Source organism: Lichenostomus cassidix, chromosome 6 (assembly GCF_008360975.1).
Source record: "Lichenostomus cassidix isolate B80296 chromosome 6, HeHo_3.0, whole genome shotgun sequence".
NCBI lineage: Eukaryota > Metazoa > Chordata > Aves > Passeriformes > Meliphagidae > Lichenostomus > Lichenostomus cassidix.
In genome coordinates this window covers 12,633,730-12,907,897 of record NC_139487.1, presented here as the reverse complement: position 1 = coordinate 12,907,897, position 274,168 = coordinate 12,633,730, and the positions used below count along the sequence as shown (strand labels likewise).

The window sequence follows — 274,168 nt, the reverse complement described above, 5'->3', positions numbered from 1 at the left end:
CTGTTTCGTCTGTGCAAGGGGGTCAGGAATGGAGTGGAGCTGCCCAAATGTCATGAGCACACTCATCCTCATCCATATGTCTGTGTGTGTCACCCCTTCCTCACACATGTGCATCATGGCCATTTCTGGTCAGGCTGCTTGGTTGCTGATCCCTGTTCGATGCAGAGAAGAATTGCACAAAAATACTTAGTCTTGGTTTTAAATCATGCAGGGCTGGAGATGCCACCTTCTCCCTGAGCTGATCCCACTGGGAGCTGCTCTCACTGGGGCCTTTGGTCTTTGTTTCTGGCTTGCCTATCTTAAGCCTAGCTGTGGGACTCTGTGTGAACCCCTTCCTGAGCTGGGTAGCTGCAGAGTCATCTCAGGTCTCTTTCCTTGCAGATGGATGGGGCCTGAGCATGTGTCTTCCTTTCAGTGCCTTCCACAAGGCTCTTGGCCATGCTCAGCTCTGCCAGACCATTACCTGTGTGTTTGGCTCACCCCATGTGCTGGGTGGGGATGTCAGAGATGAGAATAGCACTGTCCTCAACAGAGCCAAATGCAGGGGATCCTTAACACCACTGGAAAATCCATGTGTGCATCCATGGACTGTCCTGGATAAGTTTCTGCTCTTCCTGGGGACAAGGAGTGAACCTGCCACATGCTGAGCCACCCAGGCTGCCCCTGCCATGCTGGCAGCCCTGCTGTTGTGAGTGGTGAGCTCTCCTCCATGTAGCCCAGCCTGGATGGAAAGCAGAGCCCAGCTTTGCCTCCTCTGATCTGCCAGACCGTGGCTGCCTGGGAGCTGTGCATGGCCACTGGAGGATGGTGAGGTCAATATTGACACCTGCACTTCCAGGAGCACAGACTGAAGTTATGGAAGCAAAGCTGCGTTCCTAGAAAGCTGCTTGGCAGAAGGGACAGGAGGTAGTGAAGGGCAGAGGAATCAGCCCAATTCCCTGGAGCAAAGCTGTGAGAGCAGGCTGCTGAATAGTGACCAGACAGGGCCACATCACCCACTTTGGTCCTGCACAGGGGTCGGCACAGCCCCAAGGGGCTGTGACCAGAACACAAGGGCAGTCTCCTGGCCTGCTGTACCCACTGCCCACAAAACATGCCTCGGTCTTGCTGCTAGTAATTGAATAGAGAGAAGAATTAATTGTGAGTGGGCTGTGTCTCCCCTCCCCGCTCCTCGTTTGCCCTGGGGCTGCCTTGGTGCTGTGGGTAGTGAAGACAAGGTCATTCCCATGTAACACATCCCAATGGGGTTTTGCCAAGTTCCTTCCCTTTGGTGGGTGGGGGCAGGTTAATGGTGAGCAGTGGGATCGCCCCAGGCTGCTCTGTGCTGCTCAGCCATGGAGGAGCTGCTGTTGCCTCTGAAACGCCCCATTAAAGCTGCAGTGAAGGATCAGCAGGCAGGGCTGGGGGCACTGGACCGCAGGGCTGGGAAGGGTGAGGGTGGAGTGGGCTAGTATCCCTCTGGTTTTGTTAGGAAGCCTCCATGTCTTTATTTTGGGGTGGAAAAAGCTGGTTTACTCCCAAGCACCTTCCAGACATGGCTGCAAAGCATTACAGGATCCTGGGATTTGTGCATTTTGGCTCTCTTCATATGGTGCTGGAGCAGAGAGAGATGCTTGGGTATTGGGCAGTGCTTCCTGCACTTCAGTGTCCTCACCTTTGTGTTCCCCAGCCTTTGGCAAAGCCTCAGCCCCACTGCCCATGCTGTCTGTCCCCTTTCACACTCCCCAGGCAACCACTCTGCAGACAGACTGAGCCCTCTGCACCTGCAGAGAGGAGCTCTCCTCGCCCTCTGGCCAGCTCAGTGTTGCCATGTGCTGCTGCAGGTACTGCACTCCTCCATCAGCTGGGATTAGCGCTGTGGTCCTGTCTTTGTCCCTGGCCTGGCAGGAGCAGGGAGCTGTGCCTATTGGCCTCTCTGTGAGCAACAGTGATGTCTCAGTTGCTCCTCCACCTGATAGTTTCCCCTGAAACTATCCTCTAATAGTTCCACCTGAAAGAGGTATTCAAGGCAAAACTCCTGTGGGTGTTTTGCTGGCTTCCCTTCACCCCAAATTCTCCTAGACTCCTCTTATGATATGAACTCCCAGTTTGCTAGGAGCCCTTGTCTCCACTCAGGCCAGTTTGGACTGCTTGCCCTTAAAGCTGTGGTTGGTGCTGTTTTTCTTGTCTGTCTTTCTGAAATAAGGGATGCTAGTGGAGAGATTTCAGGCTGATGTTCCTTGCTGGCTTTGGTCTCCTGTGAGGAGCAGGAGCTGGCACTGCTGTTCCTCATCCTGCACAAGGAAAGGGGTGTATGTGGGCCATTTCTGACCTGGACTGGGCCAGATGGGGATGATGAAGAAGCAGGCAGAAATCTGGATCTGGAACCTGTGTCCTACAGATGTGCTAAGAGTGAAGAGTGAAAGGAGAGAGAAGGGATGGTGCTGGGGTGGCTCTGGATGGGGGTGTGGTGCTGAACATCACAAGAGGAGCTGGAAGAGCTTTCCTCAGCACCTGCTGCTCTTTCTCCAGTCTGATGTACAGTGGCACAGACCTCTCCCAGAGTCTCACACTCCCTCACCTGCTGTCCCTTCCTTCTCAAATCCTCTCCTGGTCTGCTTCCTGTCTTACTACAGTCTAGGCTGCTCCAGGAGCTGCCTCCATACTTCCCAGCTTCCAGGAGGTTCTGTATGGAGTGAGGGAGGTGGGGAAAGTGTGAGAGCTAGCCTGGACCCCAGCCAGGCTGGGACAGACATCTCCGTGTCCTGATTATTTTCTCAGCTCCTGCTCCTTGGTGTTGTCGCCCAATGGCTGCACCTTGGTACCCTCAGCTTTGTGGGAAAGGGGATGGGAGGGTTGCACCTCACATCTCTGCTGTTACTGCTTCATCTGCAGCATTTAACATCCCTGACAAACATAAAACACATGAGCTCTTCTGTGAAGAAAATCACTTCTGTACCTGACCAGTTCAAGCACGGTCTCAGTTGTGCAGACCAGGCCAATGAAGCACTGGGGCAGCAGGACAAGATCTGATGGGACCACACTGGTAGCCTGCTCCAGGAATCACAGCCCAATGGCTTCCTGGAGCTCTGGGGCACAGCAGGTCCCCAAGTCTTTCTGCTACAAGAGGCTTTCTTCCACCACCTCCATAGCAGTTTGACCTGAGGCCCAGCTGGTCTCAGAGCACAGGGCTGGAGTTTCTCTTCTCCCCAGGAGATCCAGACAAGCCATTTAGCCTCAGTGCCTGGCGACGGAGGGGACCCTCAACCCGTGGACCAGGGGGCTTATCTCAGATGGCCTGTGAAGGAGATGACAAGCAGGCAGATTTCCCTTGTGCTGCCTGGCACAGGAGAGAGCCTATCCAAAAAGATTTTTTTACTTAAAAACAAAAGGGGGTGGAGGTGTCACTCTTGATGCAAACACAGGTGGGCTGGGAAGCACCAAGGGAAGAAGGCAAATTCCTCTGTGCAGGCACCTGACTTCCCTGCAAGGAGCAGAATGTGGCCGTGATCAAAGGCAGCAGCAGCAGAGGTGGGATGAGCCCAGCAGCCAAGATGCTGCCTGTCCCTGGCTGCTGTCACCAACCTGCTTGTGTCTCTTCCCTCCCCAAAGGTGGGGTAGGATGGCCTGTGAGGCTTTGGCTGTAGGCCTGAGCATGGCTGACAGGAGAGTCGTCTGTCATCCGCTGTCAGGCGAAGTGTGGCCACCCCTGGGTGATCCCACACCGGCTGGATTTTACAGCCATGACTGGCACTTGAGCCTGTTTGCTGAGGGCAGGGGGCACACGGGACTGCCAGCTCGTGGCTGTCTCTGACCCTGTGCAGGACACCATAAATCTCCCAGTTTAAGGCAGCCTGGACTGTTCTGGACACGGTGCTTTTGAGTAGACTGTGGTGTGCAGGATAGCTTGTGGCCTGATCCTGTACCCACTAGGGGTAAAGTGTAGCTGGCCATTGGCGAAGGAGAGCAGCATCTGGAAAATAGACAGTGCCTAAATTTCCTTGAATTTTTTTGTATATGAAACGTGAGGATCATTTGAATTTAGAGCATCAGGAGTGTTTTGTGCTTCCTGCTCTGGTTTTTCTTGGCAGTGAAGAGATGTGGATATGAGGAACTGCCTCACCTGTGCTGTGGTACATCAGCTGTTCACACAGCTCAGCCTGGAGGGCTCTTCTCCTTACCATGCACTGTACTTATGAGCTGAGTGTGTGAATGTGTCCTGTCCTCCCAGCTCCTGCTTCTGCTGAGCACTTTTCAGTGCCTGTCCTGCCTGTTCCTGTGGTGCTTCTAAATGTTTCCACTTAAATGCAGGAAACCCCCTCAGAAACATCATTAAAACCTTTTGCACAAAAAAAAAAAAAAAAAAAAAAAAAAGGCTATGAAATGAACAAGGGGCTGATTTTTGGGGTAATTTTGACCAGCACATGGCAGTTGTTCATGCTGTACTGTACTGGGTCTGTTAATACTGATGCAGGGGCTGTTTTCTCCTTCAGCCCTGTGGGGTCATCCCAGTGATGAAGCAGTGCCCAGACTCCCCTGCCTGCCTGCAGCACCACTCAGCAGTGAGGATGCTGGGAAAGATCAGGTGAGAACCCTTGGAGGTCCATCCCTAAAGGTGACAGTAGGCAGAGTTTTGGGGTGACATCGTGAGTGTGTGGTGGGGAGAGGTGTTGGTGCACTTGTGTCTAGGGTTGCTGGGTGCCTGAGCAAGGGGGAAGCGCACAAGTTGGGTGTCAGTGTGCACATGAGAGAGAGAACTGTCCCGTGGCTGCAGCTGGCAGTGTCTGTGTGTGAGGCAGAGGGGTGTATTTTGCGGGTAGGGGTAAGCAAAGCAGAGCATGAGTAGCTGTGCTGGCGGTTGCACAGAGTGTGAGGGGTGCAAGTGAGAAAGAGGGGACCTCATGGGAAAGGCTGCACACATGTGCCGGCTGCGTGTGCGTGAAAGGGACTGTGCGGAGTCTGTGCGTGTGTGTGAGGGTTGCGTGCATGTGTGTGCATGCAGGAAGGCTGCACAGGGTGTGCGGGACCGTGTGTGTGTGCGGGAGGGCCATGCACGCGTGTGTGTGAGTGTGTGTGTGTGCTGCGCGGAGGGGCAGCCGCCGCGCTGTCACTCAGGGGCGGCTGACAGGAGCTGCCTCTCCAGCGGCGGCAGATAGCGCTGATTGCTGATTCGAGGAAGCAAAATAGCAATTGTAATTATGGGCTCTGATAAGATAAAGGAGGGCGCGGGGAGCGCGGGGACCGGCAGCGGGGCACGGCCGGCAAATTAGCAGCTGTCACTCAGCGCAGAGCAGGCGGCGCCGGCCCCGGCCCCGGCCAGGTACCGGCCCCGGGGGCCGCCCGCCGCAGCCCCGCCGCAGCCCCCGCCCCGGTGCGCAACAGGTGGCGGGGCCGGGAGGGCCGGGGCTCGCCGGAACAATGCAGCCCTCGGCGGCCCTGCCCGGGCTGTGGGGCTGAGCCCCGTCCCGCCGCCGCCGCCCGGCCCCATGGCCCCGCACCGCCGGCCCTGAGGGCTCCAGCCCGCCCCGCAAGGTAAGCGCCCGGCAGGGATGCTCGCGAAGAAAGCGGGGGTGTCCCGCTCCCCACCCCGGCTGCGGTATTTGCTCAGTCCTCACTCCTTCTCGAAACTCCGGCCCCCTCCATCCCCCTCCTCCGGTAATCCTTTTAATGTCTGGCACGTCCCGGGAGGGCTCGCCCGCCCGCTCCCAATCCACAACGCGCCCGTGGAGCGGCGAGCCCCCAGCGGGGGGAACCGCGTCCTCGACCCACCCTCCGAGCCCTTAAACCCCGTTTTACGGATGGGGAAACTGAGGCACGGGGTGGGGAGGGAGTCCCGCCGGCGACTGGCCGCGGAGCCCGGCCCTTAGCGGCAGCCCCGAGCCCCGGCGACACCTGGCCCGCCGGTCGCTCCGCTTCGGCAGGTACCGCCGGGGCTGGGAGGGGAGCGGGGGTCCGGCTGGGCTTCCCCCGCGGCGGCTGCCGCCCCCCGGCAGCGCCCGCCCCCGCCGTCGGGGCTGCGGGTCGGCTTCGCCTCCCGGGGTGGCAGCGGGGCCGCGGAGCGGGGCGGGGGGCTCCCCGCGGCAGGGGCCGCCGGCCGAGCACCCCGGGGTTGGGCGGGCGGTCGGGCCGCCGGGGCCTTTCCCCTCTATAGCCGCTTGTGCCCTCCTTTCTTTGGGGCGAGGACGTGCCGGCAGGGCGAGAGGAACCGAGGAGCTGAGGCAGCGCCGCGCCCCCCGGGCGCTCTCCGCCGCCGCCGGGCCCCGGGCCCCCGGCCCCGCGTCTGCGCCGCGATGGACCCCTGCTCTTCGCTCTTCAGCTACGTGTGAGTACCGGCAGCCCCAGCCCTCCCGCCCCGCTCCCGCAGCCCCCCCGGCTCACACCTCTCTCCCGCTTTCCCCCCTCCCAGGTTAATGCACTTGTTCGTCCTCTGCCTGCAAGCCCAGGTAAGTGCCCGCTGGGCTGCCCGGCTTTGTTCGCCCCGCGGGGATGGGGGGTGCCCCGCCGCCGCCGAGCGGCTCGGCAGGGACGGAGACAGGGAAGATGGGCAGCTTAAAACCCAGGAGACAAAAGTTGCCTCGTTGTAAAAAGCCGGAGCCGAGGGGGAGCCCACCTTTCCCGGGACGCAAAATAAGGTGCGGGGAACTCGGGCTGAGAGGCAGGGAGTACCGGGATTTCAAGGAAATGCGCAGGGTTATCTTTAAGCAGCTTTAATTCCCGTTCCCCCGACCTCTAAATACACTGTGGATACCCCCATTCCTCTCCTCCGTTTTTTTTCCTTCCTATGTTGCTTCCTCCAAAAAAGTAAAGCAGAATTAAAAGGAGGAAAAGGAACCTACGAAAGCCTTAGCAAAAAGCGCAAGTTTTGATTCAGCTTAAAAGCGTCAGACTTTAGCATCGCTGGTTTGTATCGGCAGAGACAGAAGTGACAAGAATAGATTAAACATCCCGGGCAGAGCTTGTGCAACACCCGCATACCAGCAGGCACGCGTCGCTGGGAGCGGTGCGCCTCCAAACCGGGGTGAAGCCTCCCCCTTCCCCCTGAGATCACAGGTGCAGAAGCTTTGTTTAAAATGCCCTTTAAGCTACTTTTTTATTATTATTATTTTCCTGGAAGCTTGGGGGGAAAAAATGGAGTTTCCAGCTGAAAAGTGAAGGGAATGGAGCACTGGGAGTGTGCAGTTGTATAAAAACATAGCTGTAATATTTTGGAGTATGAGATGGAGACCAAATAGCAGCATGGCTAATGACCTCTCCTCCACATGGTACCCTCATCAGAGCTGGGGAGAGAATCCTGCTGCATTATCCAAAACCCATCTATAGGAAACACACATGCACAGGCAGAAGCAGAGGGAGAGAGATGACATTGTCAAGGGGAGATATCTCTATAAAGCTGGCTTTGGGAGAGCAGCGGCTTTTGCTTTTATTGTGGTTTTCTGTTGTTGTTTAAGACAGGAGGAAATCTTCCCATTTGACGTGGGGGTGGTGGGGGGTAGTCCCAGCCTTCTGATGTTGAAAGGAGTGATCTCCTAACATTTGCTCAGAATACATCTTTATAAATGTCAGGGAGCAGCGAAACTTTCCAGACTTAAAAGAGGGATTTGAGACAAGGGGGGAAAAAGACTTCTGTGCCAGCTCGCAAGCCGGGGCTGAGGGGGGGAGCAGGTTTGGCCGCTCATGAAAATCATTTAAAGCCCAGGAGCAGCGGTGTCGGGTTTGGAGAGGATGGGCTCAGCTGCGGCTCTGGGGCTGACGGGTTTGGTGCGCCGGGGCTGACCCTGTGCCGGCACCGAACAGCTGACTGGGGATGAGGGCTGCGTTTGCATGGGTAGCATGTTGGTAGCCTTGGGTTATTATACCACTAAATACCTGGGCTGGGGTATGGTTTTCTTGTAATTCTTATACCCCATTGCTCTACCGTCTCTGTGGACTTTGTGCTTGAAGAGCTTAATAACTGGGGTGTTTGGGAGCAAATAAAGAACCTGAGACCCAGAAGAAAGACAGCTGCCGAAACTGAGGGGGTATGTGCCCGGGGCAGCTGGAGCAGCAGTATGCTCCTGCAGAGGTGAGAGAGGTGTGGGACGAAAGCATCAGCCCCTTGAGATGGCAACTTAGTGCCATCCCACATGTCCCACCTCGATCCCCTCCAGCTCCCAGCCTTGATGCCCATCTCAAGGTACACCAGTGCCAGTCAGGACCCACTGAGTCCTGGAGGGGCCTCTGGGGTCACCAAGCCCTGTACTCCTGAGCCACCTGCACCTCTGCTTAGAGAGTGTCTGGAGTGGACACAGCTCTGTACAGGGCTCTGGTCACTGTGTCCTGGAGCTTAATGCTCCTTCTCTGGGAGAGATTTTGATGGCACAGGAGGCACTGCCGCGGTCCTGGCTCCTGCCTCCCTGTAAAGCCCAGCTGGAGGCTGGCAATCTCGGCTCAGCCCATTTGCCCCGCTGAGGAGTAGAGATTATAATGGTGTGTTGTATATTTTTTAATTTCCTAAAGGTAACTGTTCAGTCCCCACCTAATTTTACACAGCATGTGAGGGAGCAGAGCCTGGTGACAGATCAGCTCAGCCGGCGGCTTGTCCGTACCTACCAGCTGTACAGCCGGACCAGCGGGAAACATGTGCAGATCTTGGACAACAAGAAAATCAATGCGATGGCAGAGGATGGGGATGTGCACGGTAAGGACACACGATGTGGGCAGGCGAGGGGGGAGCTGGGGAGGTGTTCGCAGCCCAGCGCGGCGATTGATGATTTCCGTCCTGTTTGTTAGCCAGAAATCGTTAAAATCGTTCGGCTTGTGGGGGCTTGTAAAAGGAGAACATAAGGGTCAGTAATCAGCAGCTGTGTGATTCAAGGTGAGGGCAGGTTCCCTGTGCCAAGGGAGGGGACCAGTTCTTGAAGGATAGGCTATGCTTCTTTCCTTTTAATTCTTGGTTTGCACCTGACTCAGAGGGCTCTGGGCTGTGGCATCCTGAGCGTCATCAGTCATTTCACCCCTGCTTTTTGTAGGGATGGGAATCCCTGAGACTTTCTTTTGAAACAGAAATGGAAAGTAAATTTGAAATAGAAGAGGCAGGGAGGAGAAAGGGGGAATGGCTGCTCTGGAAGCCTTCCTTGAACTAGGACTGTCTAAAGTGGCATTTTCCTGATATAGTCCCATCCCTTCCTTCTCAAAACAAATCCTGAGCAGGGCATCAGCGAGGCAGTCAGCCGCAGGCGAAGATGCTGCAGCGTCTCCAGAGACAAAGCAGGGACTCTGCAAGCATGAGAGGCTGTGCTCTGCCACAGCCCCTCTGCATCGCCCCGGCACCCCCTCCCCAAAACCTCCACCCTCTCCAGGGCAGGGGGACCGGTCCCTCTGCTGGGGATTCTCCAAGCCCAGATACTTTGGTGGTGTGAGCTACTGACACTTTGGGACGGTCAAATGCGGCGCAGGGGTCAGTGGGGCCAGCGAGCCCCGGCACGGCCGCAGGAGTGGCTGTGGGAGGCCTGATCCTGCGCCCAGGGCAGGGAAGTGCCTGTGCTCCTTCTGTTGTATGTAGGGATCACAACTGTTTTTGTTTGGTATTAGCTGCAATTTCCCTTTCTTGCTCGGGTAGATTAGTAGAAACAATTTTTTTCCTTTACCTTTCTGGTTTTTGAGGGCTTTTTCTTCATTTTGATTTGGCTGAAAATTTCACGCTGGACATTATCAGTGCAAGCAGAGTGCAGGTTCCATGTGATATTCCATACATCCAGATTTAATGTTGTAAATGAATTATTCCCATCCCGAAGCAGTTCTAGCTTGAAAGGGCAGTAGCTAATTTCCCAAGCAAAAAAAAATTATCCCATCTTGTTTTAGACCTCTAACGCCTGGATTTTGAAAAAACAGTTAGTGCATATTTAAATAACAACCAGGTTTAAATAAGGCCAGAAGGAGGGGACTGGTGGTGGCTTGAAAAACTCTATTAAAATGTAATAAAAAAAGGTTAAGCATTTGAAGAGCTAAGGAGGAAAATGAAGACTGATCTAAACCAGAAAGAGAACAAGCAGTTTTTCAGATGTAAAGTTTTAAAAGAGTTGCAAGTCTGTAAATGTTAAAATAGAGGTTCAGGATTGTTCTGTATGAATCTCTAGGGAGGCCCCCATGTCTGGAAGAACTATTAAAACGCTTCTTACTTTCACCTTTTTTAACATTTCCTGAATACTTTCTCCTCTTCGCAGTCCAGTTGGGGGATCAAGTGTGTCTCGCTGCATTTTTTCAGCATTTACGTAGCCACTTTCCCTTCAAAGTTTGAGCATGAAACATAATTTTACTGGGATAAATCTGTCACTTAAATGAAAGAATAGAGTTGAAAACGTTAAGCCTCCCCCCACTCCCCAAAAGATGGAGCACAAAAAAAACCTCCCCCCAAATGTTATTTAGAAATCCACTTTTGCAGCAGAGATCTCCCTCCCCAAGCCCTTCCTTCTGCTTTTTTTTTTTTTTTTTGGTCTCATTTTTGGGGGTGGGCGTGTAAACGGGGTTGATTTATTTTTGCAGATGACTCTTTTCCCCACGCTGACATTTTTACAGCCGACTTAACATCGAGTCCGGCGTTTTCAGTTATTTGTCTTAATTGTCAATATTTGATTGACTTTTTTTAATTCTAAGGGAAGGCGGGTGGCCGGTGCAGCCCAGCTTGTCCCTCCCAGGCCGTGTCTGCCACCAAGAAACTACTGCCAGCTGCAGCCTGGACTCGACCCCATGAGCGGCTGGGGACACCAGCACAGCTCTCTGCCCATTTGCTGGTTTTTGTCTGTGCCCAGGGTTTTGTGTTGGTTGGGGCTGGAGTTTGCAGGGTTCACGAGTTGCCTGCAAGAGTCTAGGGGTGCAAATCCCTGGGGCCAGGTTGTCTTCATCCTCTGTGGATGAGGGGGCTGGAGTGACACACGGGCTGGGCTCGTGCAGGGCAGCAAACCCGTCTGGTGGCTGTAAATCACAACTGCCCTTTGGGGAAAAAGAAAAAAGGGTCCAAAAGAGAAGCAATGTGCATCTTTAAAGAAGGGTTTTGTGCTTGCTGGGGCCAAGGCCTCCCTGCTCCCTCCCTCTCTCCCTCTTCATCCCTCCCTCCCTCCCAGCTCTTTCTATCTCTCAGAGAGAAAAATCAATTCTCCTCAAACCTTTTACTGCCTCCAAGATCAATTCCCCCCCTTTCCCCAATATAGATAAATAGGGGGTCACTGTCTCAGTGCTTTGTTTGCAGAGTGCCATTGCTCCCATGGGTGGTTTTGGGGATGCTAGGTGCTTGTCAAGCTCTGAGCATTGGTGTCAGCACACCCTGGAGTTGGCTCTTTCCAAAATTCTTGTCTCCGAGTTCAACCTGTGCCGGAGTAGGGGGATGTGAGTGCACAGTAGCTTGGGGATGAGAGATGCTGCAGGGTGGTGTTGACAGGAGGGGGTGCAGGGAGGGGGTGCCTGCATGCACATCAAACTTGGCTGGCCTGACAGCACCAAATCAGCCAGCCCCAGCAAATCTGGGGACAATCTTTCCATTAGTCAGTTCAGTTGCTGCCAGCACTGCCTGCTTGCCATCCCCACCCTTGGTGCCATTGACCTCAGCAGCATCCATCATGAGACGGATGCAGGATCATTGCAGAGATAGGGACGCTATCTGCACCTAGCCCAGAGTGTGATTTAGGCTCACTTTATCTTGTGTGTGTACTCACAGCTTCCTTCTGCCATTCAAAGCATCCTCCTGCATAGCCTCCCACTCCAGAGCCACATTGCTGCCCTCACTGGGGCTTGCTGGAGGCTGAGCATCCTGGGGTAGAGATGTGCAAGCTGCAGTGAACCACAGTCCTGAGGAACTGAGCAGCCCTTTTACAGAGATCAGAGAGGATAAATAAGGCACCAAGGGACTTAAACCCATCATAAGGGTGTAGGCTTGGAATATTTTTGACCTGTACTCTGATTGCCTTGTTGGATAGCACTTATGGTACTATAGGCTGATGCTGGGCAAGAGATGATGGGACAGTCACAGCTAGTTTTTCAGTGCCGTGGGGAATTCTTTGAGGCTTGGCATAGCACAGACCTTTAGAGGTGTGAACAGGTAGTCACCATCCCCATCGAGGCCTGCCCTGGGGACAGCAGGTGCAGGACTGGGAAGAAGGATGTCCTGTCCCCATCCTCCCCCTTCCCTGGGGACGGATGGGCTTTGGGGCTTGGGTTCCCAGGGTGAAGGCAGGGAGGGAAGGTGACAGGTCTATTTATAGGCGGCCCATCGACCCGGCGATTTGCATAGCTCCTTCGGAAGTCGATCGATGCCTCCATTAAAAAACTGAGACCAAATCAATACGCCCTCTCGACTCGTGCAAAGGTGAAAGGCATTAAAAGGGTGGCTGTACCCTTCACGCCTCCCCTGCCAGCTGCAAAGTCACTGCTCCTCCTGCAGCCCTGGCCTGGCAGAGGGATGTGGAGTGGTGTCCCCTGGGCTGGGGACAGCTGGCAGCACTCTGTGCTCTTCCAGAAGGTGCCTGCCTGTTTCTTGCCCACAGGCACACCCAGACCTGCCTCGGTTTGCAGGGCAGCTGCCTTGTTCCCTGCCAACCAGCGTGTGCCCTGCTTGCTGCCCTGCCTCCATCTGGGACACCTCTGTGGCACCTGAACCACTGAGCCCCGTGGAGCTGGGTAAAGCAGAGCTGCTCCCCACCCAGCAGAGCTCAAGGTGGCAAAAGGACATGTCCGAGGTCATGCAGGGACATAGGGGCAAGTTAAGGTGGGGGACAAGGCTGTGTCTTGCTGGGTGCATTGCTGGGATCTCCATACCTGTGCCAGCCCTATCCTGCAGCCCCTCTGACATCCCTCCCTCTCTCCTCCCTGCTTCTCTCCCCAGCCAAGCTCATCGTGGAGACAGACACCTTTGGGAGCCGCGTGCGTATCAAGGGGGCAGCCACAGGTTTCTACATCTGCATGAACAAGAAGGGGAAGCTGATTGGCAAGGTAGGGTGCAAGGACTTGGGCAAGGCAGGGAACTGCTGGGGACGTGGAGCAGGGACTGCCAGGAGAGGAGCTCTGACCTGATACAGAGCTACCTGTGTGGTGGGGAGGCGACATGGGGGCTCAGCCAGCACTGCCTTTTGGGGGCAGGGGGACAAGCCATCCTGCAGCCTGAGGGGGAGCAAGGGAGGTGGGCGGGTGCCCTGTGGGGCACATTCCTTCTATCTCTCCGAACAAATAGGCGGATTGCTGCTCTATTCTCCACGATTACATGGTACAAGTGCCAGGAATGTTAAGATGCTCCATGGGGCTGGCCCCAAGGCCAGACCCCACCACCCGCTGGTTTGTCATGCTGCTTCTGTGCCTTGATGCCCCTTCCCGGGATGGGGGGGGCTGGATGTGCAAAATCTCTCCAGAACAGTGATTATCTGCAAGGATTTTCCGTGGCAGCTGCTTTCTGGGGGCTGCCTGATGTGGGTCCCTCCCTAGTCCTGCTACAGCCCATAATGGGGGGAGCTCAGTGGACACTGTCACCACTGACTTCATGTCTCTTCTGCTGCTCAATGCTCCTTGATGCCCCTCCTATATTAAAGACCCCAGTGGGACAAGATGGTTGGGTGAATTGAGATGGAGAGTTTGCTTTTAGTTATGTCCAGGCACAGATGGAGGCAAAAGTTCCCTGATGGGTGTGGTGGAAGTGAAGGCTGGGACCAGCTGCACTGGTGCAGAAGCTGCAATGAGCAGTGTTTGTGCCACAAGGCCTGCTCCCTGCAGCTTATTAAGGAAAAGCAGATTTTTGGGCAATTCAGACCTGTGGGAGAAGCGAGCCTTTGGCTGCCCACAAGCACTACAACCCTGCCGCCACATCAGTCAGTCCCATGCAGGGCAGTGAGAAGCAGCCCTCTGAGCAAGTGCCTGTAGCTTAACTCTCTGCTTCTGTCCCCTTCTCAGAGCAACGGCAAAGGCAAGGACTGCGTGTTCACGGAGATCGTGCTGGAGAACAACTACACGGCGCTGCAGAACGCCAAGTACGAGGGCTGGTACATGGCCTTCACCCGCAAGGGCCGCCCGCGCAAGGGCTCCAAGACCCGGCAGCACCAGCGCGAGGTGCACTTCATGAAGAGGCTCCCCAAGGGCCACCAGACCACCGAGCCCCACAGACGCTTTGAGTTCCTCAACTACCCCTTCAACCGGAGAAGTAAAAGGACTAGAAACTCCAGCTCCAGAGCGGGACCTTGATGTGCCTGCTCCTGCCCCCTCTGCCTGCATCTCTCCTGGAGGATGCTCCTCTGAGCTTGGTTGGACTATATGTAGAGACTTTCCCATATGGGTATTAAAACAGAAAAAAAAGGGAGGGGGGGAGGATAAAAAAAAATACCTGCTTTAGTTGTTGATACTTTTGGGGGGTAGTTTGGTTTTTACAAAAAAGAAAAAAAGTGAAAAAAAAGAGAGAGGCTCTATTTTTGTACTCCAGCTTTAAAAATAATGAAACATTCAAAGACTGGTGAAGGGAGAAGAGCTCTTCACTTAGAAATGTTCTAGTCTGTTTGGGGTTGCGCTTTATTTTGTAATTTTTTTTTGTAGCTCTAGGGGGAAAGGAGTTAAAAAATCATGTTTAAAACAAACAAGCAAAAAACCATGGAAATACAAATCTGGAAGCAATGTGCTACTTAAATGAACTGAGCTAATGCTATGCTTGCCGGAGAAGATGGAGAGGCTGGAAAACAGCTAAGGGGAGGGGCTTTATTTTAGAGGTGGTTGGAGGTCTCCTGGGTGGTTTCTGCAGCCTGGGTGATTGTGGGGGCACTGCCTGTGGGGGCTGACTGTGACACCCGGGGTGAGGACCCCTGGATGCTTTCTTTCCTTGGATGTGCCTACTTCTTTGGCTGAGCAAGGGTTGCTGGAAGTCACTTGCATCCTTCTGAGAACGCTGCTGGCTTCACAACTCTCAACTTACTTTTTTTCTCAGGAGGGGACAGGGGTGATGGATTCCCCAGAGAAAGTCCTGAACTGACTTGGTACCTCTTACCCATGGTAGCATCTTTGGCATTTGGTTTGTTTTAAAGTACTAAGGTACAGCTGCCATGGGGCAGGCTGGTAAAACTGGTATTATTTTTTTCCCCATGTGGAAAATGTGAACTTCTCGGCAAAAATGGATATTTTTTTTTCTGTCTATATTTTTTTATCAGGTGCAAGTTTTCATCCATGAAATTAAACAAAGTTTACAAATTATTGTGGAGCCACTTCAGGCTGTTTTGTCGTAATATTCAGTATCTTGTCTAATAGTTGGTGCTTCTGTTGTCAACCATCTCTTCCAGGTTTCCTCTTTGATAAGAAATACTGCCGTCCTTGTCCCCCTAGGAAAGGAGGGGGTTTCTTTCAAAATTTCTGTGTTGACAGAAGCCAAATTTTCTATTTAGAAAAAAAAAAAAAAAAACCAACCCCAAAGGAAACATTAAATCTCTTGAGTGAACATCCTCAGCCAGCCCTGTTCTGCACATGCTGCCCTGGGACTGTGACTATCTCCAAAGGGTTAAACCAATTATTCTTCAGGGGGAGGGCAAACAAAGACACTGGATAGCAGCCAGAACCAGGGGTGATTTTCATCCAATCTTTTTTGATTGTTTGGGTTTTTTTCCTGTTTCCTTGAGGATTTTTGTTTTGTTTTGGTTGTGTACAAATTGAATATGAAATGACTGAAATATTTATTTAATATGTGCATTAAAAGTTTGTATTAGTCTAACTGAGCCTGATGCTTTCCAGGGAGGGGTTGGGGCTGGAGAGACATGGTGGAGAGGGGTGAAAGAGGATGGCAGTGAGGTGCAGGATAGGGCTGAGGCAGCTGGTTGGTGCAATTTCCTTCCCAAGGGAGAAGCTGGGGAAAGTGGGAGACTTGGACCCACATGAGTCTCATGGAAATCATGGTTTTCCTTGCAGCAAATTCCAGGTTTAATGTGCAGATGCCACCTCCTTGACATGTGGGAGCAAGGCCCACTGCAGGCTGAAAGGGGACATAGTGCAGTGGAGCCTTGAACCCTGCTCTCAAGCACGGGATGAACCTTTCCCAGAGAAAGCTGGTGTTTGCTCCTCTCTTACCTGGAAGAGCTTGGTGTCTGTGCAAAATGGGCTGTTGGGTCCCCTCCTTCAGAGAATACTCAACCCTGCTGCAGTAGTGGGTCTGGCTTACAGAAGCTGATCAGAGATTCTGATATGGAGTGGTCTAAGGTACGGAAGCATGCCAGAATAAAACCGTGAAATACGTTAAACTGCATAAATGTAGCAGTCTTGCAAGGTGAGTCTCACCGTCACTGGTGCCAGCCCTAATGGTGTTGCCATGCTCATGAGGTGTCTGTGGCATCACTTAGTGCTCAGGCTGAGCTCCTCTGTGGGTGTGAGGATGAGCCTTCCCCTGGCTGACACAGCAGCCTGGGCTGAGCTGCTGGTATTTGTCACTAATTTCAAGGAAGGAAACCAAGGGGCTGAGCAGTTGGCCATGCTCTGCACCTGAGCATCCCTGCTGCATCAGGGAGATCAGGGATGTTGCTTGAGCCCAGGACAGCATGGATGGCTTTTGTCTGACTGTCCCAGGAGGGACCCAAGGACTGCAGAAGCCTGAAGATGACTGCTGAGGCGAGACTTTGTTGTGGTTTGCAGACTACAGGATTAAAAGTGAATTGCTCCTGGCCTTTTCCCAGGCAGAGATGGTGTTTGATAGTCCTTAATGGGTGCTTTTCTTCCTTTAATTTGTTTAAATGCTTTTCCTAATGGCTTTGTGAACATGAGTGAATTGGTGCCAGGTGCCTGCTCGGGTAAGGGTAACAGAGGGGCAGGACTGATTCCATGTCTCCTGTTTTGTTAGAGGTGCCCCAGCGATGGCTGGGAAGGGCATGGTGTGGGTGCTCAACCTCCAGTAAGGCTGTTCCCCCATCCCTGCTATCCTGGGACGCAGCGCACAGCCAGCACCCAGGGGGTTGAGGTGGGTATGGACACCCCTTTGTCCCTGCACAGCTCTGTGCCACACTATCCCCCAAATCCTGCTGTCTGCTCTGCCACAGTGAAAGGCTCCTGGGAAGGGATTCCCAGCTCATTTGGTCCATGGTTAGTCAGTCACTTTTCATTAAGGGGCTGTTGGGTGGCCATGCTGCCTTGGAGTACTACAGCTTGAGACTTTGTTTATTGCTTGAATTTGTCCAACTTCAGCTTCCAGCCAGCAAAGGCTGTTTCACCATTGCTTGGAAGATTAAAGAGCCCACTTCTAGTTAGTTAATAAGTAAGTGGATTAATTAATGGTTCCTCATACCCTGTCTCTGCACGGATACCACTTAGTTCTCAGTCAGACTGGAGGAGCTCATGCTTTTCCTGGGGCCTGCAGGGTCCTGAGCATGTGGTCTCCAGGACTGGTGGCTCCCACCACCATGCAGAGAGATGGGGACAGTCCCTGGTGCTACCTGCTGTTCCTCCACAGCTACAGAAATCCTGGCTGCTAGTTGAATGCATAGGGTCAATCATCAACTCACAATCTGGGACCTTCCCTTTCTCCTTCATCAGCAATTGTGTGGACCAAGCTTGGGAATAAGCCATCCAAAGGCCCTGGGGACTGCGGGATGCTGAGATGGGGCTGGATGCAGGAGAGTGCTGGGGATGGGAAGCTTTGGTGATGGATGTTTGCTTCTGTTGACTGATGCTGTTACCGTGGGTACTTTGAGCTAGCAAAGCCTTTGTGGTGGGCATGTGCCTGTTCCTAATGCCGCCATTCCTAGTGTCACCCTGCAGCCCCCTCATGGCTACCAGCTGGCTGGAGGGAGGTGGCAGATGAAGCAGGAGAGGAGCCTTGCTGCTCTGGCTGTCAGTGCAGGGATGACTGCTCCATCCCAAGCTCCAAGCAGTGGTGTGTGCATGTCCCTGCCTGGACAGGGCTTCCCCATGCGGTGCCATCCAGACACAGTGAAAAGGCTGGAGCTCAGCAATGTTTGGGAGAGCTGTCTTGCCAGATCATGGGGAAGCCCATCTGATCCAGTCAGCCAACACAGGGTTAGAAGTAAATGTGAAGTGAACACATCAGGACAACATCAGGTAAGAAAAAGAGTTGTTTTCAGATTAAATGCTGCTGTGGTTGCCCAGAGAAGTTATGGATGCCCCATCCCTGGAAGTGTTCAGGGCCAGGTTGGATCAGGCTTTGAGTAAGGAAGGGGTCCCTGCCCATGGTAGGGGGCTTGGAATTACATGGCCTTTAAAGTCCCTTCCAACCCAAACCATTCTGTGATTCTGTGGCAGAGGAACAGAGAAGACAGGCAACAATAAATTCAAGTGGCAAGAAAAGGGGCATGTGCTGTCTGAGCAGGGGCTGCACCAGGGCTTGATCCACCAAACCCCAAACCTTTTGGCACATGCTGCCTCTGCTCCCACCCCTTCTCTCAGTTCCCAACTTTTCCACGAGGTCTGCTTGGATATGGGTGCCCACTGAGCTGGGTGGGCTGTGGGATGCTGTGGCATGGCTGGGGCTTGGGCCAGCTCTAGCTTGGGAAGGACGACTGGGCTGTTTGTTTATTGCATCAGGCTCAGCTTTCAAACATTTCCCTGCCATCCCCCTCCCCCTCCTTTAATTAATTCTGGGTAAGAAGTTCTGGCTTTATTGTGCCACCGAACTGAGGGCTCCCTGTGGGAAAAGTCACACCTTCTGAACAGCTTCTGATACCATGCAAATGAAGGACAAGTCCAGGAAACGCTTTCATCTCGAACCTGTCCAGCCCCCTGCCCATTAATTACACACATTTCATTTGTGTGAGAGCAATTCCTCTCGGGGAGGGGGCGGGGGGTGGCTGCAGCTTGTGGATCATCTCAGCCCCCCTCTCTAAACACTCCTCCTTGGAAGAGTTTTATAGCCAGAAACGGGGATGCTCAGGGGCTCAGTGGGGAATCTCATATTTTGGCCACTCCAAACCAAAGTGGTTTGTTGGTGGGCTGCATCCTGCCAGCAGGGAGGGCTCAGCACTGTCCCATGCCCTGCTCCATACCAGCAAGCCCTGGTTGTGGAACTGAGTGCCACGGGAGCAGCCTAGAGGGAAACACAAGGTGGAGCAGAAATTATCTCAGTGCTGTCCCAGGGGAATGGCCCTCCAGGGCCAGGAACTCATGAGATGGATTACTTTGGGTAGGGTGGCCTCAAAATGAGTCTCATGTAGGGAAACATCCTTCTGTGCTGCAATAGAATTGCATGTGTTGAGGGAGAGCCTCACATTGTGACAGGGCACAAAATCTTCTTGGCCACAGGTGGACCAGACGCAATGCTCCTGTTGAGCCTTGGTCCCTCTCTGCTCCTCTCCTCTCCTTTCCACACAGGTCCTCTGACCACAGGCTGCAGCCAAAGGCACCTCCAGGCTGCTTCCTGTTTTCCTGAGTCTGATAGGGAGTCTCTGGTCTAGACCCTGGAGAAGGCGCAGAGAGAGGGAATGTGGAGTCCAGTTGGCTTTCACAGTCAGTTTCCTGGCCATGGTAATAACACTTAGCAGTTCTGTCACACCTGGGATGCTCCAAGCTCCTACACATATGCTCCTCATTACCACTCTGCTTCCCATTTGCAGCATTGCTGCCCCCTCCCCAAGCATGCCTGCAGCACTGCCAGTTTTCCCTTAGAAATGGGGCTGCCCTCCAACTGCTGTGGCTTTGCTGCTGAAGAACTTTGATGGCCACATTTGCTGTTTGCCTTCCTTCTGGATGAGGATGTGCTGTGACCTCTGGTGTCAACAAGCCATGGGCCTGGGGAAACACAGCCCCTGTGGCTTGGTGCACCAGAGGAGCTCTTGGGAGATGTTGGAAGGGTATTTGTAACTTGGTTAATGGGAATCTGCAGCCTTTCTGGGTCAAAGTTAGCACGAAATTGGTGCCAGGCTCCAGCAAAGCTGTCTGTCCACCCACTTTCCCTGTGCCACCTGAGCTGCAGGATGACAGAGGGCTCTTGTGTGGATCAGTTGAAGGTTACTCCAGCTTGCCTGACTAATGACCCAGGTACTGTGCAATGAAGTGCACTTCAGATTTGCTGTTCTGGGAGCAGATGAGATGTTCTTGGCCTTCATGTGACTTACAGCATTTCTCCTACGTTCAGAGTAGCTATAACACCCAAATGTCCTGCCAGGCTGTGTGGTGTCCAAGGTAAAATCTGTGGCTACAGAGTCCTAGATCAGAGGCTGGGGGAGGCTTGGCTGTGTCGGGAAGAACCATTCCAGCCATGTCCAGGTGTATTACCACTTGGCTAAGCTTGTGCTGTTGATTTTTGTGGACTGGAAATGGGATGATAAAAGGATGTCAGAGCCTCCCCAGTTTGGTGACTGCCTGATCTGTGCCTCTGCTCCCATCCAAGCCCTCTGTTCAGCCATGGAGTAACCTCTTTTGACTATGACCATGGCACTGTGAAGGATCCTTGCTTCCTGGGCTGGCTTCTCCTGCCAATATGGCCAATAGTGTTTTCTCATTTTTTCCCCTTGAAGATTTATAGCAGGAGGAAAAGCAAAAATCTCAGGTTTGCTTTTGCGGTGATTATTTTGCAAACTCTTTCTGCTCTCTCTCACCTTGGTGGCTGAACCTCCTCTTTTATGAGCTGTTCTCAGGATAAGCAGCAGCCCTTGTCCCAAAGACATGATGTTGCCTATGGTCAACAGTAGCAGGTGCCATAACCTGGCAAGACAAACCTAAGCACAGGTCTAATTGCTACCACAGCAAGAGGGAGTCCTGGGAAGGGATTTGAAGGAGAGCTGGAAGGTGTCCCTGTGGAAGTTCATAGCAAATATTAGGAAAACTCCAATAACAACATTTTAAAAAGCCCTGAAAAGAGGCTGCTGAAGCAGCTGAAGTGCAGGATGAGACCCAAGCTGTACATCGATGGGAGAATTTTGATTGTGAAAATGTGAAATGGGACCTCGAGTCCTTGCTGTGCCTGCTCAGACCCTGGGCTGTGCTCCCTATCAGCCCGTGAGAAGCAGTAGCCCAGCTGGGAGCCAGCCCTTTGGTAATGGCCTGCGAATTTCCCTGGACTCTGTTAATTGCTGCCTGGCTGCTAGTTACAACTCCGAGTCAATTGCTGGGAGTGTTGGGCCCTGCAAAACAACCCCTTGAAATCAGTTGTTAGCCCAATTAACAACCAGTTTGGCTTCAGTTCAGGCTGTTAACCATCAAACAGCTAACTGCTGGTAATGATTGATTTCTCAGCAGTTGGGGCTGCAGTTGAGGAGCCAACCTGTGTCACAAAACACCATTAAAACCAAGATTTTGTGAACACATCTGGCTCAGGCAAACATTTGAATTGTTCCACAGCAGTAGAACAGGCAAGGATTTGACCAACATTTCTATCCATTTTGATTAAAGTGGGGGTCTTTGGGGTGTGTTAGGATGAACTGGCAGCCAGCAGAACAGTGCTGCCACCACACCATTTTCCAGGGAGGCAGCCACCACTGTTTGTAGGGCAACCACTGATACTTGCAGCGTTCAGGGACCCCATGGATGGGAACTGCCCATTGTCCAGCTCTCTTCCACAGTTACTGTTCCAGCCAGCAAACCTACATAGATTAATTTGTCTAGTTTGGATATTCAGATGTTTCCACAAATTCCCATTTCTATTTGCACCACCAGCTGGCAGCTTGTACAGGAGCAGCAGCTCTTATCAGCATGTGCAAGCCTGGGATGTCTCCATAGCAGCCTGGGACACTGTGCTTGCTGGAAGGCCATGTGGACTCCTCTGCAAGTGTGAGTATCTCTTTGAAAACTTTAAATTCCCTTTGGGTCCCAGGGTTCAGGCAGGGTTTGTTTAAGACTGCTGGTCAGCTCTTCATCTGTTTCCCTCCACTGTTTCAGGCCCTGGTTCTCCACTGTGCCCTGACAGGCTGGCTCGAACACACTGCTGGTGTGACATCAAGAGCTTTTTCCCCCAGGGATGTTTTCCCCTGATCAAAGTGTCTGATTCAAGCTGTAGCATGTTTGGGGAGGAGGAAGACAGCCACCTGTTAAGGAAAGACTTTGAAAATGCAGAGGAGGTGCTGCAGAGGTTGACCTTGTGAAATGTAAACTCCAGTGGTGCCGGGTGAGGAGTGAGCACCTTGATGAACAACATGACGGTGGCTCTGCTTTTGAGGGTACTCAGGGACCAGTGGTCCTGCCAGGACCTCAGTGCTGAAGCCTGAGCTCAGTTTCTGAATCTGGGACTTGGTGCCTTTCAGCAGGATGTGTGCTCCTGAGACCCATGTAGATGTTTCAAAGATCTCCCTGCAGGGTTACTCTAAGTGCAGATCTGGTTCTCCATGGTGCCATGCTTTTCCTGTTCTTTCACAGCAAGCATGGTCATCCCAGATTCCCACCAGTACATACCCCAGCATGGTGCATGTTTTCTGTAATCAGCTGTATTAGATCCTTGGGCAAACAGGACAAAATTGCTTATATCACCAAATACCTACTCAAAGAAGCTGTGTTCTCTCCCACACTGGATTACCTTGCCACCCATATTGGGGAGGCTGGGTGGCTGGGTTGCAGCTGGGACTCACCCCATGCCAGGCAGTACATGTGCAGTGAGCCTCTGCATCCCAGGAATCAGCCAAGGTTTCTTCTCCAGTCTGTACAAGAAGAAAGTGGTTCTTACAAAAGTAAAAATGAGGAGTTTGGGGTAAGCAGACAACCCAATTTTCTCACTCATTGGGTCTGTGAGCAAATGTTTTACTTGCAGCTTATGCATTTAACTGGGCTGAATTACAGCAGTCCCAGTCTCCATGCATCTTCTGGGTGTCCCTTTCCCCCTGAGCTGTTGCTGAACACATCCTTCCAGGCAGTGCTGATGGGTGCCTCCTGCCTGCTGGAGCTGGGTGAGCTCTGCCTGCTCAGACTTTTTGTAATACAGAGAAGGTCAGCTATAAATAGAAATGATTGGTTTTGTTGGGGGCTCTTTTTAGACATCAAAAATGCTCCATCATCACCAGGCTGGCTTAGCTTTCAGCAGCCAACGCAAACAGAGCCAAACCCTCAGCAGAGAATTTAGCAAGAGAGGTGGCACAGACTTTCCAAAGCTATTTTGCCAAAGTATCACATCCTCATTCCTCATTACACTTTGTGCCACGGCAGTTGATGCTGTTCTGGTCTCTGCATGGACACAGGGTGAACACAGAGGAGCTCCCAGCCAGAGCTGAAACAAGTGGCATAGCCCCACTTTAGAGAAGGTGTGGGGGAAATTAGTACACAGAAAGATTAAGATCTGAAAGAAATTCTGGCAGAGCAGCAAATCAGCTGAATCAATCTGTAAGAGGCCAAGAAAAGGTATGGCAGTGGTCCAGTGGGAGAAGCAATGCATATATGCAATAATCTGAGCTATAAATGAGGTACAAAACCACAAAACTGACTTTTTTCTAAACCTCATGTCCGATTCCCCAGCTTTGACTGAAGATTGGACTTGATCCTGAATGCTGACTGGATCTGTACATCAGCAGATTTCAAGGTCGTGGGGAGTATTCTGATTGTTTCTCCCAGTTTTCTGCCATACTTGGATGAGAGAATCCTGCTCAGTGCCTTCTGAGTGAAAGTCATAGCTCTTACTTAAGGAACAGGAAGAAAGGATATCCTGCAGAGACCACATATTTCAATATTCTTTGGCTTTTTTGGCCTAAAATTCCTAACTTCAACTCACAGCACTTGATCTTGCACTCTTCCAGCTGACAGTGTCATCCCACCTGACCAAGCTTCTGCAGGCAGAGCAAGCAGGTTTTCCAGGTCTCTCCTAGCTCTTGTAGGGATTTTTTAAGCTGATTCCCATCTGTCAACATCTCTTGTGAAGTGCAGCCAAATGTCTTGGCCTCAGCATCTGGCAATACAGTCTGGTGTTGGCTTGCTTGTGTCCAGGACCTTGCGGGGAGAAAAGATGCAGCGACCACCCACGGGGGTGATGTCTCTCTGCTTAGAGCCGGTCTTTTCCAAGAGGTTCTTGCAGAGTCTTGCAGAGCAATTGAAATCGTCCATGGAGCTGTAACCTTCATTTGGATGGGATCACTATAACTCCAGACTGTTTTGAAGAAGAGAGATGTGGATGGTCCTCACAGGAGCTGCAGGTAAGGCAGTTACAGTCTCTTGACACTTATTTCCAGCTGCAACAGCCACAGCACATCTTGGAGGCAAAGGTAGCATTTATTTTATAATGAAATCTGAAATGCCAGATCTTGTGCTTTCCCAGGAGGACTCCATCTCCTGTCATCTAAGTATTGACGTCTGATCTATTTTTGCTCTCAGCTGTGATGGGTAAAGCCACAATCTTTCCTCCAATTTCACTAGAACCACTGTGGATAAGTTCACATGTGAGCAGAAGGTGGTTTGACCTAATTATCCTCCATGCCCATGTCTGCAATTCTTCTACACTAAGCCAGCACAATGACAAGCAGTGAATGCACAAGTTTTCATATACCCAAAGGCTTTGCAGAATCTGTGTTTCGGGAGCTGGTAACCGACCCCAGATGCTGTCCCATGGCACTTTCAAGGAGTGACCGAGATGTAGAGGGGCACAATAGGGCAGGAAGTGCTGTGGAAACTGCAAATTCCCAAGGCTGTGGCTTGTGGCTTGTGGCAGTATGTGCAGCACCTGCTGCTCTGACCCAAATCCCACCACTATCACAAGCTGGTTAATTATAAGAAAAGCTGTTTCTTCCTAATTGCTGCTGGCTGGTAAAGGGGCATCCCCAGCCCCTGAAGGACTGTGAACAAGAGTGGAGAGCGATGGTTGCTGACATGTACTGAGCCCTTGCAGCCTCCATTGTGGAGCCTGAAGAAGTGTCTGCACTTCACTCCCTCTCAGAGCGATCATTGCAAGGAGCTGAGAGTTTCACCACCTCCCCCTGCAGAGCCATGGGTTTGCTGTGCACTTGACACTGGTGCAGGGGGATGACTTGCTCTTGATGAGTGTCCCCACCACAGCAGCTGCCTGTCCCTCACCGATGCTCCCCTCCAAACTCCTTGTAAGAGTTGTGGCATTCCCAGAATGAGGCTGAGCTCCAGGGCGGTGTGATGTGGAGGTGGCAACCCTAGGGGCCATGCTGCCAGCTGGTGAATGTGACAGCCTCCAGGTCACTATGGTCCCAGACACTCCAGTCACCAGCTAGGGCTTCCCAAATCAAATCTGGGGCTCTCTGGGGGAGCCAGTTTGCCTTCAGCATCAGTAAGGATGAGAAGCTTCCCCACAGCCACAATTATTGTCCTGATGGCAATGCTCTGTGAGCTGGGATTTCAGACAAACCCTCACTGCTGTGACATGGGATCACATTACTTGTGTTGAAGATGGGGCATTTGTTTTGTGTATTTGCTGCCTCTAGTGTGGAAAGCTGTACTGCTGATGTGAGCAATGGGATGAACAGCAAAGTGGACAAAGCAGGCAAGAGTGTGCACAAATCCTACATGGAAAAGCAGAAGCAGACAGAGGACACTCTCTGCCAGACTGACCAGTGGAAAGGGGAGGAGGAGCTGTGGGTCCCATTCTATGCTCCCTAAAGTACATTTCCTGGGAATGAATATCTGTTGGAAGGAGAGGGAAGCTGGAGCCAGCTAATGAAGCACATAGGCTTTTAGTCCTCCTGTCACTCAAAGGCATGCAGAGATGACAAATGTGGAGCCTCTGCTATTGAGAGCAAGTGAACCCCTAATGGGCTGCTTCAGGGGACCATCACTTAGAGAAATGGCAGTGTGACACCGACAGCTATTTCATGGCTACTTTACTAGGCAGCACCCACTGCTTACTGTTCCACTGCTGCCTGCTCCACCCCAGAGCCAGGTTCACCCCGTGGCGTGGCAAGCTGGGATGACCTGGCCATACCCTGTCCTGATGAGTGATCCAGAGGAGTTGCACTGACTTTCCAGGAGAGATGGACACTGAGATCAGACTCTGCTCCATGTCTGGGCAACATCACAGGTACTGTGAACTTATGGGTACTTATAGGTCTGGCCTTCCCTGTTGGTGTCAGTACAGAAAAGCTCTGAGTGTGCCAGCTTGCAGGATTTTATGCACGGGATGGATATGCGCTGCCACTGCTGTTGTCTGGAGCAGATTTGGAGCTGTTACTTGAAGCTGGACATGTGGTAAGCAGTCATGATACAAAAGGCCATGAGGCAAAAGGTAGGGTGGATGCCAATGAGGCATGAAGAGCTCAGGATGGGGAAGAGAAGAGTTGTCAACATGGTACAGAATGCTCATCCCCAGAAAACTTCCTGTGTTGCTGCTTGCTCTGATTTAAACCTATAGAGTCCCTATGGAGGTAGGAACTCTGAAGATGTTTGTATATTATTTCATACCTTGTGGGGAAGCAAATCTTTCCCTGCCAAAGCAGTGAATTCATACCTCTGCCAACAGCCTACAGAGAGAAGGCTCAGCCCTAGATAAAACCCGAGGCGGTGGGTGAACATCAGGATGCTGCAGGACTCTAATGTGGACTTAGCTGCAAGCTGGGCACACCATTTACTGGTGGGAGCTGTCATGGAAGGCAACAGGTCTCTGCAGTTATTGGCCTGTATTGAGTTGCTAGGAAATGTCTGACCTTCCTTGAAACTAGAGTATGCAGAGCAGCCTGCTTACCCTCAGCAGTGATCTCTGGGCAGGAAGCTCAGACGTGAGCGATGAAGGCAGCAGCTTTGCTGAGGAAATGCATTTAATTTGATCTACTCTGCAGTTTTTGTTGGAAAAAATGTTGATGCAGTAACATTCTGCACAGTAACTAGGGGTGGATTAAAGGTCATAGAGATAATGTAGCATGCTGAATTCACAGGTGGCAGATGGGAAGAGTCCAAGTCGCACTGGGAAAGTCTCCCTGAAGTGTCTTCTCTGCAGCTTTGTCTGTTCTACTCAAAAACTGGGTCTGCTTCTCCTTCCTAGCAGGTTTCACTCTTGCCTGGACACTTCTGCACACTGGGAATATTTTGGCTAGCAGGGCTGTGCCTGAATCTTTCCCCCACGCTTTAAATCATGGGTTGATCACTTAGCATGGTGCAGGTGGAGCAGGGAAGTGTCTTCTGCTTGGGATGCAGAGATGGCTGGGCAAACACAGCTCCCAAGGAGCAGTTTCCAGTGCACACAGACAGGTCTTGCTGCAGAACACACTCTTGGGAGAGGGCAGGAGTAGGTTTCCCCAGTCTGCTGCAACTTTTGCAGTTATCTGAGGTGGATGCAAACTCTCCTGTGGCAGACAGCATGTCTGTGACAGAAGCATTTTAAAAGACTTTTCCCAGATGGGTAAAATTCAGCACTGGGAGTATGTGTTTCTCAATGGACAGTGGAGAGCCTCACACATTTCAGCTCACGACATGGAACAACTGGCCAAGCACCTGAGCTTCTCCTGTCCCCTGTGTAAAACAGAGCTGGGATCAAATCACTCCACAGGTCACTGGAAGTTTAATGCAAGTTTCCCAGAGGTTTTGGAGCATGAAGTGAAGGATTTTGCAGTGCAAAGTGTTGCTGTTTATTCCACTGTTATCACTCAGTGGAGAAAAATGCAGAGTTTATTGTGACATCTAATGAAATGTCATGGGGAAAAAAAAAGGCCAATTGGCCAGCAATGGAATCACCCTGTCCTGCAGACAGACAGACAGAGAAACAGACCCCCCCCGTATTTTGTTCTCTGTCCCAGCAGAGGGAGCCCGAGTTTATTAACAAATCCCGATCCCAGCGATAGCCGCTATCAAGGTGGTACCAAACCCCGGGCAGGATGCTGGCTGCTGGAAGAAGGCAGCAGAAGGAGTAGGGGTGTAGCAGTGATGTTGAAAGCAGGGCTGTGTTTCCAACCAGGGAAGCAAGCGAATGGTTAGCCGAGAGACCCTGCAAGGAGCTCTGCTCCTGGGACATTGCAACCATGTCAAGAGATGGATGGCCTGCAACAGCCAGCAGACATGCTCATTGCATGGGGAAAACATTTTGCATCAACAGATGCAGCAGATCCATGCTATGATGGATGAACTGAGTTTAATTTACTTCAGAGACTACTTCAAGGCAGTCAGTACCCTGTGTACCTGCACTTGTACTGGGCTGGCTAGTTTTAATCCTGTCATCTGGACAGTTCTCCCAACAGTGTTCAAAGCCATCAGTCACTGTGCTGCCAAATTCACAGCTCTCCGGCACCTTGTGCCTGAGTCTGATCCCATTCAGACTGCATGGCAATGCTCTATAATCCTGCAAGCACAGGACAGTGGCCCTGAGCCACCTAACGTGAGCTTTTGAGTACTGGTGTCCCTTGGTTTTGGAGGCTCAATGTTAGTGAGCAGAGAGTTTAGTTGAAGGAAGCAGGAACAGTTTTAGTGAAGGGCCTTCTCAGAGCTCATGAGGATGCCCTAAATTTTCTCTGCTGTTAATGTGAGATGAAATGGTTCCTAGGGAGACGGATGATTCCTGGCTGCATGTTCTTTTTTACAGCCAGTAGTTGCACTAATGCCATGGATGCACACATGGGTTCAAAATTATCTGGGAGAAGGAAGGTTGTGTGATTGGGGTCCAAAAGGGTCACAGATAATTTTAGGCTAAATCCAAAACCCATTAATATAAATGCAAAGCCCCTCATTAGCCTGAGCAAGCACAGAGATTCTTGTTTTAGAAGCTGAGTAACAAACGATGACATTTTAGGATGCAGGGATGGGAAGGAAAATGACTCGGGCTGCACTTTGTAGAAAGCACCAGGCAGATATTTTCCGAGACAACTTTTGAAAGGAAGGTTAAATTTCTCCATGATAAGGAGAGCTCCAGCTCACTGGAATGCATCGCGACCCCCCCTCCCCAGCTCATCCTATGATAACAGCTGTTGTGTTGGAAACCTAATGCTGATGAAAGAGTTAAAGGCTGGTTGATGGGCAATATCGGTGACACACCTCTGAATTGAGCATACTCCTGGAGTGAGACTGCGGACTGGTGTTACTCAATGAATAGAGGCCACTCCAAGGGAGTTTTTCCTTGAATAGAATGGGGTCAGGGAGCCGCTTTGGGGAACAATGGTTGCCACCGGCTAGCTGAATTTCTTACAATCACACACCATACCCCCTGATCAAATAGCTCCTTTGTCAGTCTGATATAAAAACATGTCATACAATGATGATCTGGAAGAATGACAAGAGCTGGCCTTTCAAAGAGATCAGAAGGGCTTGTTTTGCACAAAAAGAGCCCCCATCAGAGTCAAGACAGAAAAAAATGGAGAATAAAAGGGGGTGAATGGAAACAAACAGCAATAACAACAACAACAGAAAAGAGGGCAAGTTGGAAACTTAGGTCTGGCTTGTTTCACAGCATCCCATGGCTGCAGCAGTGCAGCACGGTCGAGTTGAATCTCTTTCAGTATGGATGTGGATGTCAGATTGCGCTGCCATTGGGCTCCCATTGTCATTCTGCACTGGGACAGAAGAAATTGCTGGATGGGAAAAGGTCACTTGGCCCAACGAATCATCTCCCTGCCCCCCCGAAAATGTCTCAACACCATCTCTCTCCATTCTCACTGTAGTTCACTCCTCTGCCTTTTTAATACAATGTTCATCTGCTGTCTTTATGCTCCTGTACAAAGTTCAGATTTCTCAGAAAGCTATTCTTGTCCATCTGTTCGTATGAGCTGGAAAATGTCTTAATTCTCCCCTATTACCTTCCTAACTTTAATATTTTTTGTTCTTGATGTGTACCCTGTTTTCAATCCTCTTGCCAGGATTTTCATGGATGCAATTGAGATTCTGGATGGAGAGAAAGAGTTTTTCCCCAAAGAATGTTTTAAGATGTGCAGGGAAGTGGATCCCTCTCTGCTACTTGCAGGGCAGCTGCATTCCTACAGTATCTGTCACAGGAGTCCCAAGAGATGGTATTTACACACAATCATTACAATTATTTGCATGCCAGAAAAGATCAGCAGACCTGGAAGTGGGCAACTTAAGCTGCCAGGCAATTCCAGCACCTAAAAGTGTTTGAAAAAGTTTATATTCAGATATTAATCTTGTATTTTATAAAATTAGAAGTCAGAACAGTCAGAAGAAATCAGAGCATGTAGAAGACTGAACTCCTGGGGAAACTGCTCCTGAAATTACACTCACAATAACAACACACCAAAGCTTTGCCTGATGTTTAAGTTCTCTTTATTTTATTTTTTTTTTAACTACAGAATTTTCTCTGAAGTACAACAAAACCCAAAAAACATTGCTAAAGCTTCCAGGAGACCATCGTGTTTGTATGATTAAGCACACTAAGCAGGACGTACCTTGCAGAAAGGATAACTTTACACACCCTTTTTTCTGCTTCAAGACAAATATCTGTTATCTTGTAGGATTTCCTCATTGTACACAATGTTACTTGCCCCTTTCTGCACTTTTGAACAGAATCTGTTATATTCATATGCAGGCTACTCGGCACATGTTCATTTTTAAGAAAAATACTAGCTATATTGTATTTACACAATACACTGTTTATTAAATATAGAGAATGTTTATATACACACAACACTGACATATGTAAACCAAGTAGAATCGATGCTGACCTGAATGGCTGAGCTTTTAAATTCTGTTACCTACAAGTATGTATAGCATAAAATTAGGGTCATAATTAATCACCTATTTTCCTGAAATATAGGTCTGAAAAGCTGCACAGCTGGCTGAAAATAATCAGGCCACATTCTGGGTGCAGGCAAAACTAGGATGGTTAGAGGACATACTGGTTACAAATCTTGGGTAGGTTAAGTTTCAAGACTGTTACTACTAATGTATTTGAGGTGGTAGAGGAAATGCAGGGCATGCTGTGTCGTGCTGTTTGGGAAGTTATTTGGAATTGTAGTATTAAAATTTGTACCACAGCAAAAGAGTGCAGAAGGTAGGTGAGACACAGCACATATAGTGTTAGGAGTCAGAAACTAGACACTGAAAAAGTATTTAGGTACCTAAATAAAATGTTTTCAGTGGTGTTAAGCACCCAACAGTTCTGCTTGATTTTCAGAGGCAGTGACAGACAAACAACTTTGAATTTGTCAGTCTGGAAAGCAGGTTTTAAATACAGTGCCTGTATTTATGGTTGCTCCAGCTGAAAACCACAGGTAGCAGAAAAGCTGACAATTCAGTTGTCAAATGTTCAGTACCTGCCCTAGGACCAGCTGTTGACCTGAACTGAACAAAACACCTGGGAAGTGGTGAGTGGATTTCTGCAGTTCTGGTTTTGATCTAGCTGCCATTAAAGCATACCAAGACCTCATGATTTTGTGGTCAAGTGGGGCTACATGAGAAGAAGCCCTTGGCATGCCATTATCTGCTGGCTGGACTTTGCAAGTCCAGTTTGGCTGGAAGAGTGTTATGCATGTCCTAAAGGACTGGGGCCCTGGTCCACTGGGTGTTGGTGATAACCTGCAACTTTACAGCACCTTTGTATTTCTTACCTAAACTGTTGTTTGGCTTTCACTGGGCATTTTGGTTTTGTGGTTAGTCTTGGTTGCTGGGTTTTCTTTACTTTGGAAGTTCTGGACAGGTGGATAATTTTTGTGTTTTCTTTAGGTGACACCCTGTTTCAATATAAAGCAGCATAATTCTGTTAAACATAGTGAAAACTGTTGTTTACAGCACCCTCACATCTGGCCCTGAAACCCTGGACAACTCTGGGAAAGGAAAAAATACGCTAAGGAACACTCACAGTGGAATTAACTGCTCCAAAGATTGGAAGACATAAGAGTTTGCACACACATCTTAATTTTGTCCCTTTGTCAACAGGTTGTACAATCAAAATTTAAGTGACACTTCTGCGTTCTTTGGGCTGCTGGCTCTGCTGTGCTGAATCTCACCTGTTCAAGTTTCCAATGAACCTTCTTGCATTCTCCTCTGGTTCTTACCCTGCAGTTATAACCTCAGTATTGGGAGCAAGCCTGGAAAATTTCAGAATGAAAACTGAAACCTTCCAAAAGGTAGGAGCAAATAAAAAACAGAGGATATTAATATAGCAACAGCTGGACTTCAGCTTTAATAATGTATATTTTTTTAGAGCACGTAGCAATTCAGATCAGACAGAGGTACTTCTGTGTGCTCCTGTTAAATCAGGCCTCTTGCCAATAACACAATGAGAGGCTGGTACACTCTATTAAAATATTAATTACCAAGCCCCTTTCTTTTGATGGGTCTACTAAAGATACTTCAAATGGATATGTGAGAATTGATCAAAGATTCTGCAGGTTGTTGCCACTGCTCACTGGGCATTTCAAACCAAAGGAGAACCTGACTCCCATGAAAAAGATACTGTGTTTTTACAAGCAATAAAAAAACACTGGTCACTTGATTGCTATGGGGATGGATATAACTAAACCCGGCTTTCTTAAGGCAGAGAGCACGATCTAAGAGAAACAAAAAAAGACATGAGAGAGGGAGGGAAAGAGCGAGCAAGAGAGAGCTGAATTGATTTCAGTCTGTTCAGGTCTAGCTGGAAAACACAATGCAGTGAAACGGTCCCTTAGTCGGCAAGCTTCTTTTCCTAGGTTTTTCCCATGGTTTGAAGTGGAGAGGGAGGGATGGTATTAGAAAAAGTGTGTGTGTGAGGGAGAGAAAGAAGGCTGTAGGAAAGACAGAGAGATGAGAGACATCGTTTGGAAGGGTGTAAAATAGTCCTTTCCTTCTGGGGAGTGGAAAACTTTGATGTCCACATCTCTGGTTTTAAAGTGGCAGTGTCAGGTTCAGGCTGAAAGGTCCTGGTATTTGAATCTTTGTGCTTGTGCTCGGGACTTTGCCTGTGCACACACCTGCACATCCAAACACCTGCCAGGGCATCCACACAGCAAAAGGGCCTTACACTTCACAGGGGCAACAGAAAATAAGCAAGGAGATGGCTTCACCGGTTCCTTGTACAGAGATTCATGCTGGAAAAAAAAAAGTACATTTGTATGCGTGTGCATGGAAAAAGACATAACCAAAAGGGAAAAAGTGCTGTGGGTTTTGCCTGCTTTAGAAAGCTGTTTTCTTCCTGGCATTACCAATGCAATTAGGCTCAGAGTGTGCTAAAAGACTCACAATGGCTAAACAGATGAAGAAGCACAGTTACAGGTGAGGAGAATAATGTGTGAGAAGCATTGTGATTTGTCAGGCTTTGCCACAGTAGTAAATTCAGTTCCAAGAGTCACAACCCATGTCTGTTAATCAGAAGCCTTTTCTCCTCTGCAGGGTCATGGGCATCTTGCCCAGCCTGGATGTTTTGTCCCTGAAATGAATTTCAATATATTGCTACTAATAATTCAGACATACTAATGGTGATAAGTCCACTGCAAGGTGGTGGAAAAGAGAATGGATAGGACAAAATCTAGCACTTGTGGCAGTTAAATCAATCCTGATAAGAGCTGATCCAGTGTGCAAGTGTCTCTTTCTCCTTTTCTCCATTCCAAGAGCAGGAAGGTTTGTGCTCATGGTGGAGCTGAGAGCTCATGCTCTGCTGGGTAGCAAGCTAATCTCACCAGAATCTGCACTCAAAAACTGCGCCATGTGCTAACAGGCTGCAAAACCAGAAAGGTATTTGAGAATTATGCGGTTTCAGATCAAGTCAATGACAGACCTAAATGTTACTGTGATGGCCTGGGACTGTGAGGTCTCTGTTTCAAGTCAGAATAGAAGCATATGTGCATGGGGTGGCTTGTCGGTCCTGATGGGAGACAGACAATGGATCAATCTATGTTCAATTGACAGACCTCCTTTACTGGAGGGGGAGATTTTGACTTGAATCCCTGGAATGTTGGCATTTTTCTTCCGAATACTCAATTTTCATTTTAAATAGATAGAGTGAAAAGCCTACTTTCATGGCAGGTGGGCTAGAGAAGGGAGGTTTTAATGACTCTTTATTCTTGGATTTATAATCTGACACGCTGTACGCACATGTGTTTGTCACAGAACTGTGTGAGGTGCCCACCACCCAACCACGCATTGTCCAACAGATGTTAAAGTCATCAAGTCTGTTTGCTTCCAGTTCCAAAGGAAAACATTCTCTATTTTGGGACCTGGGATTTTTTTTTTAAACTGATCTAAACAAACAAATAAAAATAGTCTTGGACAGTGGGGGCTTACATGATCATAAGAAACTGTGTAAATGAGGATCTAAGGCCTGTTCCCTGACCCATAAACTGGGTTAGTAATCAGTTGTTCCTGCAGTTTGTTATTGTCGTCACAAAACCTGAGCTTAGGCTGAGGACTATTTAAAAATCACGTACACTACCAACACGGGGTATCTGAACGTACACTTACTGCAGTGACAAAACATTAATTGCTCCTTTTAACAATACCTGAGAGGCTCAGTCACAGCAGAGGTCATGTCATGTGAGGTACTGTAGGAGCACAGAAAGGACAGTGCTTTCCCCAAGGTGTGGACAGACCCCAAATCTATGATGAATCTGTGAGGTGAGACCATGCACAAGTGTGGTGCTTTGCTGCAGGAGTAGGACCTACTGTGTGTGGACAGTGGGGCACTTTCCTTGATTTTTTTACATATATGTGTGCTTCATTTGTGAGAGAGAGCAAAACCTGCATTATGAATTGGCATAAGCTGAACTGAATAGAAAGAAAGGCTGTTTCTAGCACCAGAGAGATTCCTGTTGCTGCACTGTGAGTCTCTTAACTTCAAATTAATGAATTCCGTGTTTCAGTAATGGAAAACAGAATTAACTAGCAAGAAATAAAAAAATGTTAGCTTCCTGGTTGAGAAATCCTACTGTGCAAGAAAGGACTAATAGTGAAATGTTTCCTCTGCAGAAAAAGAGAGAAGTAAGCCTAGCACAGTAATAATTTTGCACATTTGTAGTTGTTGAATTTAATTATCCTCTGTCTTGGTTTCCTGGTCAAGGCAGACCCAAAACTACTCATAGGATTAGGTTTGCTCACTTTTCTTAAACAAATTATTACTTTGTAAGTGCTATGACAGCAGTGAATCCTCCAAGAGCAGTGAAACCCTCTGTACCTATGGGCACAGGATAAGTCAGGGCACTGTGAGACTTGTTCATGGCAGGTGAGGAATTGCATGAAATAGCCATGTAGGTGGAAGGAAAATTCAGGATAAAACAGTATCACAGTCACTGCTACACCAAAGATATTTATACTGCTTTATAAACACTCCAAAAAGTTTTGGAACTACCTGTGGAATTAATGAAAACTGAGCTGAGAATCCCTAGAAACAACTTTGTGTGTCTTGATCTCACTCCCTTTAAAAAAGCCAGTGGGTATTTGAATGTTTAGTTCCTCAGGTTTTAAGTATGAAAGGAAAAAGCCCCTAAAATATCTTCATAGGTAGCCCCTATAAAAGAACAAGATTCAAAAGCATTCCTTCAGGAGATCAAGGACGGTCCAGCCTTTGAAGCCTGGAGGATTGGGAAATTTAAAGATCTTTGTGGCAATCATATTGTGCCATTAGAAATCTACCATTTGGAATTGTAAAGCGTTTAAAAGGAATGATTCCAAATTCCACAGCTGTCTGGTGAGTGACAACTTGATGTGGCCTGGGGGGGAGGAAGAAGGTCATTGTTGGGAAAACAGTTAAAATGAACATTTTCTGAACAGATGCTTTAGATAATACTTTGATAAATGAGGTCTAAAACAAATAAAATATTCCGGGTGACTTCCCGGGAAGAACAGATTAGTAAAACAAACAAACAAAACTCAAAATACAAAGACAAGAAATAGGTATATGGCTTGTACTTAGCAAATAATAGAGGATTGTTCAAATTAAAAGCACAATAAACAGAATCTAAACCAGCAAGATGAGACAATTCTGCTGGCTGTGGGAGGTGATACTTCTTTTTTTATTGCACTGCAGTTTTGCCAAGCAAGAAAGATTCTGGAAGGTTCTGTTCATTTTGATACACTGAAATATTTGAGAATCCCTTTTTATTGCCTTTTCCCCCAAACCATTCAAGCAGCTCAGCTGCTGATCAAAATACAAAAGCATTGCATGTGCCTAGCAAGTGCATAATGAAAGCGATCCCCTCAGTTTAGTATCTTTGTCAGCAGAGTGTAGTGAGAAAAGTAAACAAACAGCATCACTGATGACAAACTGATTTATGGAAACGTTATCGTGATTTTCAGATAATCATGATTAAAGGTCCCAACCCTGTGGCTGCTGAGAACCTTGTAGGGACGGCTGCTAGCTGTGTGCCCTCAGTACTCATTAAAAGCTCTTGTGGATGTGGTTTGGAGTAGGGTCTGTTGACAATATTTTTAACAGAACCCATATGAAACAGCTTGTAATCCTGGTTTCTTCTGGCAAATATTTTATAGGTAAAGCCAAATCAATATGTGTAATTTGGGAAAAAATTTAAAAGCAGAAAATTTGCCCCCAAATTTAGCGTAACCTTTTAATTTTATCCTCTTTAATCCTTTGATAATTTTTGTGCTTCTCCTACAGAAAAGCAATTTTGCTAATCACCTTTGTGCCAATTCCTGCATTCCTGACAATAGCGTGAACAGCTTCCATCAAAGTCTTTGATGTGGGAAAGACACACACACACATATAATCTGAAAACAATTCAGCTCCTTGGTTCTCAATGGTGAGCACTCTGCTTTAATAGAGTGCAAGTTCTGTGGAGGTTTCTAATCCTTTCTGCCAAACAGAAGAGACACAGTCAGGTAGCACACCTTATTCAGAAGTTAAAATAACATGTTACTTGCTCTCAGAGAAAATCAAAACAACTCAAGATCAAAAACAGATTCCGCCAACCCTAACAGGATAGACTTTCTACTCAGATAACTCTTGATCTAAGTGTGTAACAAGTAACCTGCTTTAATCCCTCAAAGCGATGGTGTTACAGATAAGTACTGTAGTAGCAGAGGAGGTGTCTTAAGTTTCAGAAATACACAAAAGCATTGGTTGGAAGGAAAAACAAAACAAAGAGCTGTCCACATGAATGTGTCTTTAGCTGGAAAGGTGTATTTGAGGGCACTGCAAATAATAAAACCCCTTGAAGACAGAAAAAAAATGACAGGCAGGTATTCAAATAGTGTTTCTACCAAGCTGGATTTCATTGACTTATGCTGTTAAGGCTTTACAGATATAAGCCCCCTGACTTTTAGTTTACAGACCCTGTAAGCCATGATGTTAGAATGGTCTACTTCAGCACACAACCCTATCCCCTTTTCTAGAGGTTCAGAGTGGGCATGAGCCATGAAAAAGATTGGGATCTTTGACTGTAAGATTTGGGAAAGATACATTATTATGATTACACTGCACTGAGCACCTACTCAAAGTCCTTCATTAGTGTGTGAACAATGCAATGGAAATTCTCAGGCTACACATGCAGTTTTAGTAATGGTTCAGAACCTTCCTTGGTTCTTGCTCCTACAGACATCTACATAAGTACTTACTTTGCCATTGTTGGGAAGCCTAAGGCCAAGGAGTTCTTAGTCTGCAATGCACAGCTTTGACAGCTCTGCAACAGGCAGTGGCTGAAACCATATCTGAGAACAAGTGTATCCAGCTGCAGGGACATTTCTCTTTTAAAAAACCCATAGAAAGTAATGGATGACATCTACATTTTGGGCAAAGAATAACTATTGTTACTACGTGGTAAGACAATTTACCCAAACTTGAAAACAATGGCACATTTAAGAGCATGGTATCATAATTTTTTTCTTCATGCTGCTCTGTGTCCCCTGCTTGGAACACAGTTGACATTCACCAAGATTACTGGGCGCAAACACATTTCGTCTTAGCCAAATATTTCACAGTTATTTACACCTTGGGTCAAAACTGGAGGGCACTAAGGCCTCCCTTCTTCAGATGCATTTGTCCATACCTTAGACCTGGTATCCCAGAGGGAGAGTCATACTACATGTGTTATTTTGCACCCCGGCTCCTTCTGGTCTGCACCAAGTAGTTTTCCTTGGTAAGACAGCACAGCCACAGGCTGGAGACCGTCCTTTGGAATTTGGGTGCTACACGGAGCAGGGAGACAAGCAATGTGCAAGTGCTGCCTCTGTAGAGTAAGCAAGCCTAAGACTAGAAGACACCCCCTTGGCCTGTCTCGGTCTGATGTCCTGAGTAACGACTCTCCAGGTCAATTCCTGGTTAAGTTTTAGCAGTTGTGGTCTAGCCAGTTTCTCTCTCTCTCTCTAAGAAAAAAAAAAACCAAACCAAACTCAACTGGTACTGTTTTTTAAAAATCCAGTAATGGTGAATCCACCATAAATCTTGCTAAGCTGTTTCAACAGCTAATTTTATTCACTACAAAAGCACACTTTATTTATGAATTTGTTTCCCATCACCTTCTGTCAAGAGATCTTATCTCTTTTTCTGTTAAACAGAAGATCCTTATATTACCAGATTTTTCTTAATGTTTCAGTGCTCATAAGGTATGATCACCTCACACCTTAACCTTCTCTTTAGAAAGCTAAATAGACTGAGCTCTTTGGGTCTTACTACAAAACATGTTTGACAGTCCTGTAATCATTCTTTACTACTTTTCTTTGAAACCCCTCTAGTTTTTAAACATCCTTCTTGAAATGTTGTCTGGACAAATTATTTCCAAGGCAGTCACAACAGAATCAAAACCAGAGGTAAAAGAACTCCCAGCTCTTGTTTTTTTCCCAGGACAGCACTAGCCCTTTGGTCACAGCACTGCAGAAGGAGCTCACGTTCAGCTGATTATTCATCTTAATGAAGTCTTTACGGAATTGCAGCTTTGCAGGATAGAGTTACATCCTTTCAGTGTGACCTACATTCTTTGTTCCTAGATGTGAGACTTTACATTTGGCTTGATTGAAATACATATGATGTGATTATGCCTAAACTTAACTTAGGGCTATGCAGCCATAAGCATCCTTCCCCTCTTGCCCCATGCTTTGTGCCTCCTACAAAGCTTTGCTAAGAAGGATTTCAGATGTTTTTCAGATTGTTAGTAAAAATATGAAATAGTGTAGGGTGCATAAGCTTTCTCTCTCTGTGGGAACCTACTAAATACCAACTTGATAATAAGTATGTCTTTACAATAACAATTTAAGACAGAGAAGTCACTCAGCTTTTAATAATTTTAATGTTTCAGACATTGCTGTAGTCTGTTACAAAAAGTACTAAGTTTCGTATCATCAGGAAGATATGCAATTGATATAAAACTGCATTTACACTAAGTTTCCATAATCTTAAGCAAAATTTGTGGTATTTACCTCCCTTTTAGTTGGCTACTCAAGTCCTATACCAGATGTGTTGTTTCACCTGAGCTCAAATTCAGGTTGAGAGATTTTTAATTACTTCGGACATCACTCCTTAAAAATGCTGATAAAATATCTGCTGCCTTTTGAAACTTCCCTGACTTGCAGAGTATATTAAAACTCAGTGTAAATGGACCAGACAGCTCCTTATCCAGCAGTTTTGAACCTCCAAAACACGAGGCTTCCAGAGTTGGTGATTCATTCATACAAGCATTTGGGAGCTTGAGATTAGACAGACAAGATGACCTTCTGGAACAAAATGCAAGGAAAGGCCTCTATACTATGGAAACCTCATCAGATGCTGAAATTTATTGTCCTACTCCACCCTGCAAAAGGACATGTAGATTGTGGTGGCTCAGTGATACCTGGTCAAAGCATTCTAGGCAGATGATGAACTTCTTATAATTTATCTATTTTTCTAATTTTGAGGGAGAAACTTCCCCAGCATTTCAGGCTTCTGTAGAATGGAAAGTATTATAAGAGAGAGTTACACAACACCAGGCTCATATTTTCCTTCTCCACTGTCTGTGGAGAGCTACTTTGCCATTTTGGACCAGAATCCTTCTGCGCTGTCAGTACTCCAGGCTCCTGTGGATGGCAACAATGACTCAGTTATTATGAACTGTTCTTTGGAGGTGGTGTGCTTGTGTATGTGTACACACACGTGTGAACTGTGAGCACTTTCCAGCCCCCACTCTGTGGAGCTCTGGAGGGGGCAAGGGACTGCACAGAAGGGTGCTGGTGAAAAGCCAGCCCTAAATCCACTGTAGCAGGGCCTGCTCTCATGTGAGGAAGACCCTTTATTTTATGTGTTCCAGGAATCTGGGAGTGTTGAAAACTGCTGTGCACCACCAGATGACCCCTGCCGTCGATTCGTGGGTGACAGGTGCTCCTGACCCTGGTCAAGGATAATTAATGAGCATTAATCACCTTGCTGTTCACCTTCCTTTGCAGGAGTGCAGTGCCTGGCTGGGGTTGCTCCAGGTGCTGAAGCAGGTGTTCTGGTTACCTGGGATCACCATCCCCACCATTAGGTGCTCACGTTATTAATGAATACTCGGATCGGGTGACGTTGCTAATCCCAGATCGGAAGATACAGACCGTGAGCCGGTCGTGGCGTGGTGTGCCGTGGCGAGGGGGGGTGGGGGAGGGCAAGTGGCACAGGGGGAGTCCCAGCGGCTCCCGTTAATGAATTAATCCACTAACGAGGTGGGCTCGCCGGCCCGTGCCCCCTCCGGTCCCGGCAGCCGCCTCCTCCCCCGGAGGGGGCAGTGACAGGCAGCGGCTCCTGCCCCATGTGACTGGGGAGCGGCTGCCCCGTCCATGGCTTGGCCTCCCCCGGGCAGCAGCAGCTCCGGCTCCCGGGGAGGAGGGGCGGGAGCTGCTGCTCCATGGGGAGGAAGGGCAGCCCCCGATCCCCCCAGGCGGAGGGGGGATCCCGGGCCGCCTCCCCCACCTCCCCGCTCTGGGCCTTACCCGAGGAGCTGCTGCTCCTCATCTGCTCCTACCTGGACGCGCAGGCCTTGGGCCGCCTGGCCCAGGTCTGCCGCCGCCTGCGCTTCCTCAGCAGCCGCGATCTCCTCTGGAGGCGCATAGCCCGCGGCTGCCTCAACTCCGGCTTCACCCAGCTCGGCACCGACCTGTAAGCGCGGCCTTCCCGGCGGAAGGGCGGGGGGCGGCGGCCGGGAAAGGCCGGGGATGCCGCGGCCCAGCCGGTTGCCAGGGCCGCGCTGCGCTCCTGGCGTGGCCGCCGCTGGGCCGCGAGGGGCGGGAGACGCGGGGCCATTCCCGAAGCGCGGCTGCGCCGCCCTTTCCCTGCGCCAGGAGGGGCGGCGAGGGCACAGGAAGGGCCTCCCTGCGAGGGAGCGGCCGATGGGACACCCCAGGGTGGCGGGGCCGGGCCCCAGCGCTGCCCAGAGGGCTTGGGGGAGGCGCTTCTTGTCGTCGCCGGGGAGCGGGCATAGATGGTGGGGGTTTCCCGGGATGTCTCATTGCCAGGCCCTCTCCACAGCTGGAGAACTGTGTCCAGTTCTGGTCTCCTCAACACAAGAAAGACAAGGAGCTACAGGAAAGGGTTCAGCGTAGGTCACGAAGAATGATGAGGGGTCTGGAGCATCTTCCCCATGGGGAGAGACTGCGAGCCGGGCCTGTTCAGTCTAGAGATGACTGACAGGGATCTCATCAACGCATATAAGTATCTCAAAGGCAGGTACCAGCGACAGGATGAGGAACAATGGCCATGAACTAAAACAAATGAAGTTTCAGCTCATCATGAGGAAGAACTTGATGCTGAGGGTGGCAGAGTGCTGGAATGGGCTGCCCAGGGAGGGTGTGGAGTATCCCTCTGGAGGCATTCACAACCCACCTGGACACATTCCTGTGTAACCTGCTCTAGGTCACCCTGCCTTGGCAGGGAAGTTGGACTAAATGATATGCAGAGGTCTTTTTGAACCCTAATAATTATGTGATTTTGTGATTTTCTCGGTCCCCAGACCCCTCCTAATAAAACACTGAGGCCTGGGGGCTTCAGGCTAGCGAGGTTGGAGCACAAGGAGATGGACAGATCCGCTGTGTGCAGCTGGAGTGGCTGCTGTATGCCCACACGGCCTCCCCTCTTCTGAGCAGTGATCTCTGCCATGGTCCTGAAAACACCTCAGAGAAGAAGCTGCAAGGAAGCAAGGCCTGGGATGGCATCCTGGGAAAAAGCCGGAGAGTGGGCTTAGTGCATTCTTAGGTGCAAGATCTTTCATGGACCCCCAGGAAGACACTTGTCTTTGGTTCTCACAGAGCAGCTTGCTGGTATAAATGGTGACAGCTGGCACAGAGAAAGTGATTAATGGACTTTTCATGGCTTCTGGGTTTTAAAGTTTTGTGAGTAGGAATTGTTTTGTTTTTTTTCCCTGGGATCTTTATTTTTTCCCCAGTTCACATACACAGGATAGGTTAGGAATAGGGTCAAGCCCTCTAGGCTTTGCAGTGTGTGGGATACCAACGTCTGTCTAGATGAAGTGCCTTTGGGGTTTGGCCTTGGCAGTGGTTGGTAAGGGTCCAGAGTTTGCTTTTCCTCTCTCAGGTTTGCCTGAGTACCAAATGCAACTTAGAGGCAACCACACAAAGTGGGCTTTCCTTCCTCCTTTAAGGATCCCAAGAGGAATTTTGTGTTGTTACGATCTGTGAATCCCTTCCTATGGCTTCTCTTTAGCTGCCAGCATGTCATTCAATGACTCAGTATTGTTTCCATAAACACTGTGGTGACATGACTCAAGGGATGGCAGGTTTTGACCCCTATTTTGCTGTCTGATGTTCCTGTCTCATCAATACATAGACTTTGGAGAAACAACTATGGCTGCTGCTTTCAGGAGCAGAAGTTTGGTGGTGCTGAAAATCCTCGTGTTGGGTTTTCAGGCTAGCACTTCAGCTCACTTGGTGTTCCCAGGCTGGAAGTTAAGCCCAATTCCCTTGGAAGTCAGCAGGAGTAAGCACTGCAGAATGGCTGTGCGTTGGACTCTTGTCTGCTGTGATATATGATTTTGTCCCCTAAGGAAATGAAGTTCTGTATTTTTCATTAAGATTAAGGTGATACTCTGCTCCTTCAGTTGCAGGAGGGATCAGGTGTACGGCAGAGCAGGTGCAGTGTGTGTAAGGACCACCACTTCCCCCTGTGGAGGAATGCTGGTCTATAAACAGCTACAGAAGAGATTTGCTAGGTCAGAGGGTTTCAGGGAAGGGAAGGCTGCTTGAGTATCATAAACTCCCAGGGATTTCAATGCTGTTAGATTTTGTATGAACAGGGTTTTTTTTTTTTTAGTAATTCTAGGATGTACTTTTGTGCTGTGTCCTATTTTCAAGTTTCACTTAAACAACTCCAGCACTGAGAGCTGCTTTTAGCACTGGTCAGCACTGCCCTGGCCCTGGGGAGTTCAGTCACGGGTAACACATCAAATTATTACAAGTGGTTATGAAGAAACCTTGAGATACATCTGGAGGATGATTCCTTTAATTACATTTAACTCCATAGAAGGCTCAGGCAGTCTCCAGTTCCTTGAAATAGCATACCAAATCCTATGGAGAATACCTGGAAAGCAAACACTTGTTTTCCCTGTGTAGAGATCCAGCATCTGGGGGCAGTTGCAGGAGTTTTACTGCAGTATGATGGACAACTCTGGCAACAGATAAAAGGCAAAGGCATATTGCAGTACTGGGAGGTCTGTATATGTGAACATCTCCAGAAGAACCAGTATAGCTGCATGTGTTGAGTTGTACAGCTGTCAAATTTGTACTTAGCTGAAGAAGAGTTTAATCCTCTCTGTGGCAGCTGGAGGGTTTTAACTAGCCATGTCTCTTCTGTAGCACTTCCTCCTCATGCGCGTCTCCAAGATCAGGAGCAATCTCCAAGATTACTGCTCTTGCAATTGAGGGAGTAAGATTTGGAGAGAGATACTGAATTTTATTTGACTAATCAGTACGAACTGGGGAGGGAGTTGAGGCAAGCTTCTGGGCACACCATCCTTCCTGATAGCAGTTCTAAGTAGGAACCTGGTAGATTGCTTATTGAAGGTTAAACTTGAGTTGAGTAGGTGAGTAGGTTATTTAAGCTAAAAATGTCACTGTGTAAATAGAATGGTGATGAAGATGATGGATAGCTGGACCTTCTTGATAACTGTGCTTTCTTAGTGATTAGGAATAACTCTTGAGTTTGTCAAGCTTGGCTTTGACTCACTCAGGAGCTGAAGCTTCTATTGCACGTTCTGGCTAATGTTGCATGAGGTGAACACTGGTTTTTGCTTTTGAGAGGTTTTTGTGCAATGCTGTGTGCAATTGAGAAAGCAAAGGCTGGAACCGTTTATGGTTAATGTACTTAATGAAATAACATGCATGGTTCTAACATTAGATCTTAAACTGATGGTCCCTGGGAGGCTGGCATAAGTTAAAAACCAGTCTAGGGAGTATTTACAGTTTAAAACAAAAATCCGTCTCAGAACAGTTTGATCGTTTCTGCTGTTAAGTGGCTTTTGATAAGCCATCTGTTAATGCTTTGTAAATAGCAATAAGTTTGAGCCTAGAGGAGATAGCTGTGAAACTTAACCCCCGCCCCCACTTCCCCATTTTTAAAAAGGTGATTAACTTGAAAATGACACTATTTCTTTAAAATGTTGTTTCTGTTGGGTATATCTTCAGATAATTGTAACAATAAGGATAAGAAGGAAGAAGCTTTATCTTGTATGTGAAAAAACTGTTTACACAGTTCCATAACAGAAGTTATAAAAATTCTTTATGCCAAAATAGGGAAGAGAGAAGACTGATAAAAAACTCGTTGCAAACCCCTAGCTGTTAGCAGAATGGAGAAGAAAAATAGTAGTATATGTGAAAAAAAAAATATTTTATTTAATTTTTAAAATTGTCATCCTGGCTACATACCTTTAAAAATTGCCAGCTGTGGTTATCTCTGGACACATGCTTGGGCTTAAATGATGTTAAATTGAGTTGTTAATGATGTCAAAGGAAGATGTGGCCTTAAGCCTAGACACTAGCTTTTATGCTGGAAGGCATATTCACAACATTGACAATCTCTCATATTTGCCGTTTCTGGTAGATTCAGCTAATTAGGAGGCACAGATGTAAGCCAAGTTAAGTATCTAAGGTGTTGATTCAATCGTGCACTTGCAGGAGAAGAAAGAATTGTGCTTTGAGGGATGTATCTGTACACTTCATTCCTTCAGCAGGGGGGAATCACTAGGTAGGTTCACATCAGCCTGTGTCACTCTCTGTATGTTAGGGATGGCAGGGTCTGACTTGGAAGAGTTCTTAAAGCATTCTCAGTGTTAAAAATGTACTGTTTCTTCATTGAATGAGCAGTAACTAAATGTTCAATAGAATATTGTGTCACTATTATATAAGTACAGAGTGGTTTTAGATGGACATACTTCGTGGCATCTGAACTGGGAGTCTCCAAATCAGGTTGGAACTTTTTCTGTATAGACATGTTGATTTTACATAGACCTGTCCTGGTACAAAACTTTGGCATGAGGATGGTAAAAAGAGAGTCCCTATGCTGAAGATTTTTGCTTCATTCAGTCATAGGAGCAGCTGAAATAAAAGTTGAGCCACGTCTTCACAATGTAAGGTGAAAGGAGAGTTTTTTGTTTCAAAAATGCGTGGCAGCGTATCACAGAAAAGGCTTAACAACACTTTCTGCAGCTAAACTGTAGCTGAGTAGTTACACAAAGCCTTTGGGGGTTTTGGTGATATAGTGATATTACAGTTGTGTCTGATAGTGTGTGTCTGTTTTGCCAGCTGTTGTACAGACCCAGCAAGAGCAGTCTCTGCCCTGATGACCATGCTGCCTAAATAGTCAGAGTAAACAAGGGCTGTGAGGGGAAGGAGAAGCAGGAGATGTCAACCAAGCTGCCCTTTGTGCAGCAGGTCAGTGTCAGAGCCAGGAATAGCAGAGGATCTTTAAGCCTTTATCCAGGGCCTGCTTGCTGGACCACCTTGGACTGGAGAAATCGGAGAGGCAACAAGCTCATTGCGAGGTGGTTCTTTATTTAAAGCATGGAAGAAAGGAATAAAGTTGCAGCTGGGCTAAACTTATTTCATCTTTGTTACAAAGGAATTTTGGAGGGCAGGTTAAAAGTTGGAAACTAAATAGCTTGACAATTTGCTCTTTGTAATGTATTAATAGATGTCAAAATATAGGAATGTTCCACTGCATGTTTTCTCTTTCCCCGTCTCCTGTTCTGCTTTGCCCCCTAGGATCATGGTATATTCTCCAGTTCAGAGAAAGAGAGTCATTAATGGATGAATTTATCATCTATGAGTATTTAAGACCTTGTGTAAGCATTTCGGTGAGTTAATAAAAGCTGTGTTTTCTCCAGATCTTGGAAAAATGTGTACACCTACAGGAGCAGGAAATGGCCAATCTCTGCAAGTCAAATCCAAATGCAAACTGCAGCAATCATAGGAGACCTCAGCCTTCACCACTGGAGGGGGAGGGAGTGTGAATGCTTATAAATCTGCTTCAGTTTCCTTCATCTTTTAAAACTTGTTTTAAAAATAAAGTTTCATTCCTTTAAGAGAGAAATTAAGTAGGCAGTGAACTGGTGCAGATGATGCAGAGGGGAATACTCTGGGGAGGATATTGCACTAACAGAAAAAGCTTGGAAGAGGGAATGCAGCCCTTGCTTTGTGCTGGAAAAGTCAGTGGTTTTTATAAACTGCTGTTACATTTATTCTTACTGTGTCTTAAACTCTTAGTGCTGGGCAGGACACATCTGCTGGGAGAACTCCACAACATTGAAACTGCCGCTTCTTCTGGGAAGGTGAAGTTGTTTGTAAGAGTCCTTTGAGGCCTGCCTAGCCTTCCCTTAAGATCTTCATAAGTTCAAAGAGGAAGAAGAATTTTATGTAGTTCAGGGTTTAAAATATATGTGCTTTGCTTGTTGCTGTTACCCCTGGTGGACTTGCTATGGGTTATTTCATTCTGTCCAAATACTACCCTGACAATTTACTTTCAAATCAGAATACACGACACCTTTCCAGCAGCATCATGTTTTCTCATGATCTTTCCAGGGCAGTGCGTTTTTTGAAGAAACCCAAATTTCATCTCCAAAAAGCCTACACAAATCCCTGAGAGAGTCCAAACCCTGCCTGGAGTTTCCAGCCAAGATCCCATTGCAGTCACTTGTAAGGAAGATGGCATTCAATGGCAGAGTGGCCTGGCTCAGTCTTGGTGGTGGTGGTGGTTTTTGGGAAGCCTTTGTGAAAGTGCGTGTCCTTGCTGTGTGTGCAGAAATTTGGGTATTATAAATTTGCACCTTTGGGTATTATGACAGCCTCTGCCTTCTTCATGAGGTGACTTGTTCTCAAGGGCTGTTTGGTGGAGCAGTTGACAGCCTGGTAATATCTGAGATGGCATGGACACAGCAGAGGAAGCAAAGAATGGTAAGAGAACAGTTGGCAGAGCTCTCTTCCATCTCAGAATTATTTGAACCTGCGTCCTGTAGGGAGGGGAGAGCACAGAAGACAGGCTGAACGTGGCAGTAAGCTAAATAAGGGTCATGTGCTAGAGGAATTCAGTTGGAATTTTTTGTCCTGGAAGAGACATTTTGAAAGCTAGCCTACTTATTGAGGACAGCAACAGGAGCTCCTGACATAAATAGCTTTTCCCTCTCGGCTGTCTGTTGGTGGCCCATGACTTGTAGCTGCACTGAGACCCTGTCACTCAACAGGTGTGTCCCGATTACACAAATAAGCGCAGTTGGTCCTCGTGTTAGCCAGCCTTGCCACAGGGCCAAGGTTGAGAGTGGGGCTTAGCCACTGTGACCTGTTCTCTGTATGACCCTTCCAGTCAGGCCTCAGGCAGGCTGGTGACAGCTTTTATGCAGACAGCAGATTTTGTCCACAGAAGAAATTCAGTCTCAGCAGGTCTCTGCAGACTTGCATTTCCAGATGAGCTCTTCAGTACTTAAAATGTAGCAAAACATGAAGGGCTTTGGTGGGTTAGGATGCCCCATGCAGCTGGGAAAATACACAGTATGACATGTTGGTGTTATCTTCTGTAACACAGTCTATGTTGTTGCAGGCACCACTGTTTTGGCACATGCTGAAATTGTAGACAGCCAGCAGAAGTCTCCCTGGGATGCAGTACAGCACAGAAGCTCTTGCTGTTGTAGAAATACCACTTCTGGTGGCAAAGGACTTTGGCAGAGGAGGGGATTGTTGAAGGTGGTGCATTAGGAGGTGATATGCCCTGGCTGAGTGATTCTTTCACTGCTTTCTTTTGGGACCCAGGCCAGCAACTGCCTTGGTAGCTGAGGTCATCTGGGTCAGTGGTGCTGTGTGGGGACAGTTCCAGTCTCTTACTTCAGCAGCTGGGAAGTGGGCTCCAGAAGGAATATTACATTTCTTTTGGTAACTCTGCCAAGAAAGAGAGGAAATTCATAATTTGAGCAAAATACTTTTAGCTTTTTTTGTAGGGTGGGGTGGGGTGAGGTAGGAAGGGGGAAATGAAAAATCCTTTATAATGGGTTGCTTGGGATGACTTTTCTCAGGCTGTAAGAAATGTTCAGCTTCTCTTTCTTCGTGTAACAAAGTCTTTGTAAAGGGAACTTCCATTAGGAGTGCATGCAGTTGGAAACATGCATTGGCTCAGATTATGTGTTGCACTGTATGATTTGGGATCCTGATAGAGTGCTTTTTGGTGGTAATTAGATAATAACAAAGGCAGCCTTGCATGTCCTGAGTAATGTAACTTTATCAGATATTGATAATTGTGATGCCCTAGCAGAGGTATAAGATCCTGCATTCTAATGGGCTTTAAGAACATTTTGCTTGAATTTCATTGAGTTTTCATAATCTGTGTTCACTGTTTCCTTCATCCTGTATTCCTGTCATCCTTCTAGGATGTTGGACTGTACCTCAGTTGCTTTCTGATGCAGGCCTGTGTAGGTCCTGCTAAAAATAGCAGTCCTTCCCCAGTGAGTCAGCCTTCAGCAGTCTTGAAGTTCACTGTTGGGTGGCCTCTCTGGGAACGTGAATGCCAAGATCTTGATTTCAGAAAGTACTTAAGCATGTGCTGAATTTTAAGCATGTGTCTTAGTATTTTGCTGGATTGCATACTAAGAAAGAGCAAGGCATTCACTGGCCATTGTTCCCTCCATTGCATTTTATATAGCATTTAGCTTCATAAGGTGGTTTAGTCTCCTGAATCTTTGGATGTTCAACTCAGTTGCTGAAGTGAGAGGTACCTAGTTAAGTCAACCACTCAGTGCAGATGTGTGGTGTGTGTTGATTGCCTCAGGTAATTGTGGAAAAATTTTTAAAAGTTTGCATGTGTAGAAAGTGTGTTGATCATGACTGAAACAAAATAGGCTCTTGTAGGGGAGAAAAGGAATTTTTCCTCAAATTGTTACGTTTGTATGGTGATGCCCTTTTTAACTTTCTAAGACTTGAGAATTGTTCTCCTGCACTACAGTGATACTCACCACATTTTTTGATTTATTCTGGGAATTGCTCTGAGGGGTGCTGTTGAGGAAGCAAATCAAATTATCAAATTATATCTTAGCACTTGATTCCATAACTGGGGTTGATTTAACTTCTGGTATAAGGGATCAAATGTCTCTGACCAACGCGGCACTTCAGTCTTTGATGTCCCATAATTGGGAAAGGGGAGGGATGTATCAGTCCAATTTCTACATAATGTTTCTCCATATATTCTGTCCCCTTTCTTACCTCCATTTGGAATAAATAAAATGTGTGGAAAAAAAAATAAGGATACTTTTACGACATATTTCAATTAGCTGGGTCCAGAGTTGCTATATGGAGGAGGAAGACTGAATGAATAATATATCTATTAAGAGTAAAACAAACAAAAAGACAAAACAACCCCTCACAAAATCCCACCAGACCTCCCCCCTATAGTCCTCCCCACCCAGCCATTGTTCCTTCCAGACAGAACTGTTCATATGTGGAAAAGGACAAGGTGTCTGTTACAGGAGTAACTGCAAATGTGAACTGGTATTCTGGGCCAAGCCAATGTGTGAGTCTTCTGAACTTCCATTTTCAGCAGCAGGAGGGTCAAGGCCTGCCCCTCAACTAGGAAAGGGACCAGCAGGGTAAGATGGAGGCTGCTTTTTCGACCTTGGAGTCACCTTTTTCCAGAGCCTTGGAAATTACATCTAGTTTTAGTAGGATTTATGCATTGAGCTCAGAATGTCTGGTTAGGCCAGCATGTGTTGGGAGGGGGTTGTGGCATGAGTGTGTTTTCCATCACTGTGCAAGATGGTGACTTAAAATCTGCATGTGGGGAGAACTTAACTGAGGGTTGAGTGTAGGGAGAAGTGTTTTGGAGTAATGAATGGAATTGGATGTAGGCGGAGAGCCTGAACTCTGTCTGGGAGAGTAATAAGCAATGATGAGAGTGGACCTGACCTGACTTTTCAGTACTGTGCATTCTTCATCCCAGACACTATCTGGCCTCATGAGCTCTTGCAAGTGCTCCCTTTAAAAAAGGGAATTCATCTTCTTGCAGCCTAGTGTTGGTTTTGTTTGTTTATTTGTTTGTTTTTAAATGGCTATGAAAAATAAAGAGCCTGTAGCTTTCTAAATTCAGTTTTAATTGGTGTGGCTCTACTGATCATAAACATAAAGTTGCAAAGCTTTCTAGAGGATGAAAAGCTTTTCTGTGTGTGGTTTCTGTTTTTGTTTAAAATGGGTCACATGCCCAGGAATGCAGTCAAATTATAATGGTGACTAAGTGCCGGAAAGCATAGAAAAGAGGAGGGAAGGGTGAGCAGAAAAAAAGAGCCTGAGGCTATGGAAGGAAGGCTGGGAAAATAAGAATCTGGCCAGACCCCAGGGCCAGGTTAGAGATTCCTACACCCATTAACAACCATAGGAGATGTTTATTTACAGGGAGCTAATCTCTGCTTCAAAAATGACAGAGTACCCAAAAATGCTACTTTTGGGAAGTGCATTGCAGGGCTATAGGGATGGGAGGAGGGAACTGGTTCTCATGAGGCACCAGTTCCCATCTCTCAAGGATCTTCCCTTCATCCTATGCATCTGGGTATACTGGCTGTTGAGAAATGCATGAAAGTGGGATAAGCTCTTGTAGTCTAGTAAGCGGTTCACAACCCCTGGTTACAAAGGACAACTTCTAGATTTTCTTCTTGTTTTTAGCTTTCTGATCTTTTCTACTTAAGCAGCTCCAGCAAGGATATTGAATAATTAAATTTATGATATAAGAAAGATGGGAGCTAAAGCTGCTTTCCCCCCCGTCTTTAATCAACCCTGGATCATGAAAGCAAAACAGATGTTGAACAGCTGCTTGAACTGGGTATACTCTTGCAGACTCTCAAGAGACCTTCGTCCCAGGTCTTGGTGGTACCTACTTTTTGTCACATCTTCAAGAGTGTTGGTCTTGCTTTGTCTCAGCTCATCCCAATAACTTTGATTTGTAACCCAGCAACAGCTTATGAGCTATAATCTCTCTTTTAGTAAATTTGTTTTACTGTAAATAGAGAATTTTCCAGCAATATGCTGGAATTCTCTATCCTTTGGTGAGCTGCTTCAAAAGACAGTTTGTCTTAGGGTGTGTGTGCATTGAGTGGTTTATACAGATGAATGTATTTTATCTTTAATTTAAACACATCTTGATTTCAGACAGGTGAGACTCTGGAGTAGTTTCTGTGCTAGTCCTTTTGGATAGACACACTCTGGCTTCTTGTGTCATGTTCTCTTAACTAGTGTTTCCTCCATCTGTTCTTGTGTGGTGGTGTCCTTGTCTTAAATGGGTCTTTTTAGTCTCTGTTAAAAGGTTGGCGTCCTATATCTTTGGTTCTTCTGGTGGTTTCTTTCTGTGTCATCTTCTTTGGATTACATTTTGTCTAAACCTATGCTGCATTCAGTACGTTTGATCAAGTCTTGATCATATTTAAGGTTTGTGACCATCAGAAGTGGCTTTCTTTGTTGATAATCCCCCATCTTCTCAGTGTTCTTTTCTTGTCAGCTCTCATCAATGTGCTCACTGTAGTGTGGCTCTGACCCCATCAGTGTGTGCCAGTTCATCATTGTGGAACCAGGGTGAGAGCTTACCTGTGGACATCTTGAGTGCATTTGTTGTCCAGAAAGCATCAGTTGCTAATCTCATCTCTCCTCCTCTGTCTGCAGAGCTCCTGGCATTCCAGTGAAGGAGAGGGTGAAGGTATCTCAGAACTGGAGGCATGGACGCTGCCGGAGGGAGATGGTCCTGAAATGGAAACGCAAGCAAGTAGTTTCTTTCTCCTTTGTTATGTGACAACTGCTGTGGGGCCTTGGGATTATGCCTGTGCCCTGAAATGAGATGTTTCCTGCTCCTTGTGATCCATGGGGTCTTACAAGTGACTGTTGCTGGCTAGCTAGGTGAGGGCTAACTGGAGTTGCTGCCTTGCCCTAGAGATTGGTGCTGAGTGTCAGGAGTTTCTTTCTTAGTAATTTGAATTTGTCTTTGTTCTGATCTGTACAGTTCTAGTTGCATTTAGCAATCTTTACTAAGATTTCAATCTCTTCCATTCATGTCTACTGCTGTATACCATGAGCAATCTTCAGTCCTGCTCTCACAATGAGCGCAGCTTGATCCCAGATGTGGACTTAGGCATCCCCTCAAAATGCTTAATTTGTCTCCCATGGTTTATCCTGGCCCCTGATTTGAATGTACAAATCTAAAATGCTAATTGCCATTCTTCTGCCTTTTACTTCTTCATTCTCATATGTTACGCTTCACTCCTTCACTTAAAAAAATGTGTATTTGACTTTAATGAGAGGAGCTTGTTGTTAAATTCTTGTTTGCAAAGGTGTACTCAGCTTTCAAAGCAAAGCATAAGATAGGTCTCTTTTCTGAGCAGCACATCTAAATGTTCAGCCTTCACGTCATCAGACTGAAGGAAAAATGAGAAAGTCTGTGGTTTGTTATCTGCTGAAGAACAGGGACCTTCTACTGAGCTTTCATGCCTTTTTGTGCTGTGTAGATTGAAGTGGTGGATAATATGCCACTTCTGGTCTAAAGTCCTGGGAACAGCTGTAATGAGCAGAATGGGTTTTGGTGCAGGTTGTATACCTGCCTTTGAAGTGCTTGCAACCATCTGTGAAGACAGGCTTTGTGGATATTAGAGATCATTACTAAACCAGCTTCCCAAGTGAAAAGGCAAGGACTGATTTAATGAAGCCACCATCCAAATGGCATCCCCTAATTTTCATTTATCCTGCTTCAGATTTGTTACTTCTCCTTATGAAAAAGCCATAGAAAAAGGTAAAAAGCTAAACTTCTGCAAAAGGAGAGCCACAGAAACTGGCTGTAGTCTAGGTAAGCTGGATATTCACTTGATTTTAGAGGACTGTGTAGGAGTGGAGGAAGGAAGGGGAAATCAAAGCCTGCCTAAATCCAAAGCTCCTGCTCTAAAGATGCCTCTTACTTTTTCCATGTATATGATCAAGTCCCAGATGAACATTATAAACTCAACTGCTTTGTCCATGTGGTTAAAAGCCTGTTACTGGAGATGAATACAGGCAAGCAGGAACCTTTTGTCTAATGAGCAATCTTGTCCTCTTGCTTGTTTCTAGTTGTTAATAGTGATGTTACGAGGTATGGCTGTGTGTAATGACTCTGATGACACAGAAAATCATGACCTCTGAGGATAAATGATCTGAAAAAAGGAGGGAGACAGGTTTTTATGAGCAGCCCCCCTGCTTTCAAAGCCGTTTGTTCCTGAATAGTTTGAAAACTGAAAGGCTGCTCTATAGAAAAGCTCTGGATTTGCTTGGTGTTTTCATGGGCACTGGTGCACTTGGCAATGACTGCAGAGAAGAGACAATTTCCCACATCCATGCCCCATAGGACATGAGCCCCATGTGTCTTTGTACCTGGCCTTACTATATCCAGAAATCTTATTTGCTGATTCTCTGGTGGCTACACAAAAGCAAAATCCTGAACAAAATCTCACTGCTTAAGTGTGTATTGTAGCCTATTTTCTTCTGTGTTTTGGTTTTATTTCAAAAATAAATAAACTTCTTGAGATCATAGACTCAATTCAGACATTTAGACATTATCCTCTTCTTGGTCTCCCAGAAAGTAAAGCATATTTTCCATTTGTAACATCAATCTTCAAAATACTTTGGAATGGTTTTTTTGGCTCCACTGCTCTTGGCCTGGAGCCAGTCCATAGGAACCTGCCTCTGTCCCACATATAGCAGGGGACAGAAAGGGTGTATGGGCTTTTTTAAAAGATGGGCAAGAGAAGTCAAGAGCTTGCTCTACAGCTTTTGGGTCCACAGTAGAAGAGGTGTGAATGTAGAAAAGTACCTCCTCTACATGATGCGCATCAAGTTCCTAGGTAACCTCAGAGTGCAGGAGGTGGGTGACTTTCTGTCTGTAGGAAGATCTGTGGTATTTTGGTGACATGCTCCCCTGCTCAGAGGTGTGTAGAACAGTGACAGCTTTGTGATCTCTGCTGGGCACCAGCAAATAATGTTCAGGATCAAGACCAACTGTACCAACAGCCTCTCATTGAATGCTCTCTTAGAAATTCTTGGCATAGCTCACCAACACCAGAGTCTCGTTTCTTAAAACGTACAGAGCTCATGTGCAGGTTCAGAGGCCCTTAAGTATTTCCTATCTATGCTTTTGGCCATCTTCTCTTTCAGAGATACCATGCTTCCTTTTCCTCAGCTCTTCATTAGAAAAATGCTAGCAATGTAATCTGCTTTCTATGTTGCTGGAGAAGCTTCACTTGTAGCTGTGCTGCTATATTAAGCCCCGCTTTTGCATGTGACCTGCAGCTCCAACTTCACTTTTCTTGAGTAGGCATTTGTTTTGTTGATATGTTTATTTTTTTCCTTTTTGTGTGTGAGGTTGTTTTGTTTTGTTTTCCCCACTCCTGCACACCCCCAACCTGCCGTCTGTTTGCAGTTTGATGCCCTGGATGGAGCTGGATGGCGAGTATCTCTACCTGTCTCAAGCGGAGAACATCCAGGCCTACCACCTCTGTGCAGAGGGGACAGGTTTGCAGCATCACCCTCAAGCCATCTTCTCAGGCCACCAGGAGGATGTGTGTCGCTTTGCTCTTGTCAACTCCCACATCGTCAGTGGAGGGGGGTAAGTTGGGTGAATGAAGGAGCCCAAAGGTTTTGTCACGGAAGTTGAAAAGATTCTGTGTAACTCCAGCCCAGAGCAGAGGGGCCAGTCTTGCTACACAGTGTCCTCTTGCTTGGCTGTGGTCAGCTGCTGCTGCTTCCCCTCTTATAATTTTGGTTCTGGCCTGAAAAAGCTTCTATGGCGGCCATGAAGGAGCTGAGACTCATGCTGTTGAGCTTAAAAAGCATCTTTTGCTCTTGTAAACTTGTTTTGATGTCCACAGGGTTGTTGAATTGGGATTGACTGATCAAGAAAACCTGACTGCTGTGCAAGTTTCATTTCTTTCCATGTTAGAGCCAGCGTAGCTAGACTGTTCTAATAATCAGTACTGCTGGTTAGCTGGGACTGCAATGGTGCAGAAAGTTTTCTAGAGACAAGTCTGTGTTTATTAGACCCACTGATATGATTGTGGAGAGGGGGAAAACTGCCAAGCATTCCAGCACATACACACTTCTCCAATTAATTTTGCATTTGACTGGCCTTTTTCAGTTACAGCAAATGACAGGACTTTTATTAGCTAAAACTTTATAAATATACACAGCAGTTAAGTGCAGAATTGAGAGAGACAAGCGTGGCTGTCTGCCCTGGGTATCATGAGACTTTCCCTTGTGAACCCAAAATTCAGGTGAAAATGAAAGCTTTCATTTAAAATTCCAGTAACTGTGTTGATTGAAAAAGGTCTAAATGTCTGTGTAGTTAATTCAAAGTACAGAACCTTGCACTGCTGCTCTGAAATGAATGAAAAGCTGAGGCTTGGACTTGGGTGAGAATGTCCTCTCACTTGTTCCCTTACTCCAGCCATTCAGCATACAGACAGGATTCTGGCAAGCTCAAAGCAGTAGGAGGAGGAATGGCTGCTTTGCTATAGTTTCTGCAGCTTAACACAAAGTGAAGGGTGGAAAGACAGCCAGGAAAATTTTCATGTGCATCAGGTTAGGCTTTGACTGGCCAGATGTGGAATTGCAAGAGAACAGGTGATGTGTGAAGAGTGGAGGGTTAACAATGCTGCATGAATTTCAACCCATCAGAGACCAGTCCTGGTCTTTCTGTAGCACTCCCAAGCATTAATAGAAGGTCCATGTCCAAGGGAGATGCAGCTGATACAGATTCCCTGCCTGTGGATTTGTTTTTCAGAGATGGAAGTATTGTCCTTCACAAGATCCATGGCTCCTACAGCGTCAAGTTCTCTGCACATGAGCAGGAGGTGAACTGTGTGGACTTCCAAGGTGGCCTCATTGTCAGTGGCTCCCGAGACCGAACAGCAAAGGTGAGCAGGGAATGTTTCAGCAGCTGCAGGTGCTGCTGTTGAGGTGACTTCAGAGGTCTTGTACCATGAATATTTAAGTGTCAGCAGAGCTGTTGTGAGCTGTGTACTCCTTACAGGAGTGCTGACTGTCTTGGCATAGGCTCATGTCTCCGAAAAGATGCTTGCTCTGCCAGGCTTGTTAGAAAGAGATTTGGCAGTAATTTACAGCATCAGCTGCTGGCTTAAACTTAAAAGTGCAGAAGGCAACAGCTGATATTTTGCTTCTTTCCCTGTACATCTGTCTACACTGTAGTGGAGATGCATGCCAGTTAGTGTGAAATTCACTGTATGGATCTCAAACCCATCCTTATTTTGTGATTTAACATTGCAATGTGGTTTAACATGCTCTCTGTTACATATTCAATCTCTGTAAAAGATAGTATGATGTCTCTTCCAAATCTATGGTTATTTACTTATTTTGTGGTTTATTAATTTGTGTGGGTTTTTTTTTAATGGTTCTTGGTTTGCCAACCAGGAATGAAGTTAGACTAGTAATATTGCTAGCTCCCATTTTTCACTTCTAGCTGGCATCACTGGGTCCTGTCACATAATTTTTGACTACTTCTTTTGGGACAGGACCTTGTTGATTTTTGTCCTTCTGGATCTGGCTGGCAATGCTGTTGTTGTTCCTGTGTGGACCTGGGGAGTTGTTCTTCTGAGCTGTAACCAGCTCTGTTTTATCAGTTTAGGAAACTCTACACAAATGTTTCACCCTTGTCCTACTAGCATGATGCAGTACCTGTAGCATCTTCACAACTACTTGTTTCATTGTTGGAAGTGGTTGCTGTATGTTGAATGTTGTATGTTGGCTTTTGCTCTGGATAGGCAGATCAATACTCTTGGTCCATGGTTTATATCAAAGACCATTGATGGAGGTAAGAGGAAAACCATCTAAATCCTGTTTTTCAAGAGGGGAAGTTGAAGCAAGGACAGACTTAAATGTCTCTTTCAAGGTTTTAGAGGAAGTGTGTGGAGCAGCATGACATGATGTATTTTTGTTAGTCCCTCTGTACAGATGTACTCCTGGGTAAAATCACTTCCAAGTAAAGCAATGTTCAGAAGTGAAAGGCAGTTCTGGGGTTGCTGTTTGCCTCCTGGGAGCAAGGCCTTGATGCTGTTTTGTCTCACACTTTAGCGGTGCTACTCCTCTCTGGTCTGTGGATCCTCTTTTCTGGGAGAGTGCTTTCTTGCTACTTCTCTGACAGCTGGAGGACAGACATCCCCGACCTTGAGAACAAATTCCTGAAGGCCAGAGAGGAATTTTGATCTGTTTTTCTTAGAGCTAGTGTGAGATCTTGCCCACCCAGTGCTCCCCACAGCATATACTCTGGGGATGTTCACCTCTTATTTTTTATCATCTCTTTTGTAGGCTGTCTTGTTTGCGTGAATGAGACTCTTGGAGGGTGGAAGGGAATCCCTACCAACCTTTTAAAGGGGCTCTAAGTGTCTAAGCTATTGAGGGCTCTGCTGAGTGTTGATTAGGACTAAGCCCTGAAGAGCTGCTAATGTACATTCCTGTGTGATAGGCAGCAGATAGTGTGCTCTGAGCAATATTTTTAACCTGTAGGAGATAGGGATGCCTTAAAGGAGTTAAGCTTTTCTGCTGCTTTTGCTGACACTAGGTGCTAAATTCCCCGCTGACAAGAATAGCCTGCAATCCTGGGCATTATCAACAAACAAACAAATAGGGCACTCCCTGCTTTGAAGTCCTGATGTGAAACATTGGGGGTTGGTTACAGACTGCTGGGGGGCTTGAGTCCTATGGGCCAAGAGCGATGGTAAGGTGGAGAAAATGAGGGCCACAAGCAGAGGCCTCAGCAAGAGTTTTGGGGCCTTTCTTAGGGCCCTGAAACAAAGGGGTGAACTGGTGGAAGGGGATGTGCATGTTTGTACTGTTGGAGGAGGGAAGGAATTCTCTCACATTGTCAGTGAGCAAGGGGGGCCTATTTGAAAACAGCCTGGGGTACACTCAAGAAACTTGGTCTCAAGGAGGGGGGACTTATAAAAGAAGATTATTTTACAGGCTGGTGAATGATTAACTTTATAGTTAATATTAATGGAAATTTTTCAGGGATGCTACAAAGTCTTCCCACACTGCTCAAGAGAACAGATTTGAACAAATCCTACTTCTCTTTTATTTAACTACAGAAGATGAGGAATCTGTGTTGAGTGCTGCCCTAGAGAGCAAGTGGTGAGGGGGGTGCTCCCTCTGTTACCAGTGAGGTGGAAGGTCATACTTATAAGCTGAATCTTTGTGTGACTTCAAGTGCTTGTTTCTGCCAGCAGTTGAAAGCTCTGCTCCCCAGAAATAAGTAATTGGAATTCAGGGAGAGGGTCTCAGAGAAGGTAAGCATGGCAGTTTGGGCAGCTCTTCCAGCACAACTTTAGGCGTGTGCATCCTACTTTGTGCAATTTTGGATGATGTGGCATAACATGCATCTCTCTCTTTAGGTTTGGTCCCTGTCCGCAGGCAGAGTTGGTCAGTGCCTACATACAGTGCAGACAGAGGATCGAGTGTGGTCCATTGCTATCAGCCCATTATTAAGGTAACAGATCTCTTTATTCCCAATTTCTAGCAGAGAGAAGTAAAGGAGTCGGATAGGCTGTGTGTCCACAAATCTTTCTAGGCACCAATGTGGCAGTTCAGGGACTTGATTTGTGTGGAGGCTGATCAGGTGCTTGTGCCTGCAGCAGGAGCTGCAGGGAAGATTATGTGGTCTTTATTTCCTATACCAGCAGAGTGATCTGCTCATAAAGAGACCGTGAAGGTGGCTCATAGTTCCTTTTAGTGCCTCAGGTGGAACGTATTCATTCTTTCTTGCTGAAGGAACGCTGACTTGCTAATTAGAAACAGTGAGCTGGATCCTCTTGAGATTTTCTGTGGTGAAAAGATGCCAACTTGTATTCTCATTCTCTGGCAGAAGAGATGCTGAGCAAAAAGGTCGCTGCTTGAGAGCTGAATGCAGTGGTTAGAACTCAGTTTTTTTTGAACATGATGAACTGACAAAGATGAAGTGGAGTTCAGGGATGTGGTTTTCCAGCCTCTACTGCCTGTAGCTCTGTGCTTTTAGTGTAGCATGATGCTACAAGTACAGCTTCAGCATGGAAGGCAAGAGCAATACATACACCACTGTCTTCCAGGGTGCTTTTTAAAGCACTCCTGTTCTTGAGGAAGTGAAAATTTGAGAAACTCTCACTGTTAAAATTTTACACCAACCAGCAATGATCTATCACTTTGATTGCCTGTTAATCTGGGAATCCCATGTCTTCTGCATGCAAGAGAGGTTCTTCCTTAGCATACCTCAAGGAAGAGGGGAGGAAGAGCTGCTGTTGCTGCTCACGGGATGTCTGCAACTTCTGAATTTTAGGCTTGTGCAAAACCAAAATACTATCCAGAGCTTCTGTTGTTAGATTTCCAAGCTTGTTTTGCAGGCAGCAGAAACTTAGTGGTGCAGAGCTAATGGCTTTATCAGGGAAATGACACTCTAGGCTTGCTATGATTTTGCTATTCCCTTGTCCCTTTGCTCCAAGTGTTTGAGACAGATAGTGTTTTTGAAGAAGTGCCATGTGCGTTAGTGCTGCTGCAAGATGTGAGATAGAAGCCCTTTGCTCTCTTCTGTGCTGCAAGGGCCCCTTTTCTGGCAGACAGGCTCTGGCTCAGGCACCGTGGCTGGTTAGAGCCCAGTGGCATGCTGCTTCCTACTCCTAAGTGATGACCTACTGCCGTGGCCTCTTGTCAGGACAGTGTACCTCTCCCTGGTGTGTATGCTTGTGCACACTCTCTGTCACAATATTTACCCTCAGTCTCCCCACCCCCCCTTTCCTCCCTGCAGAGTGATAAATTGGAGGTGGTGGAACAGCTACCCCTGAACAAGTGGGCTTAAATTGTGCACTCTCATTTTTTTATGAGACTGTGGACTGTATCAGCCTCTCCCACTAGCCCACCCTACTGAACTCCCCCCCTTACCCCTCCATATTTTAGGGAGGGGGGTGTGGAGAATTAGAGCCAATTAGCCACGTCATTAATTCTTCAATTTGACGGCTGATATAGCAGGGCCTGAAACACGCTGCTGACCTCGTATAATGGGAACCCTGCTCCTTAACATATTGACGATGGGAGAAGTTAATTAAAATTCCACAGAGAGAAGGTGTCAGCTAACCTATAAACCTGTCGCTTCTCAGAACAAATCGCAGCCATCCTAGTAGAGAGAGAGGATCAGAGCAGGAGGGCATGTGGTGGGGGTGGGCCAGGGCAAGGGGCAGGGGAGATGAATTTTTCACTAATAGGTTTTATTACTTGCTGTCTAATGAGGGCGAGTATCAAAAAGATAATATCTGGTTTCTAGGAAGGTTTGCTTTGGGGAGCTCTGTGGTTTCTGTTTTATTTGCAAGAGTCCATATTTCACCCGTATGCATTTCTTATGCACTTGTGTCTAAAACTTTTCCTCCCTTGCAGTCCCCCATCCTTCTAGCCAGAGCTTGGATGCATTTGTTCCTCAGTGAGGCTGAGCATGGCCTTTAACCTCTACTTCCTCCTAAACGTTTAATGTGCCCTTCTGATTCTACCTTCTCAGTTGTGCTGGTGTAAACTGAGATCTCCTCCATAAGGACAGGTAGTTCTACTGGTGTAGAATTGCTCAAGAATCAGGCTCCAACCACCTAAGTATTTTGGCCCATTGCTGCTGAGAGCCCACCAGCTGTCTCTGTGGCGGACACATAGAGATCAGAAACAGCTCAAAGCAGTTGTGTGCAGTGGGGGAGCAGGGAAGGCTCCTCCAACTCTAGCCATTCAGAATTGCTTTGGAAAGGCTGTAGTTTCCTGACCTGGAAGTTTGCCAGGACTAAGGCTCTCTAGAGTAGTCAAGGTTGTATTCTTACTGAACTTCAGCTGTTAATGGGCTGAAACTTTTCGTCTTTTCAGTGATATCTTCCTCCGTGTGAAACTTCCTTCCGAAGTATCCCATACGCTTCTGACGCACAGCTGGGTGTTCTGCTGTGCCTGCTGTAGTCCTGCACTGCTGGACTGCTGCTCTAGAGGACAGTGCCTGTACACCCAAGCATTAGAGACCTGTGCTCTTACAGCACAACTCCTCTGGCCTCAGGCATTTTTTCTTAGGTATTCTGCTTTGATTTGTCCACAGTTTCCTTCTGTCGCTACAGAGATCATCCTGTAGCTGTGCGGAGCTGGGGGAGGAGGCTTCCTTGTTCTTTGTGTAGTGGCGCTATTTTGGATGTTTTTAGGGTCTTCAAACAGAATGGTTCTTGCAAGGGAGATTAAGTAGAGGAAAAGGTAGAAAAAGGGTACCAAGAGTGTTAGATTTTCACTTCATACTGTGCAGAGGAAAACTGTGCTTAGTCCTTTGTGTAACTTTTTTAGCCATGGAAGTGTCTTGACATCCGTGTGTGTTATTGGAGCTTCACTGCTTTGGGGATCCCTAATAGTGCCCTGCAGGGTAGTGGGGATGTGAGGGTGTTGTGTTCATTCTGAGTTTTCAGCAAGTCTTCTGCAAAGTTGTGCTGGTTGGTGTACTTTGGATAACAGGTCACTCATTGCTTGTCACGTAAGTGACTAGGGAAGAGTCTGAGAGTGTCCTTAAAGTAGGATACATAAAATAAGGGCTCCTCCTCCTTCAGCAACTGGTTTAATTGATCTCCAAAGCTGTCCTTCTCCATGGATTAGTAAAATGCTGTACTTACTCTGCTGCATAGATGAAACTACATTTTTTAGCTCCTTGTAATCCTCTTCCCCCTGTGTTCATTTGCCTTTTGAACTCTGCATCATGCAGATGTTAAACTTCCATTTACTGGTGCTTACTACAGTGACTTATGTGTGCTCAGGGACCAGGGCAAGCCTAAGTGCAGTGGACCAATTCAAATGTGCAAAGTGAGGCAAACTCAGGAGTTTCTGGTAGAGCAGTGGCACCTTCATGCTTTGTGGTTCCCTGAGGTGGCAGTAGCCAGGGAAGAGAGGGGAGCAGTGTACACTGTCAACGGGAGGGGAAAGAAGAAAGTGGACCTTCATGTTAAGTTCATTATTAATCTTGGATCCAGATTTTTTTTTTTTGTATTGTGTTAAAAAAAGTACTCACATCTAAGCTGGCTTCTCCTGCCAGGTCTGGCCACTGGCATTTGCTATTTTCATTTTAAAATATTTAATTATTTGTCATGACATGCTGCACTCTAAGTGTGTCGGATTTTAAAGGAGGAAAAGAGAAGATGGAGGCACAAAAATGGTTTCCAATGTACAACTTGAGACAGACAGCCAGGAAACACTTCATACATTTTGGGGCAACATCAGGAAATCATAAAGTGCCCTATTATGGCAGAGACATGCTTTGGGTGTGTAAGCCTGAGAGACAGTCTCTCCTTTTCTGACTGTCATCAGTCTGCTGCAGTTGATGACCTCTCCTTGTGGATGTTGCCTTGGTGAAGTGCAGGTTAACTCCAGAGAGGAGGAAGAAAGTTTGTACTGAAGACTAGCTATCTGCATTGGATGCTTAATTTAAAGGAAAATAAGTACTTATGTGAGCAGCTAAATTAAAAAAGCCAGGCTGGCTCTCCTGTTTGTGCAGTGTTGTAGTTGAGACCCGACTCTTGTATTTGAACATGCTGGTTTTAACCTAATTGCCTCTCCCATGGATTATTATGAGGAAGTAATATCTGAGGAGATCTCTGCTCCTGTGGACAACCTCAGGCAAATTGTAGAACACACCCCAGACTCGTTTGGGACAGGAAGGAAGAGAGGTTATTGACAGGCAACTTAACGGAATGGGCCTCTCTTCCACGGGGAACAATCAAAATGATTAATTTCGAGGGCTTCTTTTTAATGGTTATCTAGAAACTTTTTGTGAAAGTGTAACAGTCTGATCTTGCAGAGTGCCTTAGAGCAAAAAACCCGCTTGAATCAGAGCAACTTTGCAGTGTTTTTAACTGTACAATTGAAGTCCTATTGTGTAGCAGTTAAAATGTTGGATAATGCTCTCCCCATCCTCATTTCTTGCTCCGATTTTATCATCAGATTTCCCCTACTACATATCGAGATGAGCTGTTGGCCATAGTGGTGCTCTGCTTTCACCTAGCTTTGTGCAGTTAACCTCTCTGAGTCTGCTAGGACTTGGGAAAAGTAACTGGGTTTTGTTCGGGTTTGTGCATTGCCAGCAAAACAGCCAGCAGCAATAGGTCTGCTGTCCTTAGGGATCTTCACAGAGCCTGGTCGGTTTGAATAATTGAGAGGGGACCCTGACCTGCAGCTGTTTCTTAAGTGGGGCAGGAAGAACTTGCTCAACTGTGAGATCCCAGAGTGGACGTGCAGAGTTAGTGGTGGCATTAACTGCCGTTTTTTACTGACCTTGGAGGGTGATCTGGATGTGGGTTTCTAGATATATGCAATAGTCATAACTGACTTGGTGCTCTTTCACCCTAAAGCTGAAGAGCAGGAAATGAGTATCAGGTTCTCCCCTCTGGAGCTAAAATGACACCTGTGTCTTATCCATTTGCCCTGACTGTTCCCTTGATGTTGGGAGGAAGAAGACTTTTGGTTTACCTTCTTTAGTTGTGTGATAATGACTCTGTTTGGTCTTCTTCACATAGGTGAACACATGAACATGCGTGTCCCTTTTCCCTCTCCTCTAGAAACAAACACAAATGCAAACACTTCAATAGGTTGAGAAACTGCAGCTTACCTTTCTTCACTTCAGTTTCTTTCTTTTGCCCTCTAAAGCTCATGTGATTGATGACTTCCTCTCTTTTTGTCACTTTTGGCCAATACTCTAATAGATATATTTTCTGTGACTGTGTGAATTGACTCACTAGTGGTTTTGGGCAGGTGAGCAGGTTTTGAGAGGCAGTAGCTGACTGAGTTAGAACCCAGACATCTGTTTCTAATCGTGTTGAGCTGTGTTGCGTATTGAATTTTTTTTTTCCTGCCCCTGCAGTTTATTATCATCTTTCCCCTTGCTTGAGGGGAAAGTCTGTCTCAGAAAGCTTGGAGGAAGCATCTTTCTTGTGCTGCCTGGTTTGCACAGGAGAATCCATGTCTGTTTAATCGATGTGACAGAAGAAACTTCGTTGAGGGGGCTGGCAACCTTATGGTTTGAGGTTTCCATTTCCAGTTTGTGATTGTTTTTTCTTTGCTTTTTAAATTCGCAGGGGGAGAAGGTAACTTCACCAGACCTTGGCTGCTGTTTACCTTTGCTCAGTTGTGCAGTGTGCCTTTGTTTTTCCACCTTTGATCAGTGTCCTGCCAACAGATAATTTAGCAATTGCATCCTAGGGTGGAAGTGTGGAGTTAATGTTAAAATTAGGGTTTTTTTCCTTTCCTTACTTCTGTGGCTGATGGAGCAGAGAAGAGGAGAGGGGAGGTGAAGGGGGCCATAAATTCTAGACCTGGTGATTCTGTTCCTTGTAGAGAAATGAAAGCCTCTGATGTCTCTTCAGCACTTTCATTAACATTTAAATTAAGGGTTTGTTTTTCAGGCAGCTTCAGTCGCAGCCCTTTCATAGTCTGACACATGGAGGCTGTTCTCTCTCTCTTTTTCTCTCTCTCTTTTTCCAGCTTGCATATCAGTGTACAATAGTAATCACTGCTGTATTTTTTTTTCTGATCTCTCAGGAGGGCAGCGACCTGACAAGCTGTACCAGAGGTTCAAAGAGAAACAGAAACGGAGTGCAAAGGTAGATGAGCAGGAGGATGCCAGGTTTCACTCCTACAATTAGAGTGGTGTCTGTTCCCTCCCCGCCTTTCAAATGACTGTTTTTGGGGGTGGGAAGGGACACAGAGGGATGGATCTTTCTTGCACGGTGAGAGCCCCAGGTGCAGATGCCTCTAACCAGGCTCAACTTCCACTATTACTCCTCCCCGATGAGGCCGTATGTGTCGCTCAGAGGATGCAAGCTCATGCCCTGAGGTGGGAAGTGAAGCTGTAGTGTCCTAAGATAGCAGCCTGGCCCTTCTAAAGGAGTGTTGATTCATTCCGAGGACAGCAGGAGACTGGTCCTCAGCTTGCCATTGGCATTTGAAAGGAGGGTGATAGTGGAGGATATTGCCCTGAAGTAAAGGCAATATCTGTCTTTTGTGCTGCAGGGCTTAAGTAATGTCTGCTCTGAGCACTGCAGCTTACAGTGTCTGAACTGTCAGTTTGAGTCTTGGCTTACAACAACCTAAACCAGACCATGCCTTGCCATAGCTAAGCAGTTTTCAGTGTAAGAACAGTTGGTTCAACATCAAGAAAAAGTTGTTTTCCACCTGCTTCAACAGTTGTGTAAGAGCCAAGGAACAAAGGGACAGTCTAAGGAATGTCAGTGACTTGCAGTGGAGAAGCAATGTAGTAGGATTTGTGTAAAGACATGAGTCTTTGTCCCAGAGCTCTTTTGGAATCTTCCACTTCTCATCTCTTACCCAGCTGGTCACCACTGGTGGGCTGTTACCTTCTGCAGGCTCTCTGACAGGAATTGGGGGGTTCCAATAGCACTGCACTGGTATCTTTAAGCTAAAAGACAGAGGAAAATGAGCCAACACATGAAGAATGTTTAGGGTAAAGAAACTTGCAGCTTGGTTGCTGTGACTGTTACACATTTCATGACTTCGCTCTACTACCACCCCAAGTTTGTTTTCCTTTCACTGAGACCTTCCTCCAAGTGGGCTTTGAAGGATGCCAACAGGATGAGAGCAGCAAGCTGGCATGGGATCAGGAAGGGTATTCCCTGAATGACTGGAGATATGGTGCCTAAAGAGGGGTGCCAAAAATTTCTGTTTCTTCAAGACTGATCATAAGTGTACCAGTGGTGAGTCACCATGTGACTCTTCTGGAGGACTTAATTCAAAGACATGCGCTTGCAGAAGGATCGTATATAAGCTGAAAAATGTTCCTGTTATGGAGTTTGGATTTTTTCTTTCCTTTTTGTGTGAACTATCACTGACTGTAGTCTGTCATTTCTTGTGTCACTTGTCAGGTTGAAGTATTGTGTCTAACTGTTTTGAGTGTAGGGTGATGACTCAGACAGTGAGTGATGCAGAAGAACATTTCAGAGGCAGTTGATCTTGTCCATATTCCAAGGGCTCTGGGGCTGTCTGATGGGATGTGCTTCTCTGATCCCATCTGATCTATGCTCTAATAGTTTTGTGCCCATCTCGTTGTTCTGTCAGTGCACATGGCTCATACTCCTTCTCCATGAGATATTTCTGTGTAGTCCTAAAAACTAACACCATCAGTATCATCTTGGTATCTTCATCCTGTATCGTGCACGGGGGAGTCAGAATACCTGCTGTGCACTACTGGCATCTATCCACTCTTCCAAGTGCTTCAGCTTTTGGGGACTTAGAGATTCACATCCACTGAGTTTTTCTTCTTCAGAACTCACTGTTGGGTGGTGCCGACCATGTTTAGCGCAACCCTCAGCCTGTGCAAACCAAAGATCTCAGGAACAGGAAGGAGGATGATGCTTCATATTTGTCACAGTGTACTCGATCATGGCTTCTGAGCCACCTCTGGTGTTGCTCAGTCTGTAACTTTTCAGTGAGAAATGCTTTTAATTTAAGCTCTCCTGAGGCTGGATGCCAGCACGGAGCTCTGCTTGGCTGCCCTAGTGGTACCTGGGGCAAGTGTGCTGCAGCACTAGCTGGGGTAACTCCTACTAATTCTCTGTGGAAGCTTCACTGTATTTATGGATGGAGAGGGCAGGGAGATGTTTGCTCTCCCACCTTCCCCCATGTTGTCTCAAAAGTCCTTGGTGCATCTTTGATTAGGTGTAGGTCAAAAGAATTTCCACATCGTGACCTTAATAACTGGGGTTGATTGGCAGGCAGTCTGCAGAGAGGGAGCAGCCTGTCCCTTTCATCTCCCTTGGTGCCGTGCTGGGACAATGGGCCAGCATATTTTCCTTGTTGTTCCTCATTTGAAAAGGGTCTGGTATCTCTACTAGGTACCTGTGACATGGGGGTCTTGATTGGGGTCTCATAAAGGGCCCTGTCACTGTGTCCAAAGGCCAGGAATACAAAGGCGGTCAGTGGGTGGGGGTCTCAGCTGACCACTGAAGAAGGGAGGGGAGGGTCCTGGAAGCAGTGGAGGGAGAAGCAACCCCTGATGGGAGACCTTAAAGGGGGGAGGGGGGGAGGAGGCGGCCCATTTTTGTCCCGAACTCATCAAGCACATCTGCAGAATTGTCCCAGCCGCTGCCTCCCAGTTTCAAAAGAAAATGATCGTTTGATAAACCGTCCTGATTCACCACTTTCTCACAAGGGAGGGAGACCCACCTTTGACCTCTATGATTTCACATTGGGCCCTGCTCCCCCCCATCCAGTTGCTGGAGAAACTTTGAAATGCATCCCTTGTGCTCCCTTTCCTTCTCCCTCTTTCCCTTCACTCTCTCTTCCCCCCGCTTTTTTTTTTTAGTCCCCCTCCTCCTCTTCCCACCACCCCCACCTTCTCTGCTCTCCCGCTTTGTAAAAGAGCAGGCGTACTGCTTTGGAGTTTAGGCAAGTAATTAGTAAAATCTTTTCTGCAGCACAATAAAACCACAGCCTTTGGCCTGCATATTCCCACAATTTACATACTCGCGGGCATTTGAGAAAACAAGTGGTATTCCCAGTGCATCGTTGCCTATGAAAATCATTTGGAAGGCAGGGAGGGGAGGGTGCTGAGACCCACTCGCTCCTGCGAGCTATAGGAATGTGCATGAATATATTAAAATGTTTTCACACAATGCTGGTATTTTCCAAGGGGAAGAGGCATCTTCTGGATGAAAGGCGGCTGGCCCAGACACAGGCCTCTTCCAAACGCTCTTTCCCACTCAGAGTTTGTTTGCATGGACCAGATAGAGAGGGGGCCTGGAGGGGGAGGAAGGGGCAAGGCTGCTATCTATGAAGAGTAAATCTTTGTGTGCCTCCTGCCCGCTCCCCATTTGTGGTCCCAGAAAGTCAAATTATGAGGGAATTGTGTCTGCGGAGGGGGCAGGAAGGGAGATCATCAGGACTTTCTGCAAAAGCTTTTGGAGGCATTGCAAACGTAGAGAGGAAATAGCTTGTAATGGAGCATATAGTGCTGCGACCAATGGGATTCAGTGGCTGTAGCAGGAAATGACTGAGAGGGAGCTGACTATCTTGAGCAGTATTAGCAAAGTGCCTATTAATAACAGAAAACACTCTTGCAGCACTTTTTTCCAGCTTCATCTTGCTGTCAAGACAGGCTACTCAATGCTCAGTCTGGGCAGGGTATCCAGCTGTTCTCATTTTTCCGAGAGGGTAGTTGTTCCAGGCTGTGCCACAGGTGGAATCCAGCAGTTTCCACTCCTTTTCAATCAGGGCCCACGTAGCTTTCCTCCAAAGAGGTTCTTTGGGCACTTTCAACTTACAGGATGTTGACAACAGGTGTGTGGTGAAACTTGTGTGTAGAGACTGTAGATCAGTGATTTCATTTCTAACAGAAAAGAACTGAAGGAGAAAATTGAAGCAAAGGAGGGAGAGGCTGAACACAAGTAATGAATGGCTTGGCTTAGGAGCAGGGTTTGTATGTAGGGAAGACCATGGGTTCAGCTCCAGGGATACTGTTTTATTGGAGAATAGTGGGGCAGACTGGAAAGAGGCTTTGCTTGGAGGTAGGATGGTGGCTGCTCTTTTTTTTGTTTTTTTTTTTTTTGTAAATAATAGTCTTTTGGTAAAAAAAGCCTTTTGAAATTTCTGTGGCAAGTGATGTGGCACCAGCGAGGTCATCTGGATGGCTTTTCCCTATGTGGTGTGTACCCAGCTCTTCTGGGTGGATAACCTGTCCAGATGGGTTCTGCCTTGAAGATTTACACATCTGCCCACCCACAACCATGGCAGCATAAATTTATGGATGCCATGAAGAGCTATCTATTCCAAGGCCCACACTGTCTATCTGAAGTCTCTGCTCTCCTGAAGGAATTTGCAGAACATAGGCTCCCAGAACGCGGCATAAGCCATTTAGAGAGAAGTGGGAAAGCTTTATTGAGACTTTCTCCTCAGCTGAGCCAATTCATGTCCATTCTGATCAGACTCTCCCTTGAGGGACGAGAGAAAAAGTATTCTCCAGACCTATGAGGATCTCAACAATTTAGCATTTCAAAACCTTTTGCGAAAGAGTAATCTTGCATGGCATCTGTTCCCAAAATGGATCTGCAGAAGTAGCAAAACTCTATAATGCTGTTGCTTCTGACTGGCCTGCACTGGTCATACTGGTGTTGGTTATGGTGCAAAGGTCTCTAACCTTCTGTTGGAAACAGCCAACATCCCAACTTGCAAGAGGGCTTACCTCTTATTTTTAATTATTGTCTTCCCAATTCCCTGCTCCTCCCCTTCATCTTTCTGCATTTCTTAAAGAGGCAGTGGAGGGAAAAAAGCTTTGGTTTTTGTTTGGGAAGGGGGTTAGGAAGGGCGACATGGCCCCTGCAACCTCTCATAGGGGTGTCTTGTCAGGGCGCGGCATGGAGGGCACAAACAGATCATAACCTTTAAATGAAAATGTGATGGAGGGGAGAGATGAAAGCAGTGAAACAAATTAGATACATCTAGAGGGGGTGCTCAACTGGAGAAAATTAGCATTTCTTCCTAATTGGAGTGCAGGGCATTCCATTACAAGGTTTCATTACAAGGAGGGAAGCACTGGGCCTCTTTGGGGGGATTCCCCCCACCCTCAGTTTTTCTAGAAGCAAAAAATATGTTTGGGGGAGAACTGCAAAAGTACTGAATTTATCAGAGTGAATGTTTCAGACCGCTGCAGGGGGAAGAATTATAGTAAAGAACCAGTGCTTTATTTATTAAGACAAGAAAGTGATGATTGTGTACACGTGAAGGCAATTGCTAGTCCTAGTTTTCCTGAAGGAAACAAAAAAGTGTACAGGAGGCTGCAGGTGATGGTAACTTTCTGATTTAAGTACTTGCTGAATCAAATTTCTAGGCTATCCAAAATGTACTAATTTGTTTGTTAAATGTCTATGGAGAAATGATATGTTTTTGATTAGGGCCAATGAAATCAATGCATGCCTGTTTTATACTGTGTGTTGAGTCCATGCTGTGCAAAACACTTGTTTAATGTGTGTTTGCCTGATTCTACCTCTCACTAGAGCTGTTGTATGCAGCAGAAATTTGCATCTATCCCTGGGAAGACAGTGGCCAACTTCCAGCACAGGACGTCTGGTGGCTGCACTGGGGCTTGTGCACAGCTTTGTGGTCCAAATAGCTTATGCCAACTTGAAGAGCAGATGGACATGGATGTGCTTTATATGTGCATCTGTATGTATGAATGGGTGCGAGGAATAGCTTAGAGGGAATTCAAGGGACAAGGTTTTGCATTGCATTTCCTAGTTAGACATAGAGTGGGACAGTTTCTTTTTTCCAAGCATGGATTGGATTATTTATCAGTCAGTGCTCTCAGGAAAGGCTGGAAGGAAGAGGAGAAGGGGGAAGAAGAAGACAAAAGCAAACTTTCTTCAGGTGTGTGGTATGCAATGTATGTTGCTCTGCCAATCTACAGTTACAAACTTTTCTGTGCCAGCTCTGGAGACGGAATATATGAGCATATCAATATGGATTGTAGGAAGCTGCTGAAGGAAGGGTTCTGTCTGCAGAGAAAGTGGTTCCTGGCAGAATTGGAGGATGTTTACAGCAGTACTGCCTTCATCCTGGGCAGGCTCTGTTGTACATGTGCTTGGGATGAGGTTGCAGAATGTATGTTTTTTCAGAAGTCATAAATGTAAATCTCTGACTTAACACTTGCTGATGAATTTTGGCATTTTGACACAGAACATAGCATTGTCCACAGGAATATCTTCAGGCCTAGAGAAAATACTGTTAAAAATGAAAGCATAGCTCAGAAATGGGCTTCTCCCATATTAAGTCTGGCATACATCAGGATGATGATGATGTCTCCCGTCCCAACATTCTCCTGTCACTTCTGTTCTCGCAAAATATACTTGGCAGACTGTTTAAAATAAGGGAAGAGGGGAACAGGACCAGAGATGCTGGAGTTTGGAGAAGAGCAAATGAGTATGAGAATATAGTCATCCTTGAAGGGAAACCAGTTCCTCTGAAGAATGGGAATTTCTCCACAACGTGTGCAGTTATGCACCTGGCTTGAGTGCTAATACACTTTAAAATGGAGCGTGCCAGAGTGTCTCGTGCCTGTGGCTAAGCTTCAGTTTCCTTGGGTTGCTGGCATCCTGAATCTCTGTTATGTGTTGAATCGGACACTGGAAACGTGGGCAGAATTGTGTGGCTTTGAGTCTCCTTGGCTCCATTGCCTTTGGTTTCTTTTCAGAGCAGTGTGAGACTGTTCCAGATCAGAAAGCAGAGTCTGTTCTTTCCGTGCAATGTTGCCTGTATTGTATTTTGTGGTTCATTATCTGGGATTTGTCAGGTCTTCTCTGCCTTCCCTCCCAGCTGCATGAAACGCAACTGCTGCAATGACTTTCTTGCTCTAAAGAGGTGTTGTGGGTTCATCATCCCACATTCCTACATGTGCGATGTACTCTTACTGCTTTGTAGGCATCCTAACACTTAGCAGGTGCAGGGCTAATTTGGGACCAGGTATTAAAGCCAGCTTTTAATGTACATTTCCCTGTCTAATTAGTAAATTCTTGTGTTCTCTCCTCTGAGATTGAGGCACATATTCCTTTAAGTCTAACCGTCCATTAAAGAGAACTTGAATGAGGCTCTGCTATGGTTGGTAGACACAGGCAGCTAATGACAAGAGAGAGCCCATTTCCTTTGAGAAGAGTGACCTGTATCAAGGTGATTTATAGTCCCAGAGATTTATTAGTGTGGGGGCTGAAGAGAGGCTTGCAAGCTGGAACCCAACAGCTTGGGTTTTTTCAGGGGGAAAAGAAATCTGTGAGCCTCTTCCCCACTCTTAAAGAAATGAGTTGCAATTGCAGACTAGGCTGGGCCAAGCAGCAACTGCTACTAATGCTGTGCTTGGTCTCTTCCTCCTGGTGCAGCTGTCTTGAACTTTGCACCTGTGCTTTGTTCAATGACCTGCTTCAGCTGTTCAGGCTGATTTAATGAGGGATGGAGATGGAGCAGGACTGTCTGATGGAAGAGTTTCTCTCTTTCATCTGATTTTCTGTTTTGGCCTAGAACATGCTTTTGTTTTCCCTGGATTTTCTCCTCTTTAACAGTGGAGTAGCAAAGGAGCCTGATCCAGATATTAGAAAAGCAAGAATGTTTCTCTAAGATCTGGCTTCTGATGGTCTCAGAGCTCTCTGGGAACGTGGGTGGTGTGCAGACCATTTCAGATAAGTGTGGAGCCTAGCAAAGCAAGGACTTTATGCTGCTGGTACATGGTAGAAAATAAGAGGTACTTTAGTAGTACTGAGTGCAGGTGCGCAGTGCTGTTGGCACTGTGCAATGTCTGAGTCCTCTGCTTCTCAAACTGGTTTGTGAGACACTCACAGTCCTGAGACCTGTGCTGGCTCTTCAGCTCTTGCAGTAGAGCCAGTGATATTGTTCCCTGCTATTTTTAGGAACGACCGAGGCTGGTTGAAGTCTCAAAACATGGAGCAATTAACCTGCCTCAGAAGAGGCAATAAACCAATAGGTTTTGAAGAGAAGATACAGCAGAGGAGCACTCCCCTGTGCCAAAGAAATGACTGCATTACTCATTTGTATCATGTTTTTGTGGTCTTTCCCCATACTTTGTCCCAAGTAAAACACTTGGGACAGAAGCAGAAGTTAATGATTTGCTGATATTTGGTTGCCTCCATTAGTCCTGGTAAAACCAGCCTGAAAAAAATATAGAGAGTTAAGATGATGGTAGGTAAGCTTGAATGTGGAACTGTTATTCACCAAATCCTAAAATAGTTGTATTAAAGACATTTGAAATTACTAGGAGATTGATTTAAAATGAATAAAAGATAGTATTCCTTCACACAGTGTGTACTGCTTCAGAAGGTTGTGGAGAAGGATTATGCCAGCAGTTTTGAAACTGATTTTGTAAATTCATGGGTAGCAGGTTCATAATGGGGGACTAGGTGGGATTATACTCTTTAAAATCCCTAATATAGCAATTGTGGATGCAAAGCGAGTGCCCACAAAGGTTGCCAAGCTTACGTGTTCTTCCTGAACAGCATCTGCCAGTACCACTGGAGGTAAAATGGTGAGCTGGATGGGCCATGACAAAAGTGGGCATTTCTCTTCATGTTCTAGCCATGGTGGGTCAGTTCTACTGTAGCCTTTGGTGTTCAGCAGTAGTCAGTAGTAAATGTCTATGGAGAAGGTAAGAAACAAGAGCAAAAAGACCCTTTCCTGCCTATTCCTTCCCAGCTTCCAGTGAGGAGAGATTAGGGTTTCCCTGGCTAGAGTTTGCATCTGGACCAGTGTTTCTTTCATGTTTGCAGAGGATAGCTCTGTGAACAGCTTATCTCTTCTTTCTGAATGTCTTAATGGTCTGGGCTTCATAGGCTCCTTTTCAATTCAGTGTTGTGTCCTGAGGAAGAAACACTTTGTTCCATTTTTAAACCTTTACTGATTGTCTTATGGGGTTATAGAGTGAATAATTTCTCTCTCTGGATACTTTCCACTCTGTTTAAAGTTTTATTATTTTTCCCAAGCCAAGCCAACTCCAGTATTGATGGCCTTGTGTGAAGCTGTAGCAAGCCATGACTTGCAGGTACTTGCTGGCCAGTTGGTATTCGGTGTGGAGTTCATATGGAGTGGAGTTCAGGCATCCCTGAGCTGTGGTAAGCTCATCACTTCCTTATAGTGCAGCCTCTGACTGGAGTCCACAGAGAGGCAGCCCGACATGAGTTGATGATTATGCAATTGGTTCTTGTGTATTCACTTCATAGAGTCAGAGCTTTGACTGAGACACTTGTAATTTGCTACAGAATCAAATAGTGATACTCAAGTAATGTGCTCATTTCAGTGTAGGACGTGTGAGTGAGCTTGGTTCTGGCATTTCTTTGTCTGGGTGTTTGACTTACCAAGTAGAAATTGTTCTTTTAATAGCAGTGTTTTTGGATGTGACTTCCTAAATTCTCAGAGCACATGGAAATAGGGTGAGCCATGGAAAGGAGGAAACTGTGGTTTCACACTCCTACCCGCAAAGCTGCCTATGCATTTAAAGCTTCCAGACTTCTGTTCCTTGAAGTGTTGGAGGACTGACTGCCAGCAGGTTGTCCTGCTTCACCTAGACAGCAGCTTACTGAGTGGTAGGATGCAGTGTGGTACTTAATATCCCTTTATCAGCTATTTCTTGTCATCAAAGGACAATATGTGTTAGGGAATCCTCTCTGTTCCATTGCAGAGTTGAGATGTGTGCCTGAAGAGTCTTTTTCTCAGTCCTTTCCAATGCAATCCTTTCCCTCTTATACCATTTTATGTGTAATTTTTTTCCCAATATACTGACATAAAGCATCATAATAAATCATTGCTCACCTTCTTGTTTTATCCTTTCCCTATCTCTATACCATCTATTTTGCCTGATCCTTTTGCTATCTTCATCTGGCTTATCTCAGTTATCAGTGAAATTCAATAGTTCTTAGCTGCCTTGCAGCCCAGCCTGATTACAGATACTGAAGGTGATAACTTGTGCTGTGAAACTGTATTGCGTATTGATGTCAGCATGGTTTGAACTCTGGCTTCTACAAAACTTTTCCAGCGATTTTTTGGGTGGTTCAGAATCTGTATGGGAGGTGGTCACTAAAGATCTTTATGCCTTAGATATGTATTATCTGTTTAATGAAACCTTGTGTGCCCTTCTCTGTGTACAGGGCAGGGGTTTTCTTGCCTGACTGGCAGGTTTGATTTCGCACTCTGGTGCTTGCTCACAACCAAGTGTGCCCTGAACCTGCAGATGGGAAGGAGGGATTTTATTCAGGATCTTGGTTGCTTAGGGCTGAAGAGTTGACATGCTCCAAACACTTAGTATGAAAACCCTGAAGCAAATCATATTGCATAGAGTGGAGAACTGGGGAGATGGAAGCTGCCCAGAGCTTTAAGGACAAGTGGATTAAGGTTGTTGCAAGCGTGTCCATGTCAGAACTGGAATGATCAGAGCGGGAAAGCTCTAGGAGTCATTTCATGGCTGAGTTAAACGCAGATGAGGCTTTGCTTCCCTCCTCCACGGAGCACCTGTGTCTCCATGCCTCAGTGTTCTGGCCCTCTCTGTCTGTAGCATGTGCTGCATATGCATGCCTTTCCCCTTTCACCTTTCCTGGTCTTTGACTTCTTAAAACTCTCTGAGCATTATTTCCCTGTCCCCAGTGAAGAACTCATTTAGACTTAATTTGTAAATTGTTTGAATATCACAGAGCAGAGGAGGAAGATTAGGTACTCTGTTTTTGTGATTTGGCTTCTTTCCCTCATAAGCATGAACAAGTACAGCTCCTGCCTCTGCATGGTGTTGAGAAAGAGCTGCTGCCCTGTGTGCTAAGATAAGGAAAGTATATGCTTGTTGAGAAATCCTCTTCTTCCTCACCATCCTGATCACTTTTTTCAAAATTCTTCTAAATATGGAAGTTTGAATTTGGTATACGTGTGCCTGTATGGCAAAAGGGAAAAAGACCAAAAGAATTTGTAGCTTGTGGCACCAGGCAAAGAGATTCCTTCCCACCTCTACTTTTAAACTGAAACATTCTTGATTTTTAGTTGTTCTGGCAGACCTGAAAGGATTCTCCCCTCCCCCTGACCTCACTGGCATGCATGGATTGCTGCTTATTGAAAAGTAATTTTCTGTCATATGTTCTAATGGAAAAGTTTATATAAAATGTCATTCTATATATATACATGCATTTTTAAAACAATACTTGTTAAGTGAAAACTTTGCCAGTCACATCTGAAAAAATATTGGGATTGGTCGTGGTAGTCCTGAACCTTAAAAAATAGAAAGGAGATATTTTAAAAATAGGAGAGATTTTCTTCTTTTGCACGATGATTCTTAAAGCATTTTCTATACATGAGCAAATATTTAGACTTTTGTACAAAGCAATGACAGCTAGAGTGTTTACTTAAATCCGTTCTACATGTCCTCTTGTAGGTTATAAGAAGAAAAAGCCTTGGACCATGGAAGGTTTGTGATGAAGTGTGAGCAGAGATGACATTACATGTCTTTTTCCAGTAGTGCAGGGAATGTTCACCATGTTTGTCTGCACAGTCTTGAAATTGGCCTCATCAACATGGGTCTGCTTATATTTATTCTTGGTGTATGCTTCTCAGATGCTGGCATGCATTTCACAGCAAGCATATTTTGTCCAGAGGTGTCATATGTTGCTTGTAAGGAAAAGTCTTGAGGATTGATGGGCCAAAGGCACACAATATCTGGCTGAACTCATCTCTGTGACAAGTACTTAAGGCAGCTTGGGTAAGGCTGAAAAAAAAAATTGAAAAATGAAAATTGAAATTGAAAAATAATCCTTTCTGTGAGAGTCTTTCATAAAATGTGATAGATACAGATATGGCCTGAAAAGAAACCAGAATCATGGGGTGGAATCAGGCAATTTGCTTCTCTAGTTTGCAGACTGCAGCAGCATTGTGTCACAGTTTTATTTTAGGCAGCTCAGAAATTACAAGTCTGTGCCCTGGGGGTTGTGCTGCCTGCCTGCTCCCTTCCTACAGTTGGAGTCCCTGAGGATCTCCTTTCCTTGTCAGGATTGTTGTAATTGCATCATCTCCTAGGGCTTGCTCAGCACTCAGGTGTACCTGCCCTTTGATAAGAGCAGTGCCATCTTTTCACTTCCGTCTGTACCACCCAGTCTTCATTGCAGAATCAGAACCAAGCTTTTAGACTATGACAATTCTTGCTTTCTAGTAGGATATCGCAGTCATAAGAGACACAGGATGAGTTTTTTAAAACTATGGTTTAACATTTGAAAACAAACAAACAAACAAACAAAAAAACCCCATCAGATCCCCAGACCCCACTGCACTGAAGCAATGATCATCAATCCAGCTGAGCAGCTTTAACTTGTGTACAAGATCTGGCCAGTCAGGACAAGCATTTCTTTCCTGAAGACAATGGTGATAATTCCAAGAAAGCATAGATGCTAACAAATCCTGAGAATCAGCAGAGGCAGCGTGCCATGCACAGGATGCCAGTTTCTGACTTGTGGGACATCTGACATCAGTCTAATTTGACACAGGAGTGGTACACTGGTGGCCAATTTTTTTGACCCCACATGCAGCAGGTTTCCTGGTGGTTTTGCAGAACCAAAGTCTTGTAGCAGAAAGGGAGACAGAGCAAGTATGAAAAATAGTTTTGGTTTGCTAATGGGAGATGCCTCAGCAAAAAGAGAACCTGGAGTCTTTGTTGCTGTCCTCCTGGTTATGGTTGTTGCCTAACTTTTGGAACAGATCCTGGAGGAGTTGACTTACTTTTCGATGATTTTTCTCAACAATAAGAGTTCTCACTCTGTCCTTGGCACAGTTCTTGCCATCCTATTTGGGACCTGCATCATCCACCTTATTCTCCCCAGGTCTGTTGCCTTTCTTAATCTCAGTGCAAAGGTACTAGACTAGAAATCCTGTCCTGGGAGCGTAGACTACACCAAGGCCTTCAAGAATCTGTCATGCATTGCACTCCTTCGCGTGTTGCTATTGTGCATCACTGGATCTCTTTTCTCCTTTACTGCTTTATTGGCATCCTGCACTGTGCTGTTCCACTGGCTGGGGGAAGGATGCCACGGGCTGACTTCCTCGCTGTGTCCCACCGCTGACTGTGCCCCAGCTATGCCAGGCAAACTGTCCCGCTCCCACCCCCTCCTCTTGCTCGCCCCAGATCGGAGCCCCCAAGAGGTCTTTGTCTGCCTGTTGAGAGCAGCCCCTGTTCCTTCATTCCCACATGGCGCACCCTCCCCAGCAGCCCTCTCCCCATTCAGCAGTTTGGGCTGAAAGAACCTTGGCTAATTACGCCAGGCTGAAAATTACCACTTTGCCGCGTTGTCCTGCTGCTGGGCCCATTTGTGTGGGGCCTGTAGTTAGAGGGAACAAAGTCCCCCCTGTGGAGCCAGGCAGGCCCCAAGTGTGAAGCTACAGGTACAAGCAAGAGGGGAATGAAGGGAATAATTACCAGCTTCTCCAGGTGAAAGCCCCGTTAAAACTTCAATAAACCAATTAGGGGCCAGGGTGTGTGTGTGGGGAGAGTCTCCCCCACCTATAACTGATTCCCACCAGGCAATTAACAGAAATCATTTCACGGAGGGGAGGATAAGAAATGGCTCTTAGAAATTGTCTTGAGTTGGGGGGGCCTGAAACAGCACGACTGCTGCCATGGTCCTCATGTACTCCAACCTCCCCGCTCACTGTGTGGCCTGAAAATGTTGGTGGGGCTAGGAGGAGAGGGAGGAGGGAGGGAAAATGGGAAAGAAAAAGGAATCGCTGGAGCTTTACACCTGGGCAGGCTTTGAGAAAGTAAGGGCTGGAGTTCAGAGCTTCTTGTAAGGCTGTGTGTGGGCCCAGAGCACTGAGCTCAAGGGAGCTGCTGGATCTGGGGAAGTGGTTGAAGATCAGGCTCATGGTGTCTTCTCCATTGGGATGAGGGGGAAGGATAATGGCACTGAGGAGAGTAGGGAGGAGATACGTGCTGGGTGTGAAGGCTGGAAGTGGGCGTGCAGTGAGAACTGAATGCCAGGCACTCAGACATCTGCCCGAGATGCATGATAGTCTGTAGGTGCAAATGGTGTCCAGTGTTTAATACTGTACAAGTGTCTCATCCAGGGATCACGTTTTTCTACTGCTCAGTCAGCAGCTTCACCTGTTCCTTCCTTTCAATTCATTCCAAAAACCCAGAGAATCTGCTCAGGATAGAGGTTTTACGAAGTTACCTTGCAGCTCCCATGTACTGTATTGCAGATGGCATGTGCAGCAGTTGGAGGTAGAGTGTGCTGTCTGGTGGGTACCTCGCAGAAGTTTTGCCCATTGGTATTTGAAAGGCTGTTCTGGGGAGTAGAGCATAGGATGAAATTTCTACAGATGGCGGAGATTTCTGTAGTGGTGTTGGAAGGGGGAATGCATTGTGTGAGTAAAGAAGTTGAGACACCAGCTGTGGTTATTTCACCTGCACTTGAAAAAGAAACAAAAAACCCAAATAAACCTTTAACTCGTCAAAACACAAACATAACCTTAGTAACCACTTTCTTTGAATTTCTAATGTTATAGCTTTTGTGCGTTAAAAGTATTCTTTGAGATTTTGTTCTGGTTACTGATAAGCTGATATAACCATACTGTAGTGGTGTTTAACCACCTAGTCTCAAACTGACCTTAAATTCCCTAACTTAATATTTTTTCTTCCTTTTTTTTTTTTTTTTTTTCCCCTATCTTCTCTTTCTCTGCAGAAAGCTTTCCAGGTAGGAATAGAGATCTCTTGCACAGCCCAGATTTTAGACTCAGAAGGGATTTCTCAGCTGAGTCATGTTTCTTTATCATTCAGTTTCTAAGATGTAATCCTAGTGGTTGCCTGCAAAGAGAGCTCTGCTCACAGAAAGGCCTGGTAGGCATACACAGACAAATCAGTTTTGGCATGGGCTTTGATTTTTGGTACAAGTTATTCAGATCAGATCAGATTCAGATCAGATTAATTCAGAGTTACCTTCTGGATGAAATTTCTGTTATGGTTAAGGAGTCTCTTTTTTCTGTAGTAATAGTAATAATATGAACATTGTTTGGAGTTTAAATTTGGTCTCGAGAGAGTCTTGTACAAAGACCTCTGTTATGAACAACTACTCCATGCCTGGCAAGCCCAGAGGTTTGAGGAGTGAGGAAAGATGAACACTGTTGGACATACCATGTAAATACGTATTTTACACTGTTAAAAATAGGTTAGCAAGCCTTTTCCTTTAATAAAGGAGGAAGGCTGATGTCAACCCAGTAGAAATACTTGTGTAGCTACAAAAGCAATTCTGTTTGAAGTTCTGAAAAATGACAGCAGCACTGTGAAAAGCACTGTTTCAATATTCCTCTTGTACAGGAACACTCAGGACTGTCAATAAACTTTTAAACAGCTAATCTGAATGTGGTCCTCTTCTGGACATTCGCTTCTTCCTAAAAGCACGTGTCATGTGGAGTATTGGGGAAAGCAGTGATACTTAGATGTGAACAGCCCTAAGAACATCAAGACTGTTTTGTGGATAGAATCACTAGTTTCTAATAAAGAATATTTTCCTGTTCAATACTGCAGTGTGGAAGAGTGTGCATGTATTTGTCCTGTCTGGAATCTTTGTCTTGATGTCACTGAGCTCCGTTTTTCTCCAGAAATGAGGATTGTGCTCTGTATGTGGTGGCTTGTTTTCACAGAACTTGCCTGATGCAGGGCTGGCGAAGGGACAGTGGTCAAGGCTGCTGGTGACTTGGGCACAGAGTAAGGGGTGAAACTGCAAAGCAGTGAAGGCGAGATAAAGTTGTCTAGGTTGGGCAGCTGCTAAGCAGCTTGCTAGACTAGGGGTGATCTGTCTACCATGCCAGGAATTCGGCCTTTCGGGGTATTAAAGGCTTGTTCTGTTCTTCAGCCTGAGTGTCTCTGCAGTCGGGAGGAAGACATGAAGTTAGAGACCAAAGGAGGAAGGCTGGAGAGGTGAAGGTGATGTTCCCTCTACTCTGAGGCATGAAGTAAATGACCTGGGAGGCAATGTCATGAGCATTTCTTCTATCTCTGAGCAGAGCTGGAGTTCTGCCTCAAATGTGACTTCATATTTCAACCCAGCATCTCTACAATGCTCTTCAGTACAGAATGTAAATGCCTTCTCTCTGGGGACCACTTTCTAGTGGTCCACTTGGGGTGGCATTTGAATGAGTTATTTGTCCATCTGCTTATGCATGTGTCTCTGGTGCTCCTTGCAAGAGCACAGCATTTCCTCTTGGAGAGTAGTGGTTGTCAGTGTTGCAGAGTTCATGGTCTTCTCTATGCATTTTGCTTTCTCTCTGTGCTGAGTCTGTGGTGGGGTGTGGAAGAGCTCTTCTGTACCTTCTCTGTGTGGCATTTATGATGTGTATCAGGAGCACAATTTAACTCTGAGTTGACTGGTGCCTTGGGGGATACTGTAGTATGCACATGAATTCAAAGAAGTAGCAATAAACCTTCCAGAACTTTCCAGTCTGTTTCTGGAACAAGCCTGGCTATTTGCCTTTAGCTGCTGGGTCTTTTTGGCAGTGTTATTCAACAAAGGTGAGGCTATGCTGCAGTGGGGCTCTTCTGCTTGCTCAGGTGACCTTTAGGTGCAACTTCCCTTACCTGCTGATTTTTGTTGAATTATTGGTTACAGAATGTTAACATATAACCTAGCTGTTTTGACCTCTGAGGTACTGAAGATGCTTGGCTCAGTTCTCTGGTCATCCCACGAGAAGTACAAAGTACAACTAAAGGAATTGGTGGGGGCAGTGAAGGGGCAACACCAGCCCTGCATGATCACCCAATACTGGGTTTGTCCAGGATTGCCTGCATCTAAGGCAGGTGGGATTTCTAGCATGTTTGTGGTGCCTGCTTTCTCACGAAGAAGAAAATGCTGAACTGATGCTGTGCTGTTTTTTTTTTTCCCCTTGCAAATTAAATGCCCCTGGGGAAGGAGCACTGGCTTCCCCCCGCTCTCTGTCTCTCTCCCTTTGTGTGCATCTGGTCTGTTGAAGAAGTCGCATGCTGGAGGTGGCAAAACTCCCTGTGCTGGGTTTCTGACCCCCTCCTCTCCCCTTCACAATGTTGTTACTGTTGCATCTGCTCTTCAGCAGGGGCTCCATCAAGTTTGTGTGACCTTAGCACTGTATTCATGCTGGAGGAGTTACCTTCAGTAATGATGTCAACTGATGAGGTTGGCAGGATGGTGGCGGCCGCGATAAGACATGACATGTTCTAATGATTCGCCTTAGCGAGCTGCGTGTGTGTGTTGGGGGGGCACAGAGGGGCTTGGAGTGGGGAGGTGGGGGCCCCACAGGTGCCGACAAAGACTTTGACCTTTGCTGCTATAATATCAGTGTTTCACAGGCAGGGCGGTTCGGTAACCCACTTTCAGCCCATCAAAAATTGATTTAATTGCAATTTTTTCCCCCAATTAGGAGCACTGGAGCTTAACTAATTGGAGTAATAGAGAGTAATAAGGCTCTGATAAAAAGCCTTCCTCTGCCTCCTTTGTATCTTGTGTCATCGCCTGTCAGAGGTCAGAGAGCTTGCATATTCTATTAGGCAGAGTTGCCTTCATTTGTACAAATTAGTTTACCCAACAGTAATTAAAATGCCAGTGCGGGTCGGGGAGAGCTGAATACAATTGATGGGCACGTTGGTGAAGGATTTGACAGCTCCGGTGGCCTCCCTTGCCAAAGCGTGTCAGTGCTGAATCAAAGGCTACACAAACCCACAGACCCGTGTGTTTAACCCGCGGCACTGTCGGCACCAACTGCTCTCTCTCTTCTCCTAGCTCCCTTTTGGACTTGCTTTCTCGTCTCCTTCTTTTCTCACTTGAGACTTTTTAAAATAGATGTTTCCCATCTTTGAGCTGTCCTTTCTGTTGATCGCTTTCATAACAGTGCTACCAACCCCCCCATCCTGTCTCCCTTAGTTCTCCCCCTTCTGTCCCCCCACCTTCCACATTCCCAGCTGCAGGGCTCTGTCAAGTAATAACTTCTTTGTTTCCCAGTCCAATGAATCTCTGTATATAATAGTTTCCAAAATGGAACAACGATGTCCAATTCCAGGGGGTGGGGGAGCATGCCAGGAGGAAGGAACAGGCTCTTGCACGTGTCAAGCAGATTCTGGATTTGAAATTCCCAAAGAGCAGAATAGGACTTGAGAAGCAATCTGTTTACAGTACAGGGGAAGGGCACAAGCCTGGGGCACAGGGGAGGTGTAATGACCAGAGGTGGGAAAGGACCTGTTTTACCCAGGTTCCTTCAATGACTTTGCATTGCAGGATTCCCAGCTCAGGCAGGGCCTATTGTGGAGGCTGGGTTGATAGTGGGGAAGTTATGTGTTGTACAGTGGGACTTGTATTTCTGGAGCTGAGACTGTTTCCAAGCCTCAGGATAAACAGCATCTTTCCCAAAGGACTGATGGGCATCTACCTCTGTCCCTCTGGTTTGTTCACATCTGGCAATGCTCAGTCCAGGATGGGATAAAGAGGCATGCTACGGGAGTCAAACTGTAGTTGGCACCTTGGCAGCAGCCATGGCATTATTGCAGCTGGACTGTAGCCAGAGCACTACTGCTGTTGCCAGAAATGCCATGGGATCTTCAACAACCACAAGTCAGTCAGATGGAGAGTTCTTGTGTTTCTTCCAACAGCACTGCCAGGATGAGTGTTCTCTCTCATTTCCTGGCCCAGCTTCTATTGTGAAGGGATAATGTCTAATGAAATGTCTCTTCTGTAGCATAGAGAAGGTCTGGCTTCTGGAGAAGCAGGTTCTTGGTTGTTTTGTTGTTTTCTTCCCTCTCTTGTTTATTTTTCTCCTCCCTGTCAGTAGGGAGTTTCAAATAAGAAAGAGAACATCAAAGTGTCAGATGAGTTGGAAAGCTCCTTGTGTTGTACAACAAAAATATGCTGTGTATGAAGTATGCATGTCTCAGTGCTGTGCAAAATCCTTGCCTTCCTGGTGCAGCAGAGATGTTATGTTGGCTTGGTTTTAGTTCCTAGGGAATCCCTGTGAACACAGCAAACCTGGCAATGATGCTTATTTTCCCCTTAGAAGGGCCTGTTAGAGGGAGTTTGTAGTCATGGTACCCAGCAGATTTCAAAGGACAGAGGAAAGCTTAGTGGGGAAGGGGGGAAGGAGGTTTACATCTCCAAGGCCATCTGAAGCTTGGCCATAGTAGTTTTTATGGTGGATGTAGATGCATCTGATCAGTGTCAATGTAGTGCTATATGTACTTCAGGTAGAGGGGTCATGCCTGCATTAGTATATTTCAGGTAACCTGTACTCCCCAATCTAGTCTCTCCTCAGTCTGGCTTTAAAAAGCAACAAGGGCAAAATAAATGACACTCTCTAAGCTAGTTACTCAACTTGAGTTGTTTCTCTTGAGCAGCTGGCAACAATTGTGAAAAAGGTGCACTTCTCTAAGTTGGAGGGTTTTCTTGTGTGTGCTCTATGCTTTCTAAGACCAAAATAGCCTTGTTGAAGATAGACTGAAAGAAGCAAGCCTGATAAAAGGCTTCAGCTCTGCTGAATGAAGTTTCTGAAGTTTTGGAGCCAAGCTTTACATGCTTACCTCCAATCTGCATGTTGTTTTAGACCTACCAAAGTTGACTTGTGTTGCCCTTTTGCTTGGAGTAAAACTGTCACCGCTGCGAGGTTCCCAGTTATAAGACACCTGGGGCTTGAAGATTTATGCCTGCAGATCAGACTCAAGGTGAGGAGCCCTATATCATGCCCTGGAATCCAGACTTTAAGGTCAGTTCACACTCAGGCTTCAAGAATTTCTCATTGGCAGCACTTCTTGTGCATATTGTCTTATGGATGCTGCATTCTAATGCAGTGAAGGTGGCCTGCTCTTGTGGGAGAAGTCTTATCTTTGCTTGCTAATGGGCTCAGGCTGTTAAAGATAAGGCCTGCAAACCTGATCCTGCTGAAGTATGAGACAAAATTCCTGTTGACTGAATGGAGTCAGCTTTACCCAGAAGAGACTTGTTTGTGGCCCTGAGGCCTGTATTTGATGCTGGAGGAAAATCTCTTTATCTAATGCTTTTCTCTCTCTCTTTTTTTTCTTTTTTCTCTGAGGGGTGAGGGGTGAGGACCAAGGAGGGAAAGCTGAAGTCCAGAACTGACAGCATGAGGGAGGATTAGACCTAGCTGTTCCTCCCACCTTTTTTTCCCTGTTGGTGTGCCTCCATGGTAATTTAGACCTGTGGCAACCATCAAAGCCTTGTGCATACCTTCTGCACAAAGGGGTCTGTCTCCCACGTGAGGGCGTTCTCTGCTGGGACAGAGTTAGTTTGTCCCCCAAAAGAAAAATCTTAAGCACCCAATTGCCTGCTTGACTGACTCCCTGACTGCTATTATGTTTCTAACCACAGTAATTGACTGTAGTAGTTATTAATGGATTATGACTGGGGAGGGGCAACAGAACCCAACACCTACCTTTGTAGCAGAGGGACTCCCTGACCAAAGTGCTGCTTTCCAGACATGGGGTTTGACTGACAAGCTGTCAAAGTGTCTTTTGCATGTTTTCCTCTGAGATGGATGACATTGGCAAAAAGGAAATGTTCCCTCCTGCCCTGCACTATGGTGGAGAGGAGTAGGCATTGTGCAGAAACCCTGTTTCCAAAGATGAAATGCTGCACACTTTCTTAATTGATCCTGGTAGCTGTTGCTGTCCATAGACTCTCAGACTTTGGTCAGGGACTTACATGGAGAAGAATATTGTATGCACCCTGCAGCACCTATAGGGACAGCCCAGTGCTACAGGTGCTTTGGCTGATAGTATGTGTACTGTCAATAAACTTGGAATTTTGCATGTAAGATAGCCTGGTTGGAGACACTTTGAAATAGCTCTAGTTCTGCCGGCCTTTTCTAGCCTAAAGGGCAGCTAAGGGTCACAGAACTTGTGGACACGTCCAGGTACCTGATTTTGGGTAGGAAGGATAGAGTGAGCACAAAAGAGAGCCTTGGTAGCTGAAGCCCTTCCTAAGTTTTTGTAGCTCTTTGATATAGTTTGATGTTTTCTGCTTGCCTCTTTTTCAGAGTGTTTTGTCAGTGCTGCTTTGAACTTATGGTTTGGAAAAACCAATTGCTCAGCTAAACCAGAGATAGGAGTAGAGGGAGTCTTGAGTTCTGGCCTTGCTTCCATCTGGCCCTTCTCTGGCTTTGATGGAGTTGAGCCTGTGTTTACCACTTGTCTGCTGAGTGCCTTCTTACAGCAGCAGTAATGCTTCTCAAAGAAGTCAAGGATGCTACAAGAATCCATTCCTGGTGCATTAGAGGCTTGGAGACACCTTTACTTCCAAAGGAAGAATGTTGTAGAGGATCAAAGAAATGTTTAAAAACTGCTCTAACTGCTATTTTTACAGACATGACATTGTTTTCTTATTTTGCTTTCATCTTTCAGCTGCCAGCCCTGTGTCATACTGCAAAAGTTGCTTAGACAAAGCATAGAGATGGCTTTTATTTAAAGCAGGTTCCATTTCCTGTGTTCATGCTATCCTTGTTGCATTGACTTAAACATAGTTTTAGCATTTTATTCTCAGTAACTGCAATAAATATGGCTTTGTGAGAGGTCATTTATAGCTTACTTAGAAATCCTTGTATGAGCTGCTTCCTCTTATTTGGACTGAGGATAGGAAGTTGGCATGAAACAAGCAGTGTGGTTTGGAGAGCCCCAGCACCCCTGTTCCTGATGCTTGATTTTAAGGATTTTTTCTGTCTTGTGAACTAGTTTGAAGCCAGTGGCTGTCAGGTGACCTCTGGAGCCAGCATGTGCAGCAGGGACATAGCGTTGCCAAGAGGACTTTGGAATGGACCCCGCTGGAGGGTGTAAACTGAGCCAAATATTGCTGCTGTGCTGCCTTTAACAGAGAGTGCCTGAGCACTGGGGAGGGCAACCTGATCCATCTTTGAAACTGGCCCTGCTTTGAGCAGGCTGGACCAGAGACCTCTATTCTGTGATTCTTTAGGCCTGTGATGCTGCAGCCAGTGCATGGTTGTGCTCAGAAGTTGCCAACAAACAGAAGTGAGACTTGAAGTAGGAAATAACAGTAAATTTTCCATGGGGTCCTCCGGCAGCTTACAGCACTGACTGTGTATGAAACCTGCTGAATACTGTACGGACTCATTTGAAAATGTTGTTTATGGCTGTTCGTGTTTAGGTTTTCCCTTTGTATTTACAGATACATCTTTATGTTGTGTCAGTTCTCTGCTGCATCTGGAAGCTCAGCTAATGAGAATCCTGCAGCAGCACTCCCTTTACTGCTGCCTGTCCCTTGTGAAATGTGGTGGGACATGGTAAAATCATCTTGAACCAGAATTCAAAATCTGTCTTGCAACCTGTTTTATCTGTCTTTCTCAAACACTTTCTTCAGAACATGAGGATTAGTAACTGGTTTTTCTTTGCCTTTTTTTTTTTTAAACAGCTCATTTGTGACGGGGACAGCCTGCTGTGGACACACCTCACCTCTGAGAATCTGGGACCTTGAGAGGTCAGTGAGCTTCTGTGTTATAGGGAGGGACTTGACAAGAAAAGTGAATAACAATGAGAAATGCAATATTGGAAATGCTGCAAAATGGTGTCATTCCTTTTGTCAATATAGGCAAGGGATGATTGAAGATGAGATGTGTTGCAGGGTGGGAGACAAAGCAAATTGGTGTGGAAAAGCACTTGTGGGGGGTGATTCTGGTTCAGTAACTTGGCTTTTCTTTTCAGCTTTTCCAGTTGATGGCACAGCCATCCTGGTTTCTTCCCATTACCTGTATACAGTCAAAATACACCCATTGCACCTTCCTTTTCATCTGTCTCTGTTGATACCTCAGCCTCAGCCAGAGGAAGTGAGGTAGGTGATCCTTATCCTCCCATTCACCCACTTCTCTGTGGTGCTTGGAAGCCAGAGGCAAATGCAGGCTCTGCAGTCACCTTGTCCTGGCTGGCAATTCCGGCAGCTCAAAAGAGGTGAGGTGTGGCAACAGGTTATCTGTGGAAGTGACTTAGGCACATTTGTCCTAATAAGCACGGAGGAGGTTAATTGCTGTGGCCTCTGATTTGGGGTCTTTGAGTAGTTCCTGTTCAGTGAAGGTGCTGACCTTAGCAACTGGGGAAATGTTGTTCTCAAATCTTGACGTGAGACTCCACTGCTGACAAATTTGAAACTCTCAGCCTGAGGGTATTAGTGTAGTGATGGACAGATAGCAAATATTTCACAGGACTATTGGAATGGCAGCCCTGCCTTCCAGGACCAGTATGCTCTGGGTCGGCGTGGCGTGGCCCAGATTATCCAAAGGAGTTCTGTCAGGATTGAGGTGAGCAATGGCAGAATGGGCCTGAGGGATGTCAGTAGGGCTATATTTGGGGAAAGGGGGTGGAGGAGGATTGGTGTGGACACAGGGAAGGTCTGAGACCAATTGCCTTCTAATCTATAGTTTGAATAGTTTTGATTGTCTAAGTCAACTGTATCAAATACAAATTTAAACCAGTTGTTTTTTCTCTGAAGTAACAAAAATAGTTTGTAACAATGCATCTTACAAAGGACAAGCTGGAGCAGGAAAGAGCACCAGTGCATTTAGCTATGGTGCATGTTTCTTAGTGACCCATCCAGTGGTGCCTTTGGAGTAACCCAGAAGGGTGCAGGCTGTGCTGTGATACCCCTGCCCATCAAGTCTTCTGGCTGTTCTTGAATAGAGGCATCTGACAGGGGTGAGGAGATGGGCAACCCTCTCCCCCCTGCCCCAGCCTTTCTGACAGCCTTTCCCAAGGAAGCCTGAAGAGATAATAAAGCTGTGTAGAAAATAGGATTAAGGTAATGAACAAGCACAGCGGAGTTTGATCTTTCAATAATGTAAAAGCCTGAGTGACAGGCAAATAAAAAAGCCAAGGCAACCTAGGCCACTGGGCGTCTGTTGAAATGGCTAGAGTGTCAAACTTATTCTTCCCTCTTCACCTGTCACAGCTGGAATGCACCCTGCCACTGGGTCTTTTCCTCTCTAGGGACCTGTGTATGAGCTGGTAGACTCGTCAGCATGTGCAGAGTAGGAGGCTGAGTAGGAAGCATGGCTGGGACTCTAGCATGTGAAGCTTGATGCCATCATTCATAGAAAGGTAGTACAGAGCTATCCTTCCATAAACTGACTCTCCAGAAACTGTTCATCTTCCCAGCAGAGTTTTGGATCCAAGTCTCCAGTGATTGCCAGAAGTGATCTTGTAGGGAATGCTGTCTATTCCTTTGAGGCTTTTGAATGTTGTCTCCCTGGTCAGACTCCAGGAGTGAGAGTTTAATGAAAACTTAAAATCCTAGAGCCATCCAGGACTTAAAAACTCCTCCTGTGCTCAGTGTGTCTTGATAACATCTGCTAGACAGAGCCAGGGGCTCTGAGTTTGCTGCTTACCCTTTTCCTGTGGCCACAAAAAGGCCCAGAGGCTGAACATGGCAAGGATATTACCTCTAAGAACAAAATCCAGGTAACTTCTGTCAAAAAAAAAATTAGACAGGGTAGAATGATGCGTGAGGTGTGTTCTTGAACACCACAGCATCCTTAGCACCACTGAGCTGTTTAGTGCTGTCTAGGATCAGTTAGTTTAGTTAGAGTTTTCCTTGCATCAGTGAGGTGAGTAAGTAACAGTACAGCAGTTTCTGTGCAATTCTCTTCCTTTGGGGTAGGTGGTCTTTTTCCCCAATAGCTGAGAGCTGGAACGTGCTACAAAAGGATTTAAAGCTAAAATACCCTTTTGTGTACTGATCATCTTAGTTCCAGGCCAGATAAGTCCTTGGCTGGTGCTTGTAGCTGTTGGTCATGGTATGTTTCGTATTTATGACCTTCGCTGTTCCCTGACCCTGGGGCAGCCATTCTCATCCCTCTAAGAGGAAGGGGATAATATCTTCACCTGTAAATATGTCCTGTGCTTTGAAAAGGGTTTTGTTGGGTTTGGTGTCGAGGAAATTTTTAGTGGGGAAGGGAAACGCCTCTTGCTGCATCCCACCCCCACAACTGTCTTTCATTTCTGACTCTGCTGAGATGATGGTGTTGGATCAAAGCCTCAACAGGCAGCAACAAGCAATTGTCAAGGGAGTCTAAAGCAGGGGAATGACTGTGTAATGCCAAGACACTGTCTCTGATGGCTGAAATTCCAGCTGCTGCTACACCTGGCCCTGTCTCCTGTAATGAAGGAGGATTTAGGTTTTTTTCCTATGCTTTTGAAGCTGGCTAGCTGCACTTCTGGAGGACATCTCTCACCTCACAAATACTACATTGTGCCATCTGATTGCTTTTAGATGTGGGGAAGTTGCTGTGCACTTATTCCCACTCTGGGTGAAGGTGTGTATGTGGAAGGCAGCTGTGAGTAAGTTCGGTGATTAGAGGCCTGCAAGGAGAAAAATGAGCAGTGCGGGCCACAGGATACTAACCTGTATCTTTGCATCAAATATCAGGTCTTGCTGATGCCTTGTCCTCTTCCAAGTCCCCTTGCCCCTCCTTCAGTGAGGGATATGATGGCAGCTGCCCCTCTTGCAGGTCAGGTTCCTCTACTCACTTTTGCCTTTCCCTATTCAGACTGTCCTGTCTCGTTTGCCAGTGTGAGTGTGTGGCTCAACAGAACAGCTGCTTAATGGCAGGCAAGAGAAAAGGAAACTGCATTTAGATCCTTCAGCTCTTTCCTCTTCTTCCTACTGCCTTTGGGACTTTAAACTCCTTGGAAGATGAGGGTGATGCACCACTGACAGGTCCAAGGCCAGCATTTGTCATTTGCCTGCAGAGAATTGTTACTCCCCGTGTTACTGGGGTGGTCTGCATGTCATTAAGTGACAAATGCCCCTGTCTCAAGGATGCTTCTTCATAAGAAAGAATACTCCAGAGGTCTCTTTGCAGCAATTCTTGGAGCTATTCTGCAAAGCCTGGTACTTGAAATGGACCAGTGATCTGTTTCACATGGTAGTCTTCATGCTATGAACACTTTGAATACACAAATCCTACACTGTTCTTTCCTGTGACATGACATGACAAGCTGGAGGGTTCAAGAGCTGTGAAAATTGAACCAAAGTTAGCTGTGCCCTGCAAGCCACCCAGATCCTCTACCTTTTAAATATCCAGTCTTTGTCCAACTCCTCCCCCCTTTTGAAGGTATTTTTGGCAGAGTGGGGATTTTGTTTGTTTGTTTTCTGGTTTTTGTTGTTTTTTTTTTAAGAACCCTCTAATTTCTTGTTCGGTTTTTCTCCCTCTCCTGAGCCCTTTGAAAGTGGCTTTATGCCGTCACTGACACCAAACTGACACTTTGCGTTTCCCCACTTCTTATCCCTTTATGGCAACAGATGTTGAAATTTTGTATCCCTTTTATCTGTCCCTCTTTGCCCTCTTCCTGTAATTAGGTTTCCCTTGTTAGCAGTACAAAGTGGCCCGGTTTGCTGCCTGGCCTTTTGAGCCATTGTGTCGAAGCACATTTTTTTCCTCCTCTTTCGGAAGAGTTCCTTCCCCCTTAAGTAATAGGCAGGGTGTGGGCCAAAGCTGTGGCTTTTTCTTGTTTCTTTGTTCTCCATTTATCTCTGCCACCTTTTCAAAGAGATGGAAGAAAAAAAAATAGGGAGTGCATAGAAGAGGAAGATACAGAGTTGCATTTCTTGACCATCAGGCCCCCGTGCTCTTCAGGTGTTCAAGGCAGGTGCCTTTGATGTTTGCAGGTTTTGGGGAGGTGGGAGGTAGAGAATTCATGAGAGTGGCTTGGGCGTGGAGAAGGGAGATTCAGGTGTATGGCTGGTGCCCTCAGCAGAGGGTCGGGGAGGAGTCTCGGATAGCCAGGGAGCTGCTGAGCAGGTTAGTAATGTGTTCTGCCTATAGTGCTATTGCATTGTGCTCTTTCTTTCCAAGAGCCAGCATGAGTGCTACCATCCTAAGCAGCTGGCTGAAGTTTGCTAACGTGCTGCTGCTGGGTCTCTAGTATGTGTTTCCATGGGTCCTCTGCTAGGCTACATCTGTCTGGGCCGTGGAGGGGACAAGAAGCAGTTGCTGTCTTTTCAGATTTTGGCTTTTGTTGATCTGCATCCATTTTGGTAGCTTTTCAGAGCTCATTGAGTTAAAACTTGGGCTTCCTGTACTGGTCTTAAACAGCAAGTGTAATTTGAGAGTTGCAGCATATAGCACTGAACACCCTGGTCAGCTGATTGTTCTGATGATTTCCTGTTTAAATCCAGTCCTTCTTGACTTTGTGTCCTGTTGTGCTCCAATTTTTTAATTGTGTGGAAATAAATGAGTGAAATGAGAATCTAGTTCTTGGTTATAAGTATTGTTGAATGTTTTCAAGAAAAGCTTTTAATGTAGAAGCTTGGCTCAAGACTTCTTAATGTTGTGCTCTAAAATAAGTTCTGTAGAAGACCATTCTCTCCAAGTTTGAGACCCTCTAGTTTAATCACAAAAGAAGCTGTTGGGTGAAGGGAGCACATGGATTCAGAACTGGAGTTACTAGATCAAAAGGAAAGGTAACTGACTCTTAAGAAGTGTGAGGAGTCTGTTTCACCCAAACATTTAAACTGGATTTATCCAGTCACAGAGAAGTAGGTGCGTATGTCTGATAACAGGAGAGACAAGCAATAGCAAATATTATCCTGGCACTGATAGCAGTTTCACAGGATTTGGGGAGCAGAAGAATAGTAGCATTCTGTAGATGTGGAATACCCTTTCCTGCCCTGCTTTTCCATAGATTCATATGCCAGGCATCTTTTTTTGCCAAGGAAACTCCTCCAGGTTTTGTGCAAAAGAGGCTCCCTATTCCTTTCATGCTTGCATTTCTTTCTCAGCATCTCTGTCTTGGCTGAACACAGTTTTAAATCACAATGACCAATCCAAACCTTGAGATCTTAACACCGCGCCTACGGCCAGCTTGAGCCAGTTCTAGAGAAAGCTTGCTGGTGCAAGGGGCCTCTTAAGTGGCAGACTCTTGGATGACTGTCCCTTTTAGAAGACTTTGTTGTGTTCAGAGCTCTGTCTCCTGGCTGTAATGGACAGCTTCACTTTTGTCTGTGCAAAGTGTTCCTGTGCACATGTTCTCAAAACTGGTTGAGGCCTTGTGGTTCTTTACTGATTTCTGGTTGGGATTTTTTTTTTTTGACACTGTTTCTTAACTCTCTCACATAAGCTGAACATCTTCTGCCTTCCTTTTGTTAAGAGGGTTCTGGTGCATCTTAACCTAAATGTAAAATCATTGTAAAAGGAGGAACATACAGGTGTTTATCCTAATTGCTTTCTTCCACATGGCAGTCTTGGTCCTGTCTCACTAGAGAGGACCAAGACGCCAGCTCCTGCCCTTTGGATGTGTGCATGTCCAGGGCATGCTGCAGCCTTTGAACTCTTGTTCAGGCATATTTATGACAACTTTACAAGGCTCTGAACAATCAGAGAGTGTGGGTGGGGGCTGGACACTCCAAGCACATCAATCAGTTTCATCCCTCTGAGCCAAAGCAAAAGTAATCTTTATTTTTCCCTGGGTTGAGAGAGAATCAACAGAGGCAAGAGAGAAGAATGGGAAGGAGTGAATGAGGAACCCCCTCTGTCACTGGCTAGTGGTAGCTCATTTAAACAGATGGCTTTGTTTTGATTTGGACTCTCCATTTTTTTGTCTCCCCACTAAAGGAGACCTGCAGAGCTCTGTCCAGAAAGGGAGCAATACAGCCGCCTGTTCCCACACAAGTAGGGCGAAAGGCGAGAGGCTTTGAGAATTCCCTGCTTCTTTTCCTCGCCTCCCTCTTTTTCTGTTCCTCCAAGAAATCACAGTTTGAGAATTCCCCCCTACTCCTCCCGTTGGAAAGAAAGACAGAGAAGACATTCTTGACATTCTTTGCAGAGAAAAGGGGTTAAATGTCTGAATTTGGGGGTCACCATGTTATACAAATTGCAATCTAATCGTTTTTACAAGAACACACGTGTGCTAAGAAAAGGAGCCATGGACAAGAAAGAAAAGGGGATAGACAACCTTTTTTGTCCTATCTTCTTTTTTTTTTCTCCTCAAGGTTTTGGACTATTGTCATGTCCTGTCTCTCTCCCCTCCTCACCCCCGAGAGGGAGAACATTGGTTTTATAGTTAAATTGGTTCGTAAAGCAGAAGGGCTTGGTGCCATTTCTGTTTGTTTTCCCAAATAAAAGCCCCAGCAGGGTCTCTTTTGCACCGTTGTGGCTTTATTTGAAGAAACTGGCTTTTTCCCATAGCCCAGTGTGTCAGTTTATCCTCTGAACTTAACCTTACGGGAACCCGAACAACAAAAACTCACAGGGTCCCAGAGCTGGAAAGGTAAAGAAATTGTATCTTTTTATTGGACCATTTAAAACGTGTGTGGGCCAATTCAGAGAAAGCAGAAGAAAAGAAGGCAAAACTCCCTCTTCTGTCTCTCCCCACAACACAATCCCAGACCGTCGTTGGTGTCTTTCCCCCCTACTGCCTCGAGTCCCTTCAGCTGCACTGAGGAATCAGAGAGAGGCATTTGCCCTGAAAATCACTTGAAACAGCATCTCTGAGCCATTTCACTTGGAGGTGCTCCCTCAAAATTCCCCAAGGCAATCCCACACCTCCCTGCAGGAATTAGTAGCCTGGTTGAAATGTAGGGGCAACTTTGGGGTAGGATAGAAGAATAACTTTGCCAAGGATCTGTGGTTTTCCCTATGTATAATACAGATGTTGTTTGATCAAGGCTTTCCCTTAGCATAAGTTGCTGCATCCCCTCCGTGCCTCAGCTGCTATTGCAAAGCACCTGGAAGAGACAGCAGCTCAGCTCTTCCCTTTGGTTTTGGTGCACTCTCCAAACTGGATGACAGAAATTGTGCAAATGCTGTACTTGGGATAATTATTTTTAAATGGATTTGTTTTCCTTTCCCTGATACTCAGTTCAAACATCCCAGTGTTTGGAATTGAACAAAGCTCTTCACACCTTTTTTTTAAAGTATATGCTTCCCACCTGTCTTGTTTCAAATAGTTCTTGGGGCTGAAATATTGGTTTAGAGCTCTGTTTGGTTTGTGAATAGTCATCTCCTTATGTGCAATGGATTCTCCTCTTTGATGGATGATCACAGTTCACAGGTGAGGTTTCCAGAGCAAATAAATTGTACTCAGTTTTGCACATCTCTCTTTTCAACAGATGTTTGGAATTCAGCAGTTTCCTAGAATTTGCATAGTTATATAATATCAATTCTAGTGAATTGGGGTCACTGGAAATGGAGGGTAGGGAGAAAAGTGTTGTTTTGTTACCCAACTTTTCGAGTGTAGTTTTTGTGTCTTGGAGACAGCTGGGCAAGGCCTGCAGAAAATGGACAGGGTCCAGGGAAGAAGGTGCAGGCTTCTTTTGGGCTCTGACTATCAGAAAGATCTCAGGGAAATCCTGAGCTTTTATGGCCACACAAATAGTTGCAGTGGCTTGGGAGGCTGTATATAACTTTGACTCTGTGAAGCAACATCCCATGGGTTGTCAGGAAAGTAACTATCTGGGCTCTGCCATGACTCATCTTATTTTGTCTTCATATTAGTGACTGAGAAGGAATAGAATTTGAACCTGTTTTTAAAAAGAAGAACAAGAACTTAAAGAAAGCAACCTGTTTCTTCCCTTCACTTTTCTTCCAGGTTGCCTGTCTTCTGGAGATATCAGGACAGCTATGCTCATGGCTAGATTTCTAGCATGCAAAGGAAAGATTGAAATGTGGAAATCCTGAACAAATACCTTATTTTAAAATGAATTTTAAAAAGTCTTGTAGAACTTGGAAATTAATTGAGATGAATCAACGGATTCTCCATAGTGTCTGAACAAAATGCCTTTCATTTTTGGACTCATCAGTTGGATACATTTCCCAGGCATATGGACTTCATTTAAACATCTTGTTCTATCACCAAGGAGTCCAGAGCCTAGTCCTAACACAGCATTCCTGTGCTAGGGATGAAATAAGCTTCTGGATTTGCTCTGGCTCTGTTCCTTGTGAGCTGTTACTGGATTACTGCCAATATTATTTCAGTCTGTCTAGATGCTGAACAGGAAGTATGAGAAATCAGGAATAATACCAGATTCCTCAACACTGGAGGCCTACCTGTGTATTTGTAGGTGCTGCATTGGCCCAGGTGGTTTGTGGTTAAAATGCTGAAACTGAGAGCCCTTGCTCTAGACTGCTCTTTGCAGAAAACCTGCACTGTCACATTTGTGATTCTGCCTCACAGAGCTCTGCTGGTGCAGAGTTGTTTCTGTTGGTGCCACCCAGCAGTGGGACTGAATGCCACCAGTATCTGGCTCAGGCTGTTCAGTACAAAGACAAGCAAAGCTCCAGCCACCTGCACAGGTAACTGTCTGGCTTGCCTGAAGAAGGCGTGGAACAAAACAACCTCTACTTGCGACTGCTGGAGGGCCATGGCAGGGTAGGGAGGTGGTCTGGACCTTCCATGTTTGGTCTCTCTTGGCCTTCACAGACACTTTTTTCATAGCCCATAACAAGGACAGAGCCTCTGAAGTACTGAGGATCAGCCCACCTGGGTTTTGAAAGGTGTTTAGGTGAAAAAGGGACCACAAATGAAAGAAGGCAGCTGTTTCCTGCTGTGTTTGGCTGGTGCTGGTGAAAAAGGTCCAAGATAGCTATGCCATCTCTTTCTGTCCCTCATGGAGAAGGTATCTTCTATCCATTTAAGTTGTTAGAAACCACTGGTGATGTGCTGGTGTAGCTGCTGCTTTTCTGTTGCCCATTCGTGGGTTATCTTGATCCTTTATGGGTTATTAAGAATTAGCTGTGGGTTTTGTTCCCAAGAAAGGGGAAGCTGTTCAGGTATGGGGTTTGAGAGCAGGGAGTATTTGGGATAAAAAAGAGCAGACAATTTTTGGGCACTACTTTGTCATCCCAAGACCAGAAGAGTTGTGGTGGCAGAGTTCCCTTCCCAGCATGAACTCAGCATGGCTGTATATGCTGCAGGCACATAGAGCAAGTCTGGCATGGTGGTAGCTGATCCAGAGACACCTTAATCTGCTGAAAAAAGGGGAAATACTGATTGTGTTCTGCATCTTTATCACCTTATGTTTGCCCATCCCAGAACACTTAGGTGTTTTGATCTGTGCGCCCAGTGTACAGCACAGTAAATTTTCCCCTGGTGCCAGATGGTAAGTGCTTCACTGTAGCAACTACCTCAGTGCCTCTGTAAATTGCCAGAGAGTTCCTCCTGTATCCAGGCACTGCACTTCCCACCTGAGAGCTGCTTTGGCTGTCTTGTTCTTGGGACAGGAGAACTGAACTGATTAACAAACCAGCAAAGCAAGGTTTATTTTGCTGCAGTAACTTGCAAGTATCTGTGCTTGTTTTATGCCTACAGAGAAAAGCTAATCCTTTTCCCCTCCCTCTTTTTGTTGCCTTTTCTTTCATTTTTGTTGCTTGGGATGGCAACAAAAAAAAAAGGGAAGTGAAGGGAGGAAAACTGGTGTGACTCTATTTGAATGCTTAGGTACCACTGCAGTGAGGTGTGAAGGCATGGAGAAGCACAGGGAGCAAAGCACCTGGGTGGTGCTCAGGGTCCAATCTGCTGGTGCTGCCTGGGGCTTGCTGGCGTAGCTCATCTCTTGGGAGTAACTCCTCACTCCTGCCTGCGCAGCTAGCAGAGGACTCTGTCTGGCCCCTTATGCATCTCACAGGTACTCCAAGGATTCTTGTCTGGGAGAGCAGCTGACTCCTCCTCATACCTCTGTTGTATGTCTTACAACTCCGGGACACACATACAACTTGTAGGATGAAGCAGGTTTTGTAGAAGCCTTGGGAAGGCCTGTATGTATGCCCATTTGTCCTCCTGGCTTTGCAGAATGGCAGATGGAGAGGATCTGTGTGCTTGGAAGGGCAGGGGAGTGCCAGAGCACTCATGCCCATCCATGTCTCATTCTTTGGTGGATCTGAGGACCCATCTGTGCCAACCAAACCTCATGGCTCTTGCTCACGGTGCTCAAACCATGAGTGCTTCAATCTCTTAACCCGCAGACAGGTTCAGAGTTGCTGCTAGGTTGGTTTACAAGTAACCTTCCAAGGGTTAATGTATTGTGAGAAGGTTGCAAAGGGCTGAAGCCTGGAATCCCCTCGATCCCTTGCCTGGAGAAAGACAAAGTCCAATAAGCCAGCACCCCTGGATTCGTGTTGGGGGGGATTAATTCATGCACTTGATGTTAAAGCTTGTCCGAGAGGTTTGCTTGGGGGGGCCATTGCTAGGGCTGGTTGGCCTCTCTAAATGGTTGCTAGGGCCCTGGCATCAAGGGCCAATGTAGCTGCCCACAGCCACGGTCACGGAGGGAATTACACAGCCACAAAGAAATTGTTATTCTACATAATCTGCTCTTTGGAGAGTGACTGTGGGGAAACAGGCTGGCCCCAGCATGCCGCCAGCTCTGTGATCATAGAAGCGTGCTGGCTGCAAAGATCGGCCAGGGCTCGCCTTCTGATCTGGGGACACCAGGGCTCGAGGCACTAATCTGCTTTATCAGCGATTTCTCTCTCCTGACACAAAGGTGTTTACTTGTTTTAACATCTCCCAGGACTCTATTTCTCCTTTTGTGTGGTCTTTATCCCCCGACGAGGGCTTTAGCCCAGATTACAGACAGAATTAAGGCATTTGGCGATGTGCCTCAGAACTGTGTGATGCTGGATCAAGAAGCAGAATGTAACAAAATAATGGAGGGAGACGCTGGGAGTGACCCCACTGCGGGATCCGTGCTGTTGGCTTTCAGGACTGCTTCATTGTCCTGAGAACCAAGAGCCTGTTGGAGAGGGGTGGCCGTGCAGCAGAGTTTGAAAAGCAGGTGCTTCAAGTTTTATTGTGTCCAGCATTTTTGATGTAGAGGGTGTGAGGAGAAGGAAGAAAAGGAGGTTTGCAATAGGTGGCCATTTCAAGCAGCTGGACCGATTGTCTATTCCATTCTCAAGAGTCTTCATGTCTGGATGCCACTGGCTGCTGCAGCAGGTGGAGTGATACTGGGATGGGCTGTACCCTGCACCTGATGCAATTTCATGTGACCCAGGGAAGGGGCTCAATCTTCTTCTTGAAGTCTGGCAGGGTAGGACCTCACCAGGCCCCATCCATCTGGTGAGCTAATGGTTCTGTACATGAACAAGCATCAGGGTGATGCTGCCACAAAATACCCAGCATAGAGCTTCATGGAGATATTGCTTTTGCTCTTTCACTGCAAACAAGGAATTAGAAAAGAGGAAAGGGTCAAGAAAAGTAATAGCTAGCCTTTGGAAGGTCATCTCCAGAGCAACCTTGGGGTGGTTGCTCTTGACCTATCACGTTCAGCCCCAGATCTAGTGTTTGCAGAATGCAGTGTAACTGGACTGGAGGGGGTTCAGGAGAGCAGCCATGGCAGACTGGGTTGGGAGAGTCTGATTTGTCTGTGGATCTGTGCAGTGTGTTAAAGATCCAGTGAAATACCCCAGTGAGCAGTATTTTGAAGGACAGAGTATGGGATGGGATTGAAAAGGTAAGTGGCTCTTGCAGATTATGTGGAGTTTGGCTAAGTTAAGAGTTGTCTCCTATGGAAGTGGAGCCATATAATTCAGAATACTGGTCACTTCTCCTAGGGAAACTGATCCCATTCTGCTGGGGGTCAGCTGTGCCTGTACCTTGGCTCTTCCTCTTTCAGCTGGGACTCCTGCTGATCACCCTTCATGACAGTTAGTGGCCCAACCAGTAGCAGAAGCTGGGGGTGGGAGAATAAAAATACAGGGTTTTGTATTCTGTTAAATCACAGAAATGAGATCTGGAAGACTTCTGTGACACCATCTCTGCTCTGGCCAGCTGAACAGGAAGGGCTTTTTGCTCTGAATGACTCTTCCCCTATTGTGTTTCATTGCAGTGGTCAGCTGTTGACCTGTTTGGGGACCGACTTCCACCGTGGAGCTGGAGTCCTGGATGTGTTCTATGAAACGCCCTCCCTTCTCCTTTCCTGTGGGTATGACACCTACATCCGCTACTGGGACATACGGACCAGCACCAGGTGAGCCTGCTACTGGCATCTTGGGCCCACACAAGGCTCCTGGGAGGAACACAAGGCAGTGTCTGGGAACTGAGCTCTCACTGAAATAGTTCCTTCAGGCAAACTGGATGGAGGAGTGGAGGCTCAGCCCCGCCCTGGTTTGTGTTGCCCTTGCAGGAAGTGTGTCCAGGAGTGGGAAGAGCCCCATGACAGTGCCCTGTACTGCATAAGGAGTGATAAGAACCACATGATCGCCAGCGGCTCTTCCTACTACGGCGTGGTGCGCCTCTGGGATAAGCGGCAGACTCGGTGCTTGCAGGTGAGCACCAGTGAGAGGCTGGGCAGCAGCAGAGCTTCTCAACTGTTCTCTGGTAGCCTCTTGGCTGATGCCTCCTGGGAAAAAGAAAGAGGGGCTGCTGGGCACTCTTTTTGGCTAGTCTACCATGGCAAACCTAACCTATATGCAGGGAAAACCTGCTTTGCTCAGACATCTCAGCCTTTGGATCTGCAACAGCGGCCAGGGTCTTTGGGTTGAGCTCTTCTCTGAAACGTTGATTCTCCTCTTTTCTTGCAGAGCTTTCACCTGTCTTCACCCACCAGCAGCCCAGTGTACTGCCTCCGTTTCAGTACCACCCACCTGTATGCTGCCCTGGCGTCAGCCCTGCACGTCCTGGACTTCACAGCCTCGTGAAGGGCACCACAGCTGCTTCTGGTGACCCCAACTCAGCAGAGCTGACACTTGGCTCAGGGAATTGCAGGGCAGGAGAGGTGAGAAAGGCCCACAAGGCTTCTGAAGGGACTTTTTCGCCTGCCAGAAAACTACAATGAAGAGTGCACAAATGGCCAAACTTTCTCAGCCTCACCTGCCTGCTGGTGAAAAAAATAGGCAAATTGTCCTCTACCCTTTTTATTTTGTGCAAGTCAGGGTTTGTTTTATTAACTGTGTTCTTTTTTTTTTTTTTTCTTCTTATTTTTTCCTGTGGATACAGCATTTGAGGGGCAAGTTGAGCCAGGATGCCCCATCAGCTGTGTGCTGGTCAGGTTGAGATCAGCCAAGCTCTGAGCATGTGAAGCAAGACTAGCTTGTGTGTGGGGTGGACGGTGGACTGATTTGGTGGAAGGGAAAGGTGCCTGGAGCGAGGCCCACCTTTCTCCTTAACTTGCTTTCCTGACAGCTGATTGTGTTGTCCTTCACAGCCAAGAGCAGCAATTGAGCTAAAAGGCAGAGCCAGCCCTGCTTTCAGTGTGCCTCCCCAAGCTGGCCGTCAGGTCAGTCTGTGCACTGGGCAGGGCTGAAAAGATCGTGTTTTGCTAAATAAAACTGAAAGGAAACAAAACAGATTGTACGTTTTGTTTCAAGCTCCGAAGGGTCTGTGATGTTACCTGTTGACTGCAGGGTGGGGGAGGTTGGACCTGTTTTCAGATGCTGTCTCCATTGTCTAACAGATCTCTCTCTCTGGCTAGACCCTGTGACACTGCTGCATTGAAGGCAGTTCCTGGGAGCTTGGATCTCCTGTCACTTTTTCAAACAAGAATTCAAAAAGTAGGATCTGTGACTCACTTGGTGCCCTCGTAATGAAGCAGCAAACCAGACTAGTGCGAACATCTGGATGTGGTTTACTGGGACCCTGTAGGCACATCCAAGTGGGCTCTGCTCCTTTTTGTGTCATCCTTCTGAACCTGATGTGGGTCTCTGAACAACTATAGCTTTCAGTGTGCTCTGTGCTGTCTGAATGGATGTGGATAATGTGTTTTGACTGAATACACTGTTGTCTGGGTCTGTCCCTCCTTGGGGAAGGAAGTGTGGGAACCCTGCTTGGTTCTGAGTTTGAGTAGTTTCCATGGATGTAAATAGTTTATTAGCATGCCCAGTAGTTTACCTGGATAGGTAAAGGAGAGGTTTGTATCACAAACTGGAAGCACTTCAAGGGTGAGCCACTCAGCATAATGCTTTGTTAGAATTTAGTAAGTTGATTTCATCTCAAGGTGCTGCTCTTCCCTTGTGATGCACGTGAATTGGAGGAATATGTTTGCTGGAGCCCCAGACTCTCAGGAACTGTGGTTTGAAAGCAGCCTCATCAGGGGACCTATGCTGAGAGCCCATGAGCAGCTCACTTGAAGGTAGGGTTTGTAGGGCTTTTTTGGACAGTAACTGTTCAAGTATGAACTGGGATGGAACATTCAGAAATCTAAGCAAGGGCATGGCTGTTGGAGAGGACTTGGTAAAGCAGCACTGTTGGGGTTGTCCCTGTGCAGTGAGGTTTGCAATGGGCCATGTTTGTGCCTTCACAGAAGAGTGGGCAACTGCTGCTCCTGAGCTGGCCAGCAGCCCGGCCACTGCTTCCTGTCCATGCCATGCAAATAGAGGCAGCTGCACATTGGTTCCTGTGCTCTGCACAGCCCTGTCACACTGTGGATGGTTTGCATTAAGGAAGCAGCTGCGTGTCTTCCTCTTTACCGTTTCATAGGCTATGTTGTTCACAGAAATACCAAAGTCACTAGAGCATCCTTCTGGTTGCACAGAGGACCTGCATAACTGCACAGGAGGGAGCTGCTTCCAAGCACATCCCAGGCAAGTAACAAGTGTGAGGAGGGAGTTCTTGTTTTCCAAACATTACTGCCTTCAGCAATGGTGGCAGATGGGGAATTCCCAAGGTGTCACGTTGCTCATGAAGGATGGGGACAGGGTTGCTGGAGGTTTGTGGAGGTGGTGTGCTTCCTTTGCATGCTACAGCTTCCCATAATTCTTAGAAGGATCATCCCCATCCCTGGAAGTGTTCCAGACCAGGTTGGATGGGGCTTTGAACAGTCTGGTCTAGTGGAAAGTGTCCCTGCCCATGACAGGGGGGTTAGAACTAAATGATCTTTAAGGTCCGTTCCAACACAAACCATTATATGGTTTTATGAAAGGTCTGCACAAATCAGCAGGCCAGGCAGCAGACAGGTCGACTGCCCTGCCACCTCCCTGGGCCTACAGAGATTCCTCCAAATGGCTCTATTAACAACAGAACTCGTTTTTATTAGATAAGGCAAAATAAACACCATGAAGCTGCGCCAGAGAGCTGCCCTTCACCTCAGCCTCTCAGCAGCCACTGTCTACTGTGGCTTGCAGTCTCCATCCCCACTGTTAGCTGCCTTTATCTTCTTCAGCTCCTTCTGCAGCTGCTCTTCTGCAGCCAGGATCTCCTTTGGCTTCTGGTACTGTAGGACAGAGAGAAATGCCCTTAGCACTCCTGAACTCCAGTTCAGCCTCTGCTCCAAGCAGACCAGCTGGGGCCTGTTGCTGCCAGCCCAGCAGGGTCCCTCCTGCCAAGGGAGGCCTTGCCATTACCAGCTGCCTCTGAAGCCCATTTAGAGGGGTGGTGCCATCAAGCTAGAGACATTTGCCAAGTTCTGGAATGTCTGTTACAGTGCAAGTAGAACTTTCCAGTTAGACGTGGAATCCTGGCCCCCACCAACTCCTCTGGAATATCCTGGCAAGCAGATCCTTGCTGTGCTCACTGACCATATGCTCACAAGTGTTTTATATAAATATATATATGTCTTTTTTTTAAATGCAGATAGAAGTTAGAGTTGCAGTTCCTCTGTCTTCCCCTCAGAGGCCCCTTACCCAGCTGCAGCTTAGTAGTGGATGCAGGTGCTTTTTGCAAGGTCTGGCCAGTAGCAAACAGAAGCTCGGGAGGACTCAAGGTGCTCCTCTTGGCCCATTTCCTCTGCACGTGCAGCCTAGCTCTGCTGCCAGGTTTCCCATGGAGGGTGTGCCCTGTGTAGATGACTTCTGCACTGAATAAGACAAGCACCTGTTGCTCAAAAGCATCTGTCTGCTCCTTGCAACAAGAAGTGTATGCCCACGTTGCTAGTCTCTTGCTTCCACCATGTGTGTGGAAGTGTTCCCTCTCTGACACAAAACAGCAGGTGATCATTTTTTTATTGTTTTTTTTTGACTGCGAGACCTCAAAGTGCAGCAGATGCTTGGACTCTTATGCTCTGAGACAAGAGAAGCTTAGTGTCACTGAGAGCGGAGGCTTGCTCAGGCCTGATGGAGAAAATACACAGAAAATACGGCATGGCAGACACTTCCACCTGCATGTCACCTTGAGCAGCAGGCAGGGCCCCTCCTGCAGCCTGGGATGTCTTGGTTAGTGTCAGCATGCCCAGTGTAATGTGAAACTTGTGTGACAGAGAAGGGGCTGCATGGGTGACCCTCAACAGATCTCCCTGGTCTGCCTCATTTCCCCACGTGTAAGAATTTTAGCTTTGTGGACCTAAAGAGAAAGGCAAAGTGCTGTTCTGCATGGCTGAAACCTCACCGTGATGATCAGGGTATTGTTGGCATGGGTGAAGCTCAGGGCAGCTGCATCCAAGGGAAGGTGGTATCGGTCCAGGTCAGGAATAGAGAACTTTTTATAGTACCTACAAATGAGAGAGGAGACAGAAATAAGGAAGGTGGGGTTTCTATTCCCCCACTAGCAGTACTAAGACACAGACCAGTGTCTTACACTGTTCCACAAGGTGTAGGTGAGGACAGTAGACCTCTCAGGGTTGGCAGGAGCACTAGAAACAAAGCTCCAAACTGGAAGTCAGAGCTGGCAAAGTCCTGAACAGCTTTGGTGTGTGAAAGCAAGCTTGGTCCCTCTAGCTTGCCCTTATGTGTAGTGCCAGATATGGCTAAAGATAGACTACCAAGGTGTTCATTGTCTTTTTCCCTGCTCATGGCCTCATTCCCTCTAAGTAGCAGCTTCCTTTAGCTTCTGTCAAAAGAGCTGTCAAAGCTCTTGTGCCGTATCACTTATTTTCCTCAGTTATGCACCATTTTGTGTTGCAATACTTCCTAAACCCAACTTCTTGCTTTGGTGGCACAGTGGTGCTCAGGCATGCCCCTGGGCACAGATCTCCAGGTGTTGCTGCCTGCAGTCACCTGAGCCTCTGCTCTGCAGCATCTCCATGCAACCCCTATGGTGGGTGTGGTGCCCCCCTGCACTTACAGCTCTCCTAGTTGTTTCTTCCCTGGTCTCTATCCCAGATGTCTCTATCCCTTGGATGTGGCTCTCACATCCAAGCAGAGGACAGAGAGGTTTTTGCCAGCTAAGAGATTTCCTAAGACTTTGGAGCCAGAACCTTGTAGACCTGTGTCTGTGTTTTCCCAAGATCTTCTGTGCTTGGCATAGCTTGCCCTGCATTTACTGCTTCTCTCTGGGGCTGAACCAAATACACTGGCTGGTGGTCCTGTGCCCACCCAGAGGCATGGCTGCATTCTTAGGCTCTTGCAGTACTCTTGTGGGCAGTCCTCTCCAAGGAATTGGCCTGTAGCTGGTACTGAAGTGCCTGGAGCAGAGTGGGAACAGGCAGCAGCTGCTACCATGCCATGAGGGGTGGTTCTCAATTCAGCTGGCTGTGTGTGAGGCTTGGCCTTTCTACCTCTGCCCAAATTGCAGTTTATTTTCCAAGTCACGGTGAAAACAGCTACAAAGGGCAAATGGCTCTCCCGGTGCAGTGGGAGGAATGTACATCGCTTGTTACCGCAGGGCTCAAACCGTTCTGTGTTGTCACTGCTGTCGGTATTTGGAAAAGGTGGCAGACATGGATAATAAGGGAGATGTCAAAGGTTAAACAGCAGAGATTAGATGAACACAAAGACATGTTAAGGAAGTGTTAACTTCTTACCGATTAGACAAAAAAAAAGCAGTACACAGAAAAAACCCACTGTTTCAAAGGGCCTTGGGAATCATCAATGAAACAGCAGCGTTCTGCTGCCCCAGGACTAAGGAGAAGGGGAGAAGAATAGCTTTGGCTGGCCTCAAACTAAAATCTGTGACAAGATCAAAGGAAACCAGATCTGCCTTGCCACCCCCTCCTCCTCCTAACATTACCACTGCTTCTCACTACAATAATTGAATCAGGTTTGGTGTTTGGGGAGGTGGCTTTCTGGGTTTGTTTTTAGAGTTCAGTTTAATGGATTTATTTTACAGCAAGAGGTTTTAAGCAAATCCCACTTGAGCAGCCCTTGCCGTGGCCAGAGGGAACAGGAGTGACTGGTGGAAGTGAAGAGCTCCTGTCTGGGCTGGGGAGGTAGCTGATGGGTGGTTATCCCAGCCGATATAGGCTGATTCTCTGCCCTCGCCTCTCACCCCATGGCCAAGGGCAGTATTACACTCTGAGCCCGAGTCCTGGCCCGAGATCCACAGTATGTATGTGAAATCACCTCTATTATTTTCCTACTGGAAACCCACTTTTTGTCAGCCCGCAGGGAAAACTGCTACTGGTATGCTGAGAATTTAGAGCTGAGCTATTCAGTAGTGGCTTGGCAGCCTATTCCGTTACTTGTGCCTCTGGCTGGCGGTCAGCACAGCTCTGTTGCTCAGAAGCAGCGTGGCTGTCTTCCAAGGGTTGGAGAGGCTCCGAGGCTTCCTTTCTCTCCCGTAGTGATGTGTGCTCTCTCTGTGGATTCCATGCTGTTGTTGCTATCTTGGAATTAGTTGCTGAGTGGTGCCTTGCCCTGGCCGAGACCCAGGAGAAATGATCTAAGATATCCTGGAGCCTGTACTAAGTGTGCTAGTGCTGGAGTCTGTCCCTGCTCCCTACTGACAGCAACGTCATTCTTGTCCCCAGTGAGGTGGCTTTCAGCTTTAATTCTAAAAGTCCTCAACTGTCACACACAGGCCATGAGTTGCTGTTGAGTCTTTTGACTCAGATTTCTGACACTAGTCTGTGAGAGAATAAGTAACGGCCACTCATGGGGGACTCTCCTGAGAGCAGTACAAAAAAGCCTGTAGTCAGGTGGAGCATAGGTAAGACCTCAGTGCTACTTATAACCTTACAGCATCTACACAGGAAGTTCTTACATTCACAGGCAAGGAACTTCCCACATACACACAACGATCAGTAGGACTGGGAGTAGATAAGCCTGTCTGTGACAGTGCGTGGTTGGATTTAGGATCCAGTACTCCATTCCTGTCCTAGCTCCATGCATATCCATGTGTGGCTGATGGGAATCTCATTCATCTTTTGCTACATAGGTCCCCCTACTAAAGCCCCACTGTTCTGTGAATCCCTCTGCGTGTATTTAGGACATCTTTCTGTATTAGAGCTGTAATTGCTTGCTGTTTCTATGGGGTAACTTCCCTCTTCCCAGGCTACTGGTTTTGAGCCCCCAAGTGTGCTGATGTGCAGAGCTCCAACAGTCTTTCACCGGGAGACTCATGGGTGCCGCATCGCGAAGCCCTCGGCAGCTGAGGAGCCGCAGTTCTGTGCCGACAGCACCACCTACAGCCACTTCCATCAGCTTCCCTTGCTCCCAAGGCTCGCTCCGTGCACTCACTTCCCAATACCACAGCTCATCTTGGCTTATCTGAGGCTGTAGATGCTTTGGGACAGAGTCTGTGTTTCATTCCGATTGAGATGTCATGCATTGACACACTACAAGATGCAGTTTTAAAAGCATTTTCCATTTTTTTCCTCCAATCTCAAATCTCTTTTGCCAGAACACTGTGATATTTCCTTTCTAGAATCAGTCTGTCTTTTTGCTTGCTGCCTCCAGATTATATCTCTGGCATTGTGACTATAGGACATGTTTATGCAGGCAGATCTGTCTGTCTGGGTGCCCGTGACTTTGCTGCACATGCTGAATCCTGCAGCATTCTGAGATGCAGTGACCGAATCAGAGGGAGATGATGGAATGTTCTATCTTCAAGAGGTGTGCAAGGCTCTTACTTTATTTTTCTAAGAAAGTGACATCTGACAGGGCAAGAAAAGAGCAAGCACCACCCTACTGGAGCCAAGATGAGTTTGCAAAGACCAGCACAGAGCTTGAGGGGCCCTGCTGTAAACATGTCTGAAGCGGTTGGGAGTAAAAATTGGGCAGCAGGAGATGCGCTGCAAGGTGGGGCCCCTCAGTCCTGGCACACTAGGGATAGAAGGCAAGAAGGGACAGCCCCCTGTGCAATCATTGCCTGCCCTCTGTGCCAGCCCACCCCAAGGGACTGTCAGCACTGGCAGTGCTGTCCTTACTGACTTCTTGTTGGTGGTCCGGATGACACAGCAGCGCTGCTCCTCCTCCACGGAGACGCTGTAGACCTCCTTGGGGTAGGGAAGGTTACGGATCCGCCACTGGAAGCTGCTCAGGGTATCCTTCCTCATGAAGATAGGCTACAGCAAACAAGTACCTTTAGCAAGGCTCCTCCAGCTGTCTCCTCTTCTCCCTGTCTCCTTCCTGTACTACCTTGTGAGACTCCACATTGGAGTAGCTCTTCTTTCACACTGGAGCATTAGGGAGTTAACACAAGAAGCTGCCTGAGCATTACCTTCCTACAGCTAGGGCTGCTCTGCCTTTGCCCAGGGCACTGCTTGCAGGAGGCTGAAAGTGTTCAGTGAGGAAGCCTTGCAATACCAGTTTACAGGGAAACCAGACCTCTTCCTCACAGGCAACTAAATACTGGGGTCTGCCTGCTCTAGGAACCTGCTGGATTCAGTCCTAGCTCTGCCCCAGTTTGCAGTGCAGAGCTATGCTTGTGTTTCAGGTCTGTAGAAAAGATGGTGAGAGACTAAAACATCTGCCCCCTAAGACACAGGGGTGTGAAGATGAAACAGGCTGTGGTCTATTAGGGACCTGTCTGCTATGCACTGCCTGTGCCTTTCTTTGCTATCACCTCTGTTTTCTATCCCCTGACTTATCCTGGCACTGGCTCTCCTGTCAGCCTGCTCTTTCAGAAGCTAGGATAGTAGTTGGCCAACACAACAGTACAGTTTCTTTACTTAAGGAAACTACAGACTCTTGAAGACCCCTAAAGAACCTAAGCTGTGCCTTCTTTCTACTCAGCCCTGCAGTTTTGGGGTGATTTGTAGCAGAGTTCTGAGTGCATTAAGGCTGTCTCTTGGTGATCTTTTGTGCTCTACCAACTACTGCTGTAAGCACAAGACAAGGTAGTTTTAAGTGCAGTGGTACCTGCAGACCCTTACATACATTTGAGCTGCTCTCTGTTATAAGCTCTGACTCCAGTGCTCCCAGGAACGGTGAGGTTGGCTCTCCCACTTCCACCTGCCATTTGCCAGTGCCCCCAAGGGTATTCTTCTCTCGCCATTTTCTACCTGTGGAAGAGAGAGGAAGGGTTTGCATTCTTCTGCTCTATAAAAACTCCAGCAACTGACTGCCAAGGCTGCCCAGCACACTGAGATGATATGGATATACATACCTTAATTCCAGTAATTTCCACTTTGGTGTGAGTTGATCTGCTGGTTGGCCTATTCCTAGGTCAGAAATTCTGTACTGAATGCCTCTCTTTTGCTACTTGGTGCTGAAGCCACGGTGGGGCTGCAGCAGCTGCTGTGCTGCAGCTGATGTGGTTTTGGACAAGAGCCATAATTGACACCTTGTGGTAACAGAAGCCACCAAAAAGCGTATTACAGCCCTTCATGTGGTACAGACTCAGTGCCTGGCAACTGTGATGGCAATCCCATCTACTCCATCCAAGTCTGTTGTGACAGATGGGATGTCTGGGGGAGATCCTGGGCTATAGCAAGGTCTGCTATGCCATGAAAGTCAGAGACTCCTGGCTGCAAACTGAACCCTACTTCTGTCCCTAAAAAATGCCACTACAGACATGCCTGTCTCCAAGATTATGTAGGGATGATTTGTTCCTGACCAGGTGGTCCCTCTCAGCACCCCAGCCCTGACGGTATAGACCCACTGCCCTGTGGTTCTGCCCCGACCCGCGTCTGCTGGGGGCCAGCTGAGAGCACCACTTACTCATTAACTGGCCAGTCTTAATGTCGTATTCTTCGGCCATCTCCTTCCCATCCTCGAACAAGTAATGGATCTTCCGCTTCCCTAGAAGCAAGGCAGGTGGTGAGAGGAAAGAGATACACCTACCCCTGGGTGTAGGGCTGTGTTCCGCTGTCTGGGGCCCTATCGCACTGTCCGGGACTCCATCCCCCTGCCTGGGGGGACGGAGGCGCTGCCCCGCGTGCCCGCGTTCATGGCCTTGTGTCCTACCCTGCGGCCCTGCCCGGGCTGCGGGCTGTCCCCGGGAGCGCTCCCCTCCGCGCCCGCTTGCTGCAGCACCACCCCAAACCCCGCGGCGGGAGCAGGCGGGGGCTGTCCCGACCCTCGCCCCGCGGTTACCGTCCTGCACCAGCGCCGTCTTGCCGGCCGCCCGCAGCCGCTCCAGCCAGCTCGGCACCGCCATGGCGGCCGCGCCGTCGCCGCGGCAACGCGGAAACTTCCGCCCTTGTCCCGGCAGCGCTTCCGGCCCGGCCGAGGCGAGTGCGGCCCTGCCGGGCGCGGCCCGGTCCCGCTCGGCTCGGGGCTCTGACCCCCTCCGCCTGCGCCCCCCTCGGCTCCCGCCTTCCCTCGGGCCCCGGGCACGGCCGCGAGGTCTGGGGGGTGGCTCTTGCCCCCGAGGCTGTGGGTGCTGCCAGTCCGGGCTTGGTGGCCTTGAGACCTTCGCGGCCTGAGGAGGCTGGCAAGGCAGGTTTGGTGCCCGGCGCGTGGGTTGTGGTTTAGGGGAGTTAAAATACAACCTGCAGAATCGCACTTCCGAAGCCCTGGAACGTACTTGGGTACCCAGAGCCTTGGCGGGCTTTTGGTGTGGGTTTTTCTTTATCTAATAGAAAGGATTACTGTTTCCAGAGGGCTCTTTTTGGTCAAAACGACCTGAAAACTGAAACTCACCAAGGTGAATTTTGGAAATTTAGCGTGGTTTTTGTTCTCCTGGAGCTTAACTCTTCCTCGCAGAAACAAGGACTTGAGTCGAGCTCTGGGTTGGTCTTCAGAGGATTGTGTTTAATGCTCAGATGGAAGGTGACCATAGCAGGAAGCCATGGCCAGGTGGGACAATTTCAGCTCTTCTGTGTTTGGTAGAATAGGTTTGTGCTGAACTCTGTGTGCGAGAAACCTCTAAGTGAAACACAGAGCGCTGCACAGAGAGGGAACCAAGCTGGTTCAACTGCAGCCACATGGAAGGGGCTGTTGGGATATACAGTGATTCAGGGCTTGCTTGGGCAATGGAAAACTGAGCTTCCTTATAGTTAAAGCTCCAAAGTTTGTTTTTTGCAAGGCTTGTAATGGTAAAGCTACAGTTACACCCATATTGAACTTGGCCAGTTAATCTTTAGTAATTTGCTATTTCCAGATGAAGCCACGTTAGGAGTTTTCCTCTTGTGGCTGCGTGAAACACTTGGTGTCACTCAGCTGTTTTAACTCATAGGTGGCTGGATTTCAGCCTTGGCAGGAGATGTGTGGCTGAGCAGATGGGAGCTCGAAAATGTTAATGTAGTTGAATGCTTTCCTGTATAAGAACTCAGCTGTAGAGATTTCTGAGGTATTCAAACAGTGTTGACTTAAGTGACTTTTTTGTGGTTTCTGACTTTGATTTTTCAGACCTAGGGCTGTAATTCTTGGTTCTGGGTGCCTCCCTCAGGGTGAGCATTTTTGGAAGGCAGCAACAACAAAAGAACTTCACAGTAACAAAGACAGTGAGAAACATGGGTGACTCTTGAGTTGTTGTGACTAGGTAAGATCTAAGCAACCTTGCTCTTTCTTATTTGTATTTAGCAATTGCTGCTAACGTTCCCACCAGGCCTATGGAGCCACAAGGTATTGTCAAAGCCTTTCCCAAGAGGAAGAAGGTGAAGGATGACCTGGGGAAAAATGTCCCTCCAAAGATCCCAAAAGAGGAAGGAACAGAGAGGAAGGAAGAGAACTTACCCGAGGGTAAGTCCTTTGTCCCTGTGATGCAGGATCTGATATTTATACCCAGCTTGTTAACTTCAAGCACTGTTCTCCAAAGGCCTTTTCTGGCCCTGAGTGTGTTTTCTGTAGAGGTCATGGCCAGCTTGCATGGGTGTGTTCAGCTGGAGCCCCCCAAAGACTGCCTGCCAGGGCTGGTGCTATCAAGTCCTGTGTGAGAGATGTAGCTCTGCTGGATTTGGGCACTTTTTCGTGTCACTGTGTCCCTGTCCCTGTGCTTTCCTCAGCAGAGTGGCTGAAACCAGTCATCGCCTATGTGTTGCAAGCTGGCATTGGCCAGACCAGGGCCGAGATCTTCCACAAGCAGATTGTCCAGAATGGGGGTGTTGTACACAGCCAGCTCTCTTTGGAGGTGACCCATGTCATTGTGGCTGAGGACATGGACTGTGATCGCGCCTTTCGGCTCCTCAAATTAACAAAGCTGCGCTCAGGGCTGCAGCTGGTGAAGGCATCCTGGCTTAGTGCTTGCATTAGAGACCAGAAGCTGCTGAGTACTGCTGGTTATCGTGTCTTTATCCCTCCCAGGTATGTAAATGCCACACTGCCATTCCTCCCTGCAACTGTTCTGTCTTAAACTGAGTAGCACTAAAATTTGACCTCTGTTCAAAATCTTTGACTGCAACTCCTTGCAGCTCCTGTGAGCGTGACTCAAAGTTCTGTGGGGGAGCAAAACATGGAATAGGGCCCAGAAGTACTACCAGGAATCCTGTCACTTGCTATAGGTGCTAAAGCCACCTCTTCTTAATCCATTAGCGATAACAAGCTGTCTCTTAAAAATGCTGAGGATTAAATAACATTTCTTACTTATTGCAGATGAAAGGTAGAGAGAGAATTGCCAGCTAGGCACAAGAGGAAATAAAGAATGAAGCAGCAGGCACAGGTTAGAATCAAAATATTTTGGCAAAGTTCTGGAGAGAGTCTAGGAGTGAGGTATGTAGGAGTGGAAGTTGCGGGTCTGCAAGGTAGATGGTAACTACCTTGGGGAGTTGAGCTAAAACCAGAGTAATTAATATATGATCTGAAAGAGTACAATTTATATGGATTGTTTGGTCCATCCCAAAACATGCAGAAGGATTTCTTGGTCAAACTTCTGAGGGCTGAGAAGTCCTTCTTCTCCTGTACTAAGTAGTGTATCTGATCCATGGCAGGTACCTGGAGGAGGGAGAATTCCAGAAAGAGCAGCAACAGATCCTGGACACAGAAAAAATCCAGCCCCTAGCAGAGGAGGAAACAGTGAAACCGAATGCTAAATCACAGGTGGAAGATTCCTCACAGCAGGGCTTGGACACCCTTGGACAGAAGCAATTGGCTGAGGTGAGGCTTTCCTGCACAGATCTATCTCCTTGTGAACAGATCCTGCATGCTGCTTTTCCTGGCTAAGAGCATCCCTGCAGGGATAGTGTGAGATTTTCTCAGCAAAGGGAAAGTGTTTGGATGTTTCAGTGAATTGTGCTGCCAGGTTGTGGACATGGTTACTGCTTTTCTTTGTCCTTTTTAGACGTTAAGAATAGAAACAGCACCCCTTAAACTGGTGTTCCCATCAGAACATTTCCAGCTAAAGCAGTCCTGGTGGTCTGATCAGGCCAAGGCTCTCTGTGGTGATATTTGTGTGTGTCCTTTTGAGGAATATTCTCTGTCTGAGAATATCTCCCTTTCAGGAAGCTGTCTCTGACATGTCATCCCATGTTCCTGCCTGAGCCATATGGACCAGTTCTCCACTCCTTGGCAAACGTCCTGTTCAGACACATGTTGGTACAGTGGATCAGGTGGCTACCAGAAGTATTGTGGAGGTGTTCTTAAAATATCTGTGTTGGGTTATAAGTGGCTTCTGCTGTGAGTCAGCTTCTCTGGCCTGATGTTAGCTTTCCTTTTTGCTCAAGTTTGCTGAATTCTTCTGGGGCATTGGTGTCATTCAAATCTATCTGTAGCAAAGTTACCTCAAACATCCCCAGCAGCTGCTTTGTATTGCTGGCATCTGTTTTCCAGCAAAGTCCAAAATTTTGTTGCACAAACCCCTGCAATTACTCTCTACCTGGCAGCTCACTGAGGGCACAAAAGCCACATTTATTGACATTTCAGTTAAATTCCTTGTCCCAAGCTTAGGACTGTGTGACTTGGGGAGGAATGGGATATGCATTAAGAAAATACCAGCTCCTTGAGACCCAGCTACAACAGTAAAGCTGAAACTTAGTTTAGAAGTAGCTTCTGTTTAAGCACAGAGTCTTTCCTAACTTGAGTGGATGTTTTTTCTCTAGGAGATGATGAGTGTGCCAGTGTTTCATACTAAACAGAGACTGATCTGGGAATTCTGCCTTTGGATATAAACTCCTGTGAGGAAATCCTGATACCGGTCAGACTGTTGCAACCACTTTTTGACTGGTGTCCAGATGCAGTAGTTCTCTGCAAGGCAGCCTCTGTAAGCAGTGCCAGTTACTCTCTGTGAACCCGGGATTGTCACCCCAGGCTGCCTGCCTTCCTCTCAGGTTGAGAGAGAAACCAGCTATTGCTACTGTTGGTTTTTGCACATGTGGTTGTAAAGAGTCCTTTGCTGACAAAGCATAGAGAGTCAGGGGTTTAAGGGCTGTCACCTCTGTGACACTGCTGGCCAAAAGGATAGGAATTGCATCCAGCTCCAGCTGCAATTCTTTGCATTGTGCATGGATAACATACTCCTTAAATGCATTTAGTGACTTACCTGAGCACTCTGAGGCTTTGCTGCTGTTAGAGAGAACAGCATCTTAAGGGAGTGGCATTTCAAGCAAATTAAACTGATTTAGTCTATCAAATCCTCAATCTGACCCAGTTTTCAGGGTTATAAAACACAATTACAAAACACATCCCCTCTATTTTGCTGAAAGACTTCAGCTCTGTATCTTGCAGGAATTGTGTCTCCAGACCTCCTACCTCCTCAGCCAGCAGAACGAGAGTTTGTAAGGATGTGGCTCTCACTTAGGCTGACACTCTGCTGAAACTCAGAACATGGTGTGCTGCATGTAATTGCTGGGCTGATCCCAAACAACCCTGCACCACTCAGAATTACTTCCACAACACACAAGCTCTTGGATCTTCGTGGACTCCTGTGTTTATACATCAGGGGAGAGGGGGACCCCAGTGAGCAAAGCAGTCTACAAAGCCTCTGTGCGGCTTTCTACTTCTATCCCCTTTTGTTCATTACCTGAAGCAAAAGCTCATTGTTTCTTAAGTCTACACTGAGGCATCCTAATGCTGAGGGTATCAGCAAATGCATACATTGGTTCTTTCTTCTGTCACTGAGGAATGTGGAGTCCTTTGTGTCATTCCTTCCTCCCCCTTTTCTTTTGCAGATAGCCATGGGGAAAATGAGGGGGTTTTAATTTGCTACTCTGTTAAGATTTTGTGTCTGTAAACTGAAAACAAAGTTCAGTGCGTATCTCCTGTCATCTGCATCATGGGGTAGAAGTTGCTGAGTCTGAATGTGAGAGATGTGTCTATGCTGCCACCAGATGAGCAAAAGGTTTCCCAGTGGAAGTCGGGAGTTAGGATCTCTGCAAGCCAGGGATTTTGGCATTGTTATACCTTGCTGCTGGCAGCAGTTGCTCACTTACTCAGTGTCTTACCTCAGTTAGGTCTCAGGGCCTTAGCTGTAGGAGGGGGCTGCGTTCTTGAATCACAGGTGGACAGCAATATAGTCTCCTGTGCAGTGTGAGATGTGCGTGTGTAGCTTGAGGTGTGAGGAGCTGTGGTGTGCATATAAGGAGTCACTTTGGGAAGTGACAATTGGAGCATGGTGTGCCCAGGAGGGAGGGTGGTTAGTGCTCTGGCTTCCTAGTCTCAGAAATAGCCTGTGCCAAGGGGATATGTGAGGCATGCACTTATTCTCACAGGGCTACTTTCTGATCTCTCCCTAAAGAAATACTCTGATGATGAAGACAGTGAAGGAGAAGATGCTGGTGTCACCCAGGGAGATCTGGAAGCACTGATTTCTGGCCGGTACCCTGTGAAATCATCAGAGGAGATCAGTGACAGCTCTTACACAGTGGCCCAGCCTCCCAGCAAGTGGGTCTGTGCCCAGTCTTCCAACACCAAGAAGGAAAATTACAACCAATGCATCACAGAGAAGCTGGAAGTGCTGGCAAAGGCTTACTCTGTCCAGGGGGACAAGTGGAGAGCTCTAGGCTACACCAAAGCAATCAATGCACTCAAGAGCTACCACAAACCAGTCACCTCTTACCAGGTAAAACACCCCCCCAGGGGGGTGGAACTAGAAGACAGATATTTGATGGAACGTATATAGCAAGTGCAAGTTCAGATTTATTGATCACGCAGTGTTTTCAGGATGGCAGAAAAGTGGAATCTGAGCCTTTTAGGGCCAGATCTGAACACTCACAAGATAAATGCCTTCCTTGGGTATAAACCAGGGACATTTTCAGCTTCCTCTTCATCAACACCAACTGGCCACCATTCAAGATAATATATAAAACTAACTGAATCTGAGCCTTATGGGCTGTGGCAGTCCAGTGCTTCAATGTGTTCATGTTTCAGTCCCATTCTGCAGACTTGAGGTTTTCCACTTCAGTTGATCAGCCGATGTAAGTCTGGGTTAGCGAAAAGACCATCAGGCAGAACTAGTCCTGCCACTTACCCTTCACTCATCAAATGACTAACCAGGCTGAGTCAGTAGCAGCTCCCCAGTTTGTCTACGATCTTTACTTTTTCAGTAACAGCTCTGGTTTCTTTATAGGAAGCTTGTAAAATCCCTGGGATTGGGAAGCGGATGGCAGAGAAGATCCTGGAGATCTTGGAGAGTGGGCACCTGCGCAAGCTGGATCACATCAGTGAGAGTGTGCCTGTGCTGGAGTTATTTTCCAACATCTGGGGAGCAGGGGTCAAGACAGCTCAGATGTGGTACCAGCAGGTAAGTTCAATGGCTTACACAAGAGGCTCTCAGGTTATGGTTTGAAGACTGCTGCTGAGTGTAGGAGAATTACTTTCACAAATAGTTTTTAATTGCCAATATCTACAGGTAAGCTTTAAATCTATTCTTTTTGGGAGGAATTTTGAAGCTGGGTCCTGTTGTGTGTATGTCTGGGGAGAAGGGAGTGCACCTGGCTGAGACGTGAATTGGGCAGGGTGGGTAGAGGACAAAGATGTGGAGGGGAGGAGTGGGAGACATGCTGCCTCTGCTCTAGCATCACTTCCTTGAGCTCATGTGACACTAGTCATGGCAATGACATTGCAAAGAGCCAGGCTTGAACCAGGGTATCTTGTCCATGAAAGCTCCTGGTGCAGTTGCTGGCTGTTGGCCTGTAGCTGTCAGGGCAGCCATCCATCTTGTCTGGAAGTCATAAAAATGAAGTTGAAATGATTGTGCCAACAGGAGCAGGCTAGCCCACTGGATGGGTTCCTTATTTAAAAGCAGTTTGTCTCCTGAGCACAAGCTAAGGAAGTCTGGTTTCCTATAGTGTTTGATTTGTGACTGGATTCTTGACTGTTTTAAAAATATGGTTGTGTTCATGCTGCTGGCTTTCCCTCATTGGGATCTTGTGGGAGTTGTTCCTTTACCTGCATTATGTGTTTTCCTTTAGGCTGTATGGACACTGTGCCTTAAGAGCAGTAGCCTTCTGTCAGAGAAGGAGTGTGCATGGGTAATGGGATTGCCTAAATCCCTTCTTTCAGGAACTAGGCCCTAAAGTGTTCGCTACATGGTACCTCAGAACCTGTGACTTGGTCTGAACTTGAGACAGGCTAAATGCAACCTCCCCAAATCTTGGTGGAAAGTATGTGAAGAGCAAAGTCTTGGTAGGTGTTTGAATATCATCACATGGTCTGCACTAGGGTTTCCGGACACTGGATGACATCCGCACCAAGGCCACTCTGACCAGCCAGCAGGCTGTGGGGCTGAAGCACTACGCAGATTTCCTGGAGCGCATGCCTCGGGAGGAAGCTGCAGAAATAGAGCAGACTGTGAGTAGCTTGGCCCCAAGCCCTCAGAGGGCAGTACCTGCTGGGACATGACACGAAGGTACACACTGTGAAAATGGCCCTTGTATCCCTTGAGATTGGCCCTTGAGATGCTCTTCAGCCTCTCCTCTGAGCGGGGTCATTGCTTGGGGGACCCTTTTTGGGCATGGGCACACAAGGCACCTACATTGCCCCATAAGAAAGTTCAGTCTGAGTGCCTGGCAAGGAGGGTATTTCATAGGGGTGAGTTCTTTGCACTGCTTTGAAAAAGGCTGCATTGGCATGGTGGGATAAGGAGGTTCCCAGCTCCTGCCTCTCTTCATATCTGGAATGTGCACTTTCAGCTGAGGTCTCCCTGGTGCTGCTTCTCCAACAGAAGCTGTGAGCACCCCATGATGTGGTTGTCAGTGAAAGGACAGAGGGTAGATATTCTTGCTGGAGGCAAAGGGGATCCAGGCTGCAAACAAGTGCTGCTTGCTCTAGAATGCTGTGGCACTCTGTGGCTATGGGGTGCTAAGCCAGTGTACCCTAATGTGAGCAGAGAGCCTGGGGGACACACTGTCATTGCTACCCCTGTGCTCTCCAATCACCATGGAAGCAGCAGCCAGTGTGACCCTGTCACTCGGCCACAGGGCCTGGCCACGAAGAATACCCTCCTGCCAGGCTCCTGCTGGGGTGTCAGTCCTGTGTGCCAGATTAGCCCTTTTGGTGGTGAGTGGTCCCTTTCCCAGGCAGGCTGGGCTGAGGAGCTGGCTCTTGGGAGTGGGTCTATTGTTATCTTGATGGGATTACTGTGCTCCCCTCCATACACACGAACACACCTCTGATCCAGGCCCAGGAGAGAGAATGAGGGATTAGTCACTGTCTGTGCTGCCTGTCACTGTGAGATCTGAGGAGCTTTTAGGCTCTCGGGTGGGGCTGGGAGTTTTCTAGAAATCTTCATTTAAAGCCAGAAGGGGGGCAAGAACACCAGAGGAGGGCTTGCTCCGCATGAGAAAGGCTTGTGGCTTCTTGGAGCACCTTTGGGGCAAAGGTTAATGGGTTTATCTCTTGCTAATGAAGGATGATCCCCAAGAGTGACAAGGGGCTGTGGGCACAGACACTGCCTTGCTGAACCCCAGCCTCTGTGATGGCCTCATCACTGGGAATTGCTGAGCCCCTCATTATTTGCTGCCAGCAGGGTGATTGGCACAATCAGATGAAGAATACTTTAGGCCTGTCCAGGGACTTGGGAGCCTTTCTTAAACATTTAATGAATGAAGCCATCAGAATTATCACTGTCTGCACAAAATAGTAGCTGGGGTCCAGCCTGGTGAAGACTGTAATAGGGGACGTTCTGATTATGTGTTTGATTTCTGGCAGCAGCATGTTGGCATCCACTTGATCTAAAATGCTGGGACTATTGTGTTTTTTCTGGGCCAGGAAGCCCAGCTCTCCTGCAGAGGCAGAGCTCCTGGCAGGAGTGAACTCCGAGGGGTACTAACAGATTTTCTGCTGTGTTGGGTCCTGCTGGGGAGACTTCATGAGCTCATCCCTGTTTTTGAAACAACCTGTCACCATCACCTGTTGAACTGATTCACTTCCTGGGCAGAGCTGGTGAGCCTTGTGCCTGTAGGGCAGCTGAAGAGCCTCTTACCTCTCGCTGTCTCAGAAACTGAAGCCTATGGAAGCTTGTGCAGTACTTTGCCCCTTCAGCAGTGCTGCATCTTCCTGCTTGTCCCAGCCCAGTGCTTCCAAGAGCTGATGGTAGATCACTGTATAGTGTGGCATTGTGCTGGGTGTTTGCAGCTAGGTGTTTGGAGGCCACCCTGGCTCACCCCCTGGCAGCAGGCCAGCCTTCTTGGTGGGGCAGTGTGCCACGCCTGCCACATCTGTGGTGACCCTGGAGATGCAGGACAGGCCTCAAGGCAGGCGCAAGATCCTTTGGTGCCTTGATGGAAAGGGCATGAAGAGACTGGTGTCTGACTCTCACCCCTCTTTCTTGAAGGTCAGACAAGCTGCCCTGGCCCTGAAGCCTGGGCTCGTGTGTGTGGCCTGTGGCTCCTACCGTCGGGGGAAGGCCACCTGTGGAGATGTGGATGTGCTGGTCACTCACCCGGATGGGCACTCTCACCGTGGGGTGTTCAACAAGCTGCTCGACAGCCTCCGCAGGAGTGGTAAGAGCGTGGGGAAGCTGCTCTTGGCATGGCCAAAGTGAGGAGGCAATGAAGGGCATTCATTGAAGGATAGATGATCCCTTTTCCCAAGGATGAGACATCTTATTAGTCCTTAAAATTTCTGCCCCTGCACCTGAGTTTGTTGTAGTGCTAAGGAGGGAATATTGCTGCAGCTCAGCATATTATCCCTGGGGTCCCACAGAACATCAGGAAACATCTCTGCTGCTCATTAGGAGGCATCTCTGCTGCTCTGTGTTCAGTGGGGAGTTCAGCATGGAGGTGTCAGTCTCTACCATTCAGCTCCTCTTTGCCTGTTCTCTCTCCCCAGGCTTCCTTACAGACGACCTGGTGAGTCAGGAGGACAACGGTGATCAGAAGAAGTACCTGGGCGTGTGCCGCCTGCCCGGGCCAGCGCAGCGTCACCGCCGGCTCGACATCATCGTGGTGCCGTACCGGGAGTTCGCCTGTGCCCTGCTCTACTTCACGGGCTCGGCTCACTTCAACCGCTCCATGCGCGCCCTGGCCAAGACCAAGGGCATGAGCCTGTCGGAGCACGCGCTCAGCTCGGCCGTGGTGCGAGGCACTGGGGGTGCCAAGGTGTCCTCTGGCCATACTCTGCCCACTCCCACTGAGAGAGATGTCTTCATTCAGCTGGGGCTGCCTTACCGGGAGCCCTCGGAACGGGACTGGTGACGCTGTATTGTCACCCTGGGCTCACTGCCATGCTGCTGTTTTGAAGGTTGCTCTTTTCCCCAGAGCTGCTCTGTGTTCCTGCAGGCTGAGTAACATATCTGAGCAAACTGGGGCTCCTTGCAAGCGTGAGATGCTGCTGTTGGCAGAGCTCTGTGGCATCCTCAGCAGAGGCTGAGGACTGGAACCATACTGGAAGTGCTGTTCTGGTGTGGCTACCAGAAGGGTTCACTGCCCATCAGCTACCCTGGCCCTGCTCTCCCCAGCTTTGGAAGATGGGGTTGCAGAGCTTTGTGATCCAGCCCCTGACAGTGTTTGGGAACAAGGGAAGTGGGATGCATCTTCCTCTGTGTCTGAGCACTGACACTCCAAAATTTCTGTCCTGAGCCATGAATGAAACTAGCAGGGGTCTAGCATGGCCCTGGAACAGGCCTTCTGCCTTCTTGCTGCTGCCGGCAGCTGCTACTGCAAGTGTCACAAGGGGTTGACCTTTGCTGCTGCTGTGTCGTTCTGTCTGAGCTGACATGTCCTTTGGTGGGTCCCACTCCACAGGGCCAGGCTGTTGTGACTGCCACCAGCTTTCCCTGGTGCCAGGTTAGCCTTGAAAGAGACATAGGGACCTGAGGTGCTGTGCCTGCTTGCTCCCAGCCTTGTGTGCCGAGGATCCTCCAGATTCACTGAGAGCTCTGGTCTGGCCCAAGAGCTCCTTTCCCCTTGGTGCAGGAGAGGAACAGAGCTCGTAGCCTGGGGAGTTGTGCTCAGGAAGGATTTGAATGTAATGGCACAGAATGTAACTCAGTAAGGCTGTGTGTCTGTCTGTAGGAGGTATGGAGGCAGAGAGAAACACAAGGAGATAGTGAAGTTCTAATTTGGGCAAAACTAAGCTTTCCCTGTGTTTTGTGTGGAAGCCATGGAGTCATCTGGTCTTTGATCAGGGAAAGTGTGTGTGTGTGTTTGTGTATGCATGTGCCTGTGGCTGGTCCCACCAGTTCCCTGGGAGTGAATTTTATTTCTCAGGAAACCTCGACTATCTTATATTGTGGAGATCAATTTCCCAGAGACATTCAGTGCTCTGTCTCCATTACGGGTATTGCAGTGGTTGCTCCCGGCAGAGGTGCCATGGTGGGCATTTCTGTGCCAGGACCCTTGCTCCCTTGTGGGGGATCTGGCCCCATCACGTGCAATGACAAAGCTGCATGTTTGCTGCTAGGGCAGGCACAAACCAGGTGGCTTTGCACAGTTCTGTGGCTGCTGGACACCAGCAGGGCTGGGGCTTTGCTGTGGTGGCCCAGATCCCAGCAGTGGCATTTGTCAGCCCAGCCTTTCTGAAGGAAATGAATGTCTTCTGGCATGTCTTGGTGCTTTGAAATTTGAAGTGTAATAAATAAATCCCTTTTCACTTTTCCTTTGGTATCTCTATCTTTCTGCTCTCTGCACTGCGGCTGTTGGGACTTTCTCCTGTGGCTGACCAGGAGCTCTTCCTGTGCTGGCCCATTTCCCTGGTGTCAGCAGGCACCTGCCCCTGCTGTTTGTCCTGCTTTTACTTAGGGAATGGCTGGACATAGGGATGTGTGGGGCCAGGGCTCCTCAGGAGCAAGACTTTGTGCCCAACCCCTTGGGAAATGTCAGTGAGGGTGGCCCTAGTACAGATGTGTCATGTGGAGACCACTGGGGCAGAAATTCCACCAATCCCCTGCTCTGTGAGGGAATGAGCCTGATGTCTGTCTGTCCCCTCCCACTCCACAAATCCCTGCACAGGAGCTTTGGAGGGGGCAGAGGGCCCTCCTGTGGCTAACTGCAGCCAAGTGGGCCACGGATGGATAAGGACTGTTTCCTCTGGGTGTGGCTGTGGGGGTTGAAAGGGGCAGGAGGTGAAGGAGCATGACAAGGAGCTTGTCCAGAGCAGCTAGGGGTGACATTTCTGGATTCTCGAGGCTCCTGCTTCTCCCTCATCCTGGTGCAAGGGGAGAAACGTGAGAGGCTGGGCTGTGCTGCCTGCTGTGAGTCAGCCTTGCCCTGGGCAGAGGGGACAGAGCTGCCCCACACATGCACCTCTTTAGACCTCTAATCCCTGCCGCTGCAGCAGGGCAGGGCCTGACCACCTCCTTATCACAGCACACCTTCAGCCACTTCAGAACCATGGGATGCCACACTTGGGAAGAAGGTACAAGGGATGGGGATCCCGGAATGTCTGGGATGAGGTGGGTGCTGAATTCCCAGGATAGGTGCAGGCAGGGTGAGCAAACATGGTTTTAGGCATCTCTAATGAGGTCTTGCCTGGTTTTTGCTTCCCAGGAAGGGGCTTCAGCTATTCCCCCCTCCCCAGCACACCCCCTCCCGCTTTCCCTGGCTGTGAGTCTGATCATCCTGAAAATTAAAAATAAAACAAAATGCAGCAGCACTTAGAGGCTGAGTGGAAAGTCATGGAGCTGGGACAGGCCCTCAGCCTCTGCCACAGAGCCCTTTGCTCGCAGCCTGCCATCCCTGCACCCTGAAGGTGAGTCAGGATTGGGGTCTCAGGCATTCCTCTCCTCCCAGAAAGCATCTCTCTGCCTCCCTCATTGAAAAGAAAGAAAAATTCTGGACGAAGAGAAGGCTCTGGGCATTAGGAATTTCATTCCACTCTGCTCCCTACCCTGTGGGAAGGACACCCATTCTTAGCTGTCATGCTTGTCCTGGTGCAGGGATGGGAGGGGGAAAGGGGGTGCAGGGAGGGTAGTTTGGCCTCTAACTCTGGCACTTTCTATTCATGAGTAAATATTTGCTAATGGCAGCACGGCTGGGCTAATGTAGGGGAGCTGCTGCTCCCCCCGTCGGAGCAGGCAGGGAAATGAATATGAATTTATCATGATTAGGTGAACTCAGCAGGGAGAGCGGGAGAGAGAGGGCTAGGCAGGGAGGGGGCGGGCGAAGATGGATCTGTGCAATAAAATTAAATAAGGACACCAAATAGAGTCACTTCTCACGCACTCGCCCGCCCTCCCGCGTGCAGGGCCTCTCCTGCCTCCCGCGCCTCTCTGGCTTTGCTGATTTCTCTCTTTCCTCGAATTTATGAGGCCAATTATGAAGATGAGGTTGGAAGTTCTCAGAAGTTCACTAAATGCAAAGTGCGGTCCCTGCTGTTCCCATCAAATTAATTAACCAAGTGCTATTGATGGCCGGGGTGACGTCGGTGCGGTGCGGAGCGTGAGGGAAAGGCTGCTGGGGTGCAGCTGAGGAAGCCTGGCTGGAGGAGGCCTGGAGGGCAGAGCATCCTCAGGGCCAGAGGGTGCAGAGTGAGGGCCCTGCCTCGGCAGCCAGTGGGCAACAGGAGCAAGGAATGCAGAAGGAGAGGCTCCAGGTCCTGGTGTCAATGCTCTGTATTACAGTCTCTGTTTCCAGCACTGTTTCCTCTGGCTGGAATAAGATTCAGCTGGGTGATGGCAGCACTGCCCTGATGGGAACATGGCATGGATACATGGCAGGATGCTGGGCCATGTTCTGTAGAGGATCCCATGGCAGTATCTTGTGGTCTGCATGGGCCTGTGTTGGCAGGAGCAAAGCCAGGAGACAGTGCCCTCTCAGGATCATCTGGTGAAGGGATTGTGACCCCAGTCCCATGGGAGTGGTCTGCATAGGGGCTTCATGGTTGGTAGACAAGTGACTTTCCTTATGGCTCAGCAGTGATGGTCCAGCTGGGACAGGCCTACTGCCACCTTCCCCTGCTCCCTAAATCTCAGCAGCCCTCCATGCCTCAGTTTCCCTGCCTGGGCTATAGGAAACAGCCTGCCTGGTAGGATCTCGTGAGCAGAGTGTCCTGTTTCTACACAGCCCCTTGGCCATCCCTAACCTCTGTGTGAAGTGGCCCAACTCCGTGCAGGGCTCAGGGAGCCAGTGAGTGGCTTTGTCATGGGGGCATCAACCATGTGCCTAAATCACACCACTCATGTGCCTGGCTGTGTCAGTGTCATGTCACCCCCTCCAAGGAACATATTTTGGGGAGGTGCTGTCTCCAACATGACCCCACTGCCTGCCCTCTCCATGGTTCACTCACTGCAGATGTGAGCAGCTGGGAAGGTGCTGCAGGGAATGTGAGTCCCCAGGCTGCTTAGTCCATGTCAGAGAGGGGGCACAGAGACCCTCCTTCGCCTGAGGGAATTCACTTAGAGCAGTTTGTAGTTGCTCAGGTTAAATCTCAGCACTGGCTGTGCTGCAGCGAGTGCTTGAAGCTGTAAAAGGGTTCCCTCATACTGAGGCCCTGGCTCAAACCCAGGATGTCTCTGCATACCATACAGGCACTCTGTGCCTCAGTTTCCCTCCTTGCATTCCCTGAGGCTGTTTTTCCTTTGGGCAGGGTCTGTTTTTTGCTGGGCGCAAATAACATCCCAGTTCCTGAGGATCCTTGGCAGCATTTAGTAGCTATGAGTTGTGGCCAAGCAAAGGCTCAGTCCTCACCCCCAAACCAGACTTGTTTCACACCAAATATCTGTGCCATAAGGCTCTGTCCTTGCACCATGCTGGCATAGGGACCTTTTGCTGTAGTGCCATGGACTCCTGACTTAAATCCTTTTGCCATTGCTGGTCAAGCAAATGAGCTTGTTCAAGGGGTGAAAGAAGCAGGCTGTGTCAGACCAGGGATCCAACAGAGGCAAAAGGACACAGAGGGCCAGATCCGAGCATCCCTGGGTGTGTCCAGCTTCTGGCATGGCTCTGGCTGCGTGTCTCTGCAATTCCAGCTCCTGCTTCTCTTCTCTGGCTTCACTCCTGTTCTGGTGATCAATGGGCTCTGTCTGGGCTGGAAAACAGCACAAACAGAGGCATTTACAAACCCGCTGTCTCTCCAACAGGGCCATAATTCAGGCTCCCCGTCACCGTGGGGAATGGGAGGCAAGAGCTCCTGCTTTGGTGGCAGCAGCAGCACCGACATTTCTCCTCTCATGGTAAATGTGTTACTTGGGGATAATTTACCTGCTTATGTCAAGTTTTAAAAAGAAACAGACTGGCTGCTCAGCAGCTCCTGACACTCACAGTGTGCATGGCATGAACACACATGTCTACCCAGAGAAATCACCTAAGCTGAAAGGACCAGTTTGTAAATGCCTGCACTTTGGAGCTGCAGTCTCTGCATGGAGTCCCTTGTGTCTAGCACTGAGGCTGAGATCTTGCCACGGTCTCTCCCTCCGTGGGGTGTCCAGGGTCTGCGTGGGGTGTTCCCCTGGCTCTGGCAAGGCTGCCCATCTGCTCTGGGGGCTGCTTGGGGCTGGGTGTCCCACGTCTCCCGCAGCGTGCTGGGAGCATCCTCTGCCCGCACCCCTTCTCCAGGTGAGCGGACAGGGCGGCGTGTGGCAGATGCTGGTGCAGCTGCCCTGTCGTACGTGGTTGCGGACCTGGGGATCCAGGGTGGCTGAGATGCTGCTCGGGCAGCCGCCGTACTCGCCGGCAGCAGAGGGAGCTGGAGGACCGGGGATGGCAGCACGGGCAGGCGGCAGGAGGCTGCGCTGGGCTGGGCTGGGCTGGGCAGCTCAGAGAGCCCCATGGCGGGAGAGAGACCCCTCTTCACCCAGATCCTCCCCCAGTAGGGCAGCGGGAGGTGCCCCAGCCTGCGGACTGTCCCCTCAGCGCCGCGGTGTCACTCCTCAGACACATCACCCCTTGCGGGCTCCCAGCTCTGTAGTGGAGAGGTTTTGACCTGGCCCTCCACCCCTTGTCTGGGCTTTTAGGCTCTCAGCTCCTCTGTTTCATTCTGGGGAGCCATGTAGCTTCTTCCTGCGGCACAGTCCCTTGTCCCCTCCCTGTGACACAGTGCTTCTCATCACCCTGAGGACCTGCTGGCAGGACAGGAAGGTCTCCAGGGAGCCTGGTTGGAAGTGATGGGGGTAAGGTCTCCATCCCTGGGAAGCCCAGGGCCAAGGTGGGAGGGTCCTGCAGCACGTGGTGTGACTGCTGTCCCCAAGTCTCCTTGCCCATAGGGAGCTGATTTATGTCTGGGTCAGCCTGTGCTGACCTCCTGCTTGGGCTCAGGCATCATAACTAATGGCAGGTCAGTGGAGCTACAGCAAAAGTGAAGTGGCTGGTGTGGGTCAGGGAGGGGGGACACAGACCAGGGGGTGCTGAGCATCCCAGTTCCAATGGCACAGCTGCCCAGAGCAGTGAACAGCAGCGGTGGAGCAGATGTAGCTCCCAGCCTACCCCCTCCAATCTGTCCACTGCCCCTGAGCTCTCTTTCTGACCATGCTCTCCTTCTGTTTTAACCACAGTGGATCAATGGCATCAAACCTGGAGAGGTGGCTTCTTGTTGGGGAGAAACTGAGGCCCACATTGACTGATGGTTTCATGAACATCAGCAGCAGAGCCAAGGAGGCATCAGGTGTCTGAGCTCAGCTCCTGCCCAGGAGTCACTGGGGTGAGAAACCAGGAGGACCTGACACAGGTACAGCAGAGGGCAATGCCACAGTTGGTGGCCTGAAATGTCCCCTTTGGTCTGTTGCTCTCACCTTCTGCCTGATCCATGAGCCTTGGGGTGCAGAAATCTCCTGTGGGGGGTACACCCCTCCTGTCTCCTTGTGACAGGTTTACCTCCAGTCCCCAGACCCCCAGTGCACATGGGCCCTGTGTCACTCAGCCCCATCTCAGCATACTCTCTGTGTGTTCTGGCAATAAGCCCTGTTTGTTTTCCCAGCTGGAGTGGATAACCAGCCCAGCATGCAGCCAGGCTACAGGAGCTGAGCTTTGGGGACAGCTACATCAGCTGCCACCTCAATCCCTGCCTGCACCAACTGCTGGGGTGGGACCTCAGCACAGCTGTAAACCTGGATATTCATGTACCCACAAGCAGCTGCTCCCCATCCTAGGATGATGCCAGCCTGACCTGCCAGCCTCGCTGGTCTCAGTGGGCTGGGGGAGCCCTCAGGGGTGCTGTAAAAGACACCCATGCCACTCCTGGCCACACCCTGAGCTCCCCTCTGTCCAACAGTAGGGGACATCATTTTTGCTGACACCCTGCCTTTACTCTCTGCTTGGGAAGGGGGAGAACGAAGCAAAACATACCTGAGTAAGGCATTAGGACTTTCCCAGGGATAAGCAATATCTGCCTGCCTGCCTGTGCTGGGCAGGGCTCATTTCTGGTGCACAGTACAGCCCAGGGCTGGGGTGTGCAGGCTGCCAACCCCTGGCCAGGCAGGCAGGGCTCTGTGAGCCTCTCCTGGCACTGTCTGGCCATCCCACAGGTGCAATGGATCTGTCACTGTCCTACCAGGCTCCTGCTGCTGGTCACAAACTGAGGGCTGTGCTGCTGTCCAGACTGACACTAGTGCTTTCCAAATGGTAACACACATTTCTGCTCCTGTATCTCAGCCAAGGAGTATTATAAGCTTTGCAAGGCTGCAAGAGAGCTCCCATCCTTTGAAACAACCCCTCCCTGACAAGTTTGTCGAGTCCTCCACATGACCCCATTGCAGGTTGGTTTTGCAACGTTATGGGGGTGACTTCTTATATTTTTTAGGGTCCTTCTTGGCTAAGCTGGGTTCAGGCAGCAGCAGCTTGAGGCCAATGCTTAAGCATCACCCTTGAGCACTGGCCACTGACAGGTCCAGGTGCAGCATCCAAAACTCTTCCCAGCTGGGGAGGCAAGTCCTCTGGTTGAACCTGCTGCAAAAACAGGAACTTGGTGCATTCCCAGCTGGCTCTCAGCAAAGGTGATTTGTTTAAAATCATTTCCATGGCCTCTGCATTTATTTTTGCTGCTGGATTCAGGAGACTAGGTTAAATCTATGCTGCTAGACAGCACCAGAGGCTGAACTTCATCCGGAATAAGCTGTTGGAAGACTTTGATTAGCTCTTACACCGAATAGGTCTAGAATTAGATCTGAGATAAAAAAGTTGATGAGCAACAGATAGGTGTGTCTGGCTTCAGATTAGCAGCTTTTACGACAGAGCTGGGATGCTCCTACTGAAAATGGTTGCCATTTGGGATCAGTTTGCTCAGCAATATTTCAAGTTTGTCAAATCTTCTTTGAAGGCCTGGGCAGGTAAAAGGAGCACGGGGAGCTGTAAATAAGTGTGAACCTTGAAAAACTTACTGAAATGACCAATAAATCCCCCAGGACATGACAGGAATCATTCAGGGATCCTTCCTGAAGAAACCCAGCTCTCCTTTGAAAAGGAAAAGTACTTTCAAAAGCATGCTCAGAGCAGCACAATGTGGTTCCCAGGCAGGGAGTAGCCTGTGTCCAAGCTTCCTTCTCCATCACCCAAGGACAGTGACATCCCCTGGCAGGTCCCTCTGCCACTTGATCCCCATGCCTTGCTGTGTCCTGCTTGGAATTATTAAGATGTGTGCCACAAAGCCAAAGAAATTGAGAATCTGAGCTTACAGACTGCCTGGCATGAGGTAAATAACACCTGCTGGATCTGCATGTGGATCTCCTGCAGCAGGAGATGGTGCTCTGTGCTGTCCTGTGGGGTGTAGAGTGTGTGAGGGGCTGCATCCCCTTGCACCACCCTCATCAGGTCTGGTGAGGGCTGGAGGCTGCCCAGACCTTCCCTGCATATAGAAAAGATGGAATAACTCCATCAGAGTGGCCCCTCTGCAGGTCTGCATGGTGAAATCAGAGATCTGGCCACACAGAAGGGCCCTGGTGGCAGTGCCACTGCTTCTCTCTCAGGAGCTGGACTGGAGGTGCTGTTGGGTGTCTCCACAGCCCACAGCTCTGACTCACATGTGTGAGTGCTCTCCAGATCTCTGGGGAGAGGATGGGGAATGAGCTGTCACTTGCACATCTCCTTCTCTCAGTGAAAACAGCCAAGGGAGCTGGAGATGCTGGGTGGGCAGAGGTGGAGAGGGACACCAGACCTACCTGCCTGCTGGGGAGCTGGGAGGGGGCCAAGGATGTGCAAGCAGCTGGGTGGCTGTGGGGACACCTGGCTGCAGTGGGGAGGTGTGGGGACAGTGGGGTGAAGTGCCTGTGTGCGCAGTGTGGATACCCCTCTGGGCTGTGGGGTGTTTACCCCACTGTACCCGTGGGAGGGGCTCATTCCTCCTTTCCCCCAGCAGGTGCTGGAGGGGCCCAGCTCCCACCTCCCTGGCAGCTGTGCTCATGTCCTTGCCACCAAGGGCACAGCCATCCGTGTGCTCTGTGGCTAAGGACACACAGAATTCCTGGAGGGACTGATCTCTCCACAGAGCTGCCTTCTCCCACTCGTGTCCTAAGCAAGTTGCTGCTTCTCATGAGCATCCCACGGACCCCTATTTAGCCCTATCAATGGCCACCCCCTCTCTGTCCCCACAGGACCCAGGGGCCAGTCCTGGTGTCCCTGCTCCGCAGCGGCTGGGCCTCTTCCCAGGGTGACACTGTCCCGCCCGTCCGCTGTCTGCCGCGCAGAGCTCTCCCCGCCACTTCGCATGCTGCAGCAGATGGTGGAGGTGACATTTGTCTCCGAGTGACGCATTTGACGGTGGCCGTGTCCCCCCTCCTCCCTTCGCCCTGGATGGAGGAACCTTGAGCCCACCTGGCAGAAGCAAGATGGGCAAGCACAGGCTGAGGGATCCCCCCAGCCCTCCCGCACACCCCAGACATCTGCACTTCTCGTCCATCTGCATCCCCACCAAAGCCTCTCCCAAGGCTCCGGGGCACCGGGGCAGCTGGGGGACATCGTCCCTGAAGGCGAGTGCCCATCACCGTGGGGTGTTTGAGGGGGGGAGACTAGGTGGGAGTCGGGCACCAGGGACTCCTGTTCATTCTCCGTTTTCTGCCTTAATTAGAACCCGGAGAGACCAGGCGAAATCGCATTAGCGCGGGGCCCCGGTGCGCTGAGCCATCCATCTTTTTTTATTACAGCGTAATGGGGCTGCTCGCGAGGCGCCGTGCGATTTGTCACAGGCCTCGTTCCCTGATAACGGGCATTTGTCATCACTTTCTTCCCGTGTTAATGTCATCATCGGCGAGCTGACAGGCAGACCCGTTGAGGGAGCACTGGCGACAGACCACATCCGTCAACCTAATATTTCCATGGCTGTGGGGATCAGCCGGGCTGCAAACACACATTAAAGTGCTTATGAGGGGAGGGGAAAAAAAAAAAGGTGGTTGTCATTAATTAAAATATTAGTGTGAGAGTGTGAGAGTGTGCGGGTGGCACTGCGCGGGGATGGGGAGGCTGCGGGGCGGGAGGGCGCGGGGCGGGGTGGGTGCGGCGGGGTGGCCTTTTAACGGAGCGCGCATCAGCTCCTGAAACCCATTTAAAAGATATTTGGGACTGGGGAATCAGCGGTGAGCACGGTGGAAAGGTCATTGTTAATAAGGGAGAGCACACGGGAGCACGTGGGGAGGGCGCAGGCATGGCCAGTGGAGGATGGAGGAGATTGTCACCCCCCGGAGCAGGGGCGTGTTTGTCCCACCGGGAGTCGTTGGGGCACTTCTGTCATGAAGTGAGTGGCCTCAAATCTGCATGGCAGAAGGATGGGATGGGGGGAAGGCAGTGGGATTTCTCCATGGCTGGGCAAGGGCAGGAGTGGGGTGTGGGATGGGCTGTGGGGCTGCGCCCCCCACAAACAGGGGTTTTGGGACAGGACTCTGCAGCTGCAGGATGGGCTCACGGCAGGAGAAGTCGAGAGGGTCAAACTTGAGATGTTCCCCCTAAGCAACCTTAGGGGAGTGAGGAGACCTGCCCAGGTCTTGAGGCCATTCAGTGGAAAGAGGCTCAGGTCCCCACCCCAGAATGTGTGGCTGTTGCCATGGAAATGGGTGTTGGTGACGGGGACGAGTGTGGGCAGCAAAGGGTGTGTGGTATCTTGGGTTTTCCTGGCAGTGGGATTTTGTTCTCTGTGCTTTTCTGGGGTTCCTGTGTCATACAGAACAGGAAGGCTTGGTGAGCTGCTTCCCCCCCCCCCCCCCCCTTAATTAGATTTTTGTGATGTTTGTGAGAATTTGGGAGTGGGCATCTCAGTCATCTACCCAGCTCCCACGATGTACTGGTACAACCCCGATTTGCTCTGCAAAATGTGACTTCAGGGGTTCTTACACAAATGGGGACAAACATGCTTCTTCTTCAGCTCAAATCCCATCCTCAGGTTCCCTGGGAAAAGCTCCTGATGTTCCTGACCTGTGGCTGGACATGGTGCCAGAAGAACAGGCAATGGCAGGGTGCAGGCAGGTGTGGGCAGTGCTCAAACCCTGCTGAGTGCAGACAGGGGGCTCAAGGTTTGAAAATGTGGCTGTGCACAGAACCTTCACCCCATATCCCCCATCCCAGGGACGGTCAAGGGCAGGCTGTGAAGAGGAACACACATCCCATAGCCAAGGAAAGCTCATAACACTTTCTTTGATTGTTTTCTTCTTTTTCTTCTCTTCTGTCCTTCCTAGTTCCACTCACAGGCTCTGTGCATGGGGAAGTCAGGTTTGGGGTGAGGTGTGGGGTTTTTTAGAGCTCTGGGTCCTTTATGTGTGTGCACATGAACACACACTCCTGCACACACACATCCACCCCGCCATAAGTAATCTCTCTTAGTGCACCCCAAAATTTGGCTCACTGGTGAGCACTGAGGATAGGTAAAGCTGGGAAGGGGTAGTTAACATCTCCAGGTGTTAATGGAGAAACTGAGGCATGGAGCAGGGACTTGCAGTCCTCATCCATGCTGTGGTTACAGGCCATCCCATCACTGACAAGTCTGCAGACATCAGGGAAAAGGTGTGCAGGAAATTTTCCTAGGACTGCCCAGCAGTGGTCAGGCTCCCAACCCTGTGACATCCCCAACCCCCCGGCAGCAAACCATGCCACCGAACCTCCCTCCACTCCAGCTCCCCGCCATAAATCACTGCCCTCCATTGGCCGAGGACCTTTTAAAAAGGATTTATTAGGGGGGATTTAAGCCGAGGCAGCGATACGGTTTCATAAATCGAAAGGCAATAGCGCTCATCGTTACCGGCTGGCTCGGGGGGCGGCACCCCGCTCCCCCCGTTCCCACGGCCCTGGAACAGCTCCTCCCGGCACCGCTGCCTCCGCCGCTCCCCTTCCTCCCCGTCTGTGGAGACCGCGAGTGTGGAAAATCCCCAGACAGGGAGTGTAAATGCTTGTTCTTTGTAAATGAAGAACATAATTAACATTAAATTAAGGTAATACAAATGAAGACAACACAGAGCCTGACAGGATGAGTGTTTGGGGAGGCAGTAGAGAGAAGTGATTCATATTTTTAATTTACTGTACAAATAGACTAGCAGGGCTGGGGGGAAAAGGGCCATCCAAGTGGAGTGGGGATTTTTTTTTTTTCCCACTGTTGTTTTGCTGTGCTTTAAGCACACAATGACTATTAAAGTCAACTGCCCATATAATAGGACATCTCCTACATGACTGCTCTCCGAGAGGCAGCTTGCTGTAGCAATAAATTCTGGGAGTGCCATCTGCTGGTGTGCACCCTGTGCTGGGCACCCTAGCTCCGGCCACCCGGCCTGGGCCAGCCCTGACACCCTGCAACTGCTGTGGAGACCTGCAGAGCACCAGCCATGGGCCTGCAGGCATTCAAACAGAACTGTGATATTTCTCATAGGGTAACAAACACTTCCCCCCCCCTCCAAATTGTTAAAATTGTTCCATATATATATATAAAAAGAAATATCTATAGAAATAAATAAATGTGTATATATATAATCTATATCTATATCTATATCTATATAATTTCTTTTTAAAGAAGTTGAGTGGGTATGGTTGATGCCAAGGAAATATTTTAGGCTTTTAAAATAAATGAATCACTGTTCACAACCCCTGTGAAGTGCTGGGTTTCAGCTGAGTGCCTGTTACCCAGAACACAGTAAAAAAAAATCACCCGTTTTAGATTTTTACCTGCAAAAAACTCAGTTGATCAGAGTCTGTAAGAACTGCAGGCTGGAGCTGGCTCTACACTTTAAGGACATGAGAACTGTGAGCTCAGCCTGGGGAGGCCCTGCCGAAGGATGACTTTCAGCCAGGAGATAGCCAGGTTTACCATAGCACAAAAGTGTCCATAGGGCTGTGACAGCTGGGATGGGCACACCAGCACTGCCTGTGTGTCCTTACTCCCTTCACTGGGAGACTCCTGGCAACACCAGGCAAAGGAAAAACAAAAGAAGCTGCCAAGAGGACTCATTCCTGAATGAAATCACCCTTCCCAGGCAGAAGATGCCCTGGGATGCTGCTGAAAGATTCCTCTGCTCTGCCAAATCAGATGAGGGTGTTTCACCATTTGGGGGGCTTCCTAATTTTGGGGGTGCAATCTTTTCCCTCTGGGTGACTTGTGTCCTGGCAGTTATTACTGCGAGCAGTGCTCATGGGTCTAGGGCAGCCACTTGGCCAACTTGGCCTTGAGCACTTCCAGGGATGAGGCATCCACAGCTTCTCTGGGCAACCTGTGCCAGTGCCTTGACACTCTCACAGTGAAGAATTTCTCCCTAATATCTGATCTAAACTTACCCTGTCAGTTTAAAGCCATTCTCCCTAGTCTTATCACAGCATGTCCTTGTAACAAGTCCCTCCCCAGCCTCTTCCAGCCCCTTTATCCAGTGAAGCCCTTGCACACCTCTTGTGATGCAGCCCAGGATGTGATTGGCCTCTTGGCAGAGCATGCAGGAACCTACCTCAGTCAAAACTTGTCCCTGATAGAGCCTCTGCAGCCAGGTGAGATCTGGGGGGAGTGAAGGCATCCCTGTTGCAGTGACAGGGACAGTTTGCTGTTAGAACACCTGGTGAAACCAGTGCAAGAAGGTTTCAGCCTCAGAGGCTTGGTGGCCCCCAGGATCCACCCTCAGGATCCATCCCCAGGGGCCCATCCCTGCTGGAGCCAAAGGCCTGAGGGCACTGGCAGGGTCCCAATGCTCTGTGGCTTGTCTGACCATGGTGCTGGGCCACTTCTGCCCTCACCAATCCCCAGTGATTGTGCAGGGGCACCAGGGTGTGTCCAGCAAGCCTTAATCAGCTTCCTAGTTGGGATGAGACCATTCACCTTGAGCCAGGTAGCTCCTAGAGAGCTTCCATGCAGGATCTGCAGATGTCCAGTGATGGGCCATGACCATTTCCTTGAGAAGCCCCATTCAAAGCATCTTCAAAGTATATTCAAAGGAGAGTTCAAACCAGGGTCTTCTTTCCCATTCTGGATTGTCCTAGGTTGAGCCCCAGCCCTTGAACTCACCCCTCAGCACTTGAACTCACCCACCCTTTAGTACTGTGCAATCAGGAGAAGGCATTTATGCATTTGGAGAAAACCACCTTCGTTTCTGCAAACCTTAAGAGGATCAGCAGCATTTCCAGGTGTCCAAGTAATTCCTCAGAGTCTTCTCTGCACCTTTTCCAGTCTTTCGAGGTCTTCTTGGACACTGCTAGAGAATACAGCCTTATCCTCACCAAGCAGAGCCAGTGCTTTTGGAGACCTCAATCCAGGGAACTGGATTTTGACATGGGGAAGAAGCAGCTTTGGGTGTGGAAAAGCAGCTCAGAGCTCACCCAGCCATATCCTTCATGAGAAGCCTGCAGTGGAGCAGCTTGGAATGCATCCCTGGCAAGACAAGAGGAGACGAAGCCCACATCCCACTTTTGCAAGAGTACCAGGTCCGTGGTATAGGGCAGTTTGAACTGAAAACCCCAAAGAGTGATCTTGAACTGAAAACCCCAAAGGGAGATCTTGCACCAATAGCCTCAGAAAAACTCAATGAGTTGCCAGTGTTCCATGAGCATGGGGTTTCCTCACCCCCAGGTCCTGATGGAAAAGAGGATGGACACATCTTTTGACATGGTACCCTCAAATGGGTCCCCAGGAGGAAACACATCCAAAAGGCACCATAGAATTTTGCAAGTGACCCCCAGTCCTTAGAAAGAGGGCACTTCTGGCTCTGGTGGTGTCTGAAACCCTGACAGAAATGGGTCCTGACCCCACATGTCCCAGGTCTGCCACACTTCACTGGCCCCATAGAACAGTCCTTGTCCATAAGGCAACATTCAGACTCCTTGGCTGTGCCAGGACCCCAGGAATGGGGGGCTGATCCCAGGGGGGCCATTGCCTCCCACATGGAGGGCAGGGGGCATCTTCCAAGCCGCCCCACATGCTGGGTGGGAGAGATAGATAAATACCAGAATAAATAAATACAAGTGGCAAAGAGGCCTGAAATGATGCTGTCGTTTGCTGGGAATGAGAGACACAAGTGTAATTTAGGTTTTGATATTATCAAAGTCTCGCTGCTCTAAAACAGCAGGGCACTCAGTGCCTCATTAATAAAGGATAAACTTGGAGTCTATTTACAATGCACTTTTTGGGGTTATTTACACTCCATTATACATATGTAATGCTGCACATATTTACCGCTCTGTTCTGCTGCCGAGAGCAGCGAGTCGGGAGGGAGGCGGAGTGGGAAGCGGCTGATGCTGCCGAGCTGTGACCCTGCTTTGACTGATGTCCTTTAAATGACTCAAGATGCAGGAGAGCCCTAAGCTGGTGGCTGAGGATGGAGGGGATGGGACCAGGCACTGGGGATGCAGTATGGCCCAGCCCCTGTCCCTACAGGTCCAGTGCCCATCCACCCCCAGAGGCACCCTGAGGCCTTGCCAAGGGATGCAGGAAGGGTGGACTCCTCACCAAGTGACCACAAGCACCAAACACCCAAGCTGTGGACCTGTCATGGGGAGGGAAACTGGAAAAAAAGAAAAGGCTAAATTATTTGCAGCAAGATGATGTTTGCATTGGCATGAGAGGGTTTTGGCCACACAGCCCTCCCCAGCACCTGGGTTTACCTCCCACCAGAACAAAATGTTGTAGTTTTCCTGCAAACTGGAGGGTCTGGGAACCCTATGGGGTACCATGGTGTTTGTGGGAGTTGTTGTGAGGGTCCTGGGACACAGGACAGCCCCTCCCTCCAAACACAGCTGCCAGGATTCAGGGCAGAGGATGCAGGTGGGAGAGATCCTGCTTGGAGAGAACCTTGGGGTCACAGCAATTCATGGGGTGCAGTAAAGGGACGTGGTTGTATCGTAGATCTCCTTTTTCCTCCAGGGAGTTTGAGAGTGTGTAGGGTTCCTGTAGGAGCACTCTGGTGGGGCCAGCAGACAAGGCCAGGCATCAAGGGCTTCCAGCAGTCTGTGGAGAGGCACAGTGGCTAAACAGTCACCCCCAGCTCAGAGCTGCTCTATGCCCCTTCTGCAACAGCCTCCAACTTTGCATGATCAACTTGGGGTGAGATGCAAGAGCCTGGGAGGCATCCTGACCACCCTTCCCAGGAAATGTGGGGAGACTTTGACCTTTTCTGCCAGTCACAGTGGGGAGGAAAACAAGCTTCTCTTCCCATTCTGCTCCTCCCTGGCACTGGGGAAGCACCCACCCATTCCAGCACACTCCTGCTTGCTGCCATTCCAGGCTGAACTGGCCGAACGATGGCTCTGGTGGCAACACTCTTTATTAAACAGCTCATGCCAGCAGCTCTTGGCAAGGTGCCACACCCAGGAGCAATGAGAACCCCCTGCCTCGGGAGGTCCCCTCGTCTCTGTGGGGACATCTCTTTCAGCATGCGGGTCATGCACAGCAACCCTGGTGCATCAGTGGGGCTCATCCTGGGCACAGGCTGTGCCATGGAGAGATGTCCTGGGAGACCCAGAGATGACCAGGTTGGAACAAATTGACCCCCACATCCTTCCCCAGCCCTGAGCCTCCTCCACTATCCCCATCCCCCAGCCCACTACAATCAGGGCAGGCTGGAGCCTGAGCCCTCCAGGGAGCTGCTCTCCAAAGCCCCATAGCCATCGAGCTTCCTCATCCCAATGAGACGGGCTGGGACGGAGAGGATGGAGCTGCGCGTGGCAAAGATGTGGCTGATCTCCATGAAGGTTTTGTTCTTGGTCTCGGGGATGATGATGTAGACATACAGGGCCACCAGCAGGCAGACACCACAGAAAACCAGGTAGCAAAAGGCACCAGCTGACATCTGGGGACAAGAGCAGGGTGAGGCAGAGAGCCAGGTGCTCCCAAACTGGGCATGGCGTGAGGCAGTGTCCCCTCCCATCACCCTTGCCCGACCTGGTTCTGGCCAGCAATGAGCTGAGCCAGGAGCACAGGCACCCCTGACTTGGCACACCATCCTGGGAGAGCAGCAGGGCTGTGTCCATCCCCTCCAACTCCCAGGGCCCCTCTGGACTGGTACCTGCAAGAAGGGGAAGATGAAGCCAACAGTGAAGTTGCAGAGCCAGTTGAGAGAACCTCCCACAATGTAGGCAGCTGGGCGGTGTGACTGCGTGAAGAGCTCAGCTGTCATCAGGAAGGGGACACCAGCTGCAGAGAGAGGGGACAGATCAAGGGTATGGGGGACAGGCTGACCCAGGTACCCCTGGGGTTAACAGGTTCTGCCCACCTCAGTCCTGTGGCCAAAGGGCTGGAGCCCAGCAAGGCTCATGGCTCAAGCTGGTGGTGCTGGCAGAGCTGGAGGAGACAGGGAGTGTGGTGGAGCAGTGTCCTGCCCTCGGTGTCCCTTTGGGACATGTCTCGGGGGAGGGTGATGTCCCCCTGACATACCACACCTGCACATTGCTGGTGCTCAGGCCAGGTCCACAAATTGTATAACTGTAAAGTTTCATGCTGAGTCAAAGTAAAGGTGGAACATTTCACGTGGATCTTCATTTTACAAAAATATTTCTAAATGCTGATATATTAAATCTCATAGAGATCACAGGCATGGAAAATCATCTTCCTGGCACCCTCCATAATGCCCTTTCCAGACTCCCTTGATCAAAACAGTTTAGAAAGCTTCATTTTATCAAACAGTTTGTGTTGTCACTGTGGCTGATTTAAGAAGGAAAGAAGCAACCACTTTTCCAAGCGTCAGAATTTCCTGCAGGACACAGAAATGTCATTTTCCAACCCACTTTTCCATGTATGATGAAACAACCCAGAATGCATGGAAGTGATTTCCCAAGCCAACTTGTAAGTGGACTGAAAAAAGGACACAGGTTGTGGCTATTTCTCCTGGAAGGACTCAGCCTCTCCAGCCACGTGTCACTGAGCTGGAAGCCCTGGGTTCCAGGACTGTCCCTGTGCTGGAGGGCATCATCCGAGGTCCAGAGTACATTCCAAGACACGTGGGAATCTGGCAAGGGATTGTATTTGATATGGTGACATGCCTGGGGTCCCAGCTGCCTGGGACAGGGCTGGCTGGCCCTCTTTATAGATGAAGGGGAAAGATGAACCAAAAAACAAGTGTAAGAAGTGAGGGAGGAGTGGAGCCCCTGATGGACTCTTACTCACAGCTCACCCAGAACAGAGATATATATTTTTTTTGTTTTAAAACTCCTATTCATCATTGTTTGTGAACAATGAGCCATTAAAATCCTAATTAAAGATGTAATTACAGTGAATAAAGTCTGGGCTGAGGATGAATTATAGATCTGTTAAGAGCTCTGCTAATACATCAACTGGGTAAACCAGTCCAGGTTTCACTCTTGGCTGTTGGAGAATCATCAGGGCGGGATGATTCTCACCAGCTGCACTGTGATGGGAGTGGTGACACCTCCACAGAGGTCTGGGGAAGGCTGCCTGGGCTTTCACTGTGCTTGGGCCTGGAGCACAGACCAGAAGGAAGAGGTAGAGTGTGCCCTGGGCATGTGTGGGGCTGGAGGGGTTTGTGCTGGGGTTTCACTTGGAGGTACAGCATCACAAACCAGGGCCTGGCCACAGGTATAGGGGCAAGGCTTGGGTTCTGTCACCTGCCTGCAAATCCCACTGGTCCCCTGGGGATCCCATTCACACCCCATTGCTCCCCACTCCCTGCCCCAGACCCACCTGGTCCCATGCAGAAGCCAGCGATGATGCCGACCACGCAGGCAACGCTGACGTAGCGCATCCAGGGCAGGGCAGCCTGCGAGGGGACACTGGGCTGGGGGTGCTGCTGGGGGCTGCTCCTGAGCTTCACACCCAGCAGCCCTGGGACACGGCCTCTTGCCTGCCTTTGGCTCCATTGTGGCCCTTGGGGACAGTGGCCACACAGGACACATTGGAGAGATGCAGACAAGCAAAGGGGCAAAGCTGGTGAGGGTCAGCCTCAGCCAAGCTCAGCAGCTCATGATGTTGCAGTATCCCCAGAGCCATGGGAGCATCCTCTGGAAGCAGAGAGCAGGAGAAGGACCCTCCACCTGCCCTGGCATTTCACATCTGCCTCCCTGGGAACAACTATTTCTGCAAAAAAATTACCAGAAGCAGCAGTATTTTTCTGATATGGATTTGTGTTTCTTTTTTTGTTGTTGTTGGTGGTGGTGGTGATGCTAAATTTACCTTTAACTTTGAAGAGAAAACACGACTTGGGAGAGCCAGCTCACCTCCTTTCCATGCATGCTTCCTCCCCCAGGATGATACCCATCCCTCCATCAACTGGCCCCAGCTAGTGGCCCAGGGGGTGGCAGTGGCCAGGCCCTACCTGCAGCAGCAGGGACACGGTGATGCCAGCTGAGCAGACACCCATGGCACAGAAGCCGATGATGATGAGGGGCCGCCGGCCCACCCTCTCGATGGTGAGGCACTGCCGGGGGAGAGCAGAGACTGATGAGGTGTCGGGGAGCTCCAAGGTGGATGGGAGCACCCCTGAACCCCAGATCCAGCTGAAGGTGGGAAGATGCTCCCAGTGGCACCTGGGGATCGGGGCAATCCCAGCTCAGAGCTCCAGGGCTGGAGGTGGGGCACAGAAGGTGACAGGGGTGAGTATGCATGGGGCAGGAGATGAGTCCCACAGAGCCCCATTTGGGTGCAGGGTCAGGGCTGGCTGGGGTGACTGTGAAGCTACATTGGCACCAGTGCCAGGTGGAGGTGCTGGGCTGGGCACGGGGTGTTTGTGGGGCAGTGGGCACAGCAGGGCGTGGGCAGGCGGAGCAGCAGCAGAGGGAGCAGGCAGGGTATTGACAGCAGAACAAATGCCTGTAATTTTATAACCAATCTCGGCATGTCCATCGGGGGCCATTTGTGGGGCTGCTCCCAAGCAATCTGGCTCTGCGCTGGGCAAGTGCTGGGGGGCTGGGACAACCCCACAGACAGGGGAGGGGAGAAGGGGGTAGCCTTCTAAGAGGAAGGGGACCCCCCTCTGCTCTAGATTGGGCTATGGGAGAGGGGAGCAGCCCCCACTCGTTCCCTGTTTTCTGGGAGCAGCTACCCCCATCCATCTCTGTAATTGTCAGGGAGCAGATTTAGTGCCGGGTGGCTTGGGCTGGCCCTGGGTGACACTTGCAGATGGGACAAGGGCCATAAATCTGCCTGGCCCAGTGCTAACTCTCCAGCTAAATGAGGGCTGGCTGGGGGGGCCAGGGCTGCTAGCCTGGGGCCAGGCCAGCACTTGGCTGGTGGGGGAAATGGGGACATGTGGCTCCGCTAACAGAGGGACAATGAAAGAGAGAGCCAGAAGGAACTTCTAGTCCCCTCTATCATCTCCAACCTGCTCTTTGCCTGCCATCTCTCCTCAACCTCCCTGCTACCCTAAATTTATCCCACCACTCCTAGACGTGACTCCTGAATTGACTGTCTCATCCCATCTCCCATCCTTATTTCCATGCCAAACCCTTTTCTCCCCAGAAAAGGGGCTGTGCTGTGGCATAGATAATATTTGGGGATCCACTCAATCCCCCCACCAGTTTGATGGCGCTGGGAGCTGGCAAGAGGGCTCTGGCATGGAGGGGCCGTGTCCATCTGTCCGTCCATCACTCACCCCGATCAGCCCGGCAATGATCTCGATGGTGCCGGTGCCCAGGGTGGTGTAGGGGATCTCGGACACAGGGATCCCGGCGTTCTCGAAGATGGTGTTGGTGTAAAACCAGATCTGCCGAGGAGGGGACACAGCGTGAGCCAGGGGATGGAGCCATGGGGCACTGGATGAAATGAGCTGCCAGGTCTCAGCTCAGCGTCTGCAGAGCTGTGCCCTGGGGCGAGGACCAGGCGGGGCTTACGGCGTCGATGCCCGAGAGCTGCATGCCGGCATTCAGCACCACCACCGAGAGCGTCTGCCAGCGCACAGAGCGGTCCCGCAGCAGCTGCCACACTGACACCATCTCCATGGAGGACAGCGACCGCTGCTCCTCCTTCATCTCCTCGATCACATCCTGCACATCGGGCGTTCCCAGAAACCGGTGCAGTGCTGTGGGGACAGTGGGGGTCACGGACACAGGATGGATGCTCACAGGTATGGCACAGGGTAGGGGCTTGGCTCTACCCTGGCCCAGCCTCCCCAGCAGCCTCCTGTGGGGCTGGGCATCCATAGGAAACGGGAACAAGCTTCACACCACAGTGATGGACACCATGGAAATGCTGTGGCACAACCAGGTGGGACAGAAGGGCTGAACCATCAGAACTGTGGTGAGCTGTCAGGTCTGGGTATGGAAGAATGTCATGAGGATGCACCTTGGTCTTGGAAGACCTTGGAGAAGCACCCAGTGCCTCCTAGAGCCAGTCTCCACCAGGATATCCCCTCACCTTTGGTGGCCCCACAGATGTCATTTCTCTCTATCAGCAGGTACCGAGGGCTTTCAGGGAAGCAATGCAGCAGCAGGAGCTGGAGGGAGGCAGGAACAACCACCATTGACAGGAAAAGGGGCCAGAACCTGTCCTGAGAGGAGTTGAAATGGGCCATGTCATGGGAAGGGCTGAGCAGGGTCCAGTAGGTGTGGGTTGGGCTATTGTGCTCACCTTGCCCAGCAGTTCTGGGAGGCCCAGTACCTGGGCAGAGAAAACCCCCAGGCAGATGAAGAGGGTGGGCATGAGGCCCAGGAATCCCCGCAGGTTCTTGGGAGCGATTTCTCCCAGGTAGAGGGGCACCACACTGAGACAGATACCTAGGGAGCACAGGAGGGACTGAGATGGCAGAGGCAGTGGGGAGAAGGGTACCTACACACACCCTCCGTCCACCTCCTCCCATGTCCAGCATCATCCACGATAGGTACCCCATGGCCTTGGAGGTGGCCCTGGCTGTCCAGAGAACCCCTCCACTGAGCCTGTGGGGAATATGAAGTCTTTTCCATCCCCCGGGAATGGTTGTAGGGGATGGAGCCATGGTAAAGGGCTGTGCACAGCCCAGGCAGCACCCACCTGAGTGGAGCCCCGTGATGGAGCGGCCGATGATCACCATCTCGGGGGATCCCAGCTCCCGGCTGAAGCCCATGAAGCCTCCGGCCAGGAGGACGAGGAGAGCGCTGCGGCTCAGAGCACCATTCCTGGCAGACACAGGCAGCAGGGCAGCTCCTCCAGTCCCATCCCACCTCTCAACCCCCCTGTCCATGTTCTAACACCCTTACCTGCCATACTGCTCCACCAGCACCCCCACCAGCAAGGAGCCCACCAGCCCACCCAGGGCGAAGATGGAGACAGTCAGGGCGTAGAGGAGGGTCAGGGGGCCAGAGGCCAGCCCGTGTCCATAGCGCTGGGACCACGTGGCATTGTAGAAAGCCTTTATGTACTGCAGGGCAGAGACACACACAGGCACCAGATGCGTTGGGACAAAGGGCAAGACAAAGTAAGAAAGGATCTATAGGGACAATACCATGGCTTTAACAGCATTAAAGGAGATGCAGGGCAGAACATGTTTGGGGATGACTGAGATGTGCTGATGCGGTTGTTCAGTGAGTCTCAGAACCTGAGGGGCTTAAGGACATCTTAGAGATACCACAGACAGAGCTTGAACTGAAGCAGGGGGCTTGTGGCCAGTTTTCCAGCCCCTGCCTTCCTGGGGGGACCAGTTTGGTGTACATGAACATGGACTCCCATGTCCCTCCCATGCCATTCCTCTGGGTGACTGCTTAGTGTTTTGACATCTGTCCAAGGGACGGATGCAGAGCCATTTCCCCTGCTCCCAGAGAGGCTGCCCATCCCTTACCTCTGCCGGAGAGTTCACCACAGCAAGGTTGTAGCCATAGAGCATGGAGGAGCCAAAGGACACCAGAAGGGTGACTGACAGCAGGGGGAAGGTGAGTGGCTGGGAGAGAGGAGGAAGGATCAGCACTGCCCTGACCAGCAGAGCCAGGAGCCAAGGTGTCAGGAACTGTCTTGGGTCACCACTCCTTTTCCAGTAGCGATGACCTGGCCCAGAGCAAAGACCCCAGTGCAATGGAATCGTGTGTTGACCACTCCATCATGCCAGTGCCCAGCACCCAGCCCAGCTGATCCAGCTTCCCCGTGGCTGGTCTTGTGGCTGTGTTGTGAGGTTTTTTACCGTGGTGGTGACCCAGCCTGGGTGACCTGGGCACCCCTTCCCCCAGCTGGGAGAGGCAGAAGATGGAAAGAGGCTGGCGGAGAAGGGAGGGACACCTATCCCCTTCCCTCAATGGAGCAGCTAAACGGTGCTGCTGCGAGTGGCCCAATACCATTGAAAGGTCCCCTCGGAAGGTCCCAGCCCACTCCAAAACACCGCATGCACCCACATCCTAAATCCTCGCCCCCTCCAACACCTTTGTCTCCCGCTCTGGCTGCTGGGGGTCCTCTTGCGGGGAGACGGTGGCTGCAGGGGAACAACCACCCTGCAGCCCTGACCCAGCCCACCCCGGGATCGGAGCGCCCAGGAGCATTCAGAGCACCCTCAGCTGCAGGGACACCCCTTGTTGCTGCACCCCGGAGCAGCGAATGTCCCCGGAGCCACGGGGCTTGCAGGGATGAGCCTGCGTCCCCCGGGAGCAGCCCCGCTCCCCAGCACCCACAGCCGGGCCCTCCTTGCGGCACCCCCCGCACGGTAGCCGGATTCGCAGCACCCAGCCGCTCCCGGCTCACGCACAGCAAATCCCCCCTAATCCCACCAGGAATCCTAAGCCGGGAAAAAGGGGAGGGGGATGTCAGGCCGGGGGGTGTCAGGCCAGAGGCTAGAGGGGGACAGGGACACCGTAAGGCAGACGGGAAGCAGGGATGGGTCAGCCCTCCCTGCCCGCAGGATGCTCACCCCAGTGATGTTCCCGCCGGGCCGCGGGGCGAGGCTGCAGGCGGAGCGCGGGGAGGGAGGAGAAGGAGAGGGGGAGGAAGGCAGCCCCGGTCCGGCAGCCAGGCTGGTCTCTCCCATTTTTAGATGGAAGAAGGAGGGGGTGAGGAAGGGAAGGCAGGGAAGGGCAGGGCAGGGCAGGGCAGCCCAGGCGCCCCCGGGGCTCATTGGAGGCGCCTGAGCGGCCGGAGGAGGAGTCCGGGAGCCTCTCCCCTCGCCGGGGGCAGGGGCAGCACCTCCGGACTGCCCAGCCCGCTGAGGGTCACGGCCAAGCCTGGGGACAGTGGAACCACCGACGTGATGCCCTTCCAGCGCTGCGAGCTCCCGCATGTCCCCTCTAAACGGGGCTGACCCCGGGAGCCGTAAGCGGGGCAACACCGCTGCACACCCCCTGAAGGGGAGGTGAAGGGGCGGCAAAGGGGTGGCCCCACATCATCCAACACCCCGATCACCTCCGGCCCCTCTCCCACCGTGGGGTAATGTGCCACATCCCCTGCGCTCGGGAGGAGGGTGGTAGCCACACGGCCGTGGCTCAGGGCAGCTGCCTTCCCCGGACACGGAGGGCCACAGCCCCCAGCCCCAGAGAGGAGAGACTTGGCTCATGGCAGCTCAGAGGAATCTAATTTTGCTGCGGCCAGGAGCTGCCTCCCCTGCTGCTAATGAAGTGCCTTTAATTAGCAGCCTAATAGCAAGCTCTTAATTTGCCGAACAGCCAGTTGAAAGGATGGGGACCCCACTAAGCCACGGCTGGCAACAGCTCGAGGGGCTTAAAAGGGACAGGTCCCGTCAGGCTGGCCCCACTCAGGACAGTCCCACAGGGCCAGGAAAGCGGAGCAGAGCTGGGAGAGCCCCATGGACACCTCCACACTTGCCATGCCAGCCCCAGCCAGGCTGTCTGGGGTGATGGAGAGCCCAGGCACCACATTCTCCCATGTAGGTTCCAGCTCTGGTGCCCTCAAGCCTCCAGCTCCTCCTGAAAGCTTTGTGCCCTCTCCCCCAGCCACCAGCCCTTTCCAGCCTTCCAGTCTTCAGCTTTTCCCAGGGCTGGCCCCTGCTCAACAGCTCCTGTGTCTTGCTCAGATTCAGTTTCTCCACATGTAGATCAAGGCATCACCTTTACCTTTGTGCAGGTGTGCTGGGTGGCTTCAGAGACCTTGGTGACAGGGCTACAGTTGGGGAGACCTGTTGGAGCCACAGTCCTTCTGGGGATGATCCTGGTTTGTTCCCAGAGCAGCAGGATGAAGATCCATTTTATTGGACATGCCCACAGGTAAGATGACTTGGCAAGAGAACATGCAGCCTGTGGGTCCCAGCCATGCCGAAAGCAGCTGCAGTGCTGCAGGGCAGCCCTAAACATGCTCAGGATTCACCCCAAGCCCTTGCTAAGACAGGGCAAAGCAGCAAGGCAGGGGCAGGGTGATGAACCAGGCCATGCTGTGTCCTGCAGCCATGCTCTAGCTCTGGTCGTTCAGGTACATGGCTTATCCCTGGGAGCAGCATGTGGAGGGTTAAATGTGTCCAGTGGTTTCTGGAAAAGGCACTGCAAAGAGGAAACAGCAGCAGCCATCTCTACCCCACCGTGGTACTCTCCCAGCAAGTACCTACCATAAAACCCTCCTGGAGATTCCCAGCTCCTCTTCACCGAAGCCCAAATGCATCCCCAAGCCCCGTGCTCATCCCTGCAGCCACAGCCCCTCCTCCTGCCACACAGCCTGATGCTGGGGACCAAGCAGGGATGTCCTCAGGACACGGCTCCAAGCCAGGGGATGGCTGCTGCCCTGATTTAGGGAGTAATTATGGGTTATTTTCACTGGTTCCCAGCAGTGGCTAGGATGCTGGGAGGAGAGGCTTAGCAGCAGATGCAGAGGTGAGAAACACGTGGTGGAGCAAGAAGGAGGAGGAGAAAGGCCTGGAGTGCCAATTAAGGGTCACCAGGGGGCTGGGTTAATTGGAGACACTCCTGTGACCTGACCCGGTGCTGGTGGCACATGACAGACAAGGGCTGGTGAGAAACAGCCTCTGCTCTGAGCTGCAAGGGAGCTTGTCTCCACATTTTACAGGCATTCCTCCTCTGCCTCCATGCAAGGAATCCCTGGGTAAAACATTCCCATGGCTGGGAAAGTAGCTGTGAGCCCATAAACCACCCTTATCCCTGCCCAACACCAATCCCAGAGCTCCTGTTCCACTCTTGCCTCACTGCTGCCCCAGACTCCAGACACAGCACTGGGGCTGTCCCTGTTCCAGCACTTCACACCGTGGGATGCTCATGCATCTCCTTTTCTCAAGGCATCTGACACACAGTGCCTGGAGCACAAGAAACCCAGGAGAACTGGGAGAGGCAGTGCAGCAGGTGGAGCTGCTCCTGCCTTCAGCCAGGAGGATGAAGAAGCTATTGGGAGACCTGAGGGCTTCCCCTGAGCTGACAGCTCCCCATTGGGAAGTTTGTCCCCTTTTCCAAGATGAGAGAGAAATCCCTTGGAGAGGCTGTGGCATTTAGTGCTGCTTCTTGGGGCTTGCCCAGCACCATCTAGTCCAAACAAGATAAATTCCACAAGGAAGCAATAAGCAGCTTATACAAAGGCAAAAAGATGCATTGCTTAGCAGCCACTGACCCCTTTCCCTGCACTGGAGGAGAGGGAACTTGGCAGCACAGGCAGAGCAGGCAGAGCTCCTCACAGACATCATTGCCACTCCGAAGGTCAGAGCCATTTGCCAGTGCTGCCCTTTTGGAGTTGATGCTGCAGAAGCAGAGATGGTCTGGCAGCCTCCCTGCCTTACTGCCCCTGGGAAGACAAACCTGCCTGGATCAGCCTTTGTAAATGCCAGTAGGGTGTTCTGGGCGTGGGACAGGGAGTTTTGGACACATCAGCTGTGTGATGTTAACCAGGGGCTTTAGTTTCTGCAAACCACAGTGGCCTCCAGAAGGAAGTCAGTGCTGTCCCTAGTGAAAGCACTGCTCAGGGTGCTGTCTCTGCCTTGCTGCACTGGAAAGCCCATCTGACTTCTCTATCTGCAGGCAGGCTATTTACCTGTACAGGTGAGACTTTTTCAAGTCCAGGTTTTCCTGCTCACATTCCTTATCCAATTTCAGTGGCTCCCAGCTGATCAGCCCCACAGCTCAGCATCCTCTCTGGTTTGGAGATTTCTACCTGCTCCTACCAGCCAGGTGCATGTTAGCAAATCATTTTGGAGAGAAAGCACAGGAAAGGAAGGTAACATGGAGGAGAAAAAAAGAGTCTCTCTCTTGGGGACATAATGAATGTGTGTCTGAGCTCTCTTAGGGTAAAGCAAAGTGGCTGCTACTCACAGACATGCACTGCTGGCATGGATCAGCTGGCAAAGGGGACAGGCTATCTCTGACGGCTGCACCCCACTGCATGGGATAGAGCAAGCAGCAGCTTATTTCTCCTCTTGTATGTTCTCTTCCAGCAGCCCCTCCTGGGACAGGGTCCTGAGCAGTGTATTTGCTGGCTGTGAAGCAACTTGAGCACTTGGAAAAGCAGAGCTATCCAGAGCTCTGAAGCCTAGAAGTGGGATCTTATTCCTACAAAACACTGAATAATTTCCACATCCTGGGTACTGACACGTGTGCCATTGCACAGGGAGCTCTGCCACAGTGCCTTTGGACAAAAGGGGCCAGGACACTGCTGGAGCCAGGCACAGCCCTTACCCCCAAGGCAGATGGACAGCTTACCCACAGAAATCCACAGCAGCTCTACAGCATGTCTGTCTGCTTAGGGCTTTTTGTTTCCCTGGCCACACTGCCTCCTCTCCTGAGAGCTCGTCATCCTCTTCAAACCACCAACTGCTAAACTCATCCTAAACAGTTATTGTAAGAATTACTTTCTTTCTAGCCTAGCTAATCGCAACTAGCCAATTCCCCCTTTGCAAAAAGTATCTTACTATACTCTTGAAAGCATGTATACAAGATAATAATAAAAAACCACCAAACAAGAGAAGATTTCATTTTAAAGCTGTAGGTTGATCGAACACTGTTAATTTGAAGCTATGGCAAACATTACTTTCCTCCTTCATTTGAAGTGGAAATAAGGCACACATTTTTAAACAGAAAGGGTAATTAACCACTGAATCTATTTAAGATAAGCTGTTCATTCTTTTCCAGTGGAAATTTACAATTGAGATTGCTTTTCTTTCTCAAACTCTCTTTAGTACTTGAGTTTTTGGACATGAGTCCAGATTTCCAGGGAGTTTTCCAGCTCATGTCCTGCAGGACAAGCACTATCCCAGTCCAAGAAATCTGGAATAAAGACCCTGATTCTAATATTTAAACACCAAGGAGAAGAAGGGGAAGGACTATCTAAAAACCATCTAGAAATAACCTGCAAGTAGGACCTGTTTCTCTTGGGAGTGGGCAGTATGTGTGTTATCTGGGTGCACACAGACACCTGGGACTGTGAATATGGAATGGGTCTCATTTGTGTGTGCTGGCACTCACAGGTTGTTAAAATCAAGCTGCATTCTGTATTACAGACCAATCCAAAACAATGGATGAAGCCTGCCGCTGCAACTCCTCTTCCAAATCTATTATTGGATGGGAGGAAATAGCAGAGAGGGAACAGAAAGTTAAAGTTGTGTAAATATATAAATTTATGTGTAAATATGTTAAATATGTATGTGTGCACACAAAAACATACATATATGCACCAAAGCCTTGCCAAATAAAGCACAGGGCTGCTGGAAACCCTGTCACAAGGAGAGAAGGAGATTGGAAGTGACAAGAATCCTGCTCCCAGCACTTCAGAAAAGCAGGAGCCTTCCCAATCTCCAGTCCCCCGCTGGCTCCCAAGAATGGAGCCAGCAGGGAGAGAGATGTTGGGAGTGCAGGGGTTTGTTTGTTTTCTGACCACCCCCGGAGTCAGGATCTTAAAACTGCGGTGGCCTTTGTTTTAAAAGGGGCTGTTAAATAAAATGGAGCGATCCAAGGCTGCTATCCGAGGAGCACTTTTAAGAGGAAGGTATTCTGAGGGCAAGGGTGCTTGCGTTCTGATTCGGGTGAGCCATAAGCATGGCAGCATCACCAGCCATGGAACTGCGTGGTGGTGCTGCGATATGTCAATTACTCACTCATTATTGAACAGCAGGATTCTGATTAGCTTATAAAACAAATTTGTGCTTCTCTTACCAGGATCTTGCAACACTACCCAGAAAAACACAAAGTCTTTATAGCTTTTCCCCCTACACTTTTTTAATGGGCAGGACAGCTCCATCTCTTCTCTTTCAGTCATATCCACCCTCTGGCTTACAGGGCGGACTCATCTGCCCCAGCCAGAGGCCATTAACTATGAATGGGGAGTTTGTTAATTAAAAAATATGCTGTGGTTTCAGGAATAAGTGTTTTTTTCCAACTGCCAGGGCAGACTTTTATGCTGCATTCATCCACAAGCAGCAGCTCTGAGGTGGGACTGGCTACTGCAGACTCTGTGTGTCCTGTGAAGCTGCATCCACCTCAGGCTTGGGGCAAAGCCATCCACCTTTCAGCACTTCCAGGTGTTCACACTGCAGATACTGTGTTCAGTGCATGTGTAGCAGAAGTGTGACACACACATGGGGCTCAAGGAAAGTATAGGATTGATATTTTGATGGTGTCTTTTCCCCCAAAAGGAAAACAGGAGAGATTCACAGCTTAATTTTTGTATTTGTATTTAAGTTATTTTCTGAACAGTTAAAAAAAAAAAACAAACCACACTGTTACCATGATCCTAGCTCAAGTGAACATTAGTACATTAACTACACATCACCGTAACATAATCACAAAATTCAAAGCACTCATTACTTAAGAATCCAGATAACAAATATAGCAGAGTAACAAACAGAAAACTCTGGAGAAACCATGTTCTTTCTCACCTCTCCCACTTCCACAGCCACCTCAGCCTGAGCAGGCCAGAGTGATGCACAGGCTGGCCTGGCAGGCACACAGCTCTCCTAAACGCAGTGATGGAAAATGACGGGAAGAAACGGGACAAAATACACTTTGCTGAGGTCCTCACTATTGTTCTGCCATGCTAAAACTGGGGCTAGGCTGAGCCCTGCAGTGCCTCGCATGATAAACACAAAGTAGCCAAAAGCAAAGTTTTACACTCAAAAGCACCTCCAGATTTTCACACTGAATTGCCCCAAAATTCTCACAGGTAGCTCCTTGTAAAAGCCACTGCAAACAGCCCACTGGCCTGCCTCCTGCATGTGGAGTTTTGCTCAGATGTAAACCAGTGCTTGAGTGCCAGGAGGTTAAAACACTTTGCCTGTGTAGGCAACAAATTGTTATTCATCGTGCAGGTATGAGCAGAGCTGCTCTGCGATGAAGACTTGTATTTCATGCTGATTTTCTGGCCACAGCTGCACTTGGCTCCTGCTTGAGCAGAAATCAGGGTATCTTTTAAGGTGATAGGCTATTTAAAAAGGGGACTAATTTAGTAGCTGACTGTAGTATCTAAAGGGCTTGTTGCATATCCATGTACATCACAATCCCTCTCATTTTCAGAGTATCATCTTAACATGCCTAAGGATCAACCAGTGTTGCCAACTCCCATGGGTTATCTGCTGGACAGGATATGAGGAAGCCCAGTGATCTTTGGGAGCAAGCACAAAGTCATGGGAAGGGTTTTCTGACCAAAGGATGATCTATTCTGGCAGTGTGCCAAGGCTCCCCCTGGGGATTTGCTTTGGGGATTTTGCCAGTAATTTGGCTATATCTCATCTTTTAAAAAAATGGAGTAAGGGGGGAAAGGAAGAGAAGCCAAATGCTCAGTCTCAGCAGGCAGCCATTCCTCTCAACCCACTACTGGGATTTTGGAGAAGGAACACACCCAAGGGACTGGCTGCTTCTACCTCTGTATTAAAAGTGGGGGCAGAAAGACTGTGACTCCCTCATGCCAATCAATCCAGTAGGGATTTGCCAGCAGGACAGAGGGCTTTCATATGGAGACCTTCTTTGAGGACAGCTGGGTCATGTGCTGTTTCCCCCTCTCCTTCTGGGAAGCTGCTGCTTATCGCTTTGGAGGGAACAGTAGGGCAAAGCTCAGCACGTCAGATGCATCATGCATGCCACTTGGAGACCCTGGCAAAGCTCATTCTTCCCTTGGCAAGTGTAGTTTAGACCATCCCTTTCTCCTTATGCCTCCACTACATCCTAAAAGGGGCATCAACTGACAAGTTCAACAGCTGGAGGCCTCACTTGATCACATCCTGATGACTTCTGATGTGCTCATAGAAAACCTCTTCTCTCCCCAGTCAACTGCACAAGCCAAAAGATCTATTTTCAGTACTGTCCCCACTTTTGTAAAGATCCATCTCCATCCCCACACCCTCCTAAATTTTCAACCAGTCGGGTCATCTCCCACAATTAAGAGCAAGCCTGCAGCAGGAAGGCTGGATGTTCCTTCTTGTTCCGTCTCTAGCTAGGGAGATCCACTAGTATTTGTGATTTATCAAATGCAAATATTGCCCCTTCCCAGTGAATTTAGGAATAAGCCACAAAAGGCAGATCTAAAATCATGTTTAAGGAAGCTGACAAAGTTAGGCAAGAGCCAAAACTAGAGAGGTGCTTCCCATGGGAGCAGGGGTGCCAAAAATCTCATAACCAAGCCTGTAGCTCTGCTCAGACTGAAGAAGGGACACGTGGAAGGGGTAGATACACATACCTGGGAGTGGAGAAATGTACATGATACTCTCCAGCTTTTTCAGTGTTCAAAAAAAATTAAGAAAAAGAAAAAAGGATCCTTTGGAGCAGGAGCAGGTGGTGGGTAGGTAGAGCATGGTGGTCCAAGTCAGCTTCCAGTTTAGAAACAAGTGTAAAGCATTTCAATGTTTCTGATGATCACAGACTTCTCAACTTGTCACCTGAATCCTTCTGTTCCAACAGCAGATGTGTCTGTCCTTGAATGTTAACAGGGAGCAGAGGAAGCTGCTCCAGAGGAGACAGATGTAGAAGTTATCTCACTGCAAACTCCTTCATGCCATTTTCTATTTGCATATTTAAAAGCAAGCTGTATTCCTCTGAGGACGAGAAATATTTGCAGCAAAACTGTGCTCTGTTGCAAAGGAGTCACACGCAGGAGGATGGTGTGGCCACAACAGATTGTCCTGCTCTGAATGTCCCACACCTCCAGTACTTTCCATCCCACAGTCCAAGGTGGAAGGATAGCATGAGCTTCCTACTTGGGGGAGAAGTGCCGATCTCTACGCAGCAGAGGTATTTCATTTCAAAGCGATGTGCAACACTTAAAGCCCACAGACACTTCCAGCCCTTTTTTATCTCCTTTCAGCAGGCATGTTCTAGTTATTTTCATTATAAACTCTGCAATTACTCCAATCTGGTTGAGGGATTATCCATCCTGTTCATGCTGAAACCTCTCTCTCACATGCACTCTTGCACACACACGCACACATACACACACATGCACACATATCCTAAGGGAGGGGAAGGGAGTTTGAAAAAGCCACTTTCTTCTGACATTGGGAGATCTACTTACCAGATTGCTCCTCCCTGGGTGCACAATAAACACCACCAAATGTCAGGCTGTGGCAGTTTCAAGTTCAAGTTAGATCAGTTAACTTCAGTTTCCTTCTTAGCTATCAGAAAATCTGTACAACTTGGGGAGTGGGGTAGGAATCCTCACCCTTCTGCAGTCCTGTATGAAGTACCCACACACAGTCCCTTCTTGAGGGTGACACCCCTCTCTTACCATGTGCCAAAAATGGATTTCAGCAGTTGCTTGCTAAATGTACCTTAAACAGTTCTATACAGCAGAGTACAAAGTATGGTACCACTTGAACATCCAACATAATAGCAGCATAGAGCAGCAGAGCTAGGACAATCAAGAAAAATCTGCAGTGGTGGTGTCTCTTGTGTTTTGCCAGCCAGTCTGCCAGGTCTCCCAGATTCTCTCAACTAGCAAAATACAACACATCCTTGTAGGTTTTGGCCACAAAGATGTAATTAAAATATTAGGAAGCTCTGCAGCCTTCAGCAGCTGGAATAACAGACCATTGTTTGCTACAGTAACAGAAATGTAAGAGACAGAGTATGACCAAACTGAGAAAAATAATTATTAGATCTTCACCCAAGGTCATATAAACCCTTGCTGATATGCAGCCATGCTGCAGACCTTGTAATACATGATCTTAGAGGGACAGTGTTCAAATAGTATTAAGACTCAGAACTTGAACTAAGCAAAGTTTGGGATGTAAACTTTGATTCTCTCTGCTCCCTTGCCACTTTGGCTTTGGGACTGCAGTATTCATGATATGTAGAGCTGCCTGAAAGCCGAAAACAGCCTTTTTTGGACTTAAAAATTAGTGCCAAAATTAGTTGTGGATGAACACTGTGACTCAGAACTTATTTATATAACTCTGAAGAGATAAGTCACTCTGTCAGTGTTATCTGAACAGAGTCATTAACCTGTTTGACTCTTTTACAGTAATAGTTCAAACAGAAAAGAGGAGTGTCATCACATGCTCTAAGATGCTCAACACTGCTGCCCACATGCTTCAGGAAATGCACTAGGTACTCCCCAAGAACCAGCTTTGCCTTTCTCTGTAACTCCACTCCCTTCTTGTCTGTCTTAGCTGTCACCTAAATTATTCAAGCCCTCTGGATTGCTCTTTGGGGACTCTTGGACCAGCTCCTTGCTAGATTTCACAGGTGGAAAAAGTACATCCCTAGCAATTAGAAACAATGCAACTGCTTCCCCAGCAAAGTGAAGTTGATGAGAGAAGCTTATAAAACAATCCCATCTACCAAGTTCAGAGAGTGTTAACAAAGCCTGTTTAAACCCCTCCAGCCCAGAGAAAAAGGACCTTGACTTCCTACTGTGGGATTGGAGCAACTCCCCAATAAAGCAGTGGAGATTATTCCAGGCCTACAGCAGAAGATCTGGGCCTAAACCTGGAATGGCCAGGGACTGATTTACAGTCTTTTCTGATCTAAATGCAGGCCAGCTGCAATTCATCCCAGGTCTGTGAAGAGAGCTGTTTTCACCCAGACCTCTGTCTAGTTCAGAGACATGCAGAATTGTTTCTCATGTACCTCATCTTCAGGGCTAGTTTTGTCTTTTAAACAATGACAATTTGCAGAAGTCTCAGCTAGAAAGCAAAGACCCATCTCAGCTATCAGCAAAAGGACTAATCAGCCCATGTCCCTAAACGACAATGCAGCACACAGGTTAGAGAAGCACACCAAAAACTCTCAATACCTTCTAGCAAAGCCAGCCCCAGAAATGCTGCAGAACTGACCTGAAGTCACTGCAAAATGCAGTGATTGTCCTCAAGGCCACACTTATTTTACTCAACCACCATCTCCAGGGCGTGCATTTGCTCATTCAAGTGAGGCAAAATCTTATTGTCATGGACTGAATGTTTCTGTAGTGTCTCCACTCTCTTGAGAGCTCCACCAAGTTTTTGACAGCTCCCTCTTCCAGTACACAGCTACAGTCTCTCTGAGGGGAGAAGGAATGGAAAGATAGGAGCAATGTCCAGCTTTCCTTCTCACCCCAGCCTCAACTTTTCTCCAGTTTACAGAACAATTCATAAGCCATCAGCAACATACTGTCTTCAGGGAGAACAGCAGGAGGAAGATGGTACAGACAATCCCTTTGCTAGTGAAATACTGTCCTGGGCCAACACTGGGGTGGGGGTGGACAGGATCTCAGCCCCAGTCCATCATGCTTGGGACTTTGGCAGGAGAGAATTTAAGTTTTCATTGACTAGCATTCCCCAGCCAAGCAGATGTTAAGGGGAGACTACAATACACATCCAGCTTCCAAAGGGTTAGCATAGCAGGCAGGAGAGGAAAGAGATGGATTTGGCTCATAATAGTCAAATTTCAAGGGTCCTCTCTCCACAAAAAGTAAGTCTGCAGTCAGAACAGCCAAAAGCTGCAGGGAAGCTGGGGTTGGAGGGGTGATGATCTGTCTGTTATAATTGTTTCTGTTGCTCTTCAGAGCTGAATGCTTATTCAAAGGCTTAGCAATGGATATTGATTTCAGCCTGAGAGTAGCAGCCTCCTCCCCACCTGTCCCCCCACCCACCCTGAAGTGACTCTCAGCAGGATGCACTGTGGCTGTAAGTCTTCTGCTTAACAGCAAAGCAACACATTCTGGCAACATCTTAAATATATTCATAGGACATCGGTGACTGGTCTTGGAGGGGTAAAGGGAAGAGTGAACATGAAGAGGGCAATGAGGGAGGAAAGAGATGGCAAGGTTTAAAAATGTTAACTGTTCATGAAAGATAAAAGTCATCTTCTGATATAGCAGCACTTTAGCAGTCAGCCGCGCTGAGTAGACCCTGTCTGAGATCAACCGCATGCCAACTTTGTTCCAGAAACAAGTCTGAGAGCCTCTCTCTTCAGCAAGTATTGGTTACGTGGATAGTTCTTTTGTCCTGGCATTTAAATACTGCAGCTTAAATGAGTCCTGGGAACAAAAAACAGAACAAACCAAACAAACCCCATTCATACTAAGCCTTTTAATGATTTAAAATAACATCTGATTGACCAGAGTGTTTGAGAAAACCAACATTTGACAGGTGCAGAGCATCACTGTACAGTTACCAAACAGGATACAGGATGTGCCCCATGACAGAACATTTTCATGGGAAAATGTCACTGTGGACACCCCTTTGCAGAAGCCTGTCAGCTCTTCTGCCATTCTTCTCTCTTATGTTTACTGCTATTAACAGTAATTGTGCATGTACCCACCCACGCAGGCAATCATGTTATCCCACTTCACTCATATGCATCAAATGCTCTCTACAATTGACCCAAACATATGAAACATTTTGTCCTCCCCCCACTGTGCTGGCCAAGACAAAAGGTGATGAGCCAACCAGGCTCTGATATGAATAATATCCATGCTATGCGAGAGAGAACAAAGGCTAGGCCCTATCAGTAAATTATTTTGCACATTGATTCACCTCGATTAAATTTGCCTGGGCTTGTGCTTGTGCCTTAGTGTCTCCTCCCCTAGCCAAATTGTAATCTTGAATCAGCTTGCTGCAGAGTGAGGAGAATGGTCATCACTTCAGAGGGAGGTACTAAAGCTGACGCTTCTTGGCAAAACCCTCCTGCCCGGTGACAATTGCTCAGGGTCAGGCCATCTGCATCCTCTTGTTAGGCAGCAGCTGCTCTACTCGCTCTGCAGAAACTCTTCTTCTGGACAGCAGTATAACTGATTTAATTATTGATGATGATGGACAGAGGAGGAGGAGCTCTTCAGGGGAAGTCACAGGCACCACATGTCACAAATCCTAAAATAAAGTCCCTATTCTAAGGTATCAGAACCATTCCTGTCCTTTCACAGGACACAAGATGAGAAACACTGATAGACCCAGCCAGTTATTCAAGCGGCAGGCTCACACTATATCCAGTGTCACCTTTGAGCCTCACCTTATTTTTAAAATCTTTTTATTTTTACCTGTGCGAGTGTGAGGTACAGTGTAGTGTTATTTATCTGGAGATGTAGGTGTATGTTCTGGACGGGGAACGAGTGGATTCTGCCTGGGCAGCTGGGTCATTCAGAAAATCCCAGATGAGGATGGTGTCATCATGTGAGCTGCTGACGATCTGGAACTCATCAAACTGAAGCCGAAAGACTCTTCCAGAATGCTCCTAAAATGCCAGCAGGAGACACAGCATGTTACTTTGCAAACCAGCTGGTACAGGGGTTAGAGCAGGGAGGATGAACTTGGGCTTCATTTTAGTGTTATATTCATTTCTCAGTGAACCCCACAGGACACACTGTGCATCACCATCACAGAGCATAAATTAAACCCCACTCAAGGAAAAGGTTTGCCATATCTGAGTACTTGACTTGCAGGAAGTTTACATTACAGTTGTCCCTCTACTCCTTAAATCCCAATATTGGACACACACTGTGCAGAACAAACCAAACTCCTTCCACCACATAATTCCATCTGGTGAGGCTGACAGGTACACTGTCTTCCTTGTTCCATGGCAAAACTCCTTCCTGAAATTACAGCATTCCCAGGTGCAGTAGGTTACAGGGAAGAGATGAGAACTTTGCATTCAAGACCTGGCATCATTGCCACTGCTGAAGAGGAAACAGCTTAACACTGGAGGACACTAAGGAGCCTGCTGTAAAGTCCAGTGACACAGTAATAATTCCTCCTAAGTAGTTCTAAAAATATGATCTAGAAAGGGCATTCTTTATAGGCAGTTTGCATTCTGCTCCAAGGCTGAGTGGAAGTGGCATGACGGTTGGCAAGAGTTCAGAGCATAATTAACAGGAGGCAATGGCAAGATCCTGGATATCACAGAACAAATCCACTTCGCTTTCCCTTTTGTATTGCCTATTTTCTCTTGGTGTTCACAACATTCTAAGAGCAGTGGCCTCCTCCTTGGTGATCATGGAACAGAAACTGCAATGAGGGTGAGCCCTGTATCTTCCATCAACACACATTTCTCTTTAGTGCTCACACATCATAAGAGGCTTCTGAGGGTCAGGAAAAAACATGTTTTAAAATACTTTAATACTGAAACTACAGGTTTCTCAAACATTTAGGCAAAAGAGAATTGCTAGCTACTAAATGGGAAGTCTTTGCCTCATAGCACTCAAGACTACAGAAACACAGCTCTGTTCACAAAGTGCAACAGCTACTTTAATGTAAATTTCTGAATCTTTTAATTAAAATTATCTGAATATAAATACACATAAAAGTCAGATTCTAAGATAATTTTTTTAGAATTTCTAATCAATGCATCCTTTTAAATTTTCTAACTATAACTTGAATTCATCTTATAAACAACTTATGAGTTTCTGTCTTCCCATGTATTCTTAAAAGAACTATTTTTCCAGATTTTGTGCTATAGCAGTAAAAAAGTTCTTGCAAAAAGTATCACTACAACAGTCAGATCCACTGACAGATTACTCACAGAGATGGATGGAGAGAGAGGGAGAGTGAGAGGGAGAGAGAGGGTGAGAGGGTGAGAGAGAGAGAGAGAGAGAGAGAGAGATATGGAATGAGAGGAGTATGTTCAAAAGCTGTTTTCAAAACTCCCTTTTTGATCCTAGTCAGTGTGGGCTAAGCAAGGCTGCCCTACCTGGACTGTTTAGGTTGTAAGGAAAGCTGAAGTGTGAGCTTATTCTGTGCATGGAAAGCTTCTGTCAAATTCATGTGGCCACTGTTCCAGCTAATGGAAGACAAAACTGGAAGGGACCTGGCATGCAGCGAACATTTGTTATCTGTGCACTTTCCTCCTACTGTTTGAAAATTGAACACAAGCAGCAGGAGACTCATGATGTTCATTGTGCAGCCAGGTTTAATTTTGGAGGACGAGGGAAGAGGAAAAAAAACCAAACCATGGGTAAGCGGGTATAAGGACACCCTGTTGTCATAAAAGTCCTAAAAGCACCACAACAGCTTCCTCTGCTCCCCACCCTGCTTTCGGCCCCCTCCATTGCTATCAAACAGGGATTTATGAGTATCCATGTGTTGAGATTCCTACAGTGTTTCCATCCCACCGCTTCTGATTTATATTATAATTAGCTAGGGCACTTTGGCTGTCCACTGCTGGAAAATGCAGAGGAAATCACACCAGTTAAATTAAGTCTACAGGTTACTAGGCACACATTGGTCTCAGGCTGGAGCAGAAACCCCACTAATACCAAGCCTAAGTCTTAGACTCTCAGGATATGAGCTCATGGGCACAGGAGCTGTTCCATAGCTTGGAACTGGGTGGCCAGCAACAAAGGGTTTTTCTGGATTTCAGCCATGGAACTATTTGCACTTCTATTTGACCAACAAGAAGGTTTTTCAACATAGTACCTGCAGGCATCCAAAGCTCTCATGGACTCTTACCCTGCAGCTCATAGTCCAAATATATGACTTTAGCATGGCTTAATGATTTCACTGCCTGTCAGCTGAGTCCCAGTAGCCTCACAGCCTGCACCAAATGTGATGTAAAGTACTTTAGTGAAATCTACAACAGGAGCAATACAGGTGGTCAATGAGTGTGCAGAAGGTCAGCCAACAGAGCTCAGCTGGTGAGAGGTAACCACACTTTTAGAGAATCAGACAGCCTTGGTATAATCTTGTTTTAGAGCAGAGACTACAGTCACATGCCACAGCAGGAAAAGGCCTAACATACCAACCCAAACACTGCCCAAACACTTTCAAGCTAAGAAATAAAAACTCACAGTACTTCTTTTTCAATGAGATTTTGGTACTGGTTGAAATCTTCCTTTATCTCTAGCAACAGGGCCAGGTTTTTGGGTTGAATGTGGTGGAGGAATACTTATAGGAATCATTCCAAGGCCTTGGCTGTCCTGGCATTCTTCTCACAACTTTCCCGCATTATTGTAAGATCAAGCACAGACATTGTTAAACATGACTGTGAAAGTTGTTAACACTCACACAATGACATTTTAACCACACCATCATTCACCTGCACTAGAAACCAGTGGACATCACAAAAAGAGTAGTTGCTCTTTAAGTATAAGGTGATTTCACTGTCTATTTCAGTCCTTACCTGCTTTTTCCTCAAACACCCGAAAGCCAGTTAAAAGCAATCCCAAGGGTGTTTTTGGTCCTGTTCCTCAAATTTGGAATGTAGTACTTTTAAGAAATTTCATGTCAACAATTAAGACAACTTATTAATATAGCATCAGTTTAATGTAAACCCATTGGCACATGGATTCCAAGAAGGATGAGTTAAAAAATGGATTCAGTTATTAACTTCAAATCACAGAGTAAAACTGTTAAGAAGTGAGTGAAAAGTCCAGAGATTCTAACTTTTAATGCTTGCAATTAATAGCGTGCAAAATTAAAAAAACTTGGACACCCAAAAAAGCCAGACTGCTAGAAATTATTGCAAGATCCTGCAGACTGGGGCTAAACTGACTTGAGTCTTCAGGCTCAAGATAGCCCTGAACAAGCACATTTTTTTCAACACCACTATCAAAAGCTCTTACCACAAGGGTTCGCAAGCAGAGAGTCCCTGCTGGAGCACGGGGATCCAAAGCAGCCACAAGATCCCATACTTTAATTTTCCTAGTAGTGAAAAAGTAGACAAACACCATGGGTCTGTTAAAGAGAAAAGAGCAAGTACTCACAGAAAAAAAACCCCAGCTGTTAGTACAACTTAGCTAATACACCAGTTTAAGGAAAATTACAGCAATCCTTCTGCTCTTGAGACCTGGTTCTTGCATATCCCCTTTGTAAAGTTTATAGAACTTAATGGGAGGGAAAGAGATGCTGTCAACAAAGTAAAACACATAAAAAGCAGGTGGTAATAACTAACAGAAACACATGGGAGAACAGACAACTAGTCTGTAATGGCAAATGGTCCTGCAGATATAACCACAGATGGGGAAGATTGTTCTTACAAGTGGTTGAGCTAGGAGAAGTTTCAGGTTTAGTTGGTCAGATATTCTTACAAGCAAAAGAACTGGACCCCACACATCAAAGCACATGGAATTATTTCAAAAGAAGAACAAAAGCTATGCTCTGTAGCATGGTCCTCATTTACTGGCCATGAAAAGGTCCTCTTAGTATGACACACAGAGTCTGATACTTATACGAAGATGCACAGATTGGGATGGGAAACACTGAGAGAGACAGGAAGATGCAAAGCATTGACTGCACTCATAACCTCACCCATCATATGCCCCACTGACTATCCTCTTGTTATCAAAGCGTATGCATCTCACCAACTCTTCATGGCCTTCCAGTACTCGTAAACATGCCCCACACTCGATATCCCACAGCCTGGAAGAGAGTACAAAGAAGCATTAAGAATTTTTAATACCTTAGCATTGCAATGAAACATTTGGTCTTTGCTTGTAGTTAATGGAAACTTGGAAATAAAAGATTATGATGGAATAACAAAGAAGAAACAAAGTACACTCATCACTTCTTTTCCCACAGTTAAATGGATGCATGATTTTCAACATGACCCTGTGATGTTACAGTAACACATGGGAGGTGAGTCACAGACCAGCTGTGTCTAGTATCTACTGCTCTAGTAACACAGGATATCTCCTAGTCATCTTCACAGTGAGCCTCACGTTACTTTACTGAGGCTCATTTTTCATAGAAGTGTCTGGCCTTGGTTTTAAGATATTAAGAGAGGGAGACTTACGAATCCCCTTGGCAGCTTGTTTCAATTGATATGATCACCTTCACAGGGCACGTGCCCCTTTCTGTTACCCTACATGCCCATTTCTGGTTTGGAGACTACCATCAGACAAATAATGTCATCAATACAGTGGTGAGAGGTTCAAGAATTAACAAGCCCTTTTCCCTTGTCACTTCTCCCACTGAAGGTATGTTTACTCTGTAATCTATGCACCTCATGCATAAGCTAAAATGGATGCTCTGTGTTTATTATTTTGTAACACATTCTCACTTTCAGGTAACTCATGAGGCTCTCTGTGAACTGTTTCTAGTAATACAGTATCTTAAAAAAGTTCTGGAACCCGAACCAGTATACAGCAAGAGACTTAGCAACATGTTATTCTCTCAACTGTAAATATCTCAGAGTTTTGGCTTTTGTAATGGATTTTCAGCATGGAGAATAAATTAAAATACGTAACTTTTATACTTGCCCGCTACCTTGAAAAATAGTTAAACATTTCAAACAGTTATGAAGTCTATTTGTTTTCCATACTTTTGCCAGCTCTTTGACATGACTCCCAATTACCATGGATTGAGGAAGATAATTTGCTTGCATGAACTGAAATTCTTCGATATGTATTGTCTAGAGATGTTCCACCTCTGCCTGAGACATGCTCTGCTCATACAGCAGTCTTGTAATAGCAATATCTGCTCTGGCTCCCTGACACACAGCAGAAAGAAAGCAACCACAAATGTTCTCAAATGCTCATTCAGTAAGTGCTCTGACTGGTATGAACTTCACAGTAGTCAGAAATATGGGGGATTTGTGGAATTTCTCCTGGTGACACATCTTGAAGCAGCACAGCTGCTCAGAGGTCAGGTCACTTTTGCTTGAGAGACAAAGAAAGAGATAAACCACCCCCACATATTTTACTCCTGTGGTTCCCCAGGGAACAATCCAGATCCAGTTGATGTGTGCCCAAGGCTGGTGGATAATGATTGCAGCTGTCTTGCCACAACAAGTTGCTCTCACTTTGGACAACAGAGGAATGAACAGAACGCTTTTGTCTCTGTAGAATGGAGAAAGGATATGTCTATGCACATGTTTGAAGCCAACAAGGAGCATGAAGTGATTCTTCAATCTGTGAAGTTGATCTTTCAGGAATCTGTGAAGGGCCCCATAGTTTTCACTTGAGTACAGGACACTAGTCAAGGTCAGAGCAAGCAACTCCATGGCAAAGGTCAGCCAAAGGCACTCTGGCTGGTCAGAGAGCATTACGTCTCCCAAGGACTGTAAATCAAATGGACAATGCCAGGGATTAACTGGTGCAGAAAGGTTTGAAGAGCAATCTTGTGCCAGGAACTTTCGTGCCATGTGTTTCCATTCCTTGCCATTGATCCTGAAATTGCCAGCAGCTCTGGGAGGCTGTATCACACTAACTCAGGCCTGTATTTTCAGGTCCTAGTCTGAGGTTTTATCTGAATCTGAATGGGATTACAAGAGGTGATCATGTCCCTTGTCACATGGCAAATGGACCTTCATGTACAAAGGGGATAACTGCTCTTAAGAGTACAGTCTCCTAGCAGAATTAGTGCCAAGGGTACTTCCCAGATTTGATAAGTTTCTCTAACTTCTTTAAATTTTCAAAGGAACAAACAGTAGGAGAACTAAATTTAACGCTTAAGAACTAACTAAAAAAATCACTACAAAGTGTATGCAGCCAAAACCACTACCACTCTTCCTTCCTATAACTTTGGGAGAACTTCTGGAAGTAGAAGGAGGTCTGCAATTATGTCAGCCTTTAATTCACTTGAGAGGAGAGCTGGAAGATGCACATTAGGCAGGTTAGTCTGAATCCCCATCTCTTAGAGAGAATGCTGTTGTCTATACAGACAGTGTCAGATCCCCATGTAGGCACACACTGGAAGTACAGTAAAAACATGAAGACCAACCACTCATGAAAAACTTAACCCAAGATAATATAGTCTGATTTTATATTCTTGCCCTAAATTCTCTGGTTCCTTTTTTTTCTACATCATATTCATCTGTAGCAATTAAGAACTTTGGCCCTAGAAGCTAAGATACTGAACTGATTGGATTAATAAACATGATGGATCAGTTTCTACTAGATGAAAATTAGCACAATGATAGTGATGTCTATGTAGTTGTGTCCTCTTACACTGGTGAAATTTCTAGCCTAAATAAAAAACCAAATAATTTTTCTCTGTGGAGTCTCCCTATAGAAGAAAGGTACAGATTTCTCAGCTACTTCTCATATCCTTAACATTTGCAGTTGCAAAACTAGAAATCACAAAGTCATTTTCTGGAAAAAAGCTTCCCTGCAACTGAGGAGTAATGAACTTTTAAGTTCTGTACCAGCCTCTACTGAAGTCCAGCACACAACATCTGGTAGTGGATTAAAATCAAACATACAAAGTACCAAGCCATCCACAAAGATGACTTAGCAACCTGCCCTTTTTCTTAATCATCCTTCCACTGACTTGTGCTCTCTGCTAATAGCTGGGAGAAAACTGTCTTTCAGCAGTAGGTAAGTCTTTTGCCTTGCTCACACTGCTGCTAAACTTGACTTCCCTTAAGATTCACCGCTAACATTCCTGAAATTCTAGCACAATTTATCTGTCAAGTAGGGATTTTGTCCAATGAAAGTACAAAAGTAACTGTATTCCTCTTTAGCATTATCACTATCTTGACATTTATTTTTATTAGTGTTGCAAGTCATATTTCAGATCGTTCCCTAACTGCTGTAATATTTAACTATTTCTTACTCTGCTTGTGAGACGAAGTTTCATAGTACAATTGCAGAAGCTAATTTTTTCTGCTTGAAGTGGAGGAATTCTCACCAAGTGCTGCTGCTCTTACGTAATGCCTGTAATACTTCTTCCCTTGATTAAGATGGAAGTTTCAGCTCTCCTGGTCATGCTGTCAGACATCCCTGTACTAAAATCTGGCACAGTGACCTGGTGATGAAGGACTACTGTTTTCCTTCAAAATGTAGAGCAGGGAGAGGCAGCATGTTGCAAACCAAGTCCACAGGCAAACAACAGACTGTGGTTCATTCTCACTGAGCAAAAATTATTACTGACATGTAAAGTGAAGGGTTTCTGCTTACATTGTCTAGCTTTCAAGTTTTATCAGAAGGCAGACAATTACTTAAAGAGATGACAAAGAGAAAAGAGAGGTTGCTCTTACTCCCATTTCCATGACAGAGCCATTTTTCTATATGACATAAACTAATATTCAAGCTTGCTCCCCGAAATTAGTGGGACATCCCTCTGCCAGCAGCTGCAGGATGTAGGGAGAAATTCTGGCTCATGACATCAGAAAGAATTAAATCTCAGATTGCAACCAGGGCAGCTGGAGAAGTGCAAAAGGCAGCAAACTGAACTTCATGCTCTAAACCAGCTGTTCCAAACTTAACCAGGTGCCAAGTACCACAAGAAGAGTTTGGCGAGAGCCCAGGAGGATTTCTGCAGAGGATTAAATTCCTCTTACTGCAAATCTGACCCCTTTAACTAGACACATAGTCCAATTAAAATATCACAAGAGGACATCACAGAAAGTGGTACTTGCCAGCTCTTTCATACACCAGAATTGTCAGAGCAATGCAACTTGTTGATTAGTATTAGACTCTTGAGATGGAGAGGGTGAAAGACAACACAGTAAAACACGCTTCTAATATCTCTTTCCAGTAGTTCCCAATGTTCTATACCAAAGAAAGCATATTTCAAAGTTGACAAGGGTACAGAGCACTTCAGTTGCCTAACCTCTGCACATCCCAGGGCACCAGAGACAGTGTGCTTGCACAGAACTCTGCAATGGGGAGTTTGTCTCTCACCTGATGGTATTATCTGAAGAGCCGCTCACTACTAGCCTGTCTCTGTACTGCAGACATGCAATGCCTCGTTTGTGGCCATTTAAGGTGCGCACAAATTCGCAGGTACTAGTGTTCCATACCTGTGACAGGGAGGGGGGAGGGAACCACACAGAGACAAAATTATTACGAAGAGACTAACAAAAGATGATGTCTGTATGATATATAGATGCATCCAGAACGTTCTTAATGAAGATGCTATCATTAAGACTGGGAAAATTACCCGTCTGATGACCTGTGGTTATAGTCCGAAACTGGTAACAGGCAGGGTGACTGTACACAGAAGATTTTTGCCACACAGTATCAAATTAGCTTCCAGGTTTAGCATTCTTGGGCTATGATTTAGTTTACACATGACAGATTCTCCTGAGGTTTAATGCTGCAGATTGGGATCAGTGCGGTAACACTCAAGTGTCTCCCATCCACTCACCCTCACTTTTGTCCCCATGCTGCCCTCTAACAACTGTTTAAATGACTGAACAGATTATGGAAGTGGTCAAGACAAAAAAGAACACAGAAAAAAAAGTTCTTTTTCAACTGCACCTGTACCTGGATCTGATTTTACATAAGTTCTGTAAACAAGTTGTGCAAGCTCAACCGAGGAGGAACACTACTTCTAAAGGAAGATCCTGCCAAGGACCATCCTTCTTCCCTGTCTGGTCACTGTTCTTCATTAATAAATACCCCAGTGCTGTAAATAAAAAGCCTCTGAAACGCCTCACCTTTATAGTTCTGTCACCTGATGCTGATACAATGTACTTGTCATCAAAGTCCACTACGTTGACGGCAGCTCGGTGCCCTACGAGCACCCTCCTCAGGGTGATGTCTGTAGGGGAAGCCATGTCCCACACAGCGATGGAGCGATCTTTGGAACACGTCACCATCATGCCGTTGTTGAAGCGGAGGTGCAGCACGGCTTCGCAGTGGTGGATCAGTGTATTCAGCATCTCGCCTGCATTCACGTCCCACACTCTGCAGGTTCAGATTTCAAACCAGAGAGAAGAGAGTTAAAAACCTGCACAGTGAATTTTCTGCAGAGCGAGAGAGGGATAGGGAGAGGTAATTGACTCTCTAGCGATATTAGAGAAGCAAACACCACAAGTTGTATCTACATCTATTAAATAGTTAATTAAAAAATGTATTAGATAAACCTGTTGATTATGTGCATATTGAGACAGTCCAGCAGCCAAAACCCCTGCAATGCACTTAACACCATAAAAATAATGCACCCCAGAAAAAAGCATTGTTTAATTAAGGGAATTTAGTGTTGGGGAAAGGCAGAAGACTAATAGCCTTAAAGACTGGTGTTTCCTAGTTGTACCAGCCTATTATACACTTCATTTCCAGTCAATCTGGAGAAGTAAGTTGCCTGACAGGTTTAATTTTTGACCTCTCTCACAGGACTACCAGCTCAAGGGATAATATACACAGAAGCAGAAGACAAGACAATACTTTCCAAACAAATACAAGTAATTGCCAGAAGTTGCACCATGATTTGCATTTACCCTGCGGTGCATCTGGTACACAGCTACATTCCAGGAATGTGCTGAATACCCAAATTAAGACATAGCATTTATGTCAATTTAATGTTATTGGAACCAACTGTTTCAACTGAAAGATAATTTAAGATGCGAGTTAGACAAAAGCTTCATACAGAAGTTCTAGTACTTGAAATGAATATTTCAAGCCTTAAAAATATTTCTTTTGGGCTATTTTGCTGGCAAACTTCTTTTGCCCTCCATAAAGAGGTTTCTTTTGGCACTATCACACCTGTATCCCAGATACGCTAAAGAAAGCAGAAAATGGCTGTATCATCAGCCACATCAGACACTGCAGAAGTCAAAACTTTCCACTGCCAATAAGGCAAGCTGTAAGAAAAGGCAAGATGTGAGAAAGACTTCTAATGTCTTATTTTCTAACTTATGGAAACTGAAGTGCATCAACTTATGGACTGCAAATGAGAAAGAAAACTACATTCCAATTACAAAATGCAAAAGAGAAAAATCTAAAGACCTGAGCCATTAACATACGAACAGTTTGCAGACAAGGTTGCCAAACTGAACAGGAGCTGGAGACCCACTGACTTCCTTGGACAAGTGCATCCCTGAGATCTCAGAAGCATTAAGAGCCCATCTGTACTGTCTATTGGATGAAGCCTCTCTTCCTGAGGAGACCCAGGGATAAAAGTGATGCATCCTATGTGCCTCTGGGGTCTGCACAAACATTTATAGATACAGTGGGAGACAAAGTATTCCTGGGCAAGTAGCCAGTCTGCAATTTGGCCTGCCTGGCCTGATATGGAAAATGACAGTGCTTGTTACAGAAATCAGCCTCTCCTTTTGCTATCTGTTTAGCCCAGTGCAGTTCTCACACTGCCTCCAGGCAGGCGGTGTTGCAGAAATTCTGGATTCCTACTAATGACAGGATCCCAACACCTAGCAGCACTGCAAGACTGCATGCATCATGTCAGGAATTCAATTTAATAGTTATTAGCTTAACAGTAGCACAAGCACAGTGACAACCAGAGGAGCTTACAGCCATAGAAATGCATGCTAATAGCTCCGGAAAAGGCCACCAATGCAACTTTTTGGTGTCTAACTTCACTGCATAAGCATTGCTTATACTCTGACAAGGAGGGAGTATATAACAATGTGGAGAAGTCAGACCTGCCCCTTCACATCCAAGTTCATATTGAAATTCATTCACTCATATGTGCCTGTATTTACACTGCAGGTCTTACTCTCTGGTATCCCGTAATATGAATAGTGGACTTCACAACTGCACAACATGCACTGCAAGTGCTACCTTGAGGTGTCCAGCCTTTTGCTGGAGACTTGAAGGAAAGCAAGGTTAGAAAGACTGAAAAGAAACATCATGCTGAAATTTAATTTAAAGTCACAGGAGATCTAGTCATACATATTTTGTTAACATTAAATGACAATGGATGACTAAACCTTCAAACTTGCTTTGAAAACTTCATCTCTTAAAAAGTTATTCTCAAGGAGAATTTATAACATTCTCAGGGAGTGTCAAAACATGCAAAACCTTGGTGAAATGCCAGATGGCCTTCCTAAGTCATCTTGACCTTGACTGGCCTTGTCTTATATTCTTATTTCTCCTTGACAGCGATTTGCATGGACATCTGATAAACAAGGACAGCACAATGCTGAACAAATATGCTGAACTACTTCATGGAACTGATTGAACATTAAAGAAGAGATCATTTCAGCAGCTTGCAAAGCTAAAATCTTAAGAGGCAAACAAAGTTCCAAATCATCACACACCTGACTGTTGAGTCTGAAGATCCAGTAATGATCACTCGTTCATCATACTGGAGGCACAGGACAGAACCCGTGTGTCCAGTGAGAATTCGCTTGCATTCCAATGTATTCTTATCCCAGATCTAAGACAGCAAACATTCAAAACCGGACAGTTCAGTGAGGTTTTCATCTTTCAGCACTTACTGGTTTAACTAGTCTGTTTTTCACTACACCACATCATCCATAGTGCACTTAGAACACCTTTACTGGCATCTGTAGAGTCTTCTACAGGCACTTTGGTGCAATACATTGACATCTTTGATATTACTGGCTTTACTGCGAATATTGGTTTTACCCCTCTCATTAGGGTACAGGGCCCAGTAATTACAAAGCCTGTAATTACTGCTGGACAGAAACTCTGGTAGTGAAGCCTGTCTGCCTGAAAACAGGGTCCCTCTAGACAGATAAAAGAGGCATAGCTGCTGTGCAGGTGGGAGATGGGGGAAACGGAAGGCTACATTACTAACAAGAGATTGGGTAGGTGTCACTGAAATTAGGACACTATTATTTATGGCATAGACACTCCAAGCCATTAGAATGCCATGATGGAGCATTCTCACCTTAATAGTATTGTCTCGTAGGCCACTTACTATCTTCTGATCATCATACTGTAAACAATAAACCCCCTTGCTTGTCTCGCTTCGGCAGTGGATCCTCTGTAAACTGTGCCTTCCACACCGCCAGTTCGACTCTATTGTCTTGAGGAGAGACAGGAGACAAATGAGATGTAGGAAAAAAAAAATCAGGGAACTCTCTCCTCTTTTTTTTGTTTGGTTGAGAAGATAGCAAACACTTTTCTTCACACTTTTTCCTGCAATCAGGCTCATACAATGACACAGCTGCATTCTAGAATACATGTAATAAAACCAGTTAAACAGATAAATGCTTGGAAAGCATATAAGGGCTAAACTGGTCTGTGTTGTTGGGAATGGTGAGGAAGAAGTAACCTAAAAGTTCTTTACTATTTCCAGCCTTTAGGCCCCTGTGACTCAACAGCTAAACAACTGAAGAGAAAGTCTCAGTTGAGCTCTAAGTCCTTGTACAAACTTGTCACAACACTGTCTGAGCACCACTTCTGCGATTAGGAAACAACCAAAACATGCCATTTTGCTCACACAAAATACAAAGTAACCATGCCCAGTTAGTTCCTATTTCCCTGAGCCTTAGGAGTGCAGTCTTTAGGAATACACTTTCTCCCTGCCTCAGTTTTTGGTATCTTCCAGGAACAGCCTATTAGGTGTCATTGCACTGGATGGAGCAAAGTACCATGGAACAGAGAAAACCAAGATGTTACGGTGCTGCTGTGATATCTGATGTGCAAAGTGTGGAGATTCCACCTGCAAACAGCTCTCTGAACAATCCAACTCATCCTCTGTCTAAAGGAGCAGCAGGATCTTATATAACTATCCCAGATCTACAAACATATCTAAACATAGACATGTCAGATTTAATGAAGTATTACACTACAATGGAATATTCCCAGAATTTCAGCATCATGAATAAATCAGGGAAGATTTATTTTGAAGAAAACAAAACAAAACAAAACCAACAGTGAAACACCACCACATCTGGCAGCTGTTTCTTACCTCTATGTCCTGTATAATTTTGGGGTAAAGTGCTCTGTAGAAGGAATTGGGTGGTGCAGTTCCATCCGGAGGTTTATTTTTAAATAGATATTGCCCCCTGAAAGACAAAGAACACTTCCATTGAACACAAATAATATTTCAGTATTTTGGAGAAAGGTCCTTCTGGCATTTTAAAAATGGGTAACCACTTCCGACAGATTCATAGTAAAACTTAATTTACTAAGATGGGATGGTTCCTTGTTTGTTTGCCCTGCAACATGTCAGTGTTGCATTTTAACACTGAAATACCCAAGAAAAATCTGTGTCTAGTAACTCGGGGAAGGGAAATAAATTCTCTATTATGGACATGGGCCCATTCAGCTCAGTAAGGGTTGACAATGGTTCATGCCTGCAACTCTCACACACATTATCAGAGGTCACCTTTAAAATAAAGCATGCAAAGTAAATGAAAGAAGCCAAGGAACCCTCAAATTCACTGTGCATTCAAGGCTAGCTTTTATCTGCATTAGCAGGAACAGTATCGGTTTGGGTACATGGACATTTTACTGCTACTACTCTGTTTTGGTAAGCAACACTTCATCTGTGGTGCCTCCCTCATTTCAACACTGATTTGGAACACTCATATCCCAAGCTAGAGTTTTGTTACCAAAAAAATCTGTAAACAGCAATCACTACCTGCTGTGTAAAAAACTTTAATTCCTCATCCTGAAGTTAAGAAGCCACCAAACACGGTGTGGAAGCTAGTAAACCCCACCATGGGCGTACTAACTGCTGCTCTGCCTGGCAACATGCCTCACAAAATGGAGAGAGGCACAAATGCCTCCGAGTATAATCCTGGCATCAGAGGCACAGAGTTTACACTGGGCCAGCTCTCCACTTCTCCCTCCCTTGCTCCATTACAGCATAATTAATTGTTCAATACTTCATTGTGCATTTCTTTCCTGTCCTTTCCATACAGTATACCTTGAAACTCATTTCAGAGACTGTATATTAGCTGCCCTGATGCACCTGAACTAGGGAGATCACAACAATGAACCAAAATCTTTAGGTTTTAAGGCAGTAGCAAACTATAGGACTGAACAAACAAAATGACAAATGCTCAGGAAAAGAACTTTTGATACTTCTTTAAATCAAGTGTTCTAAGTTCAACTTGAGAGAAAGGTGCTTTCCTCTTTGGACAGAAGAATCACCTGATTCTTCAAATACCATGACCAGCAGACATGCATATGAGAACAAACACATGTGAAGAAGGCACACATGGATGCAGACAAACCACTAACCAGACGATGTCTGTTTACTGTGATCCACCCTGAAAGTGCATTCATGGAAATTAATATTAATGGCCAAGGAAGATGAAAACCTCTTTGGAGATACACAGAATACCTAGGACACATCCTGGAAGACTTGGGGCAGGTCTACAAAAACCTGTGTACAACCCTATGTGCCTAAAAACCTGTTTATTCTTTCTAACTTTACTAGCTAATGTAGCACAAAGTCTGATTGCTACCTGTAAGTCCTGCCCTGCTGTGTGTAGAGTCAGTTGTTTACTGTTCAGCTGAAGGATTGCTTGGAATTTCCACGGCATCCCAGTAGCTGTTGTGCTGTGGCTCTGGGATAAAAGGAACTATTGTTTGCAGGTTTTGATGACCAGCCAATTCAATCAGATGGACAATACTGTGCCCAGATTTTGGGCTTCTGTTTTATATTTCTCTAAATCTGTGTAACCCTTACTTCTCCCTGACAATCTGCCAGTGAAAACTGCCGTGCTGCGGAATGGGAGGGGGTTCTCTTGTAAACCACAAACTGCAAATGCTGAAATCAGGCGGCTCATGTGCAAATTGAGGAGCTGTAAGCAAACAACACCGGTCATCCATCATTCTGAACTGTCCAGGTAGTCATCTCCTTGTGCCACGCACAGAGCTAGCACTGATTACAAGCTATAACACTCTACATGGCAGAGATGCAATTGCACTGAGTATTTCCTGTCTGCATCTCTTAACCACAAAGTTCTCTCTTCATCACAAAGTTTAGAATAGCAAGAGGACAAGACAACACACGATTGTGGTTGGCTAGTGCAGCCAAAACATAGAAAACCTGGTCATCTTCCAACACAGAAAAGATTACAGCAAAAAGGAGAATGAGAAACTGTCCTGTGTTATCTGTGCAGGTTAAATGTAGCAAGTCAAATGGTAGCTAGGAAGATAGACTAGGTATCAGGAAAACCTTTCAAACACTGAAGTTAGAGAGAGTAAAAATGCAAAACCGCGGAATTCCTTTTACAGGCATTGCCTGGGGAATCTCCATCACTAGACGATTTCAAGAACAAGTTAAAACAAACATTTGAGATGACTTAAGAGAAACTTGTCTCTGCCTATGGGAAACAAAAGGGACTAAATGACTTCTCATCTCTTTTTAGGATTTACTGTGACCTCAACCACAGGGAGAAAAAAATGGAAGTCTGGAGAGAATTAGGCACTAAAAGAAATGCAACAGTTACCACTGTTATGCTTGTGTTTATTTTACACTCTTTAGAAACACTGCACTATTGGAAGCAGATCAAAATAGTATTTATTTTTAAAGAATGTCTCATAACCCTGATTTACTTGCCTTTACTTCCTGAGACAAACAGTATAACAAAATTAACCATAAACCAGGAGTCTTTGTTTGCAACTCTGTATCTTTTTCTTTTTAATAGCAACCAAAATGCCTGAGCTGTCACTTTTATCTTGTTTATGAAATATTCATACCCAGTTTCCCTTCTGCCAACATCCTAGGGACACCCTTGGAAAAGAAAATTATGTATTAAAGGGTGTACCCCTGAGAGGGAAAGTTCTAATGAAATGTTAGCAGAGCAGCTTCAAACTTTGAGTGAGACCTACATTGTAGTAAGGCTATTCCAGATGATTATTAACTAATCTATCTGCATTTCTAAAGTCCCCTATTCTCCGTGGTACCTACCCTCAGCTTCCAGTTTGAAAATTAAACAGATATCTAATAGTGAAAATCTGCTGAGGAAAACAAACAGACCTATCACGAAAGAACTAATTCATAGCACATGCTGCCCCACTGCCACCCTTGAAAAAGCTCTTCTGCTCTGAACTGCTGACCGGTTTAGGGTTCCCCTGAGGCACACACAGCTTCTTAATTTGAACTGAATGACAGCTGGGTGTAAAAATCTCAGTCTGTATATCTCACTTGTCACAGAGGGGTGAGAGCATGATCAGATGAGAAAGGTGAGGCAAAAATCCCTCACACTGCCACATAGCCAAATGATGCCCTAACTCCCCAACCCCTGATTTTTTATGTAAAAAACTGTCAGGTTTGGAACCAACATGATGTTTCAGTGGGCTGAATAATCCTCTGAAACCTTTCTACTGTCCTGAATGGGGGCAAAAGAGGTGAAGATTCAGTTTCCTTACCATCCTCTCCTCTCTGACAAACCCCTCCACAGGGAGTCTGTCCTGACCATTCTCTCAATGAGCTTCTTCCACAGCATCCCATCTGATGTCACCCGGTACCACTCCTTGCACACCAGCTCAGCAGCACACAAAGATTTGGCATCCAGGTATGACAGAATGTTCTCAGCAATGTGATCCAATCCCCGAGCTGGGGGAGAACAAAAACAACAGAAAAAGATTATTTGCTGGACAGACACGGAGTTTAAAACAACTCCCCCTGCTAGTACAAAGATATATTCTCCTTCCATCTTCTCTTCTGCATGTGGAGCTAGACCAAATGCACAGAAGAGCATTTGAGGCTAAGTTCAGGAGTGAGCAGTGTTCTCCAACTTCCTTTGGATATAGCACAACAAGTCATTAAAAATAATAAAGAATCCATGAAGTAATTCCAATCTATTTCAATGGGTTTTAACACTAGGGGGATATTCTGTGGATGGCATTTCCAACTCAGCAACGCAGCCCCCAAAATCTCTCTATATTAGGACCATTTCTCATCTCACTGCTACAGCTGTTCTCATGTTGCAACCGCTCAAAAGCTGTTTTTGCTAAAGCAGTAGCTTTTAAATGTAATGAAGAAAAAAATATATATTCCCAATGTGTGCCCTGAAGGGTAGTGGTACCTTTAGACAGGGGGGAGGGAAGGATATGCAGATGCACAGGGACGTTGAGAGGGAAGAAGAGGCTCTGTAAAGAGAAAGTGAAGCAGGTTTGCTAGTTTCATTTATTTTAGTGGGTGAAGGAAAAATATGCACCAAAATGACATAATTTGCAAATATTTTCTGGTGTGAATACCAGGATTGGCTTTACCTCAACACGGCTGGAGTGAAATGTAAAGCAATTGCCTGGTTAGCACCAAGCAGCTCAATGTAATGTCTACGTAGCTGGGGGCAGGGAAGGTTATGCTACGTTTCTTAACTGGATGGATGTTGTCAGTAAAAATGTGCCCTTACCAACTCAAATTTAATCATCAGCAAGACTTCAGGAAAACAAGATGCCTTTTAAATGAGAAGTTGTGCAAATACAGCCTCTCTTGAAGGCTGTTTAATTCACAAGTGAGACACACCACCAAGAGATTATCTCACTTCACAAGTTAAATTTCAGAGGCTTTGCGAAAGTTTACATCACATAATCCCTCAGGCATAATGTTCAGTCCAAACAAAAAGGAAGCATGGCAGATTGGTATTACATGCATCTTCCCTCTGGTTCACATTTGGGACAAAGTTAAATACATGTTTTCTTGCTTTTCAAACAACAGCCTCAAAGACCAGGCCCTCCTTGTGAGAGGGAAAGAAAAGGCAGTAAGTATGTTCTTATAGTCACACGTCTGTACTTCTGCAAATCCAAACAAGATGCAACCAGCTGACTTTGATTAGAGTTCATGACACACAAATAGCCCAACCTTCTTTTCCGTTAATGAAAATATCTCAAAATCATCTCCCACAGCACAAAAATGAGAAAATTCAGCATGCCTCTTCCTGCTGCTTTCAAATATGCTAAACGTAGAATACACTTCGGGTAAGACATTCTGCTCAGCATTTTATGCTTCAATCTATATGTAGAAAAAGCATGTGAATGATACCAAGCACAACCAGAGAGTGGAGAAAGAGGTCTGACATTTCTTATCTTTATAGATGCAAAATTACATGTCAACCTGCAAAATAAAAGCATCATCAGGCTTTATTATGTATTTAATCTGAAAAGAAATGTACAACCACTAGTTTTAAAAAAAAAGTGTCTGTAAATTTAGATTGACTCCACAGCAAATTGTGGAAAGGAGGAGACAACATCTTAGTGAATGTGAACTGGAATTTGCAGGAATTCCAGAACTGGCAGGGTAGACATGGACATCCTGTTGCCCTGCTTCTGCAGCCTGACACCTGCAGCCCCGAGCTCTCTCCACTGTGTGGAAATGGCAGATTTCCCACTCTGTGCTGCTTCCAGTGGGCTCACAGAAACGTACAGACCCCCCAGGACACTAAAAAATGTCTGCCAGTGTACTGTCCTTACTGGTGGCTTTAAGTCAGCAGCACCACAGGAGGAATTCATTTTATATAGGGAACAACTGGTGGCTTTAGGAAGCAGGGCTACACTGCACAACCTGGGCACATTCATCTCCACCCATACGCCCTTCCTGGCTCATCAGGAGTTGCATTTACAATCTTGGTTGCAATCAGGTGCTGTAACTACTGCCATGTCCTGAACTCCTTTGCCATTGATACTAGACTCTTTGCAGAGAAGGAATTCTAATGTTTTGGCCTTTCCTCCTCACATTTATGATGACTGGATGGGCAGAGCTATTTTGGCCTGGTTGAAAAGTCAATTTTATTATTTTGTTTCTTAGGAACAGCATAACTCACTGAGGCATATATCTAACAGAGCATTTCTTCCTTAAAAAGAGAAAACTCTGCTCACAGAAGATTTTGCTAAATGGATGTGAAACACGATTAGCCCTTCAGCCCTCCAAACCAACAAGAATGTTTCCGTTATTTCACACATGAAATCCTTATCAAAATGACTTTCCTCATAAAAAAATGTTAAACAGCTTGAAAATGCTAAGCAGAAGCCTTATTTTTCAGAAACTGAACAAACTTTGTTAAGTACACAGTTAAGCTGTGTTTTTCAAACAACGTTAATTCTGTTCAAAGCACTGGGAAAATAATCTGAGCCAACTTCACTCTGTATTAGTAAAAATGTGCCCACGATCCAAAGCTACCTTTAATTCTAGTCATTCTTTGGGACAGTGCTAGGAGGACAGAGATAAGATGCCTCATGATTTTGAAGTAGGTTTATTGTTTTATTCACTCAAGGGGGAGAGCAGGAGAGAGAATGAAGTAGTAAAAATGAAACAAGAGTATTGAACACTTGAGAATTTCAGAAAGCTAAAAACTACTTAAGAGAGTTTAAAGTTTTTTTTTTCATTATATGACTTAATTTAAAATTTTAGGTTCACCACTCTTTCCTAGGCAGTTTCTTACCTTTCTCCTTCCCATTCCCCTCATTACAACCTGCTGATACTCAGGACATCCAGCACAGACTGCCGAGTCTGTGCCAGTGTAATTCCTTGCCATTAATTTTCTCCCTTAGAGCTATATTTACTAGGACACTTGCACTGTACAAATATGCAAATTGATGCACATACATTATTTATGCACACATTTCCCCCAACTATTAAAATACTCACATATTACCTGCTTGATTCCTATTTATTCTGCATTCTGATAGAGTAAATTCAGCTGCTTCCTGGGCAACTGTGAATAGACCAGTAACAAATATGGTATGCCTAGGAAATTTGGAATGTCTCTAGAAGTATGTATAGCATGTGTCCAAAATTACCAGAAGGCTTGTAGGAAGAAATTAACCAAGTGCAGTAAGATGTGTTGGCTTTCTTTTATGGGGTGCCATGGAGAAAGACCTGGAAAAACTGTGTATGTAACCACATGTATACTTCCACTTTAAAAGTGAGAAAACCAATGCAGTTTCCTAACACTTCCTATTTTTCCGAAACAGAGCAGCTCCACAAGTTATAATGCTGCTCTAAGTACATGAGATTATTGCCATTGGACTACTAAAAACTAACATAAAGCAGGTACTTAGCATAACTAAGATTTTTTTTTAATGCTACAACAGCCATTTGATTACTGGGCACAATGAGCTTAAAATCCAATGAGCCTACCTATTTAACTTCATGGCAAAACTCCTACAGTGCCTTTATGCTTTGTACAATTCACAGTTAAACATACTTTTTTCCATCTTTTAAGGCTAGAACCTAAATTTCATGTTGAGAACCCCCTTTTGAAGAATCATCAAATGACTGGATTGAACAAATTGCCAAGAGTTCAGCAGTTCTCCACAGGTATTCAGAGAATAAGTTTTTGGCAAGAAACTCCTCTCTTCAACTAGCTATTTAGAGACAACATCTGTAGAACTTCTTGCTCAGGCCCATCTCAAACTAAGAACCTATGGCATGGGAATGCTAATCTATTAACTATCCATCTATCTATCTATCTACAGAGGTATGATCTAATGGTCTGGAAAAAAAATGGCCGAAGAGCCAGAAACTTCTGTTTGGTTCTGAAACTTTATTGCTGTATATATCTGATCTCCCAGCACCTCAGTTCTCCCATCTATAAGACAGGGCCAATATAAAACTGCTGCACACTACTTTATGTGTGCATTCTGTGAGATCTGCCCAATGCCACACCTGAGAACACTTGGGTTAATATTTTCAATGGAAAGCACTACAGAGGTGTAAAAAACAGAACACTTCCATCTTTTGCTCTTATGCCCTCCATTTTCTATTAGCAATAAACACATAATCAAAGCAATGGCTTCAGGAAGTTATTTCAGTAGAAAGAGAGACAAAAAAAATCTAAATAAGAAAAGGGAAAACCTCAGCTGAGCAACCAGAAAGAGTGGTAGTTTTAATTAAAAAAAATTTTGTTATTCAGGCATCGTTGTGGACATTAGGAGTGCAACTACCTGCCCTGTGGCTTGGGATAACTACTGCTACAATACATAGATGAGCTATCATTTACTCCTAGACAAACCATGACAGCGTTAGACACGGTAGAAATACAAATTAAAATATTACTACATTTTGTACTGGTTTAGAGATTTTCACTCAAAAGCTATTATCTGTTTTGCAAACTGACCCAACAAGAGACCTCTCCAGCAGCATAGGCCAGAACGGATTAGTTTTTTGAAAGACAGGGAGCAAGCTCCCTCTGCCTGCAGAAATACCTGGCAGTGCAGTGATGAAGTCCCGCTGTAACATGGGTTTGAGGTATGAGTTTATATGTCCATGCTGGTAGTGACACATCTGGGAGATGAGGTGCTCCACAAACTCCACCTGGTCAGACTCAGACCACTGTTCAAAGTACTTGACGCAGAGCTCCTTCTCCTTCTCATAGCTTGCAGACAGTTTTCTTTGCTTGGGCACAATCATACTGGAAGTGCCATTGGCGAGTTTTGTCTGTAAACAGGGAGAGGTACAACCCAAATAACACATGTGAGAAGAAACATAAGCAGCTGTACAATTTCTTTTAGGTGGCAGATAATAGAAGGCAAAAAGCACTCTGACACACAAAAGCTGTCTGCGACTGTGTATCCCAGCCTGTGCTGTCAGCCTGAGCACAGCCACGGCAAGCCGAGGCCAAGGCAGGACAATGCACTGGCTCGTGCCAGAGCTGCACACAAAGGACTCTGATCAGATGGGAAACCTTCAGTAGCAGTTTAACATAAACACAACTTTATTTATCGTGCAGATAGTAAAATGCATTTGGATTCCTAATATACATATACCAGTTACTTCAATGCACCAGCAGCAAACTGCATTTGCACTCTTTTTTTTTTTCTAAAGAATGGATTGCTGCTAAAATTCATAGGGAATGCATGAAATGGAAGAGAAAAAAATTGAATTATACCTTCAGAGCAAAGCCAGCTAAAATACATCCTGACATTTGGTAAATATTTCTTTCACAGAATAAAATATTTTCAACTTTCTGAGCACTGTTAATATCTTGTCAGAAGGAGTCAGCTCAAAGAAGAGTTTCAGGGACAAAACAAAACACTGACATTTCAATTTACTACTTGATGGTAAGATATAATTTCTGCTTTCTAAATGATTTATCTGGAAGAAAAGTGCACATTTTGCATTGCAAGGGTATCCTCTGTCCAAGTAAGATTAACTGTTTGCTGGGAAATTATTTTTTCTTACACTGGTCAAATAGTTTCTATTTCATGCTGAAAACGTGATTTTCTCTCTCTCATTACAACAGTTTAATACCAGACATCATTATAATAACAGTCAATATTATTACATCAATCTTATTGACAAAACAAATTTGGAGGTTCTTTATTAAACATCAAATAATTAAAAATAAATTGCAGATATAAGAACACATAAAACACTGATCTAGGGATGCCATATTTCTGTTCTATGATGATAATTCCAAGCATCAGCCTTGCCAGGGGACCTTATTAAATTTAAGAGAAAAAAAAGAGTCCCTAAATCTCTCTGCAAAGATATCTAATGAACTAAAAGAAATGCAACGATTAACTGATTTTACAGGAAAAGGAAAAACAACAAAATAAGTCTCTTTTTTGCAAGTGCCGAAACAGCAGGCTATTTAGAGACCACAAAATTTAGTTACCAATAGTAGATTTGGAATGAAGCAGTTTCTCATTTCTCAGGACTAAATATCTCCTGAACTTCAATACCCCCAATACCAACAGCAATCCTGACTTTGGAACACCAAAAACCCCATACTTTGAAAATCTACCCAACTGATCACCATGTACCTTTCATTTTCTTAGAGCTAATGCACCTAAATACTCTTTTCAACACTTCTAGAAGAGCTGGACCTTCCTTTGGTAGAAAAAGACAGCAAACAGCTGTGATTTTTAACAAGCAGCTTTTTCTATTTCTGCATTATAGCTTGACTTAAGTTCCTTTGAGAACACAGAACACGGTGATCACACCATCAGTGCTCCATTCTGCAGCTCAATGTTTTCAACTTTACACCTCCCTGTGAATGTGTGGCTGTGGCTGTGTGTGGCTATGTCCAGTAAGATCATGCAAGACAAGGACTCTGAGTTATGACTTCATTCAATCCTCACATGGACAGAACTGACTGCAAGCAAGTCACAGAGCCAGTACTGGGCAGCAGGAAAGAAAAACTCTCTTGGGCCAAGAGAAATCACTGAAGAGACTATGGGCAACAAGTCCTATGTGTGAAAGACTGGACTATTTCTAGCAAAATCCACAGTAGTTAAGGGCCTGGCAAAAGACAATTACCAGTGCAGTGGACTGAACACCTGTGTTAAGTGATTCTGGTAAGTTTTGCTGCAGTTAAACTGTCTGCAAAACAAGCATCTCAGTAAAAATACTGGATTAAGACAGTGGGAAGATGTAACCTACAAGCTTGATTTCATTTAATTTCTCATTTTGTTTGCTGTGCATCTTACAAAACAGGTTGTCTCTACAAAGCATTTTTTAAAAACCGATACCTCTGTCTTTTCACTTGAGAGACTGTGAAGTCTGCCTGGTACGCTGAGCCTGAGTGGAGTATTCAGCTGATGTGCAAATGCCACAAAGATGCAGCTCCTTTCACAGGGTGGCACCACATTCTGCCCTTTCCTTGCCTTCTGAACACCCTTCTCCCAGCAGCCTTCAGCTCCCCAGCTACTTCTAAAACATTGGTTTGTGGTATCAAACAGAAGTTGCAACATCTGCAAATACAAGTGATGGCTTATGTGTGTACAAATAGATGGCTTAGATGGGACAAAACAATTCATTTTGCCTGAGCACAGGCTTCTAGGTAGGAATAATGAGTAAATGAAGAGTCCATTGACCAGCACTTTTAACAGCTCTAGAAGTGAAACTCCAGATTTATTAAGTGGTTCTGCTAAGAAAAGCATACTACTGTGTTTATGTCCAAATTAGTGGACATGGGAACACTGTATTTTTTAGATTCATACTTCAGCTGCATTCTTACAATGACAACTTGAGACCTGGCTTGTACCCTTGCCTGCTCTGATTTCTCATCAAAAGGACTGAGGATAACCCAGAGATGTGCCCAGTAGGTCCTCCAGTTTGTGCAGGCAGGTGACCAAGAGGACAGGACATGCCATGAAGACACCAGTTCTGCAGAGACTTGTCTGCAGACAAGTAAACTGACAGCACTCTCAAATCACTCAAACAACAGTTTAGAAGAAAAATTCCAGAATCTGAATTTAAAGATTCCTGAAAATCCATAGGCAGTTATTAGAAAAAAATGAGCATAAACAAAACAACATAATCAAACCCCTGTATTATTAAGTCATCTACAGTCTCTTCCCCCTCTTGTTACAATAATCAGGCCTCACCTGAAAAAGAAAAACCTGTTCCACATGCCATCCATACTGCTAGGGTAAATATCCATCCAAACGCACTGTATACAGTCATATTTTTATAAGCTTCACTTCCAAAAGTGGCAAAGAAGAGTAAGAACAGGTAGTTCATCATCTTGGAGGAAATTTGGTTATAAGAGAGCAAACTACTAAGTTGGAACAGATGAAGCTTTACTGACTCCCTTTTCACAAAGTCCTACACGTGAGGGCTGAGAGATGCCCCAGCTGGCTCTGGGCACCATGACTCGTCTGCAGGAATGGCAGAGATATCCTGAAAATGCTGAGCCTGAGCTCATAAGCTGTGCCAGGAAACCCAGGGGATTGAGTGCCTCAGGTTGGTACTAGCTCAGGGATCTACGTACTATGCTCCACTGCAGCCCGTAATTACAAGACCATTTCTCCAAATGGCTACATTTAACACAAAGCACATTTGTATGCCCAGTGAAGTAGAAGAGGACTAATATATGAAAGGACTTTAATCTAAATAATAGCTTCCAACTATAGGAAGGTGCAATATTTCAACACAGATAAATAAAGACTGGATAAATCTACTGCTTTGTATATAAAGCAAAACAGCTATGGTATATCACAGCTGTAACCCATATATGACAACCAAGGTTACCTTTGGTTTTGTTCAGTACACAGAATGAAGGAGCCTCCTAAAGCACAGAAGAAAACCAAAACCAAGCAACTTCTCTGTAGTATACTGTATATTGTAGTATAGCAATAGTGTTTACCCACAAATATGAGTAGTCACAACTTTTATAAATTTTTAAAACAAATTCTATCCTCTAGTCATTGCAGAGGACTTTGCTCAGGCACTTTTCACAGGGTAGATGAATTCAGGTTTTGTGTTTCTTAATGCAAGAAGACATCTCTTAAAGTCAAAGAAAAACTGTCTCCTAGAATATCAAGAATGGCTCAAATGGTCCCAACAAGGTTTGGGACCTTCCGAACCTTTAAGACATCCTCATGCTGAAGCTCTGAAAACACTGAGAGCTTAGACCACCATTGCAAATTTCAGTTTCTACCTAGATAAAAGCAAAGGTCTTCTCTTCCACATTCCAGTACCAACAGGTCATACTGGGCTTCCTCCCTCTTTCCTGGACTCACTGGGACTACAGCCTCTGACACAGAGCAATGTCCTCTATTGCTTCTCTGCAGCTGCAGCATTTCACCTCCAATTGCTTGCACCGCCCGTCATGGTTAAGTCACTGATCTAGACAGAGCCACCTTAACAGGAATTTTGGATGGGTCTTAGTGAAGGGGAGGAAAAAAAAGAGGACATAATGTTTAATTATAAGAAATGATTGAAATAGGCACAGACATACCCCGGGTGCCTCTGCACTGCAGCAAGCTCTAAACTTGTTATCGTTAATGGTTTAAATTTCACTGTGCTAATCATTTCAGGACACAAGCCTTTCTTGATAATCTAATGAATTATTCCAACATCCTTCAGCAAAAAAAATCCTCCATGACAGCACTAATTACAAGACGTTTTCCCAGTGCTTATGTAAAATATGACAGAGCAGCAGCTTAGGGAATTGCAGAAAACTGCTTCTAATTTCCACTGAGAAACTGACAAACACCTCTCTTTCATCTCTCCCAGCTCTCAAGTAAGATTTAACTTTCTCATTTAGTTAATTACCGAGTGAGGATCATCATTTTCCCGGATCGGAGCGGCACAGAGCCTTTATCGTGTTAACTTGTGAACTTGATCGATGGCTGCTGCTAAAACTTAATAACTTCACCCCCTGGCAAATTGTAAGATAAATATAATAGGAGAAACTCTGACAGTAAAAACCTGCCAGAAATGAGCGCTGTGTTTATGTTTCTTTGCAGGCAGCAAAAAAACAACCGACAGCTTATTACTGGGTGCGTGTTACTTATATTTAAAAGACTCCAGGCAGTTAACTTTCTGCGTACTGTTCAAACTTTACTCACAAGATAAAAGACACTGGGGGAAAAAACCCAAGCAATGGGATGACAAAGAAAGGAACCATGAAGGTGTATGTCCAGGGGCCGAGGAAGACAGGGAAAGACAGGAACTTCACAATAAAAGCAAAGCCATGCTTGCCTCTATATCCTGAATATTCTTCAAGATTGACCACATTAAAAATGCACAACTGTGAATCCAAACATGAAACTACTTCCACCAGCAGCAAAAGCTTGGAAATTCTGGAGCAAGTTAGAAGCAGATGGGAGAAACAGAGGGATTAAAAAGTACCAGCATGGCCACGAGATGATGTGGTTTGATGCCTACAAGGGTGCTCTTAGCCAGAGAACCTCAGCCCAGCTAGCTTTCCCAAAGTTACTTGTGCAGCGATGAATCTGCTTGCTACTGGCCATGATGAAGTACCACTGAACACAACAATGTAACCACATCAATGTAACAGAAATGGTTACATGGAGCTGAGGTCTGTCAGCCCTCCATGCTAAAGGCATAGATAGTTATTTGAAAATCCCATTCAAAGGGTGTTGTTTGCAAGGCCTAAAGGCAGTAACAGCGTAATTAAGAGGGTACAGGTTCAGTTTCTATGGCTGGCTCCCTTTTTAGGCTTGTAATTACCAAATGCTGCAGAAGTGACTCCTAGACTGACCAGGCAAAGCAAAGAGGAAAGAAGTTCCTTCGCAGCTCCTCACTGGCAGCTTCCTATAAAAGAACTCCTTTGCTTTGAGAACTGGGGACTGGTAAGGGGTTGTCTCACCATAAAAAACACGATCTCATGAGCCATAGCACCTGAGAGACATGAGGAGGGCAGCCAGCTCCTCATTTTTCTCCTCTGCAGGATGAACCTGCTTTTCCAGTGTTTGAGTTGACAGCAAGGCTACAATGCTAGGTCATTAAACAACTCACTCCATTTACTTTTATTTTAAAAGCTCAGTTTAGAATCTACCCATTTCTGCCCGCCTCCATCTCACATAACAGCCTCTGTGAGGTTAACCATGGGTTTAGCTCATATATGGACTTATTCGCTCAGTACTGAATTACTTTCCACGCTGCAAAGCTCACTGAAACATTCTGAAAAACGAACATAACCCAGAAGTAGATGATCATCAATCACATCTGAGAGTCAAAAAGAAAGCACCATGAAAGAAACCACAGCATCTCTACTGTTTATTTTCAAGAGAAAATTCAAAATACACATACTGAAATTAATAGCACTCAAGGAATTAGCAATTTTGCCTCTCTGGAGCTTTAGGCTGCTTGTCCACACCTGGCTCCTAATCACACCGCAGAAAAGATTTGACAAGAAAGGATACATCTAGATGAAAGATCACTGGAATTACGCTGGACACAGCAGCCCAACCTGCTGCACTTTCTGAAATCCTGAGAGGGCAATAGTTTTCAGAGGTACCATCTAAGTACCTATGATACGGTGTCAGCCTGGAGGGCACCTGCCTAAGGATATTACCTCAGACACAGAAGCAAGGAAAAAGGCTGGTTTTATTCAGGGCCTTGAAAAGCTGCAGCCACCAGAGAAGTAACATGTGGAGTCCCTCTAGGGACTAGGGAGACAGGACTGTGCCATGGGCCCTTGCACATTGGCTATACAATGAGCAGCAGTAATACCTTGCTGGACAAGATGCTCCCCTCCCACACTGCTACACAGTAAACAGCAACAGGGAGAGGAGATTAAAAAACTATTCTTTTAAGCTAATACTTAATGTTTCAGACAGGCTAATAAAGTTTAATTGTCTGGAATCTCATAGCTCTTACTGTAAACTTTCCTTCGATATAGGTCTCCCACCTAGATTTTAAGTGTTGACAAAAACCGCCAAAATAAAATTTCTCTGATGCCAGCGATGGATGTGAATTGGGAGTCCCTCTCCTCCTCCTCATCTCCAGGTTGTCTTTGCAAATAACAAGCTCTGATGAGAAATCTGCTTGCATCAGCACAGCACTGGCATATGTTACCTTCCCAAACTGTGATCCCTGACCAAATGTCTATCTAGACATGTGGGGGGGGGGAGGGCAGGCACCATCACTCTTAAAGAGCTAGATTTCAGAGCACACCTTTTACTAGCTGTAAAGTGATCATACACAAATTTCAAAGCAGATCCTCCAGTAACAACAAATCTCTTCCAGTGAAAACCACCAAAGAAAATGCTTTCTTCCTTGGCATGGCTACCAGAACCAGAGTTGAACTGCTGGGACCATTATGTGTTATTACTGTTAATGGAGGGAAGGAATATGCACATTATGACTTGGAGAACCAGTCTACTAAAGTCATCAGGTAATGGCCAGCAGCAGCAAAGGGCTCATTTATGTCAGGGAGAGGCATAAGCAAACTATGCGCTAAACAGCAGTTTCATAGTTTTCTGGAACAGTTGCTTCTGTTTTTAAAACACTCAAGCATGATCTACTGCCTGAGTGAAGTTACTCTTTATAGGTGTTACTGTTGATTTTCTTCTTGCATCAAGTGCTCCCTTAATTCAGAGTGAAAGGCAGCCAGGATCAGGTGGGCGGACTCAAAGTGATTCAGAACATGGCTGAAGTAACAGTGAAGACTAATACCACTGTGAACACAAAAAAGGGGGAGAGTATGATCATAAAGACCTGCTATCTGGTCTCAATAACACTACTGAGATTTTCAAATCACTTGGATCTGCCTTTATAGAGCTTTTAGCACCAAGAAACACCAGCCCTCCAAGATGTACTCTCCATGAGTTCCAGTATTATTTTCCATGAGTTTTTTTCCTTTGAGATGAATTTTGCTACCAAAAACAAAGACGGCACAAGCACACCAAACTACCTGGCCAAGGCAACGTGAGAGATTCAGAACTGGAAGTCAGAAATACACATGCTGGGTACCATATAACATTTCCCAGCTATAGGAGTACTACGTATTTCCAGGCACACTGGAAAGATGGAACAAACAAAAACCCAGCAGTATTCTGAAGAAGCACAAGATTCATGTATTTGCTCTGCTCCCATTGCAAACATACTCCTTGGATCTGCTGGAGGAGTTGGCTACACGAGCACTCCCTAACCTATTTCAGTCAAAATAAGCTTGTTAGCAGAAACCTGCTATTTAAACTGTCTACACTAAAACACCTCATCTTTACTGAGAGCAGGTTTGCAGTTCTGCTGACAGATCCTGGAGGGCAGCAACCTGAAGCAGCCAGGCAAAGGCTGCGTGGTATTCTTTTCCACCAGTACAGCCAGATCTAGAAGAGGACATCTCAGCAGTTCATGCTGGCCGATTTCAATACTACTGCTGTTAGCAGCCACCACAGAGGCAGCTGTAAGAGGACAAGTCCATTAAATATTCTTGTACAGTGCTTAGTCAAAGCTGGTCAGTGAGCTGCAGCCAGAATCTTGAGATTTTGCCTTGTAGCCTCCTAAAACCCCTACAAGGACATCTTATAGCCTCTTGCTCACTAATGTGCATTGTCTTCTTGAGATGAGCTACTCTGCTAACTTTTCAGTCAAATGTTATCTTCCTGGCAAATTTGCATGATTCCCACGGAGGACCCCTAGGATTGCTAAGGAAGATGGATCTGGAGAAGACTGGGGGCAACTCACCAGCCTTCCTCTACCTAAGGGGAAGTTACAGAGAAAAGTGAGACAGAATCTTTTCAGAAGTGTTTAATAGGAAGAGGGTCAACAGCAGCAAAAGGGTGTAGCAAGCAAAGTTTTGGACATTAAAATGAAATACTTTCAAAATATGAGTGGACAAGGTTCCAAGCAAAACAAACTAGTTGTGAAGTAATCCTCCTCTGAATAGGCAGTTGGATTGGAGATCTCCAAAGGTCCATCCTACCTGAAGTTTTCTTTGACTTCATATTTTAAGATTGTATTGTTTCATTCTTTCACTGGTACCTGGCAAGAGATTCATGACCTGAGGAACAGGCTTCAAAAATACAAGCTAAGGACATTCTTCAATGAATTCTGAATCTTCAGAAATTTCATTGAGTTGGGCTAGGCCAAATGCTGCTGATATGCGAAAGCACATGACAGAAGAAAGGTAAAAACCAGTACCCTCTGCTACAGCAAGCAACCAGCTCTAACCATAACAGCACTTCAGGAAGGCACATTCAGCTCCACAGCTGAGCACACTTTGTCCCTATCAGCTGACACTCAAATTGCACAACTCAGAAGCCCAAATCACAGACTGTTCTGCTAGGGATTCCTCCTTGGCTCAGTGTTTAGCTGCCAGTAATCTTTCAGAAAAATACCACAAACTTTTAGGTCTTTTCTTGTGAGAATTTTTTTCCTTTGTGAAAGGAAGGGACTATTAGACTTCACCACTGACAATTTGCTAAACACCTCTGTGATACCTCTCACTTTTCTGTATTTTCAGGTAGCTCACAATAGCCTGTATTAAATCTAATAATAGTACACTTGCAAACATGCTACTTGCATCTTCTCATCTAGGAAGAGCAATTTGGGCTCATGCCTGGAAAAACCATATGCAAGCTCCTGCTACAAAATAAAATTAAAACGTTAAAAGAAGACAATGTTTTCTACCACAGCCCCAACTCTGAGATGCACCACTGACAGCCTCTTCCTCGATCGAGGAGTTAGAGCTCCCTCTAGCAATCTCCAAACAGAAGAGCCATAAATACTAAGCTTTGATTATCTGATCTCTACCAAAGCAGCCTTGGGTAGTGTTGTTTGTAATTTTTATTTGATTTACTTTTTTGTCACATGAATAATTAAGAACACATCCATTAGTTTATCTGAAATTCAAGAGAAACAAGTGTCATTAGAAATTCCCTCTATAACTGATGAAAAATACTCAGATTGCTATAATTAGCTGATCTCTATTTTAAAATGTAATTTAGGACAAGCTGAAGAATTATCATGTCAGCTGTGTGTACAATGCGAAACACAACAAGAAACTAAATGAAAAAGTTGTTGAAAATTTTCAATTTTCACAGCATAAAGAAATCTTGCTCTCTCACTCCCCTTTTGGCTGATAAGCATCCCAATGCAGCTGACTGCAGTCGTGAATTACATGTTTCTCTCTCACATTAAATATTGAGTAACACCGCTTAAGTAAAACTAAAAGGTGCAACTCTGCTGAGTTCTGCACAATGCTGAAGACGGAGAAACATCTCATGACAGAAGGAGTGTCAGCCCTTTTCAATCATAGGTTATTACTTATTAATTCTTGATAAACTGAAAGCTGGCAGTACAAATGTAAAAATGAGAAAGGAAAATGGGAGCCAAGTCTTTCAATTTTTACTCCTAACTCTCCCACTGCCTTCCTATGCTGCCATAGGCAAGTCACTCCTCTTCATTTCACAAGTCTATCAGTTAAATAGATGTGTCCCAACACACTTCACACGAAGACAAAGCACTGCTTAATGCTGGGAATGAAGCCTCTGAACCAGAAGTGCTCATTGAGGGCAATGTCACAAAGTGACACCACACCACACAAGTGTAAACTTCCCCTCAAGCATCAGCAAACAAATCTGTCATGTAAAAACTAAACAAAACAGACTCGTTAGTAAAGGCATGGTCTCATGTCACCAATTAAAAAAAATGCAACAATATTAGTTGTTTCCACAGCCTTCCAAAGCAGAATCAAAAATCGAGTGTATTATGAAAAAATTACACTTCGAGTTTTCTCAAACTGAGACACCCACATACCACTCCAAAATCAACACAGACATGGCAACAACTCACACCCCAAAGGCAAGTGCCCTAGGGAGGGCAGGCTTTAGGTAAGTTTCTTTACTCATCACAGCAATTCTGATGTGTAACCACAGGGGGACTTCAGAACATCATCTGGGTTTAGAAGTTTGTGATTTTAATATTTGCATGTGACAGAAATGAGAAAATACAGTAGGATGTGGAAGGCTATCCACAGCTATGTTTTTACGTCTCTGACAAGTCCAATAAGAAAGACTAGAAGTAACTAGACCCGAGCAGATGACAGAAGCACCTGACCAAAACTTCCCAACATTGCCTGCTGATGTCCCTCAGTCCCATCTGACAGCTGTCCTTGCCATTTTGGGCCCGAACTCTGTACACAGTCCTGCTGCTGCACCTAAATCCTGACACACAGACCTTCCTTCTGCAGTAGAGACGGCATCCAAGGCCGTTCCTTTCATCCCCTTAAGAGGACTTGGAGAGAAGCACTGGCAACAACTTCTCTCTCCCCACACCTCTTGCATGTGGCCAGAGAGGATTACAGTGCGACATCTGACCTGTCCAGCAGCAGTGAAAGGACACCTCAAGTAAAAGCAGGATCTCCGCAGTTGCAGAATCTGTTAGTTGTGCTGGTGACCTTCAGCTGGGTGTCTCTTGGGCTGACACCACAATCCACCTGTTACCCCACCTCCACAGAGCTGTGGCTTGGGTCTGAATTAGACAGGTAAGAGGTTGTTCTGACCACACTGCAGGAAGACAGCAGCAGCAGTTCCCCACATATGCACGACCAAGTACTGAAACTTTTGAGATCTGTGATCACTTCTGTGTATTAGCAGCAATGTATCTCAACTCCTTTTAGGAAAACAGCTTGCAGCTGTTTTTGTGTCTTTGTTATTTCAAGACTGCATGGTCCTCGGTGTTATATTAGGAGATAAAGGCAGGCAACAGCTAGAGGCAAAATGTAGCTCTTCTCATGCAAAGCATGTGCTGGCTTTATTTCTGGTGCAGTCTGAGACCTCAAATTGTAGGTAGATATTCTATAGATGTAAAATCCAGGAGAAGCAGGTACCTGGCAGTGGAGCTTATTTGCAAGTAATGAATTAAATATTGACTCTGCTATGAGCAGAAGGCTGGACGTCCTAAGATCTTTTCGAGCCTAAGTGACTCTGTGTTTCTAACCTCATCGTCAAAGTTCCTATACCCTTGACAGGCTTTTGGAGAGAAAAGTGATTTAGTAATAGTTGTCTGATGTTGATGTATTTCATTTATCATAAGCAAACTCTTTTAAAAAGATGCTGTATAGAGCATTACGTTTTACTAAGACTTTCCAACTGTAGGGTTCAGAATCCTTTGCTGTTCTTTTTTTGCAGCAACCAAAGACCAGGTTCTACAAGAGTACTGTAGATATGCCGGCCCTCTGGCTTTACAAGTTGAGAGCATGCATTATTCATCTGTCCAGACATCCAATATTGACTTTCAATTCCGTTTCTCCAACTATTTAAAAATTTTCAAATACTGTCAATTTTTTTATGATGTGTGTGTTCTCTAGGAACTTCATCTGATACTCTCCACAAATTATTAATTTCCAAACTTATCTTCACTTTGACCTGAACCAGTTTCAAAACTCAGATTTTACAATGAATTAACTGACTGTGAAATCTAATCATCTGCAATTTTTCTAAATCAAACCTTGAAATACTCCCAGTTACAACCCACCTCAGAACTATCTGGGATTACGAATTATGATCCAGAATAGGACTGACAGATCTAAATCAACGTGGCAGGAGAACAACCTGATTCAGCTCTGTAGTTCACACAATTTTGTAAAATCCAGTGACTTGAAAGAAAACAACAAATGCACATAATTTGCATTCATTAAGAACATTTTTATTACCTACAATCAAAGACCTATAAGGAAGGTTTACTTGTCAGAGAGGGAGCTTTGCTGAGAAATTACAAGTCTTAGTTAATTAACAATTTAATTTTTTGTAGAATAGTTGTTAAGTGGTTTTCACTTCTATTTTCTTCTAAATGAATGTTAGTCTAAACACAAAAGTAATTGTTTAAAGTGAGAGAAGTGGGGTCAAAAAAAACAATGCTGAAATATTTTAGTAATTGTGTTTTAACTAAATTCTCAGTTTGTTGTCACTGTTACAAAGTTTCATTGTGTATTGAGAAGAAACAGGAGTTTTTCAGACTTTAAAGTTATGCAAAGACAGTTAAATCTGACCCCGTGCACACACATTTAGGATAGACCTGCTGTATTTCACAAATTCAGGGCATCATGAAAGCAAGTTTGCCTGTTGGGCACAGGACCCAAACAGCCTGTTTACATGAATTGAGCAGGTAAGGACTACTTGCCTGTCAAGATTCATTATTATGGTAAAGTAAGTAATTGCAGCTACTTTGAATACTATTTTCAGGACTGTGAGAGCAACTACTTTGATGCTCATTTTTAATTTTCCTCAACAGTAAGGTTCAGCAATGTACACAGCGACTACTGCTGTCTCCCTCTGAGCTGCAGCCTCAACTAAGCCATCGGTTACAAGCAACAAGGGACTGCCGATCTGCCTTGCTGAAGTTATCTTAGGTATGAGCTTCCACAGGCAGACTAATTCAAATCTATTTTTGTAAATTACAGATTGTGTTAAATATACATGAAGGAAAATATGGAACAGTTGCTTTTACTGCACAATGTGAGTTATTTCCCATTACAAGTTCCCTCCGAGAAAACTATAAATTTTAAAATATGCCAATTAGTGGCAGTGACTACTGCTGATTCTGTATTCCAGTCAAGCAGTACTATTTGCTGTGTACTGCACAGGGCAGAACAATATCCCAGGAAAAAAGGACCATGATCCCTGACAATAACAAGTTGGAGGATGCAGTGATTTGCCCAAGCTTTCTCTTCCTTTCAGAAGAATGCAGGTTGTGTCACTGCATCAGCTAGAAGGATTAAATCTTTACATGTATGTAAGACTGTCAGTACCTGAAGTACTGTTCAGGGCAATAATCTGACAACTTTTACCTAAGAGAAAGTGATCAAAAAAGTAAACATAAACAAATTCTTCCTAGAAAACAAAGTCCTCAACCACAAATGCTCAAATGCCTTTTCCATTTCCTAACTCGTACCACTCCCTCAGGACCATTCAATTTGTCCCAATAAAACAAAGCAGGTATGACAGCTCTCTAAAACTATCTGTGGATAAACATCAAAAACAGAACAAGAACTATTAAAACAAAAGGAAGAAACAAATCAAAGAACAGCGGTATAATCTCTCCATGAATAAGCTAGCTTGGAAAGCCAGCAGAGGATTTCCAATCATTAGAACAATTGGGTTCTGGAAAAATCTGATGGAAACAGTGAAAAAAAGACCACACACCAGACCTTAACTGGTTGCAAGATGAAACGTTTTAAGTTCACTACAGGGACAAAGTAGTATCTGCAAGACAAGAGGCTGGAACCAGTGACCGGCAAGGTCCCAGATGGCAGAATCATGGAATCACTGAGGTTGGAAAATACCTCCAAGATCATCAAGTCTGTCTGTAAACATTGCCATGTCCACCACTAAATTAAGTGCCACATATACAGGCCTTTCAAATACCTCCATGTCTGTGACTCAGCTTCTCTGGGCAGCTTGTTCCAACACTCCATAAACCTCTCAGGGAAAAAAGCTTTCAGAATAGTCAATCTAAACCTTTCCTGCACAACTTGAGGGCATTTCCTCTTGTCACTTGTTACTTGGGAGAAGAGGCTGACTCCCATGTTGCTACACCATCCATTAACGCAGTTGTAGAGAGTGATAAGGTCGAGTGATAAGGTCTCCCACTAGCCTCCTTTTCTTCAGGCTAAATACCCCAAGCTTCCTCAGCCACTCCTCATACAACCTGTGCTCCCGACCCTTCACTGGTCCTGTTGTCCTTCACTGGACATGCTCCAGCAACTCAACATATTTCTTGTAGTGAGTGGTCCAAAATTGAATATGGGATGTGAGGTACAGCCTCACTAGTGCCAAGTACAGGGGGAATGATCACTGCCCTGGTCCTGCTGGCCACACTACTTCTGATACAGACCAGAATGCCACCGGCCTTCTTGGCTACCTAGGCAACTGCTGGCTCATGATCAGCTGCTGTTGACTAGCACCCACAGATCTTTTCTGCTAGGCAGCTTTTCAGTCACTCTGCCCCCAGCCTGTAGCACTGTGTGGGGTTGTTGTGACCCAAGTGCAGGATCCAGCAGTTCACTTTGTTGAACCTCATATAGCTGGCCTCAGGACATTGATCCAGCCTGTCCAGATTCCTCTGCAGAGCCTTCCTACGTTCAAGCAGACCAACATTTCCACCCACCTTAGTGTCATCTGCAAATTTACTGCGGGTACACTTGATCCCCTTGCTCGTATCATCAGCAAAGATACTAAACAGGATTGGCCCCAACACTGAGCCTTGGGGAGCATCACTGGTAACTGGTCACCAGCTGAATTTAACTCCATTCACCACCACTCTTTCAGCTTGGCCAGTTTCTCCAGAAGAGTGCTGTGGGAGAACGCACATGATGCACAGGAACACTACTTATTCTGACACGGTTTTATCCATAAATCTTGCCTCCAGGAAACTCACAGGTAACTCCAGATTGCCCTGGGGCCATATTCACTGTGCTTCTCACTGGTTTCACAGGATATCCCTAATGATGTCTGATGCATTCATAATAAATGTGTTACATGGGAACAGAGACTATCTCATTCCATACCTTCACTGCCTCCAGGTAAACTCTCACAGGATCTGGGACACACCTTTAAGCTCTTCGTTCATGTGATGTTTGGATGTTAGATGAAGATCCAGATGTGAGTAACACAAGTGACCTTAGAGTCCCTGATATGGAGGCACTTTTGCTGGAGGAGCTGCCTTCAAATCACTTACGGGGAAGATCAGGCTGAGATCTGCTGGACAGGAAGATGTTGTAACTATGAACTCACTTTTCTCCAGGGCCAGTCGTCTATTGTTTCCACAATTAGAAGAGAACTTCCATGGCTGATTTCAATATTGTTGCTGTCTTGTGCCTTTAACTGACCAGTTATGTGGGTATAGATTGCAGTGCCTGTCTGAAAACTCCTGGGATTGCAAAGAACAAAAACTCAGACAGGTGCCAGTTGGATCCTGGTATGACTCCAAGTCAACTCTTATGACCATCAGGATCAAAACCTGTCCTGCCAGTTGACAGTGATTTAGTTTGAGAGAAAGGAGATGCAGGCAAGTTCTGACCTCCACACAGATTACTTATATTGAGCCACTTGAGCTCCCACAAAAGATGAAGTGTTCTTTAGTACAGTATCAGGAAACTCTGAAAGAAAACATGTCTCCACCGGAAGACAGGATTTAAAGCCTGTTGATCTGGTTTTTCATATTAGAAGGGATTCTACATGTCAGCACTTGATCCAAAGAAGTTACTATGGTAATAAATGCCCAGAAATAAAAGTAATTACATACTTGGAAGTAAATTGAGGGCAAGACATCAGGTTCTCCAATGAGAACTGCTTTATTCTATTAAGCATTATTGTAGGATATGAGACTGCAGACTCAACAGTGCTGCTCCCATTTCCCAACTGATAACTTATCTATGCAAGGTACAAATTCACATTTCTCTGACCCCACCCTCATGGGAACTACAAGATGTATTTTAGGAACTAGTACTTTAAAATATGCATTAATTTCATTAGTACAGCTAAGGTTTTATAATCTCTTTAAAGACAAATTACATTCTGGAACAGTTTATAAGTAACTGCTTAGCTAATAAAGAAACCTTAATAGGTAAACTTACAAAATTATTTGTCTTAAAATAAATGTTATCCTTGTGTTTTAAAATTAACAGAAGAAGTTTAATGTACTTACACTTGTTATCCTTGTGTTTTAAAATTAACAGAAGAAGTTTAACGTACTTACACTTTATAGAACAGATACCATGTTACATTACCCAAGAAACAAAATTACTATGTATCACATAATATCATACTGCATATATGAGAAGGGACAGTTAAAATCAAGTGAAAATTTTTAATTCTCAAATTTTAAAGTGCTTCACTTATAATAAATACTACCACATTAAGAAAAGAAGGATTTCTGTGGAAGAGTACTACTATATGTAGAAGAGTATACAGAAGAGCATTACTAATACAGCTACAACAAACATACAAAACCTTCCGTTATATGAGATTTGCTATTACTTTTCAACATGCAAAAGTCAGGCTAAACTGCGTCTGAAAACTGTGACTCTGCTTAACACAGTTTTTACAGAAAATTTTAAAAAAGAGAGAAATTTTTAAAAAATGTTGCTGTTATTTGTCAACAGGTAGTAGACAATTTGCTCGCCCTCAGAGAGTAAAGAAAGAAATGATAACTGGATTACATAAAATGTAGATAGCTTACCTAGAGATAGGAACTTTCTAACATGTAATGCAAACAGGCTTGGTTTTTGCTTCACCAACAGTATTCAAGAAAGTTTTTGGTGTGCTGGACAATGGATTTAACTATTCTAGGTAGATCACAAGAGTCCAGCATACTGCTTGGGACCACTACACTTTGGGAACTTCTGTTACTTAAACATAGCCTGGTGTGTGCTTGGTTCCCTGAGACCTTCTTTCTAGCAATGTGTTAATGGGGTCTCTGAAAGCTACAGAGCAGGGTTAAAGAGAGGGAAGGGTTCTGGGAAGATTTCTGCCTGTATAGGCTCTAACTGCTTAATAATTTTCTTTACTAGGGCCAAACGAGGCCAGTTTGTCCATACAATGTCCCTTGCAGCAGCATGCCCCACAGCAGTTTGCACAGGGGTTCTGGGTAGCTTCCTCAAAGATGAAGGCCACCTCTTTCCTGAAAAGAGTCTTGGCTGTGTAAGGATCATTTTAGATCCTCTTTAGGTCCCACAAGAGGATCTAAAGGTCTGCTGTAACCTCCTGGGAACAAACACATTGTCTGAGAACCTGGCTGAGCATCAAAGCCTTTGTGGTGGCCTCAGGCCACCAGTAGCTGGAGAGGAGTAGGTATATTGCTCTATAGGGTTTCCTTTCATGTCAGTCCTGATGTTCAGAAAGTTAAATTCATATGAAAAGCATTTTAAAGGGAGTTTGATAAAGAGGTGACAGTTCCTGAACCTGTGATTAAAATTGGTGGGAGTCTGGAAAGCGAGTACATACCTATGTAAAAGATGAGCTTGTAACATCGTCCGTAGAGCTACAGGACAACTTTCACTCCTGGCTCTCTCCAGGTTCCTGTCAGAGTGTGGCTAACACATCCCTTTTCTCCTGAGATACTATGCAACTGCTTCACAGGGTGTTGCAGAGTTATGTCCAAGTTCCCTAAGCTGACTGAGCCTCGGGTAGAAGGCACTAAGTAGTAACACTCTACACAGAGCTCTTGTGATCCTGAAAGATGGCAAAGAAAGACATCAGAGAGATTGGATAAAAAAAGGTGAAGAAAACCACCTCAGAGAATGACTTTTGCCCCAGCTTGCTGTGAAGACAATATTCTCCAATCTCAAAGTAGCTTTCAAACTAAAGGCCCCAAAACAGAGAGAACCATGTGTGGGGATGGAAAACAGAGAGGCTGTTTTCTGCACAGAGAAAATGGAGAATACAGACAATGGAATGAGAAAAATATGTAAAATGCTTTAAATCAAATTAACTGAAAATAGTATTAAAAAAAAACCCTTCCAAGAAATTCAACACTGATAACAACATTCACTTGCAAAACCCAATGAGAGTCTAAAATGAAATTATTTTATTAGGTTAAAAAAGAATTAATATTAGCTCTATGTTCATTTTAACATATATGTAAACATTAATAATCCCAAGGCTGCCTATTAATTCACAAGTGGCATATTTACAGTATTTATGATATTATACCCCATGTTGGGACATCCCATTACAGAGTCACGGTGGTAAGCTCCATACTTAAGGTGGATTCTGCAACACATTGCATCTTTCCAGTTATTCTCCTGCAGTATGATTACTTTGGGGCAAGAATTTACCACTTGCTTTCCGCCCACAGGGGAATCTCTTTGAAAACTGACAAACTGATTTAAGCAGCTGTGGAATAATTTACTGGGTCTTGAGTTTTATTAAAGGAGAACAAAAGGCTTTGAGAGCTTTTGGTGTTTTATGCCACAACAAGAAGAATGTTTGGCTTAGTAACTGTCCACTTGCTCTTAAGAGACTTTTCTCCTGCCTCCCACAAGGATCATATTTGACTGCCTTTTGAATGCAGCCATTGGTAAGTGCATCTTTCCCAAGATGCATGTCTAACACAGCCTTTTAAAAATGTAGGTGGTCCTGGGAACAGAAAAGATGCCACAGCAATAGAGCCCAAATCAACATTAGGTGTATATAAACAAAAATAGTGTTAAATACAAAACATGCTTCAACTGATACCATGTTTCCAGATTTCATAAAGTCTAATGAGGAAATGTTAAGCAGCATTATCCCTTTACAGATGAAAGAACTGAGATTGAAAAGCAGAATATGACAAAGACAAAAGGTATCTCAAAATCGGGAGTCACAATTCCTATCTAAAATTCTTCCTGTGAGACCTCAGTGCTTACTAAAAATAAACTATTTTTTCCTTAGATTTCAGTTGTTAAAGTAACTTTTGAACTTCTCTGCAGAAAAGGGATGCTGTCCAACCCTGACCCCAAGAAACACTGGAAGGATTAATTAAGGTTTGTGAAGCACTGAAAGTGCAGGGGAAACCCCCAGGAGGAAGTCTGTCTTTCCATATTTTGACCAGGACTTGAAAGGCATGCAATAAATACAGCCTGGGGCACAGAACAAGCAATAGGAATAAAATAAAATATTGAACAGCTGTTTGTTAAGTGAATACTGTTCATCCCACACACCAAATTTTATTTCTGCCTCAGGCTTCAGGGAGTGGGAGGCCAAAATAAAATTTTACTTCAAAGGGTTAAACAGCGGCAAAGTTATAAAAAATTGAAACGGTTTCTTACAAAGGAAAATGTTAAGACAACTTTTACAAGCAGAACTGCAAGCCCCACTCAATTATTATATTAGAAATACAACTTGTCAGATAGTACAAAAGGTCTACGATTTACCAGGGTTAACTTATTTGTGGAGGTACAGTATATCTTTCAGGCTATAAAAATTACATGGCCATCACCAAACTCGTACAAAGCCCTCACTTTTTAAAGAGGGGTGAGAGGGAAAGAGGTTACATCACTCTGACAAACTAGGAAAGTTCCAAATACTACAGTAAGCAAAGATGGTGAGATACGCCTGGAACTAAACCCCAAAGGAGCCAACCTCAGCCACAGCAGCTTTCCTTCCCAGCATACATGTTTACTGCTACTACCTAAAGCAGGCAACACGAAGCTGCCAGCGGGTGTGAGGTCACAACTCACACTAACAGCCCGTACAGTTTGCTGGGTGCAGAGCGCTGACTTCTGCTTTCTCTTGCAAACAGACAAGATTTTATTTGCTTTTCTGCATCAGAAAGTGGAATACCTAAAAGTGAAGAGAGCCGGTGTCCTGATGAGAAAAATGAAAGGAAAGCAGTGCAGATGCTGTGCACAGAGCAAGGGAGCCTCACTCTGCTACCACTACAACTTCTTTGGGAATTATGGGGAAGGAAAACAGCAATGCAGAGAGCAAGGAAGAAAGAACAGGAGCCGTGGTAATCAGAAGTAGCTGCGTTCCCTCTGCAAACATTAATATTATTTTCTAATATTTCTCGTTTGCCTTCCCAGACATTGCTCCATAATACCACTTTTTTCCCCCAAATTATTTTTTCCCTTTACAAATATAATGATTTTCCTAAGACTATTCAGAGCTGACAGCCATTAATTCCAGTGTCTGTTTTTAGCATGTACTTGAGAAAACTGTGATTTTTCTCAAACCACTAGGAAAAAATTCAAGTCAATCTTAGCATTTACAGCAGTCAAGTATTTTTAATTAAAAGTTCTTGTTGTTAAGTGGATAAACCAAAAAATACTGGGGCAAAAAAACACCTCAGAAAAAAAACAACAAAAAGGAGCATTAGGAAATCAACGGAGTATTTGATCTCTCTTCTTTTTTTGCTGCTGAAAGCCACATGGCACACACAGTATTTTTAACTGAGGAGTGTCGTTTCAAATATATGCTGAGGAATCTTATTTCAAACATATACTAAATAAGGAGAGGAATATTAAAACAGGCAGTCCCTTACTCTAATTTTATCCATCTCCCTCCTCTTCTTTCCTTGATGCAGTGAAACTTTAACACCAAACCCTGCCTCTCTCTCTCTCCTTTTTTGTAAACAGTGATCAACATTTTCCTAAATGACCCCCGAAACGACCTACTTCGAAACTACTCATTAGTAACAGCCACGTTTGCAATATTAATCTGGATGTGGCTGTTTATTAAGATCTTTTAAGGGGGTTAGAATGAAGACACACTGCCAGTGTACAGGGAGCACAGAAGGGGTAATTTAAAACCCATGTTTTTCCTCCCCCTCACCAAAAACATGCCCAGCATTGTGCAGCTGTGCTGCCAGCTTCATCACTCCCTCCTTCTCCACTCTTGCTAATTAAAAGGTTGATCACAGAACAATGCTCTTCTCATTAATTTCGGCTTTCTGATTGGGCAGGATTCCCACTTGCTCCGCCTGATCTTTTCCACACTGCTGAAGTTAATGTGACAGGAGCCCGAAGATGGATTACCCGCTGCCATATTGCCCATCACCTCCAATCAGCAGCTATCAGGGTAAACTGATTGTTCTAATTTGCTCTCATTATTTTTACAATATCAGGAGAAAATAACGCACACAGCTCACTGTCAAAGCCGTGAAAATCAGCCATTAGTTAAACCCAGACACTGAGTGGCTTTATTAGAAGCACTGCAGTTTATTGATTCAGCTTCGGTAAACTAAGATAATACCTGCCCTCTTTAAACACACTTTTTTAGGTGCACTTATGTAGCAAGAAAATATTTATTAGGATACTTTTGGAAATGCTCGCTGTCTTAGCCTGTTATTTTGATACGCTGACAGACAACAAAGATTAAGAACAATGGAAGCTTGACTTCCACATAAAGAAGGGCAAAATATGCAGCATTATCTGCACGGCAGCCTGCGTGCATGTCTCAGCTACTCTTTTACAGTTTAAATAAAAATCATCTCAGGATTAGTATGACAGGTGAATATGTAAATACACCCCAAAATAACACAAAATACAGTACTACCATAAAGGCAGACATGGGACAGGCATAATTATACGAGCTGTACGTTCAAGGTCAGCAATGTAGTTTTGGGTTTGGGGGGTTTTTTTTTTGGTTTTTTTCGGCTAAGCAAAAGAACCTACGTAGCCCAGCATCAAAATACAGGGACTGAGAGCAGAAGGTTCTAATAAGGAGAACTGCTTTGTATGGCTAGAAACTATTTTTTTCCCCTACATAAAGGCATTGTGCTACCACAGCTTGGGAACAGGATCAGAAATGTCAATCCACACTGAAGTCTCACAGGATCCCAGAGCTAAGAAATGAATAAAGTATTGTTAGCAGTATGAAATCAGGCATTTTTACACCACAGCAGTGTTAAGCAAGCACTGAAAATCCTGGACCTCTGACTGTCTCTGTGCTGTATATAAAGGGACCTACATTATTTTGCCTGCTGCCTATCTGCATTTTAGCAAATGAAAATGCTAAATAATGGGATTAACAGAAATATGATACCTTAAATCTCACTAAACATAAACCTTAAACTGGTGTCTATGATGCTGTAACTGGCAATGTACTCCAAGAGTGACAGGCAGAGCACAGCAGCCTGATTTTACTTTTAAATAATATCTAAATTAGATTAGTTCTTTGTGTAGATCTGCATGAACCAGAGGGGACATTCATCATTGTGCCAAAAAAGTTAAATTCGCTGGGGTATGCTCAAAGTGAATGGTTCTAGACCTACGTTTTATCTCTCAGACACATCATCAAGATGCTGTGCCAATATGCATGAAGCCAGCTAGGAGCTGCAAGAAAGACAACGGGAGAGTAACTGGATAGCAGAAAAGGTTTAATTTTTTCCTTTGTAGATTATGAATTGCTTGGGACAGGATCCGTGGTTTCTCTGTCTTGTAAGCACAGTGCATCCCTTTCAAGACTTGAGCTTCTTTTTTAATATTTAAACGGCTTAAATATAAGAGAGGGTATTCTCCTCCCTCCCCCTCCAACCCAAATGTAATTCTAGTTTCCCCTCCTCCCCCGATGTAATTTTAAATGCTACAATTTTCATTACTGCTTTTTAATATTTTTAAATCCTCATCAGCTAGAGCTTTGCGTTTGGGGGTTGATTTTTCCTCCCTCCTAGAAAAGGCACCTCCTAGCTTTGTTTGGTATTTCTTTTGACCCTTGCTAATGGTGTTCTCTTGGAGGGGCGTGCCATGCTTTTCCCCTTAAAATTCCTGCACTGAAAGACTGCACCACACCACACTCCACAAAACGTGCTGATGGCACAAATTACAAGCCCCCAGCCGAACACTCCAGCCCCCACCATTCGGGCAGATTTATGTGGGCTCTTGCCGACGTTATTACAAGTCAGAGTTTATTGGGAAATTGTTACATTATGCGGAGTGTCTAACAAATTGCTTATGCTGCTATAATTGGATTACAACAGCCGCTTGCTCCCACCGGTAAGATTAGGCAAGTAGGACTCCTGCCGATCTCTGAGCGTTAGCAGTAATTTTATTTGCCTTGCCTCTCTCTTTCCTAACAACATGCCTCTTTCCCTGCCAGCTGTCTGCTGAAAAGGCACAGGCTTGTTCCTTGGCCCTAACAATGCAATTACAGCCCTGCAGATCGCACTGTTTGTGCATTAAGTACAGAGCCAAAACGAGGCGAATTGATCGTTTGACTTTTGGAGGAGCCATGTGATCTCTGCGTGCGGGTGATCCGGCATGCACCAGTGGGCAGTGCTGCAGTGCGCGCCTCGCCATGAACCCGCTCCGCGCTGCCTCCCTCCCTGCCCGCTCCCAGCACCGAAGATGCTGGACACCACCCCACGTTAACCCCCATCAGGCTACAGAAACAGCCTCATTTTTGGGTGCTCTCTTGCTAGGCTGAGCTCAGAACTCGCTCTGCCTTCTGAAATGTGATACTTGGCCGCACCAGTGGCTTCCCTGCAGTGGGCTACCCTAGGAGACTTAACACAGCATTTCATACCATGAGATTTAGCACAAGGATTGGACATATTATCAAACAACTTTTTCAATTCTTATATTTGACAAATACTGAAAATACATCTAGTTAATGTCATGTATTCTGAACCATCTGAGGGTGCTGTCACTGCAGGTGACTACTTAAAAAGCAATGCTTCTCTTCATGTTTGCCACCACTTATCACTAAAGCCATAGATGACTTGGATTCCAAACTGTTTCACATTTCCACCACAAAGGAACTTAAAGTACTTCGTAAATGCAAGTCCAGTTTGGTTCCTAACACATATCCTGGTAAACACTCCTTACAAGCTTAATGTGACAGATCTTGAATGAAGACCTCAGGGCTGTAATTTTTTATGTAGAGTATCCATCACCAAACCAGCAAACACACAAGAAGGAACTACAGCATGTGATACTACACATAATATAGTTGCAGGGGAATTTTGATAAAGAATGCCAGTTCAAGTTCTAAATTTTAAAATATTTCTATTACATCTTCACTGCATGTACACTGAGAGGATTCCAGGATGATCCAATTTAGATGACAGTTCTCCAGAGTTCTCCAGCTCAGCCTCCTGCTCAAAGCAGAGTACATTATGAGGTCAGATCAGGGAGCTCAGAACTTCATTCACTCTGGTCTTGGAAGTCTCCAAGGATAGAGGCTGCAGAGCCTCCACACACAATCTGCTCCAGGTTGACTGTAACCACCACAAGAAAATTCTTCCTTGAAACCAACCAAACCTGAGATGGAGTTTCTAACATCTGTGGGGGGGACCTTCCTGTATTTATTGAACTCAATCTCAAATGTAATGCAATTTGCTTTATCAACATTCCAAGCCATGGGGTCCAAAAATAGAAACATCTCCATCAACTTGAGCAAACTTTGAGAATGATTCTTCATATCAAGATTTTGCCTATCACCTGCCTGACCATCCTTACTGCAGAGCTTTGAGAACTGATCTCTAGAATACACTTAAGAGACCCTCAGCTACAAAGCAATGTATGATTTAGCTTTTATATTGCTATTTCTTCAAAGTCTCTGTTGCATTTAAAAAAACCCCAAGTGTAATTCTTTTTAAATTTGTGGTTTCATTGACATGGAGAGTCATTTTGGGTGGTAAGAGAAGTAGAAATGACAACCACTCCACAATGTTTGCATAACTGAAGACTAAAGAAGCCTGTTTACACATAGTTTAACACTCAAAAGAAACTCTGAACAGCTGAAATGCCTTATAAATAGCTCAGACCCAGAGGAAGTGCAAACGTCTGCATTGTGAATTGTAGATCTTAATTACAGACAATGGCTGGTACAGCAAGTAGCATGGAAAAAAAAAAGTGAAACAGTTGCACTGTTCATGGTTGGCAATAATTCTTCAGGAAAATATTTACTATCAATCAGTTATGAGAAAAGGGACTCTGTGCTCATAAAACAGCACGTTGCTTCTCATACCAGGACCATTTTGCTTCAGCATAATCTGAATTTAAACAGCTTGTTTCCTGCGGATATAATTTTGGAAATAAATAAAACAAGTCTATCAAAATCTGGAGAATGTGTATGGTGGGGTGGAGTGGGGGGAACAAGAATATCACATTTCTTTCTCCGTCATTTGCGAAGAGGTTATTAGACCAAGAAGAAGCTAAAGCATAAAGATTTTCTTGACCTAAAAAAAGAGTCAGAAACTAGCAATTAAGATAAAAGTAGATATACTTCTGTGAAAGGAATATCATCATTAGGACAAAGCTTTTAGATAAACTTCTGATGCCATTTTCTACATTTGCTGTCTGAGAATTCACTTTCAAAGCACCTTTTGCATGTTAAGTACTCCCAGCAATGCCCCTGCAATGCCTGCCAGTCACCCAAGCTTCTTATTACAGAGAGAATATCTCCAACAGAAGGGTAAAATGACATGCTTACATCTCCATCAGCCAGTGGCTGAAGGCAGCATTTATACAGTTTGCAACAAACCCAAAAACTGCTGTCCCTCCCAGAGAAAGATATATCTAAGAAACAGTAGAGGACACTTTAATGAGGGATTTGGGGCTGGAAGCATGTCCACTGACAGCCCCAATGATGGCATCATTACACAGAAGCTTAATACTAAAAGTTAAGCTAACATACTTTATTAAAACAGTAGAACAAGTATCAGGAAACAATGTTGCTAGTCAAATAATATTTGTTCATTATTAAATTGCTTTAATTTCAATCTTGAGGACTGGAAAGGTTTCAAAAGCACAAGAAAACTATGCACAATCTGAAGATATACTGACTCGGTGGTGTATCACAGCAGAACTCTGAGCTGGTTGTGCTATTCATGCAAAGTAAATGCAGACACACTCTCTGGAAAAAAGAGCCATCAATCTGTGACATAAAGGGACTTGAGAGTCCAAGAGGGATGCTCTTCAGATCAATTTGTCCTACTGCCAACTGGAACATCCAGCCTGGAACCCTAAATGCTTCTTTATTAAAGAGTAGTCACAGTTTCTCCTTTAAATTCACATAAAAATTCCAGGCCTAGTGTTATTATTGTGCAGAGTATGTTTGTTCTAAAAATTCAAAAGTGGTGATGCAGAAAGAACTGACAAAAGAAGATTTCAATTACCAGCTACTTCCACCACTCCTTGCTTTAGCTGAATCACCCCTGAGTGTAAAATGTGTATCTATAGCTACATAATAATATGCATCTTTGAAAGGAAATTTCACATGGCATACTGGAAGTGCCAAGGCCTGTTCTGTGTTTCCAGAATTGAGCACAACAGAGCTCTGTCCCCCTGTGCAATACACACAGCTTGCCCAGCAGGCTGAACATCAGTACACGCTTAAGTAGGGCTTGTTAAGTCAAAGAAGTATTACACAGCTTTGCAACAAAAAACTCACAACAAAAATTTCCCAACATTTTTGCAAGAGTATTATTTAGTTCCCTTTTTGGAGAGAAGCAAGAAAAGCCATTATGGGCACAGAGTGAAAAAAACATGCTGAAAATAAATTATATAAACTCTTTCTAGATCCCCATTTCAATACATATCCACCACACATTTAAAAGTATGATGAACAGCAAAGATTCCCTATAAGACAGAAAATGCTTAAAAGACCCTGAGAAGTCTCTTGGTTTGCCAGGACCTTAAAAAGCAAGATCAGTTATCACACGTGAGTAGCAAGCAGTGGCCTGAAGTCTGAAGAAGTCTGATTTTTCAAGGATGGTGTGCGTGACTATATTTTTCTTCTTCCAATTTTACTTCAATCAAGGTAGAGGCAGAGAACCTCTCCCACCTGCTGCTGCTGAGTTCAGAACTAAGTAGAAACCTGGGGATGCTGCATGCCATTTTGAAGGTGTCTCAGTGCTGTTTCTGGCAGGTTTCTATTTCTGCTGTTCCTGCCATAAGGTGCCTGTCTCTGGCACAAGCACGAAAGAATTCAATGTGCAAAATGAAACCGAGAACACTACATTGTGCAGCAGACATAGATGAACTGGAACTGACTGCAGGAGCTAATAAACAGTAAGATGGATCTAATGAATGCAGGAAATGGGTATTGACTGTAGAATTCGGACATCAGTTGTACACTAATCTCTTGTGAAAGAAAAGAGCACTTGGAATCAAAAGGGTATTTCCATGATCCAGGGAAATGCAAAATCTAACAGACTTGAAACAAACAGCAAAACTCAAACCTAACACAGCCCACATTATGAAAGGGTGAAAAGGTAAGACCTCTGCTTGAAAACAGGACTGTATACAATCCATCCAAGCAAAACTTCAACCAAGGAGACTGGAGACACACCAGAGTGCTGCATCTCCTCACCACACATCAAATAGAAAGCATGAAGGTCACCACAGAAAGTGTTCCTGGGTACAGAACAGAAGAGAAACTTGTTTGCACACCCAGGAGCATCAAAAGGATCCTAGAGACATACCAGATGCCAGGGGACTTTTAACTATGTCCCTCTCTAATTGAGGAGGAAGCACACACCAACACCATTATCTGCCTGAAGATACTGGCTTACAAAATATGGAACAAACAATAGGAACAGATGCTCATTTGGCCAGATTTCAATAAGCCTCATTAAAATCAAACACCCTGTCCTTGGAGCTCAGGTTCATGCTACATTTCTACCTTATTTAAGCACCTAGCACCAATTCCTGAGAAAACTGTCCAATTGTGGTTGCACACCAGTAGTATCATTAAAAGAAACCCCTTTGCAGAGATTTTTTGGTTTCTAAAGAGACAAAAAGGAGGAGTACTTAAAGATATGCCTGTGTGTGTACACACACATATAAAAACACAATTAGAGATTGCATTTCCTATTAAAAGACATTAGCTTCAATATACATCAGACTTGCTAATCACTCAAAGGCAATGAGCAAAAAGATGCCAAAAAATAACAAAAACTCTGCAGATGGGAGAGAAATGATGTTACAGATCATACATGTGAAATCTGTGCATCACAATGCATAATTTTTTTAATTTAAGATCCCAGCTCTTCAGTCAAAACATGAACATACTTGAAACAATTTCTACTGCTCCTTATTTGCTTCTACCCAAACTTGTCCAAGTCCAATCAACGGAGTATCAGAGGACAAATACCAGAAAAAAAGGGCTAGGAACAAGACACAGAGACTTATAAGAATATGATATTCAAGCTTTAGTTTAAAATGTCTGAATAAAACTAGTTATTTCATAGGCTTGCAAAAGCCACTGAGCACCTGGATGCGCAGGCAGCATGACACTGAACATAAAACCAGAGAGACAAGGTTTCCTAACAAACACAAACTTCCTTGAGTGATCAAAATACTGTGACCCTATGCTGCTTTCCATTCCTGAAAATATGTATTTATTTCCCCCCCTCTATTTTAGGAAGAATGCCAGTTGTTAGGTTCTGCACTGGATCTCCTGTTCACAAGAGAGTTTAATGGATGGACAGTGCTCTAGTCTGAGAAAAGAAAGCTCAATATTGATATCTATGGCCTCAAGGGTAACTGCATTTCATTCTTTGAACAAACTTTTAGAAATGTCAAGCACAAGATCAGTACATGTCATTAATACAGTCTTAACAGAGCACAATTATCTTTTCTGCAAGTAGGTGCAGAATCAGAAATTTAGTTTTCAGAAAAACCACTGTCTCTTGCAGACTGACTGACACATCTGACAATCAGGTGATAATGCAGACAGTGGCTCCCAGTCAGGGCTGATACCACACTGCAGAATCAAAAAAAGTAAATCATGATTTCCAAAGTAACCCTTTCCGTGTTTCACTGCTAGTTAAAAAAAAAAAAAAAGAAAAACTGAACCCCTACAATATGTTTGGAAAAGTGCTGCAGATAATGAAAACTGCAGCACTTTCCAGTATTAACCTTCGTGACAAAACATTTTGAAATCCAACGCTATAAAATACATCAATCATGGAGGATAAAACTCGCCATGTGCATGTGGCTAGGAGAAGGCCTCTGAACTCCCTAAATCCCATTTAAGCCCTTCACCTAGGGAACATTTAACAGTTGTGCCATTTGCCTATGCTATCACTGAGCCATCTGCATTTAGATAGCTGGATTTATAAATGCTTCAACACTTCTGGAATTTGAAAGACAAGCTTTCTTAGAACCAGCTTCACTTGGTTGGTAGCTGGGAAGGCAAAGGAAATGAGTACAATAGCCATGCCAGCTAGTACCAGAAAAGTCCTTATTTCAAGTTTTTTTATTTTTCATTTTTTTCGAGAAAGATATATACATGTATGATATATATATATGTTGCTGTTGAGTAGCTAGCAGAGTAATGAATGCATCGGTTCTCAGTGGCAAGAAGGAATGACTTTTATTGTTTTGATTTCATCACATTTATAGAGTTCTCAAAAGTCACCCAGATTGGTCAGTCAGAAGCCTTTCCCCAGGCCTGATTGGCCAGGCCTGCACTGCCCAAGTTCTGGGACACTGTTCCAAAAACATCCAAACTTTATCTTTATTTACAAAACACAAGAAAACTTCTCATGGGAAAAACTGTGCTAGCCACATATATATAAACACACATATACGTGCATGTATGTATGCATATATACATGTTTCTATATGGTTTTCCATACATATATATGACGGCAGACTGTCCTAGAGTATATACACATACATACTGCCCTACTGTATTTAGAGACATGATACTTCAAAAACATACACTTTCTTATCTCCAGGGTGATGGTTCAAATTCATCCTCAATAGCATGAAACAAGTCTTGCTGTTCCTGCCTTAAGCCCTACCCACAACTCTCACCATAAACCTGCTGAAAATGTAACTTTACGAGAGCTTATTATTTAGGGCATGAAGATGTTAAAATACATCATGTCATTTAAAAGAGGCACCACTTAAATTAGCTGTTCTTCTTGCACACCCTTGCTCCTTAGTGAGGCGATCAGGTCAAACAGGACACTGTAGAGCACACGGGGTTGAATGGGTTTACTCCCATGTGCTTGCTGTGAGCTGCTTTATGGCATTGGAATGATGCTCTACAACAAGACAACTCAGCCAGAGTTGCTCTGCTTAAGGAGTTTCGCCTACTCTGTATCACAAAGCACCTTAGGAAAGCAGCGTGCAACACCAGTCACATTAAGAATAGGCCAGTATTAAACTTTGCACCAGGACTTTGTAGCAGGACTGGTAGTTTCTCCCAGAAATGCTTCTCCAGTGGAAGGTAACTGGCACGTCAAGCACAGTTTTTGAGTGCTAAGCCAATTGCAAGCACCATGACAAACTTTTATGATAGCCAGTTCCCTGACAAGAGTCAAAAGTAATGGGACATCCAAATTTTCCCAGCAAACCCCAGCAAAGATTTAGCTGGGAAATTATCTTAAAGGTCAATACAAAAGTGGCCCCTGAAGGGACAAGGCACCTTTAACAACCAATCAAAGTATGAAAAAAATGGACTTCAGATGATCAAGGAATAAATAACTGAAAGAGAAAACACATTTTTGTGTGGTCAGGTTTGTGGTGACAGAGGAGCAACAAAATGCCAGCTGGTTTCAGTAACAGATGGCTGCATGCACTGATCTGTCCTGCATGCCCATTCTAAACTTCCTTTCAGTGGAAATACAAAGCTTACACAAGGCTAGACACATCCTTCGTGCAGCCTTTCTGCACATCATCATGGTTCAAATGTCCTTCATTCATAAAGAGCCCAAGCTGTACATTGTTTTACTATAGTTATGGTGAATTCTAAGAAAAGAGGATGGCTACTGGCACCTAATCTTTTCCAATCACATTTACCTCAATTCTCAAGAAACTACTTTTCCGTGACAGGCTAATAAATTCATTTTCTTACCATTCTGACTGTAGTATCTCCCTCCTCCCTTTAAGTGCAGTGCACACAGTATATTAACAGAAAGGTCTTTCTTTTTGTACCTCCCTTCCAGTAGCTGAGAAAGGGAGCCACAATACAAAGAGCTCTCATGCAGTACTTCTAATATGTATCTGGACATTTATCATTTGAAGTTGCCACAGCTAATTACATGGCCAGCGTAGGTCATCCCACTGGAAAAGCCTATTACTTGTATAGCAGAATGAACCCTTCAATCCTACATAGCTCAGGACTCAAGTAATCATTTCCAGCATAGAAAAACAGCAAGTCTGAAGGACACTGAAGGACAAAAAAGCTTACCCAAAATAATTTCTGTTTAAATATTTTTTCCTAACTGTAATATTTAACAAGAACTTTTCTTTGACTAACAATGAACGATTTTCTAAAAACCTCTCAAAACCAAAGCCATTCTCTTACTTACTTTGGCCACACAATTTTCAGTCTTCATAGCAGTGCTTCCTAGACATACTGTTTCCTGGTTTAAGCACAGTCTGGCACAGCTGTTGTAGGTCTGCAGAAAGATTAAAATGGTTATGAATAGAAGAACACGATTTTCTTTCAGGCACCACATTTTTGGCACAGGAACCTACACTAACTCTACTACATTTCCTTTTTCTAAGATGTAAATGTTTCAAACCAAAATAAACTAGTTTATAGCAAAAGTCTATGTTGAGGGCATGCATGTCCTCTGAGAAGCTATGTACAATTTTACAGTACTAAAATACAAAAAAAGAAGATTTTTCTTCACTGTTCCTTTGAAAATGAAAAAAGAAAATCTTGTCCTAGTTGCTCGTTCTTTCACAAAATCCTGCATAACTGAACTAAAGTAAGGTGATTTCTACACACTAGTTATCACAGCGTATGTCAAATGTGAATAAACATCTGACTTTGTCAGCTAAAATACATGGAGACAGTACAAAGGTTATAATCAGAAGGGAGCAACCACATTTTATTGTTGTATTTAATCTTCACATTTTTGGAAAACTTTTTTCTAATTTTTAAAGCAGAATGTCTTTTTTCTTTAATGCTGTCGTGCCCAAGTGACTCCCTGCTGGGGCTGCAGACTTCAGAATCTTTGCAGAACACATCACTCGTAGTCTCTCCCCCTTTTAAGGGAAGTGTGTGAACAATACTTATGAAGTGGGCTTAAAATTACAGTTTGGTTGACTTGGCTGTTTAAACTAATATGCCTGAAGAACTCAGGAATTTCTAATGGAGGCTCTTCCCCTCACCCCCAACACGTTTGCACCTAAGAGCTTCAGTATGGGATTAATACACCTGCCACCACTTACAGAAAAATGCTCCCATGCAAAAGTGGTAGCTCAAAAGCAAGCACAGACTTGCTTTGTTGCAAGAGTAGTAAGAGGACCACAGAGAAGATGTTGCTACCTCAAATAGTTGCATGGGGAAAACCCAAAAAGATACTGAAAAAGAATTAAATTACACTTGTTACAAAGACATTTTCAAGAGCACTAAGTAAAATATACTAACATTCACAATATTTTTAAGACTGCCTTAATGAAACCACACACAAAGACTTGTAGTGTGCTGCCTGTCAGTTTTCTCCCTGTAATACTCACTAGCAAGCTCTGGAGATCTTTTTTTCAGGGCTTGCTATGTTTTTTATTTGTTTTATTTGAACCTAGTTCAACCCCAAACCAGCTATAGGTTATAAAACCGGTGGACAACTGGCATGATAAGGGCTCCTAAACCTCTCCCTCTGGCCCAAAGCTACGTAACTAGAGCCAGATTCCCTCAGTGCCAAGCACCAAGAAATTACCACCCCCTTTTGCCCCTCTGCCAAGGGCCTGACTCTGCGCAAGATGTCAGCAGCAACACAAAAACCAGCAGAGGAGCACATGGAAAGGGTGTCAGAGGCAAGAATGCAGAGAGATTAAAAGGGGGTTACACTGAGGGATAGGAGATGCGTCCACAAAGTCAGCGTTCCCAACAGCCCCAGCTCAGGTAAGCACCAACTGATGGGAATTGAGTGTTCACAATCAGTTTATAATATGCACCTAATGATCCTCATGAAGCATTCCTTACTGAGCTCCACAAGAAATAGGTATACTGGCTCAGACGGATCTGTACAAGATCAGTATAGTACAGACATTCTAGGAGAAACTTAGGAAATCACAGTCCTTTTCACCTTACCTATTTTATACAGCCCTTTAAAGCTCACCATGAAATAGAAACTAAAGAGCACAGATGCCCTGTCTTCTCCATTGCTTTAGCAGTTCATGTTTTATTTCTCAGTGAACTCTCTAACCAGAAAACAACCAGTGACAGACAGGAATGCAGAATATTCTGGCTCCAGCAGTTCTCCTTACATGTCACAACATTGATATCTGCTTTGACTAGCTGCCAGCAAGCAATTTCTGACTCTGGATCCAGAAGGGGAAACTGAAAAATTCAAACACACGTATTCTTTCAAGGTGCCGTGCAGATGAACAAAGTGCATCTTTCAGCAGGAGAGGCTCAGATTCAACCTGGATTAAGCCACAAGCAAGCAGAAGTCTGATTGCCTCTTGCAAATATTTGCCAACATCATAAAACCATCATCCTGGTATGCACAGAACTTGCTCCTCTGAAGAAAGATCAGAATGGTATAAACTATTATAAATTGGGGCTTAGATATAGCAGCCCAACTGATAGACTAAAAGTTGACACCATCTGGTTTGCACTGACATTCAGACAATACCATGCAAACTTCATTTTAAAGGCATAGTATTAGCTAAATTCAACCAGATTGTGAAGGTGAAAAACCATGAAGAACCATTTTTACATTTGTGTAATTTAATCTATTTATTGTAAATCTGTGATCTCTTTCATTTGCAATTTAATTCCTAGAATTCCAGATGCAGTATTTCTGCACAACTTGTCTGCTACATACTGTAAATTTTATGAGGAGCCCTGACTTGAGGAAAGCTACTCCTAAACTCCACTTGGCAGATCAAAACCTCAGCCTCAAAAACATTTACTGAAAAGCAACAAGGAAATCTGTGGCACTGTGAACTGAACCATGAACTCAGATCTTGTCAGTCTTTTTCCTCCCAAGACAGGTATGCACAAACCTTGGTTGCATGCCAGCTTTTTAAAAGCTGGGATTACAACAGGCTTTCTCTCAAGTTTACAAATAGGAAAGAGTAGACAATCTAAATACAAAATGTGAATTACTAAATCCTAAACCTAAAGACGCCAGCATTTTCTGAGAATGAAAAAAGCTCACTATACACTGTTCAAAAGTTATGTGCATGTCAGAATGCAGATACAAATAATTATTCCAGTGTATTGCCTCATTTTATTACTTTCATCTGCATATTACATATCTCAGCGAGAACAGCACCAACTGAACTTCCAGTATAACTTGTTCATCGAATCTCACAATACCAGGACTACTGACATTTGACAGAGCTAGTATAGTATAAATTTAAGGAAGATAAAATGAAACACTTCTTCATACAGCTGGCAGTGAACTTCTGGAGCTTGCTGCCCCAAGACATCATGCAGAGAAACAACATCAGAAGTGGAAAAAGAGACTAAAACTCAAGGACAGCAGCTCCATGCTGCAGTAGATGCTGCAGGAACAGGAGGGCAATGGAGTACCAAAAGAGGCCAGACTTGTTTGCTCTCATTCATCAGCATCTTCCACTGACAGTGCTGGAGTTGGCAGTGGATGAGCAGACTATGGGTCTAACTGACCTGGGCATTCCCATGCTACCAATACCTCTCTGCCCTTTGATAACATGCCAAGGAATTCCTTTTTTACAACCTTTTCAGCCACAGAAGGAGAGAAGAACCTGCTTTTACTGTGAGAGCCAACTTCTACACAGTAATTTTATTACATAAGGATTTATGTATGTGCCAAATTGCCAGACGAGCATTCAGTCCTTCAGCAGCTCTTTGTTTCTCAATAGAAATAAAAGGGAAAAAGAGAAAATTAAAAGGAGTATATATCGTGGATTCAGCACATCAGGATGCATATTTGAAAATAAAACATAAAGTGCTCTTCAGCTCAACATACATTACTGTCTTTGCAAAGTTACAAAGCTCTTACTTTTACATTCTTGCAGAAGAATGCATTATTAGCCCTGTGGGATAAATAAAGAGGGCAAAGAAGATTCACATGCATGTTCTACAATATCTTTTAAAGGGCTGAAAGCAAAACGCAGAAAACCTCCCGTGAAGTCCAGGGGAAAAAGAGGTAATGTCACTCTACTTAATAGGTCTTAATGGAAATGTATTCACAATGTTGCAAACAAGCTGCACCTGGCTCACAAGGCGAAGTCATAAGAAAGTACAATAGGCAGTACAATATGGTAGTCTCCTAATGCTTGTTTTTGCAGGCAGCAGTTACTGGCTACTGAGAGACACAAAATGGCTGCTGAACATGGAGATTTGGTTTCATCTGATATTGTTTGTACACTGATAGTTACTAGTGAATAGATCCAGTGAAGACTAGTGAATTCTGAAAGCAGAATTAATTCATACCAAGTAATAATGTGGAGCCCTTCATGTTAGGTGAAACAATTGATGGTGTGTAATGCTACACTGCAACTTAAGAGTTCCTCCTTTCATTTGTTCCAATGCCCATGGGAACATTGACTTACCTGGAAGAAAAGCAGGAAAATCAAAGCCTCAGAAAAGGAGATTTCTCAAGTTCATCTTTAAAGTTTGACCCTTTTCCATATCTCATCTAATCTGCACCAAAACTGTTCAAGTTTCTCCTCACCTTTCATCAAAATAAGAGGTTTCTTCATCAAGGAAAAGTATTCTGAAATGGTAGCCTGGTTCAACGCCACAGGCAGATAGCTTTGCGTTGGAGTGCTTTAATATGTTTTTATATTGCATATAAAGCATGCAAACATAAACCAGTTTGTTGAAAACTACCCTCTTTGTGGAAGCTGGCTGTAATTCTGAACAAGTTTTCAATTTTCACACTGCTGCTAGGGTAAAACATTTTAAAGAGTTTAATTTTTACAGTGGCTTCAATGACACGAGATTATCTAACAAAGTAATGGTTAATCAATAGAGGGTTTAGTTGTCAGGTGAAACATATAACACACTAAAAGGGATTGATTGCAAGACTCCTCCTTATTTACTGAGAGGTATATATTTAAAATGACACAAACTTGTTACCAAGCTGCATTCCTTTAACCTTGCAAAAGCCGTTTGAGAAGAGTGTTAAGCAGTCCTATAGCCAAACAAGCTCTAATGAAAGAAAAAAACAAACCTACAAATATATGGGAGCACCAAATCATGTCAGAGGCAGGGGAACCACAAAGCTGTATTCACTGTCAGCCAAAGGCTTAAAATGCCACAGAGGCACTAGACTATGGTTCACTGAAGATAGAGCTGTATCTGATCTCATTCTGTAAGTGTCTTTGGTTACATTTTTCTTTTTAAAGAAAGTATGATCTTGCTCTTTGACACAAACACATAAACATTTCTACTCTTGTCTGTGCAGCTCTGGATGTATGCTGAGTGCCAACCTGAAGCCTCGAACCCCAGGCAGAACTCCATGTGTGTGCAGCTTTTCTTCCAACTGAAATCCATTTCTTAGGTCATTCATTCCAAGAATCCCCAGTCCCTGAACAAAGCTCCACTTTTTAATAGAAGCTGCAACCCAGGAGTTCAATAAGATTTCCCCCCCAATAGTTAGTAATTACATGATTTATCAGAGAAAGATAACACTAATAAAAACACAGCAAAAAGACAAAACCCATACGCTCCCTTCAAGTCATTTTCAGGGAAAAGATTATTAAACTGTTCTTTTTGAACAAGGGCTTTTGTAGCTAAGCACGAATTGCCAAATGGTTAGAAAAAAGTTATTAGACTCCGAAGAATTCAGCAGAAGTGGGAAGTTATATAAACAAATCACTCCAGCAGGTTTGGAAAGATCGTTTTCATCTTATTTAGAGTCTTAGGAGACTTGCATTAATTACCCTTTAAAGGTCTTTCACATGGACTATTTAAAATAAATGCAATTTATTTATTTATTTCAAATGAGGCGCATCTTCTGAAAGAATTAAGTAATCTTAACAAATTTAAAAACGTTTTTATAAACAGGTAATTAAAAAGAAGACTAGAATTAAGTCAAGCTGTAAGACATTACCCAGGATCCGCCTCGACTATTTTCTTAAGATGAAATTTTTGTTATAGCTAGCCCAGCCTTGGGAAGGATAGTCTCCACAGAAGTCATAAGACAAAATAAAGACTAGCCAAACAAAAAACTAGATCATTTACAGGATTTTCCCTAAAGCACAGTTTGTCATATTGCAATTACACCTTGCCGACTGTGAAAGCCTGAGTCCTTAATATTGCCACTAGAGGGAAGACGTGTCTTAACACATGGCAGTGGTAGTTGGGGAGTGGGTTTTCTTGAGCAATTACCATAACAAAGCTCCCTTGGCTGTGTGTACCTTCTAATTACCCAGTACAATTAAAATGACTTACCTAAAACAAACATGGAAAAAAAAGGCCCCTAAAACAAAAAACCTCAAGACAATGCAAACAAAAAGCCCTAGTCCAATATGCTTGTTACCTGAAATTACATTAAAGATGAAGATCTTTTTTAACTCATCCATCAATGCACAAGGGGGGGAAACACAAAAAGGAGCATGTCACAATGCCCAACACCACGGGGCTGTTCAGCTACGTAAAAGCATTAAAACAAACAGAAACAAAGAGCAAGGCAAACTAGATCTCTTGTTAAAGAAGAGGAAAAAAAAAAGAAAAAGGAAATGTCGTGGTATTTAGCCATCTGGTAGCTGCTTGAAAACAAATTGTCCTCAAAAGAGCAGAAATACAGTATGTCTTCTTGCAGTTCACTGGCTTATGAATCAGACTACTTTTTCTACTTTTTTTTTTTAAATACAGGCATGGTAATGTTAGACTTCTGTGCCGCTGCTCTCACTTCCCTCTTGTCCCACTGTGCAGACATAACCATGGTCATCCCAATCAGACCCGGTTATTCTAACTCAGATGCATTATTCTCAGTCTTTAAGGATATATCTTGTTGGGCCCATTGTTCAAAACCCCTCAGGATTTTTTTTCCCTAACAGCTAGTTGCTGATTTTTAAACCCTTAAATCTTTCATTTTATAAGGCACATCATTAAGGGAAGATGGCAGCCAAGTGATTTTTCTTTCCATTGACAATTTGTGACATTTTTCCAGCAGCGTGCAAGGTGTTGAAAACCTGGCAGCTGTTACCTCCCGGGATGAAGATCCTTTTTTATCCTCCCTTGACAGTTTAACTCAATGGGTCAGCACCTTTAAAGACTGCAAAGTACCACTGAAGTGGATGGAGGCTTGAATTACTGCTCCCTCCCTAATCAATGTAAACCCTCACTGCAGGTGAAACTCTTCATCTATAGAGGTGCATGGGGGAGGAAAATGTAATGCCCTGAGCCAGATGGTTTTCATCTTGTTTTTTAAAGAATAAAGGAACAAGCTAACAAGGGGACAGCCACTTTTGTTAGCTTCTTGGCCTCTCTCATGGCTTTGGATCCCCAGGGTTCCAGCCACACAAGAGAAAGAATACAGAAAAACATAAACACTTAAAGAAATATAACTAGGGGGCTGGCAACATGCTGCTTTCAAAGAGCTGGGAGCCCTGTTCAGCACTTTATTTATCACTGCCCACGTTCTTCGGATGGTAAGTGGACATGGACACAAAGGGCAGGGGGGAGCAGACAACACTTGCAATTTACTCAATTACAGAGGAATGCAGCAATGCGGTGGGGTGACAGATTCCTATTAGCACTAATGCTGAAAGAGCCCAGTGGCCTTTCCGCCACAAGGCAGCATTCCCATTGTAACTTAGACTCCAGCACATCCCGCTTTGGCTAGCTTTTTAACACGCATTAAATGTCACAAAGGAATGGAAATTATTTTGTTGTTGTTGTTGTTTGAGAATAATGAGGAAAAAAATTAAAAAGAAACAATAGTCTTGCAAGTAAGATGAAGGGTGCAGTTTTAAAAAGCCCCCAATTTCAGGGGGCTTTTCCACCAACAACTCCTTACTAGCAAGCATTAATTGTGTAAAAGATGAGCTAACCAGGATAACTTTACAGACAAGGACTGTGCTGCCCTGGCCAGCTATCCAACAGAAGGCAAATTTGAACTGCAGCATCTTCCCCAAAGAGATGGAGAGAGCTGAAGGACCCTCTCTTCCTCCACACCATGCAACCATCCTCACCACTAAAAAAGAGGGCTTCAATCTTGCATGGCAGAAACACTTTTGCAGAGGAGAAATATGCCTGGAGAGGAGTCCTACGTAGCGGGACAAGGCTGCCAGCAGAAAGGAAACTGCTAACAGTTTCCTGCTGGTTTTCCCTTTGCTCTACCTTCTTCAGCTGCTTTCTGCGTCTCACGGTTTGTTTGAATATTGCCTTTAAAGTCTTAAGATCAGACTGTGCCTATTTTAACTATGAAATAGCGCCCAGAGCATGTTTTAGGTGCTACATGTAATTTTAGAAAATTATCTCAAATCTGTAAGAGTGAATTGAGGCAATACTCTGTGCCAAAACCATAAGAGGGAGAACTCTTGAAAATGCTAAGGGGCTTGTCTGAATGGGGTAACAGACAGGGATTTTTTCCCCTGGACTTCCATCTGGAAGCTTGCAGAAAGACAGCAGAGTCCAATGTGAGGTTTGCAGGAGGTACACTGTGGCAGCCTCGCTGCTGCCAGCTTTTCCCCACAAGGCACCTTCGCCCACAGATGAACCACAGCAGCAAAAGGCACTTCATTATTGCGGCACTGAAGAGAAGAGAGGGAGGATTTTAAACAACCTGCATTGTGCCCGTCTTCTTTAAAAACCAGTGGGGTAATCAAGTTCAGGGCAGCCCCGGACAGCTGCCCTGTGACCTATTCATGTTGACCCCCACTATTCATCACTTTCCTTAGGACTATGAGGGCAAGCTCCCGGGGAGTGACCACCACAATAGACAGATACGAGCCAACAATAATACGGTTCCTGCAAAAAAACCAGATGGCACTGCAATAAATTTACAAATCTGCATTCATGGCTCTGTTAAAAACACCCAGAAGCTAAAAGGCTGGAGGGGCCCCCAGAGAGCTTCCCCTTCCCAGTTTCTAAAGGCCGGCTCTCTCCCCAAGACTATTGAGCTCATGTTCTTCATAAATGAAGGATGGAGACTGAGCCCTTAAAATAACAAATGGCTGACCTAATCAATCTAGCGTTTGGGTCTAACACTAAATGATAGACACTGAAAACTAATTACGTTTTTTGGCAAGGAAGCTGAATTAAAATGGAAACACACAGGTTAAAAACGCACTGAAGCATTTGTGAGTCCCTTTGAAAGGGCAGCACACACACACACACGCTCACATGCAGGGCTCGAAACAGGAACCTGATTCAATAACTCATGCATTTATTTTTAAAATGAATCAGATTAGTCCCATGTGTGACCTGCCGGTCCATCTGTATGAGCTGGACTTAATGGGCACTCTTCTCACGCTTACTTCAGTTTGAAGTATGAGAGAGATAAATTTAGTTTAATTTTCAACAGATCAAGCTATCCATTTTCCAAATGGACCATCTGGATCAGCCTATTAAAATTAATTTATAACTTTGCAGTGTGAAAATTCGTTTGTTAGCTTAAATAAAGTTGCCAAAAACTTTTGCCACTTGCCATTGTTTTTTTCTGGTCTGTTTTCATACTATGATTTTCAGTTTATCCCTTCAAAATTTAATTTTGTCAGATCAAGCACTCAACAAAAACTGAACGTCTGCATCCATATTCTGAAGTCTGTCACAGCTTAGATCTTTTCAGTGTTCGAGCTAACAGTATCAAATTCATTGTCTTTTTCTGTTTCCCAGTACTAATCTCCATGTTTCTTCTGCCTTGCTGCCCCCACATGCACCCAAAGGTGGCCGTGCCTTCCATTTTCAGCACTTCAAGGACACAGCCCCACTTGTTGAGACTTCTGAAGACACCCTTCTCCATAAACCATTTTAATCAACAGCACAATGACATTTCTCCTATTATGAGTTCCATAGCACTGAGCAATGGGTGTCCTCAGCCCCTGCATACAACTTCAGATGCTTAAGTAAGCATTACACCTCCTTAATACCTTCTGGTATGTCTGTCCCACAAACCCACCTGAGAAAGTATTTATGGGTAAAGCTGCATAACAGCACTGCAAACAAGGCAAGGAAAAGAAATGCATCTTTACTTTAACTTGTTAGCAGATGAACATGTCAAGACATCATACTTCCCCTGAAGTGGTCTGATGCATCTCATTAATTTTCTAAGACTAATCAAAAAGTACTAAATATGTGGATACTTTCACTGGAAAGACCATTTAAATAAACAGACTTCCACCCACATACACTGAATCTCTCTGTGCATGTAGGTCCATGTTCCCCAATGATGAAATATTAAGGGAGTCTTAAGGAAGGAACAAAAAATACAAAACCGTTCACACAATATTTACCAAGTTAGCATCTTTCCACTAAAATGCAAGACATTTTTTTTGTGTATTACTGCTTTGACAGCATTTGCAAGTCACATATTTTTGAATCTACAAAGTATGGATAGAAGTAAGACATGGCAGCCACTCTGCATACCTTCCTATAGGAGATGCAGATGCACATGGCTAAATATGTGTCTGACTTCTGGAACAAGAGCTGGAAAACTCCCCACTGCTCCTGTCCATTGTTAATAGAGAATAGAAGGAATATGAGCTTTCAGAATGCTTAGACAGCTTTATTTATGTCTATGTAAAGAACCTGAATCCCTTCCACAACAGGCAAAAAATCATGGACAACTACCTCCTATGATCTAGCCAAGAGGGCACTTGCTTTAAGACTAAGACTACATCTTGAATTTATCTACAAAGACTGTTCTCAACACAAAAGGCCCTAGAGAGCAACGAGAAGACCCAAGGATTTTGTCCAGCATCTGTCACTGTAAAGACTGGACACAAAGATGGGGACTGATAAAACACCTCAACAATATTGTGCAACACAGCTAACCATATTCAATGTAAACAATATCCATTGAATTATTTCCGATAAGAAATCCTGGGACACTACAAGTGGTTTTTCAGTTATATTCCTGGTATCTACTTGTTTAGGGTGAATTGCAGGCCTGTGGGAAAAGACAGCTTTCCCTGGACACTAAGAATACTTCCGCAGATTGAAATAGAAGGGAAACACAATTCAAGAAACTGTACCTTCCTCATCTGCATAATACAGCTTGTAAATATCTGTTTCCTCAATCAATAATCATGAGGAAGGACTCAGTGTGATGAGAAGACACATAAAACAAGTGATTCATTATCCTTTTTAATCAACATCTCTTACTATGTATCTTTTCTTGGAGAAGAGACATATGCCTCTTCTTGCTGAACCTGAAGGTTTGCCATTGATAATATAATTCTAAGATTAAAAAGTTCTGACTTTCTGGCATGCTGGGGACCTTGTTCCCTGTCCTAAGGATTCACAGTAGGAACCTAGTAGCTTTGCCCTCTTCCACCAGCTCGTTTGTTGTTGAATGCCAGAAACAGTTTAAGTTTCATCTAACATATTCAATCAGTTCTGCAAGGTAATCTTTCTCAGCTATAAATGGGACCTCAGCCATTATGTCAGTATATTGCTTCATGTCTGAAAGACTTATATGGACTACATCTGTTAGCTGAACCTGTCTTAGCCACATGTATGTAGTCCTTCACATAGAACCTCCTCCCACAAAATCAAACACTCCTAATACAATGCATTATTAAAATACACACAAAAAAACCCCCAAACAACAAACCATGCAAAACCAACAACTCTGGTACAAGTGCACTGTATAAAAAAGACACTTCTTCCTTTACTATGGTTCTGACCCACAACTTCTCCTGGAAATAGGATATGTGGGGAAGGGTTTTGCCATCCTATTCATCTGCCTGAGACTCCTGCTCCCGTGACTGAGATGCAGAAGGAAATGTAACAATTCCTCAGCCATGGCCATGTGTGGCCGAGGGTATCCATTTAAGTCACATTCACCAATGGTTTCACTCTGATACACCAGGCAGCAACCTCAGGTAGCTAAGGCATGGACATAATTTTGCTTCTGCTGAAGGCTGCAGTGGGGAGAAAAACCAAGGTGAAAATGCATCGGAAATCACTAAACCCAATTTGAATTTCCCAGAAAGCACATGCCAGACTCCCTTTGTTGGCCATGGGGATTTAAAAAAGAAATTATTTTGAATTGGTAAGAAATTTGCTTTTCTGTATATAAAGGACAAAGAAATAATGTTTTATTAGACCATCCTTTCTCCTTTTTACCCATTAGTAATTTATATGAATGTAAAAGAAACAAGAACAGGTCATTTTTTAGGTTATTAACCTAGGTATCACCTCCAAGAAAATTTATCTCCGAGGGCAATAAAAAGCTTAATTGTTGTAGAACAACAATTGAGAGTCTTGATCTGAGGCAAGGCAAAACATACTATAAACAAGACAGGACCAATTACAGAAGAAAAGGCTGAAGAGGTCTTGATGAACACCAAATGGAGAAAGGTAAAACTAGAGTCACAGCTGACTGAACTATACTGAAGCATATATTTCTTCAGAGTCACCAAACTCCCCTGAAAGCTAAATCTCTAGGTCTGATTTTCCTGGGTACAACATGATTTGCTCAGACTTCAAAGAAGAAAAGAAAAGATTTCCATGAGCACAAGCCAGACTTCAGCTTCCAGAAGCATTTAAGAATTCAAACAGCTAGAAAGTTTTATCGCATTTTTAAAGAGACTGATCACATACCTGTCTAAGTGAATTCTTCTCAGGAATGATCTTCCTAGGGGGCTCATCATTATTACAGTCTTCTCTCTCAGAGGAATTCTGTGAAAGAAAGTAAGCTTTAATTCAGTTCTTATCCCTAATATAACTCTGTGAGGAGAAAAGAAACAGAATATTTTTCTTACATAGGCTCTAGTATTTCACACATACACATACTGGAGGCTAACTTGTACTTTTATGCCAAACAGCTAGTTATGGCAGAGAAAGAATTTCTCCTCCTCAACATAACAAAGCACCACTGTGCAGATATCTATGGAAGAAGCCTATACTTTAGGAATTTACTCTGAAACTACCAATAACAGCCACTTCAAAAAGCTGAAATGGTGGTTGAATCAGCAAGGCAACACTGGTGCTCCTGAACACCCCAGAATAACCATTCAAAACAGTGGAACCTGCTGAAAAAAAGAGGTTGTTAATGGGTGCAACTGCTGTTCTCCACACCCCAATGTTTTCAATCTGCCTATCAATTATTAATTGCACTGAGTTTGTTTAGATGCCTAAAATCATAGAGAAATTATGATGGAGCTAAATTCTTGTAAAAGAGGTTGTTAGGAGATCCTTCCACAAAAATTCCAAATATCGTGTCCTGCTAATATCATTATTAAAACCAATTATTATGTGGTTTAAAGACAAACTATAGTTGTATCAGGACATGAATAGTCTCTTGCAAATGCTTGGTTAAAAACTGCTGGATATAGTGGGGAGAATCCTGACCTCACTGCCAAAGTCAGCCACTCTGGAAGACAGCATTCCTTCGCACAGGTTCAGTTACTGCACTGGAGGAGAAATGACATCCAGCTTTGGGGGAATCCCACACACACATCTAAAATCAGTTTGATCACCAGAGTATTCATAGCCTTAGGCCACATTCAGTAGTGAGCAACTAAACAGGTTTTAAAGAGATACAGAAAAACTGCCTAGGGAGAGCTCTGCCAGGAAGAGGGTGGTTTTCCAGTTACTTGCAGACAAGCTCAGGACTGCGTCTATTGCAGCGCAAGTTTGCATTCTGCACCTGTCCCCCAAATAACCTGTCCTTCACTGAGCATGGCTCTGCCTGGCTTCTCACAGAGACAGCTTCCAGCCCAACACCTCAGGAGACAGAAGTGGCATCTGTTGGCAGAGGAGGAGCGAGGCCCTGCGAGCAGTGGCACAGCGGCTGCAGGAAGCTGTGAGCAGAGCAGAGCATGTGCCCACTGCAGTGCTGCGTGATCTGGGACCAGTGGGGCAGCAAGGGCTCACTGCTCTGGGCAACAGGGAGGAAAGGGACAGCCAGGAGACAGTGCAGGGGCAGAAGCTGTTTGCTGAGAAATGGCAGAGAAGGGGTTGTGGGAGAGGAACACAACAGTAAAACCCCACATGAGACGTCATAAACTGGTCAGGAATAAATCAAGGCTTGCAGACCAACAAGTGATTTTGAATTTTGTTTTTTTTTAAACAAGATATAGAACTTGTAAGGCACCATGACATCTGGGATGCTGTAACCATGGTTTTATAATGGAAATCAATCCTAAACAGGCCTGATAAATCACTGTAGGAGGTCAGCTTTTAAAAGTTTTTGCATGACTTCTCACTCAGGACCAAATTATTACATTAAATCCTACTTTCAAAGAACTGTGATCATAAAAACATACAAGCTAGGATTCCATATATACAAAAAGGAAGGTCAGATATAAAGGCTGTTATTTTCTGCTCACGAAATTTAGTTTAGTAAGTGGTTCATTCAAGTTAGTATTTTAATTTTTGTGCTTTGGGAAAAAAGGAAGGCCAAGACTGAAAACCATAAGAACCTGAGGTGAGTTAACACAGATTTCCAGGAAATGCATTTTTTTGTGGCGGTGGGGTGAAGGGGTTGTTTACTACTTCTAGATGCATTTTCAACACCCACCCCCTTCCCTACAATGATTATTGGAACGATTTCCCTTTCCACATAATCTCTCTACAACAGTGAAATCTCGCATTGTTCTCACCTTTTCAAGCCTCCCTCACAAAAACATCAAAAAGCAGGATGTGCTGGTGAACTGTCAGCCCTTATTTTGAAATTTCTAGTTACTGCAAAGCATCAAGTTATCTACTTTTTCTTTAAGCCGAGCATCTAATTTTAAGAGCAAGCAGAGGACCATTTTGCATTCATTATCTTTATAGGTGGCAAGGCTAAGAGGTTGGCTGAACAAAGACCAGACAAAGACTGCCAAGTGCATATGGTGGTTCACAGCTTGGCGTCTCACCATTCTACAGCACCAACACAGCAGCTCCGATAGCAGACTATTAAAGAGGAGCGCTGCTCATGCACTTTTGTCGGCAAGTAAGTTACGCTTGGTGAAGACAGAATGACTGGAAAGCATTGCACTTAAGAAAAAGCACAGATGTTTATAACTCCCGCTCATTTCTCAGGAAAAGGGAACCTATCAATCCAGGTGCAGGTACAGGACCCCGCATATTTCAGGACTAACTGTAGCTGCATGGAAGTGAATTTCACTTGACAGGGCAACACTTAGCCATGGCCAAGGGAAGAGCATAATGTAATCGACTGAAACGGTACGTCTATATATTTCTCCTTGCTGAACAAGGTGGGAGGAGGGATAAACATGTGCGAGGTCAGAATAAGGTTTGTCTCAGCAGGACTCCAGCAATGCTCTTGGCCACAGGAGAGGCAGACAAAGGGAGGAATCGCTCTGAGCACCCTCTCGTGGTTACTGAAATGCACGTCCCGGGCACAGACCTGGAAAGAAGCATTTGGTATCCAGACGGTAAGTTGGGTGTACTCACTGGGCATATTAAAGATCTGCAGCAACTCCATACATAGCAGGGGAATGGTGGAATTTGTTAGTGAAAGAAGCAAAGAAAACTAGCGCATACAGAAAGCTGAAAAGCCACACAAACTCTCTTCCATCAGGGAAATTTTTTACTTCCTGCAGGCAACCCTTCCTCTGTAGACTAAAGCCAGGCTGACCAAAAGTGTTTGCGCTTGCACGCAACGGTCTCTCCTTTTGAACAAATGCAGGCAAGATTAGATGCTAAAGTCTCCAAAGTACCCCCTCTTTCCTCAGACTGGTAATTTTTTTTTTTGCCCAAGGTCACACAATGACAGTGGAAGTACTGAGAAGAGAAATCAGGAAACCCAAGCTCATAGTTCTTGTAACCTTGAAAATTTCTCTCCAATAGGAGATTCCTGCAAAGGGGCTCTGCCTTCCATAGCTCATTTTTCCTAAAATGGCTACTGCCTGTAATGAGATCCTTTTAAATCTGATTTGCATTTAAAACTTCAGCCTGTAATTAACAGAATATAACTCCATGGCAGGTTGTCTTAAAGACCACTACGAAATTATTACTATTTAACTCTCCCCATGAAGCCTCCTCCACCACTAAACACAACATGCTACAATGCATACGAAATCCCCAGACTGAAGCATTTGACACGAGATGACATGCAGTATTTTGTGTACACAGCCCAGCAAAACACTGCTGGGAACTGGATATAATACATGGAGAAATGCACTCCCAGGGACTACCAATTGGGCAGAGCTACCTTTAGTACCGCCTCGCTCGTCGTGGTGGAAATCAAACCCCTGCCAACTGGGGGAGGCTTTCTTTGATGCTGTTCTGCCCTGCACTAATTATAAAAGAGTACAGACACAGCCTTTTTTCCAAGTGTGTGGAGGTGGGGGTGGGGGAGAAGCGTGTGTCTATGTGAAGAGCACAACTATTTTTTATGCTTTCAAATTCTTAATCCTGTTTGGAGCTGTCAGTGGGGGTTAATGGAAGCCTTGGATAGGAGAATTCCAATCTGGTTGGCAGATGGATAGGTTGGTTATAGCTGCATAACTATGTCTTGCCTGCAGGCACAATTCAGAACACTGTTAAAGCAATATAAAGTCTCTGTCAAGCTGAACCATTTGGATCAGTAGCAAGGAGAAATAATAATAAAAAAGGAGTTCATTTCTGGGCCTTGCGCGTTTATGCTAGTATGCAGAAACTGATTAATTGTCATCGTGTGCTGGTCTGCTATACCTCGGATTTCTACTTCTGGAGTAGATTTTGCATGCTAATATAATCATTCTCCCTCTTGAGACATTAGCAAATAATCAAATGAAAAACAGGATCATAATTTACTGAGATTCGGGCAATTCTCTATGCAAATTTGACTTGTTATTGCTGCTGCCTCGTTAATCTGAATGCCTTTGACAAACTCCTTTGATTTATGAACTCATGACAACTCCAATGTGTATATATTTTGCTAGATTGACATTATCATTAAGAGTGGGTGGACTGAGCTCACATGAATGGCTGATTTTATTCGCTGGTGTCTGCTGCTCAACAGCTGAGCATCTCCTTCTCACAAAGCCCCTAAGCGCCAGGCTCTTCCCATCTACCCATCCATTCATCATCTCGATGTTAATTGGCCCAGGCTTTAAGCAAATTTTCAACACGATTTAAAGGCACGATGACACTGATTACTGACCCTCTGCCATACGGTGCCTATTGATTAACCTGACAGAGATGATGAGCTTGAGGGAAACTAGGTGTGTGTGGACCTCAGGGAGGGGAAAAAAATAATATATTGTTTATGCAGGCAAAACACTTGTCTTTATCCCAAAGGCCAGAATTTGTGCTGCACTGGCCCTTAAAACACACTATTGCTTTAAACACCTGCATCCAATACAGAAAATGCTTGCTTGCTTGCTGTGGAAAAATGATTACAAATTTGATGTCATGTGCAGTCTGTATTTTAATCGAGTTCCCTGATAAATAGACCCCCTCAAGCCAATCAAGTCTCGCTCCAGCCATTGCATACGTATACATCAGTTCGAACAGAAGCCTGGGCAGGGTGTGCTTTTAGTGGTATCAGCAGATCCAACCTCATGTAGGAAATCTACTTGGGTATTTTAGGTCTCTAAGCAAATAATACAGTGGGAACACAGTGTGCAAACAGTTACAGTAGAGTAAATGTTTCAAGGGCAAACTGGATGCCAGACATAGCTGTCTCAGTATTTCTGCTGCCACATTAAAATAGATGTTTTAGCACATACTAGTGAAATAGTGCGTTTCTCTTTTTTCAGTGCAAACTGTTGATACGACCTGACCCTCAAGCTCCTAAGTGCATTGAATGAACGCAGCATTTTATCAGAAACTGAAAATAACTGACATCCTTTTTCATGTTCCTGGAAGTGTCTCTGTGCTGCACTTGGTCCTCCTCACCAAGGACAGAAGGGTATGCTCTCCGTGAAGAGGGAGCCACTGAATAAAGAGGTACATCAGCATTCTGTCTGCAGACTGGTGCTGTATAAAAGGAAAAGGAAGCAGAAGGCCTGTTTAACCCCTGCCCAGCCCCAGGTTAAGCTTGTCAGTCAGGGCACACTGTTCTTCTCTCCCAATTCAAGCCAGCAGCCTGCCAGAAGTCAGGATGTTCCTCTTGTTTAGGAGGGGGGAATTTGGAAGAAAGAGGATGTTGCTCCAAGATGCTGCAAAGTTAGCTGTCTTGCAGAAAACAGGACCAAGCATCATCAGGTAAAGGTATAGAGAAATTAGCTGTAATTATCTAATGCCGATGTCAGCCAGAGTGGACTGAAAAGCCAGAGATATGTGTGGAAATAAGTGCCGGTCTAAGACTAGAGGCACATAGAAGCCTTATGTTCCCTTTCCAATAACCTCTGTAAGTGATAGATGAGTCCAAGCCCATTGTTATCGTTAAGGGACTGTCAGCATCCTCATTTTATAAATGCTGTCTGTCAGTTTATAAATATCTCAGCCATTTCAAACAGTGCTAGGATGAATCCTGGCATAGCCAGTGTCAGCCTGAAGCAGTATTACTGTTTAAAAAAATAAGTGTCTAAGATACAGTAAAAACATGTAAGGATAGCTTCTCCTTTTTCTCCTATCACGAGGCCTAAAACATTCAAATTCACACTTATTTGGCTAGTCACTACAATACATAAAACGAGTCCTTAGGATTGGTAATGTTCTTTGAGACAAACAAGTATGAAAGCTGCAAGTTTGAAGGCAATTCTCCGCTGTTCGGTAGATAAAACAAAAATGACAGCTGTAACACACAGGGAGATCCACAGCAATGAAAATGCAGAGATAAGTATCAGACCCCATTCCTCCTCGGCATTTGCTGTTCTGAACATTCACTGAGATTAGATCCTTTTAGAGAACACCATAAATTGCAATGTGTAGGCACAAGGGGGTGACTTCAGCCTGGAATGAAGGCAGAGACAAGTTTCCCAGCTCTTACAAGTTTAAAGTTAAATGGTACTTTTGCAAGGGGTTTTGGCTGAGCATTAGAATGACTGAAGGAGAGAGCAGAGGATCTGCAGCTTGCCTTGCACTGACTGATAGCGGAAAAGGAAAGAGAATAAGCTAAACAGCCTTCCAGTTCAGCCTGCTTTACAGACTGGCATGCACATGTCTATCCTGTTTATGTATCTATTATCTTGTTAGCCGCACAGAATCATGGCCTTTTCCTCCAACACATTTATAAACACCCCATGATAGAGACTTCACCCCAACCCAGAACATTACAAGCTGAAATTCATGTCCAAGCAGCTCAGGTACCTACTATAACTTAAATTCTTAGAACTGAAGTTCTGACAGCAGTGAAAATGGGCAAGTACAACACTGTCCCTCCAACCAGACACATACATGGCATGTTCATACAAGTCCTATTTGGTCTGCCTCGATGTTAACACTGCTGATGATAACCAAAGTTGCAATAACCTTTTCTACAGTTGTAAACCAGGACAAGATTCTGGTTTTCACATCTGTAGAATGGATCCTTCATGTTTTTCTTTATTTTTCATTCAAATTAATAGTTGGAAGAATACACATTTTCAAAACGAGACTTGATAATGGAACTTCATAACATAAAGAAAAGCTTTTTATGAAGTTAACTTAGTAATTATTGGTTGGTTGTAAAGGGTAATTTAAGGGTGTGGGAAGTCAGCATTTCTAGAACAGTAAATTCAGTTTAACATTAAAATACCAAAACCCAGCGCAAATATCAAAGATCTGATGAACAGATGCATTTTGGGCAGCAAAAATTTAGTTGTAGTTAAAAACAACAACAGAAAAACCCACTCCGAAATACAGATGCTGGGAACAAGTAATTTAAAGGAATTTAAAAAAGCTAGCTACGCTTCATCCACATTTTTCAAGAGGGAGAGAGAGAGAGAGAATATGGCTAATGAGAACAGGCTTTCTGTGTTTCCCAGGAAGCAGCCCTGCTTAACATTTCTGTTCTGTGAATTTAAGAGAGTCAGCAGTAGCAAATTTGTTTTTAATATTCAAGCTTTCAAGCCTTGCAAGCTAGTTGGCCAATGGCCCTTTCTATTCCAATGTTTGTTGGTGCCTTATTTACACACACATTACATCCAGAGAGCCTTTGAATATAATTTCACATGGATTAAGGGAAGAACATTTGCTTCTGCTAATCAGGACATCTGGTTATTTTTGTAACTCACAGACATCTGCATTAGGCAGTTCGACTTCCCCATTCCTCATAACAAGGTTAGAGCTTAAGAAGCCTCAAGGACCTCTAGTTGAATTTTATTATTTGCATTTTCTCACAGCCGGGTCTGTTTTGGAATTTTCTTTCCTAAATAGCACAAATTGATCAGCACCTTCACAGGTACACACATGTTTTTATAGCTAGTACTTTCTATGCATGATTTTATAGCGTACATCTTGTACATCGAGATTTTATAGCAGTTCAAAGCTATCTACATCTTTTTAAGGAACAGAAAGCACACATTCCCAAAAAAGCATGGATGAAAACATCCAATTAACCTTACAATGCACATAATATGTTTATACTTCCAAATATTCAGCCAGATCACCTGTGTAAGACTACTGTCAGGACTTGTTCTGAATCTTATGATCTCTGGACTTTGGTTTGCCTCTTCCTAGTGACTTACCCTTGTATATCTGCTCCTCACACTGAACAAAGCAGTATTCTTCCCTTTCTAGTCTTCAGGACAACATTAATAATTTATCCAATCCTTTAAATTCATGTTCAAATTAGTTTTTAAACAGTTTCAGCTGGGGTTAAATTTCTCTGCCAGACTGAAGAATTGTACCACACATACTTTAGGAAGAAGCATTTTGCATGCAACAGAAGCCTTTTAGAGAAGAACTGAATCTATCTAGGCTTGGCTCTCACTTCTTTGTTTCTTTCCTTTTGCTACATTCCTTTCACAAAAATTCATTTTCAACACTCATCCCAGAGTGTAAAAGTACTAAAGTTTGAAATTATACACTCTTATTCTCAGTTCACAGCACTCTCTCCCTACCATGCCCATGAACTGTGGGCTTTTATCAGTGATTTTGTATGCTGGAATAGGATGCTTTCTTTCTTTCCCCTACATGTAAGGTGGGGGGAGAAAGCACAAAGTCAGCTTTTACAGGCTTGGAATATAAGCCAACATTCAAAATATACATCAAAAACGTATTTCTAGTACTAACAAGAGTTAGCAAGAGCCAGCGGATCCAGGGAGAGTTTTTAAAAACTTTTTATTTATTAAAATTCTCTAGATACAGTTTAACTTTCTTTGTACAATATTTATTACAGCTTCATCTGCATAGGAGCTGCAATTGCTCTTAGAAACGGGTTGTAAAAGTGTCTAGTTTTGCTGTAGATTTCATGTCCTTCTTCAAGCATTATTTTCTAACTTTTTATAACTACTTCTTTCAGAGAACCAATGCCATCTTACTGCTCTGACTATAAACCCATTCCTCTCTCATCCCTCATCATCACCTACACTTATAATTTTCTTTCGTCCAAAACGTCTCATTCTAAGTTTTCCTGTCAGACAGACAAAAAGACCTCCACTCGTCATCACATCCCTTCCTCAGAGCCTGTGGCATTCTCACTCCCAAACACCTAAATCAACCACACGATCCTCACCTCACTGTACTGTTTTATGCCTTTCTTGTTGGTTTTTCCTTCCTATTTTTCATTGCAGGGAACGAGAAAATGAGATACAAAACAAAGGCATGAAGCAGAAGCTGTCTGTCCAAAGTAAAATACAACAGCATAGGGGAACAAAACCAAAATTTTGTGTTCCACACCTTGTTAACTTTTTAGGCACAGTTTCTCCCCAAAACAGTGCATGAAAGCAGCTTTCTTGTTAAGAAATGGCTACTCAGTGATATCACTGCAGTGTTAGCTGCTGTGAATTCACAGTATACTGTGTATACCACTGAATGTGCAGGCACCCAGATCTTTGGCTTAGACTGTGCAAGCCAGGTGACCCTGTAGCCAGAGCTACTTGGCTCTCAATCTGGAACACGTTCAAAGTACCTACAGAGTCACCATGGAGCAGTTCGGATGACACAGCTCCACCTCCCCAATGTGCCTCACAGTAGTAATTAGTCCATACAGTTAGGCTTCAGTGCTTTTTCCAGCTTCCAAAGCTACATTTATTACAAGAAGCATCAATCACACCACTGGACTATGAGGCAAATTTAGTTAGCTTCCAATACAGGGTGTGTTTACCTCCATACAGTGCTGTTGAAAAACCTCATTGCTGATAAGAAAATAAAAGGTGTGATTGCTCAATCACATTAAGCAAAAAAAAAAAAATTATAATCTTCTCATAAAATAATCAAAAATTACAGATTAGGCACTGCACATTATAAAGTTTGGCTAGCAAGCACTGCAGCCTTATAACAGCTGCCACCCAAGAAAGAAACTTTTGGGTCCTCCTTATTTAGCTGGAGCAAATTTCAATGTGGTAACACAACTGTCCCTCCTGCAACATTTAAACTTAACAGCTCACTATTAGGTTCTTCTACTATAAAATAATTCCAACTCTGAAACGCCATTTTCTTGAACTAGAACAAGGAGTTACAAAATATTACTTTAAATTTCACTGCACTTGGTAAGGAAGAAGAGTTGGACCTCCTCTGGAGACCATCAAATGGGGTGAGTAGCCAAGCAACCAAAGAAGGAAAGTTTAAGATGTACATAGGTTCTCACCTTCAGATACCTTGGGGCTGGCAAACATTTTGTTCCTATAGGAAATTATACAGCTCTAGATCACCGCCTATTGAGATCCAGTAGTTGCAGCTTTTTTGCTACAACATGAATGGCTTATTAAACCTACAGCATATCTGTTTTATTTAACTTCTCAGTGGAAAGGGGCCAGGAAAACAAAATGTACTTAAATGCTGAATTTTTTTTTTCCAGGCTGAATGCCTTTCATCCAGTAAGACATTCAAAGCAGTGACCCAGCAAATGGATTGAAAAAGCAATCTTCCGTCTCAGTGCCACATTATCATTCCTATTCAGTATTCTCGGTGAGATATCTCAATCAGCTGGATGTGTGTGTAAGTGACAGCGCAGCCCATTGCTGGGTTAATTAAACATTTGACTTTAACACCCTCCCCATCATTAAGCAAATAAAAACAGATAATTCAAACTGCACTTCATCCACGGGGTACACAACATACATGTCAAAATTAAGAGAGTCCAAGGCCCTCGGGGAGTTCTACTCGGGGAGGTAATCAGTTTAAATCTTATCTGGTTTATCAATTATTCTATTGATTAAAGCAGGGTGATTATACAAAACTCCCTCTTGCCACATGGGATACATGTCAGCAGAGCAGGACAACACACGGAGGCTCAAAAACGATTTAAAGAAAATACAGACAGATGAATAACAGTCTATTAGTACATGCCAGCAATCCATAGATGGAAAGCCTGATACTTCTTTTAAGCAAGTGAATTAAGTCCTTCCAAATTAGAGTGCCAATGCTTTTACCTCATCTGCTTTAAAATCAGATCTATATGTTGAAAGGGCCACATTTTTTTCATTTTAAACAGGTAATTTTTCACCAGTATTTGAAATCTGTTTTATTGATATGGTCCCAGAACATAACAAAGACACCAAACACCAGAAATTTCAGACTTTTAAAAGGCATTATACTTACCTATCCATGAAAAAGTGAATGGAAAGGGCATTCTCAGTATTTTTACTCTCTCACATACATACATGGCATAGCCGTAAGTAGAATGTTGTATTTTAACAATTTAAGTGCGACAGATCATCTCAAACAAAAAAAAAGAATGTGCTCTTGAGTTCTGGAGGGTTTTTTCCTTTTGCAACCCACCGAAGTGAGGTATTAGCAGTTGTGGGAGCTGCCACTGCCACATTCTCATTTTCAACAAGCCTTCACAGAAAATCCCACCACAGTAGTCCTTATCACAACTCTCCTGCATACAGTCCCACTACACAAAACAATCCCAGTTACTTCTTATTTTTTAGTTCCAGGTGAAGACCTCTTCCTACTCAAAAAAATTCTGTTTGTGTCTTGAGTTTATGATCACGGTCTCACCTCCACTATCTTCCAGTAGTATTTTGTTTCAAGTTTTGTCTAACCCTAAACTAGACCGTGCAAGACCTTGCCCAACACGTATAAAACAGGAACCTTTTAAAAACAAAACACTGCAGGCTAGTGCAAACAACAGTTGCAATTTATTTCCAGAAGTTCCCTCAAACCAATAATTAGCTGCAAAAGAAAGATCAGCTTTAAACCAGGGCCTTTTTTTCCTATAGCATCTCCTACAATCGTTTTCATATTGGTCATACTGGTATCACAAACTACTTATTAGACATCTCATCACATCTTAGCTCTTAACCAGGACACAGAAAATGAACCACAGCAGTCAAAACATTGACAAGCCAGAGAGCCCCAACACCTCACCAGCCGCTGCTGTTGGAGTTGCAGTCACAGGAATTTTAAGCAACAAGGACAGCTAAAAAGCAGGCCTGGGGTGTGTTCTTGCCCTTCACCTTCAGGAGGGGATTATATGCTGCTCCACATTGGCACTGTGTGTGCATCCAACCATACTTCAGCCTCTTCTTTGTAGATCTCTTTTTTCTTTGGAATCAAACTAGAAACCTGCATTAGCATGCTGTATTTTGCTCTCACCACTAGAAATACTGAGGGTGCTATTTGTAATTGTATTCTTTTAAGAGGTTTGTTCTCTGCAGCTGTTTTCTGCTTGCAGTGTATTTTGTGTAATCAGCACATCATCATAAATACATTGGCTGTTCCCCCGAGGGAAGCTGTCACTGTTTAATTTACAGAACAACCTGGCCAATGTGAATTCTAACACTACAGCACTATGGCAAGAAGTTACCACACTCGGAAAAACAGGTTTCTATGAATTTTTATATCAAGAGCTGGTCCCAGGACAATTTAGTTTCTAGAAATAGATTGATTTTAAAAGCACTTTATACACTGGATGGAATAGATTCTTTCCCACTTACAGCCTCTTAAGGCAGCACCAAATTCACTCTCACGTTTTTTTAAAGGTGACAACCTTACCACGACCATCCTCACTTCTGACTGCTACCTAAAGAAGGCACTGGATATAGGTGTGTTATCCTACACACCAATTTTGTGTTTGTTTCTCTTTTAATGAACAACCACACAACATTAATGTGTTAAGTTTGTCTTCATTTGCACAAGAGAATGTACTGTGTTGCAAGGTCAGATGTTATTACCTACATCAAAGGGTTGCAGCACAGTTTATTACTCTGAAGATATGATAGAAGAACAAGGCATATTCCTGAAAGAGTAGCAGCGTATGCAGCTTTATTGGCTGAATGAAGAGTTGCTTCCTTTGTTTGCTGGATATATGGTTGTATTTTGAGGGAATAAACCACAAGGATTTTTGTAGAAGGTAGGCAAAAGGTGATGGTTGATGTCACTATATACAGACACAATTTAGAAAATGCCACAATGGTACCAAATTATACTGGCAGTCATTTAAGAATTAGACATGAACCCTACATAAATATGTGGGCATGATCAATGAGTTACTTGGATATTTCATTCACAGTGGCTACTAGAAGCAGTCTACCTGACTACTTAGAAAGGGAGCCAAGAAGACTGACAACCTGGTTTTTTTATACTTATACACACACACACATATTTATATATGTAAGTATATAGATAAAATGCTAGAAAGAAACAACTAGAAACATAAATAAAATCAGAAAAGTATAAATTTATTTGGGAATTCTCCTGAAAAAGCAATGAAAATCTGTTTCAAATATTAAAGAAAAAAAATCTGTTTTTTAATCTGGGGGGCAGCTGGCTGTTAAATAACTTTCAGTGTAACTGAAAATTTCTAAAATTTGTGTGTATAGCAGCAATTTTGCTAATTTTGGTGGTAATTAGAAGCCCTGTTTAACGTCACCAGACACAGGGCAACTATACAAACATATTAAAAAAAAACCATGCATATCCCAGAGTATTGGTTACGTATTTTGATATGGACAGTTTAATTTTACCTAATTTGCAGAGTATTCTGTTGAATAATTTTTGTTTATTTCAAATGTAACAAAATATAAGAAACAACCATTAAAGCAAAACAAATACCATCTTATCTTTGACATGGTTTATGTTTATGAGAATGATCTACCAAACACAGATAAAACTAAGCGAAAATAGCTGAGATTTTATGGAAAAGTGAGTCAGCTGTTTATCTGTAGAGGAAAGAACACAGGAAAGAGAATATCTGACTATTTTTACACACCATATAAGTAATAGCCAACAGAAAGCAGTGGAAATAAGAAGAAACCCACCCGACACAGTGTAGCAAAGTATGTCTTCAAGCTACAAATTTTAAGGTTTAGCAAGTGCATTTCTACTGAGAGTGTTTCAGCTGGTTCCCTGATATTCTGCATGTGTGCACATAAATACCTTATTCCTAAGGAGAAATATTTCATTTTCTTCTCCCTGTACAGAATTATTCAAAACTATATGCATATTTCCTAAGAGTGACTGCATACCAACATTAGCTTAAATTTAGATGAGAAAGTATTTCAGGACTTCTCCAAATTTGTGGTAGAATTCTATATTTGCATTTTTAAATTAAAATTATTGGTGTTATCTCTTTGCCAGTTGTGCACAAATAGGTACAACTTGATCTTGTGCCACTGGCTCCCTCTGAAGCCCTCACTGCCCGTGGAGCCATCAAACCCAAAGCGATATTGGAGCGATGTATAGGGACTAGGCTGGATTTACACGCACTGGACCATCTGCGAATAGTGCGAGGGGGCTGCAGCGGGGTCCCCTCAGTACCTTTGTCCATAGGAAAGGACAAAGCTGCAGGCTTTGGAGCAGCGCGGAAGAGCCGCTGCAATGTGATTGAAGCGCCGAAGCCCTGCGGCGCGGCGCTCGGCGGAGCCCCGGGCTGCAGTTCCGGGCGCGGCCGGGGGAGCGCAGCACAGTCCGCGCCATGGCTCTGCCCCCGCCCCGCGCCGCGCCCGCCAGCGCGCACACGCACAGCCCCATTCTAATTCAATTAGCGCAGCCTGCAACTCCAGAAAAGAGTAATTCAATTAGTGCATTGTGGAGCTCCACAATACCTCTAAGCAGATGTTCGCAATCCTGAGGAACCGGAGCTAGCTTTAAAGATACCTGTATGCCTCCAACGCGGCGCTGCATATGCCGTTTGTCACTACGGCTTTACACACCTTCCTGACTCCTAACGAGGGAGGAATGAAAACTCGGATGAGTTTTGTTTCATTTTTTAAACTAAACAGCCAAACTGATGCTGGTGTGCTAGAGACCTTGCCCTCACCTTAGCGGGAAGAGTGCATTAATAATAACCTGACCAGCACTACAAAGGCTGAAGGAGGGGAGGCCTGGTAGCTAAGATGCAATTTAAATTAATCACTGTTCTGGGCACACTGGGGTGGGATTTCTCAGTGACAGATATTGTCACACTTCTTGATACTCCAATTAAAGAACTAATAAAAGCACATGGAACTTTTGAGGATCAATGTGGGTGCTGAATAAATTAGTGACTTGCTAACAAAAAACCAAACCCATCCTCACTGATCCACAAAAAAAAAAAAATTTAGTCCCCTTCATTTCCTTGCCATCTGAAAGGAGGAAAACATCTCTTGATGTGGCTGTTACCTGAGAGCTGAGATCTTGCAGCACACCCCAGCAACTCCCTGAGCTTGGTGGGCTCCCCAGCATCACCCAGCCTCTGCACAGGTTACAACACCAGCCAGAAAAGGCCACCAGATTTAAAGAGGGATAAATCCTAAAAATGTCTAAGAAAGCTCTTCTGTAGTCATTCAGCACTTCATTTCTTTAAAGAAATCCCCAGCCAGGCTAACCATCTTGGTCTTCCTACAGTGAAGTTCCCAAAAGTCTGAGCTACAAATGGGGGCTGGAGTCAAACGCAAAAAATTACACGATTTGGCTTCATTTCTGCTTCTTCTTGTATATCCTTTCATGCCTTTATAATTGCTCCTGCCAGGTGGTAAAATGAGGAAAAACAGAAGAAACTGCTGCTCAACACCTCCAACAAGAAACTTTGCTTAAAAAACCAGGTGTCACATTGTGGCAGTTCAATATTTCATAGCCAATACAAGGAACGTGCAACAGCACTGCAACTTTAAATCTTTGCCTCCTGTGTCAGTCTCTCTCCTCTCATTGTAATGCCAAAGGGAACAGCAATCAGAGTGGAGATGTTCAACGTGATAGAGGTCAGGACACCAGTGGATCAACGTACCAGAAACACGACCTTGTTTATTTTTTTCCCCAGTATTATTGTTTACAGGGTGCTTTGCTCATGTACCTTGTGGTTCTTAGCTAAAAGATGAAATTACAGCCCAGGATGAAGCGCTCAGGCACACATCCAATTTGTGTTTCCATCTCAGAAAACAAAAAGCTTCTGAGGCCCTCGGGCTGCCATTCAAACTTGGAGAGGCTGACATTTTTAACAGCATGAACCAGAGACTGGCAGAGGGAATGATCTAATGCATTTCTGACTTGTCAATCAAAGATCTCACCTCTGCTGTCTTGTAAACAGTTGGGGGCCACCTAACTACATTCACAAGCAGGGGAGAGCCTGCTGCCAGCCGGGGGGTGCTGGAGCCGCATGCTCTGGCTATTAGTCACCAAAATTAGGATTCTGCTTTAGAGGTGCACTGTAAACAGCCCCCGGGCGGGTTTCACACAGCCGCTGGCAGAGCACGAGGGGCGAATACAAAGCAGGCTTAGCTTCTCCATGCTGATGGAGTCTATGACTGGACACCCCGTATCTTTCCCAATTAGAGACAGACCTATGCACCAGCAAACTTTGGCTCCAAAGCCAAACGATTTCCTTCAAACGTATTTCTCACAAACGCATTTCTGAGCATGCAGTTTGCCCACCCCAAGACTCTAGCTCTAACCTGTATAACCAGAAATTATGTACTACTGCTCACATTTACACTGTATTTCCAGCAATAAAATGTCAACTTCTAACACAAAAATGCATGACCAGGATGAAGGAAATTTACAGACACAACTGTTTCTACCAATACATTCACAATCCTTCTTTAACAGTACACCCATGCCTTCCTCACCAAGACAAAGCTTTTTGCCCAGACCGAGGAAGTCACACACACGCTCACTTCTGCAAAACCAAGCAGAAGCTAGCCCACTTCACCTGACAAACCTTGATGTGTAGCTCTCCATGACCAAGATCTTCAGGTAGAACAGGATGTGAATTTCTGACATTCTACAGAAGAGACACTTCCGCATTCTACAAGATGCTGCTAACTCCACCACAAAGTTAATCCTCCTCTTTGATTACTAAAGTCTGTTACAGAAACAAAAGTTTCTGATTTGGCAAAATAAAGCTGCCAAGACAACTCTGTTCTTCTCCACTCATGTCATGGCTCCTGACAAAGGTAGTAAAACCACGACTTTTGTCCCAGATAGTTTATAATCTAAACAGGAGCTGTTATTTGTGTTGGCTGTGAATTAGGTAAGAAGGAAGAGGTGGACTGCTCTCTGCAATTACTGTGATACATAACCTTTGGCAAGACTCTTAAAGTCCTCTTCAAGCCTCCTCATTTATACAACAGCCTACAGAAATAAATTCAAGGAAATACTCCAGTCTTCTGCAAACATGGAAGGATTAATACAATCATTTCCTTGGCATACTTGGTGTGTGTGGCTGCAAATTTGAAGTTTCAAAGAGCTGCGACTATGAAAAGCAACATGAACAGTGCCTTGTATGCATGCATGGAAAAATATTTTAACAGGGAAAGCAATTATCTTCACATGAAAAATGTCATGAAAACAGACACCTGTTGGCACATCTGGAAACTTCCAAAGCAAAAATTACTAAGAAAAAAGACTATATTCTGCATAATTTATTCCTTATTATTAAGAGTCTACATGCAACCTGATTTCCAATTGCTTCGCAGAATATCAGTACAGAAAAATCTGGCATCCAAGACACTGAAAATGGAATGGCTGGCCTTTTTCTCTTGTTAAAATATCCTCTTTGACCCCTTCCCACAGTGCATTAGAGGAGTTCATGTTCCAATTTGCTGCCATCTTCCACCATGATTGCTATGAAATTCAGTTACACAGTCGACTATCAGTTGCAAAGCCCTTTGAAATAACAGATGTAAAAAGGAACTGTTTCTAGCTCCTTACTCAGGGCCCTATTCATGGGTTTAGCCTTAAAGCCTTTCCCAGTGCCTAAAAACAGGACCGAGGAACCAGAAGATCCTGTTTTCACCTAAGTGCCTCCAATAATAAAAACACAAAGAAGAAAAATGAAGTTACCTGACATATTAACAGAATCATCTCTAAATCAACTACCTGCCAATGCTTCCCATGAGGAGTCAGCAAGACTTTAAATGAGCTATTCAAAAAGAGCATCTTTCCACATTTCTGTCTGAGCATCTGAAGGCAGGCATGTAAATAACTAGACAAATTCAGCAGTGACTAAGTAGCCTTCCAGATGGCATCTTCTCTTTTGCCACAAGCAAAGAACATTGATATGCTTCTCCAGTTACTTCAAGCTTGCTACGGAAAAAAGAAAGTAACTTAATATGAGAAAATTTGCTGGGCTACAAGAAAGTCTTTAATGCTTTCCTGAAGATTCAATACCAAAAAAAGCATTAAAGAATGATGAAATACTGCAACATCACTGCTTCAAGCAGGCTCCAAACCACTCCCTTCTGCACTGGAAAATGCAGAAGCCATGCCTCAGAGGGGAGTTTTCTTCAAACCATGCAAGCTAATGAGGATCAATCAGAGCCCATTGAAAAAAATGGACTGAAATGTGGATGACTCAGTGCTGCAGAAGCTGTTGCTGGCAACGTGGTTACTCTCTCAGCTGGCAGTAAATGGATTCCTCAACACAGCAGTCAGAGTTCAGGGAAGAGTACCAGTCTACCACTTCAGATGGCAAGTAGCACATATTTCCCCAATTCCCATAGTCACTAAATACACAGGGAAATGTCTCTCAAATTCTGCAGAAATGCAAATGTCAATCCTATTAGTATCCCACCACAATGAATGGTTGTACAGCTGACTCATTTGACCCCAAATAACTATGCATTTCATTAGCAAAAAAGTTATTGTTCATATCTATCTTAAGAACATCTTAAGCTAAAATAAATTACTTTCCCTCCCTTTTGTAATATATGCCTATTTTAAGTAATCAAAAATAATTCAAGTAGAAAGGAATAAGTCTCAATTTGAATTTATAAATTACTTTCCATATACTGCTCAGCTTAAAGAGATCTGAGATTTATTCAACAGCCAAAAGCCCAAAAATTAGGCCCATCCGATTTAGTCAAATTATGCAAATCAGGATTAGGAGTCTAAACTCTGCCTGTTGTCTCTAGAGTCCTCTTAGACTAATAAAAAGTCATCTTCCCCCTCCCCCACGGAAAGCTCTGCTAAAAGCTTGGTTCAGCAAAGGAGGCCTAGCAGGACACCTTCCAAAGTCCATCAGTGCTACTGCCATGTCAGCAAAAAGAGTTGCAGCAAAATGATGCAAGACACTTAAGCCTCCCCTGGGACTGAGAGGATTATTTCCACAGCACTATCCTAGTTCTGGTAGCAAGAAGGCAAATTAAAAATAATATTTGCATGCTTTCCTTTAGAGGCACCTAAGAAACTTTTCCCAAAACAAGTGAAATTTTCAAAAAGATTCTGGCCTATTCATTTTATCTGGTTTTGTAAAATGCTGGTAAATTAAACTCTCTGTCACAGGTTAGCCAGCAGTAGCATAATCCAGCAGCATAAACCTTGAAGTAAATGTTCATGCTACAGTAAGATCAAATAAACATGCTCTCTACAGAGGTACTCCTAAAGTCCCTCAGTCACTGCAGTTCATAAAATACCTCAGAGTATCCAATGTGCACATAACACCTCTGATACCCAGCTCTGCTGTTATGCCCACGTCATCAAAAATGCTTGTGATGATCTTGTCTAGGTTTCTCGATGCTCACCCAATACCTGTCTCACTCTCTACCAGCAGAAGAGTGTTTGCATTTTTTAAGATTCACTGGTTATCCAAAGGGTCTGAACAAACTCGTTTGGCAGAAAACTGACTCATGACACAAAAGCTTGAATCTAACCAATTCAGAGATCAAAGGAAAAAAAAATATTTCCTTTATTTGCCTTTTGACTGATAGCTTACTTGGACAATAATTTTCTGCAGTCAGAATGTCCAGACTCCTGCTAACAAAGCTGAATTAAAGAATTGCTGGCATCAATTATCATCATGGCAATGAACTCACCCTCTCAGTCCTTTAAGTGGCACACAAAACCTTTAGATAGGAGGGGAATCACTGCACAAATAGCCAGATTGGAGACTGTGTGATGGATACTGTTTGCCACATGTAATTAAGTGGTATCTTTTTGACACAATTTAAAGCCAATGGAAAAGATGATGGTATCAAGCCAATTTAGATGAAATAATTGTATTATATCAAGGTAAATGGAAATGCCCCAGCTGCCCTGAATCTACACAAGATGGGTTTAAATACCAGAGATCAGAATGACACAGGAGAGGCATAGAGTATGAACCAGAATAAATAGAGGTCAAGCAGGCAAGTAAAGAAGGAGATGCACACGCACACAGATGGAGAGAAAAGGAGTGGGGAGAGACAGAAAGTACCTGGAAAGCTGGGAGTGCGCCAGTCCCTGGGTTATACAGGCATCGCAGCGAGGGCATGCTGTCCGCCAGGCTGGAGCAGCCCAGCCACAGAGATCTGGGCATAGAGCACTGCAGAGAAAGGACAACTATGAGATGGGACTGTATGAGACAGGATGGCACAGATTACAGGAACTTTTAAGGCTTAGCCAAATGGCATCAACACAACTGCACCTGGCCTTAAAAACTGAGACATCTTTAAGAGAGCACTAACTGCCGAAGCATCTTTTCCTCGAGGGAAGCTTTACAGATGTCACAGTAGCAAGAAAAAGGCACTATAGATCAAGAAAGTAAATTTTGGATCAATTTTCTAAACCAATGTGTTGAGTTTTCCCAGCAATAAAAAGTTTTTTTCCAATTAATCAGACCTCTTCTCCATCCACAGAACTCTCCAGGCAGAAAACAAGGCAAGCAATTTTGCAAGGAAAGCAGAAAAGTAAACGACAACTTTAAGTTAATACTTGCAGGGAAAGAAAAGGTTTGTGTTTTGTCTGTAAAGGGGATAAAAAGAAAAACCTGTGATACAAGGTGAATACCAAGTTGGTGACACTTTATAGGAGTTTCACGCTTCTGCTTGCCTTGTTGTTTGCTAAAAAAAATACAATTGTTATAATAAATTGATTCTGTTCCTACAAACAGAAATAGAAAAAAGGAGCCAAAGCAGCCAATCAAGGAAAATACTAGCCATTTTGATAGTTAAAGCCATTACCCCTTGAAATAGAGAGCTGCTTATTCATTTTACACCACTACTATTAAATTTAGGGATGCATTATGATAGCAATTGCTTTTACCAGACACAGAGTTTTTGATGCCATAAGCACTACTGCATTTGTCTAATTACTGGCAAGGCAGGAAAAAACAAGTGTATTTTAAATTGGCAGATAGCCATGAAAACTGAAGGATGTGATAGATTAGCTGCTAGAGATTTTAAACCCTCATACTCTTCTTTTCTGTAATCCTGCCCCCACCTTTTTTTTTTTTTTAAAAGGGGGGGAGGTGGGAGGAAATTTGAGTGGAAAGGGCAGCTGGAATGGGTATGAAATGACAGCTGCCTTCTGGGCCACTGTTTCTTCCTGCTCTTGAGAGGACTAGAAAACCTTGCACAATCTTGCACTAAATAAGTATGTAAGAGCAACATAACCCATCTTTGAATGAGCAGAAAGGTGATCACCAACATCCATAATCTGGTCCTGTGCAGACAGACACAGAGATTAACCCTGTCTGTCACCACATTCTTTGCTGTACTTTGTTGCAATTTGCACTGCTGTTCCAGAAATAGTATTAAAAGACTGTCGGGGAATATAATCTATAGAAATGTTCTCATTAGAAGTTTATGATACCTTAAAATAAATTCCTCACTGCATTTTCATTAAAAAACAAAACCCAAACAAACAACTGTTCACTTTACAAAGATACTGAAACTCAGGAATTTGAGTACTTCATAGTATTACATATCACATGAATTTGTATGTAATGCCCCTCCTGAAGCCAAAAAAATTAAAACCATAGTATTACAACAAGCTACAAAAGTGAGCCATACTTCCTTGTCTGCCATCCTAACCTCCCAAACACTCCCACCTACAAAAAACCTTCCAAATGCCAGCAGTCTTTTCTTTGCAATGCAATATATACCACTACAGCTACTGAAAGCTGGTGTGACAATAAGTTTTTTTAAAAAAATTATTCATATATGAAATGGATATCCATGGTTAAGCATGTCACCAATTTAATTTACCTAAACCAAAGTTGTTTATTATTCTCCAAGAACATCACAGTAACAAAGGAGATTCACTACATGGTGCCTCTGATGATGCAGAGCAAATTCACTAGGTAAGCATCAGCTGCTTACCATTACCCATCCCAGGATTCATAATGTAATACAAAATAAATATGGGATGATTTTTTTCTTTCTTCACACAGAGATATCCAAGACTTGCAGTTATCATTTCACAAGCTTTCCCATCCCTTGGGCTGGCTCAAATTTTCATGCTGTGATACTGAACTCAAAGAACTGATTGTCATTAAAACTGACTGACACAAAAAAAAAAGGAAGTTACTTTAAATATTTGTACAGACTGAAGCATTGAAAGGTACAGAGGCAGGAAAAATGAGGAGCACTCTGTCAATGGAAAGGCAATCTTATGTTGACTCAAAGTTTATGTGAGATTATGGCTCAAATCAGAGTGATTACAATCTGCAGGTAGGGCACTCTATTGTGCCAGGGAACTTACAAAGCAATTAAATGTCTTCCTCTAAAATTGCCACAATAACAAAGGAAAACACTGAAGGGCTATTCTGCAGAGCTCTCTGCCTACAGAGGATATCATTCCTCACCCATGCACTCCTGCCACTTAGTAGTGTTCCAGAATTAGGAAGTATGAAGTAAAAAATTACCAACACCTTAGATGATTTCTAACAAAATCTACATTAGTGATACAGTTCTGTTACCCATCTTAAAAATATAAGCATGAAGTTACACAGTGTGGAAGGAAATGTCATTCCCGTACTTGCCTTTTACCTATTGAAGGAAGCAGAGACGCTAAATTACTGTTGGTGACTGAAAGAGGCTTATTCACAAGCCTGAACAAAAGGCCCCAGGTGCTTCAATAGAAACAGCTTGTGTGTAAATCAGATGAGTGACCCAACAGAACAACTTCATTTAGAGCCTGATCTCTGAAAAATCTCAACAGCCTCTATCCCCATGCACTGAGCAAGCCACGTGTCAAACACTCACTTTTGTACTGTCAGCTCCACAAACAAGGGACTGGCCTCAATGTTCATGACTTTAAAGCTGACTGACAAAATCCTCTCCTGAACTCAAGTCAATCTACATCGATTCATCAAAACAAAGATACAGAGGCACGGTGCTTGGACTACAGCCAAACAGGAATGCTGGTATTGCTTGCTAAGTACTGGGCCAGGATGCAGCAATCTCTTTACTTTCCTAACTCCCAGTTGCATTAATACTTCGGATGTCTGCACAACTTTCAGACCCAGAGAAGCAAAGCATTTATTTAGAAAAGCTAAGCATCTTTAATACGCATTGAGTGGCATAAAATAGGGAATTATTTGATGAAAAACACAATTTCTTTTTCCAATTGATTTTAAAATCCCACTCCCTGAACTCTGAAATGTATTTTCCCACTAAATAAATACAGGGAGTACAGTTTCAAACAAGACCAGCATCCTCCTTCTGACAGAGGCTAGTTCCAGCTGCTCCACTGGTGATTAAAATGGGTTTGCCTTATTTTGAATTTAAATAGGCTAGAGGCATTCACAGCCACTGCCTGAGCTGAGTGGAAAGCAACTATGAGCTGAAGGGAAGATGTATTTTAACCTTTTCAATTATTCTTGTAACTATATTGCAAGAACATTCTTTGACTACATCAGATGTTCTGCCTCTAATAGTCTACCCTCTCTTCCAATTATCTGATGTCCTAAAGACAAATTTCAATACACACTCAATGACTAAATTTTTGCCAGTGCTAAAAATTGGTTATTTACTTTATTTGCTATTGCATTACAAGATTATACATTACCATTTCAGACTGGGTTTTTCTTATCAAATTTGTTCTCTTCTAGTCCTTCAGCAAATACAATATACTAAGGGTAACTAACACAGTTTTAGTAAATTGTGTTACAGGTCAGAAATATATCACCTTGCCCTGTAAAACTAAGTGGCTCTACACAGAGAAAAAAAAGTTCTTGCAGTACTACAATTCAGAACTATAGTGCACAGGTATGAAAGCATAAACTGACTATACTGAGCTCATTGTAAAATGAGAACGACCAAAAGAAAAATCAAACAAGAGTTGAACCATATTTTTTTTTATAATCACTCCTGAGAAATTAAACAGTAGTACAGAATGAGTGCCTTTAACTGTGGCACATTTTAACATAGTGAGGTATTGCCTACTACCCCTGTATGAACCCTGTACTACCTTTATGATAACCTGTGCACTTAAAACACCTTTGATTTACAGGTAGCATAACATATTTTTGTACATCTTCACAAGTTAGTGACAAAGCCAAAGAGGAAACCAAATTTTTTCCCCACGAGCTGGTATTTGGTCTACTGTACATAATACTAGTTTCAGATGCTAGCCACATCTATTTCACTCCTTCCCTAGTTCAGAATTATTTCCCTTCTAGTACAGCATCCAGTGCCTTATGTAGGTGAACTCTAAAGATAAACCAATAACAATTTCTAACTATTACAAAAACCAGGACAAGAGGGGGAAAGTGGCCCTAGAAATTCTATCACCCAAACTGTAGCAGCTAAAACACAAGGGGTGCTCTGAAGAGTTATTAGAAGTATATAAAGCAGATGTGAGCTTGATAGAAGGAGACAGATCTTTCCCCACCTCTTTTTTTCATCACTTCAGAATGCAAATATGGGATGGCGGGCAAGAACAATTCTCCCTGAAAGTTTCTTTCACGCTACTGTTTCCTGCATGCTCTATAAAATCTGATTCTCAGGAAATGTGCCTTAATCCTTTATCAAAGATGCTCAGACGTTACTGGGATTCCTAATATTCGGAATTATTTTTGTCATGTACCACAAAAAAATGGAGAACAAGCCCCAGTGCCTTTCAATCTCACTCAGTTCCTCTTATACTTTTTTTGGCCACACAGTTAACCAAGCCAGTGCCAAAAATACAACACACATCACTTTCACATTGTGTCCAGTCTGCTCTATTCCTGTCACCACAGAATGCAATACGTTGCATGAAACATATCAGAACAGGCAGCTGCTGTTTACATTACAAATGTTGGTCTCGTGAAACTTTATAACAATTCCAGAAATTTACTACTGGCTAAAAAATGATTTTGTATCCTTTCTTTGGCCCACTTTTCATTCTTTTAACCTCTCACATACATATAAAAATGAAAAGGTATCTCTTATTTTTCCATCTACTGTCCTGAGAGGTGTTTTCTGATTAAATAGATGTAAGTATAAAAAGAAAATATTCCCAGTGCATCTTGTATACTTTCACAATTAAAAAAACCCTGCCATATGTATTTCACTTTTTAGCTTTGGTGGCTCTTCTTACCTGAAAAAAAAGTATATAATACAACTTCTAAAAAACCTGCCAAAATGGAATGAGAATATTCTTTTATTATTTATTTTAGTAGATTTAGTGGGGCTTAGTTTTTTTCTTTTCCCCCTATCCCAGCAATGGATACAAGGCATACTAAATACATAATTACATGAGAGAGTCACATAGCTTTCAAAGGAGCCATTCGAGTGAATTGTGTAAATAATATGCCTTTAAAAACCCTAACATATGAATACAGATTTACCAGTTATGAAGTAGTTATATACCTGAGAGACAAGAATATGCATTTTAAAAAAATTCTACCCAATTATAAACTTACCAAGGAGACTAGCATGTCTCAGAGCAAATTAATACTTTTATAACTTTCTCCAAAAGTTTTTTGCCTGTTTTCATTTGAAAATAGGAAAAACATTAAAAGCTGTAAGTCTTAATTAAGACCAAAAAAATAGTCAAAGCCATACAGTTAAAATTTGCACCTCCTTACACCTCAGACCAGCTTTCCACACTTACAACCAGGTAATTCTGACTCTGTCACTGGCAGTTTTTCTTGAAAGTCTTTCCACACTAAAAGAATTAATTTATAAAGAGGCAACTGTAGTAATCCTTGGAGTGTGACCATGGGAAGGATCTCGCAGGGCTCAACTAGCCCACCAACTGTCAGCTCTTCTAGCTGCTCATACTGCACCAGAATCGTGAAGGGCCAGATGCAGTTGCTGTCACAGCCAGTGCTTTGCACAATTCCTCACCTTCTATTATGTTCAGACACCTTGGTCACAGCTCCACAAGCATGTATGGGATGATTCAAAGCGGTTTGTGCTCCTGTTTTGTCATAACATAAGCTGAGCTATCTCATTAAATACCCTTGGACCATTTTTCACGAACTGCAAATCAAGCAAACCAACATTTCACTTTGGAAAGCTGAGCATATGTTTCTGGGACAACTAGGGTCTGACTTCCAAACAATTAGGTCTCACAAATCAGAGGCTGAAACATGCTACTAGGATTCAATTATAAAACTCTTCCTAGATTCCAAACATAGGTAATACTGAATTTCTTACCCTGGTACAGATCACTGACTTCAGTGCAGCAGGTATTTTCCCCTTCACCCTCAGGGTGTTACCACATTCTGCCAGCTTTGCTGTGCTCACAGAGCTCCAACTGCTGTAAAGGGTTCCTTTTCCTTCAGCCTCCCACTTTGTGTGTAATTGCTCAGTAAATTTTCCTTAACATACGTATTATGCAAACTCTTCTCTAATCTTCTGGTAACTCCCTAGCTAACAGTAACTTTTTACAAGATACTCCAGTTCACTAACTACTTTTAAATATCAAAGATAAGACACGTGGAAAAGGATTTACATATTCAGATTATCCAAATAATAACTTACCTGAGTGGGATCCGGGAGGATCAAATCACAGCTTTTAGGTAAATGTTTGTGAAGAAATGTTTTCCCCAAAGAGTGGTTACTGGAGTTCAACCTCTGTGATTTCACATCAACAGAAATTACACGCCCCAGCAAGGGGCCAACTTCCATCTATAAGGTGTACAAGATCCTCAGTTGCCAAGTGCTTGAGGGAACTTGTATGGATCACATCTGAACTAGACAATACTAATGTTTTCATAATTATAGCTCTTTAATGCTTGAAGCTGATAAATATAAACCAGTGCAGCTGCAGAGCTTTAAGACTCAGGTGCCATACCCTTCTTTAAGGAGTAAAACATGCAGGGACTTGTGTGTGCTTCTTTAAACAACACCAAAGATGGCAGTGCTAAAAACAAGCCCTATGCAAACTGACTAAGAGCAATCTCACCAAGGTCTAAAGCATGAAACTACGTGAAGGCTTAAAATGGAGATCTTACAAGACAAGTGCACTTGGCTCTTTGGTAAGCAAGAAAACATAGCTTCTACTAAGCTCCATCATGTCTGATGATTTTAGAGGTATCTTCCAAATTTAGTGATTCTGTAATTCTGTGTCCAAAGCCTGATCAATTCGAACCAATTTAAAATCTTATGAACGAATTCTTTGATGTAGGCATTCCGCACGAGTTTGGGCATAGCAAGTAACACAGCATTGTAAGGAATGGAACATTTCTAGAATTCTGTCTCTATTTTCATGACACAAACTGCAGAGAAAAAATCTACATTGATGAAGAGATGAAACGGAAGTTTCATTAGATTTTTCCCTCATCTCTAATTTTATTTAATTCCATAAAATCCCTCAGAGTTATTGTTATGCACCTACCACACAAAAGTGTTTCAAGGATAACTGATATGTCTGCATAGCACTTTGAGGAAATAAAATACTATGTGAGTGTCAAGTATTAATAAATGAACTGCAGAAAGAAATTTTATTTTGACTTTCCACCCAAGGAGTTAGTATCTGAATTTTGAAAAGCACATGGATCCACTGAAAATAGATGTTCTAGAAGTTAAGGAGAATATGCTAAATGACAAAATTACAAAACCAAAATATTTCCAGAATCATTGCATTTTTCTTTCAGGAAAGTGCAATTCTAGGAGAAGAATCCTGTTTTCCCCACAATCCTGGTTTTTACACCCTCTTTTCCAGCTGACTTGACTGAAGTGCAGACCATTAATATCTGAAGTGCCTTGTTTTGATTATACTGGCCTTTGCTGGTACCAATCTAGTTAAGGTATCACCAAGAATTTCCAGCATAAAACACATTTACAGGTTTATAACTTGGCTTTAAAAATTCTACTACAAAAAGACAGTGGGAGGCAGAAAGGCTCAGCTGAGTGCATTATATTACATATCCTATGTGATGCATACTTGCTCACAATGCTATGAAAAAGGGAGGGATTAGCTTTAACTCTGAATTACCATGTTTCAGAAGCCACCTAAAATGATACTTTTACTTCCCTGTTTATGTATTCAAAATAATGTTTTCTAAGTGTTTCAGCTAATTAGCTTCACTTGCCCAATTCCAGTTTGGCTTACATTACAGAAAGTGTCCATATAATATAGGAATTAGAATGTCATGTCCATTGACTGTATTTATACACAAACATTCCCTTCCTTTCTCCCTTCAGAAGTCCATTGTGGCTTGTCTCCAAAGGGTCAACATCTAGATAATGGGATGTTACAGACTGCTAGCAAGTCAAAAGCTTAAATGAAGATCAAGGCTGAACAAATCAACTGTAGATGTCTGCCTTTTTGTAGAAGACAAACAGGAAACAGCTAGAGTAAAGAGAACAGTGCAGGTTACTTAAAATGCTAGTCTTAAAGCAACATGTATTTCTGGCCATTGGTACTGTATTTCCTCTAGCCCACATAAGAACACAACACACTGCAGCACAGCAACATTGAATATAAAACCTGTCATTAAAGGGCAGAGGGTAATGGCATCAGTGTGGGCGACCCATGCTCAGGTAGTGTTCAACTATTATCTCCAGTTTAAGTAGGCTGAAAATACGCAAATCCAGCCAGCACTGGTTTTAGATAAAATTGTCAGTTTTATGGATATTTATAGTATGTGTCCAGTCTTGCAGAACTCCATCTTCCTCCACCTCATCTGTAATATAAACTGTTTTTAGTCCACATTAATACAATGTATTACTGGGATACTTCTCACATTCTGTGTAAGTCAGGCAGCGGATCAATACTCAGCCATGCTGAGGAAAAAAAAAATCATTAAGTTAGGATCCTGTTAAAAATACAGACAACAGGAGAATAAACCTTATGCACAGCCCCCATTCCATCTGGATGCATATGCAGATTATGATTTTACATACATCAAAAGCGGCTTTCTTTTCAATACATAGTTTTAAAGCATCCTACAGCTAATATCTTTGATAGATATCCTATACCAAATCAATCTCACCTCAAAAAAATTTAACCTCTCTGCTTTTCATGAAAGTTCTTCCCACTCTTTGTATCAACTGCCTTACCCTTACACTTCCTGTGGTGAAATCACAGCACGAAACTGGAATAGCAAAGCTATTTCCACGACAGTATCTGCTGATGACAAGCACAGGTTTATAACTTTTTATTGGATCAAGGAGTAAGAAGATTGAGATAGACATTAGAACCAATATCAATAAACTAAAAATCAAATGGAAAGCATGCTTACAAAAATATTTCTTTTAAAAAGTGCAAGTTCTTCTGTTATTTGAGGTTGTCTAATATAAGTCTCCTTGGAAATTCTACTGTGCATTTCAGGCTTTTTTACCCCCTCGGTATTTCTCAGAGTCCAAAAAGCATATATCCCACCTGCATCAGAACACTTGTAATGTAAGGCTGGTCTGTTTGCCTCAGAAGTAAAAGGAAAACACAACAGCCACACAATCCTATTGTTCTCCCAACCCACATAAGAAACAGAAACTGATGCCATGCCCCATAGGTCAACAAACTTGAGCTCTGTGAGACAATAATTGCAGAGTTGAGATTCCTCGGAGACACCTTGCCTCCGGCTCAGCAAAGTTTAAATCAAGAAAACATAAGCTTCAGTGTCCCAACTGACCTTCACTAGTGTGGACTTGGAGTGAGAGAGAGAAATAGTCTCTCGGAAAGAAGCTCCAAAGCACACTTCACCTTTGCTGCACATCGCTCATTCAAAGAAATGGTTTGCAAATATAACACTCAATGCCCATCTTCTTAGAGGTGTTCAAGCTCTGCTCAGTTTCACAGAAGTCAATCTAAGCTGACAGCAGTAAGCAACTTACAAGCAGTAAGTAGTAACTTGCATGTGCAAGATACTGACACAAGACTGGAGACAATCAAAACCATCCTGTTAGCACCTTCCTGAAGCTCTCATATTTTAAGGAGATAGGCTGGTGCAGCTTTTCATTCTCACACTCTGCTCAAGTGACTTGGCTCTTTGTTTCTGTTGGGCTCACAGTACCATAGATCCCTTCACCACTATGTTTCGTCATTTCACAACTGCAGTTGCCATGACAACAGGATGCAGCTTATCTGTGCTGTTTTCATATTTCCAGTTTTTGTTGCCATAACAACACATTCTGGCTTTCTACAAAAACAGCAACTTCAAGCCCTGTATTCTCAAGGACACAGGATTCATCATATATGTATGTTCATCAGAGAAGAGATCTGTACAGGCCATTTGTAAATTAAGCTATTTTTTCTGAAGGGGGATTTTTCACTCACAAAAGTGAAAAGCTGACAGCAATTGCTAGAGGCAGACTGCTGAGACATCTAAAGCCTGGCCTTTAATAATAGCCAGAGTAATATAGCACTAGGCCACTTCCGAGTGGGGACTCCCCACAGTGTCAGACTGTGTCAAACTGCACAATTGTTATGTGATGTGAGTAAGTGTCCATACTTGATTCACCCAGGCAGATCTGAATTAGATGCTAGATGCAATTCTCTTGAGTTTTAACCCAGTGGCCTCCCCATTATTACCAGCACCACCACCATGCAGCTTTGTGTTTGAAGGCCCATTTTAATTCTGTAATTCAAGCTGTTGTTGTAGATTTGTTTTCAGACTCTGACCCTCTTCGCTTCCAGGTGACTGCATTTTGAACTTTTATTTACAGGAAATGCACATTCATCAGACTGGTGAGAAAATGTTATACAAACACAGCATGCATAAACACAAAACAGTGATGGCTATGAGGGGTATCAGCTAACATGGCACTGTAACTTCATTACACCCTCATTTATGTACTTCACTAATGAGACAAGCACAGGTGTCCAACACGGTCCCTCACATGAGATGAATAACAATAATACAGTCCAACCTGCTTTAGCCATGCTTGGTATCCAGAAGATATAAGTTGGAATCCATCTTTTGGCATGTGTATTCGGGGCTAGGAGAGAATAGACATAAAGAGAGACCTCCTTTTACACTGGGACCTAGCTAACCTAAGTCTAAATTCTGGAGCATTTTAAACAATGAAATTTTTTTTAAACCACATATGAAGGTTTAGTCCCCAGATTAGTTCTTGTTTACTGCTCTGATATCAGCTGCTTTAAGAACACTTCTTTAATAAGTCACCATTTTTACATTTTCCACCATTTTACATTTAAATTCAGTATATATAGGGTTTGTTTTTTTTTAATTTCCACAAAAACGCACTTGGATAAGCACAGCCTCTGTGGTGGGTGCAACAGCAAAGACTAATGGTCATTAATGCTTTTGACACTACATAAAGCAAATGGTGTCAAAACAGCAGTAGTCAAGCTATGAGTGTTTTCACAGTCACCATCTTCCACACAGTCAGACCAGACATTGGACAACATGAAGAGATTACAGAGAATTCCTGAAGAGGTGCAGCCTTAATACCAGGGTAACAGGAAACTGTACTCACACAGAACCATAAATTATGCCTCAAATCAAAAGACAAATATAATCTTCTCCCCATTTACTGTTTCCATGCTTTATTGGGTTGAAGAAAAGGCAAGACATCCAATTGCTCTAGAAGCACAAAACATACACAGTATAACTTACAGCTAGGAAAAAGTATGCAACAAAACCCAAGCCACTGCCTGGCAGGATATTCATTTGTAGTTCAAAGATACTCTCACACTCAGGTGGATTCCCCCTGCCCCCCAAAAAGGAGATGCTTAGAAAATAAAATCACATCTAAGCAACAGGACCAGACAGGACATCCACAAACACCAAGTCCAGAGATCTTTCTTACTCCTAGAAACTACTTCACAATCCCTTTCTTAATTCACAGTACTTCCCCTCCAAATCAGATGTACGCCCCTACCACTCCTCCTGGAAGGCTGGAAAAAGCTTTCTCATTTTCAGAAAGGCTCTGTTGAAGGTGAGTTTACTCTCATTTGATCTTGAGTCAACACAATATTTAGTTTGTACAAACTGCATCCACTTTGGTACTTGTAACATCAAAAAAATACAATACTTCAGTGAGAAAAAATGTGTTATGGCTGAATGACGAACCTTCACACCTATGGTGGGCAGTCCAGCCTTGGAATTTGAAAATAAGAACTAGAACAGACTAAAATCTTTTCCTCTAAAGAGAAGGACACATTCAGGATTTTTCAGTATACTTTGAGCACTAGTTATTTTTGCTTCTCTCCAGTTTGAATTTAAATCCTCCTAAATCTTTCAAAGTAGTAGTAAGATTACGCCATGGCGTCCTAGCCAATGATCTCAGTTGAACATGAATTTTAATAACCACCATTGTGCTGATAAATTAAAGTCAAGTATATCTGGTTACTGCATTCACCTGCTGTGTTTGGACTTGCAATGCTTAACACATTAACAAACTATGTTTTAGGAGACTTCTCACACAGCTAGAAGCATCATCCTCCAAGACCTAATCCTTCCTTCAGCACTAACGTCATGGGTGGTTAGTCTCTCTACGACTGTAAAATGAGGACAACACTCATTTAACCCACCTCACAGGTTTGCTGAGAGGAGCTGTTGACATTTCTATGTGCTTTGGAAATGGAAGAAACTATATGAAGTGCTGCATATCTAGCAAGACCACCACAGAAACACACATTTCACTTCTGGCTCAAGTGCTACAGTTGCTTTTTCAAAGTAGCACAGTGTAGTATGTATCTATCCAGGGGGTTAAAAAAGCCCTCATAAACAAGCAGAAATAACAATCTTTTGAAATCAGTGTCAGAAGTACAGAGTCCTGAATACCAGTCTCAGATGTGCCCAAGTTCACACAACATATTGTGAAAAATAACTTTATTTCTTACTGTTTCTGTCTCCTACCCTACAAATTAAAGGATAACAGTCAAGCTCTTTGGAGCAGCAGGCTGCTTAACATTTGCTAGCCCATCAGTCCAGAGGAGTCTGAATAATTGATTAAAGACACTGACTTAAACAATTTAATTTGAAGACACTGGTCCTGCAAATACGTAAGTGTATTAACAGATCTGTTGCCATCAACAGTATTTCTCTTAAGCTGAAGTGTTTCAAATATCAAAGATAAGACTGTATTTCTATTACTCTTACCAGCACATTTTTTTGTGACTTGAAAGTAAAGTTGCTTGAGTATCGTAATAAAAGCAATCAGGACTTTCGGCAGATTAGCAGCTACTGTAAACTCCATTTCTTTTTCAACGCTGACAAATTAAACATACTAATATGAGAAACTAAGACACATCACCCATCCCTCAATACTGTATTTGCAAAATCCTCTCAATGAGGTATGTCTCCTCCACATTTGAAGAGAAGCAAATTTTACCAGTATGAGGTGTGTGTGTGACTACCCACATACTGCTCCTTATGCCATTAAAGTGGACTATTTGCACAAGTGAGCTCCCCTTCACATCAAAACAAACACAACAGAAAAGCATGATTTAATTAAAATGTCACAGATTGACCATTGGCTTAATTTTTTACAACCAATCTCCTAAGTTCTGAATTTCTATGGTTATCCAAGGTACACTGTAAATGACCCCTAGGAATGCATTCTTCAGGAGAGAGAGGCAATTAAAGTAGTACATCTGGTTAAAATATTTTGATTTGCAGTATCCCAGTGACAGCAAACAAGACTATAAGAGGACTGTCAATTAAAATAAAATAAAATTGCTCCTCTTCCCCCCAGCCTTAAAAAAATGTGGGACACAGAAAACTGTCTTGTTTGAAAACTGTAATAATTTATCAATCAACACTAAACTCTTCCATGATTATGATCCATTCAAAGCAATTCCACCAGCAATACAATTAATTGCCCAGCAAGACCTACTCATTTTTGTATTTTCATGAGTACACATCGTTTATGCTCATGGTTCAATACCATTCATAAGCACAGTATTTTCTCTTAGCATCTGCTCCAGCACTTTCCATGACTAGAAGTCACGCTGCTAGGGGAATTTTGCTCTTTTTCAATAGCATCGACAGCTATTGCTTTCCTCAAAAAGTAACTCTGAAAGCACTCTAAACTGCTAATTTCTATCATGCTATTTTTTGAATATTTCACATTTTGATCTAGGTGAGTGACTAATTTGTAATATAAGCTAGTCTACTTTCTTTCCCAAGACATTAATGTTTATTATTGAGGCCTTGCTTTAAAAATGAGCCTTCCACTACCACAGATGGCTTATTCCACAACCATCAGCAACTTACAGTTCTGAAATGCAATTTTACTCTGTATGGAATCTTTACTCTCTCTCTCTCTAGTCTTTCTGATGCCAACAGAACTTGTTATCTATACATTAGCCATATATGAAAATTATTATATATATATTGCAACTGTCTATAAACTGGAGAGCCAAAATAGCTTACTTTGCTCATCTCTTTGTCTGCAACCCCTGGCTTTTTTCCTTTAGTAACCTATTCTTCCATTTTTAATCCATTTGATTTCTGCAGTCCCTAGCAAGGCCCAGAACAACAAAAAGATTTTTGAGAACAAGTCGGTAATTTAAAATTCAGTGGTACCCTCTCCACTTCTCTACAAAAGCTGATTTTCAGAGGACATTTAATTACAGGCCTGAGTTCCTATTTTCTAAGCCTAAACACAACCCCTGAAGGCTTACAAGATTTGAGTCACAGCTGGAGCTGTGGTTACTATACAGTTTAAATATCAGCCTCTTTACTGTGCAATTTGTTTCGAAAATCAAATCAGATGCTGTGTCATAAACAAGTGCTAATTAAGTACTGAGCGGAAATTGGGCTTTTTTGTGCAAGAAGGGTTCTTAAATATCTGCATCTTCACTTCCATAAGAAAGGATAAATATGTCAAGAATGATAATTATAAAAGGAAACCTACTATGCTACTTCCAAGGCAGTACTGCTGCTTCTGCATTTCATCTGCTTCCATGTAAGAAGAAATGAGAGAGGAAAACAAGTTGAGACCCTTATGAAATATGTACTACAGATCTTATTAATCTGATCATATCACCCATAATGCTCGCTTTTCCCTCCAAGAAGACATTCACTCTGAGTTTCCATCACATAGGATTTAAACAAGCAAACTAAACCCATCTCTCTTTCTCACTGCAAAGCAATAATGAAGCTACTTATATTACCATTTCTTTGAAGTCATGATCTACACACAGTATTTATCTGACAACAGCATTTAATTCATTAGATATAACACCTTGTTTGATAAATATCAAGTGAAGAACAGGAATAATGCATTTTAATAGTCTGAAGGTTGCCTCTGAGTAACAATATTCATGACTCCATTAACTAAGAGGCTCTCGGCTACAAAGGCAGAATTAGATCTGTCAGTCACTGACATGGAAGGGCATGGCCAGTTGCACTGAAGATTGTCCAGTTGAGATGACTTCCACAGCAAAGGAAAGTATCCCCTGTGGCCTAGAACTTGTAATGAGTTTGCATCCATTACAGCAATAAACTGAATTTCTATTACAGAATATACAACTTCATGGCCCAAACAGATCCCTGACTCTACTGCCCAAAGCAATACTCAAAATAAGGCACAGTTAGATCTGTGGACTCTAATTCAACAAAACCAAACACATGAATTCAAAATCTTTCATTGTTACTAGGAGAAAAACCCATGAGCTCTCTGATCCTAAAACCATGAGTTGCCAATATTTAAGTGTGCCCTTTGTGAGATTTTGCAGAAAGAATGAACAAACACTAAGTCAGCTGACTGTCAGGTCTCACAGTTTGATACAAACTCCTTCAGAAGGACACAGCACTCCTGAACAGTAGGCTTTGACTGCCTGCGAACTTAATGAGTTCACCGCACGTGGTGAACATGGCTACTCCAGCTCTTTAATGAATCTGCCTGAGTTTGTCGACTGAGATCTGCTCAAAACCAACTCCCACTGGAGAGTGTCTATTTATACTGCTTGACAGATAAACAGATGCAAGGTTTTTTTATATCTTGCAAGAGCAGCAGCAACCAGGTAAACTACTTTTGTAACATGAAACACCTGGATACCTTCTTTAGGGCTCACAAAAATACTAAGCTACAGTACTGAAAACCAAATGGAGACCCATGACAGCACTACATTAATCTCTGAACAAAGTAACAGCAAGATCCACAAACATGCTTACTCCAGCAGTGTGGAGATGCTCTTTGTGCCCATGCTTGGTTTCACAACCATTTGACATTTTAAGTATCAAATTCAAGTGCTATATCCAGTCTCCTTCAAGACTGCAAGATCTGTGGTGAAGAGAAGTTCCATTTCTCATGCTCCTTTCTGAATTTGTGCCAGGTAAGCATCCAACAAAAACAGTGACATTCACAATGCAAGCATTATGTATAAAATAGCAGCTGGAAGCTTGTCCAGAGATCAACAAAATGAAGCTGCTGCCTTCCAAGTATCTTGTCTCTTTTTTCTAAGTCCATAGAAAAGTCAGAAAGCTCACCCGGATTCTAATTTTCCACTGAAATTCAGACCATCAGGAAGAGAAAGTCCTGTACTTCAAAAAGAAAATAAAGCCAAGGTAAACAAAATTAAGTTTGGAAAACTACAATCTCCATAATCAGCATAAGAGTGTACAGTGTTAACTTTCACCTTCTCAATCTTCTGCTGAATTTTCAGATAGCAGACAAAAAAGCACACAGGAGAGATGGGTAACAGATCTGTGCCAACTATCCTGGAAGGAAATCTGCAGCTCACACATTAAGCAGACAAATTTGTAAAAGGAATACCATTTTTTTCTAAAGAGAAGGAAACACTTTCAAGAGCCGACTCCTACATTCAGCCACATTTTCTGCTTAGCTACTGAGCTCTTGTCTTCTGAGCAGGCTCCAGCACTAGCCAAACATTTTCCTGTTCAATAAAGTAACCAAAACACTTCCTTTTTGCAGCAATGGCCATTCTGTCCCAATACATTTCCCTTACAAAGCACTCTGCTACAATTACAGGGCAGGACCTTTTCACCCATCAGAAGTGACTCAGAATCTGTAACTAATTGCCTCAAGAACTTACCAAAATATATTAAATTTCTTTTCCTTATGTAAATACCCTGTACTGAATTCAGCTCCATGACAGTTCTCAACTCCTGCCACAGGATGCAAATGTTCCTTTGCTTGACTTAACTAGAGCAAACTCCTCCTTCAACCAAGAAACACCAAAGCATCACCTGCTGCCTTGGAGGACTACAATGCCTGAATGAAGCGGAGACAACAGTGGCAGCTGAAGACACCTAATGGGAAGCATCCCCAAGCAGGACAACCATGTGTAGTTCTTACCAGAACCAATCTAAAATGTTAGAGAAATGACTGGCCAAAAAAGTAAAAAAATAAATCAAAAACACAAAAAGCAAACAGTATGTCCTGTCTCCCAAGAAAGGAAATCTACTGAGACTGAGTATCAGTAGATACTGATAACTATTGCCAAAATGAAGCAGTCACCATGGGAAGCTAAGTAAATCTACTCCCAATTTAGAACAAATGGGAATTAGTGCTAGACTAACCCAATCTTCTTCTTTAAGAAGATCACTAAAGTCCAGACAAATTACAAGTAGTTAAGCATTCAATAGATGACATGTAGGAAGTTACTAGTTAAAATGAAGAGGATTAGGATTAATACTGCAGTTATAAGGAGGCTAAGAAACTAAAAACGGTAGAGCATCACAGGCAATTTAGAAAAAGGAACCATCAAGCTGTACAGAGAATGATCCTTGCTGAAATCTATTATTACTCGTGAAATTAAGGTTAATTAGTCTCATTAATGGCTAAAAAACTCCAATAATTACTGATGTGCTAACGAAATTAAAGAAGCATCAGAAATATATGGCACAGAGCATCTTGAAGATTTGGTAACAGAACTGACACATGATGCATATAAATCAAGAAGTTACATTATTTCCATTATAAATTAGGAACTCAGGAACTGAGAAGACAGAAAGAGGCCCCGAGATATGTTAGTCTTTAGATAATAATGCCTCACCCATAAGATGTGGCCACAGAAATGGCAAATACTACTATAGGATATTGTATAAAGTAAAAAAATTCCCAGAAGAGAGGAATTAGGATTACTGCTAGTATAAGGAATCCATAAAATATTCCCTGGAATGTTCTATATAGCTCTGGTCATTCAGGTTTCAGGGAGACTAATCAGATTCTGCAGCTGCTTCAAAAGGGCTACAAAGATGATCACAAGTTACAGGAAATGTCTTATGACAGAAGGAAAAATAAATTTAAAAATGCTGGTTTAGCCTGACCAGATCCAGCTCAGAGCAGAATATGATTGCTTCCCACAAATATCTGCAGATGAAAACAGGAGAACAAGGAGAGCTGTTTAAGCTCAAGGACATTGGCATATGAACAAATGAGAATGAATTAGCCATGAATGGAGTTAACCAGGAAAATAAGAACTAGGATTCTGACTTTCAAAATAGTCAAATTTGGAATAGCTCTGCAATGGCACAGCAATGAGAATTCCACTCAGCAACTGCTTTCAGTAGCTTGCAAAAGCTTTAGAGACTACATTGGCTGCCAATATCAGACCCGAACCCATGCTCCACAAGACCTATTCCAATCCAACACTGAGATGTCTCTTGTCACTGACAGGCTCTTTATAGTCTCTGCACAAAGTCTTATTTTAGGTTCAGTAAGATTATAGATACATAGGATTATTTTCTTGCTAGTAAAAAACTTGCAGGGTATTTATGCTTGCTTATAGAAACAGCTGTAACAAAGTACTAAAGCAATAAACTTCACTGAAGTCATCCCAGTCAAGAGAAGGAAAAATAAAAAGGGAAAAGTTACAAAAAGAAAAGAGAATGTAGTTTTTTGTCCTTTTCAACACATTAATAACAGAAAACACCTTCTGTCATATTTGAAGAGGCTGTTAACATTACTTGGATTTCTTTAGAAAATGGTTGAGATGCTTCCAAGACCCATCTCCTAAAACAAGATCGATCCATCGTTTCTTGAGACTACACCCACTTCTCATTGTTCTAATTTGCAGGAGATGAATGATAGCTGGCTGCATTTCTCAATCATGCTGAGAGTTTTGGCATATAAGAAGGAAGGGCATTGAGCAGACCCAATGAACAACCCCCCTGGAGAATTGCCAACATCTTCCTAATAGACAGAATTCAAGGCCAACTATCCATAAACTAAAAGCAACTCCCACATAAACACTGCTCCATTCTGCATTGCTCTCACAATAAATTACAAATGATGTGTGTAGAGAGAGAGACTGACTGCATTGTATGACAGACTTTCATGATAGACCATTTTTCTATGAAACAACTAGAGACTGTTCTGGTTGCTGTACAGGAAAACATGGAAACATTCCAACTCTTTTCTATTCAGCATACAGTCCAGCCCTGATTAGTATCAAAGCAAAGACCACCATCACCTTTCTCCACAGTGTTTAATCCATCTCCCTATATTTACGGGGGGTGAAAAACCCTCAAATCTTTAAGAATAACTATGTCCTAAGGTGGAAACATCATGAAAGAGTATTCCTACAAACAGAAAAATCCCATGTGGGCACAAAATTCACACCAGAGTTCTGCACTGGCTTGTATTATCCAAATTCCCTTTCTACCATCTCCTTCACATCTGTTTTGCTGCAGGTGCTTCTGAAGATGATAGGTCCATCTAGACTATAGTCAGAAGAACACTTATTGTTCTGCTAACATACAACTGCACTTAAGAACTTCTTCATTCCTTTGTAGTATGCTCCTGCAACCTTTCCCTTCTCACCATGGGATGAAGAAAATTAAACCAGCATTAGGCCTTTTTGCTGTTTCTAGTCCAAACTGGTTAATCCAGTGGATTCTGCCAAGAGGCTGCATGGCTCCTGCCCACAGACTGTAAACACTTCGGTCCTTCCCTCAAGAAGACTGGAAAGACCCCTTGCTGAGCTTTCCCATTCTTCCTCATTCTCTCCTTTCTGTTGCTCTCATCAAAATGACTGCACAAGACGACCCCACTTTAGCAGTGGGGGAGGGAAAATTAAATCAGATGTTTCTCAATTTTTAGTACAGAGGAGGACTAGAAGCAACTAGAGAGTGCAAAATTATTATCAATCATTTGTTTCCAAGCAAAAACATTGTGGAAAAGTGAAATAATTTAAAACTGTAAGTCATCATCTCTGCTTCTGCACCCTTATGCCATCCCAGATAACAAATCTGGCTGTGCATGCACAGCAGCAAATAGGCTGAGCACTCATTGGTTAATGGGACCACAGAACTTACACATGAAAGAGAAAAAAAATGAATTTTAATGCAGTTTTTAGAAATACTTGTCATTGTTTTAGCATTGCCATTTAGCGAATGGGACCGATTTCTCTCTCAGTAGGGGATGATATTTTAATGATGTAACAATGTACTTCCCAGAAGAAAGACAAGCCTCATGAGGCAGATTAAAACTAAGAATATTCAGATCCCATTAAAATCAGACAGTTTCAAACCATTTTTAAAATTAATTTTGTTTAATGATAAAATGGGTTATCTTAACAGGTGGCTAGCCAATTGTAAAATTAACCAAAACATGGTCAGAAGCACAAGGCTAGCTATTACAAGAACTGGTTTCTTTGTATTCTGCCTTCTATTATCAGTGTACCGTATGACCCTATACAAATTCCTCTATTCCATGACCCTCAGCAAATGCCTGAGCTTCAGCTTTCTCTTTCTGCAAGCAGGGGTAGCATTTGTCCAATACCAGAGTTCCCCAGGACCTCAGAAAAAGAGGCATTAGAAAGCTCTGTTGTTTAATAAGCAGGAAATGCTTAATGCAATTCCCAGGATGTTTATTTTCAACCATTTCTGTGGCATCAAGAAGTTTTTCACAGCACTAATCAGTATCCTGTCAAGGAAACAGCTTCATGTTTGATTGCTTATTAATTGTATTTTGAGCACTTACTCTTTAGCTGCAGCCGCTGGACTCTGCTATGCTACAATTAATTTTCAGCTTCCACAGCTGAACACACAGTGGATTCAGCCCTTCTGTGCAAAATCACTTAAAATGTATAAAGAATATGCCTTGTTAAGCATCTCCTGAATTGTAAGCAGGAAATGAGGAAGACTGAAGAAAACATTCAGTATTGGAAACACCAGTTGAGTTTGCTACTGAGGACAATTAAATACTATACAAATCTCAACCAGCACGCATTCAGTTTGAGATGACAAAATGTAAGCAGACAAGGAAGTGAGAAAACAGCTTTTTCCATCTGTATCAATGAATTTAGCATGAAATTTTTATACAAAAAATCAAGTTGCTCAGCTTCCTGGTCTTAAATGTGACCTGATCATTTATATCTTAAATACTGTTGCAGTAATCACTGAGAAAATGAATATGACAAGAATATATGACGACCTATACAGATGAAAAAAAGTTAGTGGAATCCCTTCACACAATACTTAGTGAGAATTCCTAATTTCCAGGTTTAAATTACTCTCCTTGTAACAGAAAATAAGTCATTTTCATTAACATGTTTTATGAAACAAACAAACTACCAACACAGTAAAATCCATAGAAAACAAAATAGTGGATGAACATATTCATTTAACAAGCATATCCACTCGACATTTGTATGTCAGGAAATACTTTCTGATCCCCATTTAATAAGTTTTTAGAGGGTGAAGTAAATTTCAAATGAGACCAGACCAGGAAGTTTGCTCTGCCATTTAACTTTTTGTCTCATGTCATTATTTCTACTACCCCAGTGGCTGTTAGCACTGAAAATAAAGAAGAAAACAACATAACTTTATATTTTCATCTCATTTATGGCCCAGACATCAGAGCTTGGAGTATTTCCAGTGGCCAACCAAAGATGACCATTTGATTTTTTCATTAGACACCTCTTGAAGAGGTAATCTCTGAACACTGTACATTTCTACCTTACCTCTAGAGATGATACACCGCTATGGAATATTTTTATTTTCTTCCTCTAAAATCCTTATTACCCTTTGGTACATCACAAACCGTTACAGGATACTGAGAATGTTGAGGCCACTGCACATCTTGTATCTTCCAAAGATTATTTAGGAAACCCTTTGCCTAACCAAACTTTGTGGTTAGAACAGTCTGCTGCTTTATCTTACTAATGAGAATGATAATTTAGTACCAAATACTCATGAGGAATTATAGCTCTGCTGACTGGCAAATAATTTGCCAAGGCAGATTAGTTTAGCTGCATAAAATAAATATCCACCTGCACATACTAGCACTAATCAGGGCGTGAAATTAAACTTTTTATTCAGTGGGAAATAACTGCTGCAAGGCGGCGATTTAGTCTGAGAAGCAAATATTAAGGTCAGCCTATTCTCTATTCTCTCTGATGTTTATAGTACATATTACAGTGTGGAGAGCATGGTGCAACAAATTTGGCTTTTTAAGTCTATGAAACTAAATACTTCAGTGATGCGATAGCAAATTTGCCATTTGCTTTTCTAATTGCACACATTTAATGGAGCAAAGTGGCTGAAATGAAACATTACCAGAGAAGCGAGGGTGAAGTTACCCAAGTACCAAAGGCCTGCACCAGGTGCAGAAAAATCTACAGCATGAAGTTTAGGGTAGAAGAAAATTAATCAACAGTTTCTATACAATATACTAGTCCCAACCAATACCCAAAATAACAGGATGCTATTTCACTAACATTGGAAAAACTGGTAAGCATATATTGAATATCCAAGCAGGATTTGCACCCCACATTTAGGAGGCAATGCTCTGCTATCCCAGCTTACAAAATTATTCTCACTGCTTTCATGACATCCTTATCCTTTGGATACCCAGGATTCTCTGTCACAATGTCCATGACACAAAGATGTTACTAGAAAGACTGCAAGGTTCTCAAAGATTTTTTTTTTTAAATAGCTAACAAATAACACGTCTTAAAAAATCCTGGTCCTATTGACACCATAAATGACATAGGTTCAGTGCAAGCAGAGCCTCTTTTAAAGTATAAGCCTGTGTCCATCTGTTCCATATATATACAGACACAGTGGGGGAAAAAATTCCAACTTTATTACCCTTCAGCCTTCAATTACACTGACTATTTCTTATTATAATACCTGCCAGTTATGAGGCAGGTCCTTCAAACATGCAAATATAAAAATTAATGAACTTCAGAGTTTTCCCTCATTAAGAAAAAAACAGCCCACAACCAAAAAAACCCCAAACCAAACAAAAAAAACCAAAACAAAAACCAACCAAACAAAAAAAAACACATAAAAAACAAAACCAAAACAAAAAACAAACAAAACCCCAAAATAAACAAACAAAAAGCCCCAGCAAAACAAAAAACAATGCCCCCCCACAAAAAGAAAAAACAAACCACAGATACATCTTAAAAGACAACCAGAAGGCTCTGGTTCTCCTCTGAAACTAGAAGGCCCATCAACAGCTCCTAGGATTCTATCATCCAAAAAGAAAAGAAAAATAGTATTTTGGAGGTGAAACAGAAAAAACTCACAAAGAACACTCAGACTGACTTCTTATTCATGAGGCAGGAATTTAAATGAATTATTGCAAATTAATTCATTCACAAAAACTGAGGAAGTGAAACTTCATTAAGTATCAAGCTTTTGCCTCTCAAATGGTCCTAGATGGGACCCCAAACTGGTCAGGTACTGTTCCAAGCACTGCTAATTAAACACAACTGAAGTTGTCACTAGTCCATTCAAGAGAACAGATGTCGCTTCATAGAGCTTTGATATTTTTCTTAAATACCTTTCAAAATGAGGAACAAAAAATATGAACTCTTATAAAAAGGGCTTTATTGTATTTTTATAGCATATTACATACCTTGTAACAATCATTCTGTTAAGTGTGAATGTCAGTTTTATTTTCTGTCCCTTTTTTCCTGGCTATTTACAAGCTTTGTAAGAATCGTTCCTTAATTAAGTCTAAACATAGTTTTATATAAATGGATTCCTGGAATTAAAAGCGTTCAGACTTAAGAAATGATTGTTACAGAGACTGTAACAGGCCGTAAAAAAGAATGCCACTTTAAACAAAGATTTCTCATTTTAATTAAAAAGATAATCATCAGAACATTCGTATACTTAACAGAACCATTTGAAGCTACTTCGAAAAAATATCTACTATTCTATGCAGGCTTATATAGTTTACTTTATATGACATTTAATCAAAGTCTCAGTTGAGCCTATCAGACTCATACTTTAAATACTGTATCTACAGTTTCAAACACTTACTCAAACATGAAAGTTACTTACTGAGCACCTCAATTTCTTGTTCTTTTGTGAATGACTATGACTATGGAAATCCCATATTCCTGAATGCAAAAAAGCAGACCTCTATAAGGGAAGAGGGTTTGGGTGGGACTTCTGTGTGCATTTTTTCAAGCTACTGAAAAAATTAGCTCACCTCTCTTTTTAGCTTGTGCATCAGTCTCCTATACACTGTACTTTATAAAGAGTGTAGTGTCATCAGTAGTACTATACAAAAAAAAAAAGAAGCTGAAGTGAATTAAGACAAGTTCCACTCTGGTAAAATCCTTGCTGTAGCTACAGAACACTGGACTATGTAATTTTAAAAGTTGTATTTTAAACCTATGAACAGTCTTTCATTCATTCAAATAAAAAAAAAAACAACAAAACTTTTGAAAGATGAAGTGCAGAACACATGATACAAGACAATCATTCACCAGCAAAAACAATCTTCCCTGGTGAGCAGTTCCTTAGTATTGTACAGTGTTAATACACAGCAATTTAATATCAGGAGTAAGTTAGGTCTTAGACATAGAGGTAAATTGAGTAAGCAAATGAAATTAAATAAATTACTTAAAACCTTAAAGTATTAGATCATACATATTGTACCTGACCACAGATAATCAGGAAACTGGTAGCAGATACCAGTTAAATGCAAATACTGCTTCATTGGCAAGTAATCAAGCCAATACCAGCCAGAGAGAAGGCAGCTGCCTTCTACTCCCATCAAAAAGTTGCACAGACATAAGCATACAGAAAAACAAGAGAGTACTGTTTGTCTTTCAAAGCATCAAATATAGATGCTTTAAAGCAAAATAATTTCAGTCATAATGTTAGCACTGGATGAAGTTTCCCCATGACATTTTTCTGTTAAAAACTGGACATTAAAACGAAAATCAAATCACCAAGTCCATCTTGCCTGATACCTTGTGACTCAAGAGAGCTCCTCAAAGTCAATGTCAAAAATTAAGTACTGACATTTTTAAGCGGAAAAAAGTATTATTTTCTAGAGAAGCACAAACATACTACCACCTAGAGGGTTGCTTTCCAATATGAAATGAAACCCACCCCAAATACATATCAAAACCAAAACTGTCTCTCCTGCTTTTGACAATAGGCCTCATACATCCAAACGCATTTGAATATTTACCTACAATGCTCCTTGGGAAGCTCTCAGGGAAAATCAATAATTAATAGCAAAGCCCACCTCAAGCAAACTGCGAGCCACCTAATAAGGAAGATGCAAATGAAGTGTATTACACACTCGGATGGACAAGGCAATGCACTGTGAATGATTCAGCATTAGCTGAGAGGATGCACGAGCTCATCTCCTACCTCTGTGTGGATAACTGTACCACTGCCATTACTGCAGTGCCTGAGCACTGTTTGAGTACTACAAAGCAGAGAAAAGACATTTCCTAGGAGGGCCAAGATGATACTTGGAACTGATACATCAGGATACATAATGTATCTACCTGTGCCACCCTTCCAGGGACACCAGAAAACCCACCAAGTCTGACAAACACTACTTCATCAGCAGAATTAAAGTAAGAGCCACACTCTGGACTGAGATGTGTTTAACAAAGGCTTTGCTTACCCTGCTCTCAACCTGCAAGGAAGAACACCCTAAAAAAATTCAGAGTGGACAGAGGGAAACCACATCTTTCGCTGCACATTTTACAAGCATTTTGCATACAAGAGGCATTTTAATAAAACATGAAAGAACGCAGGTTAGCTTTTAGCTCTCAGTGCAGCCCGGTCTTGATAATTCCTCCCTTTATCTGGTGCTCTTAACAGAGGCATCTCCCAGAAGAGCAGCTTCCTCTCATGCTCAGGCCTCTCCCCAGGGTCAGGGAGCTCTATTGCTCGAGTGGGACACTGCCAGCTGCAGGATGGACACGGATTCCCTCAGCCTCCAGGCCCAGACTTACAGATGATCTCAAACCACCTGGACTAAGCCATTGAATGAGAATCTTAGCACAGGGGGTGAAAAAAGTAACGTATGAGAAGTCAGTGTAGCACGTTCACAATGCTGTCTGGCAGCAGACAAGAATGTTTCAGCAGAAACTTTTCGGGATGTGAAACTCACTATCTAGAGGCAGGTTGTAATTACCAAGCTTTGCCAAACACAAGTACAGTGCAGGATCTGGGACACTCCTTTGGCCAATCCCACACCAAAGAGGGCCATTCATTATTACTAATTGCTACCTTGCCTATTTAGGTGTCCATAGCATTTTTCCACTTCACCGAGCTGAGACTCCATAAATCTGACAAACTTGGAGACTACTAGCAAAAGGGTCAGAAAGTCTCAAGAAAGAAACAAGTTCTTCCAGATTAAAAAAATTTCAAAAGCCAAACAAGTGTTTCAAAGCTCAACTAAAAATTAAAATTTGCAACTAGTGTTTCCTCAATTTCATTTTGGGCATATGTTCTGAAGATTTAATAGAATATCTTCTTCCTGATGAGCTCAAATTTAATTCTGTGCCACTAGAAGCACTAATCCAAAACAAACTTTTAGCAAGTGCTGCCAGTCATTTAAATTATATCCTTAGGGAAGGAGCAGTTTGGGGCACCTGAAATTCACATTCAATTTAGTTTGCAACAGCTTGTTTTCATTTCTAAATTTTACATTTCTGGCCAAAATGCTTAGAAATATCAACAAATTAAGAAAAATAGAATGAAACTACAGTTTAGGTGCACAGTGCCTCAAATCTATGGAAATGAACTACATTTGGAGAGCATCTTGGATGCATGTATTGTTTTCCATACCAAAGGCCAACTCACAAACCTAAACAATGTACATGCTCCCCGCAGTCACTATCACTGACAAACTGCTGCACCAGCAGGTGAAACACTCAAGTACCAGTATTTAGAGATCTCGCAGTAGAACGGGAGGAAACCCAAAATTACAGAGGGGTGGTGAGAAGTACAGAAGGATAGTCTAAGGTGCACAAATAAAGAGGAAAAACCCCCAAAAATTACATACGCAAAGCCTGCCGGTGCCTGTGGGCCGCTCTGCCAGGTACTGCCTCACTCCAGCTTAACTTCTCCCGCTCCCCGGTGGCACCTGCAGCCCCCTCCCCTCCTCCCGATGCTCCTTTCTCCCGGATCTGGGGACCCCGCTCGCTGCCCTCCCCGCAGGCAGGACGCCCCTTCCCCGGGCCCCGCTCACCTCCTTCCCCCGCCCGCCAGCCCGGCGCCCCCCGGCCCGGCCCAGCCCAGCCCGGCCCAGCCTCCGAGGCCCGGCTCCCCTTCCCCACTGTCCCCGCTCCATCTCGCCCCCCCACCCCGCGCAGCCCTCCGCTGACACAGGTGCCCACCCTCCCCCGCCGCCTCCGCCAAGCCCTGCGGCCCCTCACCATGAACTTGAGCGCCTTCTCCTGCAGGACGGCCTCGGCCGGGTCCATCGTCCCGCGGGGCCGGGCCGGGGCCGCCCCCCCGCTCAGTGAAGGCCGCAGCCAGCGCAGACGGGAACCTGCGCTGCCCCGCGTCCCCCCACTCGCCCCGCTGCCAGTACTGCGCATGCGCCGCTCTGCAGGCCCACGGGAAATGGAGTCCCCGGCCGGGTCCCTGGCAAGAGCCCGAGCTGCAGAGCGGAACTACAAATCCCGGCAGGTGTCGGAGCCGTAGGCATGCTGGGAGCCGGCTGGCGCATGCGTTGTCCGCGGTGGAGGAGGCCCACGGGAGTTGTAGTAGCGTGGGACCGTGACGGTGCGCGGCGCGGCGGGGTGTGATGGGCACGGCCGCTCTGCGCGGGCGAGGGAGGGAGATGAGGAGGTGCATCCCGCAGGTGCCATGTTGGCAGTTTCCAGCTCCAGTCCTTCCCTGGCGTGGAAGGTACGGCTGGCGCCTGAGTCATAGCCCCGCTCTCTCAAAAAATCCCCCGGGAGGGTTCGGCTGCTCCCTCGCTTTGCTCGGCTGCGCTCCGTGCTCTCGCACTGTCGCTGTTCGAGTCGATTGTTGCTGATAAACCTTGTGAACTGAGCCCCGTGCACTGGCGCAGCCCTCCTGCCGGGGTACCAAAAATGTCTGGTGACTTCAAAGTCACCTGTTCGAAGGTCCACAGGAGATGTGAAACAGGAAAATTTGCATCACTGGAATGGATCAGGTAGGTTGACATCATTCTTGAGAGGTGTTTGTTCGAAGCCGTCCTGTAAAGCAGCCTTCCGTGGTGCTTTGGTGCCCTTTTCTCTACTGATGTTTCTAGATCAATTTCCCCTGAAAATTGGACCAAGTTTACTTTGCTGTACTAAGCAGCAAAGAAAAAAAAACTGATCAGCATCCATTGACTAGCAGCTGCACATAGACTGGAGAATATTTACCATATCCCCTCCATTCCTCTTTTGCACACCCTACAAGACCAGCTCATGTGGCAACCATTGCTTCTAATCCTCTTATTTATTAAATTTGTCTCATCTCTTTCCAGTTTTCTGATATTTTTCACAGTGCCCAAAAACTGAAGCCACCTTGTGTGGAGCAGCAGAGAGGAATTACTTCTGTGGTTTTAATAACAACTGTGACACCCTCATAAGTTTTTACTTCTCTACAGCAAACACAACTCTTCTAGCCAGCTTGTCATCTAGTAAAACACTCAGGTTCTTTCCCTTGTTGCATTTATATATTTGGCTCTGCATTTTAAGTGAGCTACCCTGAATTTCTTCCTATTCAAATGCAAAGAAGCCAGCCACAAACATCAGCACTTGCCTGCCCAAATGCAGCTCAAACCCATTCTTTTCATTCCTGCGTTTGACACAGGAGCAAAGTGAAGCTTCAAGCAGGTACAAAACCAGCATCTCCTGAGTACCAGTCCCTTCTCTCATTTTCTGTAAAAACCTCATCCCCTCCAGATTTTAAGACAACATGATCAGAGAGAAAACAGAGGATGCAGCAAATGTGCCCATTCCTGGATTCCTCCCAGAGACATGTGACCTAGGTGGTGCCTCATGATCGGTGCCAGGAGTATCTCCTGCAGCCAGTGACCCAGTAGAGGTGACAGGGAATGTCACCCTTTGCAGGATGTGATGCTGGCATGATCTGTGCTCCCAGAGCAGTGGCCGAGAGAAGGAGATAGAGAGATAACCTAATGTTCTCCCTCTGCAATCCCAGGGTATAGAAATCTTCCAAATAAAGCTTCCACGTCACCAGGACAAGAGGCTGCCATTCTTGGACTGGCCCAGCCATGCTCTTGGCCATAATACTTTAAGCCCAGACTCTTAGCAGTGAAATGCCTGAGATGCTTCACTCTAGTGAGGCTGGGCACTTTCCAGACTGCTGACAGCACTGAAAACACTCACCACGATTATATAAATAACAGTAATTATAATGAGGGAATCCTATAATTACAAAGGGAGTGCTCCTGTAACAGTACTGCAGGCAACCAGGGGCTGCTGGTGCTTGAGGCATGGCTCTCCCATGTCTCCTCCCTCCAGGCATCCTGCAGCTGGCTTGGGATGTAAATGGATCCTCTTGGTAGCTGCGTGGCAGGCTCAGGGCTTTGATTGCGTGGTTTATTTGTCAATAATATTTGATGCTGGCCTAATTGTGGGAAAATTGGAAAGTGTAATGCTTCAGCACTAGATACCAGTGTCCCAAAGCCCTCCAGGCTGATTGATCTGTCTGGATTGTAACTTATAGGGAATTAATGTCCCTAAACTATGTGAAGCCAAAACTAATGAGCGTTTGGGTGCTTGACTTAAATTTGCTGGTAGAGATCATGGCTTGGTTATTCTGCCACACTGCCAGCAGGACCCCACAGTGCAGAACCACTGCAGAGGGACAGGGCAAGAGCCTCCAGCACAGCACAGAGTGACTGAGGAAGGGCTTGGAGAAGCAGCACTTGGCCCAGCATCACTGAGCATGGAGTTACACCTAGTTGTGTGAACCCTCACCTGGATCACTGTATCTTTAGCCCAACCTTGTGGTCCCCTCCCACTCTGGGATGCTCCCTGCAGCTGGATGGCCAGCTCTGCACCACCCAGCTTCCTACATCATCTGTAGCCAGAGGAGAGAATTGTCAGCACACCAAGCTGTGCCACCATCAAGGTGTCACATCACACAGCAGGCAAAGAGACATTGGAAAGGTCTGTGGTGCATGAGGCAGGGAGAAAGCAGCCCTGCCGAGTTCAGCAGCTTTACAACCAACCACACAGTTATTTGTCTGGATTGCAGGAACTGGACATGTGTAGTCAGTGCTATCTCTGCCCCAGCAGAGCTGCCCTGACCAGCTCCTTTTTACTTTTCACTGAAACAGCAATCATACCCCTCCTCCCTGCCCTCCACCCCCTCACTGCAGAGCACGTTGCATGAAACGAGCCATATAGTGCTCGGGGACCTCACCATCCTTCCAGATGAAGGATGCTACCTAACGGTAAAGATATTACTGTGATTATTTTTGCAATAGCATATTGCTCTGTGCATTCTGGACTCTGCGGACCACATCCACGCCTGGTGTAGCGCCATGTTAATTTGCTGTGGCAGTCATTAATTGGGTAAGGAACAGCTGGTGCTTTGCTTCAAGTGAAGCTGATTGGGTCAGTAAGTAACTGGTTAAGTGATCTACCGCAGGTACAGCCCTACCTTGCTCTGCACTCCAGAGGGGTTTCACTTCTTTTCCCGGTGACCCTTGGTGGAAGCAGCAAGATCTGGCCATATAACATTAGGGAACTTTAATCAGTGCAGTTCCTTTGGGCATTATTGCCTGAATTTTAATATTTTGAATAATAAAGGATGATTTTAAATTAAATTTGTGGAGTCACCATCTGTGTGTGCTTGGCCTTGTTTTCCTCTACTTTGGCAGTGCCTTGACTTCATTCTTTCCAAGTTGGAGCAAAAAGGAGGGGAAGTGAAAAGAAAGGAGTTCACTGATGGAAGAATCTTTGTTATTCCGTTTGTCCTGCAAGAACTTGGCGGCAGCAGTGGCAGCAGCTGTTACTGGGGATGTGTTTCACAGTGGTGAGCACACAAGCAATGTCTGATAGCCTAGGAGCTTGTGAGAACGTGGCAGGGACCCCTGCACATAGAAACATCCCAGTGCTTCAGCTCAGCCTCTCCAGCCCAGCTTATCCATGATGGTGGCATGCTTCACACAGGGCTCTGGCATCTCAGATAAAGGAGTTGATGTACAGTGGCCTGGAGAAACTGAGGGCAGAATGGCTCCCTGTAGCCTGTGGGCAAAGGGGCTTTTTAGGACAAAGGGACACTCAGTCATGCAAGAGCAAAGGGAAAGAGTCCAAGACCACACAGTATGAATTATGTTCACTGAGCAGGACAGTACTCATTACCTGGTATATGGAGATGTGTGAAGCTGCACGTATGGAGGGAATGACCAGAGAGAAGGGCTTGTCTGCAGAGAAACCACAACAGTGTAGGCTGTAGATTAACATTACAGGTTGAGCTGATGGTATCCCTTGTGCTGCTGAAATGGGGAGCTGCATCCTCTCTTCTGTGTCTGACAGCCACGTGTTTCCTCCTCTCACCTTCTGCTGGCTCCAAAACCTGTTTGCTAGCACAGTGAGCTGTTTTGGTTCACTATAGTGGCAGGAAAATTATACTCAGAAAATATAAACGAAACTCTTCTTCTTTGGCAAGTCAAACTGGCTTTTTTTTGTGATCATACAAATGGCAGAGCTACCATAAGGGCAGGGACCAGGGCAGGGAAGGACAAGACTGGTCCTCTCCGTTATTGGGAGCTGCTAATTCAGCAAATACAAGGTGAAAAACCTCATCTTCACACTTGTCAGGGTCTCCTGACCCACCTAGGGGCTGAGAGCCCTCCCTGCATGAACAGCATCATCGCTGGCTCGGGATGGCCAAGGCAGGGTCTTGGGCAGGGCAGATCCTGAGAGTTTAAGATCCTCACAGGGATCCTGAGCAGATTAAACCTGAGCTCATTTCCCAGTTTCCCATCTTACTGCTGTGGCTGCATAGTGCCTTAGTGCT

The 274,168-nt window shown here is 45.0% G+C and overlaps 6 protein-coding genes across 19 annotated transcripts; 3 read left to right on the top strand and 3 right to left on the bottom strand.

Moving 5' to 3' along the window:
- The first annotated feature begins 5,088 nt into the window (after positions 1 to 5,088).
- Positions 5,089 to 15,679, top strand: FGF8 (fibroblast growth factor 8). 3 transcript variants are annotated; one of them, XM_085065007.1, is made up of 6 exons: positions 5,089 to 5,511; positions 6,161 to 6,301; positions 6,386 to 6,422; positions 8,509 to 8,656; positions 12,833 to 12,939; positions 13,888 to 15,679. In XM_085065007.1, exons 2-6 carry the CDS (start codon positions 6,270 to 6,272, stop codon positions 14,173 to 14,175), a joined length of 612 nt encoding a protein of 203 aa, XP_084921133.1. In that variant the 5' UTR covers positions 5,089 to 5,511; positions 6,161 to 6,269; the 3' UTR covers positions 14,176 to 15,679. The 3 variants fall into 3 exon arrangements, with proteins under 3 accessions (XP_084921133.1, XP_084921131.1, XP_084921132.1); XM_085065005.1 differs by having other exon boundaries at positions 5,093 to 5,511; positions 8,476 to 8,656; XM_085065006.1 differs by lacking the exon at positions 5,089 to 5,511 and adding an exon at positions 5,647 to 5,900 and having other exon boundaries at positions 8,476 to 8,656.
- A 24,686-nt stretch (positions 15,680 to 40,365) lies between these two features.
- On the top strand, positions 40,366 to 100,936 carry FBXW4 (F-box and WD repeat domain containing 4). The gene is made up of 9 exons (XM_085065003.1): positions 40,366 to 40,732; positions 51,760 to 51,855; positions 54,533 to 54,718; positions 55,892 to 56,024; positions 58,515 to 58,609; positions 87,048 to 87,113; positions 99,450 to 99,590; positions 99,747 to 99,888; positions 100,144 to 100,936. The coding sequence occupies exons 1-9, from the start codon at positions 40,482 to 40,484 to the stop codon at positions 100,258 to 100,260; spliced, it is 1,227 nt and encodes a 408-aa protein (XP_084921129.1). The 5' UTR covers positions 40,366 to 40,481; the 3' UTR covers positions 100,261 to 100,936.
- Positions 100,937 to 102,567: 1,631 nt separating this feature from the next.
- DPCD (deleted in primary ciliary dyskinesia homolog (mouse)) lies at positions 102,568 to 109,835 on the bottom strand. Its single transcript, XM_085065004.1, has 6 exons — positions 109,687 to 109,835; positions 109,312 to 109,392; positions 108,529 to 108,653; positions 107,581 to 107,714; positions 103,880 to 103,982; positions 102,568 to 102,770 (listed from the first exon to the last, which is right to left on the bottom strand). Exons 1-6 carry the CDS (start codon positions 109,748 to 109,750, stop codon positions 102,666 to 102,668), a joined length of 612 nt encoding a protein of 203 aa, XP_084921130.1. The 5' UTR covers positions 109,751 to 109,835; the 3' UTR covers positions 102,568 to 102,665.
- Positions 109,836 to 109,905: 70 nt separating this feature from the next.
- Positions 109,906 to 130,156, top strand: POLL (DNA polymerase lambda). Of its 6 annotated transcripts, XR_014853183.1 has the most exons (13): positions 110,055 to 110,391; positions 111,118 to 111,276; positions 111,540 to 111,837; positions 112,461 to 112,626; positions 115,202 to 115,525; positions 116,033 to 116,206; positions 117,127 to 117,255; positions 119,240 to 119,408; positions 119,737 to 120,692; positions 124,925 to 125,017; positions 126,335 to 126,507; positions 127,431 to 127,534; positions 129,914 to 130,156. XR_014853183.1 is itself a non-coding variant. In XM_085065002.1 (9 exons), the coding sequence occupies exons 2-9, from the start codon at positions 111,147 to 111,149 to the stop codon at positions 120,099 to 120,101; spliced, it is 1,755 nt and encodes a 584-aa protein (XP_084921128.1). In that variant the 5' UTR covers positions 109,906 to 110,031; positions 111,143 to 111,146; the 3' UTR covers positions 120,102 to 121,502. The 6 variants fall into 6 exon arrangements, 4 of the variants coding, with proteins under 4 accessions (XP_084921128.1, XP_084921126.1, XP_084921127.1 ...); XR_014853182.1 differs by lacking the exon at positions 127,431 to 127,534 and having other exon boundaries at positions 129,914 to 130,155; XM_085065002.1 differs by lacking the exons at positions 110,055 to 110,391; positions 124,925 to 125,017; positions 126,335 to 126,507; positions 127,431 to 127,534; positions 129,914 to 130,156 and adding an exon at positions 109,906 to 110,031 and having other exon boundaries at positions 111,143 to 111,276; positions 119,737 to 121,502.
- A 6,306-nt stretch (positions 130,157 to 136,462) lies between these two features.
- On the bottom strand, positions 136,463 to 144,172 carry LOC146435229 (solute carrier family 2, facilitated glucose transporter member 5-like). Its single transcript, XM_085064997.1, has 12 exons — positions 143,969 to 144,172; positions 142,916 to 143,014; positions 142,338 to 142,498; positions 142,132 to 142,256; positions 141,733 to 141,878; positions 141,520 to 141,652; positions 140,997 to 141,184; positions 140,759 to 140,869; positions 139,484 to 139,585; positions 138,853 to 138,928; positions 137,222 to 137,349; positions 136,463 to 137,005 (listed from the first exon to the last, which is right to left on the bottom strand). Exons 1-12 carry the CDS (start codon positions 144,170 to 144,172, stop codon positions 136,766 to 136,768), a joined length of 1,713 nt encoding a protein of 570 aa, XP_084921123.1. The 3' UTR covers positions 136,463 to 136,765.
- Positions 144,173 to 149,640: 5,468 nt separating this feature from the next.
- On the bottom strand, positions 149,641 to 269,769 carry BTRC (beta-transducin repeat containing E3 ubiquitin protein ligase). 7 transcript variants are annotated; one of them, XM_085064990.1, is made up of 17 exons: positions 269,590 to 269,769; positions 252,927 to 252,995; positions 242,114 to 242,221; positions 222,136 to 222,213; positions 209,780 to 209,869; positions 178,093 to 178,324; positions 173,314 to 173,500; positions 169,895 to 169,991; positions 168,869 to 169,006; positions 168,273 to 168,391; positions 168,074 to 168,130; positions 165,711 to 165,960; positions 164,953 to 165,071; positions 160,637 to 160,747; positions 159,952 to 160,030; positions 156,436 to 156,629; positions 149,641 to 155,436 (listed from the first exon to the last, which is right to left on the bottom strand). In XM_085064990.1, the coding sequence occupies exons 1-16, from the start codon at positions 269,752 to 269,754 to the stop codon at positions 156,468 to 156,470; spliced, it is 2,061 nt and encodes a 686-aa protein (XP_084921116.1). In that variant the 5' UTR covers positions 269,755 to 269,769; the 3' UTR covers positions 149,641 to 155,436; positions 156,436 to 156,467. The 7 variants fall into 7 exon arrangements, with proteins under 7 accessions (XP_084921116.1, XP_084921120.1, XP_084921121.1 ...); XM_085064991.1 differs by lacking the exon at positions 149,641 to 155,436 and adding an exon at positions 155,474 to 156,268; XM_085064994.1 differs by lacking the exons at positions 242,114 to 242,221; positions 252,927 to 252,995 and adding an exon at positions 266,237 to 266,317.
- Positions 269,770 to 274,168: the final 4,399 nt, after the last annotated feature.

Excerpts from the sequence above, each read along its gene's own strand:
- FGF8 (XM_085065005.1), top strand. The coding sequence starts at position 6,270 with ATGGACCCCTGCTCTTCGCTCTTCAGCTACGT. Across the intron at positions 6,423-8,475 it reads TCCTCTGCCTGCAAGCCCAG|GTAACTGTTCAGTCCCCACC; the intron begins GTAAGTGCCCGC and ends AATTTCCTAAAG. Across the intron at positions 8,657-12,832 it reads AGAGGATGGGGATGTGCACG|CCAAGCTCATCGTGGAGACA; the intron begins GTAAGGACACAC and ends TTCTCTCCCCAG.
- FBXW4 (XM_085065003.1), top strand. The coding sequence starts at position 40,482 with ATGGGGAGGAAGGGCAGCCCCCGATCCCCCCAGGCGGAGGGGGGATCC. Across the intron at positions 56,025-58,514 it reads CCCGAGACCGAACAGCAAAG|GTTTGGTCCCTGTCCGCAGG; the intron begins GTGAGCAGGGAA and ends CTCTCTCTTTAG. Across the intron at positions 99,889-100,143 it reads GGCAGACTCGGTGCTTGCAG|AGCTTTCACCTGTCTTCACC; the intron begins GTGAGCACCAGT and ends CTTTTCTTGCAG.
- DPCD (XM_085065004.1), bottom strand. The coding sequence starts at position 109,750 with ATGGCGGTGCCGAGCTGGCTGGAGCGGCTGCGGGCGGCCGGCAAGACG. Across the intron at positions 109,393-109,686 it reads GACGGCGCTGGTGCAGGACG|GGAAGCGGAAGATCCATTAC; the intron begins GTAACCGCGGGG and ends CCTTGCTTCTAG. Across the intron at positions 108,654-109,311 it reads TAAGACTGGCCAGTTAATGA|GTAGAAAATGGCGAGAGAAG; the intron begins GTAAGTGGTGCT and ends TCTCTTCCACAG.
- POLL (XM_085064998.1), top strand. The coding sequence starts at position 110,358 with ATGGAAGGTGACCATAGCAGGAAGCCATGGCCAG. Across the intron at positions 110,392-111,117 it reads TAGCAGGAAGCCATGGCCAG|CAATTGCTGCTAACGTTCCC; the intron begins GTGGGACAATTT and ends ATTTGTATTTAG. Across the intron at positions 115,526-116,032 it reads AACCAGTCACCTCTTACCAG|GAAGCTTGTAAAATCCCTGG; the intron begins GTAAAACACCCC and ends GTTTCTTTATAG.
- LOC146435229 (XM_085064997.1), bottom strand. The coding sequence starts at position 144,172 with ATGAGCCCCGGGGGCGCCTGGGCTGCCCTGCCCTGCCCTGCCCTTCCC. Across the intron at positions 142,257-142,337 it reads CTGGTGGAGCAGTATGGCAG|GAATGGTGCTCTGAGCCGCA; the intron begins GTAAGGGTGTTA and ends TGTGTCTGCCAG. Across the intron at positions 138,929-139,483 it reads CCGTGTCCCTGCTGCTGCAG|GCTGCCCTGCCCTGGATGCG; the intron begins GTAGGGCCTGGC and ends GTCCCCTCGCAG.
- BTRC (XM_085064990.1), bottom strand. The coding sequence starts at position 269,754 with ATGCGCAGTACTGGCAGCGGGGCGAGTGGGGGGACGCGGGGCAGCGCA. Across the intron at positions 178,325-209,779 it reads CTGAAAATTGTGTGGCCAAA|ACAAAACTCGCCAATGGCAC; the intron begins GTAAGTAAGAGA and ends CCCTGTTTACAG. Across the intron at positions 168,131-168,272 it reads TCTTCAGACTCAACAGTCAG|ATGTCCATGCAAATCGCTGT; the intron begins GTGTGTGATGAT and ends CTTGTTTATCAG.